The sequence below is a fragment of the Candoia aspera genome, chromosome 10 (genome assembly GCF_035149785.1).
Source record: "Candoia aspera isolate rCanAsp1 chromosome 10, rCanAsp1.hap2, whole genome shotgun sequence".
Classification (NCBI taxonomy): domain Eukaryota; kingdom Metazoa; phylum Chordata; class Lepidosauria; order Squamata; family Boidae; genus Candoia; species Candoia aspera.
In genome coordinates this window covers 9,558,952-9,847,309 of record NC_086162.1, presented here as the reverse complement: position 1 = coordinate 9,847,309, position 288,358 = coordinate 9,558,952, and the positions used below count along the sequence as shown (strand labels likewise).

At 43.5% G+C, this 288,358-nt stretch overlaps 8 protein-coding genes across 14 annotated transcripts; 2 read left to right on the top strand and 6 right to left on the bottom strand.

The window, feature by feature from the left end:
* Positions 1 to 11,872: 11,872 nt before the first annotated feature.
* On the bottom strand, positions 11,873 to 64,811 carry CLIC4 (chloride intracellular channel 4). Its single transcript, XM_063312563.1, has 6 exons — positions 64,583 to 64,811; positions 38,063 to 38,172; positions 26,086 to 26,211; positions 24,113 to 24,219; positions 17,773 to 17,954; positions 11,873 to 17,273 (listed from the first exon to the last, which is right to left on the bottom strand). The coding sequence occupies exons 1-6, from the start codon at positions 64,661 to 64,663 to the stop codon at positions 17,109 to 17,111; spliced, it is 771 nt and encodes a 256-aa protein (XP_063168633.1). The 5' UTR covers positions 64,664 to 64,811; the 3' UTR covers positions 11,873 to 17,108.
* A 17,207-nt stretch (positions 64,812 to 82,018) lies between these two features.
* On the bottom strand, positions 82,019 to 102,587 carry SRRM1 (serine and arginine repetitive matrix 1). 5 transcript variants are annotated; one of them, XM_063312552.1, is made up of 17 exons: positions 102,484 to 102,587; positions 99,731 to 99,820; positions 98,485 to 98,607; positions 96,127 to 96,297; positions 94,609 to 94,721; positions 93,800 to 94,000; positions 93,054 to 93,254; positions 92,523 to 92,642; positions 90,845 to 91,116; positions 90,127 to 90,207; positions 89,658 to 89,744; positions 88,164 to 88,308; positions 85,758 to 85,862; positions 84,823 to 85,281; positions 84,138 to 84,333; positions 83,552 to 83,734; positions 82,019 to 83,048 (listed from the first exon to the last, which is right to left on the bottom strand). In XM_063312552.1, exons 1-17 carry the CDS (start codon positions 102,502 to 102,504, stop codon positions 82,944 to 82,946), a joined length of 2,673 nt encoding a protein of 890 aa, XP_063168622.1. In that variant the 5' UTR covers positions 102,505 to 102,587; the 3' UTR covers positions 82,019 to 82,943. The 5 variants fall into 5 exon arrangements, with proteins under 5 accessions (XP_063168622.1, XP_063168623.1, XP_063168624.1 ...); XM_063312553.1 differs by having other exon boundaries at positions 85,758 to 85,859; positions 102,484 to 102,523; XM_063312554.1 differs by having other exon boundaries at positions 92,523 to 92,627; positions 102,484 to 102,522.
* Positions 102,588 to 102,924: 337 nt separating this feature from the next.
* LOC134503484 (protein PRRC2B-like) lies at positions 102,925 to 110,395 on the top strand. Its single transcript, XM_063312284.1, has 3 exons — positions 102,925 to 102,999; positions 109,366 to 109,929; positions 110,333 to 110,395. The coding sequence occupies exons 1-3, from the start codon at positions 102,925 to 102,927 to the stop codon at positions 110,393 to 110,395; spliced, it is 702 nt and encodes a 233-aa protein (XP_063168354.1).
* Positions 110,396 to 110,401: 6 nt separating this feature from the next.
* Positions 110,402 to 124,947, bottom strand: NCMAP (non-compact myelin associated protein). Its single transcript, XM_063312118.1, has 4 exons — positions 124,838 to 124,947; positions 114,382 to 114,471; positions 111,762 to 111,846; positions 110,402 to 110,819 (listed from the first exon to the last, which is right to left on the bottom strand). The coding sequence occupies exons 2-4, from the start codon at positions 114,458 to 114,460 to the stop codon at positions 110,672 to 110,674; spliced, it is 312 nt and encodes a 103-aa protein (XP_063168188.1). The 5' UTR covers positions 114,461 to 114,471; positions 124,838 to 124,947; the 3' UTR covers positions 110,402 to 110,671.
* A 12,666-nt stretch (positions 124,948 to 137,613) lies between these two features.
* Positions 137,614 to 162,432, bottom strand: RCAN3 (RCAN family member 3). Of its 2 annotated transcripts, XM_063312597.1 has the most exons (5): positions 162,258 to 162,427; positions 154,882 to 155,128; positions 143,234 to 143,407; positions 141,851 to 142,022; positions 137,614 to 139,207 (listed from the first exon to the last, which is right to left on the bottom strand). In XM_063312597.1, the coding sequence occupies exons 2-5, from the start codon at positions 155,059 to 155,061 to the stop codon at positions 138,999 to 139,001; spliced, it is 735 nt and encodes a 244-aa protein (XP_063168667.1). In that variant the 5' UTR covers positions 155,062 to 155,128; positions 162,258 to 162,427; the 3' UTR covers positions 137,614 to 138,998. The 2 variants fall into 2 exon arrangements, with proteins under 2 accessions (XP_063168667.1, XP_063168668.1); XM_063312598.1 differs by lacking the exon at positions 141,851 to 142,022 and having other exon boundaries at positions 138,984 to 139,207; positions 162,258 to 162,432.
* A 5,512-nt stretch (positions 162,433 to 167,944) lies between these two features.
* NIPAL3 (NIPA like domain containing 3) lies at positions 167,945 to 194,588 on the bottom strand. 2 transcript variants are annotated; one of them, XM_063312032.1, is made up of 12 exons: positions 194,449 to 194,588; positions 190,354 to 190,600; positions 183,897 to 183,965; positions 183,636 to 183,807; positions 181,735 to 181,794; positions 180,881 to 181,002; positions 178,208 to 178,304; positions 175,759 to 175,894; positions 173,822 to 173,910; positions 172,837 to 172,900; positions 170,628 to 170,722; positions 167,945 to 169,651 (listed from the first exon to the last, which is right to left on the bottom strand). In XM_063312032.1, the coding sequence occupies exons 2-12, from the start codon at positions 190,444 to 190,446 to the stop codon at positions 169,452 to 169,454; spliced, it is 1,197 nt and encodes a 398-aa protein (XP_063168102.1). In that variant the 5' UTR covers positions 190,447 to 190,600; positions 194,449 to 194,588; the 3' UTR covers positions 167,945 to 169,451. The 2 variants fall into 2 exon arrangements, with proteins under 2 accessions (XP_063168102.1, XP_063168101.1); XM_063312031.1 differs by having other exon boundaries at positions 180,881 to 181,026; positions 194,449 to 194,581.
* Positions 194,589 to 201,319: 6,731 nt separating this feature from the next.
* On the top strand, positions 201,320 to 222,216 carry STPG1 (sperm tail PG-rich repeat containing 1). Its single transcript, XM_063311767.1, has 8 exons — positions 201,320 to 201,513; positions 202,297 to 202,400; positions 208,034 to 208,135; positions 210,100 to 210,273; positions 213,485 to 213,596; positions 214,504 to 214,675; positions 216,873 to 217,063; positions 222,001 to 222,216. The coding sequence occupies exons 1-8, from the start codon at positions 201,447 to 201,449 to the stop codon at positions 222,075 to 222,077; spliced, it is 999 nt and encodes a 332-aa protein (XP_063167837.1). The 5' UTR covers positions 201,320 to 201,446; the 3' UTR covers positions 222,078 to 222,216.
* Positions 222,217 to 225,342: 3,126 nt separating this feature from the next.
* Positions 225,343 to 274,451, bottom strand: GRHL3 (grainyhead like transcription factor 3). Its single transcript, XM_063312560.1, has 16 exons — positions 274,346 to 274,451; positions 256,624 to 256,810; positions 255,382 to 255,443; positions 253,277 to 253,613; positions 250,294 to 250,367; positions 249,422 to 249,575; positions 249,089 to 249,200; positions 248,508 to 248,602; positions 247,556 to 247,714; positions 245,304 to 245,382; positions 242,002 to 242,135; positions 240,768 to 240,805; positions 239,592 to 239,680; positions 238,355 to 238,440; positions 236,343 to 236,407; positions 225,343 to 225,874 (listed from the first exon to the last, which is right to left on the bottom strand). Exons 1-16 carry the CDS (start codon positions 274,360 to 274,362, stop codon positions 225,760 to 225,762), a joined length of 1,803 nt encoding a protein of 600 aa, XP_063168630.1. The 5' UTR covers positions 274,363 to 274,451; the 3' UTR covers positions 225,343 to 225,759.
* Between the last annotated feature and the right edge of the window lie 13,907 nt (positions 274,452 to 288,358).

Here is a 288,358-nt window from a genome sequence, read left to right as displayed (position 1 = left end):
CCCCACCAACAAATGAGACCACTGAGAACCTGTCCTCCTGGTTTCTTGTTGTGTGTGTCTTGCAAAGATGAAGGGGAGTCATGCTCATCAGGTGCTGCTCTACAAATGAGTCACAAGAGGTCTAATTTTGCAGAGTTCAGCTGAAACCTGATGGCCAATGCCACGCGCTTCTCCAGCAGCTTGTTGACAAGCAGCCCTTCAGGGTGAATCAGTGCCCTACTGAGTATTTTGTAACAAGTAAGTAGGTAGGTAAATAAGTTTAGTGAGGTAACCATAGGTTGCAACGTAGCATAGAATGGCATAGAATGAATGTTCTAATGAAGCAAACAAACAAAGAAAAAGAGGTGTTTGGTCTTCACCCAAGTTCCTGGTGCCAGGACAGTTTTAAATCTGTGTTGCTTTCTTGTTTTTTTAAAAAGAAAAAGTATCCCTACCTATCATCCATGTATCCATAATGCAAAATAAAATGGACTGGATTAATATGTTACCCTAATTCTTAATAGGCTGTCTTGGTTGGAGCTCAAGGATGTTGGGTGAAATAAAGCATCTTGGCCTATAAGCCACAGTTTGTGACTTAGCAAGTCAACTGGATCCAACCAACTATGGTTGATTCAATAAACCGTTGTGGTGGGAATGCGGGGGGGGGCGTTATCATGAATGAATGGATAATCATGGTACTTAGCTATGGTGTCCTTAACCAGGGTTCGCTGAAAAAAGCAACAGGGCTAAAAAAAAAAAAAAGGCAGTTTCCTTCAGTCAGGCAGAATTTATCCATAAAATCTCCCCTCTTGGAAAAAATAAAGGACAACCCTGGAAAAGGGGCAAATCTGAAAGAGGTTCATAAGGATAAAACATTTTAATTGCTTATGTTTATAATTTTGCTTTACAAAGGAAAATTCAAGAGCAACACCAAGAAAAAAATTACAAAAACCCATATTCTAATAAAAATATCTAAAACCAAACTTTGTGGGGGAAATAAGAGGAGGAAGGAGTATTAGGTATACTCGTCTCCTTGAGTTATTTATAAAAATAATAAAGGTGGGATAGAAAATAAATAAATAATAAATAAATAAAATATGTAATTTTTTTTAAAAAAAACAATTCAGTTTCCATATTGTGAAAGGCTGTGCATCAAGTGGCACCATTTGTACAGTAAAAGTTAAGCGACCAAAATAAAGGACAAAAGCGAGTTTTTGAAAAATAAATAAATCTAAAGGACAGCTTTCTGAAATAAAGGACTGTCCTTTATAATAAAGGACGGATGGTCACTGGATTCAAGACTAAGCATCATAATCAGGAGTGTCTGCAAGGAGGGGGTCAGAAAAGTCAAGATGGGGGGCACAACCATGTAGTTGATGCTCTGTTCTTTTGTTACATGCCATAAAAAAAGGGCAGGGTATCAATTGTGTAGTTGATACAATTGATCAATTGTGTGGCCCCCATCTTGACTTTTCTGATGCAGACCTCTGCTGATAATCCGTATCATTATGGCAGAATGGAAAATCATAGCAGGTTTAGATCTGGCTTCTTGGGAGAAACCGCTGCAAAGAAAAAGCAGAGAACATTGACCAGGCCCGCCTCATCTTTCAGAAAGAGGCCTCTGCTTGGCCCTTCCTTCCTTCAACTAAGGCTGAATGGGAAGGATTTGCCTGAGCTGGTGAAAATGGACCGCTTCAGTTCATCAGCTTTTCAGCCCCTCGAAGCAAACTATCACCCGCACAACGATGGAGAAATGCAGAATAGCCACAATGGAAGAATGGACTGGGAAGATGGCAGAATCTGCAGAAATGGCAAAACTGACCTGTTTGGTCGGGGACAAAACAGTAAGTACTTTTATAAAAGACTGGAAACCTTTTATGGACTTTTTGCTGAAACTGGAAAAAAAAGTGAAATGATGATTTCTGGATTCGACGATTGAAAAGGGGTTGAATAAGGGGCTGAAGGGATTTTTGTAATATTCAAGAGGCAGGTGGGACAATGAGTTTGTTTGTAACTGCTGAAAAGAAGGTGAGAAGTTCCTTCTTTCTTTCTTTCTTTCTTTCTTTCTATATTTGTTTTTATCCATGTAAAAACTCTTTTAATAAAAAAGCTTTTATTTATTTATTTGTTTGTCTTTTATCCATGTAAAAACTCTTAATAAAAAAAGTTTTTATTTATTTGTTTGTTTGTTTGTTTGTCTTTTATCCATGTAAAAACTCTTAATAAAAATGCTTTTCAGCCCCTTGCAAGCAGGTACCCGGAGTGGCAAATCCAGCCGCATCTCAAGCGGCAGCAGAAGATACAGGAAACGGTGCCTGGTCAGCGCCATCTAGTGGTTCCCTGCTTGTTTGCCACCCAGGTCTGGCCACCCTGTTCACGGTGACTCCCTGGGAAAACACACTTGTGTTGTGGCTGAACCCATTTTGGCTGACCTAACCCTAAACCCTCGAGGCTTGTGCTACTCAAAATCCTCCCAGAATGATTTGGGTCAGAGGCTCTGATGGATGTCTTTAATATATTTATATGATCTCACTTGGCAGTGCTCAGAGGCATTCAGGTTTGGCAATTCTTAGCGTTAATCCGCGGTGGCACAGGGGCAGGATGTTAATTCGACCCCCACCCCACCGCACCCCTTTCTTCTTACACAGCCAATGTGATCTTTTTTCTGTCGCTGTTTTGTGTCAGCTGATGACGACAGACCAATAAGGGGCGCACAAGGGGAAAGCCAAGCCAATGAAAGGTTGGGGGTTGCATTTTCATCGTTACAGCTTGCTGCTTTGAATGATATCGCTCGATCTGTCGGATCGTTTAAAATACGGGACTATACTCTGAATGGGACCCTTCTAACTGGGCTTTGAGACAGGGGCTACCCACAACTCCCAAATGTCCAGATTTTTTTCCTATGCTTTTCAAAAATGTCTTGCTTAGTGTTTTAAAATTTTAAAATGCTGGAAGTGTTATGCCTTTTGTTTTGTTTTGTTTTGTTTTTTGTTTTGGTGTTGCTGTTAATTCACTTTAAGGATGAGTGGAAACCTTTCCTAATTTAAAAGAGAGAGGCAAAGCCTTGTTGTAAAACTTCTGCTTCCTTGCATTTTTATGAGCAGATGGCACACGGAATTCTTCATGCTCCCCAGGGTATGGTTAAAAAAAATCAAGATGGCAGCCACAAGGCAGCAGTGGAGCTCTGCCCATTTTTATGGGTGTACAGAAGAGGCAGAGCTTCAGTCACACCCCCGTGGCCACCGCCTTGACTTTTTTACTGTAACCTGCAAACACCCCTGCTTTCCATTTTCCTCTCCCAACAATCCTGTGAGATTGATTTGTCTAACAGCCCAATTCATCCAAGAAGCGTAAAGGTAGTCCTCACTTAATGACAATTTGTTTAGCGATGGTTCAGACGACAGTGCTGGAAAAACCGACTTACGACGGTCCTTGCACTTATGACCGTCGCAGTGTCCCTGCAGTCCCGTGATCGCAATTCAGCTGCTTGGCAACCAGTTCACATTTACCCCCACTGCAGCATCCCATGGTCACCTGATTGCCATTTTCAACCTTCCCAGCCAGCTTCTGACAAGCAAAATCAATGGGTAACCACGTGATTTGGGTCAGATTTGCTTAGCAACTGAAATTCCAGTCCCAATTGTGGTTGTTAAGCAAAGACTACCTGTAATAACTGAGGAATGGATTTGCCTGTGAAATCCTATTCGATACGCAACAAAGGATTGGGCCCTTAAAGGGGAAGAAGCCTGCATTGAGCATTTGGAGAAGGCTGCACCAGGAAAACTGCCTTCCTCTCCGCCTGACTCTCTCCAAGCCTGTTCTCCTGCAGGCTTCCTCCAACTGGCCCAGGCTTGCCTCTCTGAATGCTCTGTGCTCCGGTGTTGCAGTGACCCGGTAGGAAGATGAAAGCGTTCCCAGGGCGGGGATCTTAACTGGAAAAGCTCAAGCGACGCATCAACAGCCTGCGCGTCACATTCTCTGAATAGCCCCTACTGGGAAAGGCTTGGTGAGGCAGGAAAGCTGGGGGGGAAAGGTGGAGGCCGGGCCAAAAGATGCTCGGAAGGATCCTGCTGCGTTGGATGCAGGAGAAGCCGCTCGAAGGTCCTCTCCTGCTGACCCTGGGTGGCTATGCCAGACTTTCCAGGAGAAAAGGCCCACTGGGCCATTCTGGCCCCCAGCAAACCCTTGAATCTGGGTTGTAAAATCTGCGCAAGGACAGGCTAGTGTGTAATAGCAGCCTTGCCAGGCCGGGCAACCTGGACCCCATTTCCCAGCATCCTCTGCTCTCACAACAGTCAAGTTTTGATTGCGTTGGGCTGCAGAGGCCAACAAGAAGAAAGCAACAGCCCTCATTGCGATGAGAAGATCACTCCAACATCACACCATACCGTGGTTTTATTTTTTGCCCCTTCTCTTTCACACCTATGCATATAAACCCCTGCCAATGTCAGGCAGCCAGTCTGAAGAACATCTGCTGCCAAAAGTCTACTTACGGTTCACTTTATGCTGATGCTGCTGTTCCTCCCTAAGTATTTCAGATGTTTTGAGATGATGTTTTTCTCCCTTATTTCTGTTTTTTTTCCCCATGCAGTGCACTGAGTCACTAAACTCTCATACCAAGGGAACAAGACACCATGGTTCTAGTTACATGCTGATTCCAAAGAACCATATGGTTGCTTAAAGGGATGGTCTGGTTCACCCCATAAACTAAGATAGCAGCCTGTGAACCACAGCTAGTCTGCTCCATTTCTGCCTAGCCCAGCCCGTTGTGTGAATATACCATTCTCAAGAATAGTAGGGCTGGGTCAAGTCCTTAAACAGGGCTTCTCTCCAACGTTGTGATGCTGTGAACCCACCCAAAAAAAGAGAATTTGTGTGACCCTTCTACTGCTGAATAAAACAGAGCACATTCTGCTGCACCATCTGTCTGTGTGCAAGCCAGCATTGTCATCCCCAAAGCTGGATCCTTGGGGAGTCAAAAAAGTCAAGATGACGGCCATGCAATCAAGCATAAAAGGGGGCAGGGCTTCAATCCCACAGCCACAGCTACCAACTTGACATTTTTGACCCCTTCCTGCAAACACCCCTGGGTGGAGCACTGGGGGTCTCTGAACGCTTTTGCATTGTTGCTGAACTACTCATCCTAGCATCTCCCACCACTGGCTGTCCTGGACAAGGCTACCGGGAGTTGTAGTTCAAGGTCCCTACTCCTGCTTCCTCCTCCCTCCCTATTTATCTGGGAAGCGCCAAACAAAGCCCCTTAACAGGACACCAAGGAGAACAGCCACCCACGCACAGATCGTTGGCACATAAATACATTGGGGCTGGCTCCAGGAACAGAACTATCACCAAAACTCACCTTCAGATCTCTGGGATTGCAACAACCAGGATCATTCTTGCTCAAAACAGCAATCTAGCTTCAATCACAGCTTTTGCTTGGGGAAATCTTTATTTTTTTTAAAAAATGGACAAAAATTGCTCTGATGTTGCCCCACCAACCCTTCTGCCTGGGGCATCAGAGATGTGGAAATGTCACTCAGCATCCTCTGAAGTTTGTGTTTTTGATCTTCAGGCTTGAACCCAGTTGATTCATCTGTATGTCCAGTGGTAGGAACATGAATCTCCCATCAAAAGCCACATGAAATTGCTTTCCTCTCCATCTATGGAACATTTCCGCAATCAGCTGGGAAAGAATGACAGTGGATACAGACACACAACTACACACACAGACACACACACACAGATAAATAGATGGACTCTGAACTTCTCCAACCTGGTTGCCTCATAAGAATGGGAACTGTAACTCCCCAGAATTCTGTCAAGAACATTCCAGAATGTTCGGACACGTGGAATTCCACTTCCCAGAATCTGCATCCTAATTCACAATTATGGGAGCTGGACCTCAGCATCTCAGGTGGACATCAGGTTGGGGAAAGCTGTAAAGCTCCCTCTTCCTAGGTAAGAAGGAAGCAAAGGGTTGGTGAAGTTAAGTATTAGGCACCGCCAAAGGTAAGGCTCCCTGCTTCTAACGAAGTTGCAAATAAATTTCATTTTCCCTCACTAGCCAGAAGAAACAGTGGTTTGCATGGGCTCAGATCCAAGTGGACTTTGGGTCTATGGGGCGTATTTGGAATTTTGAGAATGTGTTGTGGCTGCCCTCACAAAATGGCTGCCAGGGGGCCAGAACACCAATCGGGAATGCTGCCCACCACCCCTCTTTCAGGGCACACCTTAACATGCTTTATATTACCTTCATTTCTTTCATGTGGGTTATGGAGATCCACAGGCATTCTTGGCAATAAAGGTGATGTTGGATGCTAGTGTTTTGCTCTGCAGCATGCCAGCTTCTCATTTAAAAAAAAAATGAAGGGTAAAGAATCAAGTGGTGTAATGGTATGTGGGATCGACCTTGGGAGGCAGGAGGAAGAGCCCCAGAGTAGACAACTGTCAGACAAATGGCAGCTGAGTCCATAGAAGAAACGGGGGCATGGCAAACGTCTTGGAAGGACTGTAAAGGCAAGAGGGGAGACATGTACTTTCAGACTTGCCAGATTCTGTTAACGTAACCTTACAATGTGCCTCATGTGGCGCAGAGGGGTAGGCGGCAGTATTGCAACCGAAACTCTCCCCACAACCCAAGTGCGATCCCAGCAGAAGCTGGATTCTCTCTCGGGTGGCTGGCTCAGGTCGACTCAGCCTTCCATCCTCCCGAGGTCAGCAAAATGTGTACCCAGCTTGCTTGCTGGGGAAGGCGACGACTGGGGAAGGCAATGGCAAACCATCCCGCTCTAGTCTGCCAAGAAAACGTCGCGAAAGCGGCTTCCCCCCAAAGGGTCAGATGTGACTCGGTGCTTGCACAGGGGACCTTTCAGCAACCTTACAATAAAGTTAGAGCTAGCACTTCTGAGTGTGCTTTTTTTCTGGACTATCTTGCAAGACTGACTAGTGGGGCAGATAGCTTGCAAATACCAAGGGAGGTTTTTGTGGGCATATTGACACCCTGTTGGGGAATATAAGTATAAACTCACAGAATTCTTAAAGTACAGGATCCAATGGACTTTGCATCCCACGACCAGCAAGTGTATCCAGAAAGAGACTGCCTTTGAACCTGTAGGTTGATGTATCACCATCAGGATGGGAAGCCATTGTAAATTTATCCTTCATGAGTTTGTATCATCCACCTGATTTTGGAGTGTAGCAGTAGACACCTGTTTTGCCTGCAACTAACCCCTGCCCCAGGGTCAGGTTAAACATGGCTTCATTTCCAGGTAAAGCTGGGGGAAAAGTCCTAGTAGAAATTCTGAAGAACAAGTTGTACAGATCAAAATAGGGATTTTCTCATCCACTGGATGTCACTGGGCCATAACATCCCTCATCCTTGACTAATAGTCATGCTTGGTTGAGGTTGATTAAAGCAGGACTTCAATTACTTCTGAAGAGTCCCACAACTTTGTGCAGGCCATACCAAGGCGAACTGGATCGACCAACTTTCTAGAGATTGCCTTGTGACTTGCTAGTCAGTTCCCATCAGTGTTCTAGATCAGGAAAGCAGAGCGGAGCCTCAGAGCAGGTTGATGGGAGGTCTAATTTTCTGGCTTTTCTGAACAACTAATCACTTTTGCCATGGTGTTCACCAGAGGTTCTTATCAATCAGGTAGAGAAGAACCACGTCAAAAGATGCCCAGAGAAACCACAAACCTTGAGAGCAAGGGAAAAGAGAAGAAGAGCCCATTCCTTCCTTTTGGCTTCAAGTATGTTTTGCTTTTGCAACAGATTAACTTGAAAATCTGCTGCTTCTTTCAGAAAAAGTCAGGCAACAGACTCACTCTGGCATTTGGGAAGAGAAAAAGTTGCTCTTGATTGTATTCAAAGATTAAAGAGAAGGAAAAAAGGAGGGAGCGAGGAAAGACTTCAAAAAGACAAACAGCCAGTATCACACAGTTCTTGAAGAGTTGGTCTAACAGAGGGGAAATTTAGGCTGAAGATCAAAGTTTCCAGAAAGCCTACTTTCCTTAGAGGAGGTAAAGCCAGACAAGGTTTTGATATTAAGACAGAGAGAACCAGCAGATAAACCAGTGTCTAGGGCAGTGTTTCTCAACTTTAACAACTTGAAGATGGCTGGGGAATTCTGGGAGTTGAAGTCCACACCTCTTAAAGTTGCTAAGGTTGAGAAACACTGGTCTAGGGGTTGGGTTTTTCTTTCATGAAATGGTTTAATTATGAAGAGAGAGAGAGAGAATCTCCTGCTGAAGGAAGGAGATAAAGATATACCTTATTGAAAAGAAAGCCAAGTCTCATTGTTTTAAATGTTACAGAAAAGCCACAAAAGGATGGATGGGATGTTGAAGGGACTTAAACTACTGTTTCCTTAGAGGATTTCCATTATGTTGCATAGAATGCCCTTGTGAAAGATTTCCAAAAGGCAATAGAACTGGCTCTACCCAGGAAGGTTGTGGAACTGAATCAGAATACCATCCTGAAATAACAGTGCTTCAAAAAATTAAGGCTCTGAAGATCCAAAATGGGTCTAAGCCCACCATGCTCTCCTGTTCCCCAAAGGGTCATTCTCAATCCCCATTTTTTGTAGAAGGAGAGGAACCTTGTGATGTGTTCTTGAAGATGCCTTGAAGAGACAGGGTGATTTGGTGTGGGGGTAAGCCAGAATTATGGTTACCCAGTGAAACAATCAATAGCATCCAAAGGTCATTAGCGATAGGAAGCCTGTGCACCGTAGGCAGTCCCTGAATGGTGCTATGGGGAAACACTTAGGTTAAAGATGCAACTTCAAGAATGGTGCTTATGGCTCTGTTCTGCTGGGTAACAGTATGCTTTCTGTCTGAAAGACTAGCAGCCTTTGATCAAGATCTGAGTGGTTGCAAGAGTAGTGCACACTACTGTATGAAGCTTTGAACCCAATCCAGGGTGTGGTCAGTTTTATTCAACCAAAGTGAAGGAAAGGCCCTCCGTTCTAGCCTTAGCCTCCAGGGTTAGTCCAATGGAGCAAAGCCAGACATGGTGATGAAGGGCAGTAGAAGATAAAATCACATTGGTGGTGACTCAGGCACATGATGAGACCTAATTATTTTTTGCGTGGGAAAATCTGCTGCTTCCCTTTGGAAAGAGATCTGCCTTTTATAACAAATGTGATAGGAATGGGGGTATTTTCTTCTCCAAAAGTGATGGTATTTTGCCATGGGTGCAATACAGAGGAAGAGAACCCCTAACACGTGCAACTTGTTAAAAGGATCTGGAAGCAGCTGATGAAGTTAGGGCCCTGGGAGCAAAAGCTCATTTGGGTAGACAGTGCCAGGTTAGATGGAAAGAGCATTGGGAAATGCCAAGGTCTGAATCTGAGTCTTCTGCAAGTAAAAGATAGAAGGCAAGTGCCTATGAAACCTAGAATTGATGCACCAAAATTCATTCTGATGCCTCCATGGTCACTAGGTGAATTAAACCAACTTTTACTTCCCTGATTAAAAAAAGATAAACATCCCCAGCAGTCCACAGAGCATGCATCCCTTGCTGCCACTCCTCTGTTCTCTTTTATGCCCAAACTATGGATCGACCTCTTCTTTGGCTACATTAGACCGCTGCTTAAGTCTAGCGTAATCTTAAGTAGACCAGCTTTTCCAGACCTGGGTACTCTCCTGACATGTGGACTTCTACTCCTAAATCATTGCTGAGAATTCTGGGAGTTGAAGTCCACACACCTGGGAAATTTCCTGGGTTGGGAAATACTAAGCTGGCCTGAGCAGCAGACTGTTGTTTCAGCTAAGAAAGGGATGGACTTTTGCCTTGTTTTAATTTCTACATACAATTTTATGTAGGCACTCATCTCATACCATTGACCTAGATCAGCTCGCAGAAGATTACCCCACCATGCACCACTCCCCCCACTGAAACATAATATACAAAAAAGACAACCAGAATACTAATACAAAAATAATAAGGTGATGCCCAGAGCTTCAAGTAGATGCTCTAGCACTGAGCTATGGCCTCTTCACAAACGTAGCACTCATGTTAAGACAGTGAAGGTGAACACTGACATCTACAGGACAAAGCCTTTAACACCCATTGCATTGTCTGGTTCATTAGGTTGCCCCGAGGACTTATCTCTGGGACGCCTATATGTGATCTGTCTCAGCGTTGATCCTCCATTGATTCATCTGATCCCTCATCTTATGGATTTTTCACATGTGAAATACGAATAGGGAACAGCTTTAGCCTAATGGGAAGTTGCTTTATACCAGTGTTTTTCAGCCTTGGCAACTTTCAGATGCGTGGACTTCAACTCCCAGAATTCCCCAGCCAGCATTCTGGGAGTTGAAGTCCACGCATCTTAAAGTTGCCAAGGTTGAAAAACGCTGCTTTATACCAACTCAAGACACCCATCAATCTGTTTCTACCAGGGGCAGTCTGGAGCCCTCCAGATGTTTTGGGCTTCAGTCCCCATCCACCTCAGCATTCATGAGCAATGCATTTATGGAAATTGCAGTCCAAAACTACTGGAGAATATATTGACATCTTATCATACAGATAAGTCAGCATAAATACGCACACCATATTCCCAGCCAGACAACTGAAGAATCTGGCAATGTTTGTGTGTGAAGTATAGGAAAGGACTTCAGACTAGATAGTCCTTTCCCAGCATGAAGCATTCTGCTGCATGGTTCATACATTAATTTATTGGGAATGAAAGCCAGCTGGGTGACCTTGGGCCAGTCCCTCTCTCTCAGCCCAAGAGCCAATCAGGCATGGTATGAGAGTTCTAGTCCCGCCCTAGGCAGGAAAGTCGGCTGGGTGACCTTGGGCCAGTCCCTTCCTCTCAGCCCAACCCACCTCACGGGTTGCTGTTGTGGGGAAAGTAAGAGGAGGGAGGAATATTAGGTATGTTCCCTGCCTTGAGTTGCTTATAAAGTTAATAAAGGTGGGATAAAAAAAATTAAAAAAAAATAGTCCGGATACAGTATCATCATTTCCCATTGGACCCCTCCTGTTTCCCTCGCTCTTCTTTCAGTGTTTTAAGCACCCCCCAGAAAAAAACCCCACTAGTAATAAAAATAAAAACCCACAAAGATGAGAAAGACAAATAATTGCACAAAGTTTTTTGATGGATGTCACACATTAAAACTTGTCAAAAGAAAACTTCAGGCAGATCTCCAAGCCCTCATTGCTGGGTAAGGTGGACAAGTAAATGGTCCCTGGTTGACTCTAAGCATAACTGGATGAAACCAACTTTTCAGTCCACCCTTTGGGGAAAACTGCCCGGATTTCTGAGTCCAGTAGCTAATTTTTTAGTAGGAACTGGATCTACCGTCCTGTGTCCTTGGGCACTTCTCAGGTCCAATTCATGGTGCTGGTTTTAATATGTAAATCTTAAGGCAATATCAGTGTTATACCAGCAGGTAGTGATAACCATGGAGTTTATGACTTACCCAACTAGCCTGGCATCTGTACGCTGTCCATAAAACTTTATCCAGTGGTTTGAAACACTAAATAATTTGCATTCATGCACAGCAAACAGGCAAGTAGATACTTCAGTTGGAGCCATTCCATGGGGGCTGTTGGTTGCATCTCTGTATACTTCATTGCCCTGTTTTCTTCCAACAAACTCTCGTAAGAAGTATAATTATCTCACAGCTATTGGGGAATCAAGAGAATTTCCTTCTTCTCCATTAGATTGGGACAGGCTAGCCTCGCAATTAGATAGAAGTCCATTTGTTCATACTTGTTTAGCCATTTTTAAGCCAACATGGGTGGGGAAAAGCCCCAAGTTTTACAATGAGTTCTCAAGTGGTCATTAGTCACTGCACACACACACACCAACATGTGAGAAAACACTATTCATCCTCACAAATCCAAGCATCTCTCAAGAAAACAGCCAGGAGCATCGTTAAGTGAAAAATATATTTTATTTTTTAAAACAATAGCTGCCAGCAGTTTGCCAGTATATCTGTAAAAGATACTCCAGAAAAGTGAAAAGAAGCATTTAACAATATGTCATATGGATTACCAAGTATCTTTCAATACGAAAGCCAAATAAATATCCTGCCCATTTGGTGAAATTTAAAATGTTGTGGGTTTTTTCCCCAATATACTTTCTTAGTTTGGATCTATACCTTCAGATATAGTCAAAAGATACAAAACTTGGCTTTATCTAGGAAACTGGCTTCACAAGAGATCAATCGTCCTCCATTAGTAACAGCTGAAAAAAACACGGTTTTAGTGTTCAGCATTAAAAGTTGATTCAGCACTGCAAACAAAAACTATTTAAACTGAAGCCAGATTTCAGGGGAAAGGCAGAACGTCTTTGTACAACACTAACTTCTACGTGGCCCCCAGTACATATATAACTGTACACATGCAGCATCAAGGCATAAAGCATTAATTTTTAAAAAGGCACAGCAACAGCTCAATTCCTTTTGTGATCCACTTGCAATTTTCAAAGTTTCTTCCCATGAAAACCACATATCTGTTTTAAAAAACGCCCATCACATTACCAGAACACATATAAACAAATGTTGGTCTCCATTCAGATTTGAGCTCTCATGGAGATGGCGAAATCAAGGGTTGTGTTTAGAGTACACGCTGGTTTCTGTCTGAATAAAAATGAAGTATTGCAAGGACTTCACAACTCTACACGCTTTGGCGAGAAAGTTCAACTTATCTTCCTGTTATATAAGATTCCATCTGCTGAACTAAGCAGCAACATTTTTCGGAAAGCACAGCTTACACATGTTGAATTCTTTTTATCACAACTTTAGTGAAGATTGAGTATACCTGCAATACTTACTCAGCCAGTAAAATATTTTTACCGTGTTCAAGACAACAGTTCCCAGCTAGTAGCCCAGGCACAGCTGAAGGTGAGGGTCTTACATGCAATTCCGGTGCGAGTACAAGGGGGGAAAAAATTCCCCCCTAAAAATGCCCAAAATCTCACGAGATTGGTCTTCTTGCTTGAAATCCTGTAAGACTTTAGGGTAGTTGCTCAACATCCCACAAAACTTCAGGCAGGAACACCAAAATCTTGTGAAATTTGGCAGCCTAGTAGTATTTCAGCCTTTTGAATTCCACAGTCCTGTTGACAATGTTGGAGAGTCTTGGCACTCACAGACGCCATATTGCCAACCCTTGACTTATGTGGTTCACCTTCAACAAAAATGTGGGCATCACAGAGTTACGGTATTGCCCCCTTGCACACTAATCTTGGCTGCAATCCCTAGATTGACGTCTCCGTAAACCGTATTTACGTGAGTTGGAAGCACACAGAGGATTGCCTAGAACTTCCAGAGCTTTGTGCCTCATAAGCTACGTCTATGAGCTGCCATCGCACCACCTTTTTATGGTACCCAAACCTGTGCCAGCATCATCTTACTTTGTTTGGCGTTGGCATCTTTAATTAGCATTCATGCACCAAACTCCAAAGAGCACATTTGCAGCCCTCAGAACAAGCGGCAAAGGGTGATCCTAAAACATGCTTGGGGCCATCTGCTTTAGGCCTTGGGTATGTTGGAGCTGGTCACGTTACGCCAGGTTGCAAACAGATGCAGGCTTACGTACGGACTGCATTGACTCTCATCACTGCTCCTCTATTCAGGAAGCTGCTCCAATCCACCAGGAGTTGTCCTAGCTTGTATTGACTAGTTTTGTGGAGAATTTCAACAGGGCTCACTTCCAAGCATGCTTGTATCTAGATCAGCACATAAGAGTTATCTGAAAATCATTCCAGAATTAATGAAAATTGGGCAGTTCTATGTGGGTCCTAGAACTTTAATGGCAGACGCCCACCTCCCCACACATAATACAGGCTCAAGCAGAAGCAGAAGCCTCTTCGACAGGTTCAGCGCAACCCCACTTGCAGTAGCAGCCAAGCCAAGCCTGGGTCCTTTCAACCTTCCAGAAAGCCCATCTGGGTAAGGCTATTTATTTGAAAAACTAAACAAGTTAATTTCTTCTACTGCATTTGAATGGACCTCCCTCTCTCTTCTTCGGTCTGGCTTCTTTCCACCCCACCCCTTTCTCAATTTATTCAGGGAAAAAATAAATGCTTTGGTCCATGTGGCCCATCACCCAAATAAGCACATATGCACCCTGATCTGTGTGGGCAACTGAGCCAGCTACACAGAGCAGGTACACCACTGGTTGAGTGAGTTGCTCTAGTTTGGGTGACCAAATCAAGCCAAGAACAAGCTCTGGCTTGTACACCAACAGCTTAGGAAGGTGCCCAAAATCAAAATACCTCCGTTCAGGCAAAACAAAACATTCCTGTCCTGTTCAGTGGTGGCAGGAAAGGGAGAGGAAAAGGCTGCAAGCCCCAGTGTGCAGCTTCTCCAAAACACAACCAGGATTCTCTTCTGGCATACAGGTGCATTGAAACACATTCAGTCTAAGAGATGCTTTCACACCAGCTGAATTTTCAATTTGCCAAGAAAGGTGATAGGAAGGAAAACTGGGGCAGATATTATTCAGACTTACAGCTGCATTAGCCACTACTTGCCACTTAAGAGCCCCAGCCAGATTACATGCTGCAGTTCTACCCCTTTGCTATCTCCTTATGGAAAGTTAAGACCATGCAAGTCCACTGAATCAAAGGCAGTAGGGAAGTATCAGTCTCTGAAATTTAAGTGGCAAATTTAAAAGTGGTAACTCTTTTCCTTTAAATTCTGCCACACTGTACAATAATTTGGGAGCCACATTTTGTGAGCATGTTATCCCCAGATTTTGCCAATTTGGGACACTTTAGAAGGTGTGGGAAGACACTGCCAAAAATAAGTAATGCATATAAAGCTATTCATGACTTAACTTTTTCATTAATTAAAAAAAAATCCCCAGTTATATGGTAAGACTTGATGCCTAGGAAAAAATCTTTGATGTCAGGTGCCTTACCAAAGAGGTGTTCAGTTCCTCTTCTATGTTCCCAAGTTAAACTAGCTGAATTAAAAACTAAATTAACATGTATTCCTGTATTTCTGTGCAAGTTTCCTCAATGATAAATCATAATGAACTCAGTGGGGCTTGGTGCTCTGCAAGTATGTGGAAGACTGCTCAACATAAGCTTAAAATGAAGGATACTCCCAAACATCTAGATAAGCCAAACAATCAGATAATTTGCATTTGGAGGGAAAAAAGCATACACATCAATATAAAAGTTACCAAAAAAAAAAACACCCCACCACATCAGCAAGACTGTTCTTTGGAGCTTACTTTTCATAGCATTTAAAGAAAACAGAAAAGTCACTCCATGCCTCAAGCACTGGCCTTTTTTAATGGAAGAAAATCAAATTTATTGGGGTCTTGCTCTTTTAAAATTAAATTACAGTATTATTCCGTGATGCTGTTATAGGTGGAAAGAAACACAACTGACCTTTTAACGTACCACGATTGTGGCATGAACAATTACGAAATACAGAGGAAAGGGACAGACAAATCACAATGTAAGACGACCCTAATAAAAGGGCTGGAAAGGCACTTGGCTCGCTTCACAGGAAGGATCACAGTGCAAGAATTATGCAGGTTGTCTGTTAAGGCAAACAAGCTGATTTTTAAAGAACGCTTGCCTGAAAATTAAAAATAATTAAAAAAAGGAACCTAGCAGGATTCTAACCTTAGCAAAGCAAGGAGGATGCACCTCAGCCACCAAGCTGCTGCACTTCTGTGGGGAGGATGGTGAAGGAAGTCAAGATGGCTGCCAGAACCACACAATCAAAGCCTTACCTCTTGTTTACGTGCATCCCAATGCATTTATAAGGGGGGGAGGGTCCTCAATCGCACAGTTGTGGCGACCACTTTGGCAGCTTTGATCACCCTCCCTGTGGATGTCCCTGTGCAGTTCTAGGTAAGAAGCTACGGGTAGCTACTCCTTGAGTAAGAACCACCTGCTTCTCTAGCCTGTCGGACAGCACAGCTTTTGACTGCAACTTAATAAATTCTGCATACTGAAAATACCTTATTGCCCTAAAAAGAAACCTCTTGCTGTTATAGCCTGGGAATTTGTTTCATTTTTTATAGGGATACCAAGCTTCCAAAGAGCACTACCAGGTTCTGAGCTGACCATCCAGAGCAGTGCTTCTCAAACTTGGCAACTTTTAAGACCTCAACTCCCAAAATTCCCCAGCCAGCATGGTTGGCTAGGGAATTCTGGGAGTTGAAGTCCACACGTCTTAAGGTTGCCAAGGTTGAGAAACACCGATCAGAAGGTCAGAACAAAACACTGGACCTGTGCAAGAATATACGCAGTGAACATGTATTTCCCATTCACCTTCCTTCTCCCTGCCAGAGCAAAATCTGAGTAGGCCACAGTCCTGGCGCCTGAGCTCATTCCAAAGTGTCATTTAGCTGATGGTAAACAGTTCCAAAAACCTGCCAAAGGGTTCTGCCAACAACTCTTTTCGTTGAGGCCTGCAGAGCTTCTGGTGTAGACAGACTGACAGGCACAGCTCCTTAGAAAACTTAAGCTTCCCTCCAAAATGCAAAAAATGGTAGTTGAACCACCAAGAAGCTCATCCCCTTAAACCAAGGTTCCATATGAGATCCGAAGGGCGGTTTATAAAGGTAGTACTATCAAGACATCAAGCCTTCCCTATGCTGAATCACCACAGCGTATCTTAGTAAGTCCCTGCATCTAAAAATGCTACTTTAGAGGAAGGTAGACGGGACCAGCTTCCCTATTGTCTGTGTGTGGGTTTAACATGGAAATGGTATTCAACTACATATTCTCCCCCACCCGCCCGCCTCTGGTGGTTCAGTCCAGGAGAAAGTCTGATTATTTGGTTCTTCTGTCAATATGAACTGGCTCTGAGACTAGCACTGAGTCCAGAACCTGCACACTATGATAGAAAGCTCTGGACCACTCAACATTTTTTTTTTTTGGGGTGGGGGGCAGATTCCAGAATTGTTTCACTGCCATATTAATGGCTGCGGTTGCCCTTTTACAGGAAGCAAAACAAGTAAGCAGTGTCATATAAATTTGCATTAAAAAAAAAAAGAGAAAAACAAATGATGGTACCTGGTCTGCCCAGTGTAGCACTGAATTAACTGCAAGGTACATGCAAAGTAAACTGCTATCTTAAAAGACAAAAAAGAGAGCAGTCTGTTAAAAAAAGCTTTTCCTTATACACATGAAATGATGCTTATTTAGTGAGTCTTTTAGCTACGTCGCTGTAGGCGATTTCAATCTCTTTGTCCCCTGGACAAGTGTTGGTGAATTCATCACGGCTGTAGGCACTCTTCAGGTATCTCCAGATGCCCGTCATGGTCTTGGGAATATCAAAGTTACGATACTTTTTGGCCACAATCTAGAAGCAAAGGAAGAATTGATTTTGGAGAGACTCCTGATGCCCGAGAAAGAACCATCTAAATGGGGCTCCTCCAAGATCAAGCAACAAGGCACATAATTCACTGAATTTCCTGCGAAAACCCTCCAAATAGCAAACCAATGCAGTGTTTCTCAACCTTGGCAATGTTAAGATGTGAGGACTTCAACTCCCAGAATTCCCCAGCCATCATGCTGGCTGGGGAATTCTGGGAGTTGAAGTCCACACATCTTAAAGTTGCCAAGTTTGAAAAACGCTGATTTAAATAAACATGATGCTGATTGCTTCAGTCCTGGCGCCTCTTTTAATGTCCTCCTGCTTCAGTATCTGTCCTGAAAATTCTAAATTAGCCATCAACACAAGGATTTCAGAAAACAATGACACAGTTTAAACTGGTGTTCAGTTTCACACATTTAGCTGAAAGTCTAGCATTAAATCTGCATGCAAGCTTGTTTCAGTTCTCACATCAAATTCCACCTACTTTGACAATATGTAGTTTGGGCAACAAGTTGCAGTCTGCTAGCGTCATCTCATCACCATCCAGGAATTTGCGCATAGAGGCAGCGATGTCTTCCATGCTGTTCTCATCAATCTCATCTGGGAGGGGAGTATTCAAGTACTCATCCAGCTTCTGCAGAGTTTTCAAAAGGCCCCTCTCCAAGGCTGTAAGAAAAAGGCAACAGTGGAAGGGAAAAACAATAGCGCAGAATTAGGCCATCCCTCTGACATCTTTCTAGAGCAGTGTTTTTCAACTATGGCAACGTTAAGATGTGTGGACTTCAACTCCCAGAATTCCGCAGCCAGCACGCGATCGACATCTTTCAAATCATCCCCAATAAGGAAGAGGGCCTTTTTGGTGGTGGCCAATGGATAGGCTGACCGCACATCCCGTTTTGAATGGGACAGTCCCATTTTTTTTAACATTTCCAGACCATCCTGTTGTTTTAATATAAATGTCCATTTTGTCCCGTTTTCTTAAAAACCTTACTTAAAACTTTGAAAGTTCCCGCGAACCTATCAGAATGCAGCCTGACTTTGGGTGGAAGGAGGGGGAGCTCAGCAGAAACAGCAGGAAAAAAGCCGCAGAGCTCAACCCGGCGGGGAACCTAAGAAGGAAAAAACAGGATCAGCTGATAGGCGGTGATCAAAGGGCCAGCCGATCGGCTCCTGCCTTGAAACGGCGGGAAGAAAAGAACGTAAAAGCACAGCCAGAGGAGGAATGGCTTGTCGGGGACAACATTCACTAGACTCTCCAGCCCAGCCTTCCCTCTCGCAAACGAAGGAATCCGAAGATTCCCAGCCCGAGAAAACCGGAGAAGTCCCTGCCTGCCGATCCAGCCCGTGGCCCGGCCCTGCCCTGTTTGGCCATCCCAATGTCCCGTTTTTGTCTCAAGGAAATATGGTCAGCCTACCAATGGATGGAGAAATAGCCTCCTGGGAGGAGTTCAAAGTACATTTTGATTACTTCCACTGCCTTTTCTCACTGTTCTTTATTGGTCTGTTTGTTCTGACATTTACTTCCTTGTTGCTTTTGTTATTTTTATTTTTGTTATATGGTCAACCTCTTTTTGCAAGGAACTTGAGCCTTGTACAAAACGGGATAGGTAAGGAAACAGGAAATTACCAATGAATAAGATGTGAAACACACCGCAGGCTAGCACTTGGTGGAAAAGATATTCAAATGCCGTGATGTGTAAATTAGTGCAACTGGTGGAGATGGCAAAACCAACAGCATTCGTAAGACGAAATACTGTGACTAGATTTGTTTCTATGTGAAATCCGCTTCTAGACTATTTGCTTGTAACTGAACAAAATGAATTTTTGATTTTGGGTTTCAATGATTAAATTGTTATCGTTGATAGAAATAATGTTTATTAAGGTTTAGTAAGAGATTAAGGTATTATATATTTTTATTCATATCTGTATCAAAGAAGGTTGGAAGTCACTTTCTTTGTATTTCTTTCTAAATATTTCTGTACTTTTTTTGTTTTTTTTCTTTCAGTTCTTTCCTCAAGCTTTTCTATACTTTGTATTTTATCTGTATTTTGAAACTTTAATAAAGTCTTTTAAAAAATGTTGTGATGTGTCTATATGTATAAAGATCAGAATTGGGCAAACCATTATATTCCCTGTGAAATTCTATGGAAGTGAAAGTTGGACTTTAAAGAAACAGGATAGGAAAAATACTGATGTCTTTGAACTTTGGTGTTGGAGAAGACTCCTGAGAGTAACATGGACAGCCAAGAAAACAAACGATGGATCATTGAACAAATCAACCCAGAGTTTTTACTCAAGGCACAAATGACCAGGCTCAAACTATCCTCCTTTGGACACATTATGTGAAGACCCAGCTCTCTGGAGAAGGCTCTAATGCTGGGAAAGGTGGAAGGAAAGGGAAGATGAGGATGACCAGCAGCAAGGTGGGTGGACTCAATTACAGTAGCAATGAGTGAAACTTAAAAGAACAGGTTAGGGACAGATCATCATGGAGAAAATCTATCTTATGTGGTCACCGAGAGTCAAAAACGACTTGATGGCACATAATCAAATCAAATCATTCCCAGCTTTCTTCATCTGTAGGCTGTACTAAGCTTTGGATGGAGCAAGGTACAATCACTGAAACTTTGCAGTTTGGGTACAGTGTAAAAATGAGGCTGTTTAATCCTTCGGCTTGCGATTTCTGCCAAAGCTCCATCACTGCTCTGGATTGGTTTCTGCAGAACACCATCAGAGGGCGCTCTTGTTCAACCCAACTCCTCTTCGGTTCTCCCATTTCACAAAGGGTGGAAAGGTCTGGAGATTTGTTTACTTAAGCCTGCAATAACAGAGGCCATGTGCCTCTAGGAATTCCCAAATGTCCCACTTGGTTTGGGTTTTTTGCTTTCTGTTCTGTTAGGTTTGGGGGAGCTGAGAGCAGTCTGTTGATTCTTTAGGGCAAAGTGACTCTAGTTCAAGAACTTAGGTCCTTCATCCCTGTGGAGCCCACAAACTTTTGCAAGAGGTTCAAAAGAAGGCCACAAATGCTTATTTGCGTGGTAAGCAGCATGTCACCAAGAAAATAATTCAGATAGCTGGATTCCAATTAATCCTCATGCACAATTGCTCCTAATGTTGTAGGCCATGAGGGGCAGTAGCCTCCTCTTCCTGGGATAGGAGCAGGAGATTCTGCACAGTGAACAAGTTCAGAACTCCTCCATCTGTTGCTTGCATTCTGTTTTGCTTACTGTCGCCTCATTTCTTGCTTGAGGCAACACTGAAAGGAGCTGATTGCAACTCAGAAGTTCCATACAGTATGCCCAGAGATCGCATTTGCTACCTACAGATTGATTTCTGGAGCGTTCAAAAAAGGACCTTGTCTGCGTACGTGGAAAAGCATTCTCTTCCCAGCTCCTGGCAATTCAGAAGAAATACATCTGGTTTTAAATTCCTGCAGCTCTCAGTGTGACAGCATGATGGAAAAAAATGCACTGCCCTGTATAATCTTGCCCTGGCCTTAATGTGGATTTGTGCAAATCTGGACAAATTATGAAACTAGTGGTGCTGCAAAAGCTGTTTCACTCTCATTATGGAAATTAACCTGTACATTTGCCCTGTTCTCTAATCACCCAGAGCAGATTCTGTCCTTCAAAGCCAAGCCCGGTGGGGCTGATCTCCATGCAGTTCTGTGCAGCTGCAGAAAAGCCGCAGAAAATGGCATGAGCTGAAGGTTTTCGTTTCCTGTGAAATTCGGCATTTGCCTGAAATCAAAGCAAGGTTCTTGCAGTGTGAGTCAGATGTCTGAAAAGGGCATCTTTCGTTTTTCATTTGTATCAAGAGCAGAATTAAATAGACACAAGCCACAGAATCCGCGTCAGTGCACTGGAGGGGAGTTTTCCCCTCTTAAACACAAAACATGGATGAACTGTGACTGTTTGATATATATGGACCACCTCCCTAGGAATGTGCAGTCACGAGGAAGAGGAATTTTGGAAAGGATACACTTCATCAATGGCCCTGCAAAGATGGGAACCTTGAACCATGGGGTCACATCCTGCAGCGCTTCCATTTTTACCAGTGGTTACTAACAGATGCTCTTAGCCCATTTCCAGGTTGGAGTAATCATGCGTGCAGCTTCTTTTGGCAGATAAAGATCTCGAGATAACGCTTGCTGTTGTAGAGTTTACATTGTAGCCCGTAGAATCCATGCATTGTTAACGGCAAAGTAGGCGATGCACGTCTATGCCTTTTACCGTGGACGGCAGCGTTTATTTTGTGTTACATACTAGTATTTTGTTTGGTTCGGTTTTTTTAAATGAAGTCTGGGCCAGTGGCCGTCATTACAACTTTATCAATCTTGTTTTCTTACACCGAGCTGCCTTATGGAATCCTCACCACAAAAGGTTTTTTTAGTGACCGCACACTTATTTACCGCAATGAAACATAATCTAAAGTCTAGGTCTGCCCGTCCAGTTAAATGCATTTTGAGGTTAAGGGCAGCATCAGTCGCAATGTACAAAAACAAAAACAGAAATCAAGCAGGTCTTCCAGAGAGTATTTTAGGGTGCAGTGTAGTACACTGTCCTACGAGGTCAAGGAGCTAAGGCAGGCGAAAGACATCCTGCCGGAAAAACAGTTTGGTGTGTTTCTTGCTACCCAACCTTAGCGCTGCTGAGAAGAATATACTCTGCCACAAGTCAGCAAAGACAAATGACAGGCTTGACTTACAGAAAACTCGTTCTGGGTAGTAAGAGCAATTTCTCCCCCTAAATTCTAAAAGAGCCCTTGCGAAAAACAGGCGTGATGAATATGTAAAAATTGGGATCCGCTGAGACTTTCAGTTCGTAAACTGGGGTTCAGGGACCAGTCAATGCCCCAAAATCAGGGGACTTTGTGCCCAAGGAATTCAAGATGTCGGGAGTAATCCAGGGCCCTATTTAACCTCCTCGCCTGTCACACAGTTGACATTCCAACTTCATTTTGGGAAGGCTAAACGGACATTGATTTATTTTGCCGAAGTTGAGTGGAGATTTATTTTTAACTATAAAGTGTCATGTTCCTAGATTTCATGTAAAACTTACACAAGCTTAAGGCCAATAACCCATTGTGGATAATGCCCACATCAAAGACCCGCAGCGTTTTAAAGCAAGCAAATTTATTGGGGAAGAAGCTTTTGTGAAACGGTGTATGAACAGGGCAACTGAAAACACGAAGAAAGTGGAGGCAATCCAACAAGCTGATGAATAACGTTGTGACTGTTTGTCCTGAACAGCCCTTTATGGTGGGCGACAATCTCCAAACTCCTCCTGTGGTCTTACGCAGAAGCCGGCACATTTTTGGTACGTGAAGGGAGACGGAAGGAAGAGCTACTGTCGGCTCCAAGAAACGGAACGTATTTTCCAGATGAATGAAGGCAGAGGACTCGCTGCAGAAGGCAAACGAACTCCATCAGCCCACTCGAGAACTGGTAAAGTAGCAAGCCGCAGACTGCTCAGCACTACACAAACGCCGGCCCTTGGGGATCACCTAGCTGCATCTGGGGAAAAGCCCACATTAAAAAGTTGTGCAAGACCCAAGCATTGACAGGACCTCGAGAAGTCATCTTCACCGCTGTTGCTATTTTAGGGGAGGCCCCTTTAAAACAGAAGTTAGAATGGCAGTGCTTGTTTCTGCCCCTGCTTGCTCTCTGCTGCCAGATGCACCCGATCTCAGGCACTTTCTCCTTGCACGGTTGCAAACATGCATCTGGAAGGCCTTGAGGAGAAGTGAGCAGACAGGGTAAGGTAGAACAGGAAATAATTCACCGGCGCCATCCACTTTTCTGCTCCTGACACAGCTGCAGTAGAGGCCAGTAGGGTTTATCACATACTTGGGGCCGGGTCACCTAAGGGAGCGCCTTCTCCCAGTTGTTTCTGCCTGTCCAATTCGATCTGGCGGGTTGGGTATGCTGCGGGTCCCGCCAGCCAGGGAGTGTCGGTTGGCGGGAACTAGAAGGCGTGCCTTCTCTTCCGTAGCGCCTGCCCTCTGGAACATCCTCCCTCCGGAAATTAGGATGTCCCCGACCCTGCTGGCCTTTCGTAAGGCCGTGAAGACCTGACTTTGTGCCCGGACCTGGGGCCTCGAGCGTGTGGATGGTCCCGTCTCTTGGCTGTATTAATATCCATGCATTGCTCACTTGGCAGCCAGGTATATTTATTTTGTATTTATTTTATATTTTAACTGTTTTAATTGTAATTGTTTTACAGTTTTATTGTTGTAAGCCGCCCAGAGTCACTCGCTGAGATGGGCGGCTATAGAAATGAAATGAAATGAAATGAATACATACATACTTCTGTGTAACATGTAGTTAGCCTGGTGCTGGGGAGTTGAAGTCCAATATATCTGATACCACTCAGTTGGGGAAAACTGTTTTAAAGAAACCTGCTTGCTTGGGACAGGGGAAGAATTAGTCTATATTTGTAGAGAAAAAGCTTCCTTCACCACTATGGCTAATCAGAGCAGGGTTTCTCAGCCAGGGTTCGTGGCACCCTAGGGTTCTGCAAGAGGAGATCACAATTTATTTAAGAAATTATTTCAAATTCGGGCGACTTCACATTAAAGAGGTAAGCTTCATTCTTTATTTTTATTTAAGAACACTGTTAATGCATATATATGGTTTATATGTTAATGCTACACATGAAATAAATGCAGTAATTTTGTAACTTCTGGCCTGTATTTGAGCCTGAACATGCAATATGAAAAATATTTGAAGGGTTCCTTCAGTGTCAAAAGACTGAGAAAGGCTGAATTAGAGCAAACAGCCCTAATGCTACATAACGTTTAAAAACATAGCATGGATTTCCTACCTTCGTTTGCTTCAGGTCTGGAATTCTTGATGAATGCTGAAAATTTAGCAAAGATGTCCATTCCAGCAGTATTTGATTCTGGATATTTTGCTGAAAGCTTTGCATACCTGAAAGAGATCGTGTATTTAAGGGATAGCATGAGCTAAACTCCAATACAGTATTATACCTCTCAACTTATTTCAATATTCCAAGTTTATTATTGGAAGTTTCCCTTTCAATAAGGATTTTTGACACTCCAACACTCAAATCTTAATTTTGGTCCAGTATTTGTCTATATTGTCAAGAAGTCTATAGAATGATGCAAGGCTGATATATTCAGTATACTCCAATTCTGTATCAATAAACCGCTTGCTTTTCGCAGGCTCAGCACAAATTCGGATATAGCCTAAAAGTTCAGAAGGCAGTAAGATTGTGAAATGGTAGTCTATTCAACAATAAAATGGGGGCAGGGGAGGAAGAGAAGGTTGATTGTGAAAACATTTGAGTCCCAGAGGTCCTGAAATACCCAGTGAATCCCAACAATTCCTCACAAGTGTCATACTAGTCTGCAAACCATTGTTCTAGTTGCTTTGTTCCACTTCTGACAGCTCTTAACAACAGGAAATTCTTCCTGATATTCAGTCTGAACCTCCTTTCTTTTAATTTGAATCTGTTGGTCTTTGTCAGATTCTTAATTTCAACAAAGAACAGATCTACAGCAACCTTTTGCTGCTGTCAGCCTTTTAGATAGTGGTAGAGCGCTATATTAGGTCTAGATCTTTTAACCAGTCCTCAGAAGGTTTATCAGAACCCCTGGTAGCTCTTCTCCGGGTGTGTCCTAGCTTATCCATGTCCCTTTCAAAGTGTGATGCCCAGGACTGGACAGAATATTCCAAGGGCAGTCTAAGCAGGCCAAAGTATAATAGGTCACATCCTGTGATCTGGAAGCGATGTGGTATAGGACAGTGCTTCTGACTAAAAATTCAGACAAAGGCATATTCCAAAATAGCTTTAAAAGTGCAGAGGCAAAAACTGTCCTGGAAAATTAGCTTAGAAACAGCTCTGCTTTTATCCCTAGCTCCAGCAGTATCAGAACAGCCAGCACAGCATTTTCAGTGGTAAATCTCTACTTATCTACAAGAGGGGAAGACAGCAAAGATACACAAAAGTTCTTCTGTGCTGAGAGACTGGCTTATCACACTTGGAGGTGTTGAATAATATGCATTAAGCGACTCTAATCTCCCTTACCTTCCTAACCCTCTCCCCGCTAGCACTCGGAGGAAAAGGATGCTGAATGGGAAGAAGGGTTAGAAGAAATTATGGATGATGCCCAGCTGCTGTGTTTTATATTCTGTATTTTATTGTAAGCTGCCTAATGTCCTGTATATGAGATGGGCAGCTATATAAATCCAATAAACAAACAAACACATTGAAACAGGAAAATGCCTATGAATGTCTGCAATGCACAACTAGCAGGAAACAGCTGCCCTCTTAAGTGTATTATTCTATGAGTTTTTTTCTCTTCTGTCTGGAAAATGATGTTCGCATTCCTTATCTACGTATGTTTGATCATTCATTATCAATGCCTATGCTTTACTCCCAAATATGAAAAAGCTGGGAAACTGAAATATGCGTCTACAGACCCTCCCCCTTTTTTCCCCCAGGAAGACTTGGATAGGGTAGAAAGAAAATGCCTTGCTCTACTCTTGTTTTGTTAGTAGAAGAGATGAGAAGATCTTCATCACTGCTGTTCGCCAGGTGAGGCTTACTGAAAATTTTTTGCGTTCCAACTGTGATATATATCAGAAGCTGGAAATGTGCTGCCATTTGCACCTATCAGGCGTGTGAATTACTGTAGTACAATAGTGTGCAACACAAACAGTTAGAAATTCAGTGAGCTACACCGCACTCTGAGATCCAGCAAGGCCAATGATGGAAAACAGCTACATCCATCTCACTCCGCCCTTCTACCCAACCAACTCAAAGATACTTACTTGGGTGGGCAGAGGAATTCTTCAAGGAACTCTTCAATCTTGTTCACATCAGTTTTCACTTCGTTATTAAATGTTATGAAGGGCGGGTGTGTTCCTGGAGCCAGGTTCTGAAGGTCTGCAGGCTTCCTGGGATATAGATGTGAACATTCAGTATTTCAAGCAATTCTCAAAAGGTAGCATTATCATTGGCAACAAAAGGCGATGTGCCCAAAGACCCTCAGGAACATTTTACATTACAGGATTGGGGGCAGAAACAGGGATGCAAGCAAAGGGACTCCCCCCAACAGCCTATCTTGAGTCCTAAAAATGTAACAAGCTGGACTAAGAAATCAAAAAGGAGATAACCAGACAGCGCTGTTTTGCCTCCAGGACTGGAAATAAAAATGAGTTTATTCTATACAAGTTCTGTATGCTTCTATTTTTATGGATTATTCAATCTGCATTCATACTTTCTCTTTACATATTCCCAACACCTCACCCCTTCTGAAACCCTTCCCTCCAACTTATGCCCCAGATATTTCATTGTTGGGACACAGCTTCATCTGAGCAGGCTCTGAAGCCTTTGCCCCAGCTACCCCACAACTTAAACTCCAGTACAGGTAGTCCTTGCTTAACAACCATTCATTTAGTGATGGTTCAGACTTACAACGGTGCTGAAAAAACTGACTTATGACCAGTTCTCACACTTACGACTGTCGCAGTGTCCCCATTGTCAGATGATCACAATTTGGGTGCTTGGCAACTCGTTCACATTTATGACCGTCACAGCATCCTATGGTCATGTGACTGCCATTTTCAACCTTCCCGGCCAGCTTCTGGCAAGCAAAATCAATGGGGAACCGCATGATTCGCTCAATGACTATGTGGTTCGCTTAATGCCCACAGTGATTTGCTTAACAGCCACTGCAAAAAAAGTCTGTAAAATCAGGTAACATTTGCTTAGCAACCAAAATTCTGGTCCCAATTGTGGTCATTAAGTGAGGTGTTCCTGTTATGCTGAGGAATCCACCTAATGAGGTGACATGAAGACCACTTCTGGCTCGTAGAAACATCGGCCATTCCCTCCTCACCCGTTTTACAGGAAGGACAAGACAGCATCGGAAGAAAAGCTCAGGGATGAAATATCTCAAAACAGATTCAGTATAAAAATCTGGGAAAAAAAGCAACCTTATCCCATCAAAACTGGAAAGCAGAGGTACTGCTCAGCCTTCTTTGATTAAAACCTAAAGGGAAACGCTTCAGCAGTTATTCTCATTTTAATACGGATAGGTGCGGCACTTCCTAGCCCCAAATAATTTTTCCAAGTAAGGCAAGGATCAATTTGTTGGCTATAAATGTCTTTGGAAAACAAAAGCAGCAGACAGATCTACAGAGAAAAGCAAGCCAAATTCCCAAAGTAGATGCCTGCCTGCCTGCAAGCCTGCCTCCTCTTGGGACAAGGCTGGCTTCAAAAGTTCTCATCAGAGGCAGTAGCTGCTACTATCGCAAGACATTACCTAAAACAGGCTTCCCAAAGCCCATGCGTTTTGAGCATTCTAGATTGGAGAAGACTGACAAAAGTGCCAGCTATTTTGAGGGAATGCATCTGTTTACAGGAAAAAAAACATGGGGATGATAGCTATGAGCTCTCATGACTAAGAGCAAGATGGTTTCCCTGAGGTGTCAGGAAATAGAAGCAGATAAAAAAAAAGATGGGTTCAGATTTTGGGCACTGTGCTAGAATACCTTTCTACAGGTTACTTTAAGCCAGCCTTTCTCAACTTTTGACCCTGGAGGAACCCTTGAAATATTTTTCAGGCCTTGGGGAATTCCTGCACATTCAGGCTCAAATATAGGCTGGAAGTTACAAAATTATTTGTTTCATGGGTAGGCCTGTATATATGCATTTAAGTGTTCTTAAACTGAAAATCAAAAATGAAACTTACGTCTTTAATGTGAAGTCACCCGAATTTGAAATAATTTTTTAAACAAATCGTGATCTCCCAGGGAACCCCTAGCGACCTCTCAAAGAATCCTAGGGGGCCACAGAACCCTGGCTGAGAAACCCTGCTTTAAGCAAAGGTACAGATTTGGCCAGTGCAAAGATAGGGGTAAGTATGGAGGGAAGTTACTTTGGAGCACAAGAAAGAGGACAGAGGACCTTTCAAATGGATTTTTAGCCCGTGTTCTGCACCTTGGGATGGCAGAGGAAGTATCTGCTTTTGAGGCAGGAACAAAGACTAAGAGCAAAGACTTGGCTCTACTGTGATCTTTTTCGCATTCACTAATTGATATTGTAACTATCCTCTGCCAGCTATTTTCCATAGCAATTCAGTGGAAGCAAAACAGGTGTGTGCATATTTTGTAATGCTTGTACATATAATCTGGAGAAATTCAACCATCCTCAGTTTCCAACTACATAAGGACAACATTTGCAAAGTGACTTCACCATGCACGCATCCTCATTTTGGTGCCACTGCAGATTGCTGCAGATAACAATCTACAGATGCAGATATACCTGCTGCTTCAACACACTGCATTCTTATTTGCAGAAATCAATGCAGATTGCAAATTTTCAGTGAGCCCCGGGGCTGGAATGGGGAGGTGATGGGATTATAGGTTTTCGGGGATTCTATTCCCACCTCCAGTGTCGGCTTCAGGAAGTGAATTACGGAATTTTTGTGCAGGCCTGTCCTGTCAACTTTGTCATCTGGCATTTAGATAGAGCCACTGAATGATATCAGGGACTGGGGCTGGTGTCATCAGTACATTGCTGACACCAAGCTCTAGTTTGTCATCCAAGTCAGGTAAGGGAGTGTCTAGACACTGTAATAGGCTGGATGTTGGGCAATAAACAAGTTAAATCCTGACAAAGTGGAGCCACTGGACTGGCAGCTCACAGGTCTGCAGATGAGGTATACCTCTCACTTCACATGGGACTGCACTTCCCTTAAAGATGCATGTTCCAGATTTAGCAGGTTCCTGGATTCTGCTATCACTCAAGGCCAGGTTGTATTAGCGACATGCTGTGTATTCACATGTCTACAGCCCTTTGCCCCTTAAGTAACTCACTGTCAGTGTGATGCTAGTGTCCTGAATTATTATATTTGGTTTTATTTTACCCTATTTTAGGGCCTGTAAATCACCATGAAATCCTCCAGATAGTGGATGGACTACAAAGAAATAACACACTGCTCTGTCCAGTACACACAATGGACATCTAACTCTGCCCTTTCTACACAATATGAGCTTCTCTAGAATTGGTGTTCATAGGCTGAAAATTAATTGTCCCTGATGAATCACAAAGAAGCAAATCAGCACCACCTACCTGGTTCTAGAAAACAGCTCCCCCCATCATCATTTTACAAGAGGCAAGGACCTTTCCTACCTAGCTTAACTCAGCTTCTCACATCTGAAGAGGAGTGACAAATGTTTTGTCTAACACGGAGAATGCTGAACCTAAGAAATAAGTGTACGAGCGAAGAAGGGGCATACAGGCTCTACCCAAACCATAGCCATGCAAAGGGTGGATGATGAGAAGATGGATTCCAATTCAATGCAAGGGTGACAGACTGGAAAAGGCTAGTCCGTGTGGACTGAAGAAGTGTAAAGTATGCTGAGGACATGTGCTATTGCACAGCCTTCTTTCATTTAAATGGAGTTTGCTCACTGGAGGTAAACTACCTGATGCCTTCCACTCATTTGGCTTGGAGTTGGGTGGCCAATAAATTTAAATAAATAAACAAATAAATACAAATCTCAAAATCCACTGGACTGACTAGCTGGGGCTGATAAGAGTGAAAAGCATCTGGAAATCACCAGATTGCCTAACTCTGGCTTAAGAATGTCATTGACTAATGGCCATCTGAGTTAAAACTTCCCAGTTTTAACACCTATCTCTGGTAGTAGACATCATCTCAGATTGAAATGCTGGACGCTTCCAATTGTAAAGCATTCAGAAGAAAAGGTACAGCAGGAATTTCCAACAAATGAAGATTCTGAATGCTAAACATCGAAATGCATGAGTGAACAACCTGAAGGGTGAAAGTCTGCTTATGTGTAGGTTGACCAAGCAGGGCCTCGGCAGGTGACTCATATTCCACATCATCCCAAAGCCAATATTCCCTGCCTTAGTGTTTCCAGATACCTCTCCCCCATTCAAGCCCAGCAGAACAGCCAGCTTTGCAAACCTGTTGCAAACTACGTAGGTGGTTCAAGTGTCTTAATGTGTGAGTCAGTTACATGCCTAAAGCAGCTTAAGCTTTAATTAAAACACTGCTGTGTACATCCACAATAATTACAGGAAATCACTGGAGTGGCTTTCCCCATTGGTTGAGGAAGGTTCCTTTTAAAAGGTGGGGGGACATCTTTAGTCCAAAATGGTAAGCTGTACTTAACTGAAAGTGAATGTTGCATTTTGCTCTTTGAACAGGCAAGGCCAAACCCTAATTTGTTGCCAAAAAGTAATTCTGAAAGCAGGTAAAGGGGGGAAAAGGCATTGTTTCCTTGGAAATTAAACCCAGTAGCTAGAACTGTCCCTTAAAGTTTATCCATACCAAAAGTTGCTGGTTTCCATATAAGCTTCCTCTTCTTCCTGCTGGTTACTCTCATACATTAGAGCAGTTACATGTTTCTACTAGTCCAAACACACGAAGTGAAATTCTAGAGTGTCTTCCCAAATCTGATGTTCTCCAGATATGCTGACTGTAACTTCCCAACCAGCACAGTCAAATTATGGGAGCTGAGTTCAAGTGGAAGACTCGGGGTTTGGGAAAGCTACACTGGAGCAGGGGTAGCCAACCAGCAACATTCCAGTTGTTGCTGGACTAAAGCATCCTTCGGCAGCGTAGCCAATGACGAGAGATGCTGGGAGCCGAAGCCCAGCATCACCGGCAGTGCCACTGGCTGCCTCTCCCTGCTCTAGAGAAATCTAGCAAAGCTTACGGAGGCCAAAGTAAAGGAAGTATTTGTTCACTGATATAATTTTCTCAACAGTTCCTTATTTTAAATCAAGAAAAGGGAATGCGAGGACCACTTTTCCAACCAAATCTTAGCTTAGTTGTTGTTGGGTTAAAACTGAACTGAGCGAGAAAACATACAGGCCAGTTAGAGATTCCAGGGTACAAAGTCATCACTTGGCATCAGGAAAGAGCCATGGTTCGTATTGGTTTCCAGCTTAATACAAGAAGTTCAGGCTATGCAATATTCGCAACTTTTACCAATTATGTGCAGGCACAGCAAGGCCACACCCACATATCTCAGAGCACAGCCCAAGCACTGCTTTAGCAGTGACAGTGAACACTTGGGAGAAAAATGGGAAACAAGCCAGTAACAGTTACCACCCCACTCAAGATAGTCAAGTAAAGGATGGGGAATGTCTTCCAAAAGCAGGAAGTAATCTTTTAGCCAAGGAATCCAGCCCAAACTAGTTGAAGACATTTGTACCAGCCTGCCTAAAGACGTTAGTGTGTCATTTTTGCAGGGATTTGGGAGAGCCAAGCTCCAGCTCAATTACTGGGGAAAAATTTTAAAAAACACCCTTCCCTGCCTGGAAGCGAATCTTACTCACATTAAGCAAGTACTACGGAATCCTTTGCTTTTCCACACAGCCACCCACCCAAAGGTGCAGCTGAAATGAGGAACACCAGCAGAAACAAGGAGTGGATTTCTGTGTGGAAGGACTGGAAGCTCACCTCAGTTCCAGCCCTCAAGTCAAATAGTCAGCATTTCCGAACCCACGTGCCTGCCTTCTAGGCTGGTCTCCCGTCAGAGGACAACGGCATTTTTGTAAGGGGTGTGCAAAACTCTCCAAGGTGGAAACAGCCATTCCATGTGCTCCAGATTTAGAACAGAGCACCACCCTCCATTCTTCTACCTCGAGCTTGGAATAAAATGACTGTTTCATTCCACAATGTTCTTTTCAACACCACCCCATTGGTTTGGTATGCAGTTGTTGTTTTTTTAATCTTCTGAACCACAGAGACTCTCAGAGCGCAATAACCCAAAAAGCAGTTTTTAATCTGCGTTGCCACTGGCTGTGGCTGAGGGGAGGTCACTGCGCAGAGACTGAGGAGTATTTTCAACCACCGCTTTTTGTTAAAAAAAGCAGAAAACATCACACAAGCATGACTTCTTATCCTCTTGCAGCTTCTGAACTCCCAACGCTTGGATGCGTGAAGCAGAAAGGTACGTATGGCATATGGGGGCAGGGCAGGAACCAGCACATCCTCCAAGTAGCTCAAAGCAGCATCTGTTAATCCTATTTTTATCCCAAGAGCCTGGTGAAATAAATTCAACTGAAAGAGGCCAACTTGCTCAGAGTCAACCATGGAACTCCATCGAGCAAGCAGAGCTTGGAACATGGAATCCACAGTGTCCCTCTGGTTCTTCTCCCCAAAAGTAATGAGGATAGAAGTTTATTTTACAAAGGAGATATGTCAAGCTTACTATCAAAATAACTAAGCTCCTGGGATTTTTTCCCAGCTCTCAGAAAGCTCTAAATGTAGAGATAGTGAAAAGAGGATGTGCTTGGGGCAGAGGCTGCTTGGCCCTAAATAACTTCAGCGGTGACCCCTGCTATAAATACTGGATAAAAAGAACATATTTTTCCAGTTTCCAGTCCAACAAAGAAGTACCGGTGCAAGCTGTGGGTCATTTTAGCATGTGCTGCTTAACTATTTTTTTCCCCATTAAAGGTCTATATGAACAGATACTAAGACAGAAGAGTGGCTAGGTGGTTTATGACACGTGGGGGGAGAGAATGTACGTGTGTTTTAAAGCAACTGCATACGGAATAGGATGACGTATATACTAGTTACTAATGAGCAAATTTCCACAGCCAGAATGGAACACAGGTATGTCAAGGTTTAATGCCCCTGCTGTAGCCCCCCAAACTGTAAAGCTGCAAAAATCGAATCCTGTCTTTTAAGTGATATCACCACAAGGCCTCCTGAAGTCCATGGAGGAGGGGGAGGGGGGAAAGCCCACCCGGAAAAAAATGCCCATCCCTGATCTGGAAGCTGGCAAGCATCCCAAACTTTCATGGAGTATATGAGAAGGAACATAAGCATTTCAGTGCATCCAATCCATCTAGCTTGTCTGGTACTACTTGGCACCAATTCTCTAGAACCTTCCCTGGCCTTGTTCCTTGTCACCTTTCATTGCTTTGTTTTAATAAACCAGTTCAGTTTTAAACCAACAGCCAATACACTCAGATATGGTTGGAAAGGTGATACTAGGCATTCCTTTTTTTGTTTTGTTTTAAAGTAAGGAAATGTTGAAAAAACTGTATCTTGGGAAAAAATAAGCCTATTACTACTCTTGGATGAAAGACTGACTGAACTACTGTGCCTGATTCAATGGGGAACATTCATCTTGACTAGTATCACAGCCACCTTTGTCTGAATGTTCTCCAATTCGTTTTTTCACAGTTCACGTAAAAAAGGTATAAATCTGTGGCCACCTCACTAGGGTCAGATCCACCAGGGACAGGATGGGGAAGGGGTGTCTTCATCTTTCCCTTTTTTTCTCCCTCACAATGGAAGAATAGAAAGAAAAGACAGACGGAGTCAGGGTGCTCGGCCACCCCATTTCTGAATCTTCTGCACCCAGAGACTGGAAGTGTTTAACCTCAATTTAGCACTTTCAGACTTAAACAATATGGCCTGCCCCATATACAATAAACTGGGGGGGAGGCATTTATACTGACACACTGTGTCTTTCACAGACATGTTAAGCATGTTGTATGCATGTAGTTCATGACTGTTCTAGCAGAGGCCTCTTTTCACTCCTCATTGCCACCTAAGCTTCAGAGCAGTAGAAGTCAAATGGGCCAGGCTCTGCTTGCAATGTTTTTAAGGTTCATTTCCAAACCTCGCTAAATTAAACAAAGCAGTACATTAGAACACATCTGCCATCTATATCAAACTCTATCTACTCACGTTGTCCTCTGGAGAAGCCTAGCATGTTGCAGCAGAACACCGCTGCCTTGGAGAAAGACTTTGATGGGACTTGGTCAGCAAGGTGGGGGCATGCATGGCTCAGCCTACTGGTCTTCATTTCTGCTCTGCATAAACTGCATGGCGCCCAAAACGGAGCCAGCAATCCAGCACAGCTTGTTAAAGAGGGCAGCCCCGCATACTGACTCCCGAAAAAGGTTAGTCATTCTTTTAAGCTTTTAAGAACCTCCAGAGTTCTCAAGAAGAGAGTCTGAAAACTACTGGCTCGGGTTCCTCTGGCCCACTTTTTAGCCAAGAATCCTTCCAAGGCTCTGCAAAATCAAGTCCAGAAGTCGTTGTCCCATATTCCCAAGCAAGCTAGAACTCTGGACGCTGCAATGCTACTCAGGCCAACAAAGACTGACTAATTCTTGCACACAGACACAAGCTGCATTCCTGAAGAGGGAAAAGAATGAAGCCTCTGTCTTTAGCAATCGCAGAAAATGTATGAGCACTTGGCGGGGGAGAAAGGGCTGGCATGTCCCCATTTAGCCTGTATGCAGCTTTGCTTGGGTTCCTAGCTCTTAACAGATCAGAGCAAAAAGTATCCTCGTTAGCACAGCCTTATATAGAACAAGATGGTAACAAAGGAAAATGAATGTCACAGAACAGTAAATTTATAACTTAACTTTTTCCTGTGTTTCACAATTCTTTAGTTGTGAACTTTTCAACTGGAAGGAGCTGTGTACATACTACAGTAATTCACCCGAATTTCTACAAATATGTACTAGAGACAGGAGCGTTCATATTATTGTCATCTTTTGTTGGTGACGAGGAAGTTGCACTATTGACCTACCATCACTATGTTAAAACTCAACTTTTATGCCCTAACAGAAGGGGAAAAATAAGTTTTCCCTTTTAAGGAAATGGGAACAGTTGTTATACAAACCAAGATTCAAGCTGTGAAACAGAAAGTCCACAGCAAGTCAAAAGCATGAGTTTTCTATCTTGGAATAAAGTTTTCTTTTTCTGATGGTTAACAATTGTCAACATTATACAAATGTGAACCAAAGTGCCATCTTTCTCAGAGATGAATGTAGTTTCTTAGACTTGGTATTACCTATCCACATACCTTGCTTTCCTATTCACCATTCTTATCACCTGACCATAGGCATAGAACCTATATGTATGAATGCAAAGAAATTGTGACAGACCACCATTAGAAGCAACCAAACTGTCATCATGATCTCTCTGCATTCATACATACAGGTTCTATGCCCATGGCCAGGGTGACAGTGAAATCACATATGTGCATGAACAGCAACTTACTTGTAATGGGGGGGGGGTCAAATGACCTTGTTAAAAGAGCAAAGACAATCGCACATTGTCTAGCATCTTCCCCAACTCAGAGGTCCAATTAGCAGTGCTTCATAAGGGACAGTGAGCAAGACCAAGCAGCTGCTCTGCACAGGTCTGGAAGGGAGATGCTATGAAGTACAGATGCTAGAGTAGAAAATGCCCAAGTGGAATGACTGTAAAGAAATTGGGGGGAAGGGGGGATAGACCTACTAGGAACAACATAGCTGTCATCTGCAAACATGGAACTGAACCTGAATGTGCTTTTTTGGGCCACCAAAATAAATGAAGGACAAAACAGCTTGGCAGAGCTGATGGAAAATGCCATGGCCTCTATGCATCGTGAATTAAGAGAACACTGAGACCCCAAAGATGAAGACATAAAGGATGCCAACAGCACTAAGGGATTTTTAAATGTAGACATCAGAGATCCCTTTGGAAGATATGCAACATGAGGCAGTGATGTGACTTTTTCCAGATAAAATTTCAAGTCAGGAGGACCTGCTCCAAGACAACAGAGCTGGAAAGTTTGAAGGCTTAAATAACGTCAGTTCAAACCAGAACTTCAAACAGACAGTAGGCCTCATAACGGGTAAGGGCTCAAAGGATTTCCCATGAACACCAAAAGCCCCAAAGATGGATGGGGAAGGTCCTCCCCCACCTCTTTTCTCATTCCATGAAGAGAGAGACAAACAGCACTGCTGATTCGCTGGGTCCAGATCCATTTAGCGGGTGATGTTCTTCCCTTTTTGATGGGGTTCACAGTATTAGCAGTGCACTAACTGAAAAGACCTTCTCCATCAATTAAGAGTCCTTCACTTCACTCTCGACTTCCTGGGAACGCTCCATGCTGCATAAACAGACGTGCCATCAGAGAGCAATGACTCCACCCTGGCTGATGGAGCAAGTGTCCAACGCTGTATTTCAATGTTGTTTATGCTTCAACTTGCAAAATGAACATGAGACGCCCTCGTATCAATTAAGCAGGGGAGAAGAGGAAGAACCAGCTTGCCTGTGGGACAATCTGCTTTGAAAGTGACATGGTGGAAGAACAGAATGCTGCTGGTATCCAGAGAAGGCCTCCCAAAACTCCCTTTTTGATATACCACACTAGGCATTGCACAGACTGGGGGTGGGGTGGGGGGGAGTGAGAGTCTTGCCAAGCTGTAAGCCTCAAATAAGCAAAGCAGCAGACAACGTAAGAGTGGTTTCTACTGAAGCCACTTTCACCCTGCCTAAGAAACTACTGAGGCAGGGCTTAGGAATGAGGTTAACCCGGAGTGGCTAACTGAAGTGGCCCTGAAGGCATTAAAATTACCCTGGCCAGTAAGTCTGAGTGGGATCTACAAGTACTGGTGTTTGCCATGCCTTTGCCAAAACAGTGCCCCCTAATGGGGAACGCCCATTCCTACATGCAGGACATACAGCACAGGCTTTTAAACAGTAAGTATAGGAATCTACTGTACTTTGCGCCTTCAGTCAAAATGAAGCCCAGGGAGTGGCAGTGAGCAGCAATTTAGTGCCCTGACATGTTCATTGGCAGAGTGTACTCTAGGAGCCACAGATGTTGGGTGGAAGACTCAAAATCCAGTATCTGCACTTCTTTTTTTTTTTAATGTGATGATTACTATTGGAGAAACTAACACACCTTATTGATAAAAAGTAAAAAAAACGAAAAACAATGGAATCTCCTCAGTGGCGCTCAACCCCTTTATGGAGAAAGTATCTCACAGAGAAAAAGGACGGGGGGGGAGGGGAGGGGGGGAGGGGAGGGGGGGAGAGAGAGAGTTACTATCCAGACGTACTTGCTCCAAAAGTCCTCCCAAGTAGAGAGCCAGTCTGGTCTAGAGCAGGGTTTCTCAACCAGGGTCCTGTGGCACCCAAGGGTTCCGCAAGAGGTCACTAGGGGTTCCCCAGGAGATCGTGATTTATTTAAAAAATTATTTCAAATTCAGGCAACTTCACATTCAACAGGTCAGTTTCACTCTTTACTTTCAGTTTAAGAACCCTGTTAATGCATATATACAGGCCTACCCATGAAACGAACATAAGAATTTTGTAGCTTCTGGCCTATATCTGAGCCTGAATGTGTAGGGGTTCCCCGAGGCCTCAAAAATATTTTAAGGGTTCCTCCAGGGTCAAAAGGTTGAGAAAGGTTGGTCTAGTGGTAAAGGCACCAGGCTAGAAACCAGGAGAGTGTGAGTTCAAGTCGGCCTTAGGCATGAAAGCTGGCTGGGTGATCTTGGGCCAGTCCCTCTCTCTCAGCCCAACCCACCTCACAGGGTTGCTGTTGTGGGAAAAAGAGGAGGAGGAAGGAGTTTTAGGTATGTTCCCCGCCTTGAGTTATTTATACAAAATAATAAAGGCAGAATAAAAAAAAATCTTTAAAAAAATGCTTCCCGTGGGACTACAGTGTTCAGAATCCCTAAGTGTGTCACACAGAGCCCATAGTGAAGAACTTGCATGATCTTGCATAATGCAGCTGTGAAAAATCATTGACTCTGATATTAACTCACAAAACAGAGAAATCTGTAAAGCAGGAAAATGGAGAAAGGTATTTGCTATGTGTGAATGCTCTCCTACCCAAAATTAGAAGCAACAGGACCATAATTTAAAAAATCCTGCTGTGTAGGAAAGGAAAAACTTAAAACTATCATTGGCAACCAGCTACGGTAAGAAGTTCCTAAGAATGGCAAGTTCCCTACCTTTTCAAGTCCACTGTTGTGACGCTAAATACCACTCCCTTGAGCCACAGAATCATGAAGAGTCTCTGAGAGAAGGGACAGTTGCCTATACTTTCACCGTCACTGCCAGCCTGTGGAAAGAAAAGAAAAAAAAAGACATTAGTAAAAATGGACAAGCTATGCCAACCTATGCTCTTTCACCCTACTAGAAAGCCAGCCCAACAAAGAGAAGAATCTTCTCACTCTTGCCTCAGGAAGCTGCGTCACAAAATGAGGAGAGCAGTGCTCATGTGTGATACGATATTTTTGTTTGATTTATATCCAGCTTTTCCTCCAGGAACCTGGTGTAGCACGTATCATGTTCCCTCTTCCAACTATCCCCCAAATAAACAAATACAGTAAGTTAACTGAGAAAGGTGACCGCTTGGGCTGAGTGGGATTTCAGTTGTTCTACTGAATACTGGTAAAATAATTTAGAGCTGACCTTGGGGAAGGCATGAGAAACACAAAATAACTCCACCTTGATGGGGCTGAAGTAACCTGGCCAGGCTTTCAAAATGGACGACAGCCTTTTGAGGTATGACAGGTCAAGAACAGATACCAGAGGGAGTCCAGGAGTGCTACTTCATTGTTTTGAACAGAACCTTGAAAGACTGCTGAACTTTCTCTCTGTCCCATCATATACCAAACAAAATCTAAACAGGGCTGTTTTAAGTTTCTTTCTCATGCTTCCTTCACTCTCTGGACTGTGTAATCTTTTCTCCAAGTCCCTCCCTAACTGCTCGCTCATACCTTCCCCAGGGTCAGCTCTACAGTCCTTCACGGTACCCGACAAGCTATAATACATAGTAAAGGGACTCTACTTGGGTAGCTCATGAGCTGTGCTGGTGCAACTCCTTACACAAATAATCCAAACATGCCACTCAGAAAGTCTTAACGTAGTTACACAATGGCAGCAACTGCTACCACAAATTTCCTATCAAAATGAACATGCCGTGACGTCACCGCATCCCATGATACAGGCATGTGTGTTTGAACCGAGATGGCTCTGACATCACATGACTATATGCTTGAAGGGGAGGTATTTGTTGCTTTAATCAGGCAAGCCACATTCCCACTTTTATGATCACACAGGAAATGATCAAAACTTTCAGGCACAGCTCTCCTCCTTACAGTGACACAGCAACTTATTGTACAAAACATATAAACTGTAAAGTAACAGTTTTCAGGGTGATATGCAGACACGAAAAATGAAGCGGCCAGGTGTATTTGCCTGACAAATTCTGTACAATGGCTTGGAAGTGCCAAGGAAACAAGTAAAAGAACTAAAGAGGAAGGGAGAAAGTCTTCTGTCACCTTTTCCAAATTGGAACCTTATAACCTAGTCAGAAGACTGGTCTCTTCCCTGAAGTAATATATTGTTTATTAAATATTAAACCACCTGAAGGGTAATTTTTAATGCTAGCTCAGTTGCTGGTAGAATGTCTATTATCCAGGATTTAATCCTGCATGAAAGCACTGACCTGGCACATATTACAGAGATTTAAGAGAGGAGTCAATCTTTCTGTCTGCCACTTCAGAAACCACAAGCTCCATGCAATTGTCTGCCAAATTTGAGTGTCTGCTGCTGTATTTGTGAGGCTAGGATAATACAAGGATACTATTAGTGTACCGTCCACCCATCACACAATGGTCTTTTTTCCTGAGCTAGCCAAGGTGATTTCTGGTGGGCGACTCTAAAATCTGTATATTGGATAGTCTCCCCTTACTTATTCAACCTATATGCAGAATATATATTAAGAGAAGCTGGATAGGAAGAGGAGGAGTGTGGTTTTAAAATTGGAAGAAACATCAGTAACTTGCACTATGCTGATGACACTACCCTAATAGCTGAAAATGCAAGCTCTAGCAATAAAAGAAGCACAGTGAAAGAATGGGTCTAAAATTAAATATAATGTAACATATAATTTATGTTACGTTATAAATATAACTTATATTATAAGTTATATAAATATAATATAAATATAATTTATATTCTATAAATATAAAGAAGACCACACTAATGACAACAGCTACAACAAGCAGCCTTAGAACTGGCAAGGAAGATACTGAAGTGCTGGAGGGCTTCTGCCTTTTAGGATCAACCATCAACAGTAAAGGAACTAGCACTCAAGAAGTACGCCACTGACTAGCTCTTGGTTGAGCAGCCATGAAGGCCTTGGAAAAGATAGTCAGATGCTGTGATCTGTCTATACCATAGAAGATCAGAATAATGCAAGCCATGGTATTCTCTGTGACACTATGAAAACAAAAGTTGGACTTGGAAGAAGCAGAACAGAAGGAGTATTGACAATTTTGAACTTTGGTGTTAAAGAAGACTCCTGACTCCCAGACAGCCAGGAAAACAAGCAAATGGGTCATCAAACAAATCAGCCCAGAGTTCTCACTTGAGGCACAAATGACAAGGTCCAAATTATCCGGATACATTATACAAAGACCAAGCTCTCTGGAGAAAGCTCTAATGCTGGGAAAGGTCAAAGGAAAGAGAAGATGGTGATGTCCGGCAGCAAAGTGGATGGACTCAGTCACAGTGGAGATTGGTGCACCACTGGAAGACCCAAAGGATGTTAGTGACAGATCATCATGAAGAAAATCTAAGTGGTTGCACATAATCAACTCTAAATATCTTGTCTTAGGGTTTTCAATGTCCATGCCGAGCATGTCCAGCAGGACTGGCTCAGAATTTCATATGCAGCATAATGACAATGAACTGGTGCCAAATAGTAACTGGTCCCACACATTCAACACAACATACATTGGAATTGGTATTTCGTTTGGCTGATGTTACTGATCAGAAAGTAAAGGAGCTTTCTGTAACTCAGTTTCATGGACAGATCATTCTCTGATAGGTTTTAGACTAGCAGATGCTATAAACTTTTAGATGACTAGAGGACTGATTACAACAATCTGACCTAGATGCCCAATGAATCCAGAGGGCTTTCCATGTTTGGTACGGTCAAAGCCCTGGCTTTTGTGAGGTTGATTATACTGAGATACAGGTCCACCATCATCAAAGGAGTTTCTCAGCCAAGAGGAGATTTAAATGTGAAACGTGTCATGACCCCTTGCAAGGCACAAAGAGCCTCACAACGTGGATCATGATCATTAAGAAAGAGAGGAAGGAGATAATTAAATCAGCACTTAAACCAAGCACCCACACCCATGGAATCATATGCAGCTGAATAGAAGGACTTCAGATAAGCAGCGATAAACCGCACCTGGTGCCCTGGAGGACACACCTGAACCAAGAAGACAAGGACAGCAACCGGGAAAACGCCCACACAGCCATCAAGAAACCCATCAAGGGGAATGGGGACAATGAAGGGTGGAGGAGCACGGGACCCCGCAAGAGGGTATAAACAAGGCACCTCACCCCCATTCCCGTTTTTCTCTCTGTCAGTACCGTTTCAATAAACCAGAAATCCTTAATCCCTATTAAGTGAGTCCGTGTCTTATTCAGAGCGAGGCTGACCCTGACATAAAAACGGGAATCCACAAAAAATTTTTACCTAGCACCAATCCAACCAGCTTGTGAGGGACCCAGCTAGGTATGAAGAACCTCGGAGCACGGCAACGCAACCACTCGGCACCCGGCGGAGAAGCTCCCCTCCCCTCGGGAGGGATGTGCCTGAGGTCCCGGCGGCGCAACGCCCAGGTAAGTATGGGATCCAGCTCGGAGGAAGGGGGGGGGGGGGGAAACACCCAGGCGTCCCGTGGCCAGCGGGCCGCGGCGCACGAGATGGGGGGATCCCCTCCAGGTTCGCCCGAGACCCCGGCGGGACCGAAGGACGGACCGTCATCCACGACGGCCGGAGGCGAGAGCGAGTGGAGAGCCGAGCGCACCGGCGGGAGTCTGCAGACGGCGGCGAGGCTGGACGCGCTGGAGGAGGGGGTGCAAGCGATACGGCTGCTGCTCCAGCAGCTGACGGCGGCGCAGGAACCCCGCGGCGGCAGCATCGTGGAGGCGCACCCGGACGAGAGACGGCGGGACGACCTCGCGGGCGGCGGCGGCTACGGCGGAGCCTGGTCCCAGGAACCCACCCGACGACTGGAGGCGCGCCCGGACGAGAGACGGGGCGACGACCCAGCGGACGGCGGCGGCTACGGCGGAGCCCGGTTCCAAGAGGCCACCAGTTGGACAACATCCCACCCTCCCACCCTGTCGATGAGACGACCTACTTGCGAGGAGACCCAGCGAGAGACGACACCGACACCGCCAGACGCCTGGAGCCGATTCGACCCGCACCAGCCCCCACGCAGCACGCTGCACGGCCCAGATGTGACCTGGAGCCAGGCCAGAATGGCAGCCAAGGACTTTGGCATAAAGTTTGACGGGGACCCCTCGAAACTCTTTTTCTTGACAAATGCGAGATACTACCTCGAAGAATGGGGTCCCTGTTTCAGGACTGAAAGGGGCAAAGTCAATGCCCTCGCCATAAAACTAAAAGGACGGGCCGCTGATTGGTACGTCCAATTGTGCCAATCAGGCGCCCGGGCGCTGCAGGACAGCACAGAATTCCTTCGAGCGCTGGAGCTGCACTTCAGGGACCCCCTGGAGCAAGAAAGAGCAAAAAGGACTCTGAAAACGCTACGGCAAGGACAGCGCTCCGTGGCAGAGTATGCCATGGAGTTCCAAGCCCTAGCCGGAAAAGTGGAAGTCTGGTCTCAATCGACCCTGATTGAGAAATTCAAAGAAGGACTTAACTTGAACGTGCTCCGGTGGGCACTCTGTCGCAACAACCCCAACTCCCTGAACGAGTGGATCCGGCTGGCAGGGGAAGCAGAGGACGCCCACGACACGTTCCGCCAAGCCCAGAGGGAAGCACAGCAGGCGGAGGCAGCGAGACCATCACGGACAGCTGCAAGGCCGGGGAAGGCGAGATCCCAACCGTGGAAGGAGGAACGGGACCGGCGCTTCGCTAAAGGGCAGCGCTTCACGTGCGGCAGGGACGGTCATAAGGCGGCAGCCTGCCCCAAACAGACACCCAGAGAGAGCACGCGGAGGGCACCAGCCGCACCAACCCCAGCGCCCAGAAAGCGACCAGCAGGACAAAACGCGAATATCCTAGTTCTCATGTGATGGATTACTACACTACACTGACCTTCCTGCACTGTCTTTTGAAAACCAGGATTACACACATGGGCAGCGGCGATTAGAACTAACATTTTACAGATGTAAAATGCTCTGAAGAATCCACAATTTGTGCAAAACAAAAATTAAGTAGCAAACTTTCTAGATAGTTTTGAAGCAATGCAATGCTGATTGAAAAACATTTCCTCTTCTTTGCTTCCAGACTGAAGTAAAGCTGCTAGCAGAACCTCAAAGGGAAGTCTGTAGGCAGCACAATATTGCAACCATACAGCTTCAAAAAGAAAATAAGATGCTCCACACCCACCCCCAGAATTAAGAAAAATATAAAAGCTGAAGGAAGTAGTGATGGCTGAAACCCCATAATGAAAAGAGTAATCCAGGGGTGGCTTTTGCCCGTGAAGCAAAGACATCTGCTGTCTTAGCAACAGGTCTAGTTCAAGACACCCTACCAGAAGGCACAACAGCTAGTATCCAAGCACACAGAGTTAGAAGGGGAAGAAAGTGATAGCACAGGAAGTGTTGGGGCAAGTAGTATCCCTCCACAGCAATCAGTGTAGTACAATGGGGAGTAGGAATGGGGAGACCCAAATTCTAGTTCCATCTTGACTACAAAGCTCACTGGGTGACTAAGCTGAGGTCTCTCTCTCTCTCTCAGCCCAGCCTAGGAATTGTTTTGAGGATAAAATGAGGGGAGACACCCATGCACTCTTAAGCTCCCAGAGGAAAGGGAATACAAAATGCAATAAAAATCTAGGATTAATCCTTTAAGGAAGTAAAGCAGACAGTTTAGATCTGTAATTGGATTGGCTTACCCTGATTAGATTCTGTACTCTCCCACTAAAAACAGTTTTCAAGAACAAAAATAAATTAACGCAAGCATCTGCTTTTTATTTAACATACAAGGCAATGTTTCAGAAGGAAGTGGAAATGCCACTTTACTAAAACAATTGCCTGAATCCAAAATAAAGCCCAAATCTAATTCCGGATATGAAGTCTCCAGGAAGTCACTGTGGTTCTTCTATACACCCTGTCTGAAAACCTTTTTCCCTATTTGTATTCTTTGCTTAAACTGTCTTAAGTTATTCTGAGCAGACCCTGTATGAAGAATGCTGCAGGAATGCCAACAAAAATTTGGCTCCAGGGCTCAAAAAGGGCTCTGCCATGCAACGACTTGTGTCCCTAATCTCTTTGTGCAGGATTCTGTGTGTACGTAGCCAAGTGCAACTGTGACCAGCATTACACTCATTAGCATTAGCTTTTCAGAAGAGCTTCCAAAAACTAATTCGCTTTCTCCTTAGTAGGATTCAATGAGAGTTAACAAAACCACACAGTTTGGGCAGACTGAGAAATGTTGATTGCAGGGCTAAGGCAGTTTCTGAAAGTTCTTAAGAAAAGAGAATTGACTGAGTTTTGCAAGAGAAAAGAACTGTCTGGATTCAGAAAAGACACACTCCAATAAGCAATTTAGGTGCATTTAAGAAACAGAACCACATACAAACCTCATGCTGATACTGCATAGTTAACAGCCCTGTTTTCTTAAGTGTTCATGCCTGAGATTTAATAAGACACACAAAATGTACCGCAATCGAGGACTCTGTAGTACATGCAAAGGACAAACAACACAAATCAAAAGAATGCAAGAATGAAATCACTCCCCACATTTTGCAGCTCAAAAAAAGGGAGTAGGATCAAGATTCAAGAAAGTAAACTTTTTCTACCATGAACAACAGCCAAAAAGGAGGAAAGCAGTTCAAATGTCAGGAAGAATATCCTTTGTGACGCTTTCCAGTTTTCACACAGGAGCCACCCTTTCTTTCCCTTGCAGGGATTAGTAACAGAGACGAGATTTCCTAAAAAGCAATTACAGACAAGCAAACCCCAAACTGGACTACAGAGAAGCAGTTTTGGCAGCTACCACTCTACTGCTGTGTCTTGATTGGAACTGAGTTCCGGCCATTTGACCAAAAAAAAAAAAAGGTAAAATGAGAATTCTCTAATAAATCGGGAAAGTCCCAGGTTTCTTGAAGATATAACAAGCAGCAGAAGCAGCACCCTTCTGGCTGATGTGTCTTTAGGATAGCATCTGATTGAATGCCTTGTTTTATGGATGCTGCTTTTTTTCCATAATCAGTGTTTTTATTAATTACTCTTTTCTTGATTAGCTTTTGTTTTATTAAAGTAACCTTTAATAACTGATTACTTTAACTGCTGTAGGATTTTTAATACACTTGCTGTTTATATAGTTTTATATGAAATACAATGGTGCAAGATAGTGTTTTTCAACCTTGGCAAACTAAGATATGTGGACCTCAACTCCCAGAATACCCCAGCCAACATGTTGGCTAAGCCAATACAGAATTATTTTCTTTTAAAAGCATAGGCTCTAAAATATAAGACAGTAAAGTTAATCAACAGACAAAATTTGGACCAGCAGGTCCCTGATTTCCAGCAAGAGTCAAAATGAACACGCACAAGACAGTGGCATCTTTCGGAAGTACTGTTGGCAAGATTTCTATTTGCAATTGTCTATGGAAGCTTAAAAGGGGAGAGGGTTACACTGAGAAATATGCATTTTTATCTGTGCAGGAGGGAAAGAAAACCGTCTTTGGGCTTTTTAATGGACCAAATGCAGTAAAAATAGGGAGCAAATACGAAAGTTATGTAAACTCTTAAGAATTTATGGGCAAATCCACAGCTGTCAATTTTTTTTTTTTAATCCATTCGTGTCTGATTCTCAGAGACTGCCTGGACACGTCCCTGCAGTTTTCCTGGCAAGTTTTTTTTCAGAAGTGGTTTGCCATTGCCTCCTTCATAGGGCTGGGAGAGTGACTGGCCCAGGTCACCCAGCTGGCTTTGTGTCCAAGGCAGGACTAGAACTCACCATCTCCCACTTTCTAGCCTGATGCCCTTACCACTACACCAAACTGGCTCTCTGTCAATTAATTAGATGAAATAAATCCTGTCTGAAGAGCTCTCTTTTGCACACTCAAGCACACAAAAAAAAAACTTTTTAAAAATGCAGTGCTTAAGTTCAGCCTGGTTAGTGCTTCCTGTCAATCAGGACGAGTTCCAAGTCATTTGATAAGAGGGTGGAAAGTATTTCTCAAGTGCTGAATCTCACCCATACTGAAGCAGAGAGATTCTTGCAGGCTTAACACTTGTCATTCTATAGCTGACTGATCTGATCTTAAAGCAAGTTAAGTTAGAAGTAGAATTCCATTAAGAACAAATGTTTTTTAAATACATACTATACAGAAATCTTGATTATGGGGGGGCATCAAATCATAACACTGCCAGCAGAAATATACATGTGTGAATGCATGTTGAACAAAATGCCAAGATATTAAACCAACATAGCAATATTCAATAGTCATGAACTTAGGCTATTTATTTATTTGATTTAGGTACCACCCACCACCCAATTCCAGAATGACTCTGGACCTACTTCTCTACCAATTCTTGAAATCTCTGCACTAAGCAGCATGAAGCAAAATGCACCCTTCCCCAAGCAGGTACCGTCAGCTATACTGGCATTCAGCTCCATAATCCCCAGCCAGCATCGCTAAAGTTACTGGAAGTCCAGCCTAACTGCAAGGAACCTGCTTAGGAAGAGATAAATGTGTACCAATCCACTTAAGGTAAAGATTCCAACATAGCTTGCACGGACAACTATTTAGTCAAGGAAAGGCACAAGTTATTCACTCCATGAATTTTGCATCTCCTAATAAACCAGGGAGCTTGTTTTCATCCTGGCAATTTTACTAACTCAACAGCTTTTTTTCCTTCTCTGCAGATTCCAAAACCAGATTGGCAAGTAATAAAGTTGCATGCTATTATTTCTAATACAAGCATGCAACTAACACAATACATATATGTCAGAAAAAACAAACCCATTTATAATTGTCCTTCGTAGCTACCAATATTTAATTATTTACCAACATTTACATCCAGCCTATTTGAAAAGGTTCAATGTGCTAACATCCAAGGAATAAAATTCAGTAATATATATCAAACACGCATTGCAATAAAAACAGCAAAAGAATAGCAAAACTCTATTCTGTAATGGTATTCTAGAAGTTGGGTAACAGGAGGAAAACTCTCTCTTCTACATTCTCATAAATTGCCAAAACAAGAGCTAAATGTGGATTATCTCAGAGTCTAAATTGTTCAAGAATCAAAACCAACATTTTGAATGCATCTGAAAACCTGGCAGTCAATGCAGATCTTTTGATACTGATGCATTATGATCCCAGCACAATATGATCAATATTATTGGACAATTCCTTTTGAAAAAACATTTTCAGTGTTTACATTTTACCTGCTATTTACTTACACTCCTCCATTTCATAAGGACAATAGTCTTCTACCCCAATCCATACCTACACGCATCAAAAGTAGCACACTCGATTTATGCTTGAAAACAACAAAAGAAGCTACAGTATTTCAACACAGGTGGTATCTTCCCAAAACTATTGCAAATCAATCTAGCCACTTCAGGCAGCCAAATCTCCAAATGATAAAAAATGTCTGTCACCAGAAAGGCTATTTAATAGCCTAAAGTTAGGACTGATTCTGGCCAGTAGGGTATTGCTCAATCTTACCCCAAATCAAACTCTTCTTTCTCTACCAGCAGAACCACTACCAATAGAACTTGTGAATTGTTAGTCCTCGCCCAGTCCATACTGACTCCAGACTCTATTTAAAGCCTTCAGCTCCCTCACCTGAATTAACTGAAAAGTGGAACCAAGACCTGAACATCATCAGCACACTGATCACTGCTTACCCTAAATTACCTTCTTCAGCAGCTTTATGTAAAAATAAATACCACCAGGGATAATATCAATTACTGCAGAAATAATTCCACAGCTTTATACTACTGTCTTTATACTACTGTACCTTCTCTCTGATTGCATTCAAAGGACCAATTCTAAACAGTAATGGGTTTTTCTCTGTCTGGGTCCTATAGCCAGAAGAGAGACAAGGGCAGTGAAATTGCATTGCATCAGATTGCAGCAACTTTTATTGTAATCAGCTTTAATCCAAAGCCTATGACTCCTGTAAAAAAATGTAACTATAGTCACCAATTCAGACCACAGATTTGGAATTCAAACAAATCTGCCTGACTGTGCCAATTTCCACTTTTCGTTTCTACAGCCAGTTCTTTAAAAATGCTATTTCCTTTGCTTCTTCCAATGAAGAAAAAGTCAATAGATCTTTTAAAGGACAAAAGTAGAAATCCATGATGGGGGAGGTCAATGCTGCTGGGTCTCAAAGAACTCTGCTGCAAAAATGTAAGATGGAAGAGGAAGGTAGAACAACAGCTGGTCAGTTCTTTGAGAAAAACAGCTGGCCAGACACATGGAGACTTGTGAACATTAGAAAAATCACTTGTCAAGTTTTGGCTTGCTAAAAATCCATTTTACCATAGGGTTATTATTCATCCCTTTTAGTTTCCAAAGTTGAAGTTAATACTTGAGGTACTAACAATACTTAGTGCAGTCAGAAAAATAACTTTTATGTTCAAGATATTGCTCAACCACATATTGGGGCCTAAGTGGTGCTTGCGTGCCAGCAGACATAATGTTACAAAGGCAGCTGTTTTGAAATTTAACTACTAGGATTTGAAAATGTAAGGCTGGAAAAAGCCATTCAGGGGGACAGGAAAGCTAGGAGAGATTTGGAATAGGAGAAAAATCAGGGAAAGAATACCTCACACACATCCAATCGCATCTCTGGAAGTGCTCTTCCTGATTTTTACAAAGGGACGCTAGGCAGTGTTACGTGCATCTGTATAATAAAAGGTGAAAAGGCACTACTATAGGCACCAATGGAATCTTGGAGTCCTGTTTGGTGATCAAGCTCCCTGACCAATCTGAGTTTAGAAATAAATGAGAACCTTGAATATTGAAGAAGAGGCTGAGCACCTCGAATTTAATCCAAACAAGGTGGAAATATTCTTGTAGAATCTCAATGACCAGGCTGTACAACTTCAGTATTTTATACAGGCTGCTTCCCCTTAAAGCAACTTGTCTGCAGCCTGGGAGGTACTGCTGGAAAAGCATTTTTACTGTCCGTTGGAAACTGACCACTAATGTCTTCCATCAGGTTCTTCTGGGAAAGTCAATCACGCCCAAGTTGCCTTATGATACTGTATTTTATGCAGAACTCTCCATGAAGGCTACTGAAACACTTACATGAGTATAGAATGACATTTAACCACTTCATCTTTGACATCGATTTTACTATCAGATGGGACTTCATTTTGGTGGGGGAAGACTTCAGACTTATCCCAGTGACTCAAGACCTTCCCTGCCAGCTTCCCCATCAATTTTCTGGGGTAGCCGGCAAGGAAGGCTGCAAATGGCGATCCCATGATCGTGGGACGCTGCAAGTGGTCATAAATGCAAACCAGTTGTCAAGTGCCCAGATTGCAATCACATGGCCACGGGGATGCTGGGATGGGCGGAACTCCAAGGACTGGTCATAGCCACCATTTGTTCAGCACCGTCGTAGCTTCAAATGGCTGCTGAACAAATGGTCATAGGTCGAGGACTACCTGTATTTGTAAAACCACACTGGATGGCTGTGAGAAAATTCTCTCTTTAGCCTAATTTACCTCAAGACATCAAGGAAATAAGCAATAATCACAATCGCTGCAGAGTCCATCAGGACCCAATGCATAATGCAACAATTGTGCCAGACTCCCTTGGTGCTACTAGGCTCAAGATGAAACTTTGCAGCACTGGACTAAAATGATTACAAAACTGCAAAATTGCTTGCCTGCTGTCAAATTTGCTTTAAAAACTGCTCTGGAGTCAATGTTACACATTAGCAAGGGCCCTGAAGAGTTCTTGTCCAAGAACTTTGCTCCTCTGCGCTGGTACAGCATGTGCCTTGGCAGCGGCACAAAATGCCCTCTCTACCCTGAGTTTCCACGTGGCCTCACTGCAAAGACAGCAGACGCTTGCAAGTCACTATTAGAAGCGAAGGTGATTCTCCCATTCTAACTCAGTCTGGCTTCCTTTTTTTAAAAAAGCCACAGAATTAACTGGCATCCTGGCACTTCAGTTATTCATAAGCTCTGCAGCTATTCAAAGACTGAAACTTATTTAGGGAAAACTGTTTATCATTATTCTTAATGGAACTCAGATGCACACGCACACCAGGCTGAATAAGGCAACTGGAGAGAATCAAACTGATACACAGCTCTTGGGGGCAACAAATTGTTTAGATAAAGCTAGGTATCCAAATGCTGCAAATCCATTTGCATACAGCTCCTAAGAAGAAAGCCAGCCTTTTATATTAAAAGAGAGGGGATGAATAGATAGAATCCACCTCCCAGCTCCTTCTGTAAAGTCTCCCTCAAGTCAAGTTGATTCTTGGTGACTTCATGGACACGTCCATGCAGTTTTCTTGGCAGAAGTAGAGAAGCAGTTTGCCACTGCCACTTTCTAGCATGTTCCATTTAGCCTGAAAAAAAGCTGAAAGGTCCCCTGTGCAAGCACCGAGTCATGTTTGGGGGGCACTGCTTTTGCAACGTTTTCTTGGCAGACTATAGCGGGGCGGTTTGCCATTGCCTTCCCCAGTCGTCACCTTCCCCAGCAAGCTGGGTGCTCATTTACCGACCTCAGAAGGGTGGAAGGCTGAGTCGACCTGAACCGGCCACCTGAGAATCCAGCTTCCGCTGGGATCGAACTCGGGTCGTTGGGAAAGTTTCGGTTGCAATACTGCCGCCTACCCCTTTGCGCCACATGAGGCTCTTCATTTAGCCTACAGCCCTGGTGTTCCCTGATCTTCCATTGAAATCCTAACCAGACCTGGCCTTGCTTAGCTTCTGAGCCCAGACAAGGCCAGGAAGACCTCGCCAACAGCTGAAGGTCCCCCTTCCTTACCTCCCGCAGTCCACTGTTTTCAGCCAATCTCACAGTCAAGTTAGAAAATGTGGCTTTCTATAAAGCAGCACAAATTAAAGTAGAAGGGGGTTTCCACTGCATATGAAGAGCAGATTTTCACCACTGCATATTTCAATGTAAACAGGATAAACATACAGAGAAAACATATTTACCATTTGCTCCCTAACAAATACATTAATCTGTTGAGTCAGCATGCTCTATTTACCCATATTTTAGCAGAACTAGAGCAAAATTCATTTGATTTATATCCTGCTGTAACTCAGGAGTTCAGGGAGGTATACACAGCACTCCCCCAAGGTTGGTAGGGCTGAGAGAGAAGGAGAGTGACAGATGCGGGCCCAAAATCCCCCAGGGAATTTCCAGGGCTGAGAGCGGACTGCGGGCCTTCATCTCCCCTCTGCTAGTTTAACATCTTAACTACTACACCACTCTGGCCCTTAATGTAACAACTATATTAAGATTAAAAGCTTTAGCACGGTAGATTTGAGATCTTCCAATTTAGGATGAAAGCTAAATTGAATCCAAACCAAGTTCTGGTTCAAGCAGACCAATTAATACTCTTGAAACAAGCCTTTCTATTTATAATGGATCCACTTCTAAGTATTACTGAACCAGGATCCAACCAATTAATATAATAATGCATTAGACAACATCGCCTGCCTGGCCCTCAGGCTATGGAATGCATTCCCAAGGAGTCACGCTTGGTGCCTCTGTTCTGGCATTTAGGAAAATGGCAAATCCCCCTCTTCTACGGAGCTGCTATTTCAATTTAGACTGCCCTGAAGGGATATAAATGACAAATAAAATATTATACTTGAATCTAAAATCAATATGAATAGCATTTTTATTGTGTTCCTGCATCATGGCATACAGGTGAAACAGCTGAACATTTTTTGCACCACCATGAGGCTTTACCATAAAAAAGGCCATAACCAGCACCACTAAAAGAGGTACATGCATCCTGGGGTGACCACTACAAATAGCACTCCTACCTACAGGATAATTTTTCCAACTCCAATGACAATGAGGCATTTGGAAAGTTTTTATGATCTGCAATAACATATGAAACAATGGGTGGGTAAGTTCAAGAAAGTTCAGTTTTGCTTAAGATGCCATGAATAGTACATTTTACTTGTTGCTGCAACAGTATTACCTCTCTTTTTCTTTCCCAAAAGAAACTCAGAGTAGCTTGCAATGATAAATACACTGTGTGCACAATTATTAGGCAAGTGAGTATTCTGACCGTATCATTTTTATGCATATTTTTCACCTCCAAGCTGTATAAACCTGAATGCTTATTGGATATAAACGTATCAGGTGATGTGTATTTGTGTAATGAGGGTGTGGCCTAAGGAGATCAACACCCTCCATCAAGGTGTGCATAATTATTAGGCAGCTTCTTTTCCTCAGGCAAAATGGGCCAAAAAAGAGATTAACTGACTCTGAAAAGTCAAAAATTGCAAAAAGTCTTTCAGAGGGATGCAGCACTCTTGAAATTGCTAAGGTATTGGGGCGTGACCACAGAACCATCAAACGTTTTGTTGAAAATAGTCAACAGGGTCGCAAGAAACGTGCTGAGAAAAAAAGACGCAAATTAACTGCCAAAGATTTGAGAAGAATCGAACGTGAAGCTACCAGGAACCCATTATCCTCCAGTGCTGTCATATTCCAGAACTGCAACCTACCGGGAGTGCCCAGAAGTACAAGGTGTTCAGTGCTCAGAGACATGGCCAAGGTAAGGAAGGCTGAAACTCGACCACCACTGAACAAGACACGTAAGTTGAAACGGCAAGACTGGGCCAAGAAATATCTGAAGACAGAGTTTTCAAAGGTTTTATGGACTGATGAGACAGTGACTCTTGACGGACCAGATGGATGGGCCCATGGCTGGATCAGTAACGGGCACAGAGCTCCACTTCGACTCAGACGCCAGCAAGGTGGAGGTGGGGTACTGGTATGATTAAAGATGAGCTAGTTGGACCTTTTCAGCTTGAAGATGGACTCAAAATCAACTCCCAAACCTACTGCCGGTTTTTAGAAGACACTTTCTTCAAGCAGTGGTACAGGAAAAAGTCTGCATCTTTCAAGACGACCATGATGTTTATGCAGGACAATGCTCCATCGCATGCATCGAAGTACTCCACTGCGTGGCTAGCCAGTAAAGGCCTCAAAGATGGAAGAATAATGACATGGCCCCTTCCTCACCTGACCTAACCCTATTGAGAACTTGTGGGCCCTTCTCAAATGGGAGATGTACGGTGAACAGTACACCTCTCTGAACAGTGTCTGGGAGGCTGTGGTTGCTGCTGCACAAAAAGTTGATCGTCAACAGATCAAGAAACTGACAGACTCCATGAATGGAAGGCTTATGACTGTTACTGCAAAGAAGGGTGGCTATATTGGTCACTTATTTTTTGTTTGAAATGTCAGAAATGTTTATTCGTAAATTTTGAGTTATTATTCTCACTTTAACAGATGAAAATAAACGAGTGAGATGGGGGAATTTTTGTTTTTCATTTAGTTGCCCAATAATTTTGCACACATAGATATGCTCCTAAGAAAGCCAAAACCTCACTTTTACTTTCTTAAATATTCAGGTTTGAGGTTTATTAACATTTTGGATTGACCGAGAGCACTGTAGTTATTCAATAATGAAATTCATCCTCAAAAATACAACTTGCCTAATAATTGTGCACGCAGTGTACTTGCAACATCCAATTAACCAAATGTTATTAATAAGATATTAGAATCAGAAAAATCCAAACCTGGGCCACCAACTATACCTACTAGTTAGTATATCCCAAAAGATACAGATGAACTGGAACTTCTGTCATTTCTGACTGCCAACAGTCTGGAATTTTGCCTATGTCCCTAAGGCGTATGAAATTTACGTTTGCTTGATAAAACTGAAAAGATCAGATAGTTCTTCAACCCATTTCAATATCCTTTATAATCAGTTGCTTGAAGGTTTTAAACAATTAAAAACAAGCTTTATTTCATTACAGCAATAATATCAAATATACTAGATAAATAACTGGTAGCATAAAGCCTGTGAGACCCGCATTTAATCTCTAGGCAATTGTAAGACATACTGGATAACCCTGATAAATCAGCACACCATCTCGTAAGGCAAGAACTCCAAAGCTTTGCATACTGAAGAGACATTTATAACTCATGTTGGCTTCAGTTTTATTTCTGGCAAACTGTTTGCCTATAATATATTACTTACGTCTTTTTTAAAACCACAAAGAATGGAAAAAAATCCGGATCTTAAAAGCTAGTAAATGGGAACTGTTAAAAGAATTAACAAAGGGAAAGTCTGAAAGCCGTCCAGGAGCAACAGCAAATGTGACTTCACTCCTGGATTATACTTCTATATTTAGTTTATGCCTAATATGGATTCAACTGCAGAGCCACAGCAGCTTCCTCTCAAAGCAAAGAAACCTCCTGGCTTTGTTTAGCCAACAATGCACGGATTAAATGATGACTTTGGGGAGAAACGTTGCACAGCCTTGTAATTAACAGAGAACCTCATTTATTCTTAGAGTAACAAAAGCAAGTTTTAGTAGTGACATTAGATGCCGCTGAAGCCTCTTTTACAACTGTGAATTTTATTCAGTTCTCCAAGCAGGAGCCAGAAATATTATGTTTAAGGCATTAGCTAAGTGACACTAAAATAATTACTTTCTCTTACAACAGTAATTATTCAAATGATACATTTTAATGGTCACTAACCTAACGGAATGGGAGGGGGGTGGCCAATATTTTCTGTGGAAACCCCCATTTTATAGAATATAGCACTTTATCATCATGTTGTCAAAGACTGGTTTTTTTGTTCCATTTTTCGTGCTTGTTTGTTTTTTTCTAGTTTTTACTGTTTACTGTTTTAACTATTCATCTTATTGTTATATTTTTTTCTTCCCTTAGAACTGTTTTTCCTGGGTTCCCATTTTTCCTTTCTGTGATAGATTTTTTTTTTGTAAGCCACTGTGAATCATCTAGTTTTGTGGCAGAGAAATGAAATTAGTAAAAATAATAATTACCATAGCAAACATAAAAATTATAAACACAGGCTATATTGGTTTTAAACTCATGAATTAAGCACAAAATATAAGGGGTAAAGGCCACCTCTTGAGGGATGGAGATATATATATATATATATATATAATTATAATTATAATTTAGCATGATGCAGACAAAGGTGACCACCTTTATACAGTATTTGTTTATCCCAGTGGGAAATACGTTCTCGGCCCACCATAAGATCCTTTTTTACTGGAATGCAGCACAAAGATGCTAAGCAGATTTGCTTCAACTGAAGGCAATGAGACTTAGAAGCCCTTCGCTTGGGTTCCCTGGGACCACCACACACTCTCTGGTGGCAGCTCAGTGCTGTTCATGATACGTCCAGCAGTGCAACGTGATAATCACTACACAGCACCACCTGCTCTACTGGCATTTTGCTGCATGCCATGATGTGGCTTGCTTGGCTTAGTGTAGTCTGAACCTAACGATTTGTGATTTATTCAACAAATCATGGTAAACATGGCCAAGTATAATGTAGGTATAGGTGCATAAATGCAGATTAGACCGCACTATCGTGTTTCCCATAGCTACCAATGGTTGCAAAAGTTGGACCCTGAAAAAACTGGACAGGAGGAAAATTGACTCATTCGAGCTGTGGGGTTGGAGAAGGCTCCTGCGCATTCCTTCGTCAACAGATGTGACAAACAAGCAAGTACCAGAGGATATAAAACCAGACATATTGCTGGTGGGCAAAAATCACAAAACTCCGCCTTGCTTATTTTGGCCACATTGTGTGATCAAACTCACCGGAAAAGGCAGTTATGCTCGGAATGGTCAGCGGTAAAAGGAAACGAGGCTGCCAAAACACGAGGTGGCTAGGCACCGTCAAGGCCGACACCAGCCAGAGCATGAAACAACCGAAAGAAGCTGTACAAGATTGGATAATGTGGAGGGAGCTGGTCCACAGAACCGCTGAGAATCGGACATGATTGAACGGACAGCATCATCATCAGGTACAGGTGTAACCAGGGCTGCTTGTGCAGAATATTTGGGCACTATAGCTGGGCCAAAATGCTGCTGAATGTTTAAGAACTGCAGAAGGAAACCGCTTTCATATTGTCAAAGAAGTGCACTGCTAACAAGTACATTTCTAGGAAGACACCAGTGTTTTGGACTTTAACATCTTCTGTGGAATCCTTAACGTGATTATTTGAAGGGATGTCTCTTCCCAACTCTGGAAGTCTACCTGCCAAGTAGCAGGTTAAAGTAACCTTCCCACACAGGGATCAAATAATGCTTTCTAGCTTTGTTTGGGAAAGCTGTTAAAACCTTGGATGGATCTCTGATCATTTTAACCACATGATTTTGCAATTTAATTGTGCCTTGTTTTGTTTTTCGGTATGTTTTACAATTATCAAGAGACTTCAGGGACAAATGTTTTTGACCAAACTATATAGCACAAACTCCTTCTGTGAAAATATTGTCTCCATCTTCAAAGCACTGCGAAAACAGTTATGACAGTGTCTACTGTTACAGTTACACTACTATAAATAGGAATGCTAAAGCAGATATATGAAGAGCAAAGCAATTCCATTCAGCTTTTAAGTTCTCTGAAATATTTCATGCTATCCCACCAGCTCAAATCCAGCAATTTGTTTCCCTTAATATCTAAAACCCTCTTTTCCATTACTTCAGTTAGCCATGCTGCATTTTCATGATGAGAAAAGGAAGAAAATTAGGAAACAAGCATTCAGCTGCATCACCGCAAAAAGAGAAATACAACACAATCTGGAAATGAGAGGATATGGTCCTCATAACTTGTGGCACCCCATCACTCATATTTAAGTTACAAAAATGTGACTGCAGTAAGTCTTTCCAGCACATCTGTATGTGTAGAATTTTTGACAGCCCATTCCAAACATTTTCAGAAGTGCAACACAGCTCAACTAAACCATGTTACATGTAACCTCTCTACAAAGTTTCTCCCTGAAAAGCAGTTACCCCAAAGTCAGAAAATGTTTATTTATGTTTATTTTATTTATTATTCAGATTTAATTACCGCCCATCTGCCCCAAAAGAGGGACTCTGGGCGGTTATGCATGCTAGCCCTGAGATAAGCAAGGAAGGGAAAAATTCTTGAAACTGGGCTGAAGAGCAATTTAAGTTCTATACCAGGAACTTGCAACTTTTTTCCCAGGGCTGACTTTGGCCTCTGAATGGCGTGGTGAGGTTTATTCTAAATAAGCAGGGCAAAAGATAAATTTTAATGCAGATCAAATCAAGCACAATCAGAATTAAAGTTATTAACCATGCCTGCAATAACTTCCCTTTCATTTAAATTTAGTGACCTTGAGAATGCCTTGGGATCAGCCTAGTTCTAAGACAAGAAAGGTACATCTTGACAATCAAAACGCAAAGCTAGCCAGGTTCCCAAGAAAACATTAAAGCTGAACTGGTATCCTTAAAACTGAACCCGATCTGACTTTTTTCTTTCCACTGATAATTTCCTCAATGAGTGAGGTTATGACAAAACATTGGACAATGAGAACACAGGCAAAGCACAGATGTCGCCTCCAGGAACCTTCTTTGTGCTAGATCAACAGGCATCAACAACTGTAAGCGTGAGATCGGTTTTATAAAATCAAAGTCAAGGAAAGCAGAGACTCTTGCCGAGTCAAAGAGGAAAAACAAAGCAACATTTGATAATGACCAACAGAGAAAATGCAGATGAGCAAAATGAAATATAACTGAGGCTGAAAGAGGCAAAGTCTTAAGAGTTTAAAATTTCTGATCCAGCCCTTAAAAAAAAGCCTGGCTTTCTTCTACTAGAAACCATAGCTACAGCCCTGATATCAGTGTGAGGTTCTGCAGATAACTAGTTTGGTTGCTTAATATACTAATTTCACCTCCATGAGTTTCGCTGATACGGTCGGCTTTCTCTCTACTTCATTTCAAAGAACAGCCAGTCAGCTTCTGCAATTCTTCCATCTTTCTTTGATAAACAGCCAAGTTGTGTTTTCAAAATGGCCCAAATGCTCCCACTGCCACTTTTCAAATTTTATTTATTTATATTTCAAATTTAGTTACTGCCCATCTCAAAGATATATACCTACTAACAACTGTTACTTATTCCTTTCCAGCTGCAGACAAAGCAAGACCATAATGGACTACAACACTGTGCCAAAACCTATACAGCCAACCCTTAGAGCACAGAAGTTTAACATAACAGCAATTTACTTCCACCTAGAATATGAGAGCTGGAGGCAGAATGCAGATAAAAATGTTTTAAAGTCACCTAGCAGACCCTCCTGCAGAGCAGAAATCAGACAAAATTTTAGGACTCAACCAAGTCACTTAATAGATTTGCTCCTTCCCAAAATGGAACAATTATGCAATTAAAGAGTATCACAGTGAAAGAACCAACTTTGGGACATTCACCCACTGCATCTTTCAAATATATTTACTGGATAGACTAAATAGTTCCCTGCACAGACGCTGTTGTCTCCATAGGCTTCACTTAAAAATTATACCACTGCAGCTGTACCTTTCAAGAAGAATGCAGCCTGTCAGCCAACCTTCTCCAACCTTGTGCCCTTCAGTTAAGTCCCTCAACTAAATTCTCAGCCAGACAAAATGCAAGGAATACAGCAGCTCTCCAGTAAGGAGACTCCAGTGCTGTATTTGGAGCTTTTTAATAGAAGTGAATAAATGAAGACAGACAAGATTAAGCTTGAGGTGGAGAACTGAAGATCTTTTCTTCTCTCACAACATCTGAACTTGGAATTATCTAACAAAAGTATGTGTAAAGTGATTCTGGGCTAAACACTAATTCTTCACAGAACAAGTATTGAAACTTGCTCTGTTCTACCAGATGTGGAGACGACCATCAATTTCAAAGATTTTTCAAGGAAACAAGGCAGATTCAAGGACAGGATATTTGCTGCCCCCAGAATCCCAGGCCACATACCTTAAAAAACGTTAGGAAGCAACAGTGAAAGAGGACTATGATTCTCCCATCCTCCTTGTGAGCTTCTTAGATGCATCTGGTTAACCACTGTGTGACCTGTATTGCAGGATTAGCCAGCCTTTGTTCTTACCTCTTTATCTGCAGGATATCAGGTTGGTATCTTGGCCAATTCATTTCGACAAAGACCCAGAAAGAATGCAAGAAACCAGATTCTATTGATAGGGACGCGTCGCATGTTTACTACAATAAAGTGATTTGAGTTGGGCTTCTGGACTCACAGCTTACTTTCATCCTCTCAAATCAACTAGCTCCAGTGACTGTCTCTTATCTCTTCCACCCTTAACTCACAAAGCTGGTAAGGACATTTTTCTAGCAAGCAGACAAACAGTTGTTTGCAAGCAAGTATAGGAAGTTCAGATCAGCATCTTTCTTAACTGCATCATGCCCAAACCATCATTTACTTTGTCAAATGCTCTACTATTGCAGCACATTTAATATTTGTCATCTTCTATGCCAGCTGCTTGTGTGCACTGAATTAATTACCAATCAGCCTAGAATTTATAACTGAGTTACTTGCAACTGTGCATGTTAAGGTGTCAAATCCTATCTAAATAATTTCCCAGGAAGCCAGATCTGATATGAAGGTTACATGTCTTTAGTTATTAGCCTTATTAGTGGCTAATATGTCATTGTCCCAAGAAAAATTGACAAGTCTTCATTTTTTTTCCATGCTCACAAAAGGGGAGGGGGAATCATGCCCACAGTTACATATGATAGTACCCACCCATCACAATCACCCCCTCCCCAAATTGGTCACCGTGCTTGAGTCCCCTGGAATACAAAGCGAAGCTGAATGAACCTTTGCAGTCCTATAGGTAAGCCAAGGAGAAAAGCAGGGTCTTTTTCCTCATTTTGTACCAAAGTGCAAATCAAGGATGAGTGACACAGCATGACACTGGCAACTACAAATGGGCTTGGCTGCTAGGGCCAGCAAAAACATGTAGGCCTTAATAGAAACCCACATAGAATTGTTTTCTGAAGCAGAATATAGTTTGTTCCTGCCTTAATTTTTTCAAGAATCCCAAAAATGTTAGCACACAGCAAGCATACTTTTAAAAATGTATTGTCTCACACTTTAGCTCTATTTGCACTGTTTGGAGTTACACTATTACCAGGGTGTTTTGAAATGCCAAAATGCTTTGGCTTGTGACCAGTTTTCAAGAAGTGGGCAGCACAAGACAGTTTCAATTCTTTTGCGTATCAGCTTTTATAGTTTCACTATATAGTCAGCCATTTCTACACTTTATAAGCAGCAATACCATAGTAAGTTTCTCTGTTCCGGCAGCCTCCCAGAAAAGCCCACAGAATTATCCACTTAACAAGGACTTGGAGAAGACTATTTACCACAGACTTAATACCAGCACCCAGTGTCTATCTGCAGAAAGCAGTATTTTACAGACCTAAGGGATAGTGCTGCCAAAGCCATTTTCTTCTCATATCCAAACCAGAGGAGTGATTGTAATACCCTGCACACAAAATAAGCCAGATGGATTGAAGTAACCAACAGCTTGAAAATTGTTTCTTGATCTCATAGAGGCATCAGAGAAATATTGGGAAGGATAATAGCAAATGTTCTTCACAGTTCAAAACCAAATGAGCTCAGACGCATATTAGTCTGTCAGCCTGCCTCTAATACACACCCTTTTTCTTTAATACCCAAAACTTTGTAAGATATTCCAAAATTGTAAAGCTTAGCGAATTTGATAAAAATATGCATTTTTGTATAAACATAACATGATGAAGTTCAGAGTGCCAGTTCATCTAGTAGATAGGGCCCCTCATTTAAATCTCTGTTCAGCTAGGAAGAATCAGGCCTTCTGGGCAACCGATCCCCTCAGAGGTGCAACACAGACAACATACTACACACAGTGTATATTAAGGATAACAACATGCTAATTATGCCATATGAATTATATCCCAATCTTTATATGAAAACAAGATAGAATGTTATTCGTATTTCAACTAGATGCAGGAAACATGCTTCCTTTATTAACTATTATACCTACTTGTTTTAAACCTGTCAGTGAATGAGGTATTAGCTGGCTCTGCTTAATCAGCATTAAGACAGCAAATATTTGCACTACAGGTTAACTTAGACAGTAGGAAGACCAACATGCCTGATGGCACACACAGATGTAAGTTACTCATTACCACAGACCACCAAGAAAAGAGCTACAAGTAAGTTATATTTTATCTCTGCATCAAGAGTTTGCTTTGAAAATATTCTCTAGGGCAGGGAAAGGCCATGAGTTACAGCATGCTCTGCTATTTCACTAATGCCCATGAAAGAAAAATATGCTATGATTATACTTAACACTTAACTTCCATCTTTTTGCCCTCTCATTTTTTTTGAAGATGCCAGTTTGTAAATATTACCTTGTGAGGAGACAGTTTCTGAAAAAAAAATCTAGAATAATCTCACCTTAACTCTGAGACCACATCCCTTCACCCCTTAGCCTACTTATTTTCATACTAGAACACTGATAGCGTATTTATCAAAAAGGAAACCAATTTTCCCCAATAATCCCTTCTCCCATCTCAGTGATAAGTTATCTTGGAGCTGATGCAAGCATGTTAATAAAGGAAAATGATTTTTCCCTATCTGATCTTCCTTTCAGGTAAAAATAGCAATCATTTCCCTCAAAGACTCAAAATCAAATTCTCCACAAAAGGCAGTCCAGATTATGTGGCGTAAGATTCAGACAAACCAACATCTTATAAATATAACACTAATTTTCTTCAGCCTTTAGAAATGACCACCTAGCATAAATAAAGCACAACCAGTTAAGAGTCTTTTGAGGGAGATGGAACGTGGTGAAACTTGATAAATAAAATAAATAAGAGTATGTCTTTACACCGCTGTACTCTCAACAGTCACCTCCCCACACAAGAGGAGAAATCTTTGATAGATAGAACTCACATCTGCAAAAAGTTGCACCATAACTGGTAAAGCAGGTGATGAGAACGGAGGTGGAACTAATGCATATCTATGCCAAAGGCATGCGAGACAAAAATATCCATATTCAATAAAGGTTTGTTTTTATTATGATTCCAAATGGCTCCTTATAATTCCCCAAAGCCCATTTTTACAGAAGTGGAACTCAAGCCAAGCCTTCTCCTACTACTACCTCCAAGAGCAAGTGAGTAATGGACTATTCATAGACTTCATGAAGTAATGACTTCTGGAGAACATTACTTCATCCAGACTCCGTCTAGTTCCCCACCCCTTATTTCCAGCTCAAGATTTCTGCTCTCAACTGTGCCTGTCTCATACCAGCAGGAATGGGTGTGTGCGTGTTATTATGGATGCATGGAAAAACGCAAAGAGGAAGATTTTATTAACAAAGCACTACAGAACAGAGCTTGCTTCTGAAACAGAGGCCTCTCAAAATAAGGCCATGCTGAACTTATATTAAAACCAGAGATTAGTTACGATCAAACAAGGTAAAGATTAGGCTGTAGCAACACAAAAATATGACTTCCCAAAAGGGCATGTTATAAGCTCTTTGATGTAATCTCTACCTTACTAGGAATATAAAAATATTTCATGTATAGAAATAGAACTTCTAACTCAGCAAAAATCATCCCAATATTAATCAGCACTTCATACATAACTCCAAAATTGGAGATGAGGGGAAGAAATAAAATAGGAACAGTACACTCCCTAAATCTTGGTTTGAAGCATCAGTGAATCAAAATACTTCACAGAAACAGCCTCCTGATGCATACATAACCTTTGAAATGAGAGATTAAGAAAACCCCTCATTCTCTTCCCATGACAAAGCTCAGAGAGGTTAAATGTTTGGGGAAGAGACTACAAATTTATCATGGAGAAGTGAGATCTGTAAGTGAAGAAGGCAGAAAAATTCCCACAATCCCAACAATGGATCCTTTTTACAGAACAAGGAACAGAGTTTAACCTCCCATCACCTTTGCCTAGTTCTAGGCCCCAAATGCTTTATCCCGTTTATCAACCTGCCATGGATTTCTCATGGGATCCAATACCACTACTGAGAATGGCCCTGAACCACTGCGGTCCCTCAGAATGTAGGACTGGGTTTACTGACCAGGGAAATAAAACACAGTGAAGTTAAAAAGTGTAGAGAAACTTGGAAATATTTTCATTTGACATCAAGCACACAATATTGGTCAGCTCAACCATCGCTGGTACTGTAAGAATTATAGCCCAAACCTTCAGGACAGCATTTCTCAATCTTGGCAACTTCAAGCCATGTGGCCATCCAGCTTCAAGGGTGGCTGGGGGATTCTGGGAGTTGACATCTGCACAGCTTGAAGTCGCCAAGGTTGAAAAAGGCTGCTCCAAGGAGCATCAGGGGTATGGTATGGAAAGGCCGGGCTAAGTTCTAGACAGAAGAAGCCTTTGCCCCACCCAAAATGGTGGGGTTTATTATTTATTTATTAATTATCGCTTGGATTTTTATTCTTTATTATTTCCATTTATAGTATTTTTATTGTATTTTATTATTCTGATGGTTTTAATCATTTGTTGTAAACTGCCCAGAGGCCTCCGACAGGACAGGAGGAGATGGGCGGGGATAAATTAGAAAAGGAAGGAAGGAAATCCACAAGGGTGAGGAGGGTCTTCCCAAGGTCCAGGCAGAAGAGCACTCCCCCAGCACATGGGCTCCTGAGCTGGGTCTGGCTGATGGTGCAATGGCCAAGGGCAGGGGCAGCCCCCCAACACGGAAGGGAGTCTCCTCTGCTCCTCCAGGGGCCTCCCTGGAAGACCCACCCGCCCCTCCAAGGGCTTCCAGCACCGCCTGTGCTTCTGCGCTCCTTTTAAGGGAGAGTCTGGCTGGCTTCTAATTCATTTTATAGCTTGCTTGCTTTTTTTTTTTTTTTTAACTGTACGCCGCCCAGAGCCACGCTTGCGAGACGGGCGGCGATCCAGAAGGGATCAATCATCAGCAAATACATTCCGGTCTTGGCGTTTTGGGAGGTCTCATGGACTCATCGAACCGCTCTCCGGGCTGCTAGGGGGGGAAAGCGGGGCAAGAAGAACGAAGCCCAGAAGAGAGAGGGAGGGAGGGAGGGAGGGAGGGGGGCCGCCAAGCCCCCTCCTCGCGCCCCCTCGCCGTCTAGGGGCGCCCCCGGCTCTTGAGAGCCCGTGGCGGGAAGCCCCGAGGGGCGACTCCCGGGCTCGGAGGAGCAGGCGGGGCGGAGCAAGCGAGGCGAGGAGGGGCGGGACGGGGAGGGCGACCGCAGCGGGAAGGAGGGCCCGAGGGTGGGGTCGCCAGCCCAGCGCCCCTCCGGACGTAGGACTACAACGCCCACCCGCCGCGGGGGCTGGGAACGGGGAGTCCCCCAGCCGAAGCCCTCCGGGAGACGAGGAGAGGAAGGAGGGCGAACCCCGAGGCGGGGAAGCGGGACAAGCCGATGCCCTCAACGAGGAGCGGCTTTACCTTGACGAAGAGCTCGATGAGGGGCTCCTTGCCGCCGCCGCCCTCCTCCTTCATGCCGTTGACCGGCACCGAGAGCGCCATGCCGACCGCCCTCACGGGAACGCCCCTCACCAGGCTCGGCTCGGCTCCCTCTCCGGGCGCGCGGTCGGTCGGGGACACGAGAGCCGTTCGCGCCTGCCGCGTCCCGCCGCGCTTGCTCTCCCACTCGCGCCAAACCCTCGCCACAGATCGGCCGAGCGCGACTGAGCGGCCGCTTTCAAGACGCCGACTATTTATATCGAAGGGGCGTGGCCCTAAGAAGGGGCGGGAACGGCGTGGATTAACAACCCGAAAAGAAACCGCCCAAAGCAGAGCCTTCTGTGGGGGGGCGGGGTTTAAGCGGGAGCGAGGGGCGGTCCAACAGTACCAACCAGCCCAGACGGAGCGAAACGGCCGCTGAGGTAGAAGAGACCTCACGGGCTCGATGCACGTGGGCGCGGGCCGAAATGGGCGTGGTTTCGGGCCGAAGGGGCGGGGCTGTGTTCGCTCCCGCCTCTTTTCCTTTCCCCAATCTAGACGAGGGAGAGGAGGAGGGGTGGCTCTGATTGGTTGGGTTTGGGTAGATAAGTGATGTGGAGGGCGGGGAATGCAAGGAGCTAAAGTTTAGAGCAAGCTGCTAGTCCGTCGCGAGTTTCAGTTATATGATGCTTGTCTGATGCTATTAAGCCTTTCAGTTTTACAAGGCGTCTTAAGACAATATCAGCTATTTAAAAAGCATCCAATTATAGATTCATAAATTCAAAAGTTTTATTAATTTAAAAAAATTAATTTAATCCCTTGGAATATATTTATTTAAGATGAAATCAAATTCAATTTGATTGTTTTATTGTTTTATTGTATTTTAACTGGTATTTTATTCTTGTTTTATTGTAAACCACCCAGAGTCACTCTCTGAGATGGGCGGTGACTAACTTTGAAATATAAATAGATAAACATAAATGAATTAATCTGTACTGCAAACCATAGAAAGTGCATCATCAGCAGGAAGAGAGACCACATAGATTTTGGCCATTTCTAGAAGTTTGATTTCAGAGTACTACAGGATGGCGATTTAAGACAGCAAATGGGTTCAAAGAATTAAGTCAGAGTTTGTTTGACAGTGGCTTATTGTTACCACAGTGACTGGAATCACATCCCACCAAGCTAAACATGTGTTTTTATATATAGTATCAACCAAACCAGACTTTTTATGCCAGCAATGATGGAACTTCAAAAATATCCCTATTTCACTGGTGAGTTTCGGCTCTATCCTTTAACAAATACCCCAGAATTATTTTTCTTAAGTACCTTTCAAAATGATTTAAAAGAAAAAAAAATACACTTGACAAATTATTTTCATTTTCACTCCTATGACATCACACTTCATAGAGATGAATTCATTTTTTTATATGATCCGAAGATAAATGAACGTAAGGCTCTTGAGTGTAACAGGTATTCTCAGGATGTTCTTTAAAAATGCATTTTATTGATTATTTTGCTTTATTTATTTGTTTGTTTGTTTGTTTATCTAATTTATCCCCGCCCATCTCCTCCCGTCAGAGGACTCTGGGCGGTTTACAACAATCAATTAAAACCATCACAATAAATACAAAGAGTAAAATACAGTAAAAAATAATATAAATAGAAGTAAAATAAAGAATCCAAGTGGTGAAGAATCTAAAACAGTCCAAGTGTGGGAGGAGTGGTCTATAGCAGCCATCCCCATGTAGATCTATTCCCCTCTCCACCCCAAGCGAGGTGGCAGAACCAGGTCTTCAGACTCCGCCGAAAGGCCAGGAGCGATGAGGCCAATCTCACCTCCGGGGGCAGCATGTTCCACAGGGCGGGAGCTACTGCGGAGAAGCCCCGCCTCCTGGACCCCGCCAGATGGAATTCTTTTACAGACGGGGTCCGCAGCATGCCCTCTCTGCACGATCAGGTGGGACGGGTTGATGTAATGGGAAAGAGGCGGTCCCACAGGTAACCTGGACCCATGCCATGTAGGGCTTTAAAGGTAATAACCAACACCTTGAATTGGACCCGGAAGCAAACTGGTACCCAATGCAGCTCGCGCAGCAGCGGTGTTACATGTGCCCTTCTGGGGGCACCAAAAACAGCTTGCGCGGCTGCATTCTGGACCAACTGGAGCTTCCGGATACTTTTCAAGGGTAGCCCCATGTAGAGCGCATGCAATAGTCTATCTGAGAGATAACAGGGGCATGAGTGACTGTTCGAAGGGCCTCCTGGTCCAGGAAGGGGCGTAACTGGCGCACAGCACGTAGCTGCACAAAGGCTCTCCTGGCCACGGCTGCCACCTGCTCTTCAAGCAGGAGCTGTGAGTCCAGGAAGACCCCCAAGTTATGCACCGGGTCTGTCTGGGGCAGTGCGACCCCATAAATAATTATTTATTTATCAAATTTCATCACCACCCATCTCCCCGAAAAGAGGGGAGACCTTGATGTTTCTATCTGGTTCTTTTTCACTGTTAGATGCCCAGAGTCATGTATTTGAGATGGGTGGCTGTATAAATCAGATCAATAAATTTTTGTGCAGCTGAAAATTGGAAAAAATGCCAGGGGGTAGAGGGGATTTGATTCCCAAGGGATTCCTAAAATCAAATTCTGAATGGTGACCCCAGGGTTGGAATCTTTATTCATCAATAATGACTCTTAACAGAAGCCAAAAAATGGGGTCGGTCTGTAACCATCTTTGAATAAGGTCAGAAGTCTAACGTAAGCAAGGCATAAACTTTTGTGAGCTGCCAGCTTACTTCCTTAGCTATGAAGTTTATCATGGAAGCTTGTGCCTTTTCCTAAAATGTGTTAGTCGGAAAAGGCACTACCAGATTCCAGATTTTTTGCCACCCTAAACTAACAGCATTTTCCTTCTACAAAATAAACATACAGGATGGTGAAGACGGTAGAACTAGCTGAAATGGCTAAATTGACCTGTTTGATTAGGGAAGGAACAATAACTACTTTTGTAACCTTTTGCTGAAAATAGACAAAAGTGAATTGGTGATTTTGGGATTTCCTAATTAAAAGGGTTGTTTATGGGAAAAAGGGAGCCACGATATGTCATTTGGGAAGGCGGAAACAGAATTAATCGTGTTTGTAACTGCTGCAAAGAAGATCGGAAGTCACTTCTTTAAACATCTCTTATTTCTTTTTCCTTTTTTCTATTTCTTTGACTTTTACTGCTTCCCGCTTTATCTTTTCATATCTTTCTTTTCTAAATTTCTTTTCACACTTCTGAAGTTTTTAATCCTGTCTAAAATTTTTCTTCAGTAAAAATTATGTTAAAAAAAACCAAAGTAAACACACACCGGGCGCTGTGGTCAGTCTCTTCCAAATAAGCTTATAGTTGGTGACATTTTGAGCCTCTTATGACAAGGGTTGGACCCCAGCCAGAGGGTAGCCACATCACGATCACTCACCACTCCACCACTAATCTATTTTTTCTCTCTGCATGGTCCTGACTCCTGACTGCTCCCCTCTCTCTCCAAGTATTTCCAGCCAAATGCATCAGCAACTTCCTCCTCCTATCCACCCAGGCGCTGATTTCCCCGGTGCGGGGATCAAACCAGGCATGAGTCTGTAATCTGTTCCCTGAAGTCTTTGCTTAAAAGTGGGAAGTTGGGGTGTTGGGAGGGGAGTAAAGTCCCCGGTGCCATAAATATTAAAAAACTTAATTTATTTCAATTGTAATTTATTTTTTTTATTTTAATGCATTTAAATTAATAATAAAATGAATACATTAGGAAGTCAATAACAAATAAACATTAAATTAATAAATAATACAATTATTTATTAAATAACAGTTAATAAATGTTAACTTAATTAATAATAAAATCCATAAACAAAACCCATAAAATTAACTAATTAAAATAATAAAATTGACTAATAAAAATGGGTGTGTAGCTGCCGAGGGGGGTGGGGGGGTCGAGGGGCGTTTGTATTCTGAATTTAAATTCTGTAAGCCGCCCAGAGTCACTGTGTGTGAGTTGGGCATCCATATAAATTTGTTTAATTAATTAATTAATTAATTAAATTGTATGCATTTTAATTTGTTTTTAATTCAAGTAGCCAAGGCTGACGCTACTTGAATTAAAGGATATTGCCTTAGAGGACAGTAACAAGAAGGAGGAGGATCCTGACAAGCTGGGACAAGGGATGTAAACCAGGAAGATTAATTTCAACCGAGACAAATGGAAAATCCTGTTTGGGTAAGACCATACTGGGGGACCACACTGGGCAGCAATGCTCATGTAAAGAATCAGGGTGTCTTGGTGGACCACAAACGGAACTCAAGTCAACAGGTTGAGGGAGCTGCAAAAAAATAAATAAATAAAAAGCAAATGGGTCTATTGAAACCAGAGTACATGTCTTGCTATATCATAATTTTTATGAGGATTCAAGGGCCCATCTCATCACTCCCCATTTAATAAAGTACCCAGGCAACTCCGATTAACTCTATGTACAGCTGGTATTATCAGGCCAGTATGATTCTGTCTCTGTGAGTGTGCCAATGTTTGTTACAGTGCCTGCAAAACTGGGCATATGTAAATGTGATCCTGGGCTGCATCGACAGAAGTGTGGTGCTTTCTGCATGGAAACCACTTCTGGACTATTTGCTTGTAACTAAAAAACACGAAGTTTTGATTTTGGGCTTTGATGATTAAAATGTTAGTGTTTAATAGAAATAATGTGAGTTAAGGTTGAATTAAGAGTAAGAGATTGACTTAATATGCATTTATATCTGTGTTGGAGAAGGTCGGAAGTCACCTTGTTATTTTTTCTGGCTATTTCTACACTTCGTCGTTTTTCTTTTTTTAATTCTGTACTCTAGCTTTTCTGTTCTTTGTAGTTTAACTATACTTTGAAACTCTAATAAAGTTCTTATATAGAACGGAAGTACAGTATAGAGGTCGTTGTTCTTCTCTACTCCGTGTTGGTCCGACCACACCCGGAATATCACATCCATTTTAGGAAGGACCTTGGCAAACTGGAGCATATCAAGACTTCGAAAGGCATGGAAGATAAAACTGACGATGTTTAGCCTAAGAAGAGAAGACTGTGGGGATACACATCTTTAAGTTGCTGAAGGCTTGTCATGTACAAGACAAAGCAGAATTGTTCGTTGTTCCAGAAGACAGGACAAAAAAAACAACAGGGCTAAATTAAAGGAAGTAGATTTCATATGAACATCAGGAAAATATATGGATTCCTTGGCATTGTTTTAACTCTCTCTCAGTCGCTCTAACAATAAGAGCTGTTCAGAAATAGAAATGGCAGCCATGGCGATTCTCTAGGGTATCTATCAGTGGACCCTGTAGTAGTAGATTCCTGCATTGGGTAGGGGTTGGACTAGATGATCTCTTAAGTACTGTCTAACTTGACATAGGCTTATATTGCTCAGCAGCATTGAACCATACCTGCTGCTTCTCTGCAGTGCTTACTCAAGGCTGGAGCTTTTGGATTTTCTACGGAGCCCCAGAGAGAGTTAAACACGCATTTGTCAACTCAGCAACCGTTGGTGCCCAAAGCTAGTATAAAGATGCTCACAAAGAGGCCATTGTCTCCCAGCTTCCTTGTTCAGGGCCAACTCTAGCATCGTAGCTCACTAGGAGATCCAAGCTCATGGAAGTATTGAGGGAGGCCTGCCTTCTCCAATAGTAAGCCCCATGTTGTTCTTTTAAAAATTGCCAGGAAAGGATTTGCATTAAAAGTACAACAGGCAAATAAGGATTGGTCATATTAGAGTTGCCCCATTATAGTAAACATCTTGCTGGGCCTTGAGTGTTGCAAAGACACTTCTACATATTGAAGCTATGGATTCAGAACAGACCCCATTTTTTTATATTTCAGCCTGGTAAAATTATTGTGTAGCCTGCCCCATGTGCCCCTTTGTGATAAACTGGGAATAGCTGCTGCTTCTTTTTTTTAAGTATGCACACCCGTTGATCTGGTAAAGATCCACCCCTCAATGATAAAGCAAATGATTTTGCTGGAGTGAAACAAGCTATTTTCACCTAGAATAGCAGAACTGCTTGAAATGGCCGGGAGCAGCTTCTTGGGACCACGAATTTGCAGTACTTTGGAAGAATCAAATGTACCACATGACTGGATGCAAACATAATTTCTGTGTCTGTAATCAATGATCCTCTTTCAAACCAGAATGGACCAGCATTGCACTGAAGCATTCTTGTGAGTGTGCAAAACATGTAAAATCTTCCTCTGCTCTCTCTAAGGTAAAAGATGCTTAACATAAAAAGCACAGGGACACACGCTGGAGATTCAGTGCACATACACCTTTTTGGCAGGAATTTGTGTTCCTGGGGTGTAGGAATTAAATCCTCCCCCAAAGGAAGTCTGCTTCCCATTAAAACAATGACCATCATTCTGACACTAGCTTCAGATGGATTCCTGATTTGATTACTCTAAAGCAGTGTTTCTCAACCTTGGCAGCCTGAAGATGTGTGGACGTCAACTCCCAGAATTCCCCAGCCAGCCATGCTGGCTGAGGAATTCTGGGAGTTGACGTCCACACATCTTCAGGCTGCCAAGGTTGAGAAACACTGCTCTAAAAGCTGGTTCTTCAGCTGCAGAGGAGAACAGCACAAGGGTCAGCCCATTTGCTTCTTTTTATTTATTTTTTGCCCCTCTTTGCATTGGCCTGCCATATATTTCTGCAAAAAGGCAGAAAACCACTGGATGGCAGTAAAGTTTGGCGTTTTCTCTTAATTTTTAATTTTAATTAAATTTTAGTTTAATTTTAATCAATTAAATCTTTTCTGGTTGTTAATTAGTTAATTAATTGTTAATTAGTTAAATAATAACTTGACCACACCAAGAAGTATTGGCCAGACTTTCATCTTCCTTGATATGAAACAAGTTCATAGATGGAGAGTGAACACATTTCATTGATCCAAGTCTTAAAATGAGAGAATCCTTCCCTTGATGTAACACCCTCTTCCCTTGCTTTTCTTCTCATTTTTTAAATTTAAAACAGATACATATTCTCAAAAAAGATAATGTCTAGAGATGGATAGTTACTGCAATTTATTCTCAATATAAAAGATACCAAGCAAAGTACATTGAGTAGTTTCCATAATATTAGAAAGGGGAAAAAAAGAAATATGAATTCTTGAGCTTAGTAACAAAGTCCCCATTATGTTATTGTTTATAAGAAGGGAAGGGAAGAGAAGAGATGCTTCCTGGGTCCAGACAGATTGTACTGTTTAATCTAAGGGTAGCAACTCTGCCAGCATAAACCAGGCAGGCAGAAAACATGGGAGATAGGTGGTCCTTCAAATAACCTGGTCTTATGCCATGTAGGGCTGGGTGATGACCAGCGCCTTGGATTGCACCTGAAAGCATACTGGCAACCAGTGCAGCTTGCAAAGCTATAATGGTATGTGAGAAAGACCTTGAGAAATGGGGCGAAGAGATGCTGCCTAGGGAAGTTCAGATAAGAGAGGGCATAGCCCACAGCTGCATAATGGGAGGAGAAAGAGGCTCAGGAGGGACCCTCCCTAACTTCTGTCTTGGTATAAAAGGGAGAGAAGGGGAAATGCTGTCAGGCTTTCAAGATTCTGTTATTATAGCCTCTATCAATAAAGCAGAGTTCTGGTATTTCTCGGGGGGTCTGTTTCGTGACCTGGCCTATCTCAAGCGTCTGAAAAACAGGCCATGTCGGGATCTGTTGAGTGGAAGAGGGGAGATGCCCACCAATTTTATCATAGTTAAGTAATGGTATGTGGGAAAGACTTTGGAAGTCGGGACGAAGAGATGCTGCCCAGGGAACAGTCAGATAAGAGACAGCATAGCCTGCAGCTGCATAACAGGCAGAGAAAGAGGCTCAGAAGGGACCCTCCCTAATTTCTCGGGCTGTAAAAAGAGACAGTGGGAGATTTGTACTTTCAGACTTGCAAGCGTCTGTTAATGTAGCCTTACAATAAAGTAGAATTAGCTCATCTGGTCATGTTTCCTGTCTGGTTTACCTGGGAAGGCTGACAGAAGCAGCAATATCACATGGGCATACCAAGGTATGCCCCTCACTGACTGCACCACTGCATTCTGAACCAGCTGAGATTTCCAAGTAGCTTTCAAGGGCAGCCCCATTGCAGTAGTCAATGCATAAGGTGAGTGGGGCATGATTGACTGTGTGAAGGGCCCCCCAATTCAGGAAGGGACGTAACTGGTGCACAAGAGGGAGCTCCGCAAGGCCCCCTTGGCCACAGCTGCCACCTGCTCTTTGAGCAGGAGCTGTGAGTTCAAAAGGTCCCACAGTTGCACAGGAAATCAGTCTTTCTGATACTTTGGCTGCAACAGGCTAAGATGGCTTTCCATTGGAGAAGGCAGAATCTAAACACTGGCCAGAAATATTGGCATTCCAAACAGGTCATTCGAATAAGCAAGCCAAGCACCAGGAGAGTGGCAGGGGCTGGAGAGAAGTGGGCATTCTGAGATGCCCCGCGCGGAATGTGGGTCTTCAAGGAGTGGCCCAGCTGCAAGGAAGGTCAGTGCGAGCAAAGGGGCGAGCTGGCCTGAGGTCAGCCTATGACAGATGCCTTCCAGCACCCTTCGGACCTTGCATTTGGACGCCTTCCCCCTCTTAACAGTCACTGTGCTGGCATTTCCAGCTGCAGCTTTCCCTGCCAAGCCTCCGTGACTGAGCTCACAATACCAGAATTCAAAAACAGATCACCCAAAAATACAGATGGCACCAAGCGCAGATGTTGCATATTTTTCCACATTGCGATAGTCATGATTTGGGGTTAAATTTTGCTTTTTCATTTGTTTCTTCCCATTCTCTGCTGGCTCCCCGCCCCACCATCCTTCTTCTCTCTGTAGCCTAAAATCCCCGCTTTTCCCCTCCTTTTTCGCTTTGTTCTTTTCATTTGCTTTCCCCTCAGACTGGATTCTCTCTTCCTTCTCAGGTTGTTACATAACATTGTGGTTTATTCAATAAACAGGCTTCCACAAACCATGGCTTAGGTGTCTCTCTGTTCTTCATTATGTGCAATCCAATTATGTTTCCCATTCCATGAAATGTATCTGTGTGTTTGTGTGTGTGTGTGTACACACACACAGACAGTATTTACAGACTGTGCTACCATAGTATGGTTTGGCTTAGTGCATTGTCCAGTCCCAGCCAACTGTGGGTTATTCCATAAACCCTGGCAAACCAAGCCATGGTTTAGCTGTCTTTACTCTCTTGCAACACACCAAGCCTCAAGTCAAGTTACGGGCTTCCCTCCATCACTCACTCGCACACCTTCACACAGAGGGTTTTCATGTTGCCCGACACCAGAAGGAACACTCCATGGCCTGGGGCTGCACCTGACCCGCTTGGTACCTCCATGGCCACATGGGGAGGGAGCCACTTTGCTTCCAAAACTTGGATTAAAATTGATCCTTCTCCCAACGTTACACAGCGCCTGCTTATTATTCCTGTCGCCCTCTGGCTAATTTCATGATTTAGAAGGTTGCGTGGACACTCCCTGGAAACTCCAGAGCGGCAATGGAGCTATTCTCGCCTCTGAAAAAGGAGGCCCACCCATGTTCGCGATGCAGAATACCACAGAAGATAAAGTTCAGTCAGAAACACAGAACAGGTTCTTCCAGTTGATGTGGTGCTTAGATAGCTTTTCCTCCATATTGCCGTCTCCCAGATATGTTGGGCCTGTGACCAGCCAGCCTGATTCATCTGGGTTAAAGGAAACCAAAAGACCAGAACATCTCCTTGCCAGCAACCAACACCCAGATAAGCAAAGATTAACACCAGGATTAACACCAGACAAACAATCAAGCAGTATACAATACTCTAATCAAGGAACTACCAATTCAGTCAAACAATCAAGCAGTAAACAACAGCTTAATCAAGGAACCACCAAGGAGAGAACAATAATACCCCCACCAACCCTGGCAGGGCAAGCTACTGTATATAAACAGGGAGCAAACCCCACGCCCTTCCAGCACTGAAGATGTCACCTAGTCAGGCAGTGAAACGTCTGCAAGGAAACCACCAAGCTCAGAGAGCACCAAGGACTCCACAGTTAAGCCCTGAGCTACAGATACTCGATTGGTATCATCTGCCTTAAAATGAAAAGCAGTGAGCTAGAAGTGGACTCTCTAGTCACAAACCTCATGGACCTAACTTCACAGGGGGCAACAGGTGTTAAGGCTGCTTTGTCTCCATTGGGATTGTAATGAAAATAAAAGTGGTCAATGGAGACAAAGAACCTGCTGGGGATCCCATCTGGGTTCATGCTGTTCATGCCTGGGAGGAAGTGAATTGTGAGTTGTTTTACCACAGTAGATTGTGTGAACTAAATCATTATAGTTTGTAATTTGTGGTTCAAGGCAGTGTTTCTCAACCTTGGGAAGTTAAGATGGGTGGACTTCAACTCCCAGAATTCCCCAGCCAGCACTCCCTCCAATTCTGGGAGTTGAAGTCCACCCATCTTAAAGTTGCCAAGGTTGAGAAACACTGATTTAAGGTCTACCATATTGTACAAACCCAGGCAATTGCAGATTATTTAATAAATTATGGTTTAGCTAATAATGGCTTAAGATGAATCAAGAGTGTGTTATAGACAGGTTTGGTTGGCACCTTCAGGAACAGAGAAGAGCATACTTGTTTGAAGAGGCCTGTATACAGTATATGAACTGGTTTTGTAGAAAAAGAAATGGTTCTCCCATTGGCTGTAAATAGTTCCATGCACATGAGTAGGCAACCTACTAGTACAATGAATGATCAAGGAGGAGGTCAAACCTGAGTTCCAGGAGAAAAGGTGGATACAGGTGTGTCCGCAGAGAAACAACAGGTGGAGCTTCAATTGAACTGTTGTGGTCACGATCATCACGTTTTTGACAGCACACTCCAAATAGACCTGGTTGGATGCTTAAGGAAAAAATGTGAGGGTTCCAAATCTCAGATATCATTCAGTTAAAGCAGAACATGTTCAGATTTAGGAGGAAGACACGAAAAGTTGAGAACAAGGTTATCATCCAAAGGGGTATCATTTCAGAGGAAAAGGCTTGAGGAACACAGTCAAAAATGTTCAGGGGTTGGATGCATTTCGCTAGTGAGGGAAGCTGAAGAGTTTGGCCTTTTCTGCATGGAGTGGGGGGCAGAATAGGGATTTGTCAAATGCAGCATGATGTGATGTAGGAAAGACAAAAACATTTCTTGACCCTTAAAAGTGGCTTTTCTAACTTTGTGGTATTTGGGTGTACCAGAAAGAAATAGTCCTAGAATGGAGGGAATCTGACAAGGCTGAGCTGAAATGACATTAAAGTCATCCAACATACTGAAGAATAGGAAAATCACTATGGATGGGGTGGAGACATTTAACAAGATGTTTCTCGTCAAGACTGTCAATTTCCTGTTTTAAAATCACTGTTTTGGACAGTTCCAGCTTTACGGAAGGGCAACCAAACCTTGGGACAAAAGATTCATAGCATTCTAAACCCAAATATATTCTACAAGAAATGCCAGCATGAATAGGCACATATAAGCATCCTTTGTTACAAGTTGGCTTTATGCAAGTGAGAAAATGCAGCTTCTTTCCTTTGATCCAGCCCACCCCCTAGCGATTCTCAGGTGTCACTGCTAAACCAAAGAACGTAAGAACATGCATAAAAATGATAACTAAGATCCAATGCCCCAACAGAAAAGGAGAAACTTAGGCAATCTTCTGAAACTAAGTACTGTCAAGAAACATTGGATTTTAATTCCCAGCATACTGAGAATTTAGGGAATTGAAATCCAAAAGAATTGGAATACCAGGCTGGAAAGTGCTGGCTAAAACAGCCCTACCTCAAAGTTTCACAAAATACCACTGTCTGATTTTGTCATCGAGTTAGTTATTTCTCAGCACCAGAACCGTTTCTCCCAGCCTATGCCAAAATATTTTTTAGAACATTTGATTGCCAAGCCTAACATTTAAGAGGTTAAAATACAGAATTTTGTGCAATAGTTCATATGAATTTCTTATACCAAGAAAAGGCATATAAATATTCAAACATGTATTTCTTAGATTTAATAATCAAGTCAAGAATATAATTTAAGACCTAAATACATACAAAACCTCAAAGCTATTATATTCTTCTGGGTGTGTTTTCTTTTAGGGATGTGTAAAAAGCTAGACCTATCATTTTGGAAATGTTTCAAGCCTGAAACAGCTGTTTTGAGTTTGGAAAAAAAAATCTGTTCTGTGCTTAAAATCCTTAAAAAAAATAATCTGAACAGCTCCTTTCATGCTTGAAAGGGGAATCTGCTTGGAAGTTTTGAGCTCTTACAGCAGCAACTGGAAATATTTTTTCAAACCTAGAAACTACAACAGGGAAAAGAGAGAAGTGCCAGAGAGCAAACTTCAGAGCACGCTGTCCTATAAATCGTCAAAGCAAGAAAAATACAGATGACTCCTGGGAGTCAAGAAGGCGAACGAGGTAGGTAATGTTAACAAGTGAGCAAGCCCCATGCATTTGTCGAACAGATCTGATGTCCTGGAATGGGACCTGCAGACAGAAATTGAGAGTCAACAATTGATAGAACTTTCCTGTATCCTACAAGAAGAATTGGATATCAAGGACACCCTTGATCCAGTCGATCCAGATCCCTCAACTGTGTCTGTTCAGCAACTGCACCCATGCCAGAAGGAAGCTGGGAGGGAAATCTTTCAAATGACCATGTCGCTGATCTTGTATCTAGGCAACGTCTGCTAATAACCCAGACTGTAGTATCAATCTCTGAACACCTATTCAGGAAAAGGTGTACTCTCTGAAAGAATCTTTTATACTACTTCCTCAGACTTATCAAAAGAAACTAGCAGGGGCTGCAGCAGTACGAAACCCCAGCACCACGGTTGTCTGCAGCGTCTTGTCCAAAAAGTCAAGAGGCTGGCCATGAAGGTGCAATCAAAGCTCTGCCTGTATGTGTGTCAGAGCTTCGATGGCATAGTGGCGCCCACCATCAGGACTTTTTTGACCACATCCTGTGTACTCTCCCGCCTGGCATTCAGAATGAACAAGCCACGAATCAAGGAAAGGACCCTGAACTCAATGCTAAAATAAATATGGACAATCAGAACTTGTCCATACTTCCAAAGCTTGGAAAAGATGGGGGCTTAAGAACCCCACTTAAGAACAATTGTATTCTCCAAAATAACCAGATCACTTTACTGATTACCCTTCGTTGATTTAATAGGGGTTGTGGGGATAAAAAAAAAAAGGCCAATTCTTCCGTTGCCAGGACCACAGATGAATTTACTGGAGACAGAATGGTTACCCAGTGAAATTGGGGGTGGGTGAATTCTCCTGACTTTTAAGCATCCTTCGATCCCGAGCATGTTACTGAAAAGGAGGTACGGTCTCTGTATTTCCAAACCAGGTGTCCAGTGTAGTGAAATCCACCCCACGCTTCAGCCTTTTCCCAAAAAATGCTGCCAGCACTTTACATTGGAAATGAAAAGATGCAGCTGCGAAGAAGCTGCTCTAGCAGGGCCCTTGAGGATAGTCTCCCTAGGCGAGCAGACGCAGGTATGAGGAACCTCTGGAGGGGAATCGAATTAACTCTTTCGGAGCTTTGCCAGACCTTAAACAGGATGAAATACTGCAGAGACACGTGGTCTCCGCAACTCATGCCGTAGCTGAGCCACTCCTTGATTTGGTTTCCCCACATCTCCCTGGGGGTCTCAAAGGGTATGGACTGAGTTCCTCATTAACACACTTTGATTTGGGGGAGAGCAGAATGGGAAGCTGAAAGGGACAGGCTCTAAGAGCAAATATAGACTGCTTTGGTTAACCTGCCCCCCCACCCAAGACCCTTGCTGGAGTGGCCCTAATATCTGAAAGAGGGAGGGAGGTCAATGGGCCTGAAGCTAAGGGAAATCCGACTGTCTGGCAAAGGTGCAACTGCCAGTAGCTCATGATTTAATTCCGCTGATGCCTGGTAAGACACTCTGAAATGCCCCGAGGAGATACTACAGTATTGCCCCTGTTGCTTCAGTGGGTCCTTCAGAGAACGGCATACAGGGGTGAACTATCATCACATACCCCAGGAGATTCCGACTCTTTACTCCTGAAGGCCACCTCTTGAAATGTAGCTGATGGAAAGCAGAACTTAACCATACCACTTCCATAAAGTACATCACCAAGGACAATACAGGTAGTCCTCACCAACCACAATTGAGACTGGCAACTGTGTTGCTAAGCGATGCAACCATAAAGTGAAATGTCACATGACTGCGCCAGCTTATGACGTTAGTACCAGCTGCAGTTGTTAAGTGAATTGTGTGCGGTCATTAAGTGTGATGTCACGTGACTGCAACTTGTGACTTCCTGCTAGCTTCCCCATTGACTTTGGCGAAGGTCACAAATGGCGATCATGTCACCATGGGATGCTGCGATGTCCTAATTGCAAGCCAGTTGCCAAGTGCCCAAATTGTGATCAAGAGACTGACCGCGGGGACGCTGCAACGGTCCTAAGTGCAAGGACCAGTTGTAAGTCTACTTCTTCAGCACTGTCGTAACTTTGAAAGTTTGCTAAATGAGTTGTCAGTAAGCAAGGACTACCTGTACTATACTTTGCCTGCCAATCAGTATGGATTTATACAGGATGGGTTTTTTTCCCCATTGGTAGAAGTTCCTGGGGTAGGATAGGAAAGACTTTGCTGTGGCTTAAGCTTACTTACCTCCAAGATTGTCCACAATATATGTGCAATGTTCATGAAAAATGGGCAGAGCTTCGATTGTAACATTCTGGCTGCCATCTTGACATTTTTTTACCATATCCTGTGGACACCCGTGCTTATTGCTCTTGCTCTTAAACGTGCAAATTTTACATTTGTGCTCCTTGGAATATTACACCATGGTTGTCCTACTTCAGCTTAACCATTTTCCCTTTTCACTTATCGTCGTGTACATTCCTCCATTATGATTACGCTCTCAAGTTTATTTGGACTAGATTAGAGTCATATATTGGTCTACAAACCAAACATCTGACACACCTATTATTTTGGCAGGTCAGTTTAGTGCAAGAACAGCCACTGACGTTAAGTTTATATTACACTGTCCACCTGACACTGAAATAGCTTCAACACTTCTCCTTCAGCACTCTTGAGGATATGGTGGGAAATTGTGGATTGCGTTTGCCCCGTATCTTCCATGAATTGAACTTAAATCCGTTGAAGGGCTGTATGCCTGTCAATTTTCCAGCAGAATTTTCTCACTGAGCTGGCTCCAAACCCTCTCAAATAGGTAATACAGCAATTTTGCAAATGAAGTTCCTTTTTGTTTTAAATAGACAGCCTGACAATTATTGTCCAGGAATTCTATTCAGCTGCCTGATTCATTTTCTCATCTGAGACCCATTATCCAAGGGAAAGATTAACTTTGCCTTATTGGTATCACATGGTCACTGCGACAGGGAGAAATGATTACTAAAGTATTTATTTATAAACTTTATTTACAAATTACAAAAAAAATTGACAAAACACCTAAATACACTAAAACCTCCACATAATTAATGAAACAACCTTTAAACTTAAAAGAAAAAAAAATGAAAGGAAGAAAGAAAGAAAGAGAAAGAAAAAGTCTATCTTACATTTTATACTTATCACCACTTGTCACTGGTTTACTGTTACTTGCAAAGCAAGCAAAAATTCTCAGGAAACCCTTCTCTCTGAGGTATGAGTAGGCCAAGAGTGCACTGACATGTGTCTTGGGCAGGAAAAGACAATTAGATCAGTCTCACCTGCCCAGTGATGTATTTCTAAGTAGCCAACTCCCCTTTAGACCAGTATATTTAAATTATACCATAGTTTCCAAATTGAGAAGGGCTCTAACATTAATTTGATTCAATGTCTTGCCATCAGCAGTTTTACAAGACAGATGTAATACCATATGCTGCCCAATTATGCCCATGTGGCATAGGTGCTGTAGAATCCACTGCCCTTGTTTTCTTACTGCACATTTTAGAGATCTTAAAGCCCATTTCATTTATCCTTCTACAGTAAAATACTCAGGGCATACTGATCTCTTTTGTATGCAATTTCTTTTATCTGACCACTCCAACTCCATCTCACTGGATGTCACTGTTTTGCTCCAAAATTAGACATCTCCAGGTTGTCATAGGTTGCTGACTGAAATAAAACTGACGGACATGCAATTCATTAAATATAAATGTATTAATTAAATTTGTATGTCACCTGGCTCCCAGCAACTCTGGATAGTGGATCCTATTTGTGTACATACTGCCAAAATGTTTTATGCTTTTTCATTGATCATATGCAATAATTTTGAGTTTTAGTGCTGCCAGTATTATTTTGTTTAGATTTCATTTATTTACTTTTAGGGTTATAATTTGAATTTTGAAAGCATGTACCCCCTTTGCCTTGTGGGTTGGGGGTACCCTTCCAAGTTAAAGATGTTTCTCTTGTCACCTCGCCCTGGGTCTTTCCTGAAAGCTAACCAACCCAACATAAAAGTTGCATTTTAATGGACCTGGGGAAGATGGCTTATTTAGCACTCCAAATCAGCAACACTGGCTTCTTTCCCTGAACAAGCCATTCATCAGAGCAAACCAGGGCTTCTGTTTATGGTTTGTGAAAGAAGCCCAAGTTGCTTAGCCACTTTCACTTAAAAAGGACAAATGGAAATGATCCAGCAGCATGCTGATAATGAAGTCCGAAAACTGAAGGATTCTGGCCTGACGTAACCAAACCCAGCCATCTTTGGGCAAAACCATGTAACTGGAAGATGTGAGGAAGGACTGACAGATGATTGTAGAGAATATATACAAATGAGGTAAGAAAGCCATATTGGAACCATTTTCTTCTTTCATTAAAAGGAGTCATCTCATACATCCACTGCCTTTTTATATTTATGCAAAAATCAGGCTTAACGTGAGGAGAATGAGGGTCAGGAAGACAGGAGATTCAGAACTTTCTCCAATAGCTCTTTTTTGCCTTTGAAATTTAGAGGTAAGTCAGTTTCTTCTGTGCTGTGTACAAGAACCCGTACGTAGATGCCCTTGTTGGTGTTGGAAGTTCCCCACGTGCAACTGTGTCCCTGTTCTTTACAGCAGGATAGAAAGGGAGGGTTAGTTTTATAAATGGGAAAAAGTATGCGTGGGAAGTGCCATCTCTTGGAAATGCATGGTCCTACAGAAGCTCTCAGTGTGCAGAGCATACAAAGAGCTCTAGATGAGGGGCACCACCTTCAAAAGCTCCTCTAGGAAGAGAAAGAGATCTCACAATCAGCTTAGCTTCTGACTTTCCTTTAAGTCCCCTTCAGGCAAATTATTTTATTTCAACTACCAGGATTGGATCCCTGAAAAGCTCTACAATATTAGTGTTATTTTCTTGAAAGTGGGAAGGGGGGGGAAGAGATACAAAAATTGCTGAGATCCTTTAAATTTAGAAATTTATTTTGTTTAATACACAAGCTTTATAATAGCTTTAGTTTAAAAAAACAGAAACAAAACAAAACCCCCAATGTGAACATGACAATATCCAAAGTTCAGGTCCTTCAGGTTTTCAGAAACCACAACTCTGAAAGTTACATACTATTCCAAAGGACTTCAACAAGACAAAAGAAAACTATGAATGGGGCAACAACATTCCACAAAACAAAAATTTATGCCAAATTTGGCTGAGACTGCTGATCACAGGAACTGTATTTTTTAAAAAGGGAAGGTAAAAGGGATAGGAGAGGGGAAAATAAAGGTAGAAATTAAAAATCCAGTGTTCCAAATAAGTCTATCATACTATAATGAACCCACTGCCTTCTGCCAATCAAGTTTATAAAGGAGGCACCATCCACAAACATTATGCCAATTTTAAACATAGATTTCATGGGAAACACTGAGAAACCTGGGTGTTTGGCAAATGTTCCTACATAATTCTCTGACAACAGTGGCTTCCCCATGCCTACAAACCACAAACGATCTGGAGCAAGAATTTACAATAGAAACATCGTAAGCATTTGTACTATGACATTTTAGAGGAACTGTGGCGTTTGCCAGGCCTGTTTTAAAACCATTGAACAGGAACAGGGGTGGGGTGGAGGGAAGAAATCCTGGCTGCGCAAGAAAATTCTAGTGGAATCATGTCAACTGTCGAGGGAGGTCACTAGTACACCATGAATGTTTTTCTGTAATGAAGATCCATGCCCCCCCTTCTTTTGTTGTTTCTTAATAAACATGGTGAACTTTAACCTAGCAATTATTACAACCAATGTTAAAGTCTAAAGCTCAAACACATTTTAGCAATTTGAAATTGAAATCTGAGTATAAACCAAATAAAATTTGCATGAAATCAAAACGCTGCTTCGTCCTAAGACGGAGGAGATGCCTGCGCCTTCCTCATTGACCTCAGAGCCTTCTCACGCAGGTGCTTTTCCAAGTCATCCAGGTTATCTTCTGCCTCACTCTCGGTCTCCTTAACGCAATGGAAAGTCAGCAATTACTTCTATAGTCACAAATACGAACCTGGGTTAGATGTGGCCACAGAGCAGCAGCTCACGTGAAACAGGCAGCCTAAAGAGCTGGGAGTTTTGCTACAAATTTCAGCATCAGGCACCCTAGAGCAGGGTTCCTCAACCTTGGCAGCTCTAAGCTGTGCGGACTTCGACTCCCAGAGTTCCCCAGCCAGCACAGCTGAGGAACAGAACCCTAGAGCAGAATCTGGCAGGACATAATCTCATTTGCACATTGGTTTTAAGGTCAAACCACCCAACAATTCCCAAATTACACACCCTGGGACTACACACAAACCATGTTCTAAGAAAAAACATTCTTAAACTCTAAGAAAGCACTACTAGCGCAAAAGATCTTTAATACGATTCCCGAATCCTTAAAACATCTAGCCATATCAATATTCAATCTTGAAGAAGCATGAAGAAAAGCATATAAATTTATTCGAATGGATGCAAAAATATTCACCTTTTTGGGTTCTATGTTTTTTCCTTGATCTTCCTCTGCAGTCGCTGTGAAAACAGCCATTGCCGCAGCGACAGCAGCCTTTTCTTTCTTATGCTTTTTGTGCTTCTTATGCTTCTTATCCTTCTTATGCTTCTTATCCTTCTTCTTCTTCTTCTTCTTACCACCTCCTTCCTGGTCAGAATTCTGTGAGATCAAGCAGCCCCTTAAAACAACGAACCGTAACACTGACACCCCCGCCCCAGACTCTGCAAGGAGCAATTTGAGCTCTTGACAGGCATCTTGTTTACGAAAGCATTCATTCCTTTCACCTTGAAAACAACGGTTTGGCCATCAGATGCACGTAAGAGATCCAGCTACCTTATGCCCACCAGCATCCACAGGAATTTGGTCTGTCACACCCGTGGATATATCTGTGCATTTAACTAGTCATGCAGCACTCGGAACAGGTTCACACATTCCATCATCGGAACCGAACCAACCCGCCTTATGGCCTCAGCGTGACATGTAATCCCAGCCATCGTTCCAACCAACTGAAAGGACGGTCAATCAAACGAAGCCTCACACACGTACGAGGGGAGACACTCACTCGCACTGGTGATGGGCTTGGCGTCGGACTCTTGGCCTTCTTTGCAGGGGCTGCTGGTGACCAGTGAGCAGAAGGCGAGGCGGACCGGGCAGGAGACGGAGGTGCCGGATGTTTCTTGGGCAGCGGCTCAGGGGACGCTGAAGCTGACCTAGACGATGACCCCCTTCTCACAGAATGGGGGCTCGGTGGGGAAGCCCTTAGAAAGCAGAGGCAGAATGTATTATACTTTCTGGAAAAGGCAGCTGCCCCAGAAGAGGCAAAATCACTGTTGAAGAATCAAATCAGCTGTGAACTTTATATGGTTTACTCATTCCCAAGTGAAGGAAAAAAAGCTGTTTTTACTCCTGGTGCCTAAGATGCTGGAATGCCACACCCCCCGACTGGAGAAGCTCTGGCAACAAAGTAAGTGGGTCTTGGAAAGGGCCGCCTCCTTTCTCCTTAAATTCTAATCAAGGCTTCCCAATCTGGCAACTTCCAGCCATTTTAAGATGTTATCCTATAATCCCAGAGCAATTACAGCTGTAGCCCAACAATCTGGAACAGTGTTTTTCAAACTTGGCCATTTTAAGAAGGGTGGACTTCAACTCACAGCATTCCCCAGCCGCGCATCTTACAGCGGTCAAGCTTGAAAAACACGGCTCTAGCACATGTCCGGCTGCCCGTCAGTTCCGTGTGCATCACTTACTTCTTGGGCTTCTTGGGCTCCGGAGTCCTCGAGACTCTCCTGATGGGTCTGGAGCTTGGAGATGGCGACTGCTTGCGCTGAGGTGACGAAGAAGGGCCCCTGAGCAACAGCGGGGGGCTCGCAGAGGTCCGGGACAGCCTGGGCTGGGGGGACGGCGAATGCCGCTTGTTCTGCAGCGGGGAGCGGGTCTCACGGCTGGGCCTGCTGGGGGGGGAGCTTCTCCTGTGCTTGGAAGACGCGGATGGCGAACGTCTCTTCACAGGGGCGGGGCTTCTCTGTTTGGGTGGTGGCGAGTGGGAGACTCGGAGCTTGGGCTGCGGGGAAGGAGAAGCCCTTCTTTTGGGAGGGGGCGACGCCGTCCGCCTCTTTGGAGGAGGGGAGGGGGAGTACCTCCTCTGTATGGGGGGAGAGTATCTTCTGGGCGTGGGAGAATGCCGGCGAGGGGGTGGCGAAGGAGACCTAAGGAGTAAGCGCAGGGAGGCACGTGAACACACTGAACCAGCCACCAAGTTACAGAAGGTAGCTAGGCGAATTACAAGAGGAACAAAAATGCAGTAAAACAAAGGGGTGGGTACGTTTTTACTTAATGACAATTGCACTTAAGTATCGCAGCACAAACGTATCAAGAGCTGCCTGTTAAAACTAGTTCACTAAAGTAATTTCTAAACGTTCCAACATATTTTTATCTTGCATCGTAAAACTCAAGGCCTTTTTTGGGCTCTTAGTCATTTTGTATGCATTTTTAAGCACCTCTGTAAATCATTGTGAAGGCATTGATTATTAGCAGTATTATAAAATGCTTCGCACTCAATGAATAGTTTTAAATACACCCCTTCACAAAAAGAAAATGCTACAATGACTGTTACGGAACTGGACATGCTGATTCCCAAGTTAGAGCACTGGCATCTTCTACACACACGCAACAGCAGCATTACCTTCGTCGTGGGGGTGTCGGTGACCTGCGACGCCTTGGAGGGGGGGCGGGAGAAGGGGACCGCCGTCTTCTGGCCGGTGGTGGCGAGGGACTTCGCCTCCTCCTGCTACAAGGGAAGAGGAAAATAAGCTTAAAAGGACAACGGTGCGCTCGAGAGGCTACTGTTACCATCGAGCCGTGCTTTAGGACTACAAGTCCCACAAGCCCCAGCCCACAAGAGTCAGTGGTCAGGAGGCAGAGCTGTAATCAAAGACCTCTGGAAGCCAGCAGGTTGCCTGGCTTCTATGGTGGGAAAGCTTTGCCCTTGCTGGCAAAGCAGGACTGCCTTATGAACGATTGGCAGAGTGGGCAACCTGGTGGGTAAATTAAACTCGAGGGACCTATTTTTGGCAGTTAGTGGTATGGAGCTGCTTCTACTGCCACAAGGGCCTTTCTTCCAAAATGGACAACCTACAATTGATTGGGGTTTGTGTGTGTGAGGGGAGACGACATAATTCATTCTGTGCTATCCATAATCACTGAAGATGTACTGAATAAAAGCAGTACAGGTAGTCCTCATGGAACGGCCACTTGGAAGTTACAACAGCACTGAACGAGGGGGACTTACGGCAGGTCCTTGTAGTTGTGACCACTGCAGCGGTCACGTGACTGTGATTCAGGTGCTCGGCAACAAGCTTGCAATTACGATGTCACAGCATCCCATGGCCATGTGATCGCCATGCGCAACCTTCACTGCTGGCTTCTGACAAGCAAAGTCAATGGGGAAACTGGCAGGAGATTGCAAATGGCGATCACATGACCATGGGACACTGTGACCATGTAGGATTCACCTAACGATGGCAACTGCAACTGCCACAACTGCCATTGTAAGTCAGTGTGGTCACGTGATGTTGTACTTTACAACCGTGTTGCTTGCGGTGGTTATCGGTCCCAATTACCATCATTAAGTGAGGACTACTTGTATGGACAACTGGCCCACTCACACTGGTGAGGGCCATCAGAATTCTACCAGAACTCACACCAAAGCAACAGTTCTCCACTGTGAACATCTCATTCCTGGCACAGATCCCACACCTGCTAAGACGTGAAAGAGCCTTCGAGACACCGAGCAACAAGGAAAATGTCTGGGTAACAGATGCAACTATAAAGCTTTTAACCAGATCTACCCACTGTTATTTATCTTACTTCTATTTCAGTATGTATCACTTCCCATTAAACTAGCTTGATCTTTCGCCTTTAGAGAGAAGAGAGATGTGACCAAGGACCCATTTATAGTCATTGATCTGTGCCAGTTCAGGTTTTGCTTTTTCAACTTTGTGCCATGTTTCCACACACTAGTATCCTTTGATCCCTGCTATGGTTCATTGTGGCATCTTTAAAATCTGAAATGCCATTTTTTTTGTTCTTTTGGTGAATAAAAAAAAAGTTATGTAGCAATTTAACAGAATTATGATTTTAAACTTCTGCCCAGTGACCAAATAAATAAATTACAGAAACAATGAAGGCTGGGAGTTTAAGGAATATATTTTAATCACTTCTGCAATTTAGTAAATATTAAATAGATCTATTAAAGGGTTTCCTGCTTCTTCGGTTATTCTACTTTCACTACTGTATTCTAGCTTTGTTTTCTCCCCCGCAGCTATAGTTACATTAGGGAAAGGTGAAGCAGATAGGAAACATCCACCTTTTCCTCCAGCATTTATGGTCTTTACTTATTTTACTGTATTTTCTCGAAGTGGGAAACATGTGGTTGCGGTTAAATCAGAAGTAAATGCTCCATTCTCAAAACCCATTAAAATTTAACTCTAATTAACAGAAGGACCTGCTAACCAACCTTTTAACAATTGGTGACTGCCACCTCTTTCCCATCTGCATCCTGACAGCAGTGGAGGGAGGAAAAGAATTGAGAGGTCAAGCATCCCACAGATTTGTTTGCAAGGGTGAACTATCAGGCAAAAACTGATCAAGTTACAATAGTCATTATGCAGCCAGTGCGTAATGGCCCATATCTGTATGGAAAAAAAACCTCTTACTCATCAGGCAAATAGCGAATCCCCTTTATGTTGCTGTCAAAACCGTATCATAATGGATGAAACTGAGGAGAATGGAACAGAACCACAAAAACTTCATGGCTAAAATGAAAACAACAAATGGACACTGTGGCTAGGTTCATACTGTATGAACTTAGCCATCATGGTTTATAAACCATGGTTTTATGGCTTAACATGTGTTTTAATAAACTAGCCGTGGGCAGAGAAACCATAGGTTACTAGTGATGTGTGATTTCAGCCAGCTGCTTTCAGAATGGGACAGGAACTGAATTAAGTTGACTGCTATCAATTCAGAAATTCCACTAGCTTTTATTAGATGGTCAAGAAACCAGCCTGGAGACACAAAAGGAAGTTACCGAGGAGAAGATTCTTTCTGCCACTTTCGTGGAGATGGAGATGGGCTGCGGGAATGTGAGTGCCGCCGTCGTCTACCCACTTCACCATTCTTCACGTTTGATTTTTTCGGCCGTTCCTCTTCAGAAGATGATGATGAACCAGAATCTGAACCACAATAAACAGCTGTTATTAAAATGTGATATAATTTTGGGGTATAGCAATATTTAACCTATTCTGTACTACAGACTAGAAACAAAAGGAAGCACACTTTTTCAATTATTTATTCAGATGCCCCACAGGATCCAAATCAAGCAGGTCAATTCATATAGAAATTTAGTGAAGTATTGAAAAATACATGTTGCTTTGATATACCAATTTAAAAGCACAGCGGAATGCTTTTGCCCATTTAAAGCTTAATCTCAGCCTATGCCACAATTGTTTATTAGGCTTAGTGTTGTGAAATCCCCTCCAACAACATTTTCAGAATTGTCAAACTAAAGTTCCTTGTTATACAGGTAGTCCTCGCTTAACAACAATTTGTTTAGTGACAGTTCGGACTTACGACAGTGCTGAAAAGACCAACTTGTGACTGGTCCTCACACCTACGACCATCACCACATTCCCCCATGGTCAAATGATCACGATTTAGGCATTTGGCAACCAGCTCGCATGTATGACCATCGTAGTGTGCCATGGTCACATGATTGCCATTTTCTACCTTCCCAGCCAGCTTCTGGCAAGCAAAATCAGTGGGGAACTGCATAATTTGCTTAACAACCACATGGTTTGCTTAACACCTGCAGTGATTCACTTAACCACCACCACAAAAGGGTTGTAAAATCAGGTCAGATTTGCTTAATGATTGCTTTGCTTAGCAACAAAAATTCCAGTCCCAATTGTGATTGTTAAGCAAGGACTACCTGTACAGATGTTCAGTGATAGTGAGAGAGGAGAGGATGTGTATCCAGAACTGGGAAGGGAAGACCACAACTATGTTTACTTCTAATTTTCCCTTTGTATTTTTACTCAACAGCTTTCACAGCCATTGCTTCTTCGAAGAATCAAGACACTCAGCACTGACATGCAACAGAAGGAGCAGGAACACAACTTCCTCTTAGGCAGGAAACAGCCAAGACAGGCCTCAAATAAGAACTTTTACTCTCCACTGCCTAAGAACATAAAGCCTTGTATTTTTATGAAGTGCCTTAATGCACTCCTCATATGCATTTGGGATTCTCGTGCAATGAAGCAAGCTTTATTACTACATTTCCCTCCATTCTTTCTTTTCTCTGCACCTCCGTCCCTCCTCTCTAAAAGCAACTTTGCTCACATCTAAGACTTAAAGTGAAATCATTGCATCAGGACACAAACATCCCCAAGTCTTTGTCAAAGTACAGGTTTTTCAATGGAAAAAAGTGTTGTTTTAAATCATAATTAGGATACATGAGAAGAAACCCCAACAAATAACAACCTTATTTCAAGTACACACATGTAAGAAGCATAAAATACCATACCCGATGAAGACTGCTGGTTCTGCCTTCTGTACTGTCGTCTTTGTTGCACGGAGTCTGCAGCTGCCATTTTACCACCTTTGTCTTCTTCTAAGTATCAGGCAAAAAAGAATGATATTTAGAGTTTTTTATATTAGTATATACTATATACCATATATATATAATTATTTTTATATTGTATTATATTATATTATTATACACAGTACTTGGAGGCACAATATGTTCTGAATGTGCTCCTCCTTTGCACACATTTTACAAAATAAGTTTTGGTTCCTTTAGGTTTCCTGGCTGTGCAAATCAAACAACAACTGAGATCTGATGGCAACTTTTACTGCTGTTGAACCGTTCTTATTCTAGATGGATTTTAATTCAACTGTGCCTACAGTGGCTATGAGGATGTAATTGATCAGATTCTCATAGCTCTTTTCATTCTCACAAACACTGGAAAATAAAGGATGATTCCAAAACCCACCCGATTCTGACAATTCTACTTTTCTTGTTTTTGGTGCAGGCGAAGGAGATTCCCTCTTTTCAGTACTTTTATGTTTAGGTGCTGAGAAGAAAAAAGTAAACAAAATGGTTAACTCATTTATATTGTACTCATAGTATATAGAAGAATTCACAATTCTTACGCAAGTCATCTTAAAAATAACGAGGTGCTCTCACCTAGAACATCTCAATATTTAAAGGAAGGTCTACATGTTTCATCAACTTCAGAAAAAATGTGAGATAGCTCAGCTGGCATTTATTAACATTCATATAGTAAAGGAATTTCTATGGTGCTTCACAGTATAAAATTCTCAGAAGTGGTTTATAACTATAATTTCACAATAACCCCTCCCCCAAGATAATAATAGTAATCCTTCAAATCAGAAAGGGGCTGGAAAGTTCCACCTAAAAGGACAGCATTTAAAAATCAACCGAAGCGCCTCTTTTAGTATTTTGCACAGAAGACTCGGTTGATTGTGGTGACACACAAATCAAGTAACTTAAATCACTGAACAATGCAGAAGAGGACTTATTCCCTGGTCAAGTCCCCACAGCAGGCTGCAGCACAGAAAGCAGATCTTGCTACAAAGAGTGCAGGTATTTTTTTAAAGCAGCTAGCAGAGTACTTTAATACGGAAGCTTTTGAAGCTAAAAATATTGTTGGGATGGCTTGGGATATTTCCAAATATACTTCGGTTTACCTGAAGCCCTATTGGGAGAAACGGAGCTTCGCGCTTTTCTTGTACGATTAGACTGCTGTGGCGTGGGAGATCTGCGTGGTTTGGGGGGAGGGCTGAGAGGCGGGGAGGGTCGGTGCCTTCGCCTTGGGGGGCTCGTGGAAGGAGAAAGCCTGCGTGTTTTCCGAGGAGGGCTAGAGACCACTCTCTTAGGTGGCTTCTTTGGGGGAGATCGAGAACGTGATGACGATGAGGATGAACTACTTCCTGATAATGATGCTGACGATCTCCTCCTCCTGCAAGATTAAAGTAGGTATAAAATGTGCTCTAAGCGTAATCTTAAGGTTGCACTACCTTGCAGTTTCACAATCACTTTACTAATCCCTAATATGATCCTTCTAATAACAGCATGTTCGTTTTCTACATTATGCAGAATTATTGGTTGCATCACCTTATAGGTTAAATTTACTATTTAGCAATGGTAAAAATTTCTGGATAGTCTGGACTTTTAACTGGACTTACACAATGATTTTATCCTTGCTTGAAATCGCTCAAAACAAGGGAACTGAAAAATAAGTTGATTTTTTCCAAACATAAAAAAACCCAAACACATCAATACAGAGTCAGCCACTAAGCTGAATTTATCAGACTGCACTTAAAGGAGGGCCTCTAGAATTCTGTGGCACAATTTGTGGTCAGTTCTATGGCTCTCATCTACTTGCTGACTCTACTTCTAGCTGCAGAATTCCCAAGAACCTGGGGAAAAAAACCCTACCTTGAGTAATACTCATTAGAAGCAGCATCATACTGTGAAACTATACTTCTTACAATTCCGCCAAGCAAATTCAACTGCCTGTTTGTCTCTCAGCATACACTGGTTTTACAAATCTCAGTATCAACGGCAGCAGAAAATGGGCCTGTGTAAGTTAGAGCAGTGGTTCTGAACAACATTGCAGAGAATCTTGGTGTTCCTCAAAAGTCCTCCTGCCCAATGTATAGTCACAAATATATCTCCAACTAAGAGACCGTGCACAGGAATTCCATGAAAGCAGCATGGTGAATTAGTTAGGAGGGGAAGCTATTACCTGAAAAAGCTTGGAGTATTTTGAGGTTAGCTGAAAAGTAGGGGTCAATCTTATCAAGGATATAAAAGATCCAACCAGGAAACACCTGTTGTTGTTTTCACAGAAGCTCATCTGCAACCCTCTACCCTCTTTCAGCTAAACTAGTTTAGGAGTCAGTCTATCTTATAAAAAGCCTAGAGACAGTATATTCTGAACCTACTACTGTTAAAAAATGCAAGTAAGGAAGAAAAACAAGGTTTTAATTTGTGAGATGATAATTTTCCACTATAGGTAGTTACTTCATGGCCTTATTTCCCTGACAGATTCGTGTTGCAAAGCAGACCTATTCCTATCAGGATTTTAAGCATGATTAGATTCATGAACATTTTCAAGCCAAATTGAAACATTTTTTCCTACTATCTTCTCCCTGACATCTAAAGAGCTATGAGTATAGTAGAAGCAATGAAAATTTAGGATAGCTTCCTCCAACCTGGTGTGTACCTGAACTACTCCTCCTGGAACTGGAGCTAAGATCTAACAAAGATTCAGAGGGCTCCAGGATGGGACAGCTCCAAAGGACTTTTAAATTTAGCCTTTCGATGTTAGTGATTGTTGCCTCCAAACTCTGGAATTCTTACCGTCTCACAGGAGATCTGCTTCTTCTATGCCTCGGTGGAGGTGGAATACGTCTTGGTGGGGTTCTTCTCCGAGGAGACGGGCGCCTTCTTGGGCTAGGCCGCCTCCTTGGTGAGTAAGATCTTACAGAGCAAATGATAAAAATTCAGATACTGAACACATTACAGAACTGAAGGTTTACTAAGTTTCCAAGGGAAGGGAGAGCAATTAGCACCTGCCTACATGCCACAGCTACGAACTGGATACTCTAGAGGTTTTCTCTGCACTGCGCAAAAGGGGAACTGCTTTATGACAGTATGCACCAAGAAAGGCAAAGCTAGCGTATGAAGACAGAGATTACATAAGGACACATGAAAGAGGATTATTTAAGCACAAAGGATAAACACAAGCATTTTCATGGAAAACTAGTTTATAAGGCTTCATATATTTAATATTCTCAGTTATAATGATTAACAAGGTAAGACACACTTATTATGATTAACAAGGTTTAATACAAGGTTAGCTATTCTCAGAAAAAAACTGAACTGTCTAACCTGGATCGTGTTCTATGACGTCTTCTTGGTCTCGAATGAGATGGGGAACGTGATCGAGACTTTGACCTTGACCTGGATCGAGATGGAGATCTTGGACGAGCCTTCTCCTTTTCTTTTTCCCTTTCTTTTTTTGGAACTCTTTCTGGAGATGTTTCCTTAGTATCTGGCAGGGGCTCAATTTTAGGGATTTTCAAGATATCACTGTTGAAATAAAAAACAATTCAAGACCGGATTATAATTTAAGTGTAATTGAAAATCACACCCTTTGCCTTAGTCATATGGGTTTCTATTTCTATTCTTTCTTCTTTAAGGAAAGGAAGGTATTTTCTTTAGGACACTTAAACATCCTGTAGAAGTAAAACAGGTAACTGCTCCATCTTTAGAAACATTATTTCCATTTTTTTCTATTGTTGTCTGGCTATTTTCAACATATACTTAACAAGTTACAACAATGGAGTGAAACGATACTAACATCACACATTTCTTAAATAAATTCTGTTTTTTTAACATAGGTTAAGTTTAATCTATGTTAATCTTCAAACCAGGAATATCAACAGAAGGTTAATATAACACCCATTATGCCAGTATATTAGGACACAACACATTACAAAGCAGGGTATTTAGCTACTAGTATTTCAGAAGCTCCAAGGGTAAAAAGATTAAGTGCACATAGCAGCTAATTTCAGGTTTCAACATAATCAACAATACAAAATCAGGGAGGAAAAGGTAATAATCAGTGGCGATACCTGGTAGATGTGGCCTCCTGGATCAACGTTTCTTTCACTTTGACTGAAGATTCCGGTTCGGGAGTCTCCTCTTTCTTTTCTGGCGCAGGAGTAATGCTGCGACTTTTGGCCGTGTGGTGGGGTGACCGCGAATGGCTATGCTTCCTCTCTTTCCTAACAGGAGATGAGCGTCTTCTAGGGGAAGGAGATCTTGACTTGCGCCTAAACAAACGCATAGTTTGGGATGAATCTAAAAAATATGCCCAATCCAACATGCATTTCGATTAAGAATCTTTATCACACGGACACCCCCACCCTTCTATTTTGACTGCTGCCTGGAGCCCTAAAAATGCATTCAGTCACCTTCTGGAGGCATTTAGTTTGTAATTCTAAGAACTAAAAAGGTGATGGGGTGATAGCATGCAGGCAGGCCCTTTCCTTCCCATCTGCCTGCGCTGAACATTGTATCTGGGGAAGTCTGAAAGGACTTGGGCTGAAGGCACTCAAAGGCCATCACACAGCTGGAACCCTGCCTTATCAGAGTTCCAACGCACAGAGTTCCCAACAAACATTTGTACATTTGTGCTCGAGATGCGTAACCCTGCGAAGGAACTGGGTGGCCGGATGCAGTACATGCAGGCACACACACGTCCCTTTCATGTGTTCAGCTAAATACCGGCAGAAAGCAAAGCAAGACACACATACACTCAACCACAGCGTTTAGACAGCAAGTGTAAAGAGGGTACATTTGTCAAGAAACATTTCAGCACACAATCGCTCTACCAGCGGCGTCAAGACATGCTAAGAGTCAACAGGCAAATAAATACCACCTTCTAGGGCTCCGAGAGCGGTCCTGCTTTTCTCTGTTCTCTTTATCTTCTTTGTCTCGTTTATCCTTGTCTTCGTCTTGTTTCTTCATGGAAGCCAATTTTTCCTGCTCAATCTGAAACAACGCACACACACCAGCATCTTCTTAATTAAAAAGCACACTAAAAAAAGAAAATTGAATCCTGCGCTATGTACCTACATTACTGACAATGCCAGGCATTTATATACACCATTTTTAAAGACTGCAACTCGCTTAAATTGGACATGCTGGCTGAGGCTTTGGGGAGTTGTAATTCAGCGAGTTCCAGAGTGATTCAGAAAGTCTGGATTCCTTCCTCTTTTGTCATCCGTGCAATGACCCCGTGTCAGGAGATCTGTGATTTACTTGGGAAGCTAGAATGGTCAATCTTTTTATCACCAGGGCTCACACACCTTTATTGAAATTAATTTTTTTTACACTGCTATAATTCCAGCAGGAAATTCAATGTAATAAACACACTGAACTCCAGAGCACGTGAAAAAGGACGGGAAGTTCTGCATCTGCCCCCGGCAACCGCGTTTAAAAAACAAAATGCCATTGCCAGGAGCAATGTTGCAAGAAAGGGGCTCCAAAGCCATACATTTGCCTCCGAATATGCCTGCCACCTTCTCTGTAACTCACAAGCTACACACCAGGGTATGACAGACTGCATTCAAATCTGAAGTCTCAACATTTAATACATCAGGGTAGGCAGATGTTTCTATCACCGAATCAGGTTATTTATCATAGCATACGCCTTGAGCAGGTAAAGAGGTGCCTTTGATTTTCTCTGTCAGGAGTTTGGTGGGAATTGTAACTGAAACTGACTGGTAGAGATGACATCTTTGGATGGCAGACAACACAAAAGATAGAGCACAGAGTATTAACTAGAAATAACTAATGGCGATAGAGCATTTTGTTGTTTTCTTAACATCTTATTAGTGCCTCCAAAAGTTTAAAGACAGAAATAATAGAAGGAAATTTGTTCTGCCCCATAATTTTGCTTGGCAAGGTTTCAGTTTTTAATTCAAATTATTGTCATACAACTGACGGTTGTGTGATACTCTTGAGATAGTTAAGCACCTTGGCTTCAAAAACTCATGACTAAAAACTATACAAAACCAAATTCCATTCACAGCAGAAATGAGCACTGTTCAGCAGGGAATTTGACCTTCTTCTTGTAGAAGATTTTATGCATCAAATATAAATTAATTGTGCACATTTCTTCACAAGTTTTTGGTGGCTCACATCTTTAAGAAATCTTTTTGGCAGTCAGTGCTTAGTAACTGAAAAATTCCAAGAAGATACTGCAGTTCAATAATTAGTGTTTAAAGTTAATACTCTCTACCCACTTTATTCTCTTGTATTTTCACCAAAGTAACTATTACCAGTTTTCAGATCACATACTAGTTTCTCAAGTAATTCTCTAGGGCTATTCTATTAACCAGTCATTCTTTGACCTTGGATTCAAACCCATAACCCAGCCTTAACACAATCCCACCTGTCGCTGTTTTATTTCTTCTTTCTTCAGCTCCAGAAAAGCCGATGGAATACCAGCAATGTTTTCTTGTGCACTTAACAGCAGCGGCCATAGTTCTCCCATGAATTCTCTTGCGTTTTTCCCATTCAAAAATCCAGTCAAGTTGATTTGCATCATTTTGGAATCAGGATTCTGCAAAGAGATATGACAGGAAGATATACAGGTTATTTGAAAAGCCAAACCCAAACAAGTTATTTTTTATTTTGACTTAATCTTCTACCATGGACTAGGGCATATTATACTCATTTTATTAGATTTTTTTTTTAAAAAAAACAAAGCTTTGCTTAAAGGTTGTTCAGTAATACAATCCTAACAAATAACCAATATTCTCTTGTCTTACCATTACATTCAGAGTGGCCTGTTAATCCTTTGTGGATTTCCTAAGAATGTTTGATCTGTACAGCCGCTGAAACAGGGGGCCAAGAATTTGCCATAGCAGCATCATAACAGATGGTGTACGTTTCTTCTAATTAACTTTCTAAACATTTTCCCCCAGCATTCTTTGGTACTGCTGCTTGAAAAATCTTTTTAAGTTATCCGTAAAAAGGACAGAAGCTGTACACTTAACATTACAGAATCATCTTCTACAATATAACTGAAATCCTGCTAAGAAAACTGAAAAAGAATTTACGCATGCACTTTCTGACTTCCATCAGCAAACTAAACTAAGCCTCCACTAACTGGTTTATGGAATGAAAGCTGCCACCATTTTCTTAAGGACAATTATGTTATGGCCACAAAGGATTAAGAGGTCAAGTGTGGTTCACAGTACAGGTGGGCAATTTAATTCTAAAGTTGTTGGTCAAAGCAACAAGGTCCATGTAACAAGCACAGCTCAACAGCACAAAGCAAGTACAGATTCCAGGTGTCTTCTTTTTCTTCTTGGAACTTTGGGGGGGGTTGGAATCGCCAAGTCCCCTGTAGAGAAAGATGTTCCCTTGGCTTGCTTCCGACTCCCTACTGCAACTCAACCACCTTGAGTTTAATGTTATACCATTTATCTAAATTGCAAAAGACGAACAAGCAATAATGAGTACACAACCACAGAAAGGAAAAAAAGAAGTTTTTTTAAAAGTTCTAAAGTTCAAATCATGCTTTCTATGAAGGGGAATTAAAACTGCACACTTAGGTTTTATTATATTAATACATATTAGTAAGCTACTTCCTACCACAGTCTCATACTTCATCTGATTCCCCTGAACCTGCTTCCCCAACTGAACTTTTAAAAAAGTACATTAAGGATTCCAAATAGGTATACTTAAAAAAATAAAATAAAAACCTACATTCAAAATTACAGCATGACTTTTAAAAAAAAAACAACAGCAATACCTTTCTCAGTTGAAATTTCAACTGTTCAGTCAAATCATAAAGATGAATTCTTTGGAAGAAAGATTGAGCATAAAGAATATTAGAACAAGAACATTTTGCCAATGGTTCAGAGAAACACTACTATCTCTTGGAATGCAGTGGCAGACTGTGTAAAATAAAAGACTGTGTTTATCATGAACGCAAATTCATTTATGCAGTTCATGGTATATCTGGTTATTGATTAGCTGTATTCCAGTGGTGCAGTCCAGCTCCGCTGATATCAGACAGGGGCCTTCCCACTGATTTCAGTGAGAAACGGTTTGAACCTTTAAGCTTTCTTTCTAAATTAAACCGAAGTGTAGTTTTACAATTATATATTAAGCCCGCCATCCCAGCTGAACACATAGTTCTAAACAGAGTAGGTCTCCACTGAACGCCTCTTACCAATTTAGAACTGCACTTCATTCTTTATATTTAATGTGATTTAATTCAAAACAATTTCAAGAGCAGTGTAAAGCTTTGCCCAGTTTCTTTCTGTTGGATGCTTTGTCTGTCTTTGGTTCGGCCACTTTACACAACTCACCTCCAAACACACACTGCATCATCAAGGGAGTTGGTCAGAGCGACATTGGACACTCACTCTGCTGTGACCTAATAAGGTGATGGTGCTATACTTCAGACGCAAGGAATAACTTCCATTTTGGTTCAGGCCTTTTAAATCATAAATCACATCATCATTAGAAAATTGCTGTCAAAGTAGCTTAACACGTAACAGCAAAATCAACACATTAAGTCTGATTTTTCACCTGAGCAGTTTTGCATACTAGGCACCTTCACTAAAACTGTCAACCTTAACAAAAAGTTTTACAAAGTGAATTATTCACAATATGCATTGCAACAAAATCCCTCCTAATTTCAACTGGTTTTTTTGACAGAAAAATTTCAGTTTACACAGAATAAATATGCAATACATTTACATAGATGGAAAAACAGCCACGGCAAAATCATTACCTTCACTTCCAATTGATTGAATATAAATTCAATTACTACATCATCTTCAAATCCAAGGATTTCCGTTACTCTCTTTGTTATCCATGGCTTGATTACTTCCAGGTTTACTTTGCTCATGTCCACCTATAGAACAAGGGGGCAAAGAATTTTAAGACACAGTATCTTGCTTGAAATTGTAATTACTACTGTAAAACCTTTTCATCCTATAACATAGCAACAAGCAGAACAGGTCAGCCTGTGGCATCATTATGCTCTCCAGATATATTCACCATAATTCTCACTCATGTTGAGGAATATAGATGTCTAGCAGTTTGGGAAGATATGAGGAGGTGGTCATTAACGTAAGAACTATACATATATACACATATTGTGTATATAGTATGCGCACATCAATCAATTAAAGTGGTTTGTGACCCATTTTAGTAGCTTTCTTATTACTGGAAGTCATTTATTAAAGATAATTTATTGAAGCTGATTTTTTTTAATGTAATCTAACTATCTACAGTGATAATTAGAATTTTCCTAAACTGAAACAATTCTTCTAAAAGGTATCATCTGTAACAAACTGCAAATTCCTGTGTAGGGAATCTCCATAGTGCCCATGTAATACAATCCCCTGCCCCAGCAGGGCAAGCCGCGGTATATAAACTGAGAGCAAGGCCCACTCCCTCTTTGCAGTGAAGATGTTGCCTAGTCTGGCAGTGAAACGTCTGCAAGAAAACAAGGCTCAGAGAGCACCCAGGACTCCACAATCCCCTTCCTAATTTTTTAAATTAAAAACATTTTACTATTTTATCCTGAAGTGAGATGCTGTTATTCAGATGGTGGGATGTTATAACTCCATGCTCTGATGAAGTGTCCCCAGCCATTTTTTCTCTGATCATCACCAGTTCATATGAGAAATTTGGGGGGGGGGGGTATATGTGAATTAACCCTGGGAGTTCAAACTTCACTTTTGCTCTATTCTTAGCTTTTGATAGTTACCTGTCTCTGAGATACATCAATCTGCCTTCTGTTATAGGGAATCTGGATTAGAGTGGATTTGAAACAGAAAACTGTTCCAAAGGAAATGGAACTTGGGCCCTAATCTGTCTTCTACACAAAGTCATTCTGTTACAGCATAATGACTCCCAAAATTCCAAGTAAGTCTACTGATTTGAACAGCTGCAGCTGAAAGCTATCCTTACAAAATTAAATGTGTATTAAAAATAAAATAAATTCATTAAATATAACAATATGAACGCACTTTCTTTTCGAGGCATTCTGCAAATTTCAGTTGCTTTAGTAGCTTCTTCTGTTTGTTGCTGAAGCGGTTGTCCTGTTCTGCACTTGTACCCTATAAGAATAAAAAAAATTAATTACACCCATTGCTTTAAGCTAAAACCTTGTCCTCAACTCCATTTCACTAACTGATATTTCCCAAAACACTTTTGATAAATCTTTTGGCTTGTCAACTATAAGCTGTGTCTTAAGAAAAACAAAACATCATACAGCCTCCCAGAAATCTACCAATTCTGAAGTAACATAAGGTACCTGTAAAAAACAAATCAAATATGGCTTAATTTCTCCATAGCTTGTAGTGTCATTATCTTATTGAGTTTTTTGTATTTATATCAATACAATGAATTGATTGTTGACTTGTTGCCTTTTTTTTCGGTCTTTCAAGTCAGCTTTTGACTCCTGGAGACTACCTGGACTCGTCCCTGAAGATTTCTTGGCAAGATTTCAGAAGTGGTTGGCCATTGCCTCCTTCCCAGGGCTGAGAGTATATGACTGGGCCCAAGGTCACTCAGCTGGCTTTATGCCTCAAGCAGGACTAGAACTCATGATCTCTCTGTTTCCAGCCTGATGCTTTAATCACTACACCAAACTGGCTAAAATAGCATTTAGTAGTAAGATATTAAAATATGAGGATAAAAGCAATTCCTCTGAAGATTTACAACTTGTTATTAAAATGAGAGAATTGAAACAATAGCTTATTAAAAGTTAGAGGGTCAATGTTCTGTTAAACTGAGATGTTCTTTCAATAATCTGCAAACTAAAGAAAATAACATCTGCATATTTGAAAGCGGGGATACACACTGTAAAAACCAAATTTTTCCTTAGATAAAGCTTAGATGACTTAATGTAAGTAAACATTTGTTTTTCATAGGATGAGTTTCTTAGTTCAGATCTTAGACTTGTTTCTTCTATTTTTAGTTGTTGCTCTTCTTGCTTCAAAATTGATTTATTTAGCCACACTTTTTCAGGTTCATAAAGCATGTTTAATTGATGCTTTATCCTAAACTTTATTTTGGTTTTGAAATGTCAGCAGATAAGCAAAGGCTAAAGTATGCTTAATTGAAAAGGAAAGTGCCAATGTTGTTTGGGCAGAGTTGTACAGCAGGAAATGCTCAGTCCAGCGTGCAGGAATTCCAGCAATGCTAAGCACAGGCCAACTCTCCTGCCATTCCAGGCCAACCACTACTTACATAACATGAAATATACTGTTACATAATAACTCATTGTGGTCAAATCTGACCAGTGGTCTGCTTGGTATCCAGCCCCAGTACACATGCAAGCTAGGCTGCTGACCTTTCAGTATGCATGCCACAGATCAAGCACAAAGTATTGCTGCCTGTAAAAGGCAGACTGTAATCCCAACATTTGGGGATTATTTTTTGTCTCTAAGCCTATTGATCTAGAAAGTAAGCAGAGTGCACTTTAGTACTATGTCAGATTCACTGTCACAAGCTAGCAATACCCCAAGTTGATTATCGTTTATTCACAAGTTTTTCTCACGTGGGCAAGCCTCCTAACTTTATGCCCCCCAAAATAACCAAGTCAGGTGGGGTTAATTGAGTGCACGTGACTGGTGCAGTCTCCTCATGAACTAGATGTCATCAGTCCAAATTCAGCAATATTAACTGTTGTAGTCCAGTGCTTTTAATTTATTTAGTAAATGGTTTACACTAGATTTCTCCAAACACTCCAAAACTATTCTAACACATTTTGAGGACATCTAACTGGAGAAGGCTGATCAAGCCCAATGTTTTCACACTTTAGAGGATTTTCATTGAATGAATATACTGATCTTCCACCTCTCACTTTATGTATTTCAGGGCCGTAAAATTTGGGATCCTGAACAAAGTTACTGCTTCTCTTCCCCCATGAGATTACTAACTTTCTGCAGTACTTACTTATGAAAAAGAACTGGTCATATTCTAAGGTTTCACTGCAAACAAGCTGACCTTGAAAGACCCCTTCGAATTAGAAAATTATTCATTTGCAGATTCTGTCAAACTATTTTCCCCCGCCAGTCAAAGAAATCACAAAGGATTTCTCCCCCAAAACATCCATGAGGCTTCTGGAGTCAGCCAGGAGAGTTTTCTTATTACCACAAGCATACCTCTTGACTTATCGGGCCCGCTGAAACTCCCGCGCAACTCATACAATAATAGCATTAATCTTTGTGCAGTAATAATAAACCGCAGTGTCGGGCACAGAACTCGGGAACGAGTGTGCATGGCGGGGGTGAGAGGGACACTGAGGTAGACGAGCCTCTCTCAACCCGACGCCTTTCCTGGCCGGGAGCGATGGACGCCAGGTTGAGGAAGGCTGCTGCCGGCAGAGGAAAGCCCCGACAGGCCCCTCCGCTTCCTTCTCGCGAGGCCTCAAAATATAATTCGCGCCGAAAGAGGGAAGAAGCCGGAAGAAGAAGCACGGACGGACCAACGGGGCCAGCGCTAAGCGAGCGAGCGAGCGGGCGGGCAGCGCAGCCCTTTCTCCTCAGTCCTCCTCCTCGGTTTCTACCGCGCGCTGAAGAGAGTCGCCGCCTCCGCCGCCATTTTCTCTGCTCGGCGCCTGGCAGGATCGCGGGGGAGAGAGGAAAGCAGCGAAACAGCTGCGCCGACCACCCCGAGGAGGCTGAGGACTCGCTTCACACTGCTTGGAGAGCCTTCGGCTCTCCGCCTCCGCGGCGCACCCGGCCTAGCTGGCCCCTTCCTCCTCAACACTTACGCGGAAAAAGCCTGCGTCCATCTTGACTCCTCCTGCCTGGCCTTAGAGAGCGCGGCTGGCGTGCACCGGCGTGCACCGCGGCAAGGGAAGGCGCGCGCAGGCGCCCAAACGGCAGACGCTCCGGCCCTCCTCCCTCCTCTCAGCTTTACGGTGCCGCCCTCCTGCTTTCGCGCGGGAAGCGGAGGAGGGAAGCTCCGTGACGCGCTCGAAAAGAGGCGGGGCCCGAAGGGAAAGCGAAAGAGGCGGGAGGGAAGGGCAAGAAAAGGAAGATCCAGCCAACGGCGGCTTGCGGGCTTCGTTTCCTGACCAATCGTGCGCAGGGGAGAGGTGGCCCAGCCAATCCCCCGTCAGTAGAGGAAGGGTAGCCCAAAGAGCCGTTCGCGCGGCTGCGTCACAGCTTGCGGTCGCTGGGAGAAGCTGGGCAACCGGCGGCTTGTTGCTATGGCGTTGGTGCGGGCTAGGCCGCAGCGCAGGTGTCATCCTGCGGAGGTGCAATTGCGGTCCAAAGTGAAGCGGGCAAGCCTATGAACTGTGGTTAAGTAACCCCGGCTCACCGAATTTGCCCCATGGCTCTAAGGCGGTGTTTCTCAAGATCAGCAACTTTAAGACTGGTGGACTTCAACGCCCAGAATTCCTCAGCCAGCGACAAGGCAAAAGCATTGAGTGCAGATAGGGGTGCAACTCTCTTCTATAGTCAGGGACAAACAACTAGTTTGCACGGGCCTAAGGTCTAGCCTGATTTCTCACTTTCTAATTGGCAGGCCTGAACTCTGTGGCTAGAAGCATAAACGGTTTTTTTCTCATTCTTTTCTTACCTGTCTGTGCGACCCTCTCCTCTATCATGGTGAAACCTTAACTTCCCTTTTAAAATGGCATTAGTTCAGCTTACTAATAACTACTTTCCAACAGAAGCAAGCACATTTTTTGCTCCTGCAAAGTGCAAACATCCTTCTCTTCCTCTTTCCCCATGTGTATATAAGTAGTCCTCACTCAACAACCATTCATTTAGGGATGGTTCAGACTTATGACAGTGCTGAAAAAAACAACTAATGACTGGTCCTCGCACTTTCAACTGTCACAGCATCCCCACAGTCACGTGATCACGATTTGGGCACTTTGCAACCAGTTCACATTTCTGACCGTTGCAGCATCCTGTGGTCATGTGGTCATCCCAGCCCGCTTCTGGCAAGCAAAATCAATGGGGAACCATGTGATTCACTTAATGACCATGTGGTTTGCTTAATGACTGCCACAAAAAATCAGTCGGATTTGCTTAATGACCACTTCACGTAGCAACCAACATTCCAGTTCCAATTGTTGTTAAGTGAGGACTACCTGTATGGCTGTGGGTGTGTAGATGAGGGGTGCCTGTCTTACAGGCTTTCCTCCCTTTACCATCTCCCAGGGTGCACACACATTGAACACATGCACCCATGCACATAACCTGCACGCACACCAAGTTGCAGGATTCCCAGCTGGCATCCATCAATCTCCTGGAAGTTTGATATTCCAGCATAAAAAGACCAGATGTTTGTTCTCTCTAACAGCCAAAGCCAAAATGGCTACAGAGGGTACAGTTCATCATCCCTGACCTTGTCATCCTCAGGCCTGTCCCAAGGTACCCTGAATTGTCTGGATGGCAACTTTGGGGTTGGGAGAGAAGGGAAACACTTCCAAGTGGGGATGACTAAATTTAGCTCGGCTGCCTCAGCAGGGAACTGGGGATGAGGCGGAGGAGCACCGTGAGGACACATCCCTCAAAAACAGTGAAGTGTCTTTGCGCTGTGGCCAGCAGGATGTGGGAATGAGCCTGGCTGGGGAATTCTGGGAGTTGAAGTCCACGTCTTAAAGTTGCCAAGGGTGAGAAACCCTGCTCCACAGTATCAAATCTGTTATTTAACACTAGGGGGAGCTAAATAGTTAGGTGTTCTGCTGAAAAACACACACACCCATGTGCACATATGCACACATACAAATTCAAATGAAGTTGCAACAGTGGACTACATATCCAGCTCAGAGCTGGATTACGGAGTTCTTGGTGTTCCCTGCAAACATTGCATTCCCAAACTCGATAAAATCTCAGTGCTCTTACATGGTATGCTGGCTAGCTAGATTGGGATGGATGGGTGGATAACAGCTTGTCCTACCAGCCTTGTATAGTTTGGGCAGAATGTGTGGATTGGGGGTAGCATGCCAATCTTGTCTGATTGGCATGCTATTGTCTGGGGCTTGTGGTGATCAGTGGTGGTTCCTGTTCATCTGGGTGTTGGTTAAAAGGTGTGAGACCTTTGGTTGCTCCTTCTGAATACTTCATAAATAGGATTTATTTCTATATGTCTGTTGATCTGGCCAAGTACCAAGCTTTGAGGAATTCTCTTGCAGTCTTAGATTAAAATCTCTACAGTTTCCCAGTTGAAATGGTGGTTGAACCCAACGAACACCTGTGCAGAAGACAGATTCTGCCCTTTTCTCCTTTGGCTCACTACGTTGCATGTAAAATCCCTGTTGTGCCCAAACACAAAAATGGCAAAACTGCAAAACCCTTTTTGCTAGGTTTAATTCATTATGGAACAGAAGACCCTCCACAAGAGGATTAGGTTTGTTTGGCAGAAAGATTTTTCTGTTTCTCTTATGGAAAACAGAAAGAGTAAGACTGAAGTGGTTCTCCCTGTTCTATTCTCTGTTTCGACAATGCAACTTTGGAGAGATTTTTAGAAAGGGGAATAACCAACTTCCTTGAGTTATTCTACTGGCAGGTTTTTAGAGAGAAGGAAATGAAACCACCCATGTAATGGATTAGGGGAAGAATTGGATCCAAAAAAGCCCTGAAGTCTTCCTATTTCCTCAGCACCTCCCAGTGGAACATCTAGGGAATGTTGAGGGATGTCTAGGGAATGATCTCATTCCAACAAATAGGTGGGAAACTTAAAAAGTAAGGGGGGTGGGTGGGGAGGCTGCCATTCCCACATTCCTTCTGTCTTGCTGGTACAAGCTTTTGGTTAAGGTAGTCTCTGGGCTCCCAAGGTGTATTAATAATGGTTTTTAAATTCCAATTGGAAGTATTTGCAAACTGCCCTGGAAATTTGGCTGAAGAACAGCGTTGGGAGCCATGATCCAAACCTTTTACCATGCCTTGAAATTCATTTGGGGCCCACAACTCGCCCTACTTGAGCCCCTGAGCCTAGGGAAGAATAATTAATGCCACAAGTAACAATGCCACAACTGTGCGCCTTGTGAAAAAAAAATGGGCTGGATTATTGCACACCCACTCCTGTAATACCAAAGATGTAGTCTGCCAACATAGTTCCCATTTTCTGGCTTTATGTGCAAGGAAGAATGTGTAATGAGTTTTCTTTCTAAAAGCAGTGAGCATAGATGTGATAGTCATGGAAGTCATTTTTTCAGCTCTACCAGCTGGTTAGACCACATTCCACCAATCCGCAGCATGCAGAGAACACCTGAAAGGGACTTTGCCTTCCTCCCTATGTACTTAAGACTTACAAATTGCTGTATCCCATACCGGCTTTCCTGCCTAGAGAAATGATTTTGTACTGCATGCTTACTCCATTCTTCTCAATTTTTTTTTCATCAAAGATTGCTTCAGTGCAGTGAGAACACCGTAGCACAGAACAGTTTTTCATTAGGTATCAATTGAGGAAGGCGTATGGAGAATCAGGCAACAGTAAGATACTTCATTGCAGCAGCTAAAACCCTAGGGATGAATAGATTCCTAAGGGGAAATTAAGTTGGTAATTAAATCCTCCCATTCAGTTCAGACTGTCATCATAAACCTGCTTATCGGGTAGCAAATTCCACTGAATTTGAATAGGACTATAATATATGCATACATCAGGCTGTCATTGAGCTGTGGGATGGGGCAATGCTTTAGTGTTTGTTTGCTTTTTTAAGTACAAAAATTTTGTGCTGCCAGAAAAACTTGTGGCTTCTCTGAGTCATCAGATATTTCTCTGTGTGCAGAGATAATATTGTTTGCATAATTAAAGAGTGATACTCATCACTGAATATTGAAAACTGGATTGCTTTGGGTACATTCTATTGTGCCCTTCTATTGTAATTCTGAAACCACTTACACTAAGAAATAATACCATCTGTAGTGTTTTACTACTGTATTTTGCAGAATTAACACTTTCTCTTAGAAAGCTACTAATATTCAGGTCTGGTTAGGAATCATTGTACTATAGTCAAATGCTGGATACTCCACTTGAATTTTTATCGGTTGTGAGTTGTTGTCTTGTTGCTTTGGCAATTTTCAGCAAACCTCTAAAAGTTGTCACTGGAGTAGAGAATGCAGACTGGAATCACTTTAGGTCAATGTTTCTAAACATTAGGAACTTTAAGATATCTGGACTTCAACTCCCAGAATTCCCCAGAATTCCCCAGCCAGCCATGCAATAAAATCCTACAGAATGTACGATTTCATTGAGACAAAACACTTCTCTTGGATGCATAAGACCCCGAAATCTTGAAGTTCAAGAACTCAAGGAAAAGTGTTGGAAACGTAGCTCATGCACAAATCCTTGGAGATTCAGTATCAAACACTTTTTAATTATTATTTTTCATTTATAAAGCCCCGAAAATGCACTCAGTGTGGTAAGCAACATGAAAAACAAGGCAGTCCCTTCCTGCTGGCTTAAAATTTAAAACTCCATTGCGCAAACATGGTGGGGTAGAAAGAGGACAAACTCAGATACCATGTTCCTTTTGCAGCCGGCTGAAATACAGTAGAGACAAACTGGATCCCAACAGCAGCTGGATTCTCACAGATCTTTTGCTTCAGGCCAGAGAAGTAGCAGATAAAAAGAAAAGTGGTACTCTTGAAACAAAATTATGCTCCAAAGGATGTAGAGGAGAAAGGTGGCTTCATGTATCCTCATGGTGCTTTTGGCTCTCATTTGTAACCGGCAGTTTACAACACAGAAGAGCCCCACCGGATCAGACCAATCTTCCATCTGAGGCCTCTAAAAGCTAGAATGGACATCTTCCTAGACTAGATTGCGGCCATTCAGCCCGAAAGCTCATCACTGCTTCAGCGCACCCTCCAGTTCCAGTGAATTGCCTGTCAGGAGTTAGAGAACCTTTCATTCTGTGCTGAGAAGTTTTGACAGTTGCGGCAAAGGGTCTTGAAGAGGTGGCTGTGAATTATTATTTACTGGCACGGGTATTTTAAAAAAAATCTGCTAACATTATAGAAAAACAGCATCAGACACCCCAGCCTGCAAAACCAATCACATCATATCCCACTTTTTACTTCCTTTCTTGCAATTTAAAAATATAATTTCCCTGTTCAATTTCTTTATTTAAAAAGGAGAAGGTTCAAAGAAATAAATACAGATGTTTCAGTGACAAGATTCTGAAGGCACGCTGACTCCAAAAACTATTATTGTGCTGCAAAATCAAGTTTCAGCTAAGTGAATGGAAACATGAATTTAGCATCCTAAATTGCCTACAGGACTGTACCCTACTGGTAGTTTGCTTCTCGCCACCCTTTCTGACAAGATTATACAAATTATTTTCACCACTGGTTGCTAGCTGGGCACAACCTCACTTGCCCCATGAAGGCCATCTTTTGCCTTCTATGAGGAAAAAAAAAAAAGGCAGCCACAACTGCCCCACGAATTGCCACTTCAGATTCAGTCAACGTTTTTCCTTGCTAGACATCCTAAGCAAGGACAGCTCCCTTCCACCAGTATACATATATATCCAGGGCCACTTTATACATTCAGCAAAATCAAGCTGTTGTTTTTTTTTCCTGTAGTGTTTAGGGAAGAGATTAAAGGCTCACATGTTCCCATATGAAAAGGAGGGGAAAAAAACCCAACTCTCTGTATACAGATGCCTAGGAAATCACAGAAGAGGATTCCACCTATCTTCTGTCCTGACATGCAGCCTAAAATTCTAACTTTGATCCACTGAATGTCTCAACTTACTTGTCAGTTAGGTGCATGTTGGACTTTGAGAATATGCCCTCATTCTCAAGAAGATTTGAGGCTGGCCAATACTTGCCTAACAAGACTTGAAATCAAGTTCCTTGCTTGCTCTCCCTAACTAAGGGAAGGCAGTAACCTTGCCAAGCAAACAAGGAACTCCTAATTCTGAAAAGCTGGCTGTGGAGGAGGAGGCTTGGCAACATACGATAATGGCCTCTACTTCTTTCTGAGAGCCAAAGAGTGAGAGGATAGTGATCATATTGTAATGATTGCCTATCCTAACAGAGTCAGACTCACAAGCAGGAATACTTTAGTATTTTTGGGGGGGCGGTATGATGTTCACCGTTTCAATGTTCCTGGTACATCGTAACGTTTCGCATGTCATTTTCCTCATACGTGTTTGATCTCGGGAGGGAGGAGGATTCCACTTCGGGGAGTTGTTATCTGTTGGCTTGGAATGTGTTTGGGTTATCTCATGTGTTCAAGGTTACTTTCTCAGGATCAGTGGAAAACGGTTAACAGCACCTGGGAGGGGGGTGGTTGCTACTGTCAGGCGAGGGGAGGGATTACGTTTTCAGCCGAGGGTTTTTAGTTTGTATTTGGCGCGCTTTTATTCATTCTCAGCTTTCTCTGTATTTGCATACTATTCTTACAATAAATCAGATATCATTAAGTTCCTGCTTGTGAGTCTGACTCTGTTAGGATAGGCAATCATTACATAAAGCTGAGAATGAATAAAAGCGCGCCAAATACAAACTAAAAACCCTCGGCTGAAAACGTAATCCCTCCCCTCGCCCGACCGTAGCAACCACCCCACTCCCAGGTGCTGTTAACCGTTTTCCACTGATCCTGGGAAAGTAACCTTGAACACATGAGATAACCCAAACACATTCCAAACCAACAGTGACAGAGGAAAGGCCCCCCGTTCTGGCAGGCCAGGGGTCTCAGTCCCCCCATGCCTGTGGCATCTGTCGCGCCTTCTGCTTCAATTCCAGGCAACCACATCACCCCCCTGTATTTAGATGGTCATGGGTTTACCAGCCAGCCACGACTTGTCCCCCCAACAATACCTCAGCAACAAAGCTACCAACAAGCTGCTGTGGCTGCTCAGCAAATTCCCCTCTCCCTCCACACTTCACTGCAAGCCCAGGCTCAGCTCGGGTTGAGGGGTGGTCTTCCGGTTTCACAGTCCCAGGAGATCTATAGCTCCATCCCACCCTTTAGGTCTCAGGTCTATATGCATCCCAGCTTATCCCAGCCCAGCACGATGGTCCTGACAGGAGGCACGGCCTTGAAGCCGCCCTATTCCGCCTTCCCGGGTATGCAGCCTTTGGAGATGGTGAAGACGCAGTCGGGGTCCCCTTACCAGCCAGTGAACGGCAGCCAGGCTCTTGTGTATGAGGGTCACATCAACCAGGCATCAGCCATGGGACCATCCCAAATGATGGACTCGCAGCTTACACAGCTAACGATGTCAATTCCGGGAAAGTTCCCGCTTGTGAGTCTGACTCTGTTAGGATAGGCAATCATTACATAAAGCTGAGAATGAATAAAAGCGCGCCAAATACAAACTAAAAACCCTCGGTTGAAAACGTAATCCCTCCCCTTGCCCGACCGTAGCAAACACCCCCCTCCCAGGTGCTGTTAACCGTTTTCCACTGATCCTGGGAAAGTAACCTTGAACACATAAGATAACCCAAACACATTCCAAGCCAACAGATAACAACTCCCCGAAGTGGAATCCTCCTCCCTCCCGAGATCAAACACGTATCAGGAAAATGACATGCGAAACGTTACGATGTACCAGGAACATTGAAACGGTGAACATGACACATATACTGTCTGTTGCAAACCAAGATGGAGAGATGCCCTCTGACTTCTTCAGAATCCCCATCCAGCAGAGGCCCACTTTCATTTATAAGACAACGGGAGCTGAGCCTAAATTAACAGAGCAGAAACTATGAAGGACCTCATTTGTTCCAAGAATCGTGGTAGCTTGCTTCTCGCCACCCTTTCTGGCAAGATTATACAAATTATTTTCACCACTGGTTGCTAGCTGGGCACAACCTTACCTGCCCCGTGAAGGCCGTCTTTTGCCTTCTATGAGGAAAAAAAAAAGGCAGCCAGCAGACCACTGAAACGTGGGCCAGTGGGAGCCACTCCATTCCCAGTCCTAGTGGAGGCTCCTCAAGGTCTGCAGCGTTCAGTGCTTGTTCATTGTTCCTCCACTTGCTGCTACTTCACCGTCTTCTGTTTGGCATGTGAATGTCCACGGGGACAAATGTCACCACAGTGTCCCGGGCAGCGTTGCTGCTGTCCTGTCCTAAAATTGAGGGGATGGTGACTTTTGGATTCTTTGGCTCCAGCTCTCGCTTAGTCCTCATGCGCCTACAAAGAACCAAGCAGACTTTGTGTTATTGTGCTGGTTGTGCAGCAGGAAAGGCAAAGAGCTGTGGCACCCAAACACTTAACACCCCTGTTGAAGATAAGCCTTCGCAGACCAGAGTCCTGATGCACAGAACATTGTTCTGAGGAAGGGTCCTTTGCCACTAAGGACCTCCAGAAGACTACTTAGTTCAGGAGAACGTTCCTGAAATTCTTTTCTTTTTAGAATAAACTTTTCAGAGCATTTTTTTTTTCATCCAATTAAATGAGATATGGTAGGGGGGGAAATTGCAGGAGACTTTCTTCCTCTGGTATTCATTCTTCCCCAGTTTCCCTGCAGCTTTGAAAATATATACAGTAAGAATGCCCAGGAGGTTCCTGATGTAGCTACTTAATTTAATTTATTAGATTTGCAACACTGCCCAGCTCAAAACAATTCAGGGTGGTATACAATATTAAAAAAAAAAGATTACAGATAGCAATTAATAAAAGGTGTTAATTGTCCCTAGAAGTGCTCATTATTTATTCAATCAATCAATCAGATTTATTTACAGGGCTTTATAGGCTGCTTTAGTCAGAAGCAACTATCGGCCTGCTTCTCTCTATACTCTATACCATTTGTGTGTTTTTGTTGAACAAAAATGGAACATTAGCCTATAACATCTCACAAAAGGAAAACTGCAGAGTCCCTGAATGCGAAAATGCAATGACAGCAGGATTTGATTTATGAGGTAAAACTGCCCACAGAACACATAACCAGAGCGAGAGCTTTCCTGAGACAGAGACAATGATATCCTGAGCTCATTTTGTCTTTACGTGTGTGATGTCACTGCTCCCACTCTCCCCCTACCCCTGATACCTACGGGCAGACGGTTTGCATCCAGTCAGTTGACTGTTCTCCTGAAAAATGAAAGGCACTTGAGGAAAAAAATTCAAATGACTAACCTGTTATACATTTTAAGGACGAGCAGCACCGTTGTAAATATTACTATGACGCCTACTACAACAGCTGCTACAATTGCTCCAGAACCTAATAAGGAAAAAGTAAGAAAAAAAGCAACTTGATAAAGATTTGTGTATGCAAAGTTTTAAATCCTTTTCGATTGCCAGCTTATAATAAAATATAATTCCCAAGTTCTAGGATATGTACAACAATATCCCACCATTTTACCTCATTTTGGCTTATTATCTTCTCAAACACATTACTACTGTTTATTATACTTTTAATTCACCCTTGAGAGCCAGTTGGTGTAGTGGCTAAGATGCTGGACTAGAAACTGGGAGACCGAGAGTTCTAGTCCTGCCTTGGACACAAAGCCAGCTGGGTGACCTTGGGTCAGTCCCTCTCTCTCAGCCCTAGGAAGGAGGCAATGGCAAACCACTTCCAAAATCTTGTCAAGAACACCGCAGGGACTCCTCCAGGCAGTCTCCAGGAGTCAAGACTGACTCAATGGCACAAAAAAAAAAACTACCATCCTTTAATCTCCAGTTTTAATTTATATACTGTGAAAAAAAATCATACAGCTCCTAGTGGTTTAGAATCATAAAATGCAACACAGCGAAGTTAAACACAGTAGAAATTCAATGTAAAATTAAACAGTTAAGCAAAGAAAAACATATTTAAAATGCAGGAAAGAGACTACAAGACATATATAAATCATTCCCTCAGTGTAATACAGACACATAAGCATTAAATTATAAAAACAGACAGGTCACCTGCAACCTCTGCTGGATTGCAAATTGGTTATTTCAACCTCATACAATTTCCTCTCCAAAATGGGGTGGTATTTATTTCTCCTGACTGCTTTTCAAATGCTTCCTTCAAGCTACTGCTTTGAGGCCAGTACATATCAAAGTTGTGGGATTATTAATCTCACTTGTGAATGGTGGCAACTGCCATCCAGTTTGCTCATCTCAAACAAATGGGGTTCTTGAGGGTTACATGATTTATGAGAAGTACAAACTGTGGGGACATGGAAACAGAGCCTTTCTGTGGTGGCCCCCCCTTTATGGAATAACTTTCTTCCACAGATCAAACTGGCAGGACTCTGGAGGTCCTTCCCAAAGCTGCCAAGATGGAATTGTTCCACAGGCCTTCTTATGTGGCTTAATGCAGATTGGCACCATCGTATCATTATCTTTACTACTGTTTAACTTTTATGTCAAATTTCTACTGTGTTTCACTTTGCTGTGTTCCATTTTTTATGAATCTAAACCACTGGGAGCTGTACGATTTTTTCACACTATATAAATTAAAGGAATGAATGAACAGCCAAATGCTAGGGAAATCTGAGCCTCATTTTTCCAGGCAAGGGAAAATGAGGTCAGTGAATTTTCTTTGTGCCTTATGAAACTGACTAGTGGGTTTGAAATTGACAAGACTAGTTTATGAAATTGAAGAACTGGCAAGTCTTAAGGAGAGGAGCAGAAGGACTAGGATCTGGAAAGACCCTAATTTTTAAATATCTATGTCAGATGTCTAGTAATGAAGGCAGTGATAGACTTTGGGGGAGGGGGCTGGGTGAGAATGCTCTCATGGAAGACTTTTTATAACTTATCAGCAATTATATGTGCCTTCCAGTTAGTGTTGACTCCTGGTGACTGCCTAGGCTAATAATCCCTGCAGTTTTCTTGGCAAGGTTTTTTGGAAGTGGTTTGCCATTGCTTCCTTCCTAGGACTGAGAGAGGGTGACTGGCCCAAGGTCACCCAGCTGGCTTTGTGCCTCAGGCGGGACTAGAACTCACCGTCTCCTGATTTCCAGCATGTTACCTTTATAAATACATTTATATTTTACCCTCTCCCCCTAAGATTACAACATAATTTCCTTCTTTCCATAGTCTACCCTTTCTAATCATCAAACCCATAAATCACAAGTTCATTTTTTTCTTTTTTCAGCGAAAACTCCATAAGGGGTTTCCAGTCCCTAATAAATGTAGTTATTGTCCTTTCTCTACCCGAAACAGGAGTGAGAGGACAATTTCTTTTAAACAATTAAGATTCCAAAAAGAAACCTTCTTAGTTTGCTGCAAATCACCCCAAGAACTGTTCCTTGCAGATGACAGCCATTGCCTCCTGCTCACCCCCAACAGAGCTTAACTTCTGTTTAAGTTTTATTTTGCCATGAACCTTTCTTGGAGCAAAGTGCCCCTTCAGAGCATTGTGCTCCTCATGAACGCATGGTGAAAAGCCATGTTCTGAAGGGGTGTTCTGCTTCCCAAAGGTGCCTTCTTCTAAGAGCAAAGTGAAGCAACTCCATTCTCCTCTGGTATCTACAACAGGTAGATACAGGTGTTCTGCCTTGGGTGAGCACACTATCTGCAGAAAGCCTCTTCCTGCGTTTGCAGATACCAGAGAGACAATGAGGTGATGCCAAACACTTGGCCAAGGGAAACAGCTTCATCTCCTCAGATCCTGTCACCTCTGTAGCACCCAGCACCTCGTCAGGGCAAATCCAGAGCTGTTTCATGCAGATCTTGAACACGTTTCTTTTCACCCATTCACACATTAGCAGTGCAAAACCCACAACCCATAAAAACTCCCGACGCCACCCCTGCCCTTTCTTACTCTGATAGAGGATTTGCTCTCGGGACTTTGTGGTCCCATTCATCCGGGAATAGCCAGACGTTGGGGCAGCTGTGGTCATCTTGATTCCAACTAGGCAGAGCAACGAGACAACAATGTTAGAACGATGCAAAGGGAGCCAGTGAAAGAATCACAAGACAGGCACCAGCATCAGGCAAATGGAGCAGTTTCTGTTGATACTGGTAACAGCGCACAAGCTTTCTGGTTTCACAGAACGCATTGGTCACACTATCCATGGGGATGACTTATAAAGCAATAAAAACCACTTATTTTATTCATTTAAATATTGATAGCCAGCCCACTACAGATAGTCCTTGCTTAACAACCATTTGTTTAGTGACAGTTTGGACTTAGGACAGTCTAAAAAAAAGACTTACGACCAGTCCTCACACTTATGACTGTAACAACGTCCCCGCAGGTTGAGCATTCACAATAGCAATCATTAACGGTAACATGATAACTCCAGGACCCTGAACTTAGCACCTTGAAGCAATGCTGAAATGTTTGCCAAGGTTTACCAGAGGCAGAAATGGGATAAGCATATATGGTATAGACCAGTGTTTTCAACCTTGGGAACTTTAAGATGTGTGGATTTCAACTCCCAGAATTCCCCAACCAGCCACCCATACTGGCTGGGGGATTCTGGGAGTTGAAGTCCACACTGTCATGAGTACTGATGGCGAGCAGGAGGGGGCCCCCATCCAGCGTGGAAAACCCATGCGTAGTACTGAGGAATTAAGCAGCCGTTCAAAGAGACACAGATCAGGCCCGCCTTAGCTTTTGGGGTTTATCTGTCTGGGTTTTCCCACGCTTCTTCAGTTTGTTAGGATTGATGTCCTAACAGTCAGAAATCACGCCGAGACGAGGAGTAGGTCTCTAGTGTTTATTACTGCTACATTAAACAGAATCCTAACAAACTGAAGCAGCGTGGGAAAAACCCAGACAGATAAACCCCAAAAGCTAAGGCGGGCCTGATCTGTGTCTCTTTGAACGGCTGCTTAATTCCTCAGTACTACGCATGCCTTTTCCCCCCTGGATGGGGGCCCCCTCCTGCTCGCCATCAGTACTCATGACACACACATCTTAAAGTTCCCAAGGTTGAGAAACACTGATGTAGACAATAAACAGTAAGCACTTTTTCAAACATGTTGTTAGTTATCTGCAAACAACTATATTGTCTACTTCCATCCTCCGTGTTCGGTTTTCAGTCCACGCCTGGCCACAGATGCAATTACAGGACATTCACCCCAATTAGCAAATGTCTTCAAATCTTCTACCTCGAATAGACAGAATGGCTCATTTTGAAAACTAGAAAATGAAAATAGTGGTCAACCAGGCATCCCCATGGCGGAAGAAATGGCTAGGAAAATCATGGCTGGCTGCAAAAGGCGTGTGGAGCGAAGCCCAGCAGCTGCTAATACTGTAACTTATACCTCAGCTCTATACTGCAACTTTTCTAAATGGAACTTCAGTGACACCAGTAAAAACTAACGGGGAACTTGAGCTCGCTGCTGGCCGCCTGCCCTCCTCCCCCCACCCACCCCCCAAACCAGGGTCTCTTGAGAGTTTTGCCCCCAGGTTTTCAAAGCTTTGAATTGCAAAGTTGTTTGCACTGTGCAGCAGTCTCACAGTTTCCAGCCCAAATGGGGAGCAGCAAACATGAAAATAACTCTGGGTCTGAATCTATAACTAGGTTATTCTCCTCCAAGTGAATGCCGTCTTTGTGCAGCCAACACTGACCTACTTTTGTAACTCCATCATCTACCGTGGCCATGGAATCCCCTTTCTCCAACTTCTGCTTTGCAGCTCAATCAGTCCTGTGTGTGTGTGTGTGTGTGTGTGTGTATCAGATGGCTATCAATTCCTAACGCCACATCCAGCATCCACCCTAGGCATCTAATTCAACTCCCCCAAAGGCTACTGTTGAATATCTGACTGCTGCTTCATGAGGCTATGAATGGTCAAAGTTGGGGGGGGGGTGTTCCTCTTCTGGGGACTGTGGCAGGAAGGCTGAGTCAATATTATTTTAAAGCAGGGGTTAAAGGCCAAATGACACAGAAGGCATTTCCAGGCTTCGAGGAGGTTTGTCTCTGGCTGCTCCTTTCAGCAGTTATTCTTTTGTTACTGGTGGTCAAAAAATCCCTCTCCTCAATATTCTGGTCTTCAAACCACAACGAAGATAGATAACGAAGAAGCATAATTCACTAGTTTACTCCAGTGTTTCTGGACCTTGGCAACTTGAAGAGGGGTGGACTTCAACTCCCAGAATTCCCCAGCCAGCCATGCTGGCTGGGGAATTCTGGGAGTTGGTCCACCCCTCTTTGAGTCGCCGAGATCCAGAAACACTGCTCTACATGGCAACTGCTTTTCAATCCTGCACCTTGATTTTCCGCTGGGGGGGAGGGCAAACCAAGCTTTCATTCAGCCTGCTTGCTGCTGCTTTGGCCAAACAAAGTCCCCCATCGGGGGAGATGGGCGGTAATATAAATTTAATAATTAATAAACAAACAAACAAACAAACAAAAAGGAACGGAAGAGCCATTTCTCTGGTTACGTGCTAACTTGGCCCTCACTTTCAGCAGGGTTCTGCTTCCAGGCAGACTTCCAGAAAAAGGAAGACTAGCCTTCTTTTCAAATTGCTCTTAGGATTATTCAGCTGAATGCTGCAGCTAACTGCCATCAACCGACCACGGAGGGTGTGGCATCTGCCCAGGGTCTGAGGTATGGGCACAGAGGTGGGACAAGGAAGAAGGGAGCTGTCCCTTTGTTCCATTCATCTACAACTTCTAAACCTTGTATTAGCACCCACAAAGCACATCAAGCTTGCTAAATACACTGAATTGTTTCCAGGTGGGGCAACACAGCATTGCTCTGCGTCAGCCAGATATGTTGAACTGCAGCTCCCATGCTGGCTGGGGAATTCTGGGAGTTGAAGTCCACACATCTTAAAGTTGCCAAGTCTGAAAAACACCGATGTATAGTATACCAGGCTAGTGTTTCATCTCATTTTGTACCCAAATAAATATATCAATAAACAATATAAAGGCAGCCAGAGCAGGGAGCCTGGCAGATACTGAAAGGAGAGCCTGCTGCTGTTCAGGGTTACCACACTATACAGGCCAGCTCTATGCTGTTCTGCTGTTCCCATTTCCAAGATGATAGCACTGAGGTGTAGAAAAGGGAAAGCGAATGAAGCAAGGGGAGTGGCTTGGAATTCTGGGAGCTCGACGCATCTGGGAGGGACCTCAGCAGCTGCAAGAAAGCTTGCCGAAGTCACAAAACCTGGTCAGGAAAAGTGCATTTCCTTGTCAGGGGACATTCATTTGCAGTCAAATAACTTCCTATATTTTACCCTAATTGGCCTCTGCGCTCTATACCCAATGTATTTCCTTCCTGCCTTCCTTAGGAAAAAACTGCAGGATCAAGATGAAAACTTCCTGAGCTCTGCAAAGTACAAGCTCTGCACCTTGCCAAAAAGGTGTGTGGTTGTTACCAACATGTTTATCTCCCACATGAGTTAGATTTCTGCCCTGCCTTTGCTTTATGTCAGTCCTCCCAGGTGGACCAGGCAGGAAACATGACCAGATAAGCTAATTCTACTTTATTGTAAGGCTACATTAACAGACGCTTGCAAGTCTGAAAGTACAAATCTCCCACTGTCTCCTTTACAGCCCGAGAACTTAGGGAGGGTCCCTTCTGAGCCTCTTTCTCTGCCCGTTATGCAGCTGTGGGCTATGCCCTCTCTTATCTGACTGTTCCCTAGGCAGCGTCTCTGGGCCCTGCCTCCCAAGGTCTTTCTCACAAAGCATTACAATTTGGGAGCTCAAGGTGGCGCACATAACACACCTCCTTCTCTTTTTCCCCAGAACAACCACCTTGGGAGGGCAGAACACACCAGGCTCAAAGTCCCCTAGAGTGTTTTCATGGCTGAGGGGGGACTTGAACCTGGCCTAACCCTTTATGCCACTATATCACACAAGCTCCTGTTTTCCTCTCCCTCCTCCCTGGGTCTTATTCCAGATGACTCACCCTCAACTGGGAAGGTCCAGCTGGTCCAGTTCAAATTCCACATAGAATAGGACAAGTTCAGGTGAAAATTCACAACCCAGCAGAAATATACCAGCTACCTACGAGCAGCTACATGGAAAATGGTGAGGACATATATAGAAACCCAGATTCTTAGTCCGTTTTGAAGCTGGTCTTCATCATAACTAAGACTGCTTGTACCTATAGAAAGTATCTTATTGACTCAAGCTGAGACCTCGACTTTTTTTTTCTGAGAGTGCCAAGTGTCTAGAGAAACAAATATTGCCGTGGGCTGGGAGCAGCCCTGGAGATGGGGTCTTGGATCAAGAGCACCCAATTTCCCTCCAGCCCAAGGCAGCCAGAGGTCTTAAGAGTTGGGGGCCAAACTCCAGAAACAGGGCAGGGAAGGCTGAGTTCCAAACTGGAAACAAATTTTAAGACCTGGATGGTAACAAGGATGACTTTGCCTTAAAACCCGCATGGATGTACTTGCAGGACCAGTTGCAACTTTTAAGTGGCTTCTTCACCCAAAGTCCTAGCCAGGTGGCACCACTGAATTGCTCCCAGTTCACAAACAGCCACAAATCATCTCTTCCCTCCCTAAGCACAGAACAATTCCTAATTCCTTCAATCTGAAGATGGCTGCGTTGACATAACAGCACCCTTGTTTAAAAAAAGAAAAGAAATGGTGCAAAGCAACTCCCTTGTCCAAAGCAGGGATGGTTAGCAACTTTTAATGATTACCACATAGATTCTGTCATAAGGTGGGAAGGATCAGGCTTGGTTAGACAGGAGATGACTACCAGGAAATACCAGGACGGTAGGCTAGGCTTCAAAGCTGCAAAACCATCTCAAAAGGCAAACAATTTCTCTGCTGCTACCAAGAAAGCTGCACAGATGCACCCATGTCAAACTCAACTTAGGGGAGACTTTTTCTAGCCTTTTATTTAACCAGCGGAGCCCTTCCCTTCTGCATCAAACTGTGGTAGCTAAATTTTTGGCTGTTAAGGCCACTTGCAGCGCTGAGTGGCCATTCAGGGGCTATAGAAGCATTAAGTATACCAATCTAGGAGCACCCCCATAGCCATCCATACACCCGCATTTCTTACTCCTTCACTCTGAGATCTTACTTTAGGCCAGTGTTTTCCAACCTTGGCCATGGGATTTCAACTCCCAGAATTCCTCAGCTAGCACGCTGGCTGGGGAATTCTGGGAATTGAAGTCCACACATCTGAAAGTTGCTGAAGTTGGAAATCACTGATCTAGACTGCTGGATAATAGATCTGGCTATGAATGAGAGGAAGTTATCAATGGGAAGTTAATGAATTATTTCCATACAACCCGGCAGCTGATCAGGTAGGACCTCCAAAGTTTATTAAGCTGCCGCAAGGGTAACGAAGAAGCTGCGCTCCTTTCCAAAGCTGGTGATGTGCTGGGCAAGCAAGAAAAAGACATTATGCATGGTTGGATCTATTCAGGTAGACCCTCTTCATATGCAAGGAATCCTATGTGCTCCAGCTCTATGCGCATATGTCAGTGCATTTATAGACCGAAGAATAGGAGTGGGCAGGAGAGAAATTCGTTTGTGGTGAAATCTTGAATGTTGCAATTTCAAGCCAATGCACAAGCCCAAACGTGTCTCAAGTCACAGTTCTCCAAATTTGGCAAGCCAGGGCGTTTGTTTGAAAGAACAGGAGGGAAAAGCCTACACAGAAATACTTACATTTGTTACAATTACACAGACATGCATTACATTAAGAATGTGCATTTGCAAAACATGCATAAAGCAGGAAAAGCAGCAAACAGAAATGTCTATGTTTGGAGAACTCATATCAACTCTACTGCAAGCTTTAAAAAAAAATTCTAACGTTGACAATTGAGCTTTACAGGCAGTCCTTGCTTAAGAACCATTCATTTAGTGGTGGATTGGACTTACAACGCTGTTGAAAAAAACCAACTTATGACCGGTCCTCACACTTATGACCATTTCAGCATTCCCCCCCAGTCACGTGATCATGAGTTGGGCACATGGCAACCAGTTCACATTTATGACTGTTGCAGCATCCCGTGGTTATATGATCACCATTTTCGACCTTCCTGGCTGGTTTCTGGCAAGCAAAATCAGTGGGGAACTGCGTGATTCACTTAACCATGTGGTTTGCTTAATGCCCACGGTGATTTGCTTAACAACCGCCGCAAAACAGGTTGTAAAATTGGGTAAGATTTGCTTAATGACAGCTGCGCTTAGCAACTGAAATTCTGGTCTCAATTGTGGCTGTTAAGTGAGAACTACCTGTACTGTACAACAATGAAAAACTGGGGGGACGCTGAAATTGACAGATGGATAAAACAAGATACTGCATTTCTCTGGTTGGCCCATTTTTATGTGTAGGTCCCATGCTTGCTAAACTCATGGCTTTTCCAATTCCCTCTGATGCTACAAGAATACTGCAGCCATGTGAGTGGGATGAAAGCATTGACACATGGAAATGAAAAGCACATTTCCAGAGAAATGCAGATTCTACACTGATCCATACCAGGGCTGCTATCAGAGAGAGAGAGGCCTCTGCTTTGTGCAACTGATCTGGAGAAATGGGCCAAAGCTGAAGACCGAGCTCTGCCTCCCACCTTCTGCCTTTGGTGCATCAGCTAAAGATGTTCTATCCCACTGAGAGAAGATTCAGCTGCTGATCTGGTGGGTTCCCAACGCCAGGTGGAGGAGCAGAGTGCGGCCTCTTGGCTTCAGCTCAGGGAAACTGTCTTGAGCTGGCCTTGAACATCCACTATTTGCAATGTCACTCGAGTGCTCCTTTCTACGCACACGCGGCCTCCGCTGTAGCTAAGCAGAGCTGGTCTGGGGGCCCAGAATTTTCGGTAGCTCAGGAGTCAAAACGGGTTTTCCATTCAACCATTGCAACAGAAGGACAAGCTGTCAGGAGAGCTGAGATGGGGACTCACCAGTAGGAGGACTAAGGCCTGTGAAGGCGTCATAGGAGGAAGGGAAGGAAAGAAACAGGAGCTCAGAGAAAAGGATGAGATGTTAAAAAGGACCAGGAGAAGGAAGAACAGCAAAGGGCTTCAACATTCTATGGCATTGTTTCTCAACCTTGGCAACTTTAAGCTGTGTGGACTTCAACTCCCAGAATTCTCCAGCCAGCATGTGCTGGCTAGGGAATTCTGGGAGTTGAGGTCCACACAGCTTAACATTGCCAAGGTTGAGAAACACTGTTCTATGGCTTAACAATAACACGGCTTCTCCCCTATAAATAAGGTAACAAGAATGAAGAAAGGAAATACACTTCGGAAAACCTGGATGTGGCATTCTGTGTGAAGGGATCAAGAGCTGAAAATGTCATTAACACCAAAGCTTTTGAAAGGCTGGTCTATGAAATATGCCAAGTATACATAGAGGAATATTTATCTTCTTCAGCACAGCAAACACTCAGAGTGTCTGAATGTTGACTTCTCCAAAGTATAACTGTCACTTTGCATTGATGAAAGAGGCCTCCAGGAACAGAGTTGGCAACAAAAACGTCCCTGGTGTTGTTTTTTAGTTCTACCAAGTTAAAAAGAAGAACCAAACGGATAATGAGAAGGGCCAAACCCTGTAAATTAATTCTTGAGCAGGTACAGTCTGGCCTGGTGGGCAAGCATGAGGCTTAAGGATGGATCTCTTCTGCCGTTGCTAGGCTAGGTGGTACTTAGAGTGTTTTCAGAAAAGGACAGGGGTAGAAGCTATTGAAAACTTATTGAAAAGAACAGAGTGCAGTTGCTCAGTGGTGAGGGAAAAACACCCCAAATGCATTTAGAGATCCTCTGTGTCAGGGTTTCTCAAGCTTAGCCACTTTTAAGATATGTGGACTTCAACTCCCAGAGTTCCCCAGCCAGGCTGGGGAACTCTGGGAGTTCAAGTCCACATATCTTAAAGTGGCTAAGCTTGAGAAACACTGCTCTATGCTATAATGACAATGCAGAATTGAACTGTCTTAATTCAAACTGGCAGGCCACCATTTCAGATCCTGTGGTCCTGAGGGTGACTAAGCCATAGGCCACTTCCACAGCAATAACTTACAGCATCACTCAGTAACCTCTATGGCAATCTATCACTAGGAGACGGGTTCTAAATCTCTGCCATGATGGCTGGACGAGGCTGTAAATCACCAGCGTGGAAAGAATGGCAGGGCTAAAGCAACTACAGAAGCCATAAATGGCCAAATTCTAGATCTGCTGAGATTCCTGCCTGGTGAAACTTCTCCAGTCTGGTGCCCAGGAGATGTGTTGAATTCCAGTTCCTGTTTGAATGGGGACAGGGGTATCTGCGGGGCAGTGTTGTGCCAAAAAAGGCCATGAAATAAAGCTTCACCCCTTTTTATACCTCCTTCCTCCCAGACAATCTGTTATTCTCTCAGTTCTAGTGTAGCCAAATACTGAAGTGATGAACTTTTTCCTCCTTAACAGCTGTGCAAAGTAGTGGATTTTGCCAAGGTTTTCCTGCTGGATCAGCTTTCTGCAAGTGAACCCCCCCCCCGGAACACAGCCATTCAAAATGCAGGAATATGGTCTTTCCTTGCACCAGCATTACCGCCTTTTCAGTCCACCATGGAGATGAGGGGAGACCTCCTCTCTTTATCTCCTTTTCCCACAGAAAATTAAGTCAGGTCTTTATTTTATTGTTTGCACAATTTACCTAACTCATACCACATTAGCTGAAACACCACCTGCCACAAAGCTACTGAAGGTTTCAGTGACCTGATTACTTTTACTTAGTTAAACAACTATTTGAAAAAAGCAGTCCCTGCCCTCCAGCTTAAAGGAAAACAAAATCACTCAAGTATCCATTCTTAAAGTAAAAGTTTCTTTGGTGTTTCTCCAATCTTACATCACTCTCAAAGTCTGGAAATGTAAAAGTGAAGATACTGATTAACGCTAAGATACTAATATTGATCTATCAAACAAAAGTTGCCGGAAACAGTACAGAGAATATTGGTAAAGTGCTTTAAACACTGCGAGAAAACTCATAGTATGGTCTTCCCCATGCCAGTGGCTGCACATCTCCCCCCCTTCTTAAATGTAAAATCTACATCCAGTTTTATCCTCCAGAAACTAATTCTCTATCTTTGCTCACAAGTAAGTACTATAAGTTTCCAAGGGCTGCAATTCTGGGCATTATCCAGATTTATTTACTTTAATTATACTTAATCCTCACCCACCCCAAAAAACCCTTCAACAGAGCTACCAAAAACCTAATTCAGAACAACAAGAAGATGGCAAAACTTAACCCCCAATAAAATAAATTCTGCCCAGCCCCAGAAGGGAAGAAAAAAATCATTCCAGCCAGCAAGTCAAATCTATATTTGGCTCTCATAGCCTACAGAGACTCCAATTATTAAATCACCCCTTTCCTTTAAGATTATAAACCTACGTTTACAGTAGTGTCTTAATGTGCATGCCTGTGTGTGAAGGAAGTTATGGCTTAAGCCAGTGTTTCTCAACCTTGGCAACTTTAAGGTGTGTGGACTTCAACTCCCAGAATTCCCCAGTCACTTAAGACACCCATTTTGCACCTTAAAGCCATCCTAAACCACCCAAAGGGCCAACAGTTTTTTGGTCTTGCCCAAATTGGGGGGCTGCCCAAAGAGATGCTGAAGGCCAGACACCTTTGGAGCTGCAGCTCTTGACCTTGAGTTAACTTTTAAACAGCTTTTTCAAGGATCTGCACAGATCTGGGAGATCAAACTCCAAGGAAAGGGAGCAGCTTTAATCAACCCCTTATTTGCCTAATGAATTTATGCTGCACGAGACGGAGTGAAACCAGAATATTTGGGGAAACTGAGTAAACCATGGGCTCAGCCTAGGACCTCTCTGCTTTAAAAGAAAAGGAAAAAAAAAGCGGAAAAATAGGTTTATTTATTTTTTACGAGGGAAAATAAGTAAACGCCTGTGTCAAGATTTCCTCCAATAGAAGGCTGCAGGTGATGGGAGTTGTAGTCCAACGCGCTCGGAGGGAGGTCCCAAATCGGGCCAAACGGAGGTGGCGATGGGACCTGGAGTCCGACGCACCTGGAGGGCCCCAGAGGGAGAAGGCTGGGCCGGGGAGCGGAGGGTCCGCGCTCCGCAGCACCTGTCCCGGAGGCAGGACGATCCGCCTCGCCAGCCCAGCCCAGCCCGGCGCGGGCCGGACCGGGGGAGCCCCGCCGCCTCCGCGCCCTTATCCGGGGAAGTTCCCCGCGCAGGGCCGGGGCGGCGGCGGCGGCGGCGGGAAGCAGCTCCACGCGGGCGGCGAGCGCCTGGGCGTTCCGGCGGCCGCGGCGCCTCTCGGGCTTGCGGGCGAGCGCTGGCCCCTCGGTCGCTCCCGCCCTCGGCCCCCGCGGATGTCCAGCCGGCCCCGGCCCGACCCGCCGGCTGCACTCACCTGCTCCCGGGCAGGACCCTACCGACGCGCCCCGGGGCGTCTTCTCGCACCGCGCGCCGCTATCGCCCGCCGCGCCGCTCGGGCTGCGCCCCAGCCAGCCAGCCAGCCAGCCAGCCAGCCAGCCGGGCGGCCCCACCCCGGCCGTCCCGGTTCAGGTGATCGCCTGGCTGGGGCTGGGCCGGGCGGCGACCAGCCCGCTTCCTCCTCCGCCCCGGCGGCGGGCCGAGAAGGAGCGAGCCGCGGCGCCCGCTTCTTCCCCAGAGAAGGGAGAGGGAGCCGGCCCTGCGCGCCCCCTTTTCTCTTCGGGCCGCGGGCGGGGCGGGCAGGCGAAAGAGAAAGAGCGCCCTGAAGCATGTGCCGAGCGCGCGCCTCTCTGGCCTTCGCTACGCAGCGCCGCGGGGCTGCCGAAGGGCTACATCCAGGGCAGCGACCACCTTGCCTTTCCGCCCCGCCCCGAGGTAGAGATTAGCTTATTTACTAAAAACGTATCAAAGCATTTGCTTTTTGAACTTCCTAAGAACGAATGTATAGGCAGCAGTCTGTAAAACTGAGTGACACCTCCTCAGTCATAAAATCACCCACCTGAGTGGCTTATTCCCTTTTTCTCTGCATTCAACCTTGAGGACTAGTTTCATAATAGTCATGAATTGTGGCCAAATGGAAAAGTCTGAGCTGCATTGATCATCAGAATTGAGGAAAGTTTTACCTGTTTCTAGGGCTCTGGAGACCAGTTTTGATAGGATAGGTGGGTAGGTAGGTAGATGATCACGCTGCTGTATGGTCAAAATCTTCCTGGTGGATAATTGCGGTTGCAACATCTCCGGAAGGGAAGTTGAGCTGTGCCAAAGTCATTCATTCACTTAGGCATATTGCTCCACCTTCCTCCCCGAATCATGTAGGATAAGAAAATCATCCTGGGTTATTGCTACAGCTTGTTGAGTTCATCTCCAACCAGAGTTTGATTTTTGACAACACCTCTGCTGCCTTCCTTTTACACGGTTTGGTAACAGAATGTAATAATACTGTTTATTTAGTCAATGACCAGCAAAACTTTAAAAAATACAGCACAAAAGTAAAATCGAATAGATGAGATAAAATACTAGTGTAGCAAAGATAAAATAACAAATAAACATGTAACATACACTGCTATGATGGTGTGTTAATTACCTGTGCAAGTGTAAATCTAACATTTATATATATATGAAACCTAAAACAAGATAACTAACTTGTATTAAACCTCAAGTGATGAATAAACCAGAAGTGGTTATTTCTGCGACCAGTTATGCCTTATTTTCATTGTGGCAGAATTTGGCTACTGCACAAGTGATAAAGGGTTTGGTGACAGTACAAAATAGAAATTATTTTGTGTTGGTTATGTCTTTGATTTTTTTGTGGGGGGGTTATTCTGGTTTTGTACTATACTGATATTATTATTATTATTATTATTATACATCACACAGAATCACAAATTGTGCGGGGGGCCCTCATACATCTTTTGAATATGGCTAACCCACTTGTACACTTTTAAATATTGTTAACCCACTTGGACACTTTTTCAAAGGTAGTTGGTTCAATTATTCAAATTCATCATATTCACAGAACAATAAGGAATGTTTAGGTAAAGGTAAAGGTTTCCCTTGACGTTAAGTCCAGTCGTGTCCGACTCTAGGGGGCGCTGCTCATCTCCATTTCAAAGCCGAAGAGCCGGCGTTTGTCGGTAGACACTTCCCTGGTCATGTGGCTGGCATGACTAAACGGAACGCCGTTACCTGCCTGCTGAAGCAGTCCCTATTAATCTACTCACATTTGCATGTTTTCGAACTGCTAGGTTGGCAGGAGCTGGGACTAGCAGAGGGAGCTCACCCCGTCACACGGATTCGAACCGCCGACCTTCCAATCGGCAAGCTCAGCAGCTCAGCGGTTTAACCCGCAGCGTATCCAGACTTAGCATTTCAAACAGACTGTTGGAATCAATGGGACTTTAGTTACTCATGACCTGCTCCTTCCATTTTTCCAACGTGTCTCTTCTAAACATGATTAAATAGTAGCTAAATATAATTCATTAGTCATTCTCAGGTTGGAGCGCTCACCTTATCAGAAACACCCCAATGAAATTTTGCATCCTTCCTGAGTTTACTAGTTGTGATAGCTGAAACATTACAACGCAGCAGAAGCTCATGTGACCACAAAGCTTGATGGCAATGTCGTGTTTTCTTTCTTTCTTTAGCATATTTCTATCTTACCTTTTCATAATAAAAATCAATCTCAAAGTGGGGAGTTGTGGATGTATTTGAAAAAAAAATATGGTTGGGTGAAAGGCTGAAAGAAGCTTGAAGCTTGAAATGTTTATGAGAAAAGAACACACTTGTTGGTCCTTCACTGGAAGCTTTATTATTATTATTATATAAACCACAATGTGAAATCGCAGCTGCCAGCTCTTTAGCTAGTGTTGGCCTTCATTCGCGTCGAGTTCTTCCCAAGAACCTCGGACAGTCTTTCTCGGAGTTGAAATCCACATGTCTTAAAGTTGCCAAGGTCGAGAAACACTGACTGAGGGTGTCATAATGTATCAGTGTAGTATAAGTGCGGATCCAAGCGCTGTGGCCTTTTGTAATTGACAGATGGAAATTTTGTCAGTGCACAGATTTTCTAAGTCCCATCCAAGATTTTTGGATATGGCCGATAACCACTGGGACCATCACAGCCGATTTATGCCATAAATTATTGTTATATTTATATCCTGCTTTTATTTGTGTACACTGCCTTGAGTTGTACCAATGTTCCTTCTTCCTATTTTCCCCACAACAACAGTCCTGTGAGGTGAGCAGGGCTGAGAGAGTGCGACTGGCCCCAAGTCACGAAGGTGGCTTTGGTATCTAAGGCAGGATCTGAACTCGTGGTCTCCCCGTTTCTAGTCCAGCAGCTTCCCCACTGCACCAAACTGGTTCTCAGAGTGTATCTCGGTCTGGGTGGTGTGCTTGCATCAGCAGTGACTGTGTCACCCTGGGGAGATACGCAGAAGGCAGGCAGGCCCACCTGCACCATTGTAGATCATCAGAAATGACAGGGAGAACCTGACATGGCTGCATCTCATCCCCGCCACCCTGGGAGGGAGGCAAATGCATGAAGCCAGCCCACTTTAGTCTGCAGCTGGCCCAGAATCCGTGTGACCTTTCAGTGGTTTGGCTACTTCTTTTTTAAAAAGTGTTTGGAGGTCCCTGTTTTCCAACCCAGAAGTAACACTTTGGTACAATCATCTTTTTAAATACAGGTAGTCCTCACTTAACAATCATTCGTTTAGTGACGGTTCGGACTTATGATTGCTGAAAAACTGACGACCGGTCCTCACACTTACGACTTTTGCAGCATTCCCCCCAGTCACATGATCGCAATTTGAGCGCTTGGCAACTGGTTCACATTTATGACCGTCGGAGCGTCCTGTGGTCATGTGATTGCCATTTTCGACCTTCCTGGCCAGCTTCTGGCAAGCAAAATCAATGGGGAACCACATCATTTGTTTAACAACCATGTGGTTCACTTAATGCCCACGATGATTCGCTTAATGGCTGCCACAAAAAGGTTGTAAAATTGGGTCGGATTCGCTTAATGACTGCTTCACTTTGCAACCAAAATTCTGATCTGAATTGTCATTAAGCGAGGACTACCTGTAACTGGGACTTTAAAAAAAAATCTAAAACAATCTTAACAAAATGAGACTGACTTTCCAGTTCTTTGGTCCTTCTCTTCTAGTCTCACCACTGACATTCACTGTAATTATTTGAAATGCCTGGTCATTGCTCCTTTTTAACATCAAGAGGCGAGATTGATGTGCTCATCCCTGGGGCCCACAACCTCCTGGAAGATGCTCCAAGCCTTTGTGGGTGGAAGAGGCAGCCTAGAAGAATGAGGCAAATGTGACATCTGGTCTGGCTTGGACCCAATGAAACAAATCCGTTTGGTGATGTAACCTTGTGGGCCCTTTCTGGAAAGCAGGGCCTGTAGTTGGAAGTGTGGCGTTGTTCTGTAGGGCAGGGGCCTGGAACTTTCATCCATTTCAGGTCCTCCCAGTCACAAAGGGGGCCAGCCCAGGGTTGGGCTAAGCACCTCCAATGCTTAAGGCCCCCATCTTGCTTCTGAACTCCCAGGCCCCCATGAAATGCAGAGAAGTCTGGAATTTTAGCCCCGCTCGCACTGTAGGTTTTTGCCCCTCTGCCCTCTGAGTAATCAGCTCATTAATAACAAGAACATCTTGTGTTGCATCTAATTGCCCTCCTTTGTGGTCCTCCTCTCTCTCACCTCTCCACACACCCTTCCCTCCCCATTGTAAAGCAGGTGAGTTTAAAAGTCCTCCCTCAGGCTCTGGGTTATACTCTGAGGAGTGCTGACCCACCAAGAGGTGTGTGATAATAAGTGAGTCTTGAAGGTGCCCTCAGGTTCTTGGCATTGGAAGAGGAGAGCTGTATTGGTTTCTGCTAATGGAGCCCAACATACCTGCCCAACTGTGTACAGCAGAGGAGATAAAAGCCACTTCCCCTTTCCCCAGGTAAACTTGCAGGGAGATAAATCATCTGCTTTGTCTGACGAACGAGTGGGTTGCTTCCCACATTCAGGTGTGGCTGGTTGCAAAATTCATGGTAGCCTTGGAGGCCACCGTGTCCACGTGCCAGTTTGCAGAGGGCAAACCTGATTTTCCAGGGCCTCCAGAGGACAGCCCTCAGCAAGAAGGCAGCTTCTGTTTGGTGAGTTACCGCCTCCATCCCCTAAGAAGGACAGCAGGGACTTGTCAGCTTGGTAGTGCCTGGGCAGTAGTCCAAACAAAAATATGGGCCCAGAAGTCATAGAATGACTTCATGTAACTTAAAGATAAGCCATGGTTTCCTTACCTAGGATTGATTGGATCAAACACTACATCAAACTCAAATAAAACTCATTCAGGCTTAATGCAGCCTTCTCCAGTTTGGGTGGCCCCAGCGTAGGTGTCCAGCATAGGCTGTGATAAGGTCACCTGCATCATATCATTTATGCAAATGATGTCATTTGTGTCATTTTTGTGGGATGATGTCATCACACCACTGATGCCACTTGCCTTGGGGAGGCCTTGCCCTCCCAATAGGGATTTCAGCAAAGGATGTGCCGGCTAGGAATTCTGGGAATTGTAACCAATACATTGGGACGGTATTGGTTTCGATTCCCAGTTGTGGGAGGCGGGCTTAAGAGGATGTGGGATCCAGCTCACAATCTCCTTATTGTGTTGTGGGAGACCTCCTGGTTTTCTGTTTAGATTATGTTCACTATTTACAAAGATACATATATGAGTCCATTTGATAACCGGAGCAGCTGTATGGTCCATCTACTGGACTTTATATGGTCAACCCATATCAGATTGCATGTTCACTGGCATAAGCTACCTGTAGTGAGGATCCATCTTCTTCCTGGTGGCCTTTCAACCATGGCTTCTCTTTGAAACCGATTTTGATGTTGCTGGAAAATTCTTGGCAGTCAAAACAAAAGGGACCCTTTTCTCTCCCCCCCACCCCCAGTGCCTAAAAGTTCGGAATTGGATTCTTCTAAAGCAACCCTTAAAATGCACTTCCAAACACATAGTGGTGATTCTTCTCAGAAATTGAGTTTAATGGGGTAGGAGGGACTAGGTCCATCTATTTATCAAAAATCAGAAGGAATCTGCTAGCACCTTTTCAGAGGAACAAGTTTTATTAAAAGGCATAAGCTTTCTTTCTGATTTTAACATGGGCTCTTGTTTTGAAGAAAGGAAAGGCTGTAGGGCAGACAATATTAGTTTCTTGGCCTTCTGACTCCCTCCCACACAAGCTAAGTCCTGCACAAGCGATTTAACTTTCTCCTGGCTCTGCTAGCTGCCCCCCCCACCCCCAAAGGGACCGCTTTCTACATTCAGATGAATGGGTCAATCGATCGAGCTTCTCCTGGGCCTAAAGCTGAAGCTGGGGGGACTACGTGGCCAAATTCTCTTTTCATTTAGTGCTGAACTAGGGCCCCTTCCTGCAGATTTAAAGCAAGCATGTTTGCACACAAGCTATTTTTACTCTCTGCGTAGGGAGCTTTCTTTTTCCATAATGGGGTGTGTTCCACATACTGTACAATCTCTTTCCAACCCCACCAAGTAGTCCAGTCCAGCAAAAGTTTATTAGTTGATTTTGTTGGACATTTATAAAAAGAGGGGGAGGAACTGTCTCATTTCAGTTTAGTTTCTCATCTTTCTCTTCTTCAATGGAAATGAAAGACTGCCCATAAGTCAAGCTCAGAATCCTGTTACGGATATGTCCATGGAGTTTTTTTGATAAAATAGAGAAGTGGTTTCCTGTTGTTGCTTTCCTGGTTCTGCCCCCCTAAATTTTCCAGTCTAGACTAGTCTAGGACAAGAGACCTCTTCCAGAAAATTAGAAACATTGGAGGTAAATTCCAGGCAAAAATGAGTATGATCAAAAACAAAGATGGCAAGGACCTAAGAGAAGAAGATCAAGAAAAGGTGGCAAGAATATACAGAAGACCTGTATAGGAAGGATAACAATATCGGGGATAGCTTTGACAGTGTGGTCAGTGAGCTAGGGCCAGACATCCTGAAGAGTGAGGTTGAATGGGCCTTGGGAAGCATTGCTAATAACAAGGCAGCAGGAGACGACGGCATCCCAGCTGAACTGTTCAAAATCTTGCGAGATGATGCTGTCAAGGTAATGCATGCTATATGCCAGCAAATTTGGAAAACACAAGAATGGCCATCAGATTGGAAAAAATCAACTTATATCCCCATACCAAAAAAGGGAAACACTAAAGAATGTTCAAACTATCGAATAGTGGCACTCATTTCACATGCCAGGAAGGTAATGCTCAAGATCCTGCAAGGTAGACTTCAGCAATTCATGGAGTGAGAATTGCCAGATGTACAAGCTGAGTTTAGAAAAGGCAGAGGAACTAGGGACCAAATTGCCAATATCCGCTGGATAATGGAAAAAGCCAGGGAGTTTCAGAAAAACATCTATTTCTGTTTTATTGACTATTCTAAAGCCTTTGACTGTGTGGACCATAACAAATTGTGGCAAGTTCTTAGCGGTATGGGGATACCAAGTCATCTTGTATGCCTCCTGAAGAATCTGTATAACGACCAAGTAGCAACAGTAAGAACAGACCATGGAACAACAGACTGGTTTAAGATCGGGAAAGGAGTACGGCAGGGCTGTATACTCTTACCCTACCTATTCAACTTGTACGCAGAACACATCATGCGACATGCTGGGCTTGAGGAATCCAAGGCTGGAGTTAAAATCGCTGGAAGAAACATTAACAATCTCAGATATGCAGATGATACCACTTTGATGGCTGAAAGCGAAGAGGAACTGAGGAGCCTTATGATGAAGGTGAAAGAAGAAAGTGCAAAAGCTGGCTTGCAGCTAAACCTCAAAAAAACCAAGATTATGGCAACCAGCTTGACTGATAACTGGCAAATAGAGGGAGAAAATATAGAAGCAGTGAAAGACTTTGTATTTCTAGGTGCGAAGATTACTGCAGATGCTGACTGCAGTCAGGAAATCAGAAGACGCTTAATCCTTGGGAGAAGAGCAATGACAAATCTCGATAAAATAGTTAAGGGCAGAGACATCACACTGACAACAAAGGCCCGCATAGTTAAAGCAATGGTGTTCCCCATAGTAACATATGGCTGCGAGAGCTGGACCATAAGGAAGGCTGAGAGAAGCAAGAAAGATGCTTTGGAACTGTGGCATTCGAGGAAAATCCTGAGAGTGCCTTGGACTGCAAGATCAAACCAGTCCATCCTCCAGGAAATAAAGCCAGACTGCTCACTTGAGGGAATGATATTAAAGGCAAAACTGAAACACTTTGGCCACACAATGAGAAGACAGGACACCCTGGAGAAGATGCTGATGCTAGGGAGAGTAGAGGGCAAAAGGAAGAGGGGCCGACCAAGGGCAAGATGGACGGATGATATTCTAGAGGGACGGACTTGTCCCTGGGGGAGCTGGGGGTGTTGACGACCGACAGGAAGCTCTGGCGTGGGCTGGTCCATGAAGTCACGAAGAGTTGGAAGCGACTAAACGAATAAACAACAACAGACTAGTCTAGTTTCCTGGTAGTCCAGTGTTTTTCAAACCTGGTGACTTTTAAGAATTGTGGACTTCAACTCCCAGAATTCCCCAGCTGGCTGGGGGTTGAAGTCTGGGAGTCGAAGTCCACACTTCTTAAAATTGCCAAGTTTGAAAAACACTGGTAGTCTCATATCCAAGTCAGCCTTGATAGCAGTGGGACTTCCTCTGAAGGTCATCTGCTGGGGAACTAGTGGGCTTCCTTGGGCAATTGGTTGGTCACTGTGAGAACAGACTGCTGGACGATGGGCCAGGTGTCCGATCCAGCAGGGCATTGATTAGGTTCTTAAACAGTAGTCTGATCTGACCCTTCTTAGGTTGTGCTTTGTTTTTCAATTCAGTCAAGGTGCTCTTACCTGAGCTGAGCATTTTCTGTTCCCAGCTGCTGAAAAGTACAAGCAAGGCAGAGGTACTAGGTATGCATACTCTGCAACATGTGCTTTCTTGTCTTGCCTTGAGAGAGGCTGAGATGTATACGGATGTGTGGGTATGTGTGTGAGGTCACCCTGATCACTGTAAGGCTGCTGTCAGCCCCTCTAGGTAGACCAGAGCATGAAATCAACTCCACGGGATGTCTAAAATTATGTTTACTGAGATTGGGTAGAAGAGAATCTTGCAGGTCTGTTTGTGCTGGATCAATCTGTCATCATGTATATGAGATGGGTGGCCATATAAATTGAATACGTAAGTAAATAAAATGTATTCTAATGGTAATAAGATCTTCCAAGGATGAAGTTTGTGAACCAGTGAAACATATTTACAACTATTTTGAATGTATCTATTGCAATTTAAAGCACACCCAAGCAGCCAGTGGTTGCAATCATGTGTTCCTCACTATCCTTCTGATCATGTTCCTTCCCGCCACCCCCGGCTGGGGTTAACCAAAAGTCCCAGTGGAATATAAAATAAGGTGAGATTTGGGGAGGACTTTTGTGATAAAGTATCCAGCACTACACATATTCTAGCTTCTCTTCAGATACGCTGGTAGCAATGCTACACCCGTTTCCCCATGATAAAAAGCCTGCAGTATTTCAGTTCCAACACAGTCCTGATTCTGCGTCTCAAGGCAGGTCACTGCAAAAATAAAACTCAACCAAGATTGCAACAAAAAATGGAGGAGAAAGAAAGGGGTAACTGGTCATAATAGAGTGCACAGAATGACGGAAAAAGATGACTCACTTTACCTCACTGTTTGCTTTCTAGGATTTTGTAATCAGGGCCATAAATAAGAGTCTAAGGGGGTTCACAGACACTGGAGTAAGTAAGTTACTGCTGGATAAATGGCCATCACTCCTCCTCTTCCCTTCCTTGATGTTCTCTGAGCAGCATGTGGACCAGGTCAGTCACAAAGCTAGCAACTGTATTTGCACAATCTGCTAAACTGCCTTGTTTTACCCTTAGTTAGGCTGTTTATGGCTTATGGGCTGGGCGAATGCAGGTCATTTGGCTGGTGTCTCTTTCAAGGTCTTCAATGTTTTGGGAATACCGCTCCCAAAATGCCAGTTTAGGGAGCACAAAGTCTCAATCTCAATGAGGCTGGAACTACGGAACGCTATCCTTGTTTGATTCACAGTGGTTTATTTGGAATGGACACATCCTAAATGCTGTCTTTGTTGGGTTATCCCACTGAAAGCATGTTGTGCAGAAACAATTTCTATCGGAGAATACTCAACAGATATTGAAACGCCCACGAGGTTTGCTCATGAAGATGCAAGTCCAAAGTTTATTTGGAGGTGTGCAGGGATATTCATTTCAGTTCCTCATTCAGGTAGCCTGCGCAGCTCTATTTCACCAAAGAAGCTTCCACCTTGTTTAATTTCACAAACATGAACACAGCCATTTTTTTAAGCTGCAGAAGAGGCGTAGCAGTTTGCTGGCAAGAGCAACACCCTGGAAGTGCAACAAGAGCTATGCATGAGCAGACAGTCAGTAAGCATTTACAGTTCTGGGAAAAAGAACTTTACTGTGAGAACAGGAGCCAAAGTTTGTATGATTTATGTAGAGCAGGGCAGGCCTAAATCAGCCCTGATTGTTTAATGATTCACCTGACTGCCCCTGGTTATCCCTTTAATTGAACTGTATTAACTGGGAAAACTATTGCTTTTTCACAATGGCAGACTCCACATCTGGATGATTTTGTCATTTGTTCACTCAGAGTCTCTTTATATGCTACACTAGCTGGACCCTCATGAAGTCCTAATAACATACGGTTGCAAAGATATGCCACATTTTTTAAAACCCCAAAAGCTTTTTTCACAGATTGTACTTCTTCCTGCTGCAACTGTTAAAAGACAGGATTTTTGATTTGTTACCTTATGAAGACTGGATCTCTCTCTTCCTTCTATGCACCTTGAAACTTGCAAAATACTGAACTGATTAAACAAGTACACCTTCCCTAGCACTGATAATTCTGTTTCCTGATCAGTGCAAATGGGAAAAAAAGATCACATAGATCAGTGTTTCTCAACCTTGGCAGCTTTCAGATGTGTGGACTTCAACTTCAAGAATTCCCCATGGCTGCTTGGCTGGCTGGAGAATTCTGGGAGTTGAAGTCCACACATCTGAAAGTTCCCAAGGTTGAGAAACTGTCATGAGCACTGATGGTGAGCAGGAGGGGGCCTCTATCCAGGGGGGAAAGCGCATGCGTAGTAGGGAGGAGTTGAGCTGTCATTCAGAGAGACACAGAACAGACCCGCCTTGACGTTTGGGGTTTATCTGTCTGGGTTTTTCCCACGCTTCTTCAGTTTGTTGGGATTTTCTGTCTAATGTAGCAGCAATAAACACTAGAGACCTACTCCTCGTCTCGGCGTGGTTCCTGACTGTTAGGACAGAAACACTGACATAGATTGTTGGAAGATAATACAGATCACACCACCTGACTAGAAATATTATGTAATACAAGCCATGGAACATGTTAAACCCTTCCAAAGTACATGGAGGGCAGAGAGAGAGAGAGAATACAAAAACTGTGTCAAATCAGACTCAAGGCCAATCTTCTGTTTTCAAAATGGCTCATCAGGTGCCTGTGAGATTCCAACAGCAAGACAAATCACAACAAAGCCGTCTCATCTTTGGTGTTGTGGCTGGAAAACAATAAAACCTGCCGCTATGCCAACGAACATGCATGCAGAATAAAAACTGCAGCCAGACTTAAACCGAATTTCAAGCTCGGGTGTTGCCACACAGATGTTCTCAGCTGACTTTCTGTTTTGCTGCCCTCGGTGGTGTTGAAAGTTCTCTGCCTAGGAGGAGCCACGACTGTCTTAGAGAGAAAAGAAGGCAATTCAATGGCCACGTATTCTACTGTCCTTCAGAAAAATTCTGCTGATCACCCTCAGTGGGAATAAGCAAATGTTTCCCCCTTTCTGAGCTTTCTCCCTCTCTCTGAAGCAGCAGGCTACTCTGGCCAGAGATCTAATATGACCTATTACAGACGGCATTTGAAAATAGGTAGAAGATCACATGGACCCAAATCGATCATACACTGCCAGGGTGCATTGTGCCTGTTTTCCTGCCGGATGAATCAAAGAGCACAGCATTCTCAACCCTCTTCAGCCAGGACTCCCCGCTAGCATTAATCAGTTTGAAAATATAGGAGGTAATAAAAGGCTGAGACCGCCAATCTCCACATTCTACAACAGTGTGCTAGCAAACCCTGCAACTAGCTTCTCACCGCACTGCTCCACAATCCATCAGCGACAAGAGAGCCAAGTTCACCACCTCACAGATGCGAAGGGCCAATGAGAGCCCTTGAAATCAGCTAACTGAATCCAACTTTATCTGCCCAAATGGGTTTCAGCATTCCACAACATCCCACTGCAGCAGAGACAAAGCAGGGTGCTCACCATTTTACTGTCAATAATCAATATTTCTCTACAGAATAAGTGTATTAAGTTTTGTTTTGATTTCATGTTACCAGAATGAAGTTATACTGTGGGAAACCTCAGCTGTGTTTTTCATACATAAATATGCTGGCTTTTGTTCTTAAAATAACAAGTCAAAAGTAAGATTTATTCCGGCTGTTGCCTTTAGTCTCCTTCTTCTAAATTAATCACGTTTGCATCAAAAGAGGTTAAGGTTGTGTAAATTGTCCCATGATCCTACAGATCCTTGAAGACTGAGAATCTAATTGCTTCAAGGCCATCCAGTAAAATTTAGTGATAAAAGAGTTTTGAAATGATCAAACAAAGACATTGTTCATCTACTACCAATGCAAAGTTCTTCTTAAAATTAATTAAGGTTATCCTGAATCACTGTAAACAGCTAGCCATTATTTATGATTTGCTCACTTTTCCCTATGATACAAGTGCAGAGGATTCAGTTTTTTTCCCTCTGGGAATTGGGCCATGGAGAGGTTAAAACATGAGCAGAACTAGCTTTGGGATGCAAAAATCTAGTGACCACTAGGGGGCAGCAAAGAGATCCAGAAAACCGAATGTGCTGCCATCTGGCGGTCATCTGCATTTCTGCTGCCCAGATCTAGCAGTCCTAAGGAAAATAGTACAACCATCTCCAACTCAAGGATGTGTCAAGCGAAGGCGAAGGGGAAAAACTGACACTCTGCCCTGAATTTAACCTGATTCACAAAGAATTTGGAATAACTGATGATTATACAGATAAAACAGAACCCAACACTTCCTGTATCTGTTTTTCCATTTATTTCAGCCATAAAAAGGTATTCACTTTCAGACATGTAGTATTACAGAAATAATTGAATAAAGGTGCTATTTTGCAGAAAGACATTGAGAAGAGAAAGGCAGGCATAAAGAACAATTCACACAACTTGTCGAACCTTATTTCTCAAGTCTCTGCAGCTGAATCGTCAGCCTTCTTCCTGCACAGCAGAATGCAAATTATCTTGGTGCACCTCTTCCTTCCTTCCTGAGAAATAATGAAGCTAGATGGTTTGATGCCAGGGAGGAAAAGAAATCAGGCAATAAATAAGCAATTCAACCATAAGCTCACTGGGAAATGTTGATTTGCATTCTCTATAAGACAACAGGCTGATTCACATATTGCATAAGACATAATGCAGCTGGTTTGCTTTTGGCTTAGCTTTATCAATAAACCAGGTTACTATGGCTTGTAGGACAAACCATGGCTGAAAATCTTGGCACAGCATGTGTGACCTGAGCCCAGAAATGATAAATTGGGGTTTTCTCACAAATGGGAAACAGTTAAAGGGTCAGAAGAATGAACAGTGGGAGGGCTATACTTGCTTGGCCAACCAGAATATTCTGTAAAACAGGCGACGGAACAAGCTGCGTAAGTGGTACACAGGACTATTGAAGAAGACACTCCCTGCTTTGGAAATATCCCGTGTTAGACATAACCACAGCAGGTGGCAAAAGACAGGTTAAGAAAATGTGCCCTAACGGTAATTAATCCATTCTCTACTATATCCTTGTAGGCCTTTCAATTTTTTAATTTCCCTAGTTGCAGTGGGCAGAAAAGAACTATTACAACTCCCAATTTGTTTTGCCTTACATCAACTCACAAAAATACCTTGACATTCAACACACACAACTATGGCACTTGTAAGAAAAGCAAAAACCCAGAAACCACAAAACAAACCTGATCAAATATTTGATTCTATCACCCCAAAACAGTTTGAGATTCTCCTACTGATAACAATGTACATTGTACATTACATTTATATTTTGTCACTATATTACTTAGAACATCAAGTGATTCAGATGCATGTTACACATCAGCACACAAAAATATGCATGAGAGACTCACATACAAAACCATGTGGTAGCCCATATATAGATGGCAGCAGCCAAGTTCCTTTTGGCCTTACAAACACCAAGAGGATGGTAACACAGATTCCAGAAATGGCACTCTCCTAGGATTGGCAGCCTAGTGGATTTGCTACATCTTGGAAGTTGACCTTAAAAATTAAAGTGCTCTTCAAAATGTCTTCTTGATGCGAGATGACTGCAAGAGGAGTCTGTTGCTGCTATGCAGGATGCAGCAATGCAAATGTGAGTGATCACCCACTGCCATGATTAAATAGCCTCAAATCAGTAGTGCATCCCACCTCCTACTTCCAGCATACATTCAAGAGTTTTTGTTTCACTTATTAAGGTGGGTGGTGGGTCTGGGCGCCTGGTCTGCACTATCTTCTGCTTGGGACTTCTCACTTCATCGTCCTCTTCAGTTTCACTTTCACACACATGGACCACGACACTGGGAGTGGATTCGGTTCCAGCATGAAGCTCGTACTTTTCTCCTGGGGAGCATGACAGGCACGGTAAACAACGCTTTACACACTGGGTAAAGCAAGAGTCTTCTCTTATTACCACAGCTGAAAATTACAAATAATTCTACCCTACCTTCATCCTGACAGATGCTCAGATACCGTACCATAGTTAGGGTACAATGAAAATACTACCCATCAACACTCAAATTTTATACAAATAGGAGGAAACAAGACCGTACAATTATAAACATTAAAACAAATTTAAAATATTCATGGGAAAAAAAAACCTTAAGCACTGAGTACCAAAAGGATTGAAGCATCAGTGTTAAATGATGGGTCCTCAACTTTCTATATATATAAGGCTGAATTGACATGACATGCTTTATTTGGACAACTAAAGATCCAGCAGTTACACTGAGACCACAAGTTTGGTTAGTTTTAATCCTGGTTGGTCTCTTTGTGGCTTAGTCCATTGAGTAAACCCAACTCATTCAAATAATTCATGGCTGAATCCAAATGAGTTACTTCAGTTACCATGTTTAGTGTGTTGTGGAAACCCAACTATAATGTACGGCATCCAGTAGCAATATTTGGGAATAGGTCTAATTTAAGGTGTCAACTTATAGACAGGATGGAATTTGGGTTTCTCTATGCATACAGCCTATACTTCAATGTTATATGATTTCTAAATTGGAACAAACTTTTAGTAATATGGATAGAATTTATTGTAGTTCGTGTTATTCTGTGATTTACACTCAGCTGACCATGGTCCCTGATATTTATAGTTTGTTCAGAGCTTAATAACAACCTTCAGGTTTTTAAAATGATCTATGTTCAGTTATTCACAATCAATTAATGATATACTGGAAATGACATTTTTAAATTCCTAGTTTAATCATTTGTATTTTATTTTTTCATATATTTATTTACTATGCCTGTTTATATACATTTTTTGAAATGTTTAATAAAGATACATTAGTTTCTGAAATATTTTGGTCCTGAACTACTAATGCCTTTAAAATGAGCCCTTGAATTGGCCAGAAAACAGGGAAGTCATGTAACCCTTTGAGAAGTGATATAATACGGTTCAACCTAGGGCAGTGTGGGGGAACATGCGGCCCAGATTATGAGCAGCTACACCTTTCAATCTCTCTCACCATTAGCCATGCTGTCTGGGGCTGCTGGAAGGTAGAAGCGGTATCTTTCCCAAGCCTGAATTAGGCAAAGTAGCCAGAATTCTTCCTGCCAAATCCCTACCTAACTGGAGATTCCAAGAAGTCTTCCAAGGAGACAGTGAGGTAGAATGGATTGAATATTAATTTCCTGGACCTGAGAATCATTTATCCAAACTATTAATTTCAGATAATTGGCTCTCATCCAGCCCATTACCATACCCAAAGTATGGTTCAGAAACCTAGCTTGGCCCATTAGGCAACTGGGGTGGATCGATCAAATATGTCCTTTCTCCTTTTGACAGGGATCAGACATGGAAATGCCAAGATGAACAGGGAGTGATTTGTCCATGACAAATACTGCTCAATTCCAAATCATGTCACTACTCCCCCATGACAAAAACCAGATCTAATGGGTGATCCCCCATATGCTCTGAGTTGGACCCTCAATAATCTGGGCCAGGTCCATGGTTGCCATAGTGACCATAAATTCCCAAACTGCCTCTGATTCTATGCCCAAGGCAGGCAGAGTCCTCCAGAACCATAAGCCTGGGGAAATCCACTGCCAATCCAGTCAGAGCACTGAGCAGCACAGGTAGAGAGGCTGTTATGCAGCAGGGAGGCTGGCACAGGGGCAACAATCCCATTTGATCCCTAATGCCCAACTTCATAAATAGGTTCTTACATCCAGTAATCTGTGGAGCAGCATCCCTGCCAGCCACCAGAATCTCACAGATAACTATTGCCACTTCATCGCCCCTGCCCTGTGGTTGTGACTGGTGCCACAGTCAAAACCTGGGTGGGCACATTACTCCAAGCTCTTGAATAATCATATCTACTGTTCACAGATAGATAATCTCTGGTGCCCTCCAGAGATATTAGACATCAGTGCCCCAAGTCCCTGCTAAGGGAACTCAAATCCAATACATTTCAAGGGCACCAAGTTGGGGAAGGATAATATAGATGTACAGATAGAATTTTACAGGACCTCACAGAACAGATGTCATGTAGTTGAGCAGAAAGCCTCCAATGTAATGTTTTGAAATGGACTCGGCTAACATGAGATATCAATGTTAGCCAAGACGCCATACTTGGCATCTGTTTGATCCTTTGCAATGGTCTATCATGAAAGCCTGCTTTTATTACTTTCTATTAATGTAAGAACTTAAAGAGTTCTGAATCTGGAAGAGGCCAAGGGCCTACCTAGACCAGCGAATGATGTTCCAGATTGGCCAGTGAACTCACAAACATGAAAAGAAAATTAACTGGCTTCTTCTACTGTCACTTTAAAGGATATTTCAAGTCTGCTACCAGTGATTCAGATGGTAATGCACATCCTTCAAGACTCATAGTCATTGATAGCCTGATTCCTTCACAAATATGTCCAGTTCCCTTCTAAAACTGGTCACCATCATCTTTGACAGGGGTGAATTCCTAAGTACTATGCATTGTGTAAAGACAGATGCATCAGTACAGAAAATAGAAAATAAAGCATTCCTACCAGGCCCCAGTTTTGAAACAGCACAAAGCAAGTCATAGTTTATCATAGGAGTAGCATCTTCACTCTGCTTCCATCCTACTGGTGGGGATGCAGGTGGAGATATCAGGAACTGTTTGACAGGTTGGGGGGGCAAAAGGTAAGCTTTGTCTCCCACTTCACTGGGCACCTGAACCTGAAAGAACAAATGTTGTCAGAACAGTAAGACACATAATTTGTCGGATTTTTTAAAAGTCTTTCTAGTGCTGCTTTCCCCCTTTAATATTTCCACCAGATTAGGATGTTGGGAGCTGTGGTATACCACATCTAGAGGACACAAGACTGGGAAAGCTATAAAGATTATTTCACTAATTGGACAAGACACTGGATACCAAATGCACAGTTAATCCTCTTCTAGCTATTTGAGTTAAATATTTACAAGGCTAGTTAGTAAAGAACACATTGCTTGAGCCAAATTAAGGGCCCATTTAAGTGCCCATCCATTTTAAGTACCCACTTATTCAGTATTCTAGCAGGAAAGGTCACTCCCACTTTATTTTACAGCAGGCAAGCTGCTGCAGACTCCCTGCTGAATCAGTGGCTAAGCTAAGATTTTATCTCCAGCTATATCCAAGGCCATGAATGAAGTAAAATTTTTTGTAACCTTCCAATATTTTTAATAGCCCATATAGTCATGTAGACAGACCTACAGTTTATGGCTAATGTTGCTGAATTCTAAACAGACTAGAATGAATCCAAGATAAGAAGGTGGGAAGCTTCTGTGGAGGGTCCCATACGTTGCAGAGTTTCTTGCCTATTTGTATGACTCCCAGAGTGGAAATAAAATTGTTAAGAGAGCCATTCTGCATAACTGATGCAGGACACAGACATAATATCCTGTAAAAAATAACATTTTTTTTAATGCAGTGCTCTTTGCCAGGCCCAGAACACTGTGGGGGCTTTGTGTGTGTGCTTGTAGTATGGAGCTCAGACAGATCTGATTCTCTGAACACTAAGATATAGCGCATCACACCGTATCTGCAAGAAGCATAATGGTCTGCATGCAGATGTCTTTCTAGACATCTAGACAGGAACTTTTCTATCCTTTTTGTCCATCAACTCTCCTGACTGGAGTTATTTGTGTAAGATGCATTTAACTTCTCCAAGCCCATTTTTTTGTACCCATGAAAGCAGCCTCTTTTGCCCCAGGAGCATCACAAGGTAGGCAGGCTTTGCCAGCACAAATGTGCTTTAAAAAGGCGAGATAATCATACCATGACTGACTAACATAAACCCTCGTGCAAACTGTTGTACTTTTAGATTATACGGAGCAGAAGTGAGGAGCACCCTTGGGAACCCTATCTGTTTTTAACAGAAAGGCGGGATCCAAGTGAAAAACACATATACCTGGGCAAAATATAGCTTCAGTTTTTTCCCATTGAAGTCTGTCTCATGGAGTTCTATCCGCGCTCTTGCTGCTGCTTCTGGATTGCTGAAGTTTATCCTTACCCTTCGGAAGCTTTTAAATAACTGGAATGTAACATGAGCATCGTATATTATGAAAAGTGCTTCAAATCTTTCCTAAGGATAGAGAAAAAAAAATACACACAATCAAGGTACCTTAAAGCTTACTGCAATAAGCAAACTTAGCTAGAATGTTTCTTGTTGGGTTTTCAGTTTTGCTGATACTTTTTTTTGTAATATCTACAGAAAAACACAGGCTCATGAAATTACCAGTTTCCTTGCATTCAAAGACCAATAATCTGTATTTAAAAGCGCATATAACGCCATGTTCATAGTGCCATCTAGTGGTTGCTATTATCAATACTGTTTTTTAGAGTAAAATCTGTACAGTAATTGACTATGTGCCATCAAGTTGGTATTGGCTCCTAGCAACCACAGAGATGGACCTTCTCCATGACGGTCTGTCTCAACCTGGCCCTTCAGGTCTACCAATGGTGTACCCACTGCCACTGTAATCTTTTAATATATTAGTGTCAGCTTTTCATTAAATAACCAACTGTTGTAACAATTAACACTTCGAAGCCTTTTGATTCTGTATGGATTTAACATGGTTATAGATGAGTCACGCAGATGGAGAAATTTTATCTGAGAATGCTTTACAGTGTTGTCACATTCACAGGAATCCCAGGAGAAAAAGCACCGGAGTCAAGATATTACACATTTTAAATGTAACCCAGTGATATTAGCACAACAGGCATCTGAACCCAAGTTTCAAATTTGCAAAACTAACAGTTAATCGGACCAGACTGAATCTATAAAATGAATGCCCCTTATGTCTGCTTCAAGGGCAAGTAGTCAGCTGCTCTCACAGTTTACTGGTTTGCACATGGCATTAAGCGCATTTGATTCCCACACCTGTACATATTAATAGGTTGGATTCACACATTACAGTAAGCCCAAACTATATGCTGTGGTGCCCCAGGCTGCCATGGTTAACTCACAGGAGCAATGGAAAATAACATAGCAATACTCGACATCTGTCAGACAATGCACAAACTTCTAGGAGCATCATGAAAAAAATTATTGAGACACGAAGGGCACCACGAACCCAGAACATTTGAGAACCTCTGCATTAAAAGCCATAAATCACAGCATGCAATAGCTGAGTTCACATAATTTGCAACCTTGCCTATGGGTTACCATGATTTGTGTACCCATTCAGTGACTGCCTTGATATAATGATTGCTTCTCACCCTCCCAGTTTCTCTCTCCCAGTATTTCATATTAGAATTGATGATCCTTCAAAGGCAGATAGGAATCATGGAGTATGTAGAATTCAGTAAGAAATCCTCTGTATGTATTGTTTTTCTTTTTGTATCTCAGGAAAAAAGAAGAAACTCCCTTCATCCTATGACTTTCCACATGTTCCCATATGCTGCTTCATCCAGATGATTAGTATTAATGCTGTTTTTTCCACAAACAGCCACACTGCATTTTAGACTGATCTCTGACTAGCTAGGGCAGTCAGAATCTTAGAGCACACAATCTAACGATGACCTGCTAAGCCAGCCTTTCTCAACCTTTTGACCCTGGAGGAACCCTTGAAATATTTTTTAGGCCTTGGGGAACCCCTGCACATTCAGGTTCAAAGATAGGCCGGAAGTTAGAAAATTATTATACTCGTTTCCTGGGTAGGCCTGTGTATATGCATTAAGAGTGTTCTTAAACTGAAAATAAAGAATGAAACTGACCTCTTTAAGGTGAAGTTGCCCAGATTTGAAATAATTTTTTAAATAAATCATGATCTCCCAGGGAACCCCTAGTGACCTTTTGTGGACCCCTAGGGGGCCACGGAATCCTGGCTGGGAAACCTTGTGTTAAGCTAAGCATTCCTGTAACCCCATAGACAAAATTGTACTGACCATGAGAAAAATAACCCAGTACAGCATGTGTATGAAGACAACACCTTTATTAGGCCAAGGGAAGATTTCCTGAAGAACTTACAAAATGTATGTTCTTCATTTCCAATATAACTGTATATCTTACTTAGAAATGGAAAGTTTTGACTTAAACAGTTGGATTTTTTTATTTCCAAAAATGAGGGATTCACAATCATTTTCTTTCCTTCTTCTCTTTTTTGTCTTCTCAAACAATAAGATTACCCATGACCTTGGCAATAGTCCCCCTCTCTCAACTTAAACCATCTCACAGGGTTTGTTATGAGAATAAACTGGGAGAAGGGGAAAGAGACCCATATATGCTTTCCTTAGTTTTCAGCAAATCTTTGGGAGCTTCAGTATTTAATGGGTTTTAATTTGCATGTCTACAACCACCTCTTGTGACCCATCTAATATTGTATCCTGGCGCAGACATGGCTTAAACAACCCTACATTTTTCTTTCTTTTTTCTTCCCTTGGGCTTTTAAAGTACCATGACTCATGAAGACTTCTTGGATATTTAAAAGCCTACTATTTTCAGCAACTTACAGTTGGTCTAATAAAGGTATTGCCTTTGAATATCCACTAATGTTTCCGACTTTATCATTTAGGAAACCTAGCTTGGTGAGATATTATGAAAAGTATTCAGTTCAGATTTTCTACAATAGTATAATCTGTCTTGGAAATTAAATAGTCAAGATACACAATAAAACACATATATGCAACACCTTTTTTAGACTTCCCATAAACTTGGTGCCAAAAATATTTCTGAGAAATATTTCCTCATCAGGATTCTTTCAATGACCCTGAATGCCAGGCTGAATGTCAAAATGGTTGACAGTGTTGGAAAAAGGCTGAGGATACCAGGATTTAAACTTCTGTTCAGACAATAAGCTCATTAGTGACCTCGGGACAGCCTCCCTCTCTCTGCCTAACCTACCTCACAGGGCTGTTAGGAGAATAAACTAAGGGAGAGGAAAAGAGATGCATATGGGGTATACATTTAGATCCAGTAATTTTCTTGGCAACAATTCAGAAGTGATTTGCTGCTGCCTTTTTCCTTTATGCTTTTCCAACTTCCCAGTCTATCATATAGTCTGCAATATCCTGGTTTCCCATTCAAGTACTAATCAGGTCTGATCCTGCTTAGCTTTTTTTCCCCCTTGAGAACAGCCAAGCACAGCTTAGTGTTGCTACCTGCTACTATCAAATACGGTGAATATTTGCATAGCTACAACTTTTTGTTTATTAACATTCTGACGGCCTCCCAAAATAATGGCATTCCCTGGCATTTTCATACATATAAACACTTACAGGCAATCCCCAAATCTTGTTAACTCTCTAACTTCTCCTATATGCAGTGTACAAACTTTGTCAAACAGAAAAGTGGCAGAGATCACCAGAACCCAGGGGTCAGATCTACCAAGTCAACTGCATGTGCTGTGGAGAAGCAAGGTCAATAGGCTGCCTTCTTAACTGTTCAGCATAATCTACATTTTAGACAGAGATAATCAGCTCTATTTTCTTCTACTCTTCTAATATATTGTCTAAATTCTTAACACTCTCATCTCACTACAATGTCACTCCTATTTGTGCAATCTGAAATCAGGCTTAAAGTATACTTCAATAGTTTGTTCTGAAACTGCTGTGGAAGAATCTGGACTCATTCAAATTGAGCTGAATTCAAGGGATTCAACAAGGCATCATCCCTTTCAGTCTGCTCACTGGTGACCTTGTATTTCCACTTCATGATGAATCACCAGCCCTGAATACATTTGTCTGACTCATTTTTACTAGAGGTTTAGGTTTCATACACAAGGCTAAGCACAAGGCTTCTAGATAAATGGGGTGGGGGGTGCCTGGTATGAACTAATCATTCTTCCATCAATGTGAAGATATGTAAATGGTTGTATCCATGCCCCTGTAGATGATTGTGGTAACGTGATTAGTGACTGAACAAAATGTTTAATCCCATACTAACATCACCCACGCAGGTCATTTGAGATACCTGAAAATCTATCACCCTTTGCCCACAAAACTCCATGAGAAAGAGAGACCGATTTTGAACACAGAAATGATGCAGTGAGAAAACATTAAATTTGTAATCTTTTTAGCTGATCATTGATTCTTCTAATTTTAGAAAAAGTAGAATTAAATGCAACGTTCATACCATTTTCACCACCTGTACAATATTATCCACACTAGAAATGGGTATGAAACAGAAATACTGGACTATCCCACCCCTGCAGAAAAGAAGCCTTGTAAAGCCAAGATCTGCTTCAAACACATCTCACCCAGACCCCACCCCACCGACAGAACCACCACACACCAGCCTGCTACATTTCACGATTTCCCAGCCAGCCAGACCCTGGAATGTTATTACATCAGCTATTACATAATTCCCCCCTTCCATCCGAAAGCTGTTAAGCAAACTGTTTTAAACAATACACACGTGTGATTTATGGCCACATGTTGTCAGTCCCTTTCCAGAGCGTTGGACAAACGCTATGGCTTTCTCTCCCTCTCTTCCTCATCTGTTTTGGAGGTCAGCAAGCCAAACAGCCACCTATTACATACGTCCTTGGCAGAATCACCGAGGCAAAGAAATTCTCATTTATGGATGCCCAGGGCTATGGGCAGCCAAAAATAAATGCCAGCTTCTTTCCCCATTCACCCTCTTCCCTTCTGGCCTTAGTTCAGAAGGACTCTTTCCTCCCTGCTGTCAAGGTCAGGGGAGTGGGCCTATGAATTAAAAGAGGTGCTTGCAGAAGAAGAAAAGAGAAGTTGTGTAGCACTACAGCACTGCATCATCTCTAGATATGCTCGCTCCAGATGACCTTGTGCAAGCAAGGCACCATTTCATTAAGTCACCATGTTTTCTGGAACACTGGGGGAAGACTCCTGCAGAGGTAGCCAGCTGAATAAATCAGGATTATGGGGACAACTATTAGGCTGTTGCTGAGACGAGATAGAAAGGACTGCAAGGAACCGGATCAGGATAATCATAGCAGACTATTGTTGCAGTGAAACATTCCCAGGGTGGATTCTTGCCTCTTTGCTCCACAAATGAACCAGAAACAAGCACCGTACAAGGGTTGAAAGAGAAAAGTGCTACCCAGGATACAAATTAAATGAGATAAGTATTCTTATGATGGGTGTGTGTGTGTGTCAGACCAGGTATGTGTAAATAATATTATAGTAAGGTACAAATCTCAAAAAAAAAAAAAAAAAAATGGCTGTTTTGCTTTTAAAAATCCAGTTAGCAGAATGCACCAGTTAGACGAGAGATTATTTTATATACCTTTTCCTCAAACTTACAAATTAAGCAGATCCACAAGCCACTGACCTCAGAATAATTTGACGCTATGTAAGCAAGAGTGGTTTCAGATGGCAGGAGATCAAATCAAATCAAAATCTATTAGCCAAAAGGTAAATACATGCAATAAGCAGACAACAATAAATCATATAAATCATATGAGGAAACATCAAATAATACCCCCAATAACCCGTATTTGAGGAGCGCAATACTGTATGCACTTACAAAAAACCTGACATCTTTCAAAGTTATTTCATCATTTTCAACAGATATAGGGTAATTACCATAAAATGTATTAGATGGGGATATTCTGTTAAAGAAGAATATACTGGATTTCACTTGATCCAATGATGAAAGAATAATTTTAGTAGCCGGTTCCCTTCCCATCCCCAAACTGATTATTAAACAGTCCAACTCCGACAGGTCTGGGGGACTTTGGGCCAGTCCCACTCTCTGAGTCCACCCTACCTCACAGGGTTCTTGTGGGGAAAACAGGAGGTGAGAGCATTATGCACATGCCTTGAGTTGAACAAATAAAGGTAGAATCTAAATCTAAATAACAATAACAATAATAATAAGTCCATCTATTTGGATTTTTATTCTGCTCAGTCTTACACAAGCTTCCTAAACTCATCTCCTCTACCCCAATTCAACCTTGTCACCCCGTCTCAGGAACGGAGAGCGCTGTCTCTCGATCCTAACCCAGATGCAAGGAAGGAGGCTGCTCTGTCAAAAGCATTTGGCCTTCGTGCCACTCCACTCCCAGGCTCTTGCGTCCCACATGTCAAAGCAGCCTTCTCCAACTGGGTTGGGACTGCTGGCCAGTAATTCCCCATCCCACTGGGCAGTCTCTGGATGGAAATGGGTGCTCTAAAAACGTATAGCACATCTTCCCCATCAGAGTCCTTTCCCAATAATTTATCCCTTCTGCAGCCTCTGTGTAAAAAACCATCCCAGGGCATGCAGCTCCTTTTATTCTTTCACTCTGGATCTCATTTCCATGCTTACACGGAAGGAAATATCTAGAAGAACTATCCTGTTCTATTTCCAATGCTGTATTTAATATGTATCTAAAGGGGCCAGATTCAGCTCCCGCACCATGCACTCCTATAAATGTCTAAGAGATAAGCTGCATTTTATTCAATGGGCTTACTCCTAAGTAAGCATACACAGCTACACTCTAAGAGACTGAGAAAGGAACCTCAGCAACCAGCTCCATAGAATTTATCTGTCTGACCTTCCTTCCTTCCTTCCTCCCTCCCTTCCTCCCTCCCTTCCTTTCCCCAAATGACTATAATTATTTAGTGAAGCAATAGCATGATCAAATAATGTGACAAGTCTCTGGTCCAGCACATCAAGAAAAACTGACATATATTTAGTATTCAAATTCTTCTCAGCTCCTCTAACAACTAAATATAAGTTACTTAGTAACAACTGGGAAACATAACATAGAATGATGTCCTCTCTCTGATCTTTTTTTTGTACCATTGTAAAAAGTATGTCATTTATCATTACAATTTCACAATTTTTCTTACAAGCTTATTGGACACCACAAACTCAAGTCAGGTTTAAACAAATCATTTCTGGTTCAATAGACTATGGTTTACTAAAGGGAACAGGAAGAAACTTAGATGCTCCCTCCAACTTGTCCCCTTCAACAAAGATCTCCTAATTTATTTAAATCACAGAATCCCAGTTAGGAAACTGCTTCCTATAAATCAGAGGTGTACTGCACAACTTTTTACAGCCTAAGGAACACACATAACTCTTGGGGGCAGCACTTCAAAAACTAGGCACAAACAGGATAAAAACACTGGCAAGACAAAAAAATTAAATTAAATTAGTATTTATTTTCTACATTTATATCTCAGCTTTCCTCCAAGGAGCTCTAGGAGATGTTCCTGGGGAACAATTCAACTTGAGAGATAAGGTTGGGTTGAAGTAATACCTAGCCCAAATCACCTAGTGCAGTGTTTCTTAAAACGTGGCCCTAGTGTCACCCAAGACCCTCTCAGGGGTCCGCGAAATCCAATTTTTTTGCCAACGTATGTTGAAAAATAATACAATATTAAAATCCCATCAAACTATTGTGACAAGCAGTAATGGCAGCAAATGCGTCAATTTTAATTTTTTAATATGGTAAATATCAATAAATATAACCCATAGAAATAAAAGCTTTCTTGGGGTTCTCCATAATTTTTAAAAGTGGGAAGGGGTCCTGAGATAAAAAAATGTTTAAGAAACATTGATCTAGTCAACACCACTATCTAGCGAGGACTTAATCAGGTCTTCCTGGATCCAGTCCAACCCTCCAACTATTAAATATGATTATTCCCCATTTATTTAACTCCTATCCCAAGCAACAGCATTTAAAGCAATCTATACTGCAACGAATCATATTTTTAAAAGATTCCCCCCCAAAAGAAAAAGATGTTGGAAGATAAGAGTTCATTCCCTTTTATAAACTTCATGAATATAAATGGGCACATAGAGTTCCTTTAAAAATAGTATTTCACACAGCACTTGAAACAAGGAAGAACAAACATATTTTGTCACCAAAGTATTATATTAAATTAAATCCTAGTTTCTTCAGAAACAAATTCAGCCTCAACTAGAGCTGTCATGGAAACATGTCTGCCTACGCATGATTAACCTTGCTTCATGACTGTCAGGACAATGAAAAGTAATAATGGAGGGTTATTCTCTCTCTGCTTCAACAAAAACTTACTAGTTTTAGAGAAAGGTATAACAAAGATAGAATTTACCTCTCAAGATTTAAATTTTGAGAATTATGGTATGCAGTAGTTTGATGAAAGAGGGCTATTTGCTAATAGAAAATCAGTTACTTTGAAGAACTGAATTCCAAGTGAAAAGTTTTGATACTAAGCATGGACCAAAGGCAGCTTTTGTCAAATATTAAAACAGACTTTGAAGTGGTGTATGATATGGAAGTTAATCTATCTGGATATTGACATTTGCCTCAAGAGCCTGGTATCTGACAACTTAATAAATATTTACATTTTAATAAGTTTCCTTGATTTTCATAATCAATTTTAGGAAAAAGAGAAAAACACAATGCATTCTAAAACATACTGTACATGGAGTTCCTGCAAGTGGAGTTTGCTTACAGCAGTGTTTCTCAACCTTGGCAACTTGAAGATGTCTGGACTTCAACTCCCAAAATTCCCCAGCCAGCAAGTCATGGCTGGCTGGGGAATTCTGGGAGTTGAAGTCCAGACATCTTCGAGTTGCCAAGTTGAGAAACACTGGCTTACAGTAACTACCCCATATACATGAAAATGACTGGAGGGTGCTGGGTTAGGTTTGTGTCTGGTGGGTAGAGGAAAGATGGTGTGTGCCTTAGCCCAGGAGGAGGGAGATGAGAGGGCAGACAGGACTACCACAAGGGTGATGGGCAGAGGGAGGTATGGCAGGGGACTGGGGTGAGGACATTGGGCCCACAGCTTGAAAGCAGTCCACTGTCTGGCCCTCAGCTTCCACTTTCCATCCTTGGCTACTGAATCCTCACTGGCCCTGGGCTCTGGCTGCTGCTCTTGAACGCCAGGTTGGTATGTAAAAAAGCTGCCCTCATTCATGATCTTACTGTGGATGAGGGTGCTGACCTGCTTGTTTAACAGAGACCTGGTTTGGCCTGGGGCGGGGAATCCCCTATCAGAATTGCGCCCAACAAGGTTTTGCACCAGCTGAGACCCCAGGAAGGGGAGGAGGGGTGGTTCTTGCCATCTGAGAGTCATTACAGAGGCTCCACTTCACAGATAACCAGATGTGAGGTGTCTTGGTTGAAGCTGGGCTCAAGGGAACTGTTGGGATTTGCCACTGGCATACCGCTCTCCTTCTGCCCACCACCATCCCTGTCTGAGCTGCTGGATTCCGTTGCTGGGCTGACAATAGTGCCCCCAAGGCTCTCAGTTCTCAGGGATATCAATCTGCTGCCTAGTGACGTTGAGTCCCAAGTCACCAATGGCCCGATGCCTGCCAGCGACTGCACGTTAGATCAGGGTTTTGTCTTGGGGCAGTTGCAACATAATCTGGTATTAGAGGACATTAACATCAGTCCGTTGCCACCGGCAGATCGCTCTCTAATCTCCTTTGGCTCACTGGTGTCAGCCCTCCCTGCAGGGAGATAGAAGCTCCTTTATTGGCCTGGCCTGAGCAATTGATGGACCCAATGAGGTTCCAGAGAGAACCTGAGGTTTCCCCCAAGGGTTTGGTGGGTGGCTCAACTAAGGCCTTACTTGCTGCCTGGAATGGGCAAGTGGCTGGGGCCTTGGACTGTATTACCCCTATGCAGCCTCTCCTTGTGCACCAATCCTGGGGTGCACCATGGTTTACTGAAGAGCTCTGGGAGATGAAGCACCAAAGAAATGCCTGAAGTGCCACTGGAGGACGACTCAGTAAGTCTGACTTTACACGGGTAAGGGCCTATACTGGGTTAGATATATAACCCAATATATCAGGTAGATATATCAGGAGTATATATATCACATATACATATATGATATATAGATATATCAGGGCTATAAAGGTGGCAAAATGTCAGTATTTCTCTGTCCACCAACAGCCATCTAACACCCCTATTTAGGGTAACCTGGTCCCTGCTGTGCAGGGAGAGCCCCCATGATCATCTACAAGGCCATTGTGAGGAATATTCCAGCTATTTGACAAGTAATGTTATTCAGATCTGGACTTGGACTCTGACAGGACAGGTCCAGCTGAGGTGACTGGGCCCAGGTCTTACGGTGTGATCTGAGTTTGAACTGACAACCCCTAAGGAAGTAGACAGGGTCCTTGGTGCTGTCAGTTCCGCCACCTGTTCATTGGACCAGACCCCCTTCAGGGTCATGAAAACGGCCAGGGAGGTGACCTGTGGTTGGGTCCATGTTGTGGTACTGGCCTCTTGAGGGATGAGTTGGTACCTCGTGCCGTGAAGGAGGTGGTATTGTACCCCCTCCTCAAAAGGCCATCCCTGGACCCAACACTTTTAGTTGACTATCATCCTGTCTCCAATCTTCTGTTTTTAGGGCAGGTGTTGAAAAGGTGGTCAGTCTGCAGTTGAGGAGAACCTGGAGGAAGTGGATTATCTAGGCCTGTTTCAGTCAGGATTTAGCATGGAGACGGCCTTGGCTGCACTTGTGGTAGCGTAGTGGAGCCAAGATGGAGGTGGTGCACCCACCCTTGTACTCCTTGATCTCTCAGTGGCTTTTGATACCATCGACCAAGGGACCTTTCTGGGCTGGCTCTCAGGGTTGGAGTTGGGGGCACCATTCTACAGTGGTTCTCTTCTGTTCTGACTAAGCAAGAACCATGCTGAGACGAGGAATAGGTCTCTAGTGTTTTATTACTGCTATTGTAGACAGAAAATCCTACCAAACTGAAGAAGCATGAGAAAACCCAGACAGATAAACCCCAAAAGTCAAGGCGGGTCTGTTCTGTGTCTCTGTGAATGACAGCTCAAATTATCTAAACTACGCATGCGTTTTCCCCCCTGGATAGGGGCCCCCTCCTGCTCACCATCAGTACTCATGACATCTTCCTTCTTCTGTGGCCAGTTTCATTTGGTGTTGGTTGGAAGGACATTCCCTAGGCCCCTTCTTTGTGGGGTGCCACAGATCTTGACTATGTCTCCCCTTTTATTCAACATCTACATGAAACCACTGAGTGAGGTCATCCATCGTTTGGGTTCAGTATCATCATTACGCTGATAATACCCAATTCTATTTTTTGACACCAGGCTGTTGAGTGTCTGGAGGCTGTATGGGTTTGGATGGGGAGGAACAATCTCTGATACAGCCCTACCAAGTTTGAGTGGCTGTGGCTGTTGGGGCCACCTAGATCTGGGGATATTCCAGATCTTTCTAAAATGGACAATTCTAGTGTACATACAGACGGCTTAGTACATTGAGCTATACATTTTGATTGTCTCTAGAAATATCAAGAGTTGAACCTGGACTTTTTGCATACAAAGCAGATACTCCACAATGAACTGAAGGCTTACAACAGTGCTTTAAAACACATCTGAGGAAGGATGCTGTAATCTACTTCCAAGTGCAGTTACAACTCAGTAGTGGATCCCAAAGCAATCTTTCTAGACTGTGGTTGGGAACAGAAATCAACACATTTCCATTCTTTTCTATGGTATCTAATTATATAATTCACCCCTTTCTACAATAAAATAACTACCCAGTATTATCATAAACATTTGAAGCATATTATTATTTGACTAGAGCACAATATTTGCTTTTCAGTTAATTTTATACTAACTTTAATAAACTGGAACTAGGTTTGCCGATGGCACTGTTGTCCTTAAAACCCCTTACCTTTTGCTCCTGAACTTCAAATACTGCTTCATGAACACTGCAAGCAAAGAGTGAGGTAGGAAGATCGCTTAAATCCATCATCTCTTCCAAGTCTTCTTCGTTTTCTCCAAAAATCATTTCTTCCTCTTCTTCTAGGTCACTGCTGTAAAGGTCTGACTGGCTATCACTCCAGGCCTTCATTGTATCATTAATCGCTGTCCACTCAAAGCTTCCTTCTGCCTCTGTATTCTGAGCTTGTGGGAAGAGTCTTTGAAATGAGTCAAGAGAGAGAGGGAGAGAGAGAACACAAACAGTAAGGAAGATATTTTTCTATTATTTCTTACTATGGCTCTTTTTAATGGTTTAGTCATTATGTGCAAAAATAAGGTCTGTGTGAAGACTGACCTCAGAGGAATAATGCTGGCTCATTTTACAGTTCATTGACTTCTAGTGTAGGAAGGAATCGCTGCCTATTCAGATATGAATAAGCCTGATGCAACGCTCAGACCTTTATTGTGCGAGAGGCCTAAAAAGGACTCCCATGCAATCTGGGCCTGGGCTGTACCCAAAGACCCAAACCCACTTCCTGTTCCACAAGATTCAGTTCTGGAAACAGACAAACCAACCTCTGGAAAGGCACATTCTGAAAGATAAATGGAGCATTCCAGAGAACACAGGAGTGGTCTAGGAACAGACTGTACAGCATTATCTCAGGGCACCCAAGGGGCAGCAGATCCCCTCCTTTTCCGTGGTGAGAGGAGGAAGAGGAGGACAAGTTAACAACTCCTATGCTCTGGTGGCAGAAATTTATCTTTCAGAATATGTCCTTCCAGAGGTGGTTTGCCTGTTTCCAGAACTGAATCTTGTGGAACAGGAAGTGGGTTTGGGTCTTTGGGTACAGTCCAGGCCCAGATTGCATGGGAGTCCTTTTTAGGCCTCTCGCACAATAAAGGTCTGAGCGTTGCATCAGGCTTATTCATATCTGAATAGGCAGCGATTCCTTCCTACACTAGAAGTCGGTGATCTCTGCCACTTTCTGATTTGGGGGGTAAGGAGCAAATGTGGATCAGCCGGAAGGAGATCTCTGATCCACCAAACACAAAGCCCTTCTGAGTGACCAACTTTCCTTCAAGAAGGAAGACAGCATGTAGGACACAGGGAATAAAATAACAGGAACAGGAACCCTCCTTCCTCTACTTTTTGCTTTGCCAGCAGGAGTCTGACAGGGATATCATAATTCCTCCCCAACACCACATGACTCAGCCAATTAATTCCAACCAATTTATTTAAAACTATATTTTTGTTTTGTTTCCAAAATAACATCAGGGATGAGCAACTAACTTTTCCAGGAAGTGGCTCACGCTCATTTACAAGAAACCAACACGGAACAAAGGAGAAAGCCTCCTCTCTTTTCTCCCCATCTCCACAGGATCATTACCACCAGCTAGCCTCTGGAAAGGACCTAGAAGTTTCTTGCTTGTTTCTTTTTAAGTACTGCTTATTTGTTTATATTATTTGGGTACGGCTTTGGGGGGGACTGTTATCCTGGAAAACTGCATCGATACAATTATAATAAACCCAGGTGGGATCCACACAAGATCCTGATGACACCTAGTAGGCCCTGAATTCAGATGCAAGCCAGGCTCTAACATTGGCTTGCTATATGGAGTTAGCCTTTGTCCCAAACCTGACATGCAATCTGCTGTTTATGTGGCACCAGAAACAAAGCATCATGAGATAGGCAAACTGGCAAGCACCATTACTGTGAGACAAAACAGACAGATCGATGTGCCTACAAATTTCGGCTTGAAAATTTATAGATCACCAAATATTACAAGCTACAGAATATTGGTTCAGAAGCACCCAGTATCTGATATTTAAACATTAAATTTCTTTGCAAGCTGAATGTTTTCAGCTTAATGAAAGGTGATTAATGGATACCAGTTAAATAGCTTTCAGAAACACTGCCAATTTGATTTCCACAGAATCCATTTGTATAAAAATACCATATGTAAATTTATTTCTCTATTTACTACTACTGGGATGCTCAATAATGTACATTTTAATTCTCAGAAATTATATCACCCAGCTGCATATTCTTTTTATTTTAAAGCCCCCCCCCCATATCATACTTGAGACATTGTGCATACAAATTGATCATAAGCACTGTTTTACACTGTGAGCTTGAAAAGCATTTAAAGGCAAGGATTGGCTGGACCAACAGAGTAGACACAATTTATTTAAGTGTCTGTCTATACTACATGTACCAGACTGAAAGGAGAACAGACCTGGCAAATGGTTTCTCTCCTTCCCTCTGCCTGCCCAATGGAAAGTATGGCCTCTGTAATGATGGGGACTTGATTTGTGCTCAGGAAAAAAAGGATACAGTGTGTTCATTTTTAGTTCCAGAATATTAATATTAGGCTTGACCTACCAAGATTTTCCCATGCCCTTCAAGGAAAGTCACGACTGCACAAAATCAGAAGTTTAGTTATATTACTTTAAAAATAGCCCCAAAGGAGAAATGCAGCATTAAAACCAATAAAACTATGTAGCATTTTAAGAGAAAAGGGGGAAAAAACAATAAAAGGTAAAATTACTACAGATGGAACATCTGGGTAGGATAAAAAAAGCCTAGAAGTAAACAAAAGACGAAAACGCACAAGTTCAAGAAAAGACCTGCTGGTTAAACAAAGAAGTTGGCATTAGACCTAGTAAGATGCCAACTGTAACTGAGCAGAGAAGGCACTTAGTGGTCAAAATCTCTGTACTGAAACAATTCTCTTCTGCATCTCTACACAGCCAGTTTAGGACAGGCATCCCTGCTAATTCCAAACAGTCAAGCCATCAGGTAATAATAAATAATAACAATCATTTATTAAATTTACATGCTGCCCAACTTCCAGTGACTCTGTGCAATTTACAAATTGTTGAACATGTTTAAAAACAAGGAGACAACAAAAAACAAAAAAGATGGCAGAAATGATGAATCTGGATGGGAACCAAGAAAAAAAAGGGGTCTTCCGTCACCCTGGCCAAAGGGTGAGCCAGGTCTTCAGGGCCCTTTGAAACACCAGTAGGATGGAGGCTGCTTGAATCTCAGGGGCAGGGGGGACTTTCCAGAGGGCGGGCACTGCTGCAGGGAAGGCGTAAGGCAGAAATCAAACATGTTGAGTTTTAGAAGGTCAGCGCAACCCCCTGAATTTGGCTTGGTTCAAGTTCAAGGTGCCGCTCGCTCAGAACAAGTATAATATGGTTCCAACAGGCTGTTTCTTTTGGCAAACTAACCACACTGTGCTGCCATTGATGCAGATTCTGGGCCAGCATCAAGGCAGCCCCACTGGGGAAAAGCACTGCACTCATCCAATCTGCAAGTTACCAGTGCTTGGAGCACTGTGGTACCTGGTAAACCAGGTCAGTCTGGGAAAGGGACTCCTTGCCGCAAAGGCCACTTGTGCTTCTACTGACAGCAAAGGCATTACCAAAGGATGACCCTGGGTGTTGCCTATATACCAATAAAATCAGCAAAGCAGAGGGTGGAAGGAGGGGAAAAAAGGTAAGGACAATTAAATGTATACAAAGAAATATATTGCAATGTTAAAAACAAAGTTTAAAACCTTCAGAGAACACAAGAGTAATATTGTATTTCTGAAGAAAGAACAGAACTTGCAGCTATGATCATATTGCAAGCTTGATGACTCACAATTCCAAAATATTTCAACTTATAATTCCTCAGCATTGAAGTTTTCAGAGTGTTCAGTAGTCACAGGAGAAAGATTCTATGGTCAAAATAATTACTGCAAACTAGGCTGTTTCTCTTTCCAGAGGGATCACTGAGAAGCCCAGTTGTTATCTGAGTGTTTTAGTGTGAAGTTCTATAACCCCCTAAAACTGCATTACATATTCTGAGTGGGAGGGGCATTTAGAAAAGAGAAGAACATACAGAACTGAATTAATTCGTTAAATGGATTAAGGCCATGATTAAAGAGCTACATTTCAACAATCTCTCTTAACAAAAAAGGGATTGCAAAGTAACATTTCTAGCATAAAAATTTTTAACAGAAAGAAAATGTTGATTCACCGAGAAATCTACAATGCAATACAAAACACACTGAATTAGTAGATGAAAAGGAAGCTTCAGTTTCAGTCCAGAATGCTGGATTCTTGCTTTGAGTTATTACTGAACTGAGATGATATCAGCCAGCTCCAATAGCCTCCGTTTCAGTTTTTCCATTTGCAAAGAGATTAACAATATACTGACAACTGCAAGAGAACCAGAAGACTTAATGGAATTTAAATTCACTCATGAGTCCTTCGTTTTTATAACTTAATAATATGACTAATATATTTGACCAGAAGATTGGGATTTTATAAATTTATAGGTTGTTTGTGTTAAGCAGGTACCTCAACAGAAAAATCGAGTTAATTTTTTAAAAAACTAGAAGTATCAATCAAAGTCAGGTGCAAAATAGATGGTGTTTGCCATCTGAAATCAAAACACCAATAGAACTAAGTGTTTCTATATGATTATATGCCTAGCCCAGGGATTTGTGAACTGTGTATCACAATATTTTTCATATAAAAAGCCACTCCTAGTTTTCCCCTAGTATTCTTTTTCAAGCAAACATATAACACTGTTACAGTTAATGCAGGGTAAGTCTTATTATCTAGGACTACTACCTATTATCATGGATTCCAAAGAAAACTATGTACATATACCTCCCTTGAGACTTTGTTTTTCAGGCTTATTAAACAGAAGAAATAAGAAACTAATAGAAAATCTGCCAAAAACAATCTGCTATATTAGAAAAGATGCTGAACGAAACAGAAAAAACCATTTTTTAGCAAAACAAATCTTACCAAGCATTCTCCTAAAGCAGAATTTATCTGTTGCAACCCCTAGGTGGCAGCATCTAGCTGACCTTGCTTATTGTCAAAACATTAAGCTGGGTTGGGCCTGGATGAAGGACCACCAGGAGATTCCCATCCAAGGTTAGATGGGAAGTTGAAAACATCTCAGAAGAATGGAGTCAAGCTCAACTTTGAAGGATAATTTATCTTTAATGCAAAATTAGGAAGGTACACACAACAGAATTGCATGCTGCAATCTTCTACATGGCTTGCTGAGGGCAAGTCTCACTTTGTGGGTGAATCTTGACTCTGAATACCCTTGATTCTGTGGCAAGCTCTGATCCTGTAATAACATGCACATGATTGTGGCTACTAATCCAACAGAATTATTCCAATATTTATGAACCTGGGAGACCAGATTTGTAAAGTGTTGAAACTGAACAATTTAAAAACTGATTTCTATGGTAATAAACAGAAGTTTATCAAAGCCTTAACCTCAGTGACATGTGAACGTACACAGTTTGATATTAAAGGTTACATTCAGTAGCTGCTTCAGGATAAGCATTTATTTTCTCAAGCCTCAAAACCCAAGGATTAAAGCATTTTTTAAAATCTCCATCTATGTGACGTACTTGGTTGTGCTGTCAGCCCTCCATGCCCATGAATAAGGAAATTACACATCCTGACTGAGGCAGGCCAAGCATTAAATTTTTTTCCTAACAGAAGAACGGCTTATTTTCCCCAGCACGTTCACTCTTTCCTCCTTCACCAAGTCTGCTTAGGATGAGAAGGCTAAAGTATTATCCTGTCAGATGCCCATTTCAGACATGGTGGGTAAGTCTACTCTTCACACATGGCAGGAAAGAAAGCAGAAGCAACTACTGATTTAGGTTAAAATTTTTAAAGAACTATGGTTTTAGGCAAGGTAAGATACAGAATTAAGGTATGATTCTAGCTTGATATTACTACCATAGTTTAAACAATGTATCTGTGGTCAGGAATCACCAGGAATTGGTGATAGTTTAAAACTGTTAGTTGATAATCTGAATGTCTTCTCCAGAAAGTAGGGGCTTCATGTGGCTCATTCACACTGTGTGAAATCAGTTTCCTATTTTAACTAAATCAGGCCAATCTGGATAGACAGGGCAAGAAATGAAGAATTAAGTCCAACAGTTATTGTGAAAAGAAAGTTGTAAAAAATAAATTGGCAATAAACTTGTGTCTATGTGGCAGAGATAGCAGCAAAAATAAAGGAAAAGCTTCTTAAAATGATAAACACCCCCCCCCCCGGGCTGGCTGTGTCTGAAAGCACATAAACAAGCAATGAAAAGTAGTAAACTGGAGACAGAAAATATAGGGAAGAACAGGAATTACAGGCCGTCCTCATTTAGTGACTGCCTCATTTAGTGACTGTTCATAGTTATCACAGTGATGAAAAAGTAACTTTGCAACTAATCCTTGCATTTATGACCTTCACAGGTCTGTAAAGCAAAGGAAAGCTGAGGTAAGATCATAAACAGTTATGGTTTCACTTAGCGACTGCTTCGCTTAACAACTGGTTTGCCTGTCCCAATTATGGTTGCTAAAGGAGGACTACTTGTAGCTAGATCCAGCAATATTTTGCTTTAGGAGCAGAGAGCATGAGCAGAGTAAGAAACACCTAGCAGGGTCAAGAGGAAACAAGTAAAAAGAAAGTGGCCCCCCCAAAAAACTAGTGAAAGAATAAGAGGGGAGAGATGAACAAGAGACCGCAAGAGGGGGAGGAGAGGCTTCCCAACTATGGGGCAGTAGAAGGGCTCAATCTCCTGGTGATACTGGGGAGTGGCTGGCTCCCCTTCCAGTGGAAGGAATCAATTCTGGGGGTAGAAAGAGACCCTTGGGCGGTTCTTGGGTTGGCTTCCTTTGCATGTCCAAGAGCTGAGCTGAAAACCGAGGTCCGGGGAAAGGCGAGGAGAAAGGGGAGCGCGGAGCCTAAGGCTTCGGGCGGGATTTTATAACCCCCCCTTCGGAGCAGGTACTGCCTCAGATCGGTCCCAGAGCTCCGGTTACCCCAGCATCCCCTCTCCATCCCGGGCGGGTACAGAGCAGCCTTCCGGGAGAGACCCGCAGGGAAGAAAGGCCGTGAGAGGTATAGTGCTCCTGCCCATGGGGGTTCCCCCTGCAGGGGGGCTGCTGCGCGAGCCTGGCCGGAGGAAGGCGGCTGGAAGGAGGCCAAGGACTGGGGGAGGCCGGCGTTGTCCGCCACGGAAGCTCCCAACGGTCGGTCTCAGCCCGGCCCACCTCACGGGGTTGTTGTGGGGGCGAGGAAAGAGGAGGAGACGCCCGCCCCGAATCGGAAAGGGGGGGCGGGAAAGGACGGCGACCGGCCCTCAGTTACACGGGCCGACGGAGGCCCACGGAGAGGGGGAATCGGGGAGGGCGCCGGCGCGGGCAGAGGGCGAGGCCGGGAGGCGCCACGGGCCCCTGCGAGCGGGGGGGGGGTCGCGAAGGGCAAAGCCGGCGGGGTCACCGGGACGAGTCCCTCCGTTCTCCTCCTCCTCACTCACCCTCGCTTCGCCTCGGAAGGCGTCACCGACGACGATCACCCTCGCTCGCCGAGTCGAGCCAGCCGCGGGGCAGCGGGAGCGCCTCAGAGCCGCCTCAGCCCTCCGCCTTTGCGGCCGTCCGGCCGACTCGTCCGCCTGCCTGCCTGCCCTCCCTCCCTCCCTCCCTCCCTGCGGGGCTGACGGAGGACTCGGCGACCGCGGCGCGCGCCCGAGCCCGCCAGCGCGCGAGCACGTGCGCCGCCCCGATCCCCCATAGCAACCGCCGACGCCCCGCTCCCTCTTCCGGTCTTGGGCCGCCGGGTGAGGCGTGACCCGGAAGTGCATCTCTCGACCGCGGAAGCCCGGCGGCGGAACGGGCTTTGGCGCCCCATTATTCAATCGGAAGAATGTCGTCTCGGGCTGTAAAAATCTACATGACCGCTAGACGGCAGCAAAGAGCTGGGCAGCTGCTATTTAATCGAGCAGAGATTAAGAGCAGCCAACCCAAACCTACATTGATAGGATACGCCAAGCCCTACTGTGGTTGGCTTGATCCTGTGGGTCAGTGTTTCTCAACCTTGGCAGTCCTAAAACTAGATAGTCCTAGTCCTAAAGCTAGATAAAGAGAACCCAATTAAACAAATGAAGCAAAAACATTATACAGTACTTCGTTCGTTGATTTATTGAGCAACACGATGCTGCAAAGTGGCCTATTTGTTTCTGGGAAAAGCATGTGAATCTTTGCTTGCAGGAACTGGTGTGCCCCCTTTGGGCAGCAATAACTGCAGTTAAACATTTCTGGTAACTGTTGATCAGCCTGGAGGAATCTGAGCCCATTCCTCCTCACAGAGCAGCTTCAACTCAGGGATGTTGGCAAGTTTCCTTGCATGGACTGCCCGCTTCAGGCCTTTTCCACGTTTCTCTAGGACAGCCTTTCTCAACTTTTTGACCCTGGAGGAACCCTTGAAATACTTTTCAGGCCTGGGGGAACCCCTGCACATTCAGGCTCAAAGATAGCTAGAACTTACAAATTATTATATTAGTTTCATGGGTAGGCCTGTAGATATGCATTAACGGTGTTCTTAAACTAAAAATAAGGAATGAAACTGACCTCTTTAATGTGAAGTTTCCTGAATTTGAAATAATCTTTTAAATAAATTGTGCTCTCCCAGGGAACCCCTCGTGACCTTTTGTGGAACCTGAGGGTGCCACAGGACCCTTGGTTGAGAAACCCTGTTCTAGAGCAAAAGGAACAAATCTCTATTTTCATCGTGACCACTTAGTGGAGAAAGCTAAAAGTGCAAGAAAGGGGAAAAAAGTAAAAGAAAAATAGAAAAGAAAAAGGAAACGAAGAAGTCACTTCTGATCTTTCCAGCAGTTATAAGTACACTTATAAATTTACCTCTTGCTCTATGGTTACAACGTAACTCTCTTCTTTCTATAATCTATCCCAGGGTTTCTCAACCGTGGCATTTTTAAAGTATGTGAACTTCAACTTCCAGAATTCCCCAGCCAGCATGCACATATATTAAAGTTGCCAATGTTGAGAAACACTGATCTATCCTGTCTAATCACTGAATCCATAAATCATAAGTTCATTTTTTTTGTTTCACACAAAAAGCCTATAAGGGGTTTCCAGTCAGCAATAAACATAGATACGGTCTTTTCTCTGATCAAAGAGGTCAATTCAGCCATCTCAACAATACTGAACATTCAAAAGGGTTCACAAACTTTAAAGTGCCACTGTATATGCTAGTGTGGAGTGCTTAACGCATTCAATTAGGAATAGGAAGACTCAGGTCCCACTTCAGCCACAGAAACTCGCTGGGGGACTTTGGGTCAGTTCCTCCCTCTCAGTCCAAGAACCAGTGTGGTGTAACTGGTGAAGGTGTCGGACTAGGGCAGGGAGACCCCTCAGCCACAGAAGCTTGCTTTCTCTCAGCCCAGCTTCCCTCCCACAGCTGTGGGGAAAAACTATAGCTTTTTTTGGCAGGGGGAGCTATACCACTCCGGGCTCCCAAAGGAAAGATGGAATGTAAAGTTAAAAAATAAACGAAGCTGCACTTCAATAAACGAAGCTGCACTTTGCAGGCAGAAGATAATAGGTCCAGTTCCTAAGGAAGATAAACTTAACCCATCCACCTCCTAATTGGATTACCAGATCTATTTTAGAAATCTATGTGCAGCTTCTCACAACTGTCAGCTCTGTGATCTGACCCAGTGGATCCCCATTCATAATGGCTGGGCTTGCACATTCCTCTAAGACAGCTCAGCATGCTGTCTGAAACCAGTCTTCGTTGAACAAACCATAAACATACATTTTCCCTCCATGCATTAAAATGGTTAAATTCTCCTGCATGCTGTGTCATTGTTCTGGTTTAATTTTATTGTTAATTTGTACAATTTGTTAGTTTGGATTGCGTAATTGGCTTGTTACACGTTTTAATGCAGAAAGGTATTTGCCTACATGTGCCATTTTACACGTCCTATAATAATTACTTCTCTGATTCCTGTATTTTTCCATACATATCCAGCTTGTTGCATCTATCAACAAATCAACCCCATAATCAGACAGTTGGCTTCCGTTGCCTTGTTTCCTGACTGGTAATTCAGTACCCAAATATAAATGTTCTCAGAGTTAATTTCTATTTGCTTCCATGGAATAAAATCCATAGAGTGCTAATTACGTTGGCAAGTATTTCACTAGCAGATTAGAGTCAAGGAACTCAACTGCATTAAAAATATTAACTGTAAGCCTTCCAATCTGCATGCTTTAGAATCGAACAAGATGGACCTGAGAAAACTTCTATTTTAAAAATCTCCCTTAACTGCTTAGCTCAAGCATCTGTCAGTGGCACCATCAGTTTTATTAGCAAGTCAACCACGTCTTGCATTTTGCATTCATTCAGAGGATGAAACCTTAGCATGTTTCCAAACCTGTATTTGCTGAAGTAAGATGATTAAACATGGAAGACAACGCTGACCAATTTATTCAATAAATCATGATTTAAGAAACTGTATCCAGGGTTGCTATCTAAATTAGGCAATAACCAGTTCCTGAGCAATAGGAGGCAGAAGGGGCCAGCCCCCCACCCCCGCCCTTACCAAGGTTGTTGCCTGCCACCTATAGCCAAATAGAGACATGGCGCCTCCTTTGTGGGAACTCCACATCTGGATGCAGATGCTTCCTCCGTATAGCCTGTGACAGACGTTGGATCCATACCCTGTACTTATTTAACTGGTTCATGCAAGCTGGCTGGATAATATCTCTGGTGTTATTGACTGGGATCATATCCTCTGGGTATGAACTACAATGAGCCATACGCAGTCTGGACTGGTAAATGTTCAAAATTCCTATCTATCTCAGCATCCTGCGTGTCAAAATTGCAAATATGGAATACTACACTTATATGATTATTTGCTCCCATTAAGGCGCCACCGAGCTTCAGTGAAAATCTCCCCTTGTGGTTGTTTTCGTTACTTATTTCACTATATAGCCTGCCTTTCTACCCATATGGTCCTCAAGATGGCTTCTCACCCAATTTATTTCCCCACCCACCGGGTGCAATGCTTCCTTTGAACAAAAGATGCCATTCTCCATCTTTATGTCATAAAGCTCTGTTTATTTACACATACCATTGTGAAGACAATACATTCAGTCAACAGATGTGTTTGATATTCTAGAAATCAGTGAGATGAGAAGTCTGTAGCTATCATCCTGAAAAAGACCTTGACTTATTAGCTGTCTCCACAAGAAGAATTTAAGAGATATTCCCAAACAATCCATGTTCAGAAAATGATTCCCAGATCAATAACCCAGGATGCTGTTTTTTCTCTTTTGCAGCTACCCCTAAATACTTGTATGCTATTAGAGAAGATCTGATGGCATGGAAAGAAATCCCATTTTCTATAGGTATCTCCAGAAGATATCAAAGCAATAATCCAAAATAAAGCTGAAGATTGTAAGGACGTTTTAGATCAGTGCTTTTCAAACTTGGGAACTTTAAGATATGTAGACTTCAACTCCCAGAATTTCCCAGCCAGCATGCTACCTAGGGAATTCTGGGAGTTGAAGTCCACACATCTTAAAGTTCCTAAGTTTGAAAAACACTATTTTAGATGAAGGTGGCATGGCATCAGGAAGCATACAAAAGGAAATAGAAACAACAACCAGTCTAGTAAAATTGATTGAATCAAAGCCTTTCTCAGAACAGATATGGAGTCTAAATATGTGATGGATCTTGAGCATGGATCATCCTGGAATCCCAGGGATCCAAAAGAGATTTTTTCCAAGGTGTCATTTTCTCTCCTCCAGTAATTGGGCAGTAAATTCAGTCCACCTCAATTTCCTGAACTGATTTTCAGATCAGGCCAAATAAATTTGTTGCAGATGCTCAAAACACTATCAGGCCTATACTACAGTGTCAAGAGCCATGCCATGTGAAAAGCCTCAGGGACAAGAAGCATTTCTTTGAAATGTAGTATTTACCAACCACAAAAACAAAAGTCAATCCAAAAAAATTAAGAAAAAAGGTTAATGGAATACCTGTACAAAACCCTTTTAGTACTTAAGAGCCAAGACAATAGTATAATTATTTGTCCCTGTGTTTGTAAAAATTCCCTGCCACAAAATTGTTTCAGACCTTTATCTTTTGCAGGATAAGCTCTAGTAACTTGCTGCCCTTGTGAAGCAGACATCAACAGAGGGAACCGCCAAGATGTGTCACTGAAGTATTAAGTGCCCAAACAATCAATTACACTCGAAAAGGAAGAGGAAAAAAATGTAGGACTCAACACAGGCTTACCAAGATCCAATCCTCTAGCTTTTAACACAACAAAAACGTTGGGTATGTTCCTCTCTTGACTCAGAATGACAGCCAACTCTTTGACTTCTTTAAAGAAAACTCAGGAGAGTGTAACACAGTGTTTCTCAACCGTGGTAACTTTAAGATGTGTGGACTTCAATTCCCAGAATTCCCCAGCTTGCTGGCTGGGGAATTCTGGGAGTTGAAGTCCACACATTTTAAAGTTGCTAAGGTTGAAAAACACTGGTCTAACTACTGACCTCCTGTAGTTCAATTGATTTTTGGCTTCCAGGCATTTACCTGGGCCATCTCGTTTTAAATTGTGCTCTCTGTTCAAACCTCTCCCAAACAGTGCAAACCATTAAAAAAAAAGTGTTTTGGGGAGAACAGTACAGTTGTTCAACACAGAACAAACAGCCTTTATTTCACATTGCCCATGGATTTCCATGGGTCTAAAGTGCAAATCACTCCATGGAACTGGGCCAAAATGCTACGATCTTCTCCATTCAGACTCAACTGCAGCAAGGTTTACATTCATGTTACAGGTAGTCCTCGCTTAACAACCACAATTGGGACTGGAATTTTGGTTGCTAAGTGAAGCCATCATTAAGCAAATTCAACCCAATTTTATGACCTTTTTTGTGGTGGTCATTAAGTGAATCACTGCAGGTGTTAAGCAAACCACATGTCATTAAGTGAATCACATGGTTCCCCATTGATTTTGCTTGCCAGAAGCCGGCCAGGAAGGTCAAAGTGACCACGGGACACTGCTATGGTCATAAATGTGAACTGGTTGCAAAGTGCCCAAATTGTGGTTATGTGACCACGGGGATGCTGTGACGGTTCTAAGTGTGAGGACTGGTCATTAGTCATTTCTTTCCAGCACTGTCGTAAGTCTGAACCGTCACTAAACAAATGATTGTTAAGTGAGGACTACCTGTAATTCTTCCAAGAAGCCAGGAAGTCATCTTTAACTGGCAACCAACAGAAATCTGACAAGATTATGGAAGTGGGTAGATCCTATATTTTCTGGGGTGCTTCTTACATTTCCCAGTACACCCTATAACTCTGGGATTTTCCCACAGGTCTTCCATCCTCATTACTAACCAGGTCTAATACAGCTTAGTGTTTTAAGATCAGCCAAGATTGTATAAGCATTATCACCTGCTGGAGAGAAGCAGGAGATACAACTCTTAATATATATTAAAAAAAACAAAAACTTGCAGGAAAAAAATTCAGCCACAATAGGATGAGATATAGAATGGGTTGCAGTATTATACACTGGAAGTTGAAATACCAGGAGATTTTTAAAATGCTCCCCGATATAAATAATTCCTGCAATTTAAACATAAATACCACACATGGGAAAGAAGGAAGTAAGTTTTGGTCACAACTCATGGTCACCTGCAGAAGCTGGCTCTCTCTTTATTTGCGGGGAAGTATTTTTAATCCACAACAGCGCGTTCAAATGCAGTCTCCAAACAGTAATATGAAATGATGCAATTCATCCTGTATTACCCCAGCCTGCTAAATATGAAGACCAGGCCTAATCCGAAGGACATCACAATGCAGAAATTCATTTTCAGGGCACTTATTAAAACCACAAACAGTATGGTTCCAAGATGGTGGTCTTTGGGGTAGCCAACCATCACATTTTCAACACCTGGGGCTGTAGACCCATGCTGGACCCAAACTGGATTGCGGTGTGTGCTGATCTGAAAGGTATGCGTCTTCAGTGGCAATGTGTCTTCAGTTACCATGTTGCTGCCCCACCTATTTCAGTGGTTATCCTGGGAGAAAATGCTGAACTGCGTAACCAAACATTTTGACCAGGATAATAGAACACTTGAAATGTATCCTGCCCCCCTGCCACTCAAGCTGGGGACAAGAAGATATACAAAGGAGAACAGGGCATACCAGTCAACCACATCAATACATCTCTGGTTAGCCATGGTAACAGAAAAAGGGGAAAGAACTAGTTTTCAGCGTGGGAAATGCCCAATACACACTTCTTGGAGAATGCTATTCTGTCTGATTTTAAAAGATACACAATCCTTGGTGTAGAGTTGCTGTATACAACTATCCCAACGAAACCACTGCTTCTGTTGCAACAGAGCATCTGTACTCACCTACGTAAGGCCTATTTAGCTACTCTAAGGCCTTCTGCATTTCCTTTGATGCAGCTGTTCAGATTCCAATGCAATTCAGCTTAACATGGAATACTTTTGTTTTCCAGGTACATGGAATACTTTTGTATTCCAGGTACGTGACTCTTAATGAGCGTGTTTTTTCTTTCTTTAGGCTTATTATATGAGTTCATCCCTACTTCAGCTGCCTTTTGGGCTCAGTAAGAGAAAGGGAGGGGTAATAAATAGGACAATCACACCTACGCTATTCCATCAAAGAGCATTCACTCGCTCTTGCTGTGTGCCATGCTCCGGCAGGAATGTGCAGAGGCTCCTGTGGAAGCATGTTCTTCCTGGACAATGGTTAATGTAGCAGGAGTGTAAATTTCTGAGATGCTATCGTTGTTCTCCAGGGCGCCATAGGAAAAAGAAGTTTTGAGGTCTGGTTGAACTGCAGTTCCGTTGTCGTGCAGATTCTGCATGCCTGAAGATCAAGGGAAGGACAAAGGTGGATTTTAAACATAGAGGTTTGAAAACAGAAAGAAATCCAATTGCTCTTTTAACCTGTCACTTCCATTAATCTACCCGAACTCTAATTTCATCTTCTAAAGCAGTGTTTCTCAACCTAGGCAGCTTGTTGGCTGGGGAATTCTGGGATTTGAAGTCCACAAATCTTCAAGTTGCCAAGTTTGAAAAACCCTGTTCTAACGCCTTGACCCCAAAGCATACCTTCTGAGACCTAGCTGATCTGGGGACTGGAGCTGCATCACATTGCATTGGATTGGGTCACTTTAAGAAAAGGAGAGACAGGGAGAAGCGAGGCCAAGCATCTATTGAGATACCCAAGTTATGGACCTCCTTCTCAAATTAGAATGCTGCATTTGGTCCTGGTGTCACACTTGCGATTCTAAGACTGCCCTGGGCTTTGCACGAGGTGGCAGAAGATATACCTCCACACTGCATGGGGCCAAAGTCCAAATCTCTGAGGTTTTTCAAGGTCTCTAAGGGGTGAGCTAGTGTTTTAAGTCTCTGCAAGGCCTAAAGCAATTTTTTGCCCCTTAAACTCCTCCCTCAATACTCCAAAAAACAAATCTAAAATGGAGGGACTCTGAAAATGTATGTATGTATTTATTGAATTCATTTATATGAATTTATGTATCTCATATATTCGACTCTAGGTGGCTACTATTACAATAGGAGATGAGCAGAATAAACAAGGAAAGCAATCAAAATTAGAAACAACACAAATAACATAAATAGCAGCCAAGAACACTCAGGACATCACATCTTCAATATCACCATCACCAAGAAACGGGCTCATCCATACTGTTTTTGTGCCCCATTTTTTGTACCTGACCTAGAGCAAATGATGCAGCCAAATAATAAAGCGGGGAAGGGGGGAAGAGACTTTTTCAAAAGCCTGTCAGTTTTATTAAAAAGGTACTGGATTTTGGGATTACTTGGCATTGCGTCCATGGAGATGTAAGGCTCAAAAAAGATGGATTTCCTCTTGTTCCTAGTGATCAGGAAGACACCTAAAAATGCAACCAGGCATCTGAAAGAGATTTTAAAAGGACAAGAAAAAGAATTTTAAAACAGATGAGAGAGAGGAAGTGGTTGACACCTAAACATCTTAGTCAGCTCCACAGTGACCTGACAGAAAGTGAGTCATCGGACTTCTTTTGAAAACAAGACATTCAAAAAGCTGTTTGCTTTCCCACATGCTAACGCAGTTCATAGGGCAAAGCAATGTAGTGAACACTTCCAGATGCTTCTATAAGACTGTTTAGGGTACAAGTGAAGCATTTGTGAAGAGCATGAACATCAAAAAGAGTTCTAAGTAAACTGAGTGGTTTTCAAAAGCCATGGGGAGGGCTGAAGTGCCCTCTTGCCCTCTGAGAAATTTACTGAGACTCGTTTACTCACTTCAGATAGTTGTACGCTAGCCCTCTCTACCTAAAAATAAATTCCTATTATTTCTAAGGAAAGGAGGAGCATCAGGAGACTTAGCATAAATTAGAACACTTATTATTATTATTATTATTCTGATTATTATTATTAGCAGTGGTAAGTGATACAGGAAGAATATGAGGAGAGGAAAGGAAGGTAGACATGTGTCTCTGGTGTTCCTTAAGGGAACAGCATCCCCTGCTCCAATGCGTCCTCTCCAGGAATAAGGGCCCTTGGACTTCTCCACCCCTAAGCAGTCCTTTTGACTTCCCAATTCTGAACTGACAAGTTTTTCCATATGCGGCGACGTCCGTAGAATCTTGTTGCTTTCATCAGAACGATGAAAGCAGCAATGTGGCATAAGCCCCGCCCTGATGCATTGTGTGACATCACAATGCATGCACAAAAGGGGCGGGGCTTCTGTCCTGATGCTCCTGCCTTTGGCCCTTTCATCTCCCGCAGACACTGCTCCCCATAAGCTCTCAGGTCTGTCCCGGCAAATATAAGGCCTGGACCTTTCGCTTGGAGGAAAGAAGACACCAGCTCCTGGGATTAGGACTCAGCTGCTGAGATTCTTTGACTATGAACGAATTAAGCTTTAATTAGCAACAAATGTGTCAGGATCACCGGCGAAGAACCACGCTGAGTCGAAGTCACACCTCTAGTTCTTTTATTGCTCTTGCCATACACAGAATCTTGCCAGACTAAAGGTTCCCTAACCGATCTAAGGGGAAAAATGCTCCTGGGACTCTAAGGCGGGGCCAGCCTAACTTTCTTTGTTCGCCTGCCAAGGCTTTCAATGCTCTGAGAACGCTTATCCCCCTGGAATGTGCTCTCTCCTCCCTCAGCTCCCAGATACCATCGCAAATCGCTACATTAATTCGGTTTCCAAGAAAGGCAAAATATAGGTAGTCCTTGCTTAGCGACCACCCATTCAGCAACTGTGTGAAATTATGACAGTGCCGAATGAGGAGACGTACAGTCAGTCCTTGAAGTTGCAGCTGTCATAGTGTCTCCATGGTCACAAGATCGTGATTTGGGCACATGGCAACCAGTGCACAATTGTGATAGTCGCAGCGTCCCATGGTCATGTGATCGCCAGTTCTGACAAGTAAAGTCAATGGGGAAGCTGGCAGGGAGTTGCAATCACATGACATTGTGCTTAACAACTGCATGGGACTTGCTTAACAACGGCAACTGGAATTGCCATTGTAAGTCAGGGCGGTCATGTGATTTTTCACTTTGCAGCCACGTTACTTAGCAATGGGAGTTCCCAGTCCCACTTGCAGTCGCTAACTGAGGACTACCTGTAGCTATTTCTGACCGGATCCAACACTGCAATCTGGAAAGAGATTAGGGCCACCTTTCCCAATCCAGCAAACTGCAGACAGGGTTGTGGGTGAGAATAAGATCAGCTGTCAATTGGTTTCACTAGAGCTTTTTCAGGCAGTTGAGAATTCACCCAGAAATGTTCCCAAACTATTAGCAAAGGGTGGGCAACTTACAGTCCCCAAGCTGTGTTTTTAATATGCTAAAAAAAAATTGACACTGTTTTTCACCACTCTGAGATAGGAGATGCACAGAGTAGACTTCAAACAGCCATAATACGAGGAGGAGGAAGAGGAGGAAGAGGAGGAGGAGGAGGACCTAGCTAAGCAGGGAAGAAGGAAACGCAAGAGCTACAAGGTACCCAGAGCCCAATCAATATTGTAAACTTACCCCAAGGCGAACATACAAATATGGAGTACATCCTCTCCAATAAAATCCAAATAAAAAGTTGCACCTGAAAAAGGAAAAAAGAGAAGCTTTTTCAAATAGAACCTCCTTAACTAACGCCAGGCAAAGGTTAGCAAAATGCTTACAGCATAAACAAAATGAAAACTTACCCAGTAGACGCAGTTGGTGCATGGACATATCATATTTTTATAAGTCAAAAGACTGCCAACTAAGTTACTAAGAAAAGAAATGGAAAGCTTTTCACACACAGAGGATCCACCAGGTTCCAAAAAAAACCCACAACGGAGCAAGGTTCCATAACTCATCCATATGGCCTTGGCTTGCACTTAACAGCCAGCCCTGTTGGGGTTGGTTTGTTTTTAGTTTGAGAATCCATTAATTGTCCCATTAAGTCCAACAGGAGGGGTGAGCTCGGGGTTCCCTCTATTAGAAAGGGTCATCTGGTGGGATGCAGGAAGCAGTCCCTTTCTGTTTGCTTTAATGCAGTGTTTCTCAACTTGAAGATATGTGCACTTCAACTCCCATTAGGGCTGGGGAATTCTGGGAGTTGAAGTCCACACATCTTCAAGTTGCCAAGGTTGAGAAACACTGTCCTAGAGGGTGACCACGCTTAGGACTGCAGTGGGTACAAATACCAAAACTCAAGCAATGCGAAAGAAGTAGCTCATGTTCTCTGCTGGATATGTAATGAAATCAAACCCAAACAGAGAAGATTTGCTAGGCACCAGAAACACGGACTTAATTTGAAATGTCCATCTCACTGGAAAGACAGTTTTGGACTGGAGCAAATGACCCACACAATCTTGTTATTAAGGCAGGCAATTTCATTTCAAGCATTAAAAATACATTTCAAGGCAAGAGTTAGGGTTAGGGATTCTCTCCTGGGGACGGGAAGGGGGCCAAATCCATTTCAGGCTGTTTGCTGGTCAGCTCCAGTCACCATTTTAATGCACTGGTCTACATTTACCTGCTGTAATGGCTATCATAGTAGACAGGACATAACCCACACTGGCAATCTGGGACGCATCATACAGCTGGGAAGCTTGGGTTAAAAACCTAGAAAAAAAAATACAGTGGCGGAAAAAGGATCAGACAGCACTGCAAATAAACAAACAATAACAAAACATTTCATTAAAAACCAAAGATGTTTCAGCACAGAAACGGGCAACCCACAAGTTACGAACCACAAGCAGGTCCCACCACCCTGAGATTCAGCTGCTGATTGGGGGGCGGGGGGACAAAACAGGCAGATTTCCATGATGCAACTTCAGCTTATTCCAGAGTGTTTAGACAGGGCTTTTCACACTCGATAATTTTAAGATGTGTGGACTTCAATGCCCAGAATTCCCCAGCCAGTATGGGAGATGAAGTCCATACATCTTAAAGTTGCCAAGTTTGAAAAGCACTGATTTAGATGGTTTAAAGGAGGGGAATAGGAACTTTTGCCTCCAGGAGGACTCTGGCTTTCACCTTCCCCCTTAAACATGCTCCCCCCTGCCCCCCTAAAATGGGCCCCCCAAATTCAACACCCATGAATGGCCTTGAATTTCAAAATATTGCTAAGCATTTATCGCATACTGTAAACAGTTCTGGTTACAGCTTCTCCAAGTGTATTGTTTTAGAGCTACTGTAGGAGAAGGGAGGAAGATGGCCTTGGGGCGTGAGGAAGAATACTGACAAAATATGAGGCTATTTGAAAAAATGATCTGTAAACAGGGCTGTTTACAGATACAGGTAGTCCTCACTTAACAACTGTTCATTTAGCGACTGTCTGGAGTTACAATGGCGCTGAAAAAACCAACTTACAACTGTTCCTCGCATTTATGACAGTTACAGCATCCCACGGTCCCATGATCGCCATTTTCGACCTTCCCAGCCGGCTTCCGATAAGCAAAATCAATAGGAAACTGTGTGATTTGTTTAATGACCACCACAAAAATGGTAGTAAAATTGGGTCTGTATTTGCTTAACAACCGCGAATACAGACCCAAAATTCTGGTCCCAATTGTGGTCATTAAATGAGGACTTCCTGTAGACTTTATGGGCAGACTTTGGGTTCAATTCAGCTAAACGGTGGAAGGTCAGGAAGAGAAAAGGAATCATACAGCATGCCGTTCAAGCTATGGAATCCATTTCCATCATGATTATGGTGACAGCCACCATTTTTTCTGGCTTTAGGGAAGATCCCAGCAGCTTCTAATCACAGCAGCTGTGTGCTGGTGCCAGGAAGAGAGACCACCCGCCTGGAATTATTAATAACGATGTCCTGCTTGTGGGCTTCCAAAACAGTTGGCTACTGTATCAGAATGGATCTTGGAGGAGATAGACTTTGATCCAGCAGGTGCATCCCTCCAGTTCCATTTCCGAAGTCAGTTCCTAATATTGGCTGGCTGATGGCAGCCAAAAACATCTGGATAGCGGATGCAGGAGAAACAGGTTTAAGTGTTCCCTGCTATCTCAGCCTATCAGCTATGAGGGTTGCAAATGGAACTTTGAGGTCCAGAAGAACATCTTTCTCTATATTAAGGAAGGATCCTCCACATCTCCATCATGCTCTGAGCACCCTTCCCAGCAAGCCCCTGGATGGGGACCTTTTTTATTCCTGCTGGTCTGGCTCTTCTTCCATGTAGCCACAAGTGTGGGAAGCTGGCATTTAGCTGCACGTTCCCAAATGCCCTGCAGCCTCTTTAGAGCAGGAAATCACTTAAATTGCTACTAAAAGACCCATCTCTGGCCAGAAACAGCAACAAGAATGCAATTACCTAGTTTCCACTGCCACCTGCCGCACAGGCTCTATTTTTAATCTATAATTCATTTTAATTAAATTTGAATTACCTTGACATTTGGTGGCAAGCTGCAGGAGGAAAAGACCTATTTGGGGAAAGAAAGCTCGGTTCCACTTACGCTGCCTGAAAGGCCGCTGTCGCCACCATGCAAACCACCATGATGTAGAAGATTGGGTAGCCCAGCTGCACATTCCCCCGAATGGAAACCACGATCATGCCCGCAACGGCTTTGACAGTAATGACTGTCATGGAACCTGAAAAACACCAGGGTAACCCTTGTTTTGTTCAAGAGCAAAGGCTAACAATGGTGAGCAAAAAACAATAACGGGGACTGCAGAGATCCCCATTACAACTGCAGAGATCTCCTTACAATGGGAACAAGAACTTGACTTATTCAGCCCTCTCCAACTCAGTCCTTGGTGAATTTATTTTTGTCTGGATGTTATTCATGTGGTTTGTCCAGGCAGTCAGCTCCCTTGTTGCTCAAAGTGTTTTTGGAGTCAGCCTTGAAATCCAATAAATAAATACAGGTAGTCCTTGACTTACAACCACAATTGGGACTGGAACTTCTGTCACTAAGCGATGCAGTCATTAAGTGAGGCATCATGTGACCACATCTGATTTTACGACCGTTTTTTCCAGTCTTTAAGCAAATCGCCACAGTCATTAAGCGAAGCACCATGGTCGTTAAGCAAATCCAACTTCTCCCATTGATTTTGCTCATCAGAAGCTGGCTGGGAAGCTTGCAAATGGTGATCGTATGACCCCGGGACACTGCAAATGTTGTAAGTACATGCCGGTTGTCAAGTGCCTGAATTTTGATCATATGACCGCAGGGCCGCTATGACAGTTTTAAGTGCGAGGGCGGGTTGTAAGTCACTTCTTTCAGTGCCGTTGTAACTTTGAATGGTTGCTAAATGAATGGTCATAAGTCGAGGACTACCTGTACATAAAATCTGACTCCTTTAGGGGCCTTGGATCATGATTTCTGGAAGATGCAGCCCCCAAACACCTAGAAGGAACCAGTTTGGGAAAGATGACCTGAAAGCAAGCTTCTAGGAGGACAAGATCTTGCTTATCTATAAAAAAAAACAGGACCACTATGGGGCCTTTGATCAAACTTTCTCTTATGCTCTTCAGCTATATTGAATTACTGGAATTCACCAAGCTGGAATTATGCATTGTATAGTCCGACATGCGTGGAAGGCACTAGACTGAAGATCAAGATAGGTGTACCTTAACAATTAGATCATGTTTGGTGGTAGTGCCCAAAATTGTTCACAACAAGTAATTCAGGTTATTTCTTACTAAAATAAAGCTGATTGCATATATAGTGTGTGGGTGTATGGATAGAAATATGCATGATTGCAATAATTAAAGTGGAAACCTGACTGATTCCATTACAGAACAGCCCTGTTAGTCTAGAGTGGCAAAAAAAAAAAGTCTGGTGGCATCTTTTCCGACTAACCATTTTTAACCAAACTTAATAAATGCTTAAATAATCTATTAAGTTTGGTTAGGGACGCGGTGGCGCTGCGGGTTAAACCGCTGAGCTGCCGATCGGAAGGTCGGCGGTTCGAAACCGCACGGCGGGGTGAGCTCCCGTTGTTAATCCCAGCTCCTGCTCACCTAGCAGTTCGAAAACACGCAAATGTGAGTAGATCAATAGGTACCGCTTCGGCGGGAAGGTAATGGCGTTCCGTATCGTCATGCTGGCCACATGACCCGGAAGTGTCTACAGACAACGCCGGCTCTAAGGCTTAGAAACGGAGATGAGCACCGCCCCCTAGAGTCGGACACGACTGGACTTTACGTCAAGGGAAACCTTTACCTTTACCTAAGTTTGGTTAAAAATGGTTAGTCAGAAAAGGTGCCACCAGATTCCCGATTGAGTGGTTCCAATAATGAAAATCAATGTTATGCTTTAGAAGAGCAGAATTGAAACCACTCAATATGAAAACGAAAAGCTCAGCAAAATATGCGATGTCCTGAAGCTTCACTGGGGGTGAAAGAGCGCCAGTTTGGTAGTGGTCAAGGCAACGGGCTAGAAACCAGGAGTCTGTGAGTTCTAGTCCCGCCTTAGGCATGAAGGCCAACTGGGTGACCTTGGGCCAGTCCCTCTCTCTCAGCCCCACTCGGTGCAATGTAGACTTGCCTCCTCATGGTGCACCCTGGGCAACGTGACTTGTCAGGGCTAAATAGTCTACACATCTGGCTGCTGGACCTCACAAGGATTTCCCAGCAAGAAAAAGCAGCATGAACACTGAACTGCTATGCCATACGATTAAAAAAAAACGGGGGGTGAAAAGAAATAATTTATTGGGGAAAGGAATTTTACAACCTGGTGAATAAAGGTTCAAGTGGTTCCCCCCACCTTCCTCTGCTTCTCTTAAATTCATAGCCACTGTAGGATTTCAGTTTAAAGACACACATCTACCAGAAGAGAGACAGACAGACAGACAGACACACCCATGCATGAGCTTGCTTCTTTGACTCATCAGAGCCAGAGGTTTAACAATCCAGAATGTCACATTTATTTTATGTAAAGAGGAAGAAAAGGAACTTACCAAGGAGAGCTACTAGGAGCAGAATCACCACAATATAGTTTGCTTTCTTCTCCTTGTAGAAATATAGAAGCAGGCAGAACAGAATGATCTCCACCAGCTAAGGGGAAGAGAGCAGAGAATCGACTTTGGATTTGAAATAAGGCTGGGTTTCCAATCTTTTTTTTCACATTCTTGGCCTTGCAGGCTGATGAGACAGATCTCCCTTTTGGAAATGAAAAAGGGGGTCCCCTTGCCTTAGTTCCCCAGAAATCTGGAAGCTCGAGTTTGCATTCCAATTATCAACTTTTTGGGAGGGCTGAGTTACAGATTACAGGTAGTCCCACAACTGGGACCAGAATTTAGGTCACTAAGCGATGCAGGAGTTAAGCGACTCCAGACCCAATTTTACAACCATTTTTGTGGCAATTGTTAAGCAAAGCACGCAGTTCCCTATTGACTTTGCTTATCGGAAGGTTGAAAATGGTGATCATGTGACTGCAGGATGCTGCGACGGTCATAAGTATGAAGAATGCTCATAAGTTGTTTCTTTCAGCACCATTGTACGATTGCTGGATGATTGCTGAACAAACGGTCATTAAGTGAGGACTATCTGTTAGGTTCACACACTGCATTAAGCCAGTGCTTCCCAAACCTGGCTAAATTACCCAAAATTGGGTAAAGGTGGTTTTTCTTTGGGTAACGACACCTGAACCTATCACCCAATCACAACAGGGACATTTAAATTGACTTAAAGTGTTTTACCTACAATGGGTAAAAAGGACTTCCGATAAGCGGTTTTGGGTAATGAAGGAAAAAGTTTTGGGAAGCCCTGCATTAAGCTGTAATGCGACTTGATGGATTTAGGCGGAGCGCAGTTTACTTTATCTGTGTGTTACCTGTTTATCCTACCTTTTCTCCAGGAACTCAGGGCAGCATATACAACACTCCGCCCTCCCTGTTTTGCCCACCACAACAATGCAGCGAGGTAGGCTGGGCTGAGGGAGAGGGGTGGGCCCAAAGTCACCCAGGGAGCTCTCCTGGCTGAGAGTGGATTTGAACCTGGGCCCAAGGCTGCTGCTAGCCACGTGGCACCTTGTGCAGTTTAGAAGGTGCCCCTGGAACGGAGGAAGCGGGGAGCACGTGTGGGCATTGCTGCGCCTCCACCCTGCTCAGTGGGCAAGCAACGTAGAGAACCCAACACTGTAAGCTTGGTTCTTGTGTAGTGATCATTTTAATTATACTTTTTCTTTGTTCATGGGGTTTTTATTACATTGGGTTTTGGGTTGTTAGTCACCCAGAGTTATTTATGCAAGATGGATGACCATATACATTTGATAATTAATTAATTAATAATTATCTCCTGGGGGCCATGCCTGTTTGCTGAGCTCCTTTCTTCTTCTGGCAGCTTCTTCATTTTTGGCTGTTTTGCCCAGAAAGTGAAGTGCTGCTGACTCCCTGAGCTTTGCTGGTCCTCCTTCATGCTGCGTTCAACCTGAACGGCCCCCTGCCTGGGTCTTCCAGATGCCATTCCAGCAGCTTCCCCACTAAGCCAGCTGCCCTCAACAACACAAGAATTTACCCTCTGTAGTTTGTAAACCCCAGATTATTACAATGAGCTTGGCCAAGCCTGGCTTGTTCAACAACCTAGAGTTAAAATAACCAACAGCTTCATCCGCATCTAAACACAACCATCTAGGAGCGAACTCAGCTGGCTATGGATCTACTTGTGAGTAAGGATATCTAGGGATCCATTGTAACTGCAATGGAATAAAACCCAATTTGGGATCACATTGCGTTAAGTCATGATGTTACCTAATAGGGTTTGGCTTAATACAATGGGTGAGTACATCATTGTGATATGTAAACTATGGCTTATGGCAAGGGGGGGGGTCCACTTTTTGACTGCTGAGAACCACACTTAACAAACCTGGAGCTGCGAGTGACAGTATTGGTTTTTGTTTGTGTGTTTCCTGAAAGTATTGAGGCAGATTCTTGATTTTTCTTAACTACAGTCATCCTGTTTTAGAATTTACTTTACTCTTCTGAAGAAAAGAAACCTGTTTGTTGATTTTCGCTGGCACCAGACAGAAGACTGCACACAGCTCTGAGATCGAGTTGCCTACCCCTGCTTTATGGCTTGGCTTGGTGTATGAGCTCAGCTCCTGCGGTTCACTCAATGAGCTACAGTCAAACCTAAAGCTCTAGATTGGTGTTTTTCAAACTTGGCAACTTTAAGATGTGTGGACTTCTACTCCCAGAATTCCCCAGCCAGCCAGCACTTCTGGGAGTTGAAGTCCACACATCTTAAAAGTTGCCAAGTTTGAAAAACACTGATCTAGATCAAAGAAGTGTGCAACCACAGAGCAAGCACAAAACACCATTTATTGGCTTAGGCCTTTAAATGGAATGAGGGTGGGGATGGAAGACCACAGGTTAGACTCAGTGGATCACCCTGAGAGCCAGTTTGGTGTATTGGTTAAGGCATCAGGCTGGAAGCCAGGAGGCTGTGGTTCCCTCCTTAGGCACAAAGCCAGCTGGGTGACCTTGGGCCAGTCCCTTTCTCTCAGCCCTAGGAAGGAGGCAATGGCAAACCACTTCCAAAAAACCTTGCCAAGAAAACTGCAGGGACTTGTCCAGGCAGTCCCTGAGAATCAGACACAATTAAACAGGTTAAAAAAACATGGATCACCTTACCATATACAGAAGGAACGGCCAGCTGACCAAGTGCTTTGTGATGTTCTCCCCTGTCATGATTTCATGACTGTTTGGTCCAAAGGTGATTAGCAGGTACGTCCCAACAATGGCTAAGCCACAGCCTACGAAGGACAAAACATAGCGCCCTTTGGTAGGAAGAGGACAGGAGAAGCTGTGTTAGTGCATTAGTTCAGAGGCCGACAGCAGCCCTGAGCCACACACACGCCGAGTTACAAAAGCGAGATGGGGAAGGTAGCACGGGCTGCCCTTTTAGATGGCTTGGACGACAACTCCGTGCTAACCACAAATAATGAGACTTGCCGTGCCAGTGCAATTAATTTAAAGCGGGCATCCCATTTTCTCTGCAGAACAGAGACAAAGCGACTTAGAAATGACAAAAAGAGAACAGGGTAATGGTTTTAAAATTAATAAAATATAAGAGCAGGTACTGTAATCAAAACAATTAGCAAAAGAAGGAACGCTGAAGAACTAACACCCCCCAAGGATCTGGGTGTAAACTGAAAGGGGCAGCAGTGTCCCCTTTTCTTCCAGACTTCCAAGATGCAAACCCACCAACCCACCAGCCCACCCCTGTTAGCCAACGCAAGTAAGGGCTTCAGCCTTTCTGAAATAATGAGGAAGTAGCCAGCTACTGCCAAGCCAGTCCTAACAAACAGGCAGGTAAGAAACAGGAAAAAGAAAGCAATTTGCAAGGAATTAAATTTGTAGCAGGAGGTGCCAGAAACCAATTCTTGTTGATTTGTACAATACATGCAAGATGCAACAAGGGAAGCAAAGGAAGAAAGAAACATGCTGGAGGCAGACGGTTCTTAAAAATGCACCCAGTAACTTACTCAAGAAGTCTTTAGGCTTCCATTTTTCCCTGATGAATATGACTCCAATGATTGCACTCGCTGAATGAGAAAGCAGCAAGCAATGAGCTTTGCAAATACTAGATACAGCGGTCTGATGACTTCACGCTTGGGTGTGTGTGTTGTTTTTTCACTTGTGCAAATGATTGGTTGATTCTGTATTTTGCAGTTTTAATATCATTTGATTGCTTATTGCCCAGACTTGCCATAGGATGACCCAACAGACAACTGAACACATTTCTATGGTGCAAAATCTTACATGGCAAGTTGCCAGAAAAAACATTACAATGACCCAAGGCAGCAACAAAATACAAAGCCATCGAAGACCTAGGAAATACAGATAGTCCTCGTTTAGCAGCCACAATTGGGACTGGCAACTTGGTTGTTAAGCAAAGCGGTTGCTAAGTGAAACATCACAATTTTACTTTAGCTTTCCTTTGCTTTACAGACCTACGAAAGTCATAAATTTGAGGATTGGTTGCAAAGTTACTTTTTTATCACCATCGTAACTGTGAATGGTTGCTAAATGAGGAAATTGCTAAACGACTACTTGTACCACAAAATGGAGCGGGAGGGAGAAGATCTAGAGAACCCATTTCCCCCAGTTTCCCAATCCCTCTTCTTCTCCAGCCATACATACTGTAGGTTGGCACATAATTCATTTTACAATGTACTTAACCTTACTGTGATTTTTATATGATTCAATAAATAAATATTCTACGAATGTATCAACTTTAATTTTTAATATGGTAAATATTGAAAAATATAATCCATACAAATAAAAGGTCCTCCAGAATTTATAAAAGTGGGAAGGGTCCCACTTTTGTGGTCCTCCAGAATCTATAAAGGTGGGAAGGGGTCCTGAGAGCAAAAAGTTTAAGAAACATTGCTATAAAAACTGCAATCATCCTTAGCACAATCATCTTCATCATAACTTGCTCAAAAGCCCATTATTTCAGAAATAAATAAAATTATTAATGTGTTAAAATATTAAAACAAAACAAACAAACATTATTTATTTAGCATGCCTTTTCTGCTGTGGTTCTTGCCCTCTGGAACATCATCCCCCTCAAGGTAAGGTTGGCCCCATCCCTGCTATCCCTGTTGGCCCTATCCCCATCCCTTCCAGAAAGCCCTGAAAATGTGGTTTTTCCAACAACCTTGGGGATCCCCTGGGGAGCCTATGAGATGACTGCATTGTGTTTAGGCAGTTGTTATTCTCCTGCAATCTTGGTTTTTATTTCTGTTTAATTGTTTTTAATGGTTGCTATATTGTTTTTAACTGTTTGTTGGTTGTACGCTGCCCAGAGTCACGTTTAGAGAGATAGGGGGGCTATAAAAATTTGCTAAATAAATAATTAAAATAAACCCAATTTTGAGGCCATCTAACTCCTGGGCAACTCTGGGTGGCTTATAAATAAAGGAAAAAAAATACATATAAAAAGAAGAACAAACGTCCCAATCCTAAACCAGACTAAATTAAGCTAAACTAAAAGGTGCTCAACAACCATCCTGTCCCAAGGCCTGAGAACACAGAGAAAGGAGATGCTGTGGGTTGAACCTGGAGCTTCATACATGCTGAGCGTGTGCTCTATCACTGAGCAACATCATTATGAAAACCTAGCCAACTCATGACCCGCTGGGTTATCGCTTCATACAAATTAAGTTTTAACTGTTTCAATCGGTTTTCATTTTAGTTGCTCATTTTCAATTATTTGTTTATTAGGTTTGAGCCGCCTAGAGTCACATACGTGAGATGGGTGGCTATATAAATTGAATGAATAAATAAATAAATAAAAATAGTAAAAGTCTTATTAGCATTCATGACTTTGGTTTCCTAGTCTGGTCTACCTTGAAGAGCTGACAGGTGTTGAGGGACTTACCTATGACAGATACTGCCCCCAGAGGCACTATCAGGGACAGGGGGGCAAAAGCATAGGCGGAGAAGACCCCCAATTCTCCCAGGCAGAGCAGGAACATACCACACCACCATGTCTTGGTCTTAAAATAAGCCTTAGACTCTTTGCAACTCACCAACCGGATATGGCTGTATTTCTAGGGGAAGACAAAGGAGAACGAGAAGACCCATTGCAGTTTCTACCTCCTTTGGCTCTAAGATCCTCTTTCTCTTTCTCTCAACTCACCTGGAGGTTGAGCGCAATGCTGATCATGAGGTGCCCAAAAATAGCCAGCAAGGCACCGATCAGATTTTCCTGCAAAGAAAGGAAAAACACAGACATTACGCTCACGGGTCCTGTGGATGCGAGACAGAAATGCTGCACTTGGGAGGGAAAGTGTATTTGTTCCACTATATCAAGCTTAACGTTCTGTGCCAAACAAGACCCAAAGTCAGTTGCCAAGCAAAGCAATGGAGTGAGATCAGCTGTAAAGTTCAAAGTGTTCCAAGAACATACATTACACAGCTCCAGCGGCTGCCTTTCTGGTTTGTAAACTATAGTTTATGACTTAGAAGTCTGCAACCTTTGAGGGATTAAGGGCTTCCCCTGCCTTTGAACAGCAGGTCAGGACCTGCTTTGCAAAAAGAGGGACGGGCACCCCCAAGATGTCCAAAATGGCTGGGGAAGAAAAAAGCGGGATTAAATTCATTCATAATAAGTATTGCCAGATTTAAATAATTTAGTTATTTAACTGTTCAGTTGGAATACCATCCTTAGAGTGAAGCTCATGGCCTCAGATCTCAACAGGGATTTCTGCAGGGTATGGTCAAGAAAGTCAAAATGTTCGTGTTTCCTGTCTGGTCTACCTGATAAGGCTGACACTTTGTTCCATAAAACCAATCTGGGGTCTCTCTAGGTTTTGCTTAATCCGAAACCTGGAACAATTTAAATGTTCCAGGTTTTGCTTCTGCTGAGCCAAAACTCATCTGAAATAATTTGGCAGAACTTGGAGGTGCTGGTTTGCATATTTTCCATGACATGCAAACCTCTACTCCATTTTTCCCCAAAGATTTTCTATCTCTTTTTCCCCTTCTCTGCTCTCTCTCTCTCATACACACACAATACTTATCAGGGGAGATAGCAGGAAAATGATTTGTTGATGGCAGCTGGCATATGCAGATTCCCTGGGGGGCATGTATGGGAGGTTCACACTAAGTACTTTGTGATCAGAAGGTCGGCGGTTCGAAACCGCGCGGCGGGGTGAGCTCCCGTTGTTAATCCCAGCTCCTGCACACCAAGCAGTTCGAAAACATGCAAATGTGAGTAGATCAATAGGTACCGCTTCGGCGGGAAGGTAACGGCATTCCGTGTCGTCATGCTGGCCACATGACCCGGAAGTGTCCTATGGACAACGCCGGCTCCAAGGCTTAGAAACGGAGATGAGCACCGCCCCCTAGAGTCGGACTCGACTGGACTTTACGTCAAGGGAAACCTTTACCTTTACCTTTACTAAACCAATAATAACCTATTCAGCAAATGAAATTTAGATCACCCACAGCTTTCTGTGATGCATGAAACAAGTTGCAGAGACTTTGTCAAAGAACATAGAACAAGGAAACACAACTGAACACTCAGTGGTCCAGAAAAAAATATCAGCTCCCCTGGACAAGCAAAACTTTTCTATCCACTCCCATGGCTGCAAGACCAGTCAAACGAGGTTGTTCCAAGGTTGCTATGGTATTCGGAAAACAATCCGGTAAGAAGCATGTAATTGTCCAGGCAAATATAAAATCCATGCCAGCTTTTTCCAACCTGATGCTGTCAAAGATACTTTGAGTGGGCCTGAACTGCTTTCATTCCCAAGTTCAACCCAGTGAAGGACACTGGGTTGGAAGAAGCTGGTCCATACGTTTCCAAACTCATGCGTGCAAGAATTCTAAGACCAAAAGCACCCCTGAAATCCAAACGTTTAGCTGCTGGTTTGGGACAGAATAGGTAATGCTTCTTTGTGTGTGTGCACAAACATGCACATGCCATCCGTATGCTTTGGACATCAATCCCCATTAACTGAAGCAAGCATGATCAAATGCAGGGGCCTGTGGGAGATGTAGTCCAACACATCTGGGAGGAAAACCAGGCTGCCTACTTTCAATTTAGAACAGTGTTTCTCCACCTCAGCAACGTTAAGCTTTGTGGACTTCAACTCCCAGAATTTCCCAGCCAGCATGCTGGCTGGGGAATTCTGGGAGTTGAAGTCCACACAGCTTAACATCGCTAAGGTGGAGAATCACTGATTTGTTGTTGTTGTTTATTCGTTTAGTCGCTTCCGACTCTTCGTGACTTCATGGACCAGCCCACGCCAGAGCTTCCTGTCGGTCGTCAACACCCCCAGCTCCCCCAGGGACGAGTCCGTCCCCTCTAGAATGTCATCCGTCCATCTTGCCCTTGGTCGGCCCCTCTTCCTTTTGCCTTCCACTCTCCCTAGCATCAGCATCTTCTCCAGGGTGTCCTGTCTTCTCATTATGTGGCCAAAGTATTTCAGTTTTGCCTTTAATATCATTCCCTCAAGTGAGCAGTCTGGCTTTATTTCCTGGAGGATGGACTGGTTGGATCTTCTTGCAGTCCAAGGCACTCTCAGAATTTTCCTCCAACACCACAGTTCAAAAGCATCGATCTTCCTTCGCTCAGCCTTCCTTATGGTCCAGCTCTCGCAGCCATATGTTACTACAGGGAACACCATTGCTTTAACTATGCGGGCCTTTGTTGTCAGTGTGATGTCTCTGCTCTTAACTATTTTATCAAGATTGGTCATTGCTCTTCTTCCAAGGATTAAGCGTCTTCTGATTTCCTGACTGCAGTCAGCATCTGCAGTAATCTTTGCACCTAGGAATACAAAGTCTTTCACTGCTTCTACATTTTCTCCCTCTATTTGCCAGTTATCAATCAAGCTGGTTGCCATAATCTTGGTTTTTTTGAGGTTTAGCTGCAAACCAGCTTTTGCACTTTCTTCTTTCACCTTCATCATAAGGCTCCTCAGTTCCTCTTCACTTTCAGCCATCAAAGTGGTATCATCTGCATATCTGAGATTGTTAATGTTTCTTCCAGAGATTTTAACTCCAGCCTTGGATTCCTCAAGGCCAGCTTGTCGCATGATGTGTTCTGCATACAAGTTGAATAGGTAGGGTGAGAGTATACAGCCCTGCCGTACTCCTTTCCCAATCTTAAACCAGTCTGTTGTTCCGTGGTCTGTTCTTACTGTTGCTACTTGGTCGTTATACAGATTCTTCAGGAGGCAGACAAGATGACTTGGTATCCCCATACCACTAAGAACTTGCCACAATTTGTTATGGTCCACACAGTCAAAGGCTTTAGAATAGTCAATAAAACAGAAATAGATGTTTTTCTGAAACTCCCTGGCTTTTTCCATTATCCAGCGGATATTGGCAATTTGGTCTCTAGTTCCTCTGCCTTTTCTAAACCCAGCTTGTCCGTCTGGCAATTCTCGCTCCATGAACTGCTGAAGTCTACCTTGCAGGATCTTGAGCATTACCTTACTGGCATGTGAAATGAGTGCCACTGTTCGATAGTTTGAACATTCTTTAGTGTTTCCCTTTTTTGGTATGGGGATATAAGTTGATTTTTTCCAGTCTGATGGCCATTCTTGTGTTTTCCAAATTTGCTGGCATATAGCATGCATTACCTTGACAGCATCATCTTGCAAGATTTTGAACAGTTCAGCTGGGATGCCGTCGTCTCCTGTTGCCTTGTTATTAGCAATGCTTCTTAAGGCCCACTCAACCTCACTCTTCAGGATGTCTGGCTCTAGCTCACCGACCACACTGTCAAAGCTATCCCCGATATTGTTATCCTTCCTATACAGGTTTTCTGTATATTCTTGCCACCTTTTCTTGATCTCTTCTTCTTCTGTTAGGTCCTTGCCATCTTTGTTTTTGATCATACCCATTTTGGCCTGGAATTTACCTCCAATGTTTCTAATTTTCTGGAAGAGGTCTCTTGTCCTTCCTATTCTATTGTCTTCTTCCACTTCCGCACATTGCTTGTTTAAAAATAATTCCTTATCTCTTCTGGCTAACCTCTGGAATTTTGCATTTAATTGGGCATATCTCCCCCTATCACTGTTGCCTTTTGCTTTCCTTCTTTCTTGGGCTACTTCTAGTGTCTCAGCAGACAGCCATTTTGCCTTCTTGGTTTTCTCTTTCTTTGGGATGTATTTTGTTGCCGCCTCCTGAACAATGCTGCCAACTTCTGTCCAGAGTTCTTCCGGGACCCTATCTACTAAGTCCAGTCCCTTAAATCTATTCTTCACCTCCACTGCATATTCCTTAGGAATATTAGTGAGCTCATATCTAGCTGATCTGTGGGTCTTCCCTAATCTCTTTAGTCTGATCCTAAATTGTGCAAGAAGAAGTTCGTGATCTGAACTACAGTCAGCTCCAGGCCTTGTTTTTACCGACTGTACAGATGTCCGCCACCTTTGGCTGCAAAGGATGTAATCAATCTGATTTCGGTGTTGTCCATCTGGTGAAGTCCATGTATAAAGCCGTCTCTTAGGTTGTTGGAAGAGAGTGTTTGTTATGCAGAGTGAATTGTCTTGGCAAAATTCTATCAGCCTGTGTCCTGCTTCGTTTTGTTCTCCCAGGCCATATTTACCTGTAATTCGAGGTGTCATTTGACTGCCCACCTTAGCATTCCAGTCTCCTGTGATGAAAATAACATCTCTTTTAGGCGTGTTGTCCAGTAGGTGCTGCAGATCCTCATAGAACTGCTCTACTTCAGCTTCTTCAGCATTTGTGGTTGGGGCGTATATTTGGATCACTGTGATGTTAGATGGCTTGCCCTGAATTCGAATTGAGATCATTCTGTCGTTTTTTGGGTTGTATCCAAGCACTGCTTTAGCCACTTTACTATTAATTATGAAGGCTACTCCATTTCTTCTGTGGTCCTCTTGTCCGCAGTAGTAGATCTGGTGGTCATTTGATGTGAAGTGGCCCATTCCAGTCCATTTCAGTTCACTGACGCCCAGAATGTCTATCTTTAATCTTGACATCTCACCAATAACCACATCCAATTTGCCCTGGCTCATAGATCTTACATTCCAGGTTCCAATGGTGTGTTGATCCTTAGAACATCGGATTCGCCGTTCACCACCAGCACCGTCGGCCGCTAGCCGTCCTTTCGGCTTTGAGCTAGCTGCGTCATCACGTCTGGGGCTAGTTGAGCTCATCCTCCCCAGTAGCATTTTGACCATCTTCCGACCTGGGGGTCTCATCTTCCGATGGTATACCGACATATCTCTGGTTGTACTGATCCATTTAGTTTTCACGGCAAGAATACTGAGGTGGGTTGCCATTACCTTCCCCAGGGATCGCATTTAGTCTGACCTCTCTGTCATGACCTTCCCGTCTTGGGTGGCCCTTCACGGTTTAGCTCATGGCATCATTGAGGTGCTCCAGCTCCAGCACCACGACAAGGTAACGATCCTTTGCTGAAGAATCACTGATTTAGGACATAAAAAAAACCCCTACATTGGCTAGGAACTCTTTGCTGCTTCAATCCTTCTCCGCCCTTGGCTTAGAGGTCCTAAATCCAGACTTAAAAATGAAGCACGAAAGAAGGAACCACCATCACATCCTTCCTATACTCGCTGAAATGCAATAATATTTTGAGTTAAAGTTAGGGTTAAATTTAATTAATAACAGATTCTGTTGTTATAGCCAATCTCGATAAAATATAGTTCTGGTCTTCCTGTGGAGTTGATTTTCTGGTCTGGGTCTGGTCTGGTCTACACAGCTGGGCTGACCTGCCCTTCCAGTAATGTTATGATATCACCAAATAATCTCCTGTAACCTTTTCGAAGGTCAGAAAGGTGACCCTTGCCCTCCAACCATCTATTCCATTCCACACTCAGGTGGGAACAGCGGTTTATCCACGTCCTTTCGTACTTCCAGAGTGTTTGGACCAGCCCAGAGATGCTGTGAGACTGGTGGGGCGGGTGGTAGTATCTCATCTGTGCCCCAGCTCCAGAGCTGGGAGGAAAGCAGCCTTCAGCATGCCAACCAGAAGGAAGTAGTCTTGCTATAGCAACTGATGTGATGGTGGTTCCTTCTTTCGTGCTTCATTTTTAAGTCTGGATTTAGGACCTCTAAGCCAAGGGTGGAGAAGGATTGAAGCAGCAAAGAGTTCCTAGCCAATGTAGGGTTTTTTTTTATGTCCTAAATCAGTGATTCTCCACCTTAGCATTTGAAATGTTTATGTTCAAAGGCAATTTGGTCCAAACACGAAGTTTCCAAGAAATTGGAAAAACTAGGTGCGACAGGTATGACCAGCTCCAAGGGTTTAATCAGCTATAAAGATCAATGTTTCCTGACTAGGCAGACTTTTCCATGTTTCACATTCAGATTGCAATGAGAAATTTTTTAATTTTGCTTACCTGGTCCTGAAAACAAAACAAAACAAAACAAAACAAAACAAAACAAAACAGGCTGCATTACTTGATTGATTGATTGATTGATTCATTCATTCATTCATTCCCTAAGTAGATATGGCCACCCATCTCATATACATGCCTTTTACCCTAGCAACTGCTCCCCGGGTCAATGTTTCTGAGCTACCCTCTTCTTGTGCTACTTCAAGCCCCTTTGGTGGATCTCAGAAAGGAAAATTTTAGGAGAAAAGAATTTACCTTGTAAGAGAAGGAATCCTCATGGACCGTCAGAGGAACTGGCTGGGTCACCAGCTGTTGCAGTGGCAGGCTGGGGCCGTTTACTTTCTCCATTGTAGGTTATCTGTACATTTCTGGTGTTCACTTCAGCACCCCTTTAAATCAATGAGACGGCCAGAGATTCTCCCTGCCTCCTCCCCCATCCGGCTCCTCTAAAGAACAGTTGTGATCTGATTGAACAGGGAAAGGGGATTCATTGTCAGCATCCCTCCTAAATAAAGTTAAACAGAAGAGGAGAAATCAGAGGGTATGTGTGGGGGGAGGGGGGAGAGATTACTTTGGATAAATGCACTGATAATATTTGTAATGAGTTTACATTTCCAGCCTGATTGTCAGAGAGCTTTGAAATAGCATGGAAGCCCTGGTTCTAATTAATTAATTGATTGATTGATTAATTAATATTTGTAAGTTTATCCCACCTTCAGAACAGCAGCTGAAAGCAGCGTTCATAGTGTTCCCTTCTGCTATTTTTCACTACCACAACAATCCTGGGAAGGTAGGTTGGGCTGAAAGAGAAGGGCCAGCCCAAAGACCCCCAGGGAGCTTCTGTGGTGGAAGCGGGACTCGAATCTGGGACTCCCTGCTCCCAGTCCTGCACCTTCACCTCTGCACTACAGCGGTCCTTAAGCTGAGGGGGAGGGACTGGCCCAGAGTCATTTAAAGGCCTTCCATGGCTGAGAGCTGACTTCAATCTGGGTCTCCTCATGCCTAGGCCACTGCAGGATTCTGGATTTCCAAAGTAATTAGCTTTCCTGCCTATATAGATTTAGATGTATGTATCACTCCTTCTACAAATTTCCATACAACAAACCTGTAGGGCAGGTTGAGCTGAGATGGAATGGCCCAAAGTTGGCCAGTGGGCTTCCAGGGCTGAGGGTGGACTGAAACCTGGGTCCCCCACTCCTAATCCAGCACCTTCACCACCACATCACATTGGCTCTTGGGCTGAGAGGGAGGGACTGGCCCAGAGTCCTCCAGAGAACTTCCATGGCTGAAGACAGACTTGAACCTGGGGCTCCCTAGAGCCAGTCTTTTTGTTTTGTCTTTATTTAGAGGTTGGATTCAAGAAGCATCCTTAGAAAATAAAAATGGAAATCCATGCAGCCCAGGGCAGCATGTCTCCGCCTGTCCTGAAGCAAAGGTAAGCTAGAGGGATGGGCAGTGTCCCAGGGGACAATGGACAATGGCAGAGAGCAATGTTACCAGCTTGCTTACATGCCCCTTCAAATTCTAAACCCACCTGCCATCCCCCAAATTGCTTTCCTCTGTGTAATAGTATGTAGGAATGACCTTGGGAGACTGGGTGAAGAGGTGTTACTTAGGGAATGGTCAGATAAGAGGAAGCATAGCCCACAGCTGGATAGTGGGCGGGGCAAGAGGCTCAGGAGAGACCCTCTCTAAGTTATCAGGCTGTAAAGGTGATGGTGGGAGAATGGTACTTTCAGACTTGCAAGATTCTGTCAATGGAGCTTTACATTTCCCATGTATCATTACACAGAGGAAGGCAATTTGGGGGATGGAAGGTGGGTTTAAAATCTGAAGGGGCAGGTAAGCAAGCCAGTAACAGCAGAAAATAGAATTAGCATACCTGGCCATGTTTCCTGTCTGGTCTACCCAGTAAGGCTGACACTCTGCCATAAAGCATAGTTTGAAACCTCAGCAGTTGGGTTCCTGTATCACGCTAAGCCAAAACCAGAGAAACCACCATTCTGGATTAAAATCTCAGCCTGGATTGTAATATCCTCCAGTCTTCATGATGGGGCTAACAGCCAGGACCGGGCAATGTCTTGGATCTAATTCCGAAAGGAGGCTTTGGAGTGCAAGGGAGGGTTAGCGCAGCGCTTGCGGGAGACTTATTAAAGCAGCCAGGTCTGCTTCCAGACCCTGCTTTAATGAGCTGCTGCCTGGCGCTGCACTCACGCTCCCTCGCATTCGGAAGCATCATTCTGGAATCCAGCCCAAAGCACCGGGTAGCCCTAGCAATAACAACGGCCTCACACGCCTGTGCAAGGTGACCTACATGACATGCTTGGAAGGCCTGAGACTAAGCTGCAGGTTGAAGGAAATCAGGGCTGCTGTTCCAGGATGGGGAGCAAAAAGCTGCTTGTAAGAAGTTATGTGCACCTCAGCCCTCTCCCGGTTACAGCAACGTGGCAGGCCAGGCTGCAGGATAAACAGATGCTGTGTCCTTCCCTAGAGCTTCAGTTGCTGCCTTGTAATCCCACAGGATCTGAAGCAGCACTGTGCAGTCCTATTAAACATCCTATATAAAAGGCTAGGCTCGTCTGCAGCTGTTTCTGTAAGGCAGGGAGGAAACAACCTGCACCCTCCAGATCAGGGTTTCTCAGCCTTGGCAAGTTTAAGAAGGGTGGACTTGCTGGCTGGGGAATTCTGGGAGTTGAAGTCCACCCGTCTTAAACTTGCCAAGGCTGAGAAACCATGCTCCAAATGTTCCTGAGTTTCAGCTTTCATTACTTCTCACCATCGGCCACACTTAGAGAGCAGAAGGCTGGGGAAAAAAAATGGAGAAACTAAGAAAAAAAGAGATCTTCCCACAAAGAAACAGTGGAGAAAAATGGAGGAACATTTTTCTCCTGCGTTTCCCTTTGCAACGTTAAGAATTTTAGCGGGTGAACTAACCCAGGGTCGTAAAAGCAGCCCTAGGATTTTAGGACCAGCCCAGTTCAAATCCTAGGGCTGCTTTTACGACCCTGGGTTGGTTCACCCGCTAAAATTCTTAACGTTGCAAAGGGAAACGCAGGAGAAAAATGAATCGGGTGGCTTCAAACCAGAAGAAGGAAAATAAATCAAATGACGTGTTTTCTCCATTTTTCTCCACTGTATGTGCAAGCCTGGGCCTTTAGAGAGGAGCCACACCTTATCCATCTGCACGCTCTTGGGGGGTAGAAAGGTCCAGCTTTTGTTCTTGGCATCTGCAACTGCTGGGGCAAAGAGATGATTGGGGAGATAAGATTGCTATCTTGAAACCTTCACCGAGTGGTCATGATGAAAACAGATTTGTTCCTTTTGCTCTAGAGCAGAGTTTCTCAACCAGGGTTCCGTGGCACCCCGGGTTCCGCAAGAGGTCACTAGGGGTCCCCTGGGAGATCACGATTTATTTAAAAAAATATTTTACATTCTGGCAATTTCACATTAAAGAGGTAAGTTTCGTTCTTTATTTTTAGTTTAAGAACACTGTTCATGCATCTATACAGGCCTATGCATGAAACAAATACAATAATTTTGTAACCTCTGGCCTGTATTTGAGCCTGAATGCGCAGGGGTTCCCCAAGGCCTGAAAAATATTTCAAGGGTTCCTCCAGGGTCAAAAGGTCGAGAAGGGCTGCTCTAGAGGACAAGACCAGGATCAGGGGACAAAAATGGCAGGGAGGCAGGTTTTGGAGAGAAACCTTCTAAGGGTAACACTGTTTGGTAAGAGCTGGTGGGTTTCCCTTCACTGGAGGTGTTTAGGCAATGCCTGGCATCCCACTAATGAGCTGCAGAAGTGCCCTGAACTGTAGATCTGACCTGGAGCAGGTGATTCAATCTGAGACATCCTTCAAATCTGATAAAACAATCTTTGTCCAAGACCTTTGAAAGCAGCCTAACAAAGTAAACACGCTTTAAAAGTAGGCCAACGGACAGACTTCTTTATTTTTCCATATGTTCACCTGGCTCAGCACTCCAAAGCAGTGTTATTCAGCTCGGGGTTCATCAGATATACCAGATTCTGACCCCCATCATTCCCAGTAGCAAACTTGGCAGGGCATGAAATTGGGAAAGGCTGGCTAAATGATTGCAATCACAAACGGAGACAGTACATAAAGGTTCTGTAGTTCAGACTCCCCCCCAAGACCCAATGATGGAACTAGATTCACACAACCTGCTTTATCTGTTTCCTGAATTAACCCATTTTGGGGATTTACCCAATGTACTGAACCACGAGCAAACTGAGCGGCTGAGGTTCACGCAACTTATTGTAAAAAGAAAAAAAATCTGAAGTTAAACCTCACCAAGCATAGCATGCTGTGTCAACACAGCTTCCACATTGGTAACTGACCTGGTTCAGTATGTTGTGTTAACTGTCAACAGTGAAAAGTCCAATAGCTGCATCTTTTCTTTCCTGGTCTATGCAACGGCAATTATGAGAAGAATAATATTAGAAAAGGGACTTTATCTGTTGATAAATAAAGCAACTAAACCTTTATGTAAGATAATAAAATTGAGATGGCTTGATGAATACCCCCAAGCCCAGTCCCCACATCCCCAAGATAATTGTCCTCCTACAAACAAGGATCTGTATTATGTGTTGATTCCCTAATTCTGTATTATGCCCATCCCTAATTCTAAATACTTGTCTGCAAACATGCAGACTTTACCTTTACTATGTTTCTTTTTTTTTTTCTTCCAGGAGGTGAATTAGCACCTTGGGTGAATCCAGCCCCTCCTGAGTTTACAGCTCAAAAGACTGCGAAGCCCAGAAAATGGGTTAATTCAGCAATCAGGTACAGTGCGGCACGTGAATACAGCTGTACACAGATACTGTACACACTCTTCCGGATTTACAAACAGGCGCTGCATCACCTGAAGATCTTGATCGATGCCCTTTCGGAAGCAACCTGCGCGCGAATGCTTGCTTCCATTAGGAAAACTTCGCCAAGCCAGGATCAGGGGCCGGTCGATCAAGTTTCCCAGGCTGACCTACCCTCCGCGTTATCACGCGGACTTTCCACCCCAGCTCCGGCGCAGCCCCACCGGCCCAGGAAACGACCAACACCCCAAGCGGCCTCCGCCGGTCGTGCGTCAACGGCTCAGTCGGTCCTAAAGGCACGCTTGACCCCCGGCTCAAGGACTCCAAAATCGGCATCACCCCCCTCCCCACCTCCCCGCCCATCTTGAGGCCAGAGCCAAAGTCTCCGGGCGTCTGAGAAACGCCCGTCACTCACCTGCTTCCCCTTCGCAGCTGCTGCGTTTGCAGCCCGGCGGAGACGCCGCGCCGGTGCTGGCGCTCCCAGCAAAACAAGCGTCCGATTGGATCCGGAAGCCGCCACGCACCGCCCCGGATACCTCGCCTCTGCAAGGGCCGGCTGGCCCGGGGGAGGAAGACAAAGCGGGCGGAAGCCGGCGCGGCTCCTCGCTCTTGGCAGCAGCCCGTCCGGCCGGCTGGCCCGCAGCGCGCGAGATGCTCCGGGGCTGGACGCGGATAGCGCCGCCGCGGGTAGAACAGCGCGCCTCCCTTTGGGTCGGGCGGGCTCTAGTGGCCGCTGGGGGAACTAGCCGGCGAATTGGCGAGCGGCGGTAGGTGGCTGACCTTGGCTGAGGTTTTGCAACCTGCTTGGATGGGAGACCACTAGGAAGCACCAAAGTTGTGATTGATTATGTGCCAGCAAGTCCTTTTCGACTCCTAGTGACCACATAGATAGATTTTCTCCATGACGATTTGTCCCTAACCTGGTCCCTCAGGTCTTCCAACGGTGCCCCCAATGGCTGCTGTTACTGAGTCCCTCCACCTTGCTGTTGGTTGTCCTCTTCTCTTTTCTTCCACCTTTCCCAGCATTATAGACTTCTCAAAGGGAGCTGGGTCTCTGCGTTGATTGATTGATTGATTACATATGTACTACTCAGTCAGTGTCAACTCCTAGCAGTCACCTAGATAGGTTTTCTCCATGATGATCTGTCCCTAGCGTGATCTTTCAGATCTTCCAATATTGCACCCACTGCCACTGTAACTGAGTCCCTCCACCATGCTGCTGGTCATCCCCTTCTTCTCTTTCCTTCCACCTTTCCCAGTATTAGAGCCTTCTCCAGAGAGCTAGGCCCTCACATAATGTGTCCAAAGTAGCATAATTTGTGCCTGGTCATTTGTTCCTCAAATGAGAACTCTGGGTTGATTTGTTCAATGATCCATTGGTTTGTTTTCTTGGCTCTCCATGGTATTCTCAGGAGTCTTCTCCAACGCCAAAGTTCAAAAGTCTTCAGTCCTCTTCCTATCCTGCTTCTTCAAAGTCCAAGGACCACAATTGGGATTGGAATTTTGGTTGTTAAGTGAAGTGGTCATTAAGCGAATCTGACCCAATTTTACGACCTTTTTGGCGGTGGTTGTTAAGCTAATCACCCCAGGCATTAAGCAAACCATGTGGTTCCCCATTGATTTTGCTTGCTGGAAGCCAGCTGGGAAGGTAAAAAATGGCAATCACATGAGCACGGGATGCTGCAACAGTCATAAATGTGAACCAGTTGCCAAGCACCCAAATTGTGATTACGTGACCGCAGGGATGCTGCAAGAGTTGTAAGTGTGAGGACTGGTTGTAAGTCTTTTTTCAGCACTGTCATAAGTCCGAACTGTCACTAACTGAATGGTTGTTAAGTGAGGACTACCTGTACCCATGCTATTTTCTTGGCAATCATATGGACATAGTTTCCAAATTCCAAATACTTCTCCTGGATTTTTTTTCAACTTCTCAGACTAAGCTGGGGTCTGGTTTCTTATCCAAATACTAATCAGGCCCTTAGCTTTTCAAGATCAGCATAGATATTCCAATGTGATATAGCAGAGTTAGATTTTTTGCACCACTGATTGGAATGTGTGGGATGAAGGAGGTGAAGTCGGTCCTATCACGAAGGACCCAGATCAGAGTAGAATAGAATGAGTCAGATTTCCCCCCACCTGTCTGGGTCAGAGAACACTTTGGGAATCTTGAAAACACGCTCTGTATGTTCTCCCCAAATGGCTGTCAAGGTGGGCATAGCCAGTTATTTAAAGAAACTTAGTTAGTACCATGTGCTGGGCATCTATGAGCATAATGCTTGCGATTCCCACAGTAAGGGAATGAGGAGAGTGCATCATGTTTGTACACCAGATGGTTTGACCATATGCTCTTAAAACATCTTGTGTGAATCATCCATACAATACTTACTAGCATTTCTGTTGTTACAGTTGATTCAAATTTCTGTAGTCACTGACATTTGCTGTTCATTCATTAACTTCTATACGTATTTATTATAGTTTAAATATAATATAAGTATTTTAAAGTAAGAATGGAAGGTGAGTGGGGAAATATTCCTGGAGGCAGGAGAAGAGGTGAGGGTAGGTCAACAAGTTGCCAACATGGAACGTATGGAGAAGTGGCGTCAGCTGGAAGACAGAGTCAAAATTGATAGGGTGCCCTGAAGCTGTCCTGGAAGAGGTAAAAAGGATCACAAAGTCTTTCAGAGGATGGATTGTTGTCTGTAAGCTACAGCGTTTAAAAGACTTAAAAGAGCACTTGGACAAGTCCCAAGAGAGCTGAATTTACCAACATCAACAAAAATATTGGAGGATGTTGATGTACCACCAGAGCTTGGTCCTCTAAAGAAATCCACCACACCCTGAAGGAAGACCTTCTCTTTCCCTGATGATGGTGTATAGTCTATGAGCATCAAGAAGGAACATTTTTCATGAACCATAGTATCTTTGGTAAACTTAGGTTGTCCTAAATTTTGGTACTGTATTGGTCTTATTCACTTGTCTATCAAACTTGTATGCCGCCTGACTCCCGATGACTCTGGGTGGCTCCCAACAATCCAATCAAGGACATTACAATAAAACTAATTAAAATAGAAGAAAAAAAGATAAAAGATGGCAAGAATGACAGACTGGATGGGAACAAAGCAAGGGGTCTCCCTCTTCCTCACCAAAGGCCTGGGTGAAGAGGCAGGTCTTCACAGCTCTTCTGAACCACAAGGTGGGGGCCATCTGGATCTCAGGGGGAACCTCGTTCCAGCAGGTGGGCACTGCTATAGAGAAGGCATGCTTCCAGGGTCCTGAGAGATGGCATTGTTTAATCAAGGAAACTGGGAGTGTGCCAACCCTACCAGATCAAATCGGCCAGGCAGACGCTATGGGAGACAGGGGTCCCTCAAGGAACTAGGCCTATGCCATGTAATGCCATTCACTAACAATCCTAAGGCCTGCAAAGGGGAGTAAAGTCAGTTATGGGGAATTGTGCCTGAACTTAATGGATAACAATTCCATGCACCACAAGGTCTCCTTTCTGGGGGGAGAAGGTCTGCCAGAAATATAATTTTTCCCCCTGATGTTTTTGCACTTAGGCCACAGAAGAATATATTGCTGGCATTTATTCTTATCTCATATGTGATGCATCATTTCTCAATAGATGTTGGAGGGTTTATAATAAAAATGGGGCTTTCTTCTGTGTTTGTTGGGAATATAGTAAAGTCTCAGAATGTTGGAGGGAACATTTAACGAAAGGATGACAATAGTTAAACAAAGGAGGGCATAATTAAACAAATGTTCATCTGATGGAGGGAATAAAAGTGAGAAAACAAATTTATGGCTTACCTGCTTTTAGCAGCAAAGTCAATCCTTACCCACCCACCAAGGGGAATATCTGGGTCATCCGGCATTTGAAAAAAAAATTCCATAAGATTTAAGTCGATCACCCAGCTTGAGAAGGTCTAGAATCAAATTCACATGTTTAAAGGACAAAATGCCACCCAGAGTCACTTTTATAATGAGATGGGCGGTGTATAAATTTAATAATAAATAATTAAAAAAACCAGAAATCACTGTTTTATGGGGATTGGCAGGAATTTATCTGTTTTTATTGGATTTTATCTGTTTTTGCAGTGGCAACACATGTGCCTATGGAGGCGCATGGACATTTTAAAGGGCCAGATAGAAGAATGTAGAAGCTGCTGTGTGCAATGTAAGGTAAATCAAATCAAATCAAAGAAGACTGCAGAGTTTGGGTGCCTTTAAAAAACCCACAGCAGCTGGGTCTGGAAGAAAAGATTTCCCCAGAGACCTGCTCTGTGATTGGACCGCTTTGAGGCTAGCCGAAGTAAGGGTGGAAAGGATTGGAGGAGCTGCCTTTGTTCTCTGGTTGCCTAGGGCAACGGGTAGTATACTGCTTCGGAGTCTTGCCTGGGGCAACCCCCAAAACCAGGTGAGCCAGGCAGCCGGGAAGGTGGGGGGGCTTTTCCAGACAAATCCGTCCACACATATTGTCCACAGCTGCAGTCTTAAGACAGGGGTGGGCAACCTACAGCTCCACGGCCCCAGGCAGCCCCCAAGCTCCTTTTCAGCAGGGCTTGCAAACCCTTTGGACAGAAATTTGGCCCTATTTATTTATTTATTTATTTATTTATCGCATTTATGCAGCCCCCCATCTCACACGAAGTGACTCTGGGTGGCGTACAACAATAAAATAAAACAATATATATTAAAAAATGCAATTTGTTAAATTTTAAAAAATGCAATTAAAAACTGGCCCCATCTCCCATCCCTAAACTGGGAAAAAAAAGAAGAAAGCTGTCAGCCCTCCGAGGGAGGCCAGGTCAAGAATGCGGCATGGCAGGGATTCTGGGAATGCCTTTTTCATTGGCGGGTCGAATAACAGCATCCTGAAAGCCTGTTTGATTTTCTCTCTGCCCCGTCTTATGCCAAACAAAATCAAGGCAGGGTGTATTAAAAAGCACTCATTTCACACCACTGCTCCCTCCGGGCAGCCCTTGCCCCTTTTTCTGCCAAGGAAGATAAGGTAATAACCTATTTTAGAAATGGATCTCAAAAAGCCACAAAAATATTGCCTGTACCTGTCCAGTGGCAGAGTCCAGTGGCAGAGTCTCTGAACGACTTCATGGATGTGCCCATTCAGTTTTCTTGACTACCATTTCGGAGTTTGTTTGTTGTCCCCAGGATATTTTTCGGCTTTGCAATCTAGTCTATAGCTATGAGACTTCCTATGAGAAAAGGGGGCTTCAATCACTCACCAAAGGCCTGGGTGAAGAGCCAGGTCTCCAGGGTTGTTCGAAACACCAGCAGGATGGGGGCTGTTCAGCTCTTAGGGGAATCTCATTCCAGAGGGCAGGTGCTGCAACAGAGAAGGCACATTTCTGGGGTCCTGATAGATGACATTGTTTAATAGAAGGAACTTGGAGCATGCCAACCCTGCCAGATCGGATCAGCCAAGCTGATACTATGGGAGATAGGCGGTCCCTCAGGTAACCAGGCCCTGTGCCATGTAGGGCTTTATAGATGATAACCAGCACCTTGAATCACACCCAGAAGCCAACTGGCAACCAGTGCAGCTTGCAAAGCAGAGGTGTTACATGGGCACACTGAGGCATGCCCGTTACTGCTTGCACTTCCATGTTCTGGACCAGTTGAAGCTTCCGGGTGGTCTTCAAGGGCAGCCCCCAGTAAAGCGCATTGCAGTAGTCAAGCCATGAGGTGACTACGGCATGGGTGACTGTCTGAAGGGCCCCCAAACTAGGAAAGGGTGCAACTGGCACTCCAGATAAAGCTGTGCAAAGGCCTTCCTACGCACAGCTGCCACCTGCTCATCAAGTAAGAGCTGTGAGTCCAGGAAGACTCCCAAATATATAATCCCCCAAATAAACGATTATATGTGGCCATTTAAAGGGGCTGCTGAAAATAAACTTATATTTTAGAACAGTACTTGGTAAAAGGTGTACATTAAGGAAAATTGTTCCCCCCATCAGTGGATAGTTGGGAGAAATGCTGGCAAAAATGTATGTGAATTTGAGTACAAACTGTAAAAGAATTAATCCGAAAAGTTTTCTTCCTGGCCAAATATCCTATCCATCTCTTCTTTCACTTCCGGAACTACCATTTGAACAAATAAACAAAACAAAAATCCTCCCAAACTAAATGTAGAATATTCCCTGGAATACAATCAAGAGCTTTAAAGTGGTTGAATCTATGATGATAGGATGAAGCAGGAAGGGAACCTACTTAGATGATGCCACCATCCAGACTGAAAATGCATGCTGCCATTTACACAGTCTTAATTTTTCATGACAATGGATGATTTCCAAATAGCAAGCAGATATCTTTTTTTCCCACTGACCAGAACTGGCCAGTGAAATGGTTCTGTACTTCTGGTGGCTGTGAGATGCTCCCTTTCCAATGTTACCTGATTGTAATAATGTGATGTGTGTGTTAAGGTTTTAGAAGCATGATGGCCAAGTGAAGAAGGGTCTGTTCGCCAAGCTTGCAGTAATTGTTTGTCCTAGAGATCAACTTTGACATGTCTCAGAACAACCCATCAAACCTTTTTCCTAATCCTAATTCAACTCCTGGAAGTACAGAAAGAGGTATGACATGGTGGAAGACAGGCAGGAGAGTGGGAAGTCTGGAAGTTGCTTAATCCATTGCTCCAAGATTATGTCTGCACGAGCAAAAGATTTATATGATCTGAAGAGGAACCAGAGTAGAGTATCTTACATTTTTATTATAGATACTCCTTGTTATGCTAGTACTCTATCTCACCCATTTGATCTTATTTCTCTGTTGTATATTTTTAAATGTTGCTGGTTATTGACCAAACAGACATTACTTACTTGTCTGCACTAGCATTTTGCAGCATTTTCTGGAGCCATCCAACCTTTGCTGTGCCAAAGGAAGTAATGCAGGCAGAATCTATATGATGTCAGCGAGGACACTGGGATGGCTGGAACTCCAAGAACCAGTTATAAGTACCATTCATTCAGCACCATCCTAACTTTGAACGGTTGCTGGACGAATGGTCATAACCTGAGGTTAAGAATGCCTGGTTTATGGACACCCATAGTTAAGAATGGACCCGGTGTATCCTGAAACACTCCAGTTTGTAGCTCAGGGTTGAACTGTGGAGTCCTTGGTGCTCTCTGAGCCTTGTTGTTTTCTTGCAGACGTTTCATTGCCAGACTAGGCAACATCTTCAATGCAAGAAAACAACAAGGCTCAGAGAGCACCAAGGACTCCACACTCCAATTTGTTAACAATGTTGAAATTGAACTGCAAGGCTATAATTCAACCAATGGGTTTCATGGCTGAGCAGAAATTTGAACCTGGGTTCTCCCCATCCTAACCCAGTACCCACTGATTTGCTTTACTAGGAGGACATTATTCTACCATCCCTCTCGATTTCTACACCAAGGTGATTTCTAATACTGAAAAGAGAGGCTTCAATTCTCAGGCAAAGAGATTCCAATATCCTGAGGTAAGAGCTATTCTATTTCATCCTCCTGGGTCTTGCACATCTGTTTGAGTCCTGGGGTTATCTCTAAAGGGACTTATTAGGGAATGTATCCTCTGATTGCAAGTCTTTGTAGCTCCGGGTTGCCATGTTGCATCATTGGTGTTCTTTGAGCCTGGATTTTGTGCTGCAGTGTTTTCATTACTCTAGGTACAGTATTTCTCAACCGTGGCAACTTTAAGATGTGTGGACTTCAACATGCTGGCTGGGGAATTCTGGGAGTTGAAGTCCACGCATCTCAAAGTTGCCACGGTTGAGAAACACTGCTCTGGTAGATAATTTCATCAGTCTAGGAGTTGGCTGGTTGGCTGAAGTGCTTCAATGAGATGGTTCTGTAAGCAATGTTGTTGTTTTTTATTAATAAGAATTTTATTAATAAGCAATGTTGTTTTGTCAGTGACTGATGTCTTGTAGTTGGGAATTATTCATCTGGCTGATGATATGGTTCTGTCTTGTCCAGCTGATGGTTGCTTCCTGTGTGATGGTGATGTTGATAGGTATGTAATGGGACAGCAGGTTGGGAACATCTTGTTCTTTTCCAGTGCTCATTGAACTGGAGTTGTTATTGACTGTTAGGTTGGTAAGGAAATGCTTTCATTTATCCAAGTCTTGGTTGATTGCAGTGTGGCTGGGTATTTTATGCTCTCTTGGATACAGAAGGTACACACTGATATGGAAAAATCAGCTTCTGTAAGCCACAGAACATCTCAAGGCCTTCTTCTACTATAAATAGATTTTCAAACTGGTTTTTATACCAGATGAATGATCATGGTTGATAGAAGAATCCAGGAAACAGTCGTTCGGAAAGGAAGCTGAGGTGGATTTCTTAAGACAAGATTCTCCTATTTTGGCATCCTCATTTTTCCTTTTGACCAGCAGAGGACAGCAGAGCTTCACAAATGAGACCCAAGCCCTTCAAAGCTGCTCTGAAGGAAGAAGCACAACACACACATTAGCCCCTTTGTTTGTTTGTTTGTTTAAGTGTAGCTTTCCACACTGGTGCTTCCATGGAGTTAAAAGATGAAAAAATCTAATCATACATGTGAGATGTGAGAGAAGATTCAAGGATTAAAGACATTAATTTAAAAATCTGAATTTCAGTGCAAAATCCATCACGGTCCTGAGGAACAGACCACCAGCATTCTGTAGGCTGAGATCTTCTTTCTCCTTCCAAAAGCAAAGGTTTTGGGTCTTTTCCCCTGTTTTTTTGATGTCTGTGCCTATAAAAAGAGGCTATTTTATTTTACTTTGCTTTATACAGACACAAATATTCCCACTGGGGGAAGGTATCTGTTCCTAACTCATGAAATGCAAATAAAACTATTTTATTTTGAAGTTATATACTGCCAACTACCAAGGTCTCTAGGAGGTTGCTATAAAGGGCTACAAGCCAGTTAAAATCAAGGGAAAAAAAAGAATAAAAATATTTGCTCCATAACTTGAGTTCTCCTAAGAGAGAAAGGCAATGGTGTTAGCAGGTATGTGCTATCAATTAAAGGAAGCTGCCATTATTATTAATTAATCCATGTTCCCCATTTGTTTATAATGGGACTCTATTATCTTACCCTCCTAACATCTATCAGCCTTTTTCATTCACAACCTTTCCTTACTGGGGATCTTTAGCATAATTCAGCCCTTACTGTATAAATATTACGTCTTGCTGACAGAATGATCTGCTGCCTGCTTTTGGTTGCTCTCCTTGTGGTTAATAAAATGGATTGTCCTCATTAGTGATGTGAAGAATATTTCAAGTATGCTAATAGGCTGATGAATAGACAAGGATTTCTATTCTTTCCCCCCTCCCCATCTGAAACACCTCCCAGAAAACCTACCAATGACTGATCAAGTCCGATCTAGTCATATGACCATGCCTCCCCCAAAGCAGTTATGGGGGGAGAGGGGAAGCACCATAACATTTACACACCATCAGGTTTAGATTAAGCAGGAAAAACAGATTACTTTCCAGAATGGAAAGATCCAACATAAGACTGTTTAAAGCAATGTTTCTCAGCCTTGCCAACTTTAAGACGTGTGGACTTCAACTCCCAGAATTCCTCAGCCAGCCATGGGGAATCTGGGAGTTGAAGTCCACACGTCTTAAAGTTGGCAAGGTTGAGAAACTCTGGTTTAAAGCATGATCTAGGAATGAGACAAAGCAGCATCATGTAAACAGGTGTGGCAGAGAACATCAAAGCTGCCTTGTCTCCTGGGGTCAAGGTAAACTGCAACAGGGAAAATTAAACTTTTGCTTGGATCTGTGTTTTTCAAACTTTCAAACGTGCTGGCTGGGGAATTCTGGGAGCTGATGTCCACCCATTTCAAAGTTGCCAAGTTTGAAAAACACCGATTTACATGATTGGCCAGTCTTCAGGAGAAAGGAGCAGATGGGAAGAACGGTTACCAAGAACGCCTAACTCTGCCTCTCCCAGACCACCTGTTCTTCAACCCCTGCCAGAGGAACCACCTGGCTTCCCTCCTTCTCCTCCACCATAAAAAATGGTGGCAGCCTTCCAGCCCTTTCCTTCCGAGAGATGGTTGAGGCTCCCCACGCTCCAAGCCAACTATCCAGAGCCAAGGAAGCATCTCATCTGGACGGACTTCTTGGCCGGGCAACGGAAGAGCTGTGCTCGTTGCTCAGTTCTCAAAGCCAGAAGCCCAACAGGCAGCAGTCTCTGAAAAGCATGAAGTCAGCTCCACAACGTGCACCTTTCTCCTCCCAAGAATTTCCTGCTTTATAACTCTTGCAGGCAGGGAGCCAAGCCACAAGGAATACAGAGATTTGGCAGACTCTTGACTATCCCAAGAGAACATTTGCTTCTTCCCAGGATTCAGGGAGAGAGAAGCTGGCATCCTGACTTTTCTCTAGGGCTTTTTTTGCAGCTAAGACAGTCTGCAGGCCTGGCAGGGGTGTCTGCAGGGTGTGGCGAAAAAGTCATGATGGTGAGATCAAGCTCCCCCCCACCCCTTTTTTTAGGGCAATGCATCGCACATAAAAAACAGCAGGCAGAGCTTTGATCATACTGCCATGGACACCATCTTGACTTTTCTGACTTAACCATGCAGACACCTTTGAACAGCGTAGAGTCAGGATAGCAGCCACAAACTGCAGACTCACATGCAACATTTTTGGAGACTGGGAGGCAGGCAGGGAGGGGGCATTGAAAACAACTAGAGGAGAAAGAACAAAAAAACTAAATACTATGGTTTTATCTAGACAGAGAAGGCAACTCGGTGTCCATCAGGTTTCCCTGTCCCACCTGGATCCAGGGACACTCACAAATGAGTAAAAATAGTCAAGTGTTGGCTGTAACCACATAATCCATTCTGCCCCTTTCTTAAGTGTGTTATTTATTTATTTATTTATTAATTAAACATATTTATAAGGCAGCCCAACTCACACATGAGGACTCCAGGCAGCTTGCAGAATTAAAAACCATAAAAACACAGTTATAAAACACAATAGACACCCCCCTGGGCAGCAGCAGACTAGAAGGGGAAGGGGGCTTTGATTGCATAGTTGCAGCTGCCATCTTGACTTTTTTGACACCCCCAGACTCCCCTAGCTAGATCCACACATCATGCCAAGCTAGGGATTGGCAGCCTGTAGTCATGAGGACTGCAAGACTGCATCACCAAAATTCATAGCAAAATGCCCAAATTTTGCCTGCGCATTTGTTTTCCAAATTAAGAGTGTGAAGGATCCTCCTGTTCTCATTCCTACCTTTAATTTCCTTAAATTCCTCCTATATATATAAAAAGAAATCTTTGGGGGTCAGTTTTGGGGAAATTGTTTTCACAGTTTCAAGGTTGGGAAAAAGATAATATGCCTTTTATTGAACTCCCACTCCAATTCCCATTCTTAAAACTCTTGAAGAAACTGATGATCAGAAGATGATCACCTTCTGGTGATCTTTTGGTCTCCTGTGCCTCTCCAGAAAGTCAAGAGGTTGAATCATGGCCCCAGCACATCAAACATTGCCATAATATGGTTTGTTTTACTTGTATCATGTGAGCTCAGATAGTGTTTCTAAACCATGATCTGTAGCTTCCTGGGTTGTGGTTGTTCAGCAAAGCATGATTAAACCCACCATGGCTAGTGCAAGGTCTGAGCCAGGTCTGAATTCTCTAGATGTCAGCCTGGCCAATGTCAATGTTTTGCTTGACTCTGTGCATCCAGAGCTGACATATCAAGCCTTAAGCCCATATTTGAATTAAGCCATGTCATCTGTGGAAGGCTGAAGGTGGTATCCAGGACAGCCAGCTTGTTTTGCTCCTTGTTGTTCTATAAATAGAGAACCCACTCAGCACTCTCTGGGGAATAAAAGAAATTTTGTTCTGGATGGAAAGTTGAGTCAGGAGGGGTGTGGCTCCTTGAAATAATACATTCTGCCCACATGCTGAAACAATTCAGGGCAAATCAGATGTCTAGGTGGGATTAAGCATGCAATGGATATGCACTCCTTGAGTCTCTGTATGCCATTGCACAGACACAGGAGAAACCTAATCTTCCACTTGAGGCCCGTTTTGCCATGCAACTTGAGATGCTCCATTAAAATGAGATTATTTTGATTTTGAAACAAGCCAAGAAGAACCTGCTTAGAGCACTGTGACAATTGACCAAAAAGAGAAACCATGACCCAGTGAGACATTGAGTGGCTTATGAAAATGGGAGGGTTATTCACATTATCCTGCCATTGTGTTTCTCCACCCCTGAGTTCACCCTCATGTCAGGTAAACCCTACATGCCTAGATGGTGGAAAGCACATGTCCTTATTTTGGTACCAAGGGCACAATGGTCCCCAAGTAGAGCAGTAGGTTCTGTTTAAAGAACTCTTTGACAGTTTTTGGCCAATTTGGCCAATTTGCATATTTTAGCATACATATAAAGATGCACATTTACTAGCAATATGCTTAAGTAGCAAAACAGGCCCCTGCTATTTGTATAGAAGAGCAAAAAGGATGCCTATGTTGACATAAGGTCACCGATTGGTACCGGTCATTGAAAATAGTGTTTATTTTTTAGTCTGCAGATCACTTCATTGCTGGCAACTTTTAATCAGAGATTCCCAGCTTCCTAGAGGGACCACTATATGACAGAGCCTTTTGTAGCCACCGTACAGTATAAGCTATACATCTGCAATATGGCATCTGAGAGCAGACGGCATAGATGGGATCCCAAAAAATTGCAATGGCCAAATTCTTACAAGGTCACCCCATCTCACAAGAGTTTGGTGTTCCCAGGTGAAATCTAGTGAGTTTTGGGGGGAGGAGGCCAAATCTCCCAAATTTTGAAATTCAGTGATCTTCCAAGATTTTGGCCTTTTAAAACATCTTTGGATCTGGACCAGGATAGACCTATAGGACTTTTATGGATCACCAGTAGACTTTGGAGCACATGTGGGGAGCCCTTGCTTTAAATCAAGCAAGACAATTTCAAGAAATCTAACTTTTAAGCAACGAAACACCTTATATTAACACATACTGGGAACCCCTCCATGTTTCTTCTATTATTCCTGTTTGAAGCACTCATTGATCAGCCCTGTTTCCACAGGCAAACCATTGTGACATGTTCCTAATGACTCTTGTGTTTCTTCCAGAATGAAAATCCAGGGCCCGGACTTTATAATGTCATCCATCAATCTATGCTTCTCAGCAATGTCTCCCAGTCTCAGAAAGGAACCTGTTTTTTCCCTTCCTTGGTAAGGCAAATGGTTTATGTAAGTAGTACAGAGGAGAAATTGACAGAAATAAGGTCACACGATCACATTCTCTAGCGCACACCTTTGCTTTCTTGCTGTTTAGGAGCACTGTACTAACTGTAAGGGTGAGTTTCCTATACTTAGGAAGAGATCTGTGATAGAGAGATAAAAATGCACTCACCCACCAGCAGAGTTTGCTATATTTCAACTTGGCTTCGACCCTTAAGTGTAACCTACAAAAGAAATTCCTTTAAAATGTAGTGGAATTAACTTTTTCTAACCTTAACCCTAAAATACGTGTGCTTGCTTGTCCAGAACTAGATTCGTACAAGATAGGAAGCTAAAATATGGTTTCTTCAATTTTGCAAGTTGGGGGAAGTCAGCCATTTACAAACCAGAGGTTACATCTTAGTGTATTTGTGAAGCCAACCAATTGTGGTGTATTCAATAAACCATGGTTAAACAAACTATGGTTTGGTACTACCAGCAAGCTCAGCTGTATAGTGCTCATTCCCAAGACCAAACATGTATTACTAGGGAGCACAATTTCTGGTGTCCAGCAGCTACCAAAGTCTTTTATAACTACCCAGTAGGAATTCAAATGCATCTTTCCAAGACTGCCCTATAAATATACTTTGGAAATCAGAATTCTGCTCCATTCTCTTCTGCATCAGACATATTTCCAAACTATGCTTTTAATATGTCAGAGTCTGAACTCCGGAGGCTTGACATCTTGGAGTAGAAGGGAGTGCAAGCTGAGATTTCTTGACTGATTGATTATGTGCCATGAAGTCAGTGTCAACTCCTAGTGACCACATAGATGGATTTTCTCCAGGAGGATCTGTCTCCAACTCTTGGTCCTTCAACTTCTCCAATGGTTCACTCCTTGCCACTGTAACTGAATCCATCCTCCTTGCTACTGGTTGTCATCTTCTCTTTCCTTCCACATTTCCCAGCATTAGAGCTTTCTCCAGAGAGCTACACTAGGTCTTTGCATAAAGTGTCCGAAGTAGGATAATTCGAGCCTGGTTATTTGTCCCCTGAATGAGAACTTTGGGTTGATTTGTTTGATGATCCATTTGTTCATTTTCTTGGCTGTCCATGTTACTCTCAGGAGTCTTCTCCAACACCAAAGTTCAAAAGCATTAATACTCTTTCTATCCTAATTTTTCATGAGATTTCTTCCCAAACAACGAGTAAAATGTGGTTGCTAGGAGTCAAAAACGACTTGATGGCACATAATCAGATCAGATTATCTCAATAGGCTTTACAACAGCCCTGTGAAGTAGGCTGGTCCTGTCAACTCTATAATGTTTCCGAGCTGACATTTAAACCAGACTTATCCCTTGGAGTTCATGTTCTTAACCAACTTGGTATACCAGCTTGTTTAATTTTGAGAGGCTTTTAATTACATGCCACATTTTAATCCTGATTAATGTGGTGAAAGCTTATATTTACCTCATTATGGAGACAATATGTCCAAACTGTCACTGGGGTGGCAAATAAATAGCTGTCACCACACTGAGTACAGTCCTAAGAAAGAGTTGCTATGTGAAAACGATGCAATAAATCAGTTTGCAGTGGTTTTACAACTCCAGGGAGGAGGATAGGAGTTGGTTCTCATTGGGATGCAAATTCTTGTTAAGATGGCAATCTCATCATAAAGACATGAATGAGGAACCAAAAGGAAATGTGATACTCCTGCAACCCTCCTACAAAAATGAACACAACATTTGCCCCTAGGCTTCCTGGAGATAACACCTTTTGGCACTGCATCCCCCAAAATCCTTAGTGAGACACATAGAATGCACCACTGTCATGAAAAGTTTGCCCTTCCCTGTCTTAGATTTAACTAGCAATGCAGAAAAGTCAGACATAAATGTGCTTTTGGGCATAGGGCTGATGGTAAAGCTGACCCAATGGTATAAACCCCCCTCTGCTTCATTTTATTACAACCTTTGCAGGATGTCCGGATCGCTCACCAGAGAATTCCCAACTATCCTGCTTCAAATGCTTATGACCTCCCACCTACTCTGCATTCCAAGAGAGACTTCAGCCTGGGGTACTCTAGCATGTTTCATCCACCATTCACCAGGAAGATTTCCAAGAGGGCCACACCAGCTCCCAACCAATATGATGTAAGAAATTACGTATAGCCGCAAGGGAAGGGTGGTGGAGAGCAGAAGGCCACTCTGGAACTCAAAAGGTTGGAAAGCGGCAGGATGGGGAACCGCCTGAGGAGGGTGGAATCTCTTCCTGAGCTGCTGACTTCTATCTTATTGAAGTCATTTATTCATTAGAGCATTTCCATCAAAACCCATTCATTAATACAGATGAGAGGTGGAGGCGCATTTGATTTTTCTCAAGAGAGATGTGCATGAACCAGATATTGTCTCAGTCCAACCCTGCTTAGCTTTCTTGAGATCAGTCAGTGTTGGTTAGGTGATGCCACCTGCTGTGACAGATCAGAAGTCAATATACTGAATAACTTTTAGAAACAGACAAATAATCAGAAACAGTATTCTCCAAATGCAAAAAAGGCAAATTAGATGTGCATGTCTGAAAGTTGGAGTAGATGGGTCTCTTTTTTTATATATCAAACAGAATGTAGCAAAGAGCTGAGCTGGGTTGAATTATAGGAAATAGATATATCAGGCCATGAATGGACCAGTTCACGTCAGTCTCACATGTGTAGATTATGAACCCGATCCCTCCCAGTTTGCAAGAGATCTACAGGTGTAAATAGAGGAAACACACCTTCTTCTAGATTACTCCACGTTTTATGTGCCATAAAATAAGTGGTTTGGTACATTTGTATTGCTACTTTTCTGACCCCTGCTTTTTCTGTAGCATTTCATTCGGGGAAGAGGTTTGCAGATCTTGACAGCTTGCCCAGTGTTTTTGGTACTGCCGTTGAGCCTAACAAAGGTCTTGGCCAACTATGGAACTGAACAGGACAGTATATTTCAAGAGTAGTTTTTGTGAAGTCTTAATGTAGAGGGAAGAGGGAATGGCCTTGAAGACAGGAGGCGGAGCTGCTACCAAGGTAGTGGTCATATAAGAGGGGCTTGAGCCTGGGGCCAAGAAAATCACAGTTCATTACTGTATTATCATCAGCCATTCCCACCCTAATCAAAATATTAACTGATGCTCAATATTATACAAAGGATTTCTCCTGGGAAGAAGAAATCCCCCTGAGTTAATCACTAACCCGTGATTTACTTTTAGACCTACTGTAATGCATAACCTTTGGAGAAGCCAAACAGGAAATGATCTATTAAAAAAAAAGTAGACAAACCCAATAATTTATGGCTGTGGGTGAGGGCGACCAAATGGGAAGAAATGAAGAGCTCGTATTTGCAGCATGTATTCAGACAAAGTTTACCATGAGAAGAAAAAGAGAATTGCATTAGGGCTGCAGATTGGGCTGTGGGGTGAACAGTAAGCTTGAGCAACAGAAGAAAAACAAATCGAAAGATTTTCTTTGAGGGTTTTGTCCATTGTCCAGTTTATTTGTTTGTTTTTAGGCTTAAAGACCAGTGTTTCTCACCCTTAGCAGCTTTAAGGTATCAGGACTTCAACTCCCAGAATTTCCCAGCCAGCATGCTGGGAAGTCATTAGATATAGCACTGTTTCATTTTTCCTACCAGAACAACCCTGCAGGGTAGGCTATGCTGAGAAAGAGGGACTGGCCCAAGGTCCCTGACTGAACCTCTACAGCTGAAGGTAGATTTAAATCTGGGTTTTGCTTTGGCTGGGAGCCTGCACCCCTCCACACAAGAACAGTTCCCTTTCAGGTCCCTTTTGACTGCCTCAGCAGCCAATCATCAAATAACATCATCAGGCACTCCAAATGTCTTGAGCTGCCTCTTCTGTTTCCCCGGGCCAGCTGGACAGGGATGGAAACTGAGGTCCAACCCAGCTGAAGAGCAGTGGACCAATAAAAAGGCTGGTTTGGTTGTCTCCAAAGACACTGATTGATTTGAGAGCCCGAAGCTGTTGATTCACATTGGATCAGACCGGGCTTCACTACATTCTGTTGGCATCTGAAATGGACCCAGATTAAGCTAGAATTTGTGGGGTTGTTTCACTCCTCTGGCAAACATAAACTATGTTACTAGCTTGCACTGAAGCCCTTAGACTGCCATATGGGGTGAAGAGTGATGGGATTTGCAGTCCAGCAGAGATGCTTGGTGCCACATTGGAAAAACACCTGTGGAAAATCTCCATTTTGATGTTCTCCAGTTGAACTGGACCCCAGTTCCCATCATTCTCGTCTCCAGAGGGTGCCAGGTTGGCGAAGGCTTCTCCAGGCTCTTATGTCCCAGTTATGTCATTGGTGTCCCTGTGCACGATGTTTTATTTGGACAGTAATTTGTTGCCCTGGTCTTTTATGAATGAGAAAGGGTAATTAGTGTTCAGAAAAGAATTCCTTACAAAGTGGATCCAGCCAGTTACACCTTTCCCTCAGGGGTGTGCAAAATTCACTCTAGGATAATGAGCCCTTAATTTATCTATTTGTACTCACTAAAAAGCAGGTGTATGTGGACAGGGTGGGGGGAATACATTATAAAAGCTTCAGTTCAGCAGGTATTGTTTCTGCCCTTGACATCTGTTAGTACAGTCAGGTAGACCAGGGTTCTTCAACCTTGGCAAGTCTAAGCTTTGCGGACTTCAACTCCCAGAATTCCCCAGCCAGCTTTGCTGGCTGGGGAATTCTGGGAATTGAAGTCCGCACAGCTTAGACTTGCCAAGGTTGAGGAACCCTGAGGTAGACCAAAACAATTCCTTTAAAGCAGGGCTTCCCAACCTTTTTCTTTCATTACCCAAAACCGCTTACCAGAATGTCCTTTTTACCCAATGTAGATAAAACACTTTAAGTCAGTGTAATGGGCTTGTGTGTTGCTACCCAAAGAAAAACTACTTTTACCGAATTTGGGGTAATTTACCCAGGTTTGGGAAACGCTGCTTTAAAGAATAGAACACAGATCATCGTACCTGATTCTGTACAGCTTCATTCCTCCATACTGACTTCTGTATTTTAATAAAATTGCAGAGTACCTGCTTTTAAAAAAGGTTGTACAAGAGGGAGTTTTATCTAACTGTGACCAAAGGCCATGCCATAAAGATGGACCCTTTGTGCTAGTTACTGAAGTTTATTTTAGAGTAATAGCATTCACATATTTTAACAGAGCTCACTTGGTTGATGTGCTGGCAATAATTCAGGCTGAGGAATTGTGTAACAAGTGCCACAGTTTTGGAAGTAGGCAGATTTAATGTCCAATCAAAAAGCAGTCTAATGACATTAGAACGATCAGCTTGTTGCAAAACATAGGTTTGCATTTCCAGATTTCATTGGATCTTTGCGCACAGAACTGCAGCGTTGGTGCCAGGTCTGTCTTCTCATCGAAAACAAAACGAGAGTTGTCACTCAGCAGCGAGGGACAAATGCCTTCGCCATGTAAGCAAAAGTGTGCTTTATTTTTGTGATTTTTAAAAAGGACAACAGAAATAAAATGCGCAATGTGAAGAAGGCGGTTCACCCTTACCAAGTACATAAAAATGTCATGCATAACCAGCCCGGCATATCAAAATTATTAGTTGTTCACCTGTCCTCACATAATCCGCCACTTAGCAATGACCTGAGAAGGAGAGAGGTTGGGAGAAAATTAATAAATTAAACAAACAAGCAAATAAAATCACATATTTTGCTCATGTTTTTCTACCTGACTGGGTATAATCCTTAGTTTGCCATGGATCAGCAGCCTGTTATTTAGGAACTGAAATAATTCCTTGGAAGAATGGCACGCTCTTTATTTCTGTAATCCAATACTTTGGCAGCCCATACATTTCCGGAGTCCTAAAAGAGCATTTCCCCCAAGAAGCTGGAATATTTCACACTCGTTCTAAGTAATGGACCTTTATGCCTCCCTTGCAGGGTACCTTTCACTGGGGCTAGAATGTAGTGAAAAGCAACCACTGCTGCTTTGATCTATGAAAAAGCCCTTTCACATGTCCCAGAACACTTTCTTGGACAAGGAATGGAAGCCGGCCAACGTTTCAAACATATAATCTCAGTTCAAATAACTCCTGAATCCAGCTTCTTCTCCAGCCTCAGTTTCTTGCTTAGGAAGAATTCTGAAGAACTCAAAAGTTCACGTACTGTTTCGAGTAATTTCTACTGGGCCTAATGAAAGCATTAGCTAACTGTGGGTATTTATTATAATTATTATTGTCGTTACTTACTTGATTTTCTGGCCGCCCATCTTATCTAAGCGACTCTAGGCAGCTCACAACAGGAAATAGGAGTTGGCTATGTCATTTGGGAAGCTGGTTTTCCATATTTGCTTTTTTTTGTTCTAATTTAGGTCACTACCAAATTAAAGACTCCCTGATAAAGCAGTCTTCTCCAGTGCTGGTGTCCTGCTTTAGATCCAAAACAGGTCGTACAACCAATCCAGAAACCCTGAGCCCAGGACCAGCAGCCTATCAGCAGCCAGCTGAAACCTCAATTGGACCATCAAAGAGATTCTCCAGACGGTGAGTCTTGAAAAGAAGCTCACAACTATCTCCAGCTCCCTTTCTTAAATAGCAAATCAGCCCACATCACCCCCGCAAACCCTTTCTCTGTGCACATTTCCTTTGCTGAAAGAACATTCCATGCAGATGATGATGTTGATAGCACGTCCCCAAATAAAAAAAGAAAAGCAAAATAAAATAAATGTTGGTCTCAAAGCAGTTTGAATAGAAAATACCCAGTCGCAACTATTTTTAAACAACTGGGGCCTTCTTCATTGAACATTATGAAGAACAACGGTGAAGGAGAAGAAAGGATTTACACAACATGCCTTCAATAATAATTGAGATGGAGCAATGCTCTAACTTAATGGCAGAGTGCTTGTTTCATTTGTAGAAACCCTCAGCTTTAATCTTGGATAATTCCCAATGTGGTTGGGAAAGGCACCACCCAGACTCCATTGCTGGTCAGCGTGATAGAGAATACTGAGCTATATGGATCAACATCTTGATTTGGTAGATAGCAGATTTGGATATAGATCTGCAAGCCATTTTGGGGCAAAGCTCAGAGCTCAGTGGAAGTGGACCTCTTTGCATATACTGTAGAAAGTCCTAAGTTCAACTCCATTGCCTCCCATCCTTCTCCTCCAAGTTAAGCTTAACTCCTAGTGATTTCATAGAAACTTCTATGTCAGTTTCTTGGCAATAATACCAAAGTGGTCTTATGAGTGTCTGCAGGAGGGGCAAATGATGAGGAACCATGATGACCTCATCATGCCAAGACTGTACCATCATGCCAAGACTGTACCTTGCATCAGACATCAGCATGCAAGCATGCCATGAAGGCATTTGTATGATGATCTCATTTTGTGCATATCATAATTTTGGGGTCACGAAGATTTCCTGCAGGTGCCACCAAGAGTTTTGCCATTGCCTTCTGGACTGGAAGAGATTGAATTATAGAACTCATTTTTCAAATCTCTAATCCCAACTTAGTTTTGTGTCGATGTCTGTAATGGATGGATTCTGACCTTCTCTTTAACAATCTGTAGGGAGCCAAAGGTGCTTTCATACTTCCCCACTCATATGTGACCCAAGGTCCAATAAAACTATTAGCCAGTTGCTCAACCAAGTCAATTTTATAGTGACTGTCCTGCAAACAGCAGAGTCATTTTGCTAGAGATAAGATTAAGATCTACCACCTACATTCTTGCCCAGGTACTTCCCACAGCAAACCCTTCCTCCTCTTCTAATACAAATCTGCAGCTCTCTGCACATGGTCAGAGGTATCTTTACTACATCTCATGCCTTTTTAATGCAGACTTTGTGGAGGAAGAAGGAGGGGGAACAGGCAATGGGTAATATGCAATAAACCAACCAAACAGGGAAGAGGTAAATCAAACCTGATGAGTAAAGAACATCTGTGCTGGCAAAAAATACTAGAGCTATCAGCATTACAGAGGCCATTCCAATTCCCACTGATGTCAAGCTGAGGCCAGAATGACTGCTGGTGCAGAACCATGCACTTCCTTAGAGGGGTCCCCATTTCTTCCAACTAGAGGAAGCGGTTCAAGTTATTCTCAAGAAGCCCCTAAAAATGGTTCAGAATTGCCTTGCAGAATTTCTGTTGAAGGTATTCTAGAGCATGGCTGTGTAGTGTTTCTGACTGGAAGGCATGTAGGTGCTTCTGCAGACACAGGGTGCTCATGCAAAACCAATTTGCAACTTTGCGGTACAATCCTGGGAAAATGAATGTTTGGTTTAAAGCAGTGTTTCTCAACCTTGGCAACTTTAGGATGTGTGGACTTCAATTCCTAGAATTCCTCAGCCAAAATGCTGGCTGGGGAATTCTGGAAGTTGAAGTCCACACATCTTAAAGTTGTCAAGGTTGAGAAACACTGCTTTAAACATTGTGGCCAGGTGTTATAGTAGCATGTCTGTACACTTTGAAGCATCTGTTAATCTTTGACTCCAAAGTGCTACATTCACTATCCCAGAGGACTGTGAAACACCAAGAACTTTGAAGGCCAAGATGATGTGATGCAGCTGGCCCTACAAAATAAGAGTCAAGAGAGATGTGGTCTCTCTAGTAGGCCATGTGGACTGGGGAACTGTTGGAGTTGGAGAAGACTTGCCATAGGCTACCACCCCAATTAAAATAACCCTGGTTTTGCTTGAAACTACAGAGAACCTGTTTAATGTCTTGGTTTGTTTTTGATAGGAGAAAGTGCATCTTGAATTTCTCAGCCCCAGCTATCCCTCCTCCACAAAATCCTCCTTCACCAGGGCCTGGCCAATATGACATAGTGGACTACAGTGGACCTCCTAAGCATTACATCTCCAGTGCTGTATTTGTCTCAAACACAGACCGCTGGACGGATGATAAATTCCACCAAGGCATACCTGGACCAGGTGAGAATATAATTGCCTGCTATTAAATGCTCCTATAGCAGAGCCTTCCTTCTCCAGAAGCATCACAGTGCATCTCCCACAGTTCACAGTAAGCTGTTTTAACAGCTGTGCTGGCTGTAATTACTGTATGAGAATTGTAATCCAACAGATCTAGAGGGCACCGGGCTGGGGAAGACTGCTCTAGCACTGATACTGTATGACATGCTTAGAACTGAACAAACAATGTGGTCGTTATAGAGATTGGCTCCAAGTGTAACCAGCCCTGAACAAAACAATAAACTATGATTTGACCACAAATTGGAAAGAGGAACTTCCAATCTCTTCCTCTTTGCTCAATACAAGGAGTGAAGAGAAGTGATACTGTGCTAGCCTGAAATGCAAATTGGCCTTGTCTCCAAATGTCAGACCAGTAGGTCCTTCCATGCAAAGTCTTTGCGACAGTTTAGGGCCAACTTTGGACCTGCCCAGTCTCACATCTCCGCAGGTTCAGGAGCTGCGCTGATTGATGACTATCATCCACAGGTAGGGAAGGAAAAGGACAGCGTGTGCATCAGAATGCCCTCATGCAAAGGATACAACTGATGCAGCTGACAAAGCTAGGTCATTTTCATGAGGGCATCGTGATGTGCATGTCGTCCTTATGACGTCACTGTGACTTAGAATGAGCGCCTTGATCGTAGGATGGCTTTATGCAACTTCTGAGGTAGGGTTTCTTAAACTTTTTGCTCTCAGGACCCCTTTTAAAAATTATGGAGGACCCCAAAAGAGCTTTTGTTTGCATGGGTTATATTTATGGATATTTACCATATTAAAGATTAAAATTGACAAATCCGTAGAATATTTATTTATTGCATTGTGTAAAAATAACAATATGAAATCGACTAGATATTACCATAAATAAAATATTTCTCATGAAAAAGCCCTGTATTTTTTAACAAATAAAAAAAAAATGAGAAGGGTGGCATTGTTTTAAATTTTTGCAAATATCTTCACTATCTGGCAAATAATTTTGATTTTGCAGACCCCTGAGAGGGTCTCCAGGGACATCCAAGGGTCCTTGGACCACACAAGAAATACCGTTCTATGGGAGTACGGCATGAAAATGATGGTGGCAGGGAAGTCCAGGAGGGGAGAGCCTTTCATCCAAGTACAGCCAAATAGATTTCAAAGAACCTTGGGGTCATGGCTGACAAAACCTTTCCTGCCCTGTTCAACTTGTTCATCTCCATGTGCTGGCAGTAATGTATCCTGGATGTTTGGGTCAGTAGGGCTTCAGCAGGTGTTTTCCTCCCAACCATTGCAGATAAGCAGGGAAAGTTGGTATCTTCTGCCTTAAAACAATTAAATAAATAAAAATGGCATATCAATTGGAAAAAGATTAGCAAATGGAAGTCACAAGAATGGTGTTGGGGTGTCAGGGGTATCTTCAGGGTAGGGTCAAAAAAGTCAGGATGGTAGCCCTGATGGTGCAGTCAAAGCCCTGCCCTTTTTTGTGTGCAAGATAGATCATACCGTCATGGCCGCCATCTTGACTTTTTTGACCCTACCTTGCAGACAGCCCTGAGGGGTGTCAATAGCAGCGAAGCAAAAGTAACGTTGGGGCCAACTCATTTCAGCCCAGCTCTTGGCCTTCGTCCGAGGCGCATTTTTTACTGAGACTTCTTTGAAAACAATTTGTCTTGCCACAAAATGCGGCTTCCATAACCTGTCCCCAGACCTCAGGAAATGCAGCGCACTGGGCCCCAATTATTCAAAACGTTTAATTTGCAGGACCTGTGGCTTCCTCGCCATTCGGTGCAAGAGCTTGTAAGCAGATTGTATCATGAGCTGCCTTTGGAAAAACATCCTTCGGTTGCCTGCATTGCCAGCACCCTATTTGGCCATTGATGACCTTGTGGTGGGGCACGTAGGGTGGATGGCGTGTCAGCAGGGAAGACAGAAGATGAGTGTGTGATTCCACCGCCCTGCCATGCTTCCTTGCCTAACTGGGAAATGACTTTAACAGCTGGCTTTGCTTATTGTCAGCTGCCCCAAGGCTATCTTCATATTTCTTATTGTTCTTATTGTTCTTATTTAGGTTTTTTAAAAGAAAGATTTCTAACCCGCCTTTATCTGCAGACGTTAGGGCAGGTGGTGTTTTTTTAAAAGCCAAATATCAGCCAAAGCTTGGACAAGGGAAGATTTGCTCCCAGGATGGCTGCCTAGGTCAATGTTGCAGCAGAACAGGGACCATGAACAACGTTGGACGGTTTCCCCTCCTTTGCTGCTGAGGCTGCATGCACTGAGTGGTTGAGTTCACACATTGTGTCAAGTCAGGCTTTGTTATGGCCATAGTTGGTTGAATAAGTCTGATCTAGACTGAAGCATGATGCTAAGCCATCAACCATGTAACCCATGATGGCTAGGTTGACCCTGTATAAAGTTGAGCCAAAATAAATGCATTTATATGAGGAAGGCAACCTTTTTCAGCCCAGGAGTCACACTAGGAAACGGTTCTCAAGTATGTCCATGACAGGGTGGGGTGAGGTCAGAAAAGTCAAGATGACAGCTATGGCTGAATAATCAAAGCCACCATCTCGACTCTTCTGTCCCTTCCCCCCTGCAGATGTCCTGTCATTTCCTTAACCCATTTTTTTCCTCTAACTTTTCTCTAGCTTTTTCTCCTTACTCTTCCCCCTTTACATTTGAAGGTTTTATAAAGGATGCAGCACTTTATTGAAATAGTCACAGGGTCATTTTTGTCTTCTGCTACTTGCAGAAGAGCAATATAAGATGTTTTTCAAGACTCTGCCCACTCTTTTGTCCTTTTAACCAGTTCTGAATATTCCTTCACATATGAACAAGACATCACCTGGAAAAAAAACACGTGGAGTAGGGCTGATATCGGCCAAAATGTGCTTGAGATTTGTAAGCAATCAGTCCCAAGTGGTGACGCTATTTTTCCTTCAGCCGTTAGAGGAAGTAAGTGACACCAAAAATCTCTTAAGTCCCTCTGACAGATGAATGTGGAGTCTGAGATGAAGACAATGGCAATGTTGCCTTTGATTTATGAAAAGTGATCATTAATCACTGGTAATAGAGTTTCTAGGCTGAATATTTGGAATTGTCAAGATGGACTACACATCCTAAAATGCAAGATGGGCTTAAATGAATGTTTCTCAAACTTTTCAAAGCCCATGGAAAGCCAAATATTTTTTTTTAAAGAGGAACACCTATGACTCTCCTCTAAGAAAGGGGAAAAAAAAATAGAAGGAATTTTTAGCTCAAACCTCTTTTATTAATACTTACTTTCCCTTTATAGCTTATAAATCTTACAGGATATAGAGCTTGTGTACAAAGGCATCTTGCATCAGCTCTAGAGGGATATTATTAAAATCTTACCAATATTGTGTCTGTTTTGGTGTTCTATTTTCACAAAAATGTGTTGAAGGAACATAAGTTCAAAAGTCTGCTGGTGGTTTTTTTCTTCCCCCAGTTCTTTCAGAGTAAGACCTGAAGACACACACTTTCTCTTAATTCATGGATAATGCACTTGTTTGGCTAATACAGTACAGTGTTTCTCACTTTGGCAACTTTAAAATGTGTGGACTTCAACTCCCAGAATTCCCCAGCCAGCTTTGGGAATTCTGGAAGTTGAAGTCCACACAGCTTAAAATTGTTAAGGTTGAGAAACACTGGATTAATGAAACTGAGTAGATTAAAAGTCCCTCCCCCCATCTTTCTCTTGGGAACAGCTTGTGAAGCATGGGTGTCTGAAGAGGAAGGAGGTCAAAAAAGTCAAGATGGTGGCCGTGATCATGCAGTTCAGGCCTTGGCCTTTTTTTGCCAAGGGGGGGCAGAGGGGGCAGAGCTTTACTGGCATGGTCACGCTCACCCTCTTAATGTTCCTGATCCACCTCGTTGGATGCCCCTGCCTTCACATTTTTCAAAGAAGACCCCAGAAGGCCTCAGTGTTTCTTTCCAAGTTTGTGATTTTATGAACTTAGTTCTCTTGATAGTAGCAGAAATGTGCAAATGTTTCATAGAATTCCCAAATGCTTGCTTGTTGACCAAGGATCGTGACCCCTCATTGCAAGAGGCTCTAAGCTCCCTCCTGTCAGTAGGTTCATGGCCTCCCTGTCTGTCTCCTTTCCCACCTGTAGCCTTATTTCATACAGCCTTTGTCAATCAGGGCACCTTCCTACTGAGTTGGATTACAACCCCCATCATCCCCAACCAGCAAGGCACCCCCCCCCTCCTGTGCATGTGGTGTGAACCTCAGCTGGTTATGATATTCTTCCACAAACCATGGGTTAACGTGAGCTGTGAATCTGCTCATAATACCGCTTGGTTGGTTTTGGACTGGATGCCTAGATTGTGTTAAATTATGTGATGGCTTAGCAGAATGTGTGAAGGAACTTGCAGGTAAACCATTTTCGGAGTTTTTGCAGCAACCAAGGCAGGGGAAAATGCTGGTTAGTAATTGCAAATTGTACCTACTTCTAGCCCCAACTTGTGATTGTGCATAGATTTGTCAGTTTTTTTTTTTTCTGGCAGCACATCTGTGCCTTGAACTGCATAGAAAGAAGGAATTTGCTAGACAGTGCTCCGCCCGGCATGCAGATGCAGTTGCGCCTGCTGAATTTCTATTTTTCATGCATTTGATCTGGAGCCCTGCTACTAAAAAAAAACAAATAATAACCCAACCCATAGCTGAACTGCTTCCTCTGCATTTCTGTTACTGGAATGTTTGGCTGCCAGCATCTGAGCAACTACAGCACCTAAAGTTCTTTTCTGCATTTGCAGAGAAGGGAGAAAGCTTCATAAAACAAGTGGTGGGTGTTTCAGTAATGAAGAAAGCAAGTGGTGAGAGAGAAAAAAAGGATGCAAAAGAGCACCCGCTTCCTGCTGGCTGATCCCTGAAACTCCCGCTTAATATCCTGTGTTTCTCCTTCTAGGGGCTTACGATCTCCCCATTCCACGAAAACAATCCTTCATCTACAACATCACCAACAAATGGGTGCCAGTATTATAAAGCAAGGGATCCCACAAGGTTGGTTTTGGCGGGGTCTGTTTTTACATCGTTGAAAATCCTGTATTTCTTTTGAATGGTGGACCATTCGTTTTTCATTTTTACTGTATCGTATGATTGAAAAAGAGTTTTGGACAGAAAATGACTATTATTTCACTATTGACTTCAGGTCAGTGACTAATCCTTCACGGCAGGGATTATGGGCAAAAATGAAAAAATCTGGCACGTTCAAGATTTACGTCTTGACGGTGTGAAGCCAGGTGCTGGAGGAAACAATGTCACTGGCCAAGGGAACGATGCAAAAATATTTATACAATTATAGGTATGGAGAAGATGGACACAGAACAATTTTCATCTTCCTCTCATAACAGTATGTGAAGCTGCAGGGATTTATTGTCCATCATAAACTAAGCAGATGGTCTTGTTTCACAGAGCACGCTTGGGTCGCCCCAGCCCGAAGAACAAATCAAACAGAGCATGTCGGGCAAATGCCCCTGATAGAATTGGACCTAATTTGGCGAAGTGTGTTGTGCAAAGGAAGCCAGGAGCAGATTGGGCAGCCAGATGTGAAAACAGAAAGAGCTCCTACAGCTTTATATTATGATGGGTCAAATATGGCAGAGAAAACCATAATGCCATTTGTTTCTTCCCGTTGTAGCAAGTTGTATAAATCTAGCCAACTATGATTTCTTCAACAAAACAGAGTTAAAACAGAGGCTTACTGGGAGATATAAAATCAGACATTCTGTGGAAGAAGAGAGTTTTAGCAAGAAAAGTGTATCTTGATGGATCTCCTCTGTCCCAGGATAGAAATATTGTGAACTGCCAAGTCCTTTTCCCTGCTAGGTAAAAAAAAAAACTTTGGTGGGATAGTCACTTTTGTGAGCTTATTTCCAAAGCTGCTCTGTGACTGTCTTGACTGTTTCTTAAACATCAAGGAACTCTGCAGGGAGGGGTGTCCACAGGGTATGGTCAGAAAAGTCAAGATGGCAGCCACAACCAGAGCCTTGCTCTTCTGTTATACGTGTGTCTCACACACAGTGCATGTAACAAAAGGGGCAGGGCTTAAGTGACATGGTGGTGATTGCCATCTTGACTTTTTTGACCCGTTCTCCTGCCCTTCAATCCTAGTAGCACAGAGTTGGGGATGGCACCAGACTGGGACCTCTGGGAAGGCAGATGAAAATAAAACCTGAATTGGTGCTCTGGTTTGTGTGTTGGGTTAAGCTGTGGCTTGTTTAACTCTGGAGCATGGGAAGATCACAATTCACTCAACAAGCAGGGTCCATCCTTACGCTCCCAGGCTTGCACATGACCCCCCAAATCCTCAGGCTCAGTCCACAGAGGCCTCCAAAAGCTTTTACCAAATTATAACTTTTAACGTGATAGAAAGGGGTAACTTTAAAATATATGACTGGAGGGTAATCATATGAGCTAATTTAATGTTAGCTGTTCAATGTCAATGAAACCATGTCATATGTAGTTTCTTCTCTGGGAGTGCAGCCCCCAAGCCGTCACTGAAGGAACGGTGGCCTTCATCCTGGGAAGAGCCTCACAACTCTTTAGGAAGTCATAACCTCACTCACAATGGCAGGGGCTGGGTCCCTCCAACATGCTAAACCAGAATCCAACAAGCTGAAGGGCTGCATCCCTGTTAGGTGACACGTATGTGCACCCAGATCCATTTCCAGCTTTTGTAATGCCTGATTAGAAGTTCACTGGTGAACCAACAGGAAAAGGCTAGAATGTCCACAGGGGGTGATTAAAAAAAACAGAACCACAAATGCCTTGCACATAAAATGGGCAAGAGCTTTGATGACACCATCCTGGCCGCCATCTTGATTTTTTTATTTACGATACCCTGAAGACCCCTTTGGAAAAAGGGCAAAACTGTGATTCAAGAAGACTTTTTTTTCTCCTGTCAAACCTGTTCCAGCTATTTTTTTCTTGCATTTTCTACCCAGGAATCCTAGCTATTGATTCTCCCCTCTGTTGCTGCTCCTTTTTGCCTCCCTTCCTTTCCTTGGGGATGCCAACCAATCAGGGCGCACATAGTAAATGGCCCATCACCATGATACTGATTTGGTCCTCAAGTTCAGCTATCAGGGATCATGTTACCGGGCTCTTCTTCATAGCCTCATTACCTCAAGGGCAAGGGGATATTGGACAGGAGCAAGTGTGTTCAAAAAAATGTCCCTGCTGCTTAATGTCCCCCAAGCTCCTTTCATTTCAGCCCACCCATACCAATCAAGGCCATGGATGAATGAAAGAGCCTTGGGGTCAAGATCTGTTCAGAATCCATTTTTCTTCAGGTTTTGCAGAATGAGGCAAGAGTCACTTTAGTTTCCAATGCAATGCAGCAATTCCTGAATTGTGGAGTCCTTGGTGCTCTCTGAGCTTGGTGGTTTGCTTGTAGACATTCCCCTACCCAACTATGATGTTCCCTAGGACTGCTGAGGTTACCTAGCTGGGTAAGGAAACGTCTGCAGACAAATAGCCAAGCTCAGAGAGCACCAAGGACTCCACAGTTCAGCCCTGAGCTACAGATATTCTTTTATTGGATTGTCCGGGAAGAAAGAGCAAACAGCAGGAACAGATTTTGGTTGCATCCAAACTTTCAAATTCTGTCCCAAGAACAAGGGATGGTTCAAGCACACATATAGGGGCGTGACAAAAGGTGTGTTCCACTGCAACACCCAGGGGTGTCCATGAGAGAATGTCAGAAAGGCCAAGATGGCAGTCACGACCCTGCCCTTTTTTATGTCCATGCAATCAGGTTTCGATCCTGTGGTTGTAACTGCCATCTGGACTTTTTTGACCCCCCTGCAGCCCCACTGATTGCGTTTTAACGGATACAATTGCTGACAGAAGACTGGATCTCTCCTTTGATCTATATTATGCCAGGCTTGCTTTCTGTCTCTGAATCTTTATTACAATAGCATATACCAAAAAAAAAGGTTAGAAAAATGAACAAAACGGGGGGAAAAGAGACAATCTGGGGGAACTGTGAAGCAGCTGGTTTTGAAATGCTCTACTTTCCTCCATGTCAAAATATAAAACAAGGTATATATATATATATATACACACACATGCACATGTTTAGATATTTATAAAATAACAAAAAGGCATCGGAAATGTATAAAACAGTCACTGTTGCTCTGGATGGTGACATCTGAGCCTCTGAGGCAAGAAGGAATGCAGTGTGCGGGAGAACCACAGGGCCATCTCTTGGAAACTAGTTTGAAAATTCGTCATGTCCAGAACTTGGTTTTTGCCTCCTGGCCCCAAGAGTTGACACTAAACCATTTCCAAAAAAACAAAACAAAGGAGATTTAAACGCTGGTACCTGACAGAACTCTGTTTTCCTAAGTTTGAAACAGGGAAAAAGGTTAGAATTCTCAGGCTGGCAGATGAACAGCATCATAATATAGTATAAAATAACAATAATAACAACAACAATAATAATAACAATAATGGAGAGAAGTTCCACATTCACATTGAGAATGGATCTTCCACACCCTCTTCACATGTAGAGCTCGGCCACCATCTCTGGTTACTTCTCCCCCTTCAAAGGGGGTCGCGTTCCAGTCAAACACTCCGAACCGATGGATGTGGCTTGCGCAGAAGGAGAGTGAAATTCCGCTCTGCTGGCAATCATTCCACAGAAGTGCAGCCTTTAGTGTCTTCAGAGCTCCTTGAGGGTCACCTGGAACTTCTCCTCAGCTTCCACGACATCCAGGAGGAAGGCCATGTGGTTGCTGTAGTGCTGAATTATGTTGTTATCCATGTTCACCAAGATGCTGCGAGAGAAGAACCAAGCAATGGAGGAGTTAGTGAGCTCAACGCCATCCTTTGATAACAATAACAATGCAAGTTCCAAAGTAAGGATGGGCAAAGCAAAAGAAGAAATATTGTATAGGATATCGTTTGATAGTCTACCATTGGGAGTTGCTCACAGGAGAGAATTCATCAGTTTTCAGAGGAAGAGAAAGATTGTGCATCCCATCTAACCTGATGCACTTGTGATGTGTGGGATTCTTGTGAGCGAGCCAGGAGGGGCTTTGAGATGGAGAAGCAAGCACTGAGTGCCATCAACCAAAAGACTTCATGCTATTTTTCTGTCTTTGATTCCTTCGTTAACAGTGTAGTGATTACAAAAAACAAAGCAAAACAAAACATGGAAACAGTTCTGAGAAAACCACAGGAAGGTCACAAATGGAGGATGGCATCATCTGGGTTTCTCTTTCTCTTCTAAAATTCCACAAATGACACAGGACAAAAATCCTAGAGGAAGTCGTATTTGAAAACGTTCCTCAGGCTTCACTCTCAAAGAGCTGACTGCTCTTTGGGGGTCATGCATGTAATTATCGTGAAATGCGGGCCTTCCCCTCTTTTTCAGCATGGTGGATTCTAAACTATACTGATGGAATGGTAGAATAAGATGACATCTTTTGAATTACATTTCTTGTCATCCCCAGCCAACATACTTGAAGGTAGTTGTGGGGGAAGGCAGAATTTGAAAGCAGTGATCCTATGTTCCATGATATAACTCATTCCCCAGAACAGCTGGTTGGGTGTCTTTCTTTCTTTCTTTCTTTCTTTCTTTCTTTCTTTCTTTCTTTCTTTCTTTCTTTCATTCATTCATTCATTCATTCTTTTTTGCTCCTATTGCTCCTAGTTTCATATTCAATATTTGTACAAATTAGTACTGTAATTAATTAATGCCACCTCCCCCAATAATGAATATAATCAGAAATTAGCCAAACACAGTCAAATCACGTTGCCAAAGCTGTACAACACAATGGCTAATTTTCAAGAAAGCAAGTTCTGGCAATTTTGCATCAGAGAAGGATGATGGTACATGTCTGAAACCCCCGGAAGGCTCAACACATCTGTTTGCACCATTACATTCTCTAACCTATAAAAAAATTAGATGACATTGCAATTTTAGCAGCTACGACCCTCTGCATCATCATCATCACCATCACATGCAATGTGACAGAAAAAACTTCCTGCTTTACTAAAGAACCTGATATACTGTATCAGTCACTAAATGGCAAAAGAATGAAAGTTTATCTATAATCACCTTACATTTGAAACAACCATGCAACTCCAAGGTCAAGTGATACTAATGCTTAAAAGGAAGCAATCAGAAGGAGCTTGGTAGCACCTTTTCCAACTAATCTTGTTAAAAGGCAAAAACTTTTGTGAGCTGCAGCTTATGCCTTTTAATAAATTTCGTTAATTGGAAAGGGTGCTACCAGACTCTTCCCGATTTTTTTGCTACCACAGACTAACAGCGCCCTCCTCCTACCATGTCTACAGTGAAAAACGCCCTGATTGGAATGAATCAACTGGCCCCTTCATATTAACATTGTGATTTACGTTTTATTTACGTTTTGAGTATGCAGCGCAGATCATTCACAGGCTGGGTTCAGGCGCTGTGTCAAGTCATGGTTTGTTTGAACCAAGTGTGTGGCATAAGGCACAATGGCTAGCTCACACCTAATGCTAAATCGGTCACAAACCAATTATGGCTTAGTGCACACAATCTTGCTAACTCAAGCAAGCCTTATTATGGTTTATGGCATAAACCATGGTTTGCACAAAAGCTGAGTTCCCATGGTGCCCTAAACTGAAAGAAAACAAACCCAACTTGCATTCAGTGGGAGTTATCCATCCACTCTTAGGTTTACCCCCAGAATTCAGACAGGCAGGGATGGGGGAATCTGGCTTCTTTAAAAGGAAGGCTGCCATACAGGAGTCACAAGAATCCAACCACTGCTAGATGGTGGCAAGGTTAGACTTTTTGTTATCCATTGCTGCCATCTAGTGCTCACCCAGATTTTTGCAGCCCAGACAGAGCCTATTCTAAGAGCCCCAGAAAGGCCATAAAGAACAAAGAGGCTACAGTATCTATGCTGCAAAATTCAGACAACATTGAGATGGTAGCAAAGATGTACAGAAAATCTCACTCTTTGCTATTGTCTACTGGTTTTTTGCAGTCCAGATATGGTAGCCTTCGTATTATGAATTGGACCAGGACAGCAGTGTTGGGGAAGACTTTTCTTATCCTCTTTCCCTAGGTTATTTTTCCAATTAACATGACATACATCTGAGGTGCTCTTTGCCTTGGGTGGGGCATACAAGTTTTCTCTGCAGAAAAAACACTAGCTTGGATGAAGAACGTGGCATGGGAAAGGGGGGATCAACAACCTTGCCTCCAGCCTCATTGCTCCAGACAACCGAGCACCCTTGCGTTTCAGACAACCACACACACCACATACCCAGGAAGCTGGCGTGGAGGTCTCAGGCACAGCCTGCAGCCAGGCCTGTCCCTCTCAGCGCACGGCAGCTCTTGGCTTAGGTGGGCCCTCCAGCCTTTTTTCTAGAGCACAATCCCAGCCAGCCAACCAGCCTCCAAGTCAAGAGGAAAAATCCCGGGAGCGTGAAGTCAGGAACTGGGTGAATTGCTATCGTCTTTTACATTTCTCAAGGGCAGCACTGATTGATAGGTTGTATTGTTATCTGAGAGGCACAGAGGGATATTTATGCAGACAAGTAACCATGACTTGGCAGTGGCATTTCCCAGTGTTTCATTTTTGCAGAACAGAGCGAGGTTTTTTTTTTGCTCAGTTTTATGCCAACATATCTACATTGCCCTTTCCAAGAGGGCAAAAACAGCTGCTTTATGATCAGACCTGAGCTGCATACATCTAAGGAAGATGCTTCCAGAAGGGACCCAGTACAGACAGGATTGCCTAACTGGTGCCTCTAACAGTCCCTTTGCCTGCAGAGTTTGGCCAAGCAAGAAGAGGGCACCTCCTGGGAAGGATGTTCTCATTGAGGTGCTCCCTGCATGGCTGTTCCGCTGGGGCCCCTCTTACGCCAGGGAGGTCTTGAAGATGGTCCGAGTCCCAGGCCTGTTGAACGCGTAGCCCACTCGGCTGGGCTTAGCTGGACAGCCACATGCAGCTGCCCACAGGTTGGATGACGGGGTTCCAGAAGCAGGAGGCTCTCCAGGTGGGTGGCAAAGTGTGAGAAGGTCTATTCCAGTGCCTGCTAGATACAGTGGGACTATAGAAGTCCCAGCCCACCCAGCCAGTGGATGGATATCCCGAGGGACGTTGTCCTGATGTTTCTGGGAGGCATCATCCTTAGGAAGGCTGGGCTACCCTCTCAAAAGAGGGCCCCCCTTCCCCAGCCAGCCCTCCATTCTTCCAAAGGCCCCTTTCAAAGCCCCAGCCCCAGGCACACTCTCTCACGATCCTGAACTTGGCTACCTCTCGGTCTTTTAAGCCCAGGCCCTGGATGTGGGCCAAGGCAAACATGAGCTCATCTGCCAGGCATCAATGGGGAGGAGTGGAGGGGAAGAACCTGGGCTGCTTGACTGCATCTCCTTCCCCGCGAGGGCTCCAGGAAAAATGGGGAAGAGAACGCTTGGCGCTTGCATAGAGACAGGCTGGGGGAGATGAGCTGCGGTTTGGTGGAGTACCTGGGGCGATTCAGAGGCACGGCTTTTTTTTCTGACGCCATTCTGGAAACCCTTTGCAAGCTGGCTCCCATGGAATGAAACCTGCCCCCCCCCCCCGCAAAGCTGGAGGGCTGTTTAGAAGAGGAGGCCGACCTTATATTCAAGACAAGGAGGAGGACAAAAGGGTTCCCACCAGGATTTTGCAAATATTTGTTTTTAAGAGGCAAGGCAGGGTAGTCGCTTCCTTTCTAGTACAGGTAGTCCTCGTTTAGCAACTGCCTTGTTGAGCAACCATTCACAGTTACGACGGTGATGAAAAAGTAGCTATGATCAATCCTTGCATTTATGACCTTCACAGGTCTGTAAAGCAAAGGAAAGCTGAAGCAAGATCATAAGCACAGTCATAGTTTCACTTAGTGGCTGATTCGCTTAACAACCAAGCTGCCAGTCCCAATTGTGGTCACTAAATGAGGACTACATGCAGTAAGGCTACACTTGATGTGCAGGTGCTAACAAGATGACGGCCAGGAATTGCCTCTGCAGACAACAACAGCACAGAATTCCAGGAAGCTGGCTGATCTTTTGCAAGCAGGGCAATTGTGAGTGTGACCCATTGCTTGTGCTCAGCTTTTCCACTAGCAGAGAAGGTAAAGTGAGCAGACAAATACACCAGGAATCAGAAAGCAGTTATAAATCATGGCTTACGCACCAGAAGGCCTGGATGCTGTATGTTTTGCTGAACACATTAGAGTGGGCTGAACTCACTTATCACTCTAAGCTAGAAATCACTGGTTACCAACACTAAGCAAACAGCCCATATTATGGCTTATTATGATGGGTGAGTTCAAAGCGTTAACTTAAAAAGTATTTAGCCAAAAAAAGCATGTACAGTATACAGATATCGGAGGTATGCGTAAATTCATTCTAACGTTGCTACGTCGCTTAGTTGAACGATAGAAAACCAACAAAGACTTCCTCAATAATTCGCCAGTCACTGTTGGAACCCACGGAAGCAAGAATTTGACACTTCACATAAAGAGTGCATGAAGCATGTTCTTGCAGCGAGGGACGGCACATGGGCTCTGAAGGAGAAGGAAGTTGAAAGCTAAAGAAGTTCTGAATTGGAGGGGCGAAATGCTGCTTATGGCTGGGTCGTTTTGCTGGAATTTATCATTATAGCAGGCTTTCTGGAAAGTGCAGTGTTGTTTTAAAAAATAGTAACTATAAGGCCCGCACTGGCACGGCTCATCAGCGACTTCCAGGTACCAGCTACGAGATGCTATGCAAGGCCGAGCAAGAATTTTCCAGCTCATTTTCAGCTACGTATGTTTTTGTGCCATGTTAGCGCCTGTTTTACTGGGATTATTAGTGGAGTCTTGTTTAATTAAACCAATGAATTCTGGGAGTTGAAGTCCACGCGCCTTAAAGTTGCTAAGGTTGAGAAACATTGAATTACACCATGAGATCCCCAGTTGTTAGAATAATGCTTCATGCACCAGATTCTGTAATGACTCTCAGGAATGGAAGCCCAGGCTACCAGAAACTCACCTTCAGACGCCATGTTGACGTAACATCCACCCAGCCTCAAGCTGGCAGTAAATTATGCCTGCGTAAAATTGTGCTGCTCTCACTGCCAAGATGTGTTCTGCCACAGCAACGAGGCTGCCAACAGCCAAAAGAGCTTCTCCTTACTTATTTATTGCAGACCACGTTGAGGAACAGGATTGGCGGATCTTCTTGGCTTTGTTTCCCCTCCCACTAAATGTCACCTGCCGGGCATCAATCACAGTCTTTAACGTGGGGTGAGGCAGGGTGGAGTGAAATGCTTAGAACATCAGGTTTAGCCTTCTGTCGGTCACATACTCGGACTGCTGGGTGGCACCAAAGGGGCATGGGGTAAAGTGGGAAGGAGGTCTCTCAAGGCTCCTTACAGCCTGTTGCCCGTCAGTTGGGCTATTTCTGAGCATGGATCTAGCACTCTTCCGACAAAGCCCTAACCCCATGTTCAGAAATAGCCTAAAGGCATTGAGAGACACAGAGGGGTCTAGTGGATCCAAGTGTGAGGAAGCAATTAAGGGAATGGCACTGCTGGCAGCAAGGGACCAGGAAATCCCCCTCTGATCTTGTGACTGGCAGCCCCTGGAAGAAGTCGTGGGTGGCCAAGGAGAACACACAGTTGTGGTTGGCTCATGCATTTTAACAGCAGTCATCCCCATGGCTCCTGGTGCTGCCGAAGCTGGAAAGGACTAGACAGGATGGTGCCCTATTGCGACAAGGGTGATGGTAGAGGAATTTAGCCTTGGCCTTGAGAGGTGACATGGTTGCTCAGCCCCAAGATAGTAGACAGTGTGAGAAAGAGACTCAGAACAGCCCTGCCTTGGCCTTGCTGTCCTTAAAAAGGGGGCAGTGAAGGTTTTGGAGAGGCTTTCAAAAGTCTCTTAACAGAACCCACAACAACCAAGGCGCATTCCTGGAATCCTTGCGTTGTCTGTTTCTTGATCTACCCTACCTTGGAGGGCCGACAGGGATGTAAGCGACTGTGATGCGTTGCATACACAGACACTTGAGTTGCAGGGCATGATACTGGTCTCAGGAGCATTAATTGGTCAGTGGGACCATTGTGGCACTTGTGTATGAATCCTCAAAAATAATAAAAGGAGTAAAAACCTTAAGAAATGCAGCCCTGTGATAAGGGCTGTTCAAGAATGGAGCAGGCTGCCTTGAGAAATGGTGGGTTTTCCTTGGCTTGAGGTGTTGAAAAAGAATCCGGATGGACATTTGTTAAGGATGCTGCAGTATAGGTAGTCCTCAACTTATGACCATTTGTTTAGTGACTATTCGAAGTTATGACGGCACTGAAAAAAGTGACTTATGACTGGTCCTTGCACTTACGACCCACAGTCACATGATCAAAATTCAGACGCTTGGTGACTGGCTCGCACTTACGATGGTTGCAGTGTTCCAGGGTCCTGTGATCACCATCTGCAGCCTTCCCAGCTGGCTTCTGACAAGCAAAGTCAATGGGGCAGGCCAGATTTGCTTAATGACCATGGTGATTTGCTTATCGACTGTGATGATTCACTTAATGACTATGGGAAAAAAGGTTGTAAAATTGGGTGTGACTCACTTAAAACTGCCTTGCTTAGCAATGGACATTTCAGTCCCAATTGTGATCGTAAGTCAAGGACTACCCGTAATGAATTTCTGCACTTGGACAGGATGACCTCCAACCCTTATACTCTGTGGTTCTATAGGAGTTTCAACTGGGGATGAGATGAAAGCAACAAATTGAGGATGTGGGGAAAAAAGGTAGTTACCAGGACATGTTTGTCGCATCATAGGGGCAAGTGAGAAAGAGCCCTAAACTGGCTGGTCTTTTAAGCTGCCAACTCTACTGCTTTTGCTGCAATTCCTTTTGGGCAATCAGAGATCCAGGGACAAAGCCATCTGGAGCAGCATCCTACTGAAAAACAGAAGCCCCAAGAGGGGCTGGGGTTTTATAGGCTTGCTAGAAGTAAGAACAAAATCTCCAGTATCTGTGCTGGGCTAAAAAACTGCAGTTCTCCAGACACAACAAGATTAGGGGAAGGACAGGTGGACCACCCCCTGCCAAATACATTCTTTGTCTGACCAAATTGGGAGGTGGAGGAAAGAGGAGGGGAAACAAAGATTAGCGGTGATCTACCACCCACCCCTGCTGCACTGCTTTTGTATCCCTCAGACTCGGCTGCAAAGTGGAATGTGAAAGATTCTTAAATGGTTGCTCAGTTCTTAGGCAAGTGGAAGGTACTTGGCAAGAGATGGCTTGGCTCGACTATGAACTGGGTCCTTCAGCAAGCAGCCTGTATTCTTAAGTTTTATTTGCTGGAGGTGCCACTTACAACCACGGTAGACTATTGGTGCCCTCTGCAAACTTCGGGCCTCAACTTCCATCAGTCCCAAACCAGATTTGGCAGCCTGTGTTTTATGTTCCAGTCCTAAAAATTCCAGGCATGGAATTTGCTGCTTATGACGGCAGCTGTACATTGTGTTGACATATTCCTGGAGTTCTCTGCCATGATTCCAAGATCCTGTTCCTAATCCAGCACTTCAGCTCACATCCCATTGCTGCAGTGTCTCTCAACCGTGGCAACCTGAAGATGTGTGGACCTCGACTCCCAGAATTCCCCAGCCAGCCATGCTAGCTGGGGAATTCTGGGAGTCGAGGTCCACACATCTTCAAGTTGCCAAGGTTGAGAATCACTGCACTGCTGCATCAATGAAGCTTGGATTTTTGACCCAACTTGCATCATTCTGCCTATCAACCTTCACCAGAATCGTGTCAATCTTGGGTTTAGAGAGATAGTTGCTGTAATACTGAAGTCCTCTGCTCACTCTGGCTATATAGCCAAGCCTCAGCTGCCCTTGCTGAAATGATAGCACCTCCAACCAGTAGTATCTAAACTAGTCCCATCAGTGGAATCCAGTACAGACTTTCCTTCCAAGACTGCTCTATTCCAGTATCATCTGCCACTCTAAGTCCAAATCCTGCTGGCTTTGAGAAACAAACAATGGTGCCCTGATGGGAGAGATAAACCCGAACTATGGTGACCTCAGGCCATTGCTTTGGGAGATAACAACATATCCATTAAATTCCCCAGACCATCCCATGTACTATGTACACATACACACCACACACATTTCTTTCTTTCCACAGGACAACATCATGTTTTAAAAATAAAAGACACAGTATGAAGAAGCCAACTAGAACCAGATCATGGAACCAGAATCTTCGCCTTGGCCTTTTCTAAAGGCTTCAGCTCTCATGGCCAAGACCAGCTGTCCCCCAACCTGACACGTCCAGATGGGTTGGACTTCAGCTCCCATTGTGGAGAGTGTCAGGTTGGTTAAGGTAATCTAAGTGGGAATAAAATGACTTCCCATCTTAGTTAGGACAATAAATGACTCTCTCCCTCTCTCTCTCTTGCATTTATAAGCTGTTTTTCATCCAGGAGCTGAAGGTAAAAGACTCTCCTTCCAATGTTATCTTCACAATATCCCTGTAAATAGGCTAGGGTGAGAGAGGGTAGCAGGCTCAAAGTTGACCAGAGAATTTCCATGTTTGGTGTGGATATTACCATGGATCTCCTAATTTGGTGCTGTAACCTAAGCCTTGTCTTACACATGGCATAGCTCCACTCAATTAAGCCACCATTGGCTACATTCACACATTACCCTAAGTCACAACCCAACAACCACATGATGACCTTGTGGTAGTGAGTGAACCCAACCTATGCAGCTTGTTCATAATATACTGTACTTGTCCTTCTGTCCATTCCTGGACCACATGCCTATCCTCATGTCATGTTGATATCTGATTTATAGAGCAGTTTCAGAATTTATGAAGTAGGTTAGATAATCAAAAGGCAAATAGCCCAAGGCTGCTGGGATTACAAACTTCATTCCAGAGGGTGAATAACCAAAAGCCACTTTCCTTCTACTATGTTGTTCCCCTTGTGGGGAAGTGTAAGGACAAAAAAATCTAGCGGACACATGCCACAACTCCACAGTTACCCATGGCTCCCCTGGGCATTTCAGGAGGGAATCTCCTCCTTTCTCATGCCATTTCATAATCAGATTTCACCAGGGTTTTTGCCAGAAATTGACTTCAGGAAGCATGTTATATCACTGAATAGTTGGGGATTGTGATGGAATGTGAGGGTGACCTTGGAGTTGGGGGTGGGGTGGGGAAGAGATGCCGCCTAGGAAATGATCAGATAAAAGAGGAAGGAACCCGCAACAGAGTAACGGCCAGAGAAAGTAACTTAGGAAGGACCCACCCTAAATACTCAGGCAGTAAATAGGGAGGGTGGGAGGTTTGAATTTTCAGACTTGCAAGATTCTAGAGTCATTATAATACAAGATGGGTGGTAAAGAAATATGACAAATAAATGAATTCTGTTAATGTAGCCTTACAATAAAGTAGAATCAGCTCATCTAGACATGTTTCCTGTCTGGTTTACCTGAGAAGGCTGACAGGGATGCGGTGTTAGGGACTTCATTCTGGCTGCTTCATTCTGGCTGCATAGCACATGGGTACCATGTGGGAACACTAGTCAGCGGGGGAAGTCTGCTTGTTGAGCAAAGTGAGAAGGGCTTCTGAAGACCAGGCTAGACATGGTTGGATCTCTGAACAGGCTTCACTTTTGCTAAAATCAGCAGAGGAAATGGACCAATCTCTACACTGTCCCTGCTTTTCCTCTCTCTATGGATCATTTCAGCTCCCATCAATGCAATGACACTGGGGAAGAGCCCTGAAACCCACCAGCAAGCAGCTTCCATCTCTTCAGCCAAAGAACACGGCTAATCGTGGAGTTCCCATCTCAAGCTTTATGTTCACACAGAGGCACAAAGCTTTAGCTTTCCAGATCCACAACCAGGAATATCATTAAATTACAAGACAACGATCTCCAGAATCAGAGGGAGTCTCTAAAGAAGACCTGCTGGGCCACAGCAAGGAGAAAGGGATGGTCGCCTTCCTGGGATGCTCAGCCAGATAAGCCTTTGGTTGGATCCAGCAAGATTCTGGATGCTCTTAACAGAAGTCATGCAGAATTTCTTCCAAATGGTCATTAAATAATTTGAGAGTATTCTTTCCCCAGGCTGCTGAAAGTTGGCCAACAGTTCTATCCACTTCCAAATCCTGCTTCCTCTCATGCAGGCATTTTCCTGCCTATTTGCTAGCACAGCACCCATGGCATGTCCAGGAATCAGGAATGTCATACAAGGTGCAGGGGGAATGGACCATCACTTACCCTCGTTTGCACTTTTTATAGACTTTATAGATGCTTTCTTCCGGCAGGCCGTATTTTTCTGAAATCTGGAATATGAAAAACAGAAAAGTCTATACATATTCGGATGAGTGGGATGCCTGGGCTTACGGAAACTCACTGTTGGCACTGCAGCACATGTCATACTTCACCATTCTTTTCACTAAATTCTGATAATAAACCAGCTAAGATTATAGTCATTCCAGAGAGACTCCCATGTCAAAAACCAACAACTGAGGGCTGAGAACTAACATACTCAGCTGGTAAACAGAATGAGATCCAGGAAAACCCTGTTCAAATCCCATTCTAGGAATGAATTCTGTTGGATTAGGCTAAGCTCTGTTTCTCACTTTTAGCCCTCCCTCTTGAAACTCTGGCTTTAACCTTCCCCTGCAACATAAGATGTCCATGGAGGTGGGGGAGGATCAAAAAAGCCAAGATGGTGGCTGCAATAGATTACACAATTGTAGCCACCATCTTGACTTTTTTTGACTCCTCCCCTTCCATGCCCCTATGATTTTGTACCTTAGGAAAACCTTTGGAACAATTTGGCGTGAAGCTCTTTCAGTACTCAAATATGGTTCACAAGTCAAGCTCAGTGGCTGTTTGCTTTCGTCATTATTTGCTGAGTAAGCCACAAAGCCAAGATTCACAAATTGTCCTAAGCCAAAAGCAAACAAATGATGATTTAGCATCACACAGTCTGAGAACCAGCCTAAAATAAATGATAATTTTTGGGCAAATTTTAAACCTGGTCTCCTAATTCCCTTCCCCAGAAGAGTATGTGGACTTGGCTATGTCCGTGATTCTTACTTCTCAGCCATCACTTTTGTGGGAGAACAACAGCCTCATTTCTGTAAGCAGATAAACCATTTTAACGTGGAAAACTAGCAAGGAGGCAATTTCAGAAAAAGACATTTTGTTCCAATGTGCTATTTGTTCTTTTCCAATCTGAAAGTGTGCAAAACCAGTACACGCACACACACACACACACACATACAAAGCAAAGCCATAAATATGGCTATCAGATCATTTCAGGAGATTGTTTGCTCCATTCCCCGCCTCGGCAAAGCCAAACCGAGGGTTATCAGCAATGGTGCTGATAAACATCACAGAAATATGCTCAAGCATTGTGTGCTCTTTAAACATTGAGTAAAAGTGCATGGCGGTAGAGTGGGGGAGAATTTCCAGCCAGCCCAAGCGAAAAGAGGCAAAATGTGAAGAGAAAGAGAAAGAACAAAACAATTTTCTCTAGAAACATAAGCCTGGGAACCAAATTAGACACGGTGTCTTTGATGGTGAAACAAGCAAAAACCTTCACAGAAACTAAAAAGCAGGAACATTCTGGTGTTTTAACTCTTTTTATCCCTATTGTATATATTCACCAGGTTCAGACGTCATGCTAATCCATAATGTGGTCTGTTTGGCTTAGAAGAGTGCAATGTATGAACACAGGCACCGAGGCTCACAAACCACCATTCATGACCAAGCACCTTGGGCAAATCCAACCAACTGCTTCACAAGCTGATTGTGGCTTTTTCCATAAACCATCGTTTAGCAAACTCTAGCTTAATGTGAAATGGCCTCTGTTGGCCAGGCCAGGCTGCCAATGGGCTAGTTATAATCCAAAACAAACATTTAGAGAAGGCATTAAAATGCAGCATCCTCAAATTGCTTTGTTATTTTATCAGCACCATAACATGAGAGAGGAAGAGAAAAATGTAATATTGATTAGGAGAATCCATATCTTCATACATCAAATAACTGTTTCCCCCCATTATTTAAGCAAAATTCTAGGTAAGTTTTTTAATTTAATTAAAATAGGGTAAAGAAACTGAGGCGGGGATGAACATCTGCGATGGGAGGCTGTTCAACTCAAGTTGTCCTCCCTTTCGTGAAGGTCTGCTGTTTTCCCCTTTTCTGGCCTAGATGTCTTTAGCACCTCTTCCCAATGTAGCAACCTCCATGACACAGGATGACCGAGGAGAGAAACTCACCGCATTTCTCAAGCCTTTGAGATCAGGGGTCTTCAGCATGAGGGCGTCAAAGACTTCCTCTGATTCCCGTCGGACATAGAGTAGAACTGAATGACACAAGAGACAACGATCAAGGCCACCTGCAGATGGAGAAGACGGCAGCCCCTCTTCTCTCCTTCCCTTGGAGAATCTCCCAAACCACCATTCTTGGTCTCTGCTTTGAGGCCCAACGTTCCCGTCCTTAGGAGCTCTTTTTGCATTCCTTGCGGCCTCATCCCACACACTCCATGCTTCTCTACTTCTCTGGGTACAGCCACAGGGCAACATTAAAGTGGTCTTTTCTAGTCCAGGAGCCAGCAGAGAAGAACCCTGGCATAAACTGCACTGCCCTCAATGCCAGTCCCTGTTCTGCTTCAGAAAAAAGGCAGGCAGGTGAGGCCATGCTGTCTTAATGCAGGACAAATTAAGGGAAGCGATTGATGGGTTCCTTGGCCTTCATTTCCTTCCCCCTGAATATCACCTACCAGTGGAAAAGAAACCCCCAATTGCTCTCCTCAACTTTTGGTGAGGCGGGATGAGCATGGGTGGGCAGGACCCTTGAATGTCAGGTTTAGCCACCTTCAAGTTGCCAGACTGACAGGTGGCAGGCACAGTGTTCTCCAAGTCTGCAACCTGCCAGTTTTCTTTCCAGGTTTAAGTTGACCTTTTGGGCAGCATAGGGTAAACCCATGTTTCAAAAACAGATCTAGTGCTTTTTTGAAACGGCACTAAACCCGTTTATATAAAGAGCCCAGATAAAAGTACTACATAAAACTCCAGTCAGACAATATGCAAGCAGCTGCCTCAGTGGAACCACTTTGCCCAGCCTCTTGTGCAAAGCCAAAATAGTCATGGAGGGCCATGCCCAGTAACCAAAAGGGCATACCCAGAGCAGCCTAAAGTGGCCAAAAGCAGCTGAGCACATCCCAGCCCTGACCGTCACTGAGGAAGCATCCTAGATCATGTCCACTGTAGAAATAGAGATAAAACACCTATAACTAAACAACTAAACACAACTTTAAGTTGTCTAGGCTGTAAGACAAGGACAAGAAGAAGGCAAGGTCACAAGGACTCGGCATAAAAAACTACCATCGAGGCATATTAGTGCTGTGGTTAGCAGACAGGAGGACGTGCCCTCAGCACCTGCTGCTTTCTTGCTTCCTCTTGGGCCGTGGGACCCCCGGGAAGGCAGAGGAAGACATCTGCAACTTCAAGTTACCTCGCTGGGGGTCTTCTTCTTTAACTTGTTTTGCAGCTATGGGGTCAAATTCATCTGGGAAGGAAGGGCAGCTCCGCTTTAAGGGCAAGCTGAGGTAGAAGAAAAGAGGAGATCAGAACATCCAATGGTGGTCACTAATCTGCAAAAACAAAAGCGACCTTCCCAAATAGATCAGACGTCCGTAACAGAATCTACATTGTGTAGCAGTTAAAGAGTGGGTTATAGACTGGGAAGACTCAGGTTCAAGACCCCCCTCAGTCCTCGAGCTCAAGGGATTTAGTCACTCTTTTCAGCCAAATCCACTTGATGGGTAAATTAGAGAACAAAAAGAAGATGGACGGACGGACGGATGGACAGACAAACAAAGCTTTGTCCTTAAAAACCATTTTATTTCATTTTCATTTGAGTAGGGCTGTTACGCTTTTTTTTGTTTTTTTACGATTATTTCTAATTTTTATTTGATGATCTTGCATTGTAAGCCGTCTGGCACTTCCTTGTTTTTTTTTTTTTTTTTACAATACTTTTATTAAAGTTTACAATTGCAAAGATAAAAAACTAATACAAACTAAGCAAAATATAGAAAAAAGAAAAAGAAAGAATATATAGTAAAGAGAAGAGAAAAAAGATGTATGAGGAAAGGACTTCCCCCGGCTGTTATGCTGATGTAAATGTTGATGGACTGTTCTCTCTACTACTCATTTGAAGTGTCCTCCCGTCATTTGAGAGTGCAGACAGTGAGGGACCCTCTGCTGGAAATCATTGACTATTCCCTTACATCAGTGTTTCCCAACCTTGGCCACTTCAAGATGTGTGGACTTCAACTCCCAGGATTCCCCAGCCAGCTATGCTGGCTGGGGAATCCTGGGAGTTGAAGTCCACACATCTTGAAGTGGCCAAGGTTGGGAAACATTGCCCTACTTGGAAGCTCAACCAAGACAGTGGCTGACTGACTGAAGGACACCCAATGAGCAACAGCCAGAGTTTCAGGGCCCAGAGAGCTGGAGGTCTGAATGTAAATCCATGCCTGGATCAAGGACTTAAATATCTGGCCCTGAGTTTCCATGGGCTATAAAGACAACAAATACGGGGAAACAACACATTTCTGGTCTCCGTATCTGAAAGTATTTCAGCTAGCTGACCTCCCCCCACCCCACACGAAGGAAATCTATTACACACCTGCTAGAATCGTGTGGAACACCAGCAGTGGGTAATACCTGTTAAGAGGGAAGGAGATGTTTTAGGCAAAGATGAACAGCCATTTTAATGCCTGCCCCCTACCATTGCACAGCTTTATTTGTTTGTTAGATTCAGAGCCTGCTTTTTCTCCAAGGGTTCAGAGGTAGCTTCCATGGAGAACCCACCCAAAATATCCTCTTTCCTAAACAGCTTGCTGGATCAGAGGTTGGTTGTTTTGCATCTGTCCACATGCCTCTTTAGATTAGTCACACACAACTAATTACACATGTTTACACACCTTACTGCTCTCCTTTGCTCCTCCTTTTTCCTAAGGAAGATTAGGTAAGGGGCCCAAATCATGTTTCACCCGCACAGAATGTGTTCCTTCCAGGAGCAGAGCCTCATATGATTGCTTTGCTGACCAATTAATTGGATGTTCGCACAACATGCTTAACGTGGTCATTAATAATCCATTTTCTTGGGTTTGCATGATACATTCAACCATGTACTAATCAAATGGGCTGGGTTCATACAATCTAACACAACAAACCAAACGAATACATTAAAATAACCAGGCTGTCATGAGTACGGATGGCGAGCAGGAGGGGGCCCCTATCCAGGGGGGAAAACGCATGCGTAGTACTGAGGAGTTGAGCAGCCATTCAAAGAGACACAGATCAGGCCCGCCTTGACTTTTGGGGTTTATCTGTCTGGGTTTTTCCCACGCTTCTTCAGTTTGTTAGGCTTTTCTGTCTAATGTAGCAGCAATAAACACTAGAGACCTACTCCTCGTCTCAGCGTGATTTCTGACTGTTAGGACACAGGCAATGCAAACCAAGCTGTTAGCTTTATGACTGACCTGGGTAAGCACGCTGCAAGAACACATTGTCCCTAGTTCTACATATTTAGTCACCATTGTTTAAACCATTAAATGAGTCTACCTATCAGATATACAACAAAGACTACTAACTTTTTAGCTAGAGAGAAGGAAACACTAGCTTATGCTGAGATGTAACATAGCAAGATAATCCTACAAGGAGGATTCCTTTTCTTTCAGGACAGCCACTGACTCTTGACCACATCTAAGAGTGCATCCTCTCATTGCAGACCACCCTTGGTGGCTTCATCCCAACCCAACCATATCAAAGCATGGATCCATTCTGAAGTCCATGTTCCCGTAACAGAACTCCAGAGGCTCTTTCACAGAGCTGCGGTGCCAAAAGAGGAGTCTTACCGTTCCACATCTTTGGAGGTTTGAAAAATGAACGTTTGGGATAAACAAGACCGGCTGGGTTTCCAAGTCAGTTTGAGGCTTGAGGTAAGTGATTTCATTGCTGCGAAAGCCTGAAACTAAACAGCTTTTCAAACCTGAAAGATAAAAGAGAAAGTTATGTTTTCACCCTGCAACTTATTCTAGACCAGTGTTTCTCAACCTTGGCAACTTTAAGAGGTGTGGACTTCAACTCCCAGAATTCCCCAGCCAGCCATGCGGAGAAGATTTCTGGGATGGGCAACCTGATCAATGATGATGGGAGTTGTAGTCCAATACATTTGAAGGGCATCAGGTTATGCACACCCAAACACACACACACACATACACTTAAGAGGGGAGTTTTATAAAAAATATTTTTAATGGATAAATTACCACTGCTTTGAAAGCCAGCACAGTCACAGGTTTAACACATAAACATTTAAAAACTATTATTTATGTTGTATACCTGTTATATCAGATGATTAATTCACACCATCAAATGATTAATTCACACCAGGGTGTTTTAGGAATTTGATATTGGTGTCTTTCTCTTTTCCCTATCATTATGTTGTTATCACTGTTATTTTTGTTTGGGGTTACAAAATTGTCTTTATTAAACAATCACAGACTGAATGAATGGAGAATGGCTACTTGAGAAAAGCTCACTTCCGTATATATATATATACACACACACACACATTTATTACAGCCCTAAGGCCAGATACAATCAAAATACAGTATATAATAATAACAATAAAATACTATGTTAAGAAATTCTAAACCTAAGTAATGCTGTGGCGTATTGCCCATATAGCAATGTGCCTCTTGGGCATTGGGGGACATTATGAATTCACTGTCTCTCTCTATTTCTGCATGAAAAGCTGGATGACAGTTTTAGACACTTCAGTTTATTAATGCTAATTTCTACCCTGCCCTTCAGCTGCTAAATAATCCCACGAGGCATCTTACAAAATCATGGAAATTTATGATTTCACTTGTAACTCGGTGTTCTTCCTCCCTACCCCTCCCCACATGAAACTAGAACCAAAAATATTAAGCAAGAAGAGACAGAAGAACTGCAAATATCGCCTTGGGGCTGGTCGCTTAGGAGCTACTTCTAAGTGGAAAAATCCTTGGGTGCCAAGATAATTGGTGCCCCTAACCTTTTGGCCTTTAGGAAGGCCCTGAAGACTGTTTTATTTCTCAGGGACTATGGGTGCTAATGGTGATAGGCCTTCCTTAGAGATAGGCTCGTAATTCTGGTTATGTTTGTCCTCTGCAGTTATTTATATCTTGGTATATATAAATACCATCCTGAGTCCTGTGAAATATGCGGTATATAGAGTTTTGTGTGAAGGTAAATAAATTCACCAATGAGGCAGGGATAACAAAAAAGCTATTTAAAAAAGTCAGTAAGCAATAGTTTTGAATCTAACACCAGCTCATCTATTTGAATGCCTTCTGAGACTATTTAATAGACTGCATCTTGGAGAATCTGAATTTTTTTGGAATATGCAAGATCGATAAGATGTGCCTGCAGATTGTCTCACGAAAGGCAAGAAGACCTCTGACTCACTTTTCCGGCAACAATAATTTCAAGAGATCCTTCAAGAATTCATTACCATACTGAGATCGAAACCAAGATGATACTCTTGGCAAACTTAAACCCCAGAAGGAAAAGGAGGCAGAGAAGTGAGCAGAAGATGGAGGTCATGTTGATGGTGCCACACGGATCTCCAAGGACCACCTTCTCCCATATGACCCTGATGGTCAACTCAAATCATCTTACAGTTTCTTTATGGCCTCCCCATTTTTGGAAGACTGACCCGTGGTTACTGGAATGACAACTTTTCTGGCCGTGGTACCCATGCAATGAGGCTTTCGCTCCAGGGCCTTTCCCCTGGCCGGTTCTGTGCTATCTTGCAGGCCCTAGGCAGAGTTTGCCAAGCTCTCCTTGTGGGCTTGGGACAATCGTGAGGCCTTTGAAACTGGTTCCAGCTGCTATTTTTATCTCGGTGACCGCTCTTTTGCTTTTTTCCCTTTCGTAGTTTTTATGGCTGTTTTTATTTGACATCTTACTTATTATGTTTTGAATATGGATTTGTTTTGTAAGGTTCCCAGAGGGCATGTGTCTACTTATGGGGTCTAAATCTCATAAGTAAATAAATAAAATAGAATAAGCAAAGAGAAGCATTTTAAAAGCAGGACTTTAAATCCAGCTGGGACTGGGCTGACGTAGCCTGGCCTGGATTCTAGGTGGAATGTGCAAACTGCCCAGCAGACCTGGATCCTATGGCCGGTCTCTTGGGCAGCTTGGAGTCACAAGAGTTGCACTGATATATCTGGAGGGCACCAAATCAGGGCAAGCTGGACTGAGAGCAGATTCCCCTTGTTCATCTGTGCAACTCTAAAGCAATTGACTGCTGAAGCAGTCTTTTCAGACTGCAAATACTTCTACACTGATGCTGTTTCTACGTCCCCAATCCTCAAAAGAAGTTGGAAGCCAACCCATGGTCATCACCATTGCCACCCATCTTAAAGGCAGAGAACATTGTGAGCCCATCAAAACTCCATCAGCTGAGCAACAGAAGAATACAAAATATGTCATGCAATCAAAGTCCCGGTCTGAGCAGTTACTACAGTGGGGAGCTGCAAAGCCACCAAGCAGTATCCCTTGTTGCTTTTAAAAGACCCATGAAATAACAGCTTCTCAGTATGATGCTATAGCAGCTGGGCCTCTAAAGAGGGGGAAGAGAGGGTGGCTTGATCGTAGGAGCTATGAGGCAGGGTGAGGCACATATTTCAGTATTTCAAATAGAAAGATTGCCTTCAGTGCAGTCCCAGATATACTGCAGCTGAGCTGGAAATAAATTGGCTCAGTTGCTGAAAAGAGATGGCAGTGTGAGACCACAGAGGTCCACACACCTGACTCTGGAGTTGTGCAAAGACCTTATAGAAAGCAGCTTCTCTGCAGTTAAAAATATGAAACAGCAGGATTTTCATTTTCCAGACACTAGGGTGTCTGCAGCGCGTGGTCAAAAACGTCGAGATGGTGGCCATGATGGAGCAGTTGAAGCTCTGCCCGCTTTTTATATGCAACACACATACAAATGAGTAGAGCTTCTGTGGACCACTGTAGCTGCCATCTTGACTTTTTTGACCACACCCTGCAGGCGTCTCTGTTAGTCACCATCCCTGCAGCCCACTTTGCATGGCCCAGTATCCACCCACGAAGGCCCCCTTTCTGAACAGGTCGAAGAAGCTCCTAGCCCGCTTCTACTCACCATTATTATTGGCGTCCGAGCATTTTCCTTTCCTCCTGAACTGTTTGCGTTCATCATCCCGCATTTTCCTCTCTGCCCCCTGGAAGATAAGCCACAACCTCACTCTCACATCCATAGCTGCTAAATGTAGACCTCCAAGCATCTTTTGGTGCCATGTGAAATCCTGCTGCAGGACACCCTAAGAAATTTTTATTTATTTGTTTTTTTAAAACAACCTATAATTCTGAAGAGTAAATGGATTAGAATGGCAGATAGGAAGGAATGTGGAGAACAAAAACCCTAAATATCTTAGAAGGCCTTCAGAGACAATGCATAAACCATCATCTTTCTTGTTTCTAAAGGCAATGCCTTTCAACTGGAAAAGGTGGCAGGCATAGGCAGGGCCACAACTGGGGTGGGGGGGCAAGTGGGGCATGTGCCCTGGGCGCCGCGCTGGGGGTGGTGCCAAAATGGGCACGGAATCCATGGTTGCCCCAGGTGACACAGACCCTAGTTGCGGGCCTGGGCACAGGATGGTTTTAATCCTAATGAACTCTTCCCCCAATAGCCATGCTTTGATGGAGAACAGCCTTAACTCAGAAGTTAGATGTGCCTCTGGTCTGGTGATGCGGGTAGGAATGTTGGAGGTAGGGGCAGAAAACCCTCTCCCTTCCAAACGTTTTCTGGATCCACACAATTATGCTAACCTAGACTAAAATGGGTGTCTGTGGTTCCACATGTTGTGGGAATCCAACCAGTCTTAGCATGTTGCATAAATCAGACCATGCCATTAGGACACAATATGTTTATTTCTTTGGGCACTGCATGTTATATGAACTCAAGGATCATGTTTTCTCAGCTCCGATTAAGGGTTGACCTGCCATCTTTTAGTTCTCTTTATACAATACTCTGAACCCAGTACTGAATTAAACCATTTTCTGCATTTGCCCAAGACAGCTGATTGCAAATTCAAACATTTAATTTAGAGGCAAATACACCCTAATCTTAATTGTGTGAATGCAATTAACACACATGTCTTTTGAAAGGTAGCCAGGTAGTTTCCAAATGCAAATAACCCTGTGAAAGAGACTCAGCAGCAGGGGGACTGTGTATACACTGTGCGTTCTACTTTTGCCAGCCGTCCAGCACATTATTAGTGAAGTTGTTATTTGTGGGGTGGGGCGGGGGGCAGATCTCAGCTGATAGCAAAATTCTTTCCATGGAATCCTCTGATTTGTGCCGTAAGACAGGCATGAAAAAGTTCTGTCCAGGGCATCTATGGGTGTGGGTGTGGGTGTGTTTGTGTGTCAAAAAAATCAAGATGGCAGCTGTGACTGTGTGATTGAAGCCCTACCCCTTTTTCACACATACCACACATTAAAAGGGGTGGGGCCCTGATCATGGTGGGGGCCACTATCTTGGCTTTTTGGACATCATCCCACTGCAGATGCCTCTTCTTGTGGCTGATGGACCAAACATCCCCTAGAAGTTACACCCAACCCACCAGCTGTGATCTAAAGATGGGAAGTTCTGTCCTCTGACAGCCAGACATTTGTCAGCCTTGACTTGCACGCACCTGAATTCTAATCCTATTTAGGTCAGGGGTGAGCCCTTTGATCACACATAATCATGAACTGAATGTGCACCCTGCCTTTCTCAATCCTCCAGGTGCCACATTCTACCAGTAGACATATTCCAAGCCATGGGTGCTAGCCCTGGGCCCATCCCATTCATACATCTTCATCTGTCCACCTTCCTCCCTCTTTATTTTGCTCCTGCTGATTCTTCCCTCTCTTCTTTTTTCTTCCCCTCCCTGCCCCCAATTGTCTACCAACTAGACTTGAGAATAAGAATGGAGTTTTTCCCCCTTACGCTTAAGTGCTGCATGGGGTGGGGGGAAGTTGAGCAAGGAAGGTGTCTTTATCCTTTGCTCTCAACTATCACCCTCCCTGCATTCAAACTTAGGAAGGGGGGGGAATTCCATTGACACCAATGAGACTTTCTCTCAAGGCTTAATGGGGGTGGGGGAGAATGGGCCATATTCAAAGGCACAACAGGCCAGAAAGTTGGGTTGGGTGGCACTTGTTCCACTTTCCTCAGAGCCCCAGTCTGGCACTTCAGCTCTTGCTTGCAAAGTTTCTCTCACTTCTCACTTCTTCTCTTGGTGTTCAGGAAGCAGCAACAGTGACCCCTGGCTCATCTCCCACCGTGAGGCTTTCCACACACACACCCAGCCCATGCACAAAATGTGCCAAAGGCTTCCCTCATTCTACCTTATCGCAGAATATTTTGATCTGGCAGACCGCTCGGTGGACGAGCCGGTTTGTCCCAGTGCTGTAGTCGTAAGTGTCGATCTGGAGGTTCAGAGGGACGCCCTTCACACCTTTCTGAGAGGAGAAGTCTGTGCTCAGGCAGTTCACACCAATGAACACCTGCAAAAGCAAAGGGAAACCACTGTGGTCCATTGTAGCCCGGAAGAGGGACTGAGTTCAACCTTTAGTGGTGTCAAAAGGTTGGGTTGGTGTCATTGCCATGGTCCAGACCAGTGTTTCTCAACCTTGGCAACATTAAGGTGTGTGGACTTCAATTCCCAGAATTCCCCAGCCAGCCATGCTGGCTAGGGAATTCTGGGAGTTGAAGCAGCCAAGGTTGAGAAACAGAGACTAGCTGCAGAGAAGCCGTTCCTAACCAAGATGGAAGCCAAAAGCTCGGTGTAACAACCAAAAGAGAGTGATTATTGGAGATGGGCTGGTTCAAAGTGTCCTTTTCCAAATTCTCAAGCAAATGTGTGGGTAGAAAAATTGAGTGGGCCATTTCTCCAAATTCCTTCAGGGGAAGGAGAACTTTTCCAACAATTTCTCAAGACAGGGCTTCCTCTTCATGGTGACAGTAACACAACAGACATGATGGGAGGAGAGTTGTCTTCCCTTGTGACTATTTAATGGAAGTGTGGGAAGCCAGGGAGATGGCAGAGTGCTGGAGAGATGATGGACCAGTGAAAGTCGGGGCATGAACACACAACCCTTGGCCACATTAATACTCAATATGTGATAGAATACCACACTCCACCCCTGAGAATTTCACCTAGATCTTTTTCTCCTTTCAAATAATTTTCTAAACCAAATTCTTCTTCATGACATTAAGTAAGAGCCAGTTTTCAAAAATGCAGGGTAATTTTTCTGCCTGATACTCAGAGGTAGTCCGCTTTCAGAGTCCCAAGCCTACCTTTGCTTCTTCGGCGATATTCCAGACAAAGGATAATGCATTGTAAGCTACCTCTTCAATGTGCTGCACAGTATTGAAGTTCTCTTTACAGTCAGCTAAAACAGACAAAAACAGTATTTCTTCTTAATTGACCAGTTATTGTTACTTAGCTATCATTACCTTGAAAAGGTGTCATAACTCAACATTTTTATCCATCAGAATTACTCCTAAACTTTCCTCTGGATTCAGTGGCTAAGATCTAGGATAGTTACACCTCCATCCAATCCTCCCCAAACCTTAAGAGTCATTCTGACCATGGATGTGACAAGAATGGCCATAGTCTGTCCCAGGTGATGAGTGAAATCCCTGGCCCTCACCATCATCCTGATAAACAGATGGAGGAGAAGGAGGGTCATGGAGGTGGGAAACAGAAATTAGCAGGAGTCCCTCCACCACAGTGGAAAATGGTCTGCTTCCCAGACCCATGGACATGAAGCAGTTCAAATAGAGTCTACCAGACAAGTTGTTTGGGAGAAGGCCCTCCTATCCATTTTTGTTCTGTCCTGGACAAGAAACCCTGAAGTAGTTATTACACTCCATACCAACATCGATGACTCTCTGTTTTGCTGTCGGTTGGCGCGAATGCCAATGTTTCCAGAATTTGAGTTGCTCCATCGGAATCTTTTCATTGTCAAAAACTACCATCACAACACTCTAGAAAAAGGGAAGGAAGCCAAAACAGACTCTATTAATTTCTACAAAGTGTTTATTTATAAATTCACTTGCAAAACCAAAACCAACTTTGGAGGAACATTCCAAGGTTGACAATCACTTTTGAAATCTCCATGGCTATTGGCTGGAATACCTCTGGCTTCTGAAAATGAACCCTCCAAAGGCCACACTTTTGGGTAGAAGCTTAGCCACAACTCACTTACCTTCACTTTATTTGAGGACAAGTGTGAACATTTGGCGTCTCCAACTGTCCTCAGAGTAACTGGGTAGAACTGTCCTTTGTTGAGGTACGCCATGGGTGAGTCACCTGACTTGATATGAATAGCTTTAGGAGATCCCAAGGTGTATTCAAAGTCACTGGAATGGAACCATGAGAGAGAGAGAGATTTTTTTACTTGGAAAAAAACACAAGGAATCACCCAACAGCCAACATGTTTTTCTTTAATGCTACAGCTACACCACTATAGTGAAACTACAAAGCTGGACAAATCCCAGTTCATGAGCCAACTAGAACTCTCGTCTGCTTAGGAGAGCTTAAAAAACAGCATCCACCAATAACCCATCCAACTTCTGTGCTGGTCTTCTTGTTTAAGGATTTTCAAAAGGTCACTGCAGTTGCCACAAGAGACTCTCTCTCCCTTGTGCCTCTGTTTCCTAGGTAATTGCGAATGGTGAAATGGTAGCGCCTCAGCAAGAAAGCTCCAAAGAGAGGGGACAGCCCAGGAACCAGGCGTTCCTGTCACTGGAGAACAGCTCATCCCTAATCTCTGCAGAGCTCCAGGATTTCAACTGGAAAACTGGATTGCAGAGGTTTTGGCTATACGACGGCTGAGCCGAAAATAGATTGGCTCTGTTGCTGAATGGAGCCATCACTGTGGGATCCCTGAAATGCAGCACTGATTCAGCTCTAAGACTATGTGTGGAAGTGCCCAACTGTTCTCAACTGAGCCCAACTTAGAGATTCAAAAAAGGGGGATAACCATGTACACCAGTGTAGGAAGTGCTTGGTTAAAAAAAACAACAGTCTTTTCTCTGCTGGAGGTTAAATAGCCCAGGAGAAAATCTTTGCACTTACCTCTTGGCATCACTGATGGAATAACCTTCTGAACATGGAGCTTCTGCCTTTAGGATATCGTTGAAGATCAAGGACTGCAAAGAACAAAACCAGAAAAGTTTGGTGTGAATTCTTTAGTATTTTGAAACCTCCCCAGCTGCCTTAGATCCAAGGCAAATTGGGTATGCAGAAATTTAGCAGATGAACCTTTGCTTGCATGGGGGAGCAGAGTAGCAAGGAAAAAAGCACCATCTCCTTAACTGTCTCAGGCAGCTGCTAAACAAGTAGGACAGCAGGGCAGACCAAGCTGGACCCACCCTGTACTCAGAACCACATAATCAGCCCTTGAATAAGAGAGTGCTATTTTTTGCAGCCTCCAGAACAGGTTCTTAGGAAGAGAGAGAGAGAATGAGAGCTGAAGTGTCTATGGATTAGATGCAGAAGGAGGAAAAGAATTTACTAACCTTACTCATTCCAATCCAAACCACTTCCTAGCAAGGAACCTGCTTATGAACTAGGAGCAAATATGAAAACGTGTTCTGGGTCTAGGTGTGAAGCAAAATGGTTGAGCAACCATGAGAAAAGGCAATGTTCCTCCCCAGAAGTCAGAGCTAATCCCACCACATCTTTCCTCTATCTGATGCTCTCTAGAAGTGTTGGAGTAGAATTTCCATCAGCACCCAGACCCAAAGGAAGGGATTTCCAAGAGCTGTAGTCCAACACAGCTGGAGAGCCAAGCTGGCAAGGTTGTTCAGACATTTTAAGTGGAAGGTTTTCCTTGGACCTCCAGTGTCTTTGCCTTCTGTCCTCAGCCACGTCTGCAAGGCTGTTGCTATTTGTAATTAGTACATAAAACATGGTATCCCAATGGAAGAAAACCAAAACAGCTTGGTGTGAATTGTTTTGTAGTTTGAAACCTGCCCAGCTTCCTTTAGATCCAAGGCAAACTGGATGAGGATAAAGAGAAGAGCAAGCAAGGCAAGAGAGAGTTCATGCAGACCATTAAGCCATAAACCATGGTTTACAAACCAAGGTGTTTGGGATCACACCACGCAAACCTAAGAGAAAGGAGGGGCGAGAGCTAGTGTGGCGAGTGATTAAGATGTTGGACTAGAAGCAGGGAGACCTGGGTTCTAATCCCCCCACACCCATGGAAGATCCCAGGGGGATTGTGGGCCTGCCACCCTCTCTCAGCCCAACAAACTTCATCAAGTTGTGGTTATGGGGAAAAACTAGAGGAGGGGTCACTCTGTATGCCATGTTGAGCTCCTGAGTGAAAGGCAGGCTATAAATCTAGCAGAAGATAAATAGCAACCTGGGACTTCTTGGATGCCAGTCTATTGCTGGACACTTTGGTACACTCTAGATTCCCTGATATTTTTAACTGAAGAATTGAATAGGAAATTGGCCTGCTGCAAAGCCGAACACAAACTTCTGGCTTGTTTATTGGCTGCAAGGCCTCTGGGCTCCACAGTGGTTTCTTTGGGATGGTAGAGAACTAATTTTGGAACAAGTTTCCCTTCTGGAAAATGAGTGACTGGTCATTTCCACCATGGCAGCCACTGGTCTTGTTCAGGCAGCTTGACTGAACAGGAGTAATCTCCCAGAGCAATCTACACATCCCCATCAATCAACTGCATGCTTCTGCCAATCAGCTGCTCAGTCCTGTACTGGCCATTTTCTAAGTCCATCCAGCCCCTGGAAAGGAGGCTTGTGAGTCCTGGTTTTTTTTTTTTTTTACAGAGGATCATAAAACAAGGATGTTTGCTTCCAAACTATCACCTTCCCCCACCCCAAAAAAGTAAGAACTGGTATATGTCTCTCTCTGGACAGGCAAGGGTCCCTCCCCATCCCCAATCCCCTTCTGTCCATCTGTCACTCTCCCTTGCCATGGAACCCCAAAAGGTAAAAAAGGAGATGAAGACAGAATCCCTAGGATAGCCCTGTTTCCTTTGAGCTGCTCTAGGACGCTGTTTCTGTCTTGGAGGTTTTAAGGATCCCTCAGTAACTTGTTCACATGATATAGCTGACCAGGAGTTAGCTATCAGGATTAATTGTGTTCACAGAATGTACAGATTCTCCCCTGGGCAGGCCATTTGGGACTGTACCTAACGCTTCCTCTGAGAATTCCAATCCAAATTATTTCCCAGTCCATAAAAGTGGCTTATCCTTGAACCAGGATGAAAGGAAACAGATCCCATCAGGATGCAGAGCCAGTAATTGCTAAGGGTGGACCAAGCCTCCATAATTTCCTTGTTTCTCAACTCTTTGCTCTTCTGCACTGGCCTGATGTGATGGAGAAGAGCAATTTAGAAATAAGCTGTAGCCACTCAACCAGTGTTCCTCAACCTTCGCAACTTCAAGGTGTGTGGACTTCAACTCCCAGAACTCCCCAGCCAGCCATGTAGGCTGGGGAATTCTGCGAGTTAAAGTCCACATATCGTAAAGTTGCTAAGGTTGAGAAACACTGCACTGAACGATATGATTAACTATAAGCAAGAAGGCTATTTAAAGAACAACTGAAGTTCCCCCCAAAACTCTACTTCATCCTGCTGAATCTTCATGACAACTGACTCGGTATGAAAGGGACACTCCTTTACACGCCTAATTACCACAATTTGTGCTGCTCCCATTTGTACCATACATGTCACATCCTGCACAGATGTGGGCAGAACCACACAACTTGGCTCCAAACCAGGCTGCTGGCCAAAAGATGGCCCTGCCTGGGTTCCACAAAACATCCTGAATTTCAAAACAAGCTGGACTTTATGCTACATATTAATACACAGTTTTCCCAAGTTTCCCAAACCTGGTGTCTTCCAGATATGCTGGATTACAGTTCCCATATCCCCCAGCTGTGATGGTTGGAGATTTTGGGAGTTGTGCTCCAACCCATCCGGATGCCACATGGTTAGGGAAGACTGACTTATTGATGTCACTGATGTACATTGCAGACCACCCTTGACTTGATAACATCAAGCAAGGACCTTGCATAAATTCTGACCTCCTCAGGGTCTTCTTTAAAGGTGCTATCTGGCTGCCATCTCTGCTGGGGTGGAGCCACATGGATGGCGTCAAAGAGGGAATTAAGCGAGCCATTGTCGTACATGTCTCCTGAAGTAATCATATAATTCTCAGGATTGGTCTCTAGTTTGCTGGGACCTGGAGGCAGAGCTGGTGGCTTGTGAGGAGAAGAGATGCCCTCAAATCCTAAACCATTCTTCTTGGGCAGGTCTGGATATTCTTGGTTCACGGAAACGTTTTCAGCCAGAAGCTTCATGAGCTGAGCAGAACTTTCAAAGGAAGAAATCTCTGGTTCGTACTCCATCCCATGGCAATGCCTAAAAGAGGAGGAGAAGCCAGGCAAAATGACTTAGCAACACAAGGCCGATGGAAGGACATTTAATGCAGGAATTTGTGGAGTGGCGGCTTACCAGGGCTAATCATATCTCCGCTTCGTAACTGTAAATCAGAACCTGATCAACTAATTCTTTCATTTTCATTCTGCTAAATGCAATGTTTACCATGCAGCCATTTCCAATATCCGTCCCTATTTAATGGACAGCAGCTGCACAGACCTTGAGTGCAAGTCCAGGTTCTCACAGGATTTTCCCACATCAGCCCTTTACAGTGCTACTGAGACTCTTCCCCAAAACTCTATGCAAGGCTGTAAGACAGGGATGGAGAACCCATGGCTGTCCAGAGAGAGCTCAACTACAATCCCCAGAATCCTGAGTGGAGCTGCTGGGAGTTGTACTACAGCAACCCCTGGAAGGCTGTAGGCTGCCTTTCCCTGCTGCAGGAGGTTTGGGAGATTTTGCTTGGTCCTGTCCACCATCTTGTTAATAATAATTATTTCAGTGCCAGGCCAACTCTGCCTTATTCCACGGTTCAGTTCTTTCCCCAGCCAAAGGTTCCAGCTGTTAGTCCTCTAGCTTGGCCCAGCAAACCACCCCACTCCCACCCCTACTTGCTTATCTTCAACTCCCATGCAGTTGTTCAGAAGCAGGTATAAAGCACCTAGCTGAAGGGTACACAGAGTCCAGAGAGATACCTACGGCCTGTTGAATCTCTCCAGGAGAAATTCCTGGAAAGCATGGAAGCCAAGAAGGATGAAAAAGTGGATGTAAATTGCTTTGAAAGCTGTTGAAGGAGAAAGCTATCACCCTTACAGGCCATGCAGGGATGTTGCAGAGATACTGCTGTTCCCAGTTCTCATGGCCCTTAGCTATCTAGGGGCCCCTGGTGAGATTCTAGCCTTATGCCAGAATCAAGAAAATAGCATTACAGAATCATCTTTTTACCCATCAAAACTACCGCTCTAAGGTCTGCCACACTCATTCCTATTGTCTAATGCAATTTCAGAAGAACTAAGACCTCTTCCATCCTCCCCAGCCATCATGATCTGTCTCCAGCAACTTTACAACTGACTTGGGTTGTTCTTCCAAGCACACCACCTCTGCCCCATATTTGAGCAGAGATTGCCTCTTTCCATATCTTTTGCAGGGGCTGCCAATCAGCTGCAGAATCCTCTTTCTCTGCCAGGAATAGCAAACTGTGTCCCACCAGATATTGCTGAACTACAGCGTCCAAGATCCTTTGCCATTAGGCATGCATGCTAGGGCTGCTGGGCATTCAAATACAGCAGCACCTGGCAAGCCACAGGTTGCCAGATTCTGCTGTATACATCTTCTGGAAGCATAGTAAAGCTTTTCAAAGCTCAAAATAGTTTATTGGGTGCATAACCAGCATGTTTTATCTGATCCTAGTCCAGGGATGGGAGCAAGGCAGGAAGAAACCAATCTACAATCTCAGCTTTCTGCTGTACGAGGACTGTCATGCAGGAGGTAGCCACAGACCCCAAAGCATGCAAATGGCTTTTTCTGTACTGCTGTGTTCTTCCCCCTGCCCCAAATCTGTCATAACCTGTCATCTAATAAGAAAATGTGGACTCCGGCCCTCCCATTGTCTTCACCTACTGACACACCTTTCAATTATTTTTTGAACTAAACAAACAGATGTTTTGTAGCATGGATTTATGAAGTCCTCCTTTGCTAGGAATAATAGGAATTCCTTCTTAAACAGTTTACAAACAGAGTTCTTTTTTACCTCTTCCCAACTTCACTGCGCACCGGTGTTCCAGATGGAAGGATTCGCTTTTCTTTTGGAACCTACCAAGGAGAAAAAAATAATAATAATAAACTTGGCCTGCAGATCAGGATGATATCCCAAGTGGACTCTCCATTGTCTAATCACAACTGTTCACAAAATGCGTTTAACTTGGTTGCCAAATTAACCACGCTTTCTAGGTTTGTATAATACATTGAGCTGCAAATATGAATCAGATGGTCTGGATTTGCATAACACTCTAAGGTACCCCCCCTCCAAACAAAAGTATGAACCAAGATTCACACAAACCAGGCTTAGCATGTTAGGTGAGTACAGACACCAGTTTTATAACTGACCAGGTAAAGTGTGTTGTGTGAGTGCTGCTGCAGTCAATCCATCTGCTGGGAGGTCAAGATTGTTATCTTTGCCTTGATAATCAATATTCTATTAATTTTTTTGATAATCAATATTCTACCATCACCCTGTCTACTGCGCCTTCACTTCCTTGCAAAAAGCATTAAGTACGCATTCACCAGAAGGTTGCCTACCCTTGCTATGGAAATAGCAATGAAAATTATTTCTTTTATATATTAAAAAAAACAACAACCTTGAGATTCAACCAACAGATAAGGCATGGCCATCTTGAGTAGCATTCTAGGTAAAAAGGTGGGTTATAAATGGAATTTTTCATAATCCCACTAAAATAGCCTTCTTCAACCTGGTATCCTCCAGAAGTAGGACTACAGCACCCACAATTCCATTGGTCATGGTGGCTAGGGTTGGTGGGAGTTAAAGTCTAACACATTTGGAGGATAAAATGATAGAGAAGAATGTTATAAAGAATCTCTTGTGATATGAAGAAAGGTGCAGAAATTTGCATGTTTTCTTGTGGTGTGCAGTGAGGCCCCTATAGATGGTTACAGAGCCTTAAGTTACTCCTGTAAGAGCAACATGGTGCCTCTAGGCACTGATGTGCCCCATGTCATTTCTTTGGGTGACCAGCAGCCTCTTGCCCTAGCTGACATGTGAACGGTTGTTTGAATGAAGTGGGAAGCTGGCACACTGCAAAGCCAAACACCAGCCTTTAGCATCATGTTTATTTGCCACAATACAAAGGACTTCTGCTCAATTGGCATTTGGGGACTTGCCAGGCCTGCTGTGGCAGCCATTTTGTGGGCGCACCCACCAGATTCTCATAACACCCCCCAAGGCTGCCTCCCCTGCACTGATTGCTCTTCATACCATATAATAGTCGTAGAGGAGACTCAGGGCTGCCACACTGTCATCATCGCCGTTCACTCTCATCATGGCCTTGGTGGCAGCCGTTAGAGGGTTCTCAAGATACGTCTTCCAAGCTTCATCTTCGTTCACATAGGAGTACTTCTGCAGGCCCATCCCGTCGTTTTTCAGAAGACGCACAGACATGAAGCTGAATGGAAACACAAAGAGACACGTCGATCTCCAGGATGTTTCCAAGGGGAAGTTGAACCAGAGACATCCTTTGGGGTGGCTGTTTGCATAAAAGCTCTGTGGGATCTTGGGGCGAGATACAGAGAACTGAATATATGAGCAAAATGAGTAACCCTGTTCTTGGTGTGTTCTCATCCCCTCCTTGGCTTGCCCGTTCCTGCACTTTCTCACAGTCATAGATTATGCAATTTGTTGTGCTTTTATTGTTTTATCTTTTAATTGTGAGCTGCCCTAGGAGTTCTAGATGGGTGGGATTTCATTATTGGTTAAAAAGAAACATGCTATTAGCGAAACTTCAGACTGAGTCCTGAAAGATTGTCTCGAGCCAAACTGGGTGACTGTGGCTCAAGTTTTGAGAAGTATCTTTACTGAACTAATGGTAGATCGGTTTAGCAACAATGACAACCAAAGACATTTCTGTCATGTCTTTCAGTAAAAGAACTTTCAAGATGTGTATGCTAAAACAAACTACAGCAATAAAACAGAAGTAATTAAACAGCTCCAACAGCAGACAGAGGAGACAGACAATAAAACTTATCTTCAACAAATCCACCCAAGAGACTACAATTAAAACAGCAGTCAAGAATTATTCATTGAAACCTTACCGAATAAAGCTAGGGTTTACAGGAGAGTTGAAAAAAAATAAAAATAAAGCTAATACAAAATACAAGCTGTTTTTGAGGAATAAAACATTACAATGATGGTGCCAAACCCAAGAAGCTCTGTCTCTGTTAACTGTCCACTTCTAGAAGAAGGTCTCTAATGAAGATTAAAATAGTGGACATGTTTCTTTGTGCTGTACAGTATTTTAGATCAAAGCCAAGAGCCTGAATTGTGCTCAGGAGGAAACCTAACACCAGCATTGACAAAATACATGAGGCATGTGCCTATTTTTCTTGTGTTATCTTTTTTTAACACCCCACCCTGAAACCTTGAATCATAACAATTTTTGGCAGCCTAATCTTTAGCACTTCCAAGGATCACAGTCCACCCCCCGCCCACCATTCTAGAGTGGGTCTTTCCATCTGAGCTGGCCACTGGTTCTCACATTTGCTGTTCTGGTGAGGATTTTGTTTGGACACGGATGTCCTCCACAAGTTCTTTAGATGTTCTTCAGTTCCAACCTTCTGGTTTTCTGCCTTCTCTCCTTTGGGAAGCTATGGCTCAGTTTCCCTCTTTCACACCCTCTTTGAGTTAATTGCCTCTTAATGTGATTACATCAAGGGCAGACTATGACATTCTCATGATGCGGTTATTAATCTGAACAAAGGCCTGGAACGGTTCCTGCAAAATGTTTTGAAATGCAAAAGAGAGGGGAAAATGGATGTGCCCTGTATGGCCTAACACCCTTGCTTTTGCTTTGCCAAATGTTCAGCTGATTATTCAGTTTCTGGGATTTGCATTTCTCCCCAAAGGCACGGGATGATTCTACAGCAACAGAAAGGCTAGCAGCTATGAAATATGCAGATACTCTGAATAAGACTCCTGTCCTGTCTTCTGAAAGACATCCAAGAGGAAGATTACTAAAATGTTAGTTTGTCTGGCATGATCCACAATTTTGTAATCTCCTTGGGGCCTTGGATGGCGGGGGCTGCATGCAACATTTTTTGAGCAGGTCTCAGAAGATGAAGCAATGATTCCTGTAAGTGGGACCATCTCATGTACATGGTTAGGGCTGTGATTTTTCCCCCCCTCCCTTGATTTGGGGGTGAATTTTTGATTGTTAAAATTGTGTTGAGCTCTCAGTATTTTCTGGCATAGCCCTCCATGTTTGCACACTTCATTGCTCAAAATGGCAGGAAGCCATGCTGCTGACTTTCAACAACAGCAGTCAAAGGGGATGGGTGGGGACCCCGTAAAAGAAACTTAGTCTCTGCATGCGGCCTTGGGGCTGCAGTTTGCTCATCCCTGGATTACTATGATCTGTTAATTAATGGGGCTATCCTTGAAGAAGGTGCAGACACACTGGCAGGTGCACAAGATAGTAGCATTAAATTTTATATGGAACCACCCAGGATCCTCCCTTGTTCTCACTGAATTGAGCTTCATTTCTGCACTCAGTTCAAACTGCTGGTTTGGGGTTACAAAGGTCTATCTGGGATCTCTGTATCTAAATTTACCCTTTCCAACCAGATGTTCCCCACCATCATGACAGCTGGAACTATAACATCAATACATCCAGAGAGCAACTGATAACAGAAATCTGACCTAAAGAGTAGTCTGTGATTCAATTTCTTATATTATAAGATCATCAATGGAAGCTTTTCACTGAAGACATTCTCCAGTTAAAACAAAAAAGGGAAACAGGCCTTGAGGGATGGCTTCTGATCCTCTAACACGCGTCCTACACAGGACTGCCTGACACTCACATACAAGGGAAATACTTTCCTTCCTAGCCCTTTTAATATTGCCAACAGGATGTCCAGGTGGGTCAGACTACAATCTTCGTAAGTCTCATCTTAGCATGGAAAGTAATGCAACATGCCTAGAGGACACCATGTTGGGGAAAGTTGGGCTACAAGCTCTTCATGGAAGGAACTTGGTTTTGTTCATTTGTTTGTGTTTGTTCCTGGTTCCAGGGAAGTCATGAAGCTATACTTCTATGCCCCCCCCATGCCCATTTTTGTAGGGCCTCTCTAGGACACTGTCACAGAAGACAGAGGAGTGAACCAGCCAGATGGTCAGCCATTAGGGAATCCTTGAGGATTAATTAGTGGCATCAATTAAACTGCTCTTATTTTTACTGTTCATTACTTTCCACCCCCAATATATCCAACTCAGTGCCTGAAGTACCCTACATTTTCTTTATTTCAGATGTTCAGATTGCGGGTGGTCACAGTGGTACCACAAACACATGAACTCCACAGCTGGGAGTTGTCAGCAGGCTTGGGGAGTCCCACACTTTGCAGAAGTGGAAATCCAGAAAGTGTATGAGTAAAACCTCACCCCAACAAGGATTATTTGTGGCTCTTGGGGGACTGGGACTAACTGGGACATAGGAATGGAGCACAGTATCCAGGGAAAAAAAGCAGAGTGAATTCTAAAGAGGAGCCCTTCTTACTGCAAGTTTGGTGGCAGGTTCCATAGGATACACAACTGTTAAAGGTATAAGATTCCTATTCCTCTTATCCTGGTTCACACAGGGATTATTAACTAAATCACAGTAGCTGGATGTACCCAGTAAGCGCTAAAACATGGTAGGTTTACACAAAACCCTAAGCTATGGTTTTGTTTCAGCATGAATGATTGAATCAGCCACAGTTGGGTTCTTACCAGAGGGGCCCTCAAGGGAGGTCGAAGAGTCAGGGTGGCAGTCAGAACCATGCAATCAAAGCCCCTCCCCTTTTCAATAGGCATCGATGCACACAAAAAAGGGGCGGGGGGTGATCGCAGCGGTTTGCAGCTGCTGTCTTGACTTGTGTCCCATCACAACAAAACACAATTTACAAATCAGGAAAGCTACAGGTGTATGACAGGCTGTGTCCAGCAAAACAAGCTACATTCCCGCACTGCAGGGTATGATGAAGCGGGCCCATATCTGACATCAGCCAAGGCACACGAAGAGAACCAAACTCTTCCTTCTCTCCTCCTTTACAGACCTGATCTGAATCCACAGCCCCGGCACGTTGTGATTGGAATAACGAAAGCAATGCTGGATTTGGGAGGGTCCACGTTCAGTTCCCTGGATAACCATGTCATCTGCAGGGTGTTCTTGAGTCAGTCACCATTTCTGGGCATAGTTTACATCCAGGTTTGTTTGCAAGGAGAGAAAGGTTTGGAGGTGGGGGCCAAGAAGCTCCCTGCTGCTTTGATTTTCCGCAGTGGAAAAGAGGACAGGCTGCAGATCAAACCAAGCTCCAGTGCCAGGGGGAGAGAGGGAACTGCATCTGGGTTGCCAAGCCCCACCCTTGGGTGCTTCTCCACTTAGAGAGGCCCTGTGGCTCAAGGGCAAGACTTTTTCTCAGATCACCCTCCACTCCGCCATCCTGGAGTCAACCAGCAGCTATTACGAGTTGCTAATGACAGTTACGAATCGTGGGTGGGTACTTGGATAAGTCTTGCTTATGTCAGGGGTGGCAGAGAAGGGGAGATAGGATGGACCCCAGACCCCCATCCAGTTCATTGTTAGAGCTCCAGACCAGCCAGTCTCGTCTGGACAAAGCATGGGCTGCCATATATAGGCTTCACAAATTTAGATGACCACTAGAGAGCAAGAAAGGGATACCCCCCCCCCCTCAGCTCTTTCTGCTCATCTGGATTTCTCCAGCCCAGATGCAGTAGCAACAACAAACAGCCTTTTCAAGACTCTGAGTGAATTAAGGTGAACTTATTCATTTGAACCCATCCCTTCCTTCCACAATATCTAATTTCAGTGTCATCCCCAACCCCCGTCCCCATGGTTCTTCGTCCATTGGGGTCAAAGGCTGAGCAAATGGGAAATCCACAATACTGGAAAAACTCTTTGGCTTCTATTTTAATGGAACAGATTGGCTGCAGAAGACCATGAGTGTCCAGATAAATATTTTTCAGGCCCCAGGCAGTTCTTGTTGGAAGCCCGCCATCCCCAGCTGCTCCTTCAATTCTTCCATCCACTCTCTTTTGTTCCTGAATATACTTCATGGTATTGGAGATAATATCAGCAATTCAAAATGCAACTTGCTGGATTTGAAATAAAAGAAATGCAGATGCCTTAATTTGAGTGTTTTCATTTAAAGAACATGTCCTAGCCCAGCACGGGCAGAGACTGGAGTAAGGAAGAATATGTTCATCCCAGGCTGGTCTATGGATAGAGGACAAGAGCCGGGCCCTAATAATAATAATGCTAAACCGCTGTTTTAGGTTGCAAAAGCAGAAATCACCAGGGAGCATCAAGGCAGACATAACCATCATCCTCTTCCCAAAATCAGATAGCTTGTGCATGTCTAAGCCAGCTTGCTATGTCATTCCACATCAGAGTACACCCATGCCTATGTTCCACAAAGGTTTCAGGATTGTGTATTTTTGAAAATGTCTAATTCACAAGAGTTGCCAAGTAAACTAGTTGCTAATTCACAGGTAAAACAACAGCCTATCAGTCTGCAGAAAGCATCCAGAACTTTCTTTGTAGCTGAGTCATAGGTCAGCTACTGGCTCAAACTATGGCTAAAAGCACAGGAAGCTTGTTGAAACAACAAAAAAGCTGTGTCCCTCTCACTTCCTGCCCCCCCCCCCCGCCAAATTACACATCAAGGCTTAGCTATGTCAGTTGCACTTTAAAATAAAACAAAATTTGCTCTTTTACTGGCCACGAAACAAAAGCCCATCATGTCTTTTGTGCTTCCAAAGACCACCTTCATGATGGTTTCTCAGCAGGGGCCATCAGAGGAATGCAGTGGCCTGCACAGTTTTGTGCAAGTCTAGATTTGCACATGTGTCACCTCCTTTACAGGAGCTGCATTGGTTGCCAGTTTGCTTCCCGGTCCAATTCAAGGTGCTGGTTACCACCTGGCTTGGGGCCTAGTTATCTGAAGGACCAGCTCACCCCAGTCACATCTACCTGGCCCACCAGAGGAGAGGGGCAAGGTATGTTGCAGGTCCCTTCTGTGAGGAAAGTTCTTCTAGTGGGACCACGAAAAAGGTCCTTCTCCATGGTGGCTCCCTCCCTGTGGAACGTCATTCCCCCAGAGATAAGATTGGCCCCCACCTTGATACTTTTCTGGAAGGCCCTGAAGTTGTGGGTCTGTCAGCGAGCCTGGGGACCCCAGGTTGAGATGGAGCTGATCGAGTGGCTGATTTGATTGCGTCTGTAGCCACCGCTGGGGGTGGGTTGATGGGTTTCTTATACTGTGGATTTTAATTCTGTAAGCCACCTGGAGTCACCGGGTGTTGAGTTGAGTGGCCATATACATTTATCAAATAAATAAATAAATACTGCAAAACATCGACACTCAAACTGTCTAAGAGGAAACAGTTCCAGAGTTTGATTTGCTCCCTTTACAGTATCCCCCCCTCACCCCTCACCGCCTCTCCCAACGGGACATGGGACTAATGCTAGTTAGTTTCACTCACGGCATAAAAACTCTTAACAGGTGGGTTTTTTGTGATTTTTTTTTTTAGTGCGAGTTTCGTTGTCTTTAAAATTTTCTCACGCAGCCGTTCCTCCTTTCCAGTGCCGCCCCGGCTGTCTCCAGTGGAGCACCCCATGGAATGACTCAGGTTTCCACCACCGTTGACTCCGTTTAATCCTGTTCAGACAAGAACCTTCAGCCAGACTAAATATTCATATGACAAGCAGCAGAGAGAAAGGTGAAGGGGATTCAGCAACTGGGCAATTTCCCTTCTGGCCTTGGCCCTGGTCTGCTCCTGCCTTCTTTTTTGACATTTACCGCTTTTAATTAGATTCCCAGGGGTCTTTTTAAGTGCACAAAGTTAAGAGGACATACACGGAATCTGTCAAAAGCTGCAGAACTAATCTGGACGAAATCACTCCAAATTCAAAATTCTTGCTTTGGGGTGGGTTCATGCAGCTTGGGATTTGTTTGATGTGAATTTCACGTGTGCCAATCAGCCACTGGGTTTAGTAAATGATGGTTTTCTGGCTAAGCAGGTTGGGTGAACCCCAACAACTGTGGTTTGTTCAGGAAATCATGACAGCTTAGCATCATATGTCATTGTGGTTGTTGTTGTTGTTGTTATTTATTCGGTTTGAACCTAGTAACTGGCTGAATGGTTTACATACCCTATTCTGTAAAATAATCTTAAACACAAACATAAGAACCAGGCAAACAACAAAGAAGTCACAATTCTATGCTAGGGACAATAAACAGACTCAGTTCTAATAGAACACTCTATTCCAAGAATGAAACACTTTATGATATACCTGCCCCAAGGCTTGCTAGAAAAGCCAGCTTTTAATTGTATTGTTTATAATTTCGCTTCAAAATGTAGCATGCTAGTTTGACACCCTCCTGTTCATTCTGCCCTGAATGTCTATTCTGGTTTTGCTTTGTCAGCATCTGTTTTGGCATACCAGCTCTGGGCCCAAAAAAAATTCAGAGGCCCACTAGATGGCAACAAAGAGTTGGGGTTTGGGGTATCTCCCTGTTACCACCTAGTGGCTGTCTGGGGTTTGGGAGCCCAGAGAGAGTATGCCTACCTCTGTGCCTTGCTGGGAACCAGCCAAAGTCATGTCCTCCCACACTCAACAAATAAAAAAACAAACATACTTAGAGCACATATGAGTTGGACCATACACCATAGTGTGATCTGTAGACCTAAGTCATGTGGGGCTTACTAAACAACCCATGGCTTGAGGTTACATGTGATCCTGTCTTTCTTCTGTTCTCTCTGAAGCTGTGGACCATCACTGTCACAACAGTGAGCCAGTTTGGTCTAGTGGCAAAGGCGCTGGGCTAAAAACCAGGAGTCTGTGAGTTCCAGTCCCGCCTTAGGCATGAAAGCTGGCGGGATGACCTTGGGCCAGTCACTCCCTCTCAGCCCCACTCGGTGCAATGTAGACTAGCCTCCTCGTGGTGCACCCCGGGCAACGCGACTTGTCACGGCTAAATAGTCTACACATCTGGCTGCTGGACCTCACAAGGATTTTCCAGCAAATAAAAAAGCAGCATGAACACTGAACTGCTACACCATACAATTAAAAAAAAAACGGTCACAATATCTAGCTGGTGGACCTCCTCCTCCACTACAGAAGCCTAATGCAGATTTATAACCTATGTGCTGCTTTTCAGCAATACATCGACACCAACTAAAAATGGATGGGTTTCCTCTTTGCTTTTTAACTTCTGCTTAGGAAAATCCCTGTTTTGACAATAATTCCACAATCTTTTCTTTTAAAAAAATACTTATTTGAAATGTGTAGAAAAGAATAAATAAATATATTGTTGTCATAAACATCTATTTGTACTGCCCAATCTTTCATTACGTTGCATAGCATCCTAAAAGGTAGGATGTGAACTGTAGATCCAATATTGCATCTAAATAAAAGTAAATTGGTTATTCTAAAAATAACAAATCAATCAGACCAAATATTCCCATTATTCACATGCTATAAAACTATGTAAATATGAAGACACTCTGTTGCTGGTACACACACACACACACACACACACACACGCCCGTTGCCCATTTAACTTTTCTTTAAGTCTGAAACAGGGCAGGAATGAGCCTCAGGTAATGCCCCCAATTGCCTTAAGAAGGCTTCCCATCCCATCCCAACCCCACCTTTTTTCTACCTCCCAAAGTTTGTCATGCGAATGTCAGTCTTTGGGAAATTTGGTTTGGTAAAACAAACTTTCTTTTTTCACAAGCTTGTTCTCTTTTGTGTAGCTGTCAGGCAGAGAGGGGCGAGTAACAGGGGGTGTAGGAGATCCACCTTGTCAACAAAGACAGAGACAAGCTGGCCTGTCTTCCAACTTGGGCAGAAAGAAGAGAGCAGAACCATCTAAGTCAACCATCTAAGTCAAATAGAAAGTTGGGAAAGGCTGAGATTGGCTAGCCACTTCCATCTCATCTACCAGGAGCCACAAGGCTCTAACCCAGTGTTTCTCAACCTCAGTACTTTAAGATGTGTGGACTTCAACTCCCAGAATTCCCCAGCCATAGCTGAGTTGAAGTTAAAGTTGCTGAGGCTGAGAAATATTGCTCTATCCTCACCATGCTAGATTGCATCCCAACCTGCCAGACCCCAAGCAATTGCATTCCATTCACACGTTTAACTTGGCTAGTAGAGATGTGTGCAGGATATGGTGAAAAAAAGTCAAGATGGTGGCCACAACAGTGTGATTGAAGCTCTGCCTGTTTTTTATGTGCGACCCACATAAAAAGGTGGAACTCCAATCTTTGTGGCCACCATCTTAATAATTTTTCATCTACCCTGTGGATGGCCCCATTGGTTAATTAATTAGTCTACTTTCTAGCTTTGTGAAATGTAGTGAATGATAAACTAACCAAGAGGCTTGGATTCACACAGCGCAATAAGTTCCCCCACCTGCCACATATCTCACCAAGGTTAAAACTAACTGAGCGTGTTGTATGAATGCAGTTGCTAGGCTTGTAACTGACCCAGCTAAGTATGTTGGGTGTTCTTACTACCCGATGAATCTCACCCTAGCTAACCACATTCTAGGCCTGTGGGGTTAGTAGACGATTCACTGTTTGCGCAAACCCAGATAATTAGATTGAATAAACCATGGTTCACTTAACCATAGGCAAGCATACCCTGTGAACACCACCTCCCTCTTTTTATGACCAATATTTGTCTCCTGAATTCTAGAGTCTAAACCTGGGAGAGGCAAACGGAATGTAGGGGAATTGTGTGAAACTTTGTCTGAAACAAGGTGTGGAGCGTCAGCATGTGGGCAGGGATGGATGTTCCACTGATATGCAATCTGGGACAAAATTTCTTGTGAAATGTTTCACAATAAGGAAAAGTTTAACTGTGCCCCTTTTCTACTTTGGAAACTGGGATTTGCTATGTTTGTTTCAAGACCCGGCGAGAGTAAGAGGACACTTCATTTTAACATTCCCGGAAAAAAAAATTCCTCCTTGCTCTCAGCTTTCATAAACCAATACAAGAGGAATGGAAGCCCTATAATCCTGACATATCCCTGCCTGTTGGCCATGCCTTTTGAGGATGATGGGAACGGGAGTCCAATAACATTTGAAACTTCAGTTGCCTGGCTAGGGAATTCTGGGAGTTGAAGTCTACCCATGCTGATTGGGGAATTCTGGGAGTTGGAAGTCCACCCATGCTGGCTGGAGAATTCTGGGAGTTGAAGTCCATTCATGCTGCCTGGGGAATTCTGGGAGTTGAAGACCACACATCTACAAGTTGCCAAAGTTGAGAAACACTGGGTTAGAGACAAAAATGGACTGGTATCATTATTATACAAGCACCAATGTGGCAGGGTGACATTGTTGGAGTAGGGAAGGCCAGGTTTAGATCCCCACTTAGCCAGGAAGTTGCAAGTAGCTCAGTTGCTATTGCTCCACCTTCCCTACCTCACAGGGACTTTGTGAAGATCAAAACAGAGGGGAGGAGAGTACAGAGGCTGCCTTGAGTCCTGGAGGAAATGCAGGCTAGAAATGTAAGACATTCGCACACACACTCTCTTCTCCGTGCCACCTTTGGAAGTCCCTGTGAGATTCCTCCAACTCCCTACAGCAGACATGCTATTCAGTCTCAGGTTACGCAGATTCTGTTTGGAGATTAAATCAGAAGACACTTCAATAGATTTGCTGAATCAAATCAGTGGAATGATCTGCTTCTGCACAAGCACCACGAATAATGGAAAAATCCCAAAGGTCATTTGCACAACCATACCAGCTATAGATGTGCCAATGTTCCTGTGGTTCTCTGCACACAAACACAAAAATCTTCAGGTGTGTATCTGGTTACTGGCAAGGTGCATATAACCAGGGTATCCAACTGGGACTGTGGCCCACAAGGAAGCAGCTGCTTGTGCAGAGTGCTAAACCAAGTTTGGGCCTAGATTGCTCAGTTGCTTCTCATTAAGAAGGACTTATGGTTACCTTGCTTTTGGGAAGTGCCAACTTCAATTCTCAGCCTCACCAGGGAGGGCTTTGAAAATACCCTCCAGAAATTCAAGAAACAGTCATTAAACTCTCGGTAGAGAGGTCTGACAAGCAAAATGGCAATTTTACTAGCATTGGGTTGAGTTCCCCACTGTTGCCAAGTACAGTTGGAAAAACTCCAGCCAGAAAACCTGGAGAACTTTTGCAATCCGCATTGACAGTCTGGGCCAGATGACTGCTCAATCCTGCATTGAGGAAAAGGTGAAGGGGCAAAATTTCATTGACTTGAGCTTGACTCCTGATCTTCATGGACACATTTTGGCAATCATGCACAAGTGTTTTCGGGCAATTGCCTTCTTCTGGGATGTTTCTGACTTCCTAGTCTGGCCTCTCGTCCTAGCAAGCTCCCATCCAAATAGCAACCAGCTTTGATCTTGCTTAGCTTTTCTGAGATCAGCCAAGGTCAGCCAAGCATTGAGCTGGTACCTGATGCTGAACCACTGTGTGGTAACATTTGCACAAAGAAATCCAGCCCTGCGTCCTCCAGTGTTGCCACCCATTCACCCCCACCATGCCCTTGTGGGTGTGGTTAGCAAAAACCTGCCCACGCCTCTGTTCATAACCCATGGCCTATAAATGTCAGGGTCTTGTCCACAAAACACACTACTACAAAACCAAACATTTAGCAGGTTGTGTGAACCCAATCAATTCAAGCCAGTTTCCTTGGTTCCCATCATTTATCTTCTCCCTCACACAATTAATGGGGCTTATATTAATGCTAATTCAAGCACTGTCCTGGCTTCATGTTTAAATATATATATAAGAAGCCCTGCTAGTTTGGAAGAAAGTCAACAGCCAGTATCCATTTCAAAATCCTGCATCTCTCAAGTAGAGGGGTCCTGTGGAAGACCATCAGCGATTCCTGTTACAAGCCTCACCTATGAGAACCCATTGCCTTCAGCGTAACAGGCAGGGGAGACTTGCGTTAGATACAAAAGAAATGCACACCAGCAACTGTGCAGTTTAAATGCCTAGTTTGTCAGTTAAGACAAGCTCATCTGCAAACTCTTTCCTAACTTTAGAGAAACAAATGTCTTTCTTTTTTTCCTGAAAAAAAAAAAGAAAAAAAGGGAAGGGGAAGACATTCACCCATGAGGTCTCTGTCTCCCTGTCTCTGTCTCTGTCTTTCTCTCACACACACAATGAGAGGGAGAGAGAGAGAGCCTGGCTGGAAATAGATCTGGGATGAGCCCTCTTGCACATTAATAAAAGGCTTTAACCTTTCCATTCACCAAAAGCATAACTCAACATTTCAAGAGCACGCCTTGCTGCATGACAAAAATTTGCTCCTGGCAATCATGGTTTCGACCACAAACCACAGCGGGGAGCAGTTCTTGGTTAACTCCTTCAAGGCCAGTAGTTCTTGCGGCACATATCAGGGCTTTCCCCTGACACTTTAGGAAATGGCAGCTGGGTGGCGGGACCCCATCCCTGGGAGAGCAGGCAGGGAGGGGAAGATGGGCAACAGTCAGGTGGCAGGGAATTCTCAGAGCTAAAATCCATCCCATCCAATAACTTCCCAGGTTCTGGTTTGGGATAAAAGCTGAGTAGGCATGTTCCTGTGTAACCACCCCTATTTTGGATCTCATAGGCAAAGAGCAGCGGAGACAATGAAAAATGCCTCAATTGCAGAATTGGAAATACATAAATAAAAATGCAAAGGGAAGTATTGCAGACATGAGTTTCTTAGAGGTTTTCTGTGGGGGGGCAGTATTTTTGAGTTGCTTTTTTTAAAAGGGTGCTATATCTGTTCTGTGGCTGATACAACACTTTGTTTTCAAAACTGCATAGCTGATGTGGACAATCATTCTACTACTGGAGTTGCATGGTGAGAAAGGGCTTGGCATTAGATTTACACCTCATTTTTCATTCAGGAACTCCAGGGGGCATACATGCTCCCTCCTCACATTTTTCCCACAACAACATCTGGGTGAGGTAGGCTGAATTGAGAGAGGGGGGCTGGTCCAAAGTCAGCCATAGAGTATCTGTGGCTATGGGGGGACTCAAAGCGGTGTCTTCCCACTCTTAACCCAGCACTTTCACCATTACATCAGGCTGCATGTTGCCCATGCAGGGGGATCTACAGGAAAGGGGTCCAAAAAGTAAAGATGGCAACACCAAAAAGGGGTGGGGCTTTGATTGCATGGTTGTGGCTGTGATTTTAGCTTTTTTGACCCTACCCCTGTGGAACCCACCTTTATTTGGGTGTGAAAGGACACCCCCTCCCCCAATGTGCCTGATATAAAGACAGTCATAGCCAGCTTTCTTCTTGACAAAAGGAAGGGGGGAATCAGACTGTCGTGCGCTTGGCACATCCCTATGATATGGCAGAAGCTCCATTCAGACAACCACTCAACCATGTCTCTGTCCCAAAGGGAATTCTAGGAAAGAAGAGGACCAGAGCCACCCACCCGACCCGAGAACAATTGCCAGCTGTCACTAAGGAAGCTCTTGACATAATACAAAACGTATTTCCATTTCAAACATCATAAACAGATGATGCAGGACATCTAGCCAGGGTGATGTAGTGCAGTGTTTCTCTATCTCAGCAATTGTAAGATGTGTAGACTTCAACTCCCAGGATTCCCCAGCCACCAATGCTGGCTGGGGAATCCTGGGAGTTGAAGTCCACACATCTTAAGTTGTCAAGGTTGAGAAACACTGGGCATACCTATTTGCACTCTTGAATGAAAGATGAAATCTCAACTGAATAAACAAAGAAGCCTAATTCAGTGTTTCTGCATAGACATGTCCTTGGGCCCCTACTCAGAATTTGATGGATTGATGGACTGGTTGATTGATCAATTGATTGATTACAGGGCAAGTCAGGGTTTTCAGAGGTGCTAAGGTCTGTTAGTTCTCTGTCCCAACTCAGCCTGCAGCAACGTTTAGAGCCACAATCCAAATGTACTGGATTACAGTATCAGAGGGTAGACAGATTCATCCGCAGCATACTTCTGAGATGGGTTGTGTGGGAATGCGATTCCCCAAAGCTCAGACAACCTTGCCAGTGGGATTCAACTGCCTTCCCCTCCCTCCACCTCTCAGCAGCCTTCTGCAGCCAGGCACTCTTCCAAGTACTGTAGCCCCAATGCTTCCAAAGGGTGCCAGCTTGGTGAAGGGGGAAGACAAGGTCTCTCCTCATCTCAGTTGAGGGAAAGCATTCTCTGAAAGATCTTCAATGCCTTATGGACCTGTGTCGTCCCCCAAACCCTTGAACTTTTCAGTTGATCTGCTCAGCCCCTTGCCTCCCCCAGCTTGACCCTAAAGGTAACTGTCACTGATTGCAGATTGTCTCCGCAATCTGTGCCTTCAGGTGGAACCCATCAGCATCTCTGTGGAAGGTCCCCTTGACCAATCCTTTGAAAGGGATGGCCCGCATATGCAAAAGGTCAAAAGAGGCAGTTCTAAGCATCAGGACAGAGACCCCAGAGAAGGGGTATCACAAATTGGGGCTGTTTTATCAGCCTTGGAGTTCAACATCACAATAGGAGGAGGCCAGCATCTATCCCAGTCAACTATCCTTAAAAAGGTCCCGGAGGTGGAGAAATCCAGACCTTTTTTACCCGCTATGTAAACAACCCAATACACATGCATCATTATCAGGAAGGTTTCAAAGGAAAGCCACCGAATGCAGACTCTGAAAAGCAGTGGCGGGGGAGGGAGTAGAACAAAATAGAAAACTTTCTCTTTTCTGAGACTCTGAACTGTTCGGGATGACAGCGACGATGATTTATCTGAAAAATCATTTTTCTCCAGATGTTTTTACCTTTAAAATAGAACAATTGCCCTAGGAAGGACATCATTTTAAAGTCAGAAGTGTCCTCCGTATGGATGAATATGATGGTGGTAGTGGTTGTCATTAGTTTGTGCTCATGCTCACATCTTGCAGCTTGCAGACAACAGAGCCAGGTGGCTGCAAATAGTCCTTACGTCGTAGAGAAGACGAAGTCAGTTCTGCTCTAAAACTGGCCGGAGTTTCCACAGAGAGCACAGAAAGGGCGCTGGTGGGTCTCTGCCCACCCCCAGGCCCAGGTCACGGAGGTGAAGGTGAAGAAGAGTTGAGCGACCTTCGAAGGGCCACAGAGCGGGATCAAGAGGCAACGCCACCTGAAACATCCCGGATCCAACCTGCAGGCTTGGAAATGTCGGAGGCGTCCAAGGGGGGCAGGTGTCAAAAAACTCAAGATGGCGGCTGCAACTGTGTCATCAAAGCTCCACTCCTCATTTACATGCAGCGCCCATACATGTAGATAGTTTTTTTGACTACCCTTGCAGATAAGGAGAAGGGGGGAGGGTAGATAGTTTGTGATACCAACTATCTGTGCAAGCAGAAAATAGTTTCCTTTCAAGGCACCTCTGAAAAGGCCCAGGCTGCACACCCAGATGTGAGGATAGTGGTCATAAATTTCGTTTCCCTGGAATGTATCCAAATATACAGTACATATGCTGAATGCTTGGAGCAACTTGCTACACAGAGATATTTAAGAGTTGTTATTACTGTAGACATCATAGAGCTGAGCTGTTTTCTAGGAAGAGATGTCTGTAATTTACTGCAATTTCACTGATGGAAAAGAGCATAGATCAAGACAAAAAGAGTGTCTCTAAAACAGGCTTGCCAATTTGCTCCTCAGCCCCACCATTGCACCATTAATGGCGGTCTTAACCAAGAAAATTCCACAAATACAGCTGTTCCTGTTATCATCTCTGTGCAATGAAAACTGTTACTTGCTTAAAACAGGTTGCAATTGTAGACACGGACAAAGACTAATAGAAAAGTTAACCTTAAACCTGGATGTATAGAACTCACATGTACCGGTTGTCTTCCAGCAAATGAATAAGCTAATTCAAGGATGGATTGGTGGTTGGATGGATCTCTATCTATCTATCTATCTATCTATCTATCTATCTATCTATCTATCTATCTATCTATCTGAAGTCACTTTTACAGTTGAGACCTGAAAATCAGAACTAACTATTTTCCAGGTTAAAGGCTACCTTTGCACGTGGCAGAAAACTTTGGTTTACTGAATAAGCCAATATTGGCTGGGTTCACACATTGCACTAAGCTAGGGTTTAAACAGATGGGATCTTCAAAACTAAATCAGCCAAAGGTATGGCTTAGCTCAGGTGAATCCAGCCAGTTGCTCCATTTTTTCTCAATCATTCCACAACTTAATCTCATAGTGACCACTGTATTCTCTGCAAATACAGCATTGCACAATTTGAACCCAGAATCCAGCCACAATCTACCTCAAGCAACTTTTTTTCTTCAAAGAACTAACCCTATTTTATGTGTTGCTGAAAACTGCCCCAAATTACTGCCCACAGTGCCTTCATCAACAAAGATTTAGCTTGGTGGGACATCCACTGATCTTTTAAGATTTATAACCTTCTGCATTAGAATACACAATGGGATAGTCTTGAATAAGATGCAACTGTCAGCACTCCTCTAAAAGCTGCCCCCAAATTGAATTTTTTAATCCAACAGTGGCATTTATTGAAGGTGTGAAGAGTCATCAATTAACTGCATTGGATGTATTGATTATGTACTGCATAGGGGCACATAACATTAAATCAAAGTTAGTTTTATCCAGGCTCCTTCACCTTGAGATGACAATGAGATGAGATGACGGTGAGATTGCTTGATGAGAACTTCAAGCAATCCTCAGCTGATTGCTCCAAAATTCTATTCTGTTCAAAGCCATTTAAACACCTGTTTTCCATAACCCAATTCTGTTGAGGAAGTATATGGGGATGAATCACAAGTGAACCAACTTCAAAGCTGTCAGGATGTCTCCCTTTGAGTTTAGATTATGTTATTATCTGAGTCAACAGAAGTGGAGTGTCAGCCCTCACTCCTGGAAGTCTGCCAGCAGAAGATTGCATATGCATCTGATCAGGCAAGGCTCAGCTACAAACATTTGTGCCTCAATGAAAGCGTGAGCTGTACATTTCCACAACTCCCTTCCCTGCAACACCATCAGGCTGTATCCCTATGTTTGCTTATGTAGAAGAAGTACATGCCACTACACTCCATGGGATTTATTTGTTGGTCTAGGCAAAAAGATTTCTAGCATCTTAGCTAATCTGTTAATAACCTAGCATGCCATTTATTTTATTAAAAAAAAACATCCTTTAGCTATACACATTGCTCATTATAATCCAGAAATCGCTTGTTGTAGAATAAGTCTAGGAAGCAGGGTTGTTTTTTTTTACATTACAGTGGCTACAGTTGAAGTTTTGGGCTCCCCATATTTGTGTGTTCAACCTAATGGATAGACAAATGCCTGTTTTGATAGGCTTTCTGAAAAAGTGTATTTCCCAACAACCTCATCCATGCACCAGCAGAAATTCAGAAGCACCTCTCTGTATCCTGGGACCAGTCTTGAATTCCATCCCAGATGAGAGGGTGTGAGGAAACAGCAATAAATCCAGGATCATATCCACAAACAAACTCCAGAGGAAATAACCATCAGCTTAGCTGTACAGGAAAGAGACAACACCTCCCTTGGGCTGCTGCTTCTTCACACATTAAGAGACAAAACTTGCCCCTTTCAAACTCAGTTGGCATTTGCAGGGAGGAGAGGGAATATCACAAACTTCATTTGCACCCCTGGGCAAGTTGCTCAAATATTTAGCTTCCCGCGCCCCACTACGGAAAATACTGCGAGTGCTTCTGAAACCAAACTCAACAACCCGCTCCCCGTTCGTTAGAGCAGCCCATATTTCAAGGGAGATATCAAAGGGGGCTTGGAATTTAAAGTTTCTTCCTTTCTAATCTTTGCTCGTTGCTGTTTATGAAAACGGGCCGCTGGAAAACACACGGAGGCGGCTTCGAAGCCCGTCTCTCCCGAAACGCTGCGAGCAGCGCAGAAGGGAAGAAAATCCGGCCACTTACTCAACGTCATTAGACATGGTCCGCCCAAGTTCTCCAGGGTCGCGTTAGCCAAAAGACGGTCAGTTTCCTCTCCCCTCGCGTAAGCTCTCCTAGCACCGTCCGAACAGAGTCATCAGCTGTAAAGTGAAGACTTTGTTTCAAGTTAGAGGTTTATGTTGCGCAGGTATTCTGCTGACAGGTAGGTTCTGACAGATCCTTGCGCCTGATTGGCTGGGAGAGACAGGTGCCAGGAGACAGGTACACCTCAGCAGGTGTAGCAGTTAACTCTTTGCCAGCCAGGCAGAGAGAAAGACCTGCCGTTTCTGAACAAGGGCGGGGCGGGGGGGGGTAGAGGGGAAGAGAATCGGAAGAGCTGGGGGGGGGGGGAGAGAGAAATGGGGTGGGGAAGCGGGTCTTCTCCTAGAAAAGTTTGTTAGCGCTCATCAGTAGGAGGAATGGTGTTAAGGCAGTGGAAGAAGGCAGTTTTTCAGGACATCTGCCGTTCTTCGAGGATGCAGGAGAGTGGTCATCCTGTCCGCAGCCAGCAAGATTCCTGGCCCAGGCTGGGCATGGTGTGATATCTGCCAAGGAGGGGGGGGGAAAGGGGGGGGTGTTGAAGGAAGAGTAAAGGTGATACAAAAGGAGGTGATGCATTGGGGGTTTGGGGGCATTAGGCAGAAGAGGGGATTTTAGAAGGGGAAGTTTTTTTTGTTTTTTGTTTGTTTTTAATCCTTGGACTCCAAGGCTTGGCAAAATTGCACCAGCGAAATTTCACTTTCAAATGGTTTATTTACAGCCCTATGGCCGGATACAGTAAACTATCCAATATATATACATCTGTACATAAATTACAGAAAAACAAATGAGGATAACAGGTTCAAAAGATAAATAAGAACATGTATGGTAAAATAATAAAAATAAAGTAATAAAATAGGATATGGTATAGTATTCTAATGAGTGATGCATAGATAAGTATCCACACTTCGTTAATAGTGTGTCGTATTGTACAAATGCTGGCACAAAACTGGGCAATCTGGGATGTGATTTTGAAATTCCTTTTTTGTCCCAGACACCCACATTTACATACACTACCTTATTCCTGGTATTGCACCTGGTCCATAAGGGCTGGTGTAAGAATATGGGAAGATGTCTTATTTTGGGTGAGGAAACTGGTCCCTGTAACTCACTGCAGCAGCACCACTGGGATTTTTCCTAGCCTGCAGGGGATTGTCCGGATGAATCTGAGACTTTCAGTAAGTAAAGGAGGAACTCTTCAGGATGGGCATCATGGTGCTCAGGGGCACCAATAGCCTGTCAGATGTGTCCCTCTTTGGTCCCCCCCCCTCATTTTTAAAAAGGTTGTTTGAATTACAAACAACTAAGCAGGAAGTTGCTGCACTGCAAAATGAAGTCCCAGCATCTAGCATTATATTTATTTGCAGCCATGCCTTTCGACTTGGATGCCACAATAGACATGATTTATTTATTTTATTTATTTTTCAAATTTATATAGCTGCCCATCTCACAAACAAGTGACTCTGGGCAATGTACAAAGAGCTAAAAACAATCAATAAATACATTTTAAAAATATTAAAAGCCATCTAAAACAAAGAATAAAAGACGAAGGGGGGTTAAAAATTTTTATTTATTTTTCAAATTTATACAGCCTCCTAGGCAGCGGCTTTGCCTTCTCACTCTGAGGGCTTTGTGGCAGGCCATGCCCACCCTAGCAGCTCTTTTGTGAAAGTTTCCCATTTTGTGAGTGTGCTTACCACACGCTTTTAAAATTCCAGATGTGCTGGTGGCCCCCCCAGCGTTGTCTAATCATGTGGTCCCACTAAACTCACGGCACTGGAGAATATGAAATGATAGCTAAACTCACATGGATGCCAGGTGTGCCAAAACATACACGTGCAATGATGCACACACAGTGGCTATCATGGACTCAGTGAAGAAGCGATGCCAGGAGTGTGCGATGCGTCATATCTGTGTTCTTGTAATCCGTCCACTGTGGTATTTACATTCTGTAATCTTCAGTTTCAGAATCGAGATTGGGGAAGCATTTACTGTACAAGGATATTCTTGTGCATTTGTCCTGACACACCCAATGGGAGTGACCTTGCTGCGTTCTTCTGTGTGTTTGTGTGTGGGGGGGACTTTAAGGAAACTTAATAGTTTGGAACGGCTGAATGTCTCAAGAGCCATCTGTCCCTCAAGCCTGCCCTTTGCTTAGAATCGACCTCTGATGCCCTACTGTGAATATTCTCATTTTCAGAGATAAGGGAGATAGTAGCCACAGGGGGGGGGGGCTTTTCTGTGATGGCACCCCAACAGTAGAATAATTCTTTGATTCCAACTCACCAATCTTTTACGTGGCAAGTCACAACGCTTGTATTTTCTCAGGCAGTTTCCATATAACCCCACATCATTCCCACTTACAGCTACACAGTTATGGGGGGGGGGGTTGCCATTGTGTTGCAAAATTGTATTATTATGTATTTTATTGTTTTATTCTGCTTCTGAAAATGACCATGGAAATGAGTTAAGTTTAGATTCACAGCCTCGTTTCAGGAACTTAATCAAAATTCTGCAGCCAATTAAGTTTACATTTCCAATTTTGGGAAAGGGAAAGAGAACACGGCTGGTTCAAAGAAAAAGCTGAAGTTGGAGAATCTTTTTGTGGCTGAAAAGGGTGAGTACCATAGTAAGGCCGTGAGAGGCAACCGTGGAGGCAAACTATGAGTGAAATAACATATTCCCATTAATCTTCCCTAGGAACTGCTATTCAGAAACCAATTAGAGGTAATAGAGAATTACAGTGACTAGTTGCCACTGATAGTCTTCTCCTCTAGGACAGTATCTCTCAGCCTCTCAATTCTGGGACTTAAAGTGGCCAAGGTTGAGGAACACTGCCCAAGGAATTTCTTTAATCCCTCTGTGAAGCTGGCTATTTGCTTTGATGGTGGCCATTGTTACTTCCTGCAGGAGTGAATTCCAGGGTTTCACAGAGCTAAGTTGAAATGAGTTCCCCAGCACTGATGTGAATGTAGCTGATCTCAAAAAAAGTGACGTACCTGGGTGGTACTAGTATGGGAAGCCACCAGGAAGTTGTAAGGCAATGGGGTCAGTTTGGAAGGCAGGAAACATCTTGGAAGAAGGCAGCGGCAAATTGCTTCCATGTTATTGTCAAGAAAATGACAATGAGGTATCCATGAAGCCACCAGGAGTCCAGGCAGCTTGAAGGACACCTAACCTTTTCCTTCCATTAGCCTACATCTCCAAACATTATATCCCTACTATTATGAGAAAAGAGGGAAGAAAAACTTTCTCTTTGTCTACTTCCACTCTGTAGCATGTCCCTTCTTACACACCCATTTTTCCTCAATGAAATAGCTCCAGATTTTATCAATTTTCCTCATAGGGGACCTGCTCCAGCCCTTTGATAATTTTGTTTCCTCTTTTCTACAGTATCTCTTTGGAGATAATGCTTTCTACCCTGGGGATGGGCAACTGGCAGCCACAGGGCCACAGGAGATCGTCAAGCCTCTTTTTGCAGCCCTCAGAGCCCCCTCTAACCCTGCCTGCTGGAAGGTGAGGGAGAAAACCAGGAGCTAGGGACACCATAAGGACAGTTTTTAAACCAAGGAAAATCTACCCTCCCCAAACTGAGCCCATCCACTCTGTATGCTGCCCCTGCCAAATTGCTATGGTTGTGGCCACTGGGCCTCCAAAAGTTTTCCTACTCCTCAACCAGGTACTTATTAAAACTACAGGACAAGAGATCCTGTTTTGGAAAATGCCTGTCATTCCTCTCTTTCTCCCACAGCAAAAGTAGAATGACCAGATCTCAGCTGCTAAAATCCAGATGCTCAACCAGGTTTCTAAATTCACCCATTTTCTTGGTTTGCCCAATTTCTTGAACCAGACATTCAACAAAGATTAAAATCTAGATGACCTAGTAGATTGCAGCATGGTTAAGTTTTCCATTCCTTTGCTTCTTCTGGTGGCCTTCCAAATTATTGCAGCCCAAATCTGGTAATATTAACAACTGCCTTTTTCAAAATGCTGTCAACTGGTTTATATACATGAACTTGCCTTCCCCAACCCATTGGGACTACAATTCCCATGTCCTACCATTTGGGGAATTGCAGCCCCCCACCCCACATCTGGAGGGGGCCAGGTTAGGAAGTAGACACTAAAAGTGACGTTCTTCTTTCTCTAGCTCTTATATTATTATTTTCACATGGATCATTGACTGGCATGAAGGCGCAGTCATTAAAGCTTCATTGAATGACGTTGACAAAATAATTTGTTGTCTCTAGAGTCCATGAAGGTTTGTTGCTTGGGGGTGGAGGGCTTCCCAAGGCTGTAGCTGTGTTGTCGCAAGCCATCCCAGCTGTTCAGAAATAAGATTTATGCAACAAAAACAAAACTCATTGACTATTCAAGCACTTCCCATCCTCCTGGAGAGTTTCTGTCACCTACACGTTGCAACAAGAGTGAGCAAAAAGTGATGGGCTTGGTGTGTGACTCACTTCAGTGGGTTAAAGAAGGCAGCAGAGGATTCCAAGCAGCATGTCAGAACAAGCTGGTGAAAAAGGAAGGCCCAAATATAGAGAGAGAAGAAAAAAAAGGTTCACCTCTCCCTTTCTCTCTTTTTCTAGTCTACCCCTGGGAGTCAATCTTTAAGAAGCAAGGAGAAACCTTCAGCTGAAGCCAAATTCTGGAAATAATATTTCCCTCAGATGCCATGATATGTTTATTCCTACAAAAATGAGAATAGCACAAGCAACAGTATCCCCTGTGGCATTTTATGGAAGCAAAAGTTGGGCTTTGAAGAAGCAGGATGGGAAGAATATTGACACTTTTGAACTTTGGTGTTGGAGAAGACTCCTGAGAATACCATGGAGAGCCCAGAAAACAAACCACTGGATCATGAAAGAAATAAACCCAAAGTTCTCTCTTGAGCCCCAAATAATCAGATTCAAATTATCCTACTTTGGACATATTATATGAGGGCCTAGCTCTCTGGAGAAGGCTGTAATGCTGGGAAAGGTGGAAGAAAAGAGAAGAAGAGGACAACCAGCAGCAAGGTGGAGGGACTCAGTTACAGCAGCAATGAGTGCATCGTTGGAAGAGCTGAAGGATCAGGTTAGGGACAGATTGTCATGCAAAAGGTCTATCCGTGCAGTCTCCTTGATGGTACATCTATCTATCTTGGACACATCATGCAAAGACCCAGCTCTTTGGAGAAGTCTTTAAAGCTGGGAAAGGTGGAAGGAATGAGAAGAAGAAGACAACTAGCAGCAAGGGAGGTGGACTAAGTTACAGTGGCAATGGGTGTACTGTTGAAAGACCAAGTTAGGGACAGATCGTCATGGAGAAATATATCTAGGTGGCCGCTAAGAGTTGATACCAGCTTGATGACACGTAATCAATCAAGTTGGATGAGACTCTAAACGAAGGATAGACTTCTGTGAATAGGCTGAAGGTATTCTCAGAAACCGGAGGCACACATCTACCATTATGGGTGTGGCCAGTACTAAAATACCCATTTACCATCAGAACAATTGATGAGGTTACTCTCTACCACCCCTCTAGTCCAAAGGTATTCCCTGCCACACCACAGCAGGAGTGACACACTTCCAAACAAAGCAGTGGACTGCTGCCACTTAACCATGATTTTTTTCTAAAAACACCAATGTGGGGCCTGGATGCATTCCTGGAAATCTAAAATATGTCAGAGACGTGTGGTGTGCTGAACTTTGAGTTAGCTTAAATTAAATTAAATTAAAGAAACATAGCCTTGGATCATAAAAGGTATTGAGGGGGGCATTCTTGGCCAAATTAGGCCCCCAAGTTCCTCACCACCTATCCTAATCAGAAACTTAAGAAAGCAAGAGAGGTAGGGGGAAATGTTCCATCAGGGAAGTATTTAATGGACCTCTTACTATTCATTCATTCATTCATTCAATTTATATGGCCACCCATCTCAAATGTATGACTCTGGGCAGCTAATAGAGAACAAAAACAAGATAAGAACATCAAAGAACAATAAATAACAAATATAGGAGCCGAGATATAACCAACAACACAGTCAACATAACCAAGATATGGGCTCAACACTAACCTTGCTGTCTGTCAGAGGGGCCCTGAACTGCACTACATTTTGCAGCGCAGAGATCCAGCTTTGTCACCTCCATGAGAAAAAGGCCAACAGAACCAATAATTTAAGAGTGCAGCAAGAAACTTGACTTTAGCACATTTCCTTGGATAATATGGTTTGCCTCTCATAAACTGTACTAGCTGCACCAAATCGAATGGGGATTGTCCTGCACAAGTTGTAATGATGATCTGAATGTGTATCCTTTACTGAATTTGAACTCATGCCTGTTCATATGGCAAAGCAGCCTCTATCTTAACTGGCTCTCCCAGGCCAAATGCAGACATTATTGGTCACTTAGGGAACTAAAAACAACAATACTCACATCCCAAACCAAAATCCATCCATCCATCCACCCATCCACCCATCCTGGCCCATGTGTCTCCACCTACCAGAGTTTGACTCATGGGCAAGGTTCCCCAGCGGGGACTCAAGATCCACAAGATGGCGGCTGTGCTGTTGTGATCAAGGCCCCCCCTTCCGTTTCTGTATGTGCTCCACAGAGGTATGGAAATGTGGGGGGATTACCGAAAGGAGAAGGAAGAAAAGAAAGGCAAACATGTTTCCTTAGAGGCCTAGGAACAAGGCAGAGCAGCCATAGGCAGGAATGCAATCCAACCTAGTGGGAAAGCTGAACCAAGGCACTGCTGCGCAGGAGTGGGATGCTGAATAGCTCAAGCAAGGGCAGGTTGCACAGCTCCTGTTCCCCAGCTCTTGCCTTTCCTTTTACAAGGGATGTGTTACGTTCCTTCCTTCCTTTTGCCCATTCTGGGAAGGAACCATTTCTCCAGGAGAGTAGGGTTAGTCCTGTGAGAACAGTCAAGAGACCTACAGCTCCTGAAAAGGTGATTTATAAAGAATCAGGCTGAATGGTAAGACAGTTTCCCTGTGTTGGGGGTCCCCTTTTGGATCATGGAAGATATGATTGAGGCAATCAAGTCCAACTGCCTGCTCAGTGAGGGAGTCTGAGCTCAAGCATCCTCAGCAGATTTTCAAATAGTCCCCCACTTGAAGGCATCCCCAAAAAGGAGAGGCCGCCCCTTTCTGAGCAATTGGGTCTTCTGTCAAACTGCCTGAACCATTATGACATTTTTCCTAATATTTAAGCCGGTCTCTGCCTTCCTGTATCTTAAATCCATTATTCCCTGTCCTGTATTCTGGGCTGACAGTCTAGACCTTCTTCAATGTGACTGTCTTCAGGTTATTGAAAAGTGTGACCGTTTCTCTCCTCAAGGCTATAACAGAGACCCCCATAGAAGGGGGGAGAGGTAAAATGACGTTGTACCCATCAACAAAAGGGGCAGAGTTTTTCATCATTGTTTTGATGAAATTATTGTCTTCTGCAGACACCTCTGCTTCAATCTCTCTTCATAGGACTTAGTTTGCAAGCCCTGATCATCCCCTTCTCCTTCTGTAACTTCTTGCAGTTGGTCAGGATCTCTTTTAAAGTCTGGTGCCCAGGCCTAGTTCATCGCATTTAAGGGGTCTGACCAGCACAAGGCATAATGGAACTGTTGCATAATTTTGAAGCAGGGCATATAAAGGCCACTGAAACTACGATGAAATTTCATATCTTCCCATGTTCTGAAAGTGTTTTTCCTCCTGAGAAATCTCCTATTTAGTAAGTTTATTGTTGTAACCACAGGCTGTAAGATGTATTGTAGTGTACCATAAAATACAATAAAATAACAGTAAAATAGTAAGATTGTAAAATAAAGTAATAAAAAGAGTATGCAAAAAAAATTACAGAAAGACAAAGCCAAAATGACATTTAAGAACTTAAGTATTTCTCTCTAAGTTTAAATGACAGCAGAGCAAAACTGTCAACTTGGTTGCTGACTGTTGGAAACACATCTGCAAAACTCCTTATGGACTTTTTGCATAAAAATGAAGAAAAATGAACTTGTGATGTATGGTTTTGATGATTAGACAGGATAGATTATGGAAAGAAGAGAGTCATGATGTACAGTAATTTTAGAGAGAGAGGTTAAAATATAATTGTACTTAAAACTGCTGTGAAGTACTGTATATCGGAAGCTACTTCACAGCAGTAATTTATATCTTTCACAGAAGAAATTTATATCTTTTTTCATATCTTTCCTTTTTTTCTACTTTCTTCTACTTTTTTTCCTTATTGCACTTCTAGCTTTCTGTTCTTTCTCTCTTTCTTTTTCGTTTGTTCTAATTTAGTTTGTATTAGCTTTCCAAATCTCTTACAAAAAGACACACTGAAGCCAAGCCAGCCAGGCTAAATCTTGCAGATGAAACAAAAACCAAGGGACCTTGGTTGGCAAGTAATTTCTTAAGAGCCGATTCTGCCCACTTACTTGTTCATTTGCAAGTCAAAACGTGGCCTGGCCTTTCAGGAACAAAGATTTTAACTGAATTCTTTCTTCTCAGATGTTGACTCTGGTGCTAGCTGGGGATTCTGGCGTTCATACCCGCATATCAAAGAACCATAAAAGCTGGAACAGACCTTCATATATGGCGACTGTCTATCTCTGAATGATAAAAGGTCATGATGGAAGTCAGAAACAGGGGAGACCCTGTCCTTCATACCTTGTTCATGAGAAGGATCTGACTGCCTGGTCTGCTATAGTAAAGGTATTCCTGTGTCTTTCTGTATTTGAGACAGAACCTACATATCAGGTCATCTGAATTATTGGTGGCAGGAGAAGTTACATCTGTCAAATGCCTCTTACTTATAGTACAGGTGCTAAAAACACTGCACTTTGGTAGAGAAAAGATCAGAGTAACGTTGAGTTAAACATCCTTCTTGCAATTATTATTAGCCAAAAGAACAAAGAGGCTGGGTTTGCATATTATTATTTTTTAACTGTGGTTTGTTGAAGACACTACAGTGGCTGAATATGTTTAATGTGAGGTATGAAAACTATAATTTGTAAATGACTACAACTGGGTTCAGACATCACAGCAAGTCAAAACAATCAAGCCACAGTATGGCTCAGGGCAAAGTGGCAATCCAGCTTTAAAGCCCCTGTGTGTTGCGTCTGCCTTGACAGACTTGCATGGCCATCTTCTGGTTATTACCAGCCAGCTAAACAGTCCCTAACATACATATACAACTGTGACACAACTGGTACGTTACTTCCAGTAGAAGTCACCAGAAGGCCCATAACCTGCCCCTTAAAACATGAATATCTTCTTCCCATAAGGAAGTTGGTATTTTAAACTATTAATTTGTCTCTTTATAATGTAAAAAGAAACAGTTCTCCACCTTCTGGGCCACATTTTGAGGAAGAGCTGAAGTGAAAAAGACAAAGGAAGGGAGAAATTCTTCACTCCCCTTTCACTCCCCTGCTAAATTTTTATTTATTTTAAAATATAAATAGACCTTATATTTATAAATAAATATAAATACAGTGTACCTTGGAACAAAAGCCCTTTATGATAGTCTAAAAGTGAAAGCAAAGCAGGCAGTTAAAATGCATTGCAGCAGAGCAAAACTGGGACGATACAGGAAATATCAAAGACGTGGGAGCAGCATGGCCTGCATTCTGTCAAAATCTGAACGTGGCAGAGCCCTTATTGCAGAGTATCTCAAACTGTGACCCGGTTCAGAATCCACTGGCACTGCTCCTTTGTATATGATAACGCAGGTGCAGTAAAGCAATTGTGACAACACTGTGGTAACTCCAGAGAGGAATAGTGGGAAGGGTGACGGGTGATTGATCGGTGGAGGAGAACAAGAACTAATAACTTTAATCAACCAGTGGCCTAATGAGGTGCAGCTATACATGCAAGGGATGGGGCTGAACTTGCCAATTGGCAACTTTAACTTCCAGAGCGGATACGGGCTGGTGGACCTGTGCATGGAAATCCTTTAAATCTGGAGACTGCAAGCTGAACATTTCGGCCATCTATCACTTCAGAATTCCAGAACAGAGCCAATAATTGCATCAAGCTGTAATTTTTATGCCAGTGACAGGGAAATTAATTAAATACACATGGAATAATCAGATGCACTGAATTTCATTCCCTTAAAAACATTTAAGTATGAGTTCAAGGAAACCTATTTCAGATTGGTCTACATTGAACACTGCCCTGGTTTAAGAATTGCACAGGGAACTGAACAGGAGTAACGGCTCCTTTGCAAAGCATGGGGCTTAGACAGAATGGAAGAGAAGTGAGCTGCAATTTTCGTTCCTGGAATTAACGCTCAAGTAATCCCGGGAGAAGTATAACAGGCACCCCGTTCCAGGAGAGAAGGGGATGGCTGCTGTGTTGTGAGAGACAGAACAACCACAGGGTTTGTATTTATGGCTTGTATTTCATTTCCTTGCGTCTTTCATGTGGCGGCAAGGGCCTTGAGACTCTGTCCAGCGTTTGCAAGGAAACCAAACCATCACAAACATTTCAAAGAGCAATAAAACAGCAGGAAGAAGAGAAGTCACACTGACAATACTTCTCTGGGATTGTCAACAATTGTGTGCACATGTCAACAGTCTTTGGAACGAGGGCATTCACCCAACCCTGGCGATAAATAAACTCAAGTCATTGGAGTGACCCTACGTAGTTGTCATACATCTGCAGAATGCAACCTGAGTAGCTAGCTGTCCTGGCTGTGTGAAATAGACCCCGTCTAGCCAGGAGCTATGAGCTGGAACAAACAAGTTGACCCCCAGCCCCAGCCCCACTAATACGAAAATTGCCCAGTGTCCTATGCAAAGAGGTTTGAAGATTGGCAATAGGAAAATTCCTGGGTTTCCCCTCCCTCTGCATCTTTTCTCCCTCCAGCTAGTCCTACCTGTTTTCATACAGTCGAAAGGGTTTGGAGTGTAAACAGCTTAAGTGTCTTAGAGGCAACCGCTTTCTCTTTAAATATGTGAACAAATAACAGGCACATGGACGGACGGGACGCCGGTCAGTTTACGGCACACACCCTTCACCAGCTTCAAGAAGTGTTGTTTGTGGCCATTTCCTCGATCCGATGGCACCAACCTGTTTAGTGGCCAGAGTAGCAACTGCTGAGAGGAAACCAAAACGAGAAGTGAAAGAGGGCTGTAGCCCTGCCAGCATTGGGGTGGATTCTCATGATGGCACCCATTCATCCAAAAGCCCTGCTTCCGGGAAAATAGGCACCTGTCTCACCTTCACTCAGTTTTATAGGTTTGGGCTGTTTTTACTTGTATTTTGCTGTTTAGGTTGATGTTTTCATTGCTGTAAGCCACCCAGAGTGATACATATGAGATGGGCAGCTATACCAATCCAGTCCAGTCCGGTCCAGTCCAACCTTTTGCCTATCACTGCAGTATTGCTGCTGATGGGTGGAAGGAGCTTTTCAGGTTTCCAGAAGAGAAACTTCTCAACTTGGAGAAGACAGAGCTGAGATGTCAGCAGGGTATGGTAAAAAAAAAATAAAGATGGCAGCCACAAGGGTGTGATGGAAGCCCTCCCTGTTTTTAATGCAATGCATGATTTAAAAAAATGCATGATAAAAAACACGATGCACATAAAAACTAGCGGCACTTCGATTGCACTGTGGCTGCCACCTTTACTTTTCTGTCCATGGCCTGCAGACCCCCTAAACCAGAGGCTGAACTGAGAATTAACTCTGGTCAACACATACAGGTATAAAAGGGTATAAGACTGGGATGATGTGATAGACCCCTTCATGTATCTGCAAAGGTGCTGCACTGAACAAGGGCATGACAAGGACTTTCAGCACTGACCCAGAAAAAATGATCCAGAATAATAGCCTTCGATGGTAGGAAGGCAGATTGTAGTTGAGAATTAGGAAAAAGATTCCTGAGTGTATTCAGTGACCCAATTACATCATCAATGTCCATGTTTAAGTGCAGTGCTCAACCATCTGCCTGAGCTTTTTTAATCTGGAATCCTGTGCCAAGCAGCAGGTTGGATTCAGTTACTTAAATGGCATTTCCCAGCTCTATGATTTTGGGAATCCATTTCCATCATGAATTTTTGAGTCACTAAACCAGTGTTTCTCAGCCTCAGCAGCTTTAAGACACATGGACGTCAACTCCCAGAATCTCCCAGCCAGCGGGTTCTTGGTTCTCTGGCCACCAGTACTCTGGGTGAGGTGCCACAGAAGAAGAGGTGGGTTCTAAATGAGGAGATGGACACTTTTTCTCTTGATAGCTGGGCTGTTGCAGCCCAGCATTCAAGCATCACCTTCTCAAGCTGGCATTTCTCTTGCACAGACATTGCCCCTTCTTCTGTCTGCCAGCATTCACCGTACAATCTGCTCATGGAAGACGCAACTCTTTAATCCCATCCAGGATTACAGTTATAATCACTACCTGAAATTGGATTACACACATATAATTAGCACCTATTGCCCAGTGCCTGTAACATCATCTGCAACAACCAACAGACACGCTCCATTATATTTGTCATGTTGGGTGTACTTCATTGAAGTTGTAGGACTTCATTCTTTTCTTCTTGTTTTGGATCTAGACGTTAAATCTGCTCCACTGAACATGGAAATGGGGTAAATTTGCTCCTTTTGCATATGTCCACTCTTAGAAAGGGCAAAAAGATGGAAATAGTTTTAAACTACTGCTATAGCTTCTGGGAAGCAAAACTACATGCCAGTCACATGGGAGGGCCACATACAAACAGGTTACACTTCTGAAACGGGACTGTCTCTTTCATAGCAAGGGGTCCACTCCAGTCTACATCCCTCCATAAACTCTTTGGGACAGGAAATGGCCTTTCTTCTAAACTGGATTATTCTGATACGAAACGGATATGCAGAGGTTGTGTGAAGGGCACCTGAGGATTCATTGTGACACATGCCACAGAAACATCCTTTAAGGATGGTGGGAATAAACACAATGTCTTTCATTTCAGGAGGTGTCACTGAAAGTGCAGGACACTTTGCCATAGACCATCTGAGGACTTGCCCTAAATGAGTACACAGAACGGATAGGAAATAGGAAAACTAGATCATCCTCAGAAATAAGGTACTCCACCTGTTCTGTGTCCTTGATTCACACAGGATGTTCATCACAAATGTTCCAAAACTGACTAAGCCACCCAGATATCTGAACTTCAGCTGCCAGAATTCTCAGTTGTTATATAGAGCTCAAAATGGAAGTAATGCTTCAGTTTACCCCACATACTGAAGATAGTTGCCTGCTCTTCCTTTGCTCTTACCCCATGCTTGACTTTCCCCAACTCATTCCATCTATCAGATTTTCCCCACCTGAATACCCTCCAGAAGTGTGGACTTCAACCCCCAGAAGTCTCAGGGAAGGGCATCTGGCTAGAAACTCTGGGAGTGGAAAGGCTCATGCCTGAGGGGGTATCCCGGTTGGCCATGTCTGGTCTCAACTGTCAGTTCTACTTGAAACGCCATCTAGGAGTAAAAGAAGAGAGAGTGAGTATCTACTTATCCACCAAATCCTGCTGTGGTGAAGTGGCCTTGACTCACTCAGCTCAGCTCAGCTCTGCCCAAGTGGAAAAGGCAATTTGGGAATCTCTTGAAAGGTTTCACGTGACTCATCAATCAATCAGTGGTATCAGCCAGGTGGTTATTTTCCTGAGCTGATCAGGAAATACAAATCAGGACACTGAAACCCCGGCCACTCCTGGGGGAAAGAAGCTGGAATCTCTTTCAAAACCATCCTCAGGCATGCAAATGTGGACTGTTCCTTCCTCTCCCCTTCCCAGCTTCCCCTGGTTGCGTACATGCCAGACATCAAAATCAGGGCAGGGCAGGGAGAATTGGAATCCTTCTTGGCAAATGCATCTGGTGGTGGGTTTCCACAGCCTTGAAAGCAAATAAGGGGACATTTCATCAAAAGGTTTTGCACAAATTTCCTACCTGAAATAGAAATGTGTCCAGGGAGCCTGACTGTCTATCTATCTAGTCATTGATTGAA

Bases quoted from the DNA above. Each gene is read 5' to 3' on its own strand.
- STPG1 (XM_063311767.1), top strand. From the start codon at position 201,447: ATGTCTCAGAACAACCCATCAAACCTTTTTCCTAATCCTAATTCAACT. The intron at 202,401-208,033 runs GTAAGAGCTATT...TGTTTCTTCCAG, and splicing joins AGAGATTCCAATATCCTGAG to AATGAAAATCCAGGGCCCGG. The intron at 217,064-222,000 runs GTGAGAATATAA...TTCTCCTTCTAG, and splicing joins CCAAGGCATACCTGGACCAG to GGGCTTACGATCTCCCCATT.
- CLIC4 (XM_063312563.1), bottom strand. From the start codon at position 64,663: ATGGCGCTCTCGGTGCCGGTCAACGGCATGAAGGAGGAGGGCGGCGGC. The intron at 26,212-38,062 runs GTAGGGAACTTG...TCTATATCCCAG, and splicing joins ACAACAGTGGACTTGAAAAG to GAAGCCTGCAGACCTTCAGA. The intron at 17,274-17,772 runs GTAGGTGGAATT...CTTTGCTTCTAG, and splicing joins CCAAACTACATATTGTCAAA to ATTGTGGCCAAAAAGTATCG.
- LOC134503484 (XM_063312284.1), top strand. From the start codon at position 102,925: ATGGCGTTGGTGCGGGCTAGGCCGCAGCGCAGGTGTCATCCTGCGGAG. The intron at 103,000-109,365 runs GCAAGCCTATGA...CCGTTCTGGCAG, and splicing joins TGCGGTCCAAAGTGAAGCGG to GCCAGGGGTCTCAGTCCCCC. The intron at 109,930-110,332 runs GTGAGTCTGACT...CCCATCCAGCAG, and splicing joins TTCCGGGAAAGTTCCCGCTT to AGGCCCACTTTCATTTATAA.
- NCMAP (XM_063312118.1), bottom strand. From the start codon at position 114,460: ATGACCACAGCTGCCCCAACGTCTGGCTATTCCCGGATGAATGGGACC. The intron at 111,847-114,381 runs GTAAGAAAGGGC...TTTCCTTATTAG, and splicing joins AGAGCAAATCCTCTATCAGA to GTTCTGGAGCAATTGTAGCA. The intron at 110,820-111,761 runs GTTAGTCATTTG...GGTTCTTTGTAG, and splicing joins GTCCTTAAAATGTATAACAG to GCGCATGAGGACTAAGCGAG.
- SRRM1 (XM_063312552.1), bottom strand. From the start codon at position 102,504: ATGGACGCAGGCTTTTTCCGC. The intron at 99,821-102,483 runs GTAAGTGTTGAG...TTATTCTTATAG, and splicing joins TGGACGCAGGCTTTTTCCGC to GGTACAAGTGCAGAACAGGA. The intron at 88,309-89,657 runs GTATGGTATTTT...ATTGTGGTTCAG, and splicing joins GAACCAGCAGTCTTCATCGG to ATTCTGGTTCATCATCATCT.
- NIPAL3 (XM_063312031.1), bottom strand. From the start codon at position 190,446: ATGGAGAAAGTAAACGGCCCCAGCCTGCCACTGCAACAGCTGGTGACC. The intron at 183,808-183,896 runs GTGAGTTGAGAG...GTCTTCCCCTAG, and splicing joins GCATTGCGCTCAACCTCCAG to AAATACAGCCATATCCGGTT. The intron at 181,027-181,734 runs GTAAGTTACTGG...TTCCTACCAAAG, and splicing joins GAAGCCTAAAGACTTCTTGA to GGCGCTATGTTTTGTCCTTC.
- RCAN3 (XM_063312597.1), bottom strand. From the start codon at position 155,061: ATGAAGGCCTGGAGTGATAGCCAGTCAGACCTTTACAGCAGTGACCTA. The intron at 143,408-154,881 runs GTAAGGGGTTTT...CTCTATCCTTAG, and splicing joins TTGAAGTTCAGGAGCAAAAG to GAAAGATTTGAAGCACTTTT. The intron at 139,208-141,850 runs GTAGGAATGCTT...CATGCTCCCCAG, and splicing joins TGTTTCAAAACTGGGGCCTG to GAGAAAAGTACGAGCTTCAT.
- GRHL3 (XM_063312560.1), bottom strand. The intron at 238,441-239,591 runs GTAACTTGAAGT...TGTGTCATTCAG, and splicing joins AGAAGAAGACCCCCAGCGAG to TTCTACTCTATGTCCGACGG. The intron at 236,408-238,354 runs GTGAGTTTCTCT...TTCATATTCCAG, and splicing joins TCAAAGGCTTGAGAAATGCG to ATTTCAGAAAAATACGGCCT.